We start from the raw sequence: 237,455 nt of genomic DNA on the forward strand, positions 1-237,455 counted from the left end.
ACCTCCATGGCCACTGGATGAGGCCCAGGCAGAGTCACCATCCCCAGCGTTGCTCATTTTGCCTTATTTCAAAGGCAGATTTTTAAACTAACTCCCTCTAGCAAAAGGGATTCCTGTTATTCGTATTAGGTATATTACGGTAGCTCCTGGGAGCCCCAGGCATGGACTGGGACCCATTGGCTATTAGGTGTATTATGGTAGCACCAAGGAACCCCAGGAATGTACCAGAACCCCACTGCGCTAGGTGCTGTACAAATACACAACAAAAAGATGGTCCCTGCCCCACAAAGAATTTACAAATGGGGTTCCACCCCTGGTTTGGGGTGCAAAGGATATTTTACAAAGAGAAACTTTTTAGGGTCAATGTTGGGTTAAAAAAAGCAAGTTCGATTCTACCCTAAATTACACTGGTGTCGCTCAGGAGTGACTCCACGGCAGCAAAGTTACACTGGTGTAAACCCAGCGTAAGGGAAACGATAATCAAGCCCCATATATAATCATCACAGGAGCTGGTGAAAGCTAGGGAGGCAGTGTTTCCTAGTGGATAGAACCCTGCCCTGGGAGTCAGGACACCTGGGTTTTATTCCCAGCTCTGGCTTGCCGGGTGTCCTGGGGCAAGTTACTATCCCTCTCTTGTGCTTCAGTTTCCCCATCTGTAAAATGGGATAATGAGCATTTTAGGGATAGTGAGTGGTTTTGTACAGCACTTTGAGCTCTCCCGACGATACAAGCTAGGGATTGTTACGGGCGATTAACACCCTAGATTGTTACAAATTAAAAATCTAATTTCTTCCCCCACCTCCAATCCTCACCTTTCTTCAAGCCATTTTTTTTTTAACCTGGGGAGGAGGTGGTGGTTTGTCTGTTGTTTGCATTTCTCTTTGCTTGGTAGAGACTTTTTGTCTCAGGGTTCTCTCACGGGGGGGCAGCTGAGCTGCATTGCCAATGGGGGGAGAAAGGTTACTTGTTTACAAAAAGAAGTTTGGTGATTAAAATTAAACCTGGCAACAGTTAGGCCGCTGGCGTGCTGGGACCACCGGTCATCACCCAGACCACTGTGGTCTGTTTCCTTGTACTCCCGTCTGTCTGTCTGCACCTGCTGTCTCTTGTCTTACACTTACATTGAGAGCCCTTTGAGGGCAAGGCCCATGTGTGTGTTGTATGTTTGTTCAGTGCCAGAGATTCCTAGGCACAACAGTGATTCAAATAAATAATATAATGGGAACAATTTCTGCTGAGGCTTAGGTTTTGAAAAGCTGGTTTTTAACCAACCCTTCCACCCCTCATGTTAACCCATATTTGACCTTTTAAATATCAATCTGAATTATTATGAATGTATTGACTCCTATTATGTGTATGCTAGGCCAACAGAGATGGGGAACCCATTGGGATGGGCGCTACAGGGTAAGAGACAGTCCCTGCCCCCCAAGAACTTACAACCTAAACAGACAAAGGGTGGGAGGGGAAACTGAGGCACAGAGAGGCGAGGGACATGCTCTAGGGCACCCAGCATGTCAGTGACAGAGCTGGGAATAGAACCCAGGAGTCCTGAGACTCTGAACGCTAATTATTATTGGATCACTCTGTAAGTCTGGCTCTCCATCATTCTCCTGTCTTGACGCCAGGGTTGAAAATGCTGGGGACTAGAGAGTGTGAATGCACATCCCCCTCCCCGGGATAAGAAATGCCTTTTCCTCCAGCCGCCCATATCCACCCCAGCCGCCCGTTCCTGAGCGAGCTGCCTCGCCCCCAAACCCAGAGGGAAACAGCCTTGGAACCACCCCACAACTCCAAGCTTAGTGCGTCTGCTGCCGGCCACCTGGGTACTGCCCCCAACGTAGACTGCCTCCCCCTGGCTGCGCCCAGATCCCTGCCCTGGCTCATAACCTCCGACCCCCCCCCTTAGTGCCCCCGACTCCCTCTCCAGGGAATGTCCCCTTCCTGCCCCAACCCCTCCCTCAATCAATGCCCTCTGACCCCTCCCCCAGTCAATGCCCCTGCCCCCTCCCCTCTGACTCCTCCCTCAATTAATGCTCTTCAACTCCTCCCCTCTGACCCTTCCCCCAGTTAATGCCCCCTCCCCTCTGACCCCTCCCCAGTTAATGCCCCTGCCCTCCCCTCTGACTCCTCCCCAGTTAATGCCCCTGACCCCTCCTCTGACCTCTCCTCTGGTTAATGCCCCTGACCCCTCCCCTCTGACCTCTCCTCTGGTTAATGCCCCTGACCCCTCCCCTCTGACCCCTCCCCAGTAAATGCCCCTGACCCCTCCCCTCTGACCCCTCCTCTGGTTAATGCCCCCTGACCCCGCCCCCGCACGCACCCCCCCGCCCGGGGCTCGGTGCGGCGGCCCAGGGGGCGGCCGGGGCAGGCCGGGCCCGCCCGGCGGCTGAAACCCCACGGCCGCGAGTCCCCTTCGAGCCCCGCCCTCAGAACCCCGCGAGCCCCCTGAACCCCCTTGAACCCCGCCCCTCAGTCCTTCCAGCCCCGCCCCTCAGAACCCCCGCAGGCCCCTGAACCCCCTCAGAACCCCGCGTCCTTCCAGCCCCGCCCCTCAGAACCCCGCGAGCCCCCGAACCCCCTTTGAACCCCCGCGTCCTTCGAGCCCCGCCCTCAGAACCCCTCCCCGAGCCCCTTCGAGCCCGCCCCTCAGAACCCCCGCGAGCCCCCTGAACCCCCTTGGAACCCCCGCGTCCTTCGAGCCCCGCCCCTCAGAACCCTCATGAGCCCCCTGTCCCCTTCAACCCCGCGTCCTTCGAGCCCCGCCCCTTCAGAACCCCCATGAACCCCCGCCCCACAGCCCCCTTCGAACCACCCACGTCCTTCGAGCCCCGCCTCAGAACCCCCATGAACCCCTGCCCCCACAGCCCCCTTCGAACCCCGCGTCCTTCAAGCCCCGCCCCTCAGAACCCCATGAAGCCCCGAACCTCCCTTCGAACCCCCGCGTCCTTCGAGCCCCGCCTCAGAACCCCATGAACCCCCGCCCCACAGCCCCCTTCGAACCCCCGCGTCCTTCGAGCCCCGCCCCTCAGAACCCCCATGAACCCCGCCTCCCCACATCCTCCTTCGAACCCCCTTCAAACCCCTGTGTCCTTCGAGCCCTGCCCCTCACAACCCCTGTGAGCCCCCAGCCCCTCACAGCCCCCTGTGAGCCCCCACGTCCTTCGAGCCCCACCTTCTCACAGCCCCTGCAAATGCCCCTGAGAACCTCCCGTGTCCTGTTAGCTCCACTCCCTCAGAATCCCCCACACCCCGTGAGCCCCCTTTCAGAGCCCCTGCAAGCCCCCACCCCTCAGGCCCCCATGTCCTTCCGGCCCCCTCCGAATCCCCACAAGCCCCTCCACAGAGCCCTCCTGCGACCACCCCCATCCGAACCCCTGCCCTCCAAGCTCCCCTGCCTCTATACTATAGCCTCTCTGCGAGCCCCTCACAGCCGCCCTGCCCCCGCAGAAGCTCCCCACACTGGCTCCCCACCCTTTCAGCATCCCCTGGGCACCACCCAGGCAGAGCCCCCTTCATGCACATGCCTGAGCCAGAGCCCCTCCTACGGTCCTCCTGGTCCAGAGCCTCCCCATCCTCAGAGCCCCACTTCATGCAGCCCCTCCCAGGCTAGAGTGCCCCCCTTCCATGCAGCCCCCAGGGCACAGCCAGCCCCCGCCCCCCGTGTATCCTCCCCACCCCTTGGGGGCAGAGTTGCCCCTCATGTGACTCCTGCTCAACTCCAGTGTTGCCCACCCACGGCATCCCCTGGTGCACCCTCTCCTGGGGGGGAAGGGCAATCCTCCCCCCAGCAAGATGCAGACCTCCCCCCCGTCTCGTCCTCAGGACCCGTTACCACCCCCCACCTATTTCCTCTCCCCCACTGCTAGACGTTGCCCCCCTTCCCCACGAGCACAGCGCATCTGTCTGCCCTTCCTGGAAGATGACTCCCGCCTTCCAGGTAGGTGCACCCCCTCTTGTTCCCTCACAGCACAGACACCCCCATCCCAGGACCAGGTGCATCCCCCTATACAATGAGACTGACCCCCCCCCGAAGTCCAGTGCAGTCCCCCTGCATCTGCCCTTCCTTGGGCACCAGGGACAGCAGATCCCTCACCCAGTGTAAAATCCACCCCTTCCCCAGAACCATCTCCTCCACGTTACAAAGCCCCCGGGGGCTGTGCATCCCCCATACAATGGCCTGCTGCCCCTGCCCCCCGCATCCCATGCAGTGCCCAGGGCACCATGGACAGAAGCTTTCCACCCCAGCCAAGACCACAGCTTGCTCCTAAGCCTGGGCAGGCAGCACTAACTGCGGGGAGGCGTTAGCTGCATACTGGCTGGGCTGGGGAGCCACGCCTGGGACAGCAGATCCAGGGAAAGGGCAGCCACTCGGGGGAAGACGTTCGCCTGGGACTTGGGAGGCTGGCCTTGGGTTCCCTGCTCTGCTGTACACCTTGACCAGGTCCTTCAAGGCCAGATTTTTAAAGGTATTTAGGTGTTGCAAGGCCTAGAGGATTGGATATAGGCTCCGAAGCGCCGACACGATGATGAGATACAGGCTCCTGAATCTGCAAGGTATTAAGACACCGTTTAAAATCTGGGCTGTGCCTTGGTTTCCTCATCTGTACAATAGGGATAATAGATCTGTCCTGCCTACCAGGGGCATTGTGGAGCTAACAAGAGGAAAGATTGTGAGGTGCACAGGTACCATTGGGAGGAGGAGGAATGTGTAATACAATGTCTGTACTTTGACCCATCAACCTTTTACCTCCCGTCGGGGATATTGCAGAATATGTATTCCTTATGCCACCTGATCTTAAACCAAACTTTGCACCCTCTGATAACCAGAAACTTCTATGCTTAAACTCTGTACCGGTCACTTTTTTTAACATCATCTTAATAAATTTTTAAAATCCCCAACCCTTATCAGTAGATGTTGATACTGATCTCCTTTGTGAAGTGCATTATTATCCCTATTTCATGGATGGGGAAACTGAGGCACAGAACAAGGCAGTGACTTGGCCAAGGTCACCCAGCAGGCCAGTGCTAGGAATAGAACCCCGGTCTCCTGCCTCCTCGTGTAAGCACCGTGGGTAGGGAGCCAGATTGTCCTGGCAGTGTTAAATGCCAGGCTAAATCTTTTGCCCCCTCTAAGCACACACCTGTGAATCCATGTGGTTCCCCAGCAGGAACATCAAGTCCCACTCATTTATCCCTCTCCTGGGGCTTCGACCCTTGTTGTGCCAATAACCAAACCTCCTGTTCTTCTTGTGCATTTAAAAGAAAAGAGGATTTGGGGGTTGGTTTGTTTAGAATTTAAATTCCCCTGAGGGGCTGAGAATCTGGGTTAATTTTTTTCAGTTGATCGATTTAGTATTAACAGGAGCTGGAGACCAGGGTCCTAGGCGCAAAGCCTGGATCTAGAACCAAACTTTCCCACCGCTGGGAAAACCAATTTGGCTCATGAGTTGCAAAATTAGGATCAAGGTAGGTTCTTCTCTGGCATCACCATAGTAACCAAGCCTCAGAAACGCTGATGGGTTTATCCTCACACTCCCTCTCTGAAGGGACTCAGCTTCACTCTCTCGGTTTTATAGCTAGGGAACTGACGCACACAGAGAAGCCCAGACTCAGGAAGCTACTTAAGCACATGCCCGCTGTCCTTCAGCAAGTCTGTAGCAACACCTGGGCAGTGAACCCAGAGCGCTGGTGTCCCAGTCAGTTCTTTACCCACAGGACTGTCCTTCCTCTTGCATGAGAAATGTAATTCCGATCTAACTCCTGATTCGGGCATGTTCTGGGCCATAGTTCCGGTTCTGGCCTGCTAGAGCTGGAGATGACATACAAAATTTGGATCGGGACTTCCGTTTGCATTCCGATCCACTCCATCGTTTGGATCTAGTGCTTCGGTACCAGCCAGTTAGAGATAACAAGACAAGCTGTGAAATTCAGACTGGATCCGGGTTTGCAAGCTGATCCCTCCCATTGTTCTGACCTGGGATTCTGCTTTGGCTTGTTGGGACAGGATATAGAATCATAGAAATGTGAGGCTGGAAGGGACCATGAGAAGTCATCAAGTCCAGCCTCCTATGCTGAGGCAGGACCTTGTAAACCCTAGACCATCCCTGACAGGTGTTTGTCCAACATGCTCTTGGGACATTAGAATTTGGACTGGCTCTGGGTTTGCGTGCGGATCCTCCCCAGAGTTCTGATCTCGGATTCTGCTTGGGCTCAGTGGGACGAGAGATGAGACTGGGATCGGATCTTGGTTTGTGTCCTCCCTCAATTTCAAACCTGAGATTCTGGTTCTGGCCCATTATAGAGCCAAGGCGAGAAATTCAGCGCTGGATCTGGGTTTGCTTGGCAATCTGCCCGAGGCTCTTCTGATCCCGGTTCCGACCCACGTCCTCTTACCTCCGTAACCATCGACTGATGATTAATGTTCAGGCGCTTTGATTTCTCCTCCCCTAATCCTATAGGGGCATTAGGACCAAGTGGAATCCACTTTTCTCTGTTCCTTTTCCCTTTTCCCTGCTCAGCTTTGGATTCTCTCTTCTCTCCCCAGCTCCTGGTTCTCCACTCCCGGTGTAAGAAATCAGTCCAGGCCCCCAGCTGTGGTCAGTATTAACCAAGGCAGGTGCAGTGGGGGGAGGGAGGGTGGGTTGGGAATGGGGGGGTAGGAAAAAAGGGGGAGGAGGGATTAGAAATGTTACTTGCTGAAAAATGGCTGCTGGATCTTCATTCTCCTTATAATGATGAACAACGAAAAAGAAAAGAAATTTTTAAAAAATTGAAAATCCTGCCAACATATAAAACACGCACAAGCCACACACACAGAGCAGCTGCACCAGCCATGGAACTAGAGTGAGTCGGTCTTCATCTACCATCTGCCCACCCCCCCACCCCCCATTAAAAAAAAATCCCCATAAAAGCAAGAAGGGGGGGGATATTTTAACCCAATTTATGCCCCTCCCCTTTTTTTGGCAAAACAATCGAGATTTTAAAATTTGTTTTGCTGCCTAAAAAAATAATAATTTTCATTTAAGGAGACAAAATAAAATGACATCTCTAAAAACATCCTGCATGCTTTCATTTCTCCATTCTCCTTCTTCCCAGCTGCTGCTGCTGCTTTTAATTTAATTTCTTCTCTCCATCCTCTTTTATTTTTAATAATTTTTTAAAGCCCAAACCATTTTATTATGATTTTTTTATGAATGAAATTAGCTGTCCCCACTCCCTAAAAAGGGGGGGGGGATGTGAAGGGTATTTGTTTGTGAATCAATCCTATTTGCATCTGGATTCATTCATAAAAAAAAAAGACAGGGTTCACCTAGAGGATCCATCATGGTGGGTTTAATTTCCTTCCCTTCTTGGCATGTCAGTTTTTTGGTTGGGGAGGGGAATGTAAGGAGGGGGAGGGGGTCCTTTAAATCTGGCACTGTCACACAGTGGGAATTGGTGACTGTTTAAAAGGGAGATGTGGAGTGAAACTGACACATCCTGTGACTATATTTCCCCCCCCTATATATCTTGGATTCTTTTTTTTTCTTGTTCACCTGTTGTTTATTGAAGGGAGAGGGACAAAGAGCCTAGCTTGGGTCATGTGACCCTCCATTCACAAAAATCCCATGGTTTCCATTGAGATGGGCTGAAAGGATCAAGCAGTTGGGCCATAGATAAGCATTTTCAACATACCTTTTCGCATGCATGTTGTCCAGTGCCTACAGCATTGGCAGAGGGGAAGCCAGTGGTGCTTGGGGGTGGGGGGTGGGGGGGTTACAGATCACCTCTGGGGTGTTTCTTTCTACAAAATAAATCCTACTGTTTTGATTCCATAAATATATGCACCAGCGGACAGCTTCTGCAAGAAGGTTCGCAACTGGACAGTATGTATCTGGGCATGATCTTATCCATTGTATGTTTGTTTGGGTTGGATTTTGATTTGTGTGTGTGTGTTGCAGGAAAAGAGTGCTTAGAAGATGCTGTGATGGTGAATTTTAAAATATTGTGATCTAGGAATATTTCATTTATTTGTTCGGAAGGATGTGGGATTTTTTTTTAAAATGTAGTTCCTGCAAATAGGGAGGCCAGGGTATGGGTAAGAGAATCGACTTTCCAATGTGTATTATACAGGTCTATAATTTTAGGCTTTGGTTGTGTTTGGGGCGGTGGGGGTGGGGAATGAGACATGCATTTTAAGCCCTGGCAAAAGGTCTGTTTGATTTTTAGTCATAGTGGGTAATATGTATATTTAATTCATGGTTGTGTGAGCAGAAGGGTTTGGGTTTATTTATTTATTATTTTAAAATTTTCCTCCCCGTGTTAAATAAATAAAAACCCTGCAGTGAAAAACCCCAGATCTGATATTTTTTTAATTATTATTTTTTTAAAGTGTTATGATGGTGGGGCTTGGAGAAAAATGCTCAGTTGTGTGGACTGGAAAATGGGGAATGGCTGACTTGGGGTGTTTGTAGGGATGTCTTATGTCTTTGAACAGTGTTGTCCTTTTCGTGTCTGTAGCCCCCCCATTTCTCCCTTATTTTCCTCCCCCCACCCTCCTAAAAACCAGGAATCTGTAGATCCACTTTGCTTCAGCATCTTTGATCTTCTAATACATAATGTCGTTTCCCATGGCAACGCATTGTGATGTCATGTATATGCTTAAAACACTCTTAATTATTGTATTATTATATTTTTAGAGGAGGCAATCTGGTGTTCTTTTCTGATTTTTGACTTTATTAAGGAGATTGTCTTAAAAGGGTCTTCATTCATATTCTGAATTATTGGAAATGCATTGCACTGTCTTCTGATTGGTGGAGAGAGCTTCTTTCATTACATACTGGTGGTCTGTTGATTTTATTTAAGCAGGAAAGTTTTCATTCTTGTTTTTTTGTTACAAAAGTTGACCATTTATTTCAGAGGAAAATTGAGAAGCAAATTTGTGTGCGTATGTGTGTAATGAGGCAAAATATCAATAGCTGCAAAATGTAACTTTTTCACAGAGGAGTGGGCTCTGCTGGATAGAACAGGGGTGGGACTGAGAATCAGGACTCCTGGGTTTCATTCCCAGCTCTGCCACAACTATGCTGCGTATCGTTTAGTGAGCCAGTTCCCCTGCTCTGTGCCTCAGTTCCTCCATTTGTAAAATGGAAATAATGAATCTGATCCATTTCTCAGAGGAACCAGGAGCTCTCAGCCACTCAGAGGGAAGGGACGTTCACCACACTTAGCGCATTTGTGGCTGGCAAAGGGCATGCCTGCTTGGCTACAACTTGCAGCACCTCCTGCTGGCTCTTCTGTCATCAGGCGTTCTTGCTGTGGGAGGGGTGGGTCAGCCTTGCTATTTCCATTTTACAGATGGGGAAATGGGGACAGAGCAGGGGAAGGTGACTTTCGCGACAATGCCTAACAATGGCAGAGCTGCGAATAGATTTGAGGAGCCCTGACTCCCAGATTCCCTTGCCCAAACCATTAGACCCCATTCCTTCCCCAGTGCTGGGACAGTACCCAGGAGTCCTAGCTCCCAACTCCCCTGTCCTAACCACTCCTCTGCTCCCAGAGCTGGGGATAGAACCCAGGAGTCCTGACTCCCAGCCCCCACTGCTCTAACTACTAGACCCCACACCCTTCCCAGCACTGGGACAGAACCCAGGCGTCCGGACTCCCTGTCTCCCCGCTTGTTAAACAGTAAACCCAGAAAAAGCATGCAGCATTTATCCCCACACTTTTCCATTCTGGGAGCCCTCCCCTTCCCAGGTAACGATAAGAGACCCCTGAAAACCTGCTTGCGACCCTAGCTGGGTAACAATCATTGTAACATTTGCCCAATTGCAGGGGGTTTTATCTGATTGGTTTTGTAGGGCCCTTTGGTTTAGCATGAAATGATACAAAGCCATCCCAAACGTCATTCTAAACTTGACACAGCAATCTGTATTCTTTTAATACACACCTATATTTTAATATGATTTTATTTTAAGTAAAACAGTCATAGCTGGTGAATAAAGACAAATGAGTAATTGCTGTTGGGTTTTAGCAGGGGGGCCTGTGTCAGATGGATCATGTGAAATATTATTTACGCCTCCAGCTCCAATAATGTGTTAAAGGCAGAATGGGGCAGTGGTTAGAGTTCTGGATGGGAAGTCAGTAGGCCTGGGCTCTGTGCCTAGAAATGTCGGCTAGTGGTTAGAGCAGGGGGGGCCTGGGAGCTAGGACTCCTGGATTCTGGGAGAGGTAGGGGGGTCTAGTGGTTAGAACATGGCGGGGCTGGGAGTCGGGACTCTTGTGTTTTATTCCTCCTCCTTAGAGGGAAATAGTGAAGCCTGGGAGTCAGGATGCCTGGGTTCTTTTCCTGGAGTAGGGGTCTGAGTTCCGATCTGGCTCTGGGGTGGGAGTGGTTAGAGTGGGGGTGGGGAGTCAGGACTGGTGGGTTCTATCCTGCTCTGGGAGAGGAGTGGGGTGTGTGGGACTCAGGGCTCTGGGTACTGTTTGGCTTCGTGGGAATCACTTCCCCTCAGTGTACCTTTCCCTGTCTGTAAAATGGGGATAATTACATGATCCTCCTTCCTAAAAGGTTTGAGAGACTCCCATGAAATTGGGCTGTGGAAGCCGAGTGCAATTGTTGTTATCGTATTTCTAGAGAAATACAACACGGCCCCTGGCCGGAGGAGTTTACCAGCCAAGTTAAATAAGGAGCAGTGTGACAACAGAGGACTTGCACAGGATGAGAACATGAGGTAGTGGATTTTTTACTTGGATGGCAGCATGATTGAGTGGTTAGAGCAAGGCACGGTGATGTTATTCTCTGTCCTGGGTGCTGTCCCTGGCTTTGCCCCTGATTCACTGTATGGGTTTGGTAAATCACTCCCACTATGTGTGTCTTGGGAATAGAGACTTTGTGACGTGCTTCGAGATCCTCGGGTGAAAACCTCTGCGTAGATGTAGAGAATCATTATTGTTGCACTGTGTGAATTGTGTGAGCGTTCAGTAATAGCCTGTCGTCTGCCTTAGTATTTATCCTTTGTTTTACAGTCGTGCGTGGGCACCCCCCGGCCATAGACAAGGACCCTGTTGCACTAGGTCCTGACCCAATGCAGAACAAAAAGACAGTCTCTGCCCTCAATGAGCTTCCAATCTAAGTATCCTGTATTACTTCTGTCTAATCAGTGTAATATAACCTTTATCTGTATAAATGTCTAATACTTTTTTTTTTTTTTTTTGCAATCCTGCTAGGCTCTTTGGCCTTCAGGATAATCTTGTGGCAATGAGTTTCACAGGTGAACGGTCCATTGTATATAACAACGCCTTTCCCAAGTATCAGCTTTACATTTGTCGCCGATCGCTGTCCCCTTGTTCCGCTGTAACAGGCGAAAAATTGGCACGGTGAACTGGGGGTTGATTTCCAGAGGAAGCCAAAAAGAGCTAAATCTTCCTGGTCTTGGTAGCTGGCAGATGGAGCAACAAAGAACCATCTTCCTATATATGAAGATTTAAACCCCTGGGATGGGTGGACTGATTTTAGGGTGGGAGAAGCGGTTAGAACTAGCTGTCTATGGGTGAGATTGTGGAAGAACTGGAGAGGGCTGGGGAAAATGCCTTAGTGATGTCAGGAACTCATCCGGGTACTTATCAAAAAGATGATCGAGAGCACGCTTGATCGAGGTGTCTGTATCCCTTCGTGGGGAGAAAATACTGGCTCCAAAGGGCTCTTTAATCTAACAGAGAAGAGCAGAACGAGAAGTTAAAGCCAGACAAATTCCAGCTAGAAACCAGGCACTGATTTTTACCAGTGCGGGTGACTGGTGAGTGAAGCAAGCTCCCAAGGGAAGTGGTGGATTCACTCGCTGCCTTGCTGGAAGAGATGCTCAATTTACTGGGCCAAATGCAAGGGGAAGTGGGTGCAGTTCTGTGGCCTGGCCAGTCTAGGTGATGCGATTGTCCCTTCTCCTTGAACTCCACAAAATTGAAGAAAGGGTAAATCTTGACTGAACACAAGGCCGGTCGTTCGATGGGGAGATCCTCCGGAGAATTAACTCCTGGTGGGGAGGGACATTTTAAAACGAGGCTGGAGAAACCACTGATGATGAGGAATAATATTGTACTGGCAGGCCCCTGGGTGAGGTACATGAATGGCTGGATGGAGCTGTGCTAGCTGCAGGCTTTGGTGAGGATAGTATCTGAGGATTTAAAGTTATGGCAAACAGCATGCCTCATCCTCTAGCCTCTGTGTGGGGGAGTTGAGGTTACCAGGAGAGCCTTGGCAACTCGGATTGTAGTATCGTTTTTAGTATCTTTCTGGGCCTGACTTCCTCTTGCACTGGAGTAAACTGGGAAAATCAGATTAGCTCTAAAGCAACCCCGTCTAGCCTACGCGCTTGGTAATGGACAGATCCTGCAATTCTAGGTGCCATGTATGTTGTTGTATTTGCAGTAGTCCCAAGAAGCCCTAGTTGAGGACTAGCGCCCCATTGTGCTTGGAGCTGCACAAACATAGACCAAAAAGATGGTCCCTGCTACAGCTGGGCAATTGGGGTGGGGGGATATAGTGAAGATGGATGAAATTCAGCAGATGGTTTCATCCCAGGGGAGTGGGAGGGCGCAATCAAAAAGGTTGAAACGGTTTGTTCAGCTGTTTCCGAACACAATGGTTTGAGTACTCGTTTCGAAACAGCATTTCGTTTTGCAATGTGACTGGTTTTTTAAAGGTGAAAAACACCCAAAATGACCCCCCAAAATGAACGTTTCTTTTTACTAGGAAAAAACAAACAAGCAAAATCCGTTTGGGCTGAAACCGAACCAGTCTCTTCATTTTTCAGTTCAGCTTCGGAACCGAAAAATCAGTTCTTCACTTAGTTCTAGTCCTTGCCCCAAAGACCTTCCACTCTGTGCACAGCAGAAGGTACAGCCCTTGGGGCCTGGTGTCGGCATAAACCTGATACCAGCATAGCTATGTCAGCCAGGAGCATGGGAAAAACGTCACATCTCAGCTGACACAGCTCTGCCAGAAAATCCCCAATGTAGACCCCGCTATGCCAACGAAAGAGGGCTTCTGCCCATGGGGCTAACGGTGGTGTTACAATGCTGACCGAAAATCCTTTCTATTGGCATAAACTGCGTCTACACTAGGGGGCTATCCCAGCACAGGCTCCGTCGCACAGACACAGCCTGAGTTTCATTCATAGATTCAGGGCTAGAGGGAATCATTCAATCATCTAGTCTGACCTCTTGTATAGCACAGGCTGGAGAATGTCACACAGTCATCCCTGTGTTGAGCCCGGCTGCGTGTGTGGCTACAGCATCTCCTCCAGAAAGGCAGCCAGTCTGGAGCTGAAGACTTCAAGAGATGGAAAATCCACCTTGGATGGATTTGGTGGAAATTTCCCAGGAACATTCCCTTGTGGGCTGGAGGTGAGCTTGGAAAACGCCAGGTGGAGAGCAGAGGGAAATTAGGAGTGTGGGAACGTGGGCAGTGGTTGCCTTGCCCAGTCTGGTAGCACCGAGAGCCCTGACTCGAGACTGAAGGGTACCCACTGCTCGGATCCTCACTGACGTCAGGGGGTCTCCCGTTGTGTCAGGTGTGGCATAGCCCCCGCCAACACTGGAGGGCCGTCCCTCGTGCAAACGCTGCACAGGCCCTGGCTGACATCAGGTGGGCGGGAGAAGCCGCTGCCCCAGGCACTGCATGGACCCGAGCAGAAATTGGAGGCAGGTCGGGGAGGCGGTGGCTGGTCTGTCAGACCAGCATGGTACAGACCCCAGTTGTGCTGGGCGCGGCACGGACACCTAGTGAGGCCTGGTCCACACCCAGGTTTTGCACCTGCTCCCCCCGTTTCGATTAGGGGGGTGATGTTTGGTGGTTTAATAGAAATAGTGAAAGTGGCCAGTTACACCAGGACCTTTTATGTAGCTTGTACTGGGAGCAGCTCCTCTGTACTGGGAGATTGGCCCTCGTGAGAGGTTGCATTTGTACTGCTTTCACCACAGGGCAATGGACACAACTTCTGTGTGTGGGCACCGCCTGGGAGACAGCCCCTGCCCAGCAGTCTGAGAGGAGAGGGAGGGTCCGTCTCCCCAGGCCTTAGTGGAGAGGCAAAGTGGGTCACCCAGGAGAGCCTGTGACAGAGATGGGACTCGAACCCAGAGCCCCATCCCAGTGCCCACACCCCTAACCGGCTTCCCTCCTTCAGCCTGGCCTATAGGTGCTGCTCCCTGCTGCAAATTCTGCCCTCCTGGGTGCAGCTGGGAGTGCAACGGGCCCTGCCTGAACCAACACCACCCGCCCCCGGGGGCCCAGCTGTAAACTGTCACTGATTAACTTCTGTAGATGGAAGCCAAACGCATCCGCTTTTAAAGTCAGATTAGCACCATGTTTGTGTAACACCTGGGCAGCTGAGGCAGGCGGGGGAGGGAACAGTTAATCAGTTGCCAATCCAGTTGGTTGGCATCATGGTGGGAGTGGGAGGATGGGGATTGTGCAAAGAAAGGGGAGGGCTGGGATAGCAGGGGGCTGTGGTTGGGATTGAGGGACACCGGAAGAGCTGGGGGGGAAGGGGGGAGCCCGGGGGCTGGGATAGCAGGGGGCTGCAGGTCAGGATTGAGGGGCACCGGAAGAGCTGGGGGAGGGGGGGAGCCCGGGGGCTGGGATAGCAGGGGGCTGCAGGTCAGGATTGATGGACACCGGAAGAGCTGGGAGAGGGGAGCCCGGGGCTGGGATAGCAGGGGCTGCAGGTCAGGATTGAGGGACACCGGAAGAGCTGGGGAGGGGAGCCCGGGGCTGGGATAGCAGGGGCTGCAGGTCAGGATTGAGGGGCACCGAAGAGCTGGAGAGGGGGAGCCCGGGGGCTGGGATAGCAGGGGGCTGCAGGTCAGGATTGATGGACACCGGAAGAGCTGGGGGGGAGGGGGGGAGCCCGGGGGCTGGGATAGCAGGGGGCTGCAGGTCAGGATTGAGGGGTGTGAGCAGAGCAGGGAGCAGGTAGGGGACAGGGGGGATGAAATAGGCACTGGGAGTCTTTGGCAGCATTCAAGGAAGGGAACTAGCGATTCCTCCAGGGCTGATACTGGGGGTGGCCATCATCTGGTCGGTGCCAGCACTTTTCAGAGCGAACATGAGCTTTTCCTAGGCCGGGGCCCTGGGCTGTGGCAGGGATGGGTGTAAAATCCTTCCAGCCACTGGGATCAGGCTTTGCTTTCCGTCCCCTTCATGAGAATCGCATGCTGGAATGGCAGCCCGTGGGGCCACCCTGTCTTGGAGCATCTCCGTGACCCATGCCACCCTGGGCCTCTACTCGGCAAAGCAGCCAGCTGGCTGGTTGAGCCCCTACCCAGACCGGGAAGCCAGCCACAATCGGCAGCATCCCACGGGCGTTCAGGGTCTCCCAGGACAGGCTGGGCCTTGCAGACTGAAATCCCCCAGGAAAGAGGGTGTCCTCAAGGACAAGGGGGGGGCTGCGTGTGTGTGTGTGGGGGGGTCACTGCACAGGGGATACGTGGGGGGATCTGCTCTTCAGAGCTCCCAGTCCAGACCCTCCCACATCATGGAATTCAGTTTAAATATGCCCCTTCAAAAGCAGGAGGGACAGTAAGCAGCCCATCGCTAGGGTGTCCGGGCAGGTGGGGATAAGGAATCTTAACACAGCCAGGTGCACCATTCCGGGACCCCGGACACCTGGGTTCTGTTCTTAACACAGCCAGGTGCACCGTTCCGGGACCCTGGACACCTGGGTTCTGTTCTTAACACAGCCAGGTGCACCATTCCGGGACCCCGGACACCTGGGTTCTGTTCTTAACACAGCCAGGTGCACCGTTCCGAGACCCCGGACACCTGGGTTCTGTTCTTAACACAGCCAGGTGCACCGTTCCGGGACCCTGGACACCTGGGTTCTGTTCTTAACACAGCCAGGTGCAACGTTCCGGGACCCCGGACACCTGGGTTCTGTTCTTAACACAGCCAGGTGCACCGTTCCGAGACTCCGGACACCTGGGTTCTGTTCTTAACACAGCCAGGTGCACCGTTCCGAGACTCCGGACACCTGGGTTCTGTTCTTAACACAGCCAGGTGCACCGTTCCGAGACTCCGGACACCTGGGTTCTGTTCTTAACACAGCCAGGTGCACCGTTCCGAGACCCCGGACACCTGGGTTCTGTTCTTAACACAGCCAGGTGCACCGTTCCGGGACCCCGGACACCTGGGTTCTGTTCTTAACACAGCCAGGTGCACCGTTCCGGGACCCCGGACACCTGGGTTCTGTTCTTAACACAGCCAGGTGCACCGTTCCGAGACCCCGGACACCTGGGTTCTGCTCAAGAGCTGGTTGGGAATTTTTCAGTTTTTCAATATAATTTTTTTCCTGCCAAAACCTGCAGACTCATGGAAGCTGTCCGTGCAGTAGGGTGGGTTCTGACGACTCGACAAACGTTTGGAAGAAGGAGAGCTGAAATTGTCCAAACGACAGCATTCAGTTTCTTCCGCTTCAGTGACTTTTCAGTTTGAAATTTCAGCTCATTAGACCAAAACCTGTTAAAGGACAAAAAACGAAGAGAAAAAAGGTCAAAATTGAAACACGACATTTTGATGGACCCAAACTGACAGTTTTTCAGTTTGCAAAAAAAAAGTGAGATTTTGACTTTTTGTCCTGATGCGAGATGTGTGTGTGCGGGGGTGGGGTGGGGTGGGGTGGAATGTTGAACTACTGAAAATTTTCTTCGGATAGGAAAACTGTTTCCTTCCCAACTCTCTTCTGTTGCCACTGGGGACCCTGATCTTTGTCAGCAACCTGATTTTGGGCCCAGTGGTGCGGGGCGCTGCGCAGACCCCAGCTGAGATCAGGGCCCCATTGTGCTGGATGCTTCACAGACACCAAGTGAGAGGCAGTCCCTGCCCTGAGGAGCTGACAGTCTAAAAAGGGTATTGGGAAACTGAGGCACAAGGGGGGGGGCTGCGACTTTCCCAGGGTAACGCGCAGGCCAGTGGCAGAGCTGGCAGTAGACCCTAGGTCTCCTGAGTCCCAGCCCAATGCCGTGCCTGCTGGGCCATGCAGTCTCCAGCACACATGCGGTTGTTATTTCTCCATTAAGCTCTTTCCTCTCCATCTCACTGTGTTTGCTTTTCGCTTCCTTCCACCACCCGTCCCCCACTATCACACACCCCCCTTCCATTCCCTCTCAATTCTCAGTAACTGGCGCTGTTCAGGCCCCCTCCCAGTGCCCGCTGGGTCCAGCCTCTGAGCCCCGTGGCATCGGAACAGAGCTGCCCATTCACACTGGGCAACGAGGAGCACTGGGCTAGGATGTTGCAGTAAAGGGGGCTGGCTGGGAGGATTGGGGATCAGATGGGAGGTGGGTGGGGGAGGGGGGCCAGAATTCAGCTGGGGTGGGTTGGGATCAGCTGGGGGAGGGCAGGTGGAGTGGGAGGTTGAGGATTGACTAGGGGTGCAGACTGGGGAGAGGGGTGGGGATCAGCTCGGGGTGCAGATGGGAGAGCGGGGCTGGGGATCAGTTGGGGGGCACATGGGAGAGTGGGGGTGTCACAGGGGGATGGGGATCGGCTGGGGGGAAGAGAAGGGGGAATGGTCTCAGGCTGTGAGTAGGCTTCTTGAGGTGGGATAATGTCATAACATGCCCCACAGCTACAAAATCAAAAGCCTCCTCTCTCCACTCGGGGTGGCATGGTGGGGGGCACAGTGGGAGAATCTTTTAGCAGGGCACGCAGTGAACGTGCAATGGGTGCACGAGACAGGCTGTACAATGGTAGAGCGTGCAGTGCCCGTGCGGCAGGGTGTACGGTGATCGTGCTATGAGGCATGCAGTACCTGTGCAATAGGTACACAAGGGAGACACATTGTACTTGGCAAGGTCTGCCTTGCCCAAGCGATGGGGGTGTGCAGTGCCCGTGTGATGGATGGCGTGCAGCACTCATGCGATGGGTGCTTGTGAGACAGGCTGTGTGACAGATGGTGTGCAGTGCCCGTGTGAGGGATGGCGTGCAGCACTCATGCGATGGGTTCTTGTGAGACAGGCTGTGTGACAGATGGTGTGCAGTGCCCGTGTGAGGGATGGCGTGCAGCACTCATGCGATGGGTGCTCGTGAGACAGGCTGTGTGACGAATGGTATGCAGTGTCTGTGTGATGGATGGTATGCAGCGCCCGTGTGATGGTTGCTCATGAGACAGGCTGTGTGATGGATGCTGTGCAGCGCCCCTGCAATGAATGGTGTGCAGCGCCCATGCGATGGGTGCTCAGGAGACAGCCCGTGTGACAGATGGTGTGCAGTGCCCGTGTGACGGATGGCATGCAGTCTCTGTGCGACAGATGGCGTGCAACGCCTGTGTGATGGGTGCTCGTGAGACAGACCATGTGATGGATGGCGTGCAGTGCCCGTGTGACGACGGATGGTGTGCAGTACCCGTGCGATGGGTGCTTGTGAGACAGGCCATGCGACAGATGGCATGCAGTGCCCGTGCAATGGGTGCTTGTGAGACAGGCCATGCAACGGATGGTGTGCAGTACCCGTGCAATGGGTGCTTGTGAGACAAGCCATGCGATGGATGGTGTGCAGTACCCGTGCGATGGGTGCTCGTGAGACAGGCCATGCGAAGGATGGCATGCAGTGCCCGTGTGACGGATGGCGTGTAGTACCCGTGCGATGGGTGCTCGTGAGACAGGCCATGCGACGGATGGCGTGCAGTGGCCGTGCGATGGGTGCTCGTGAGACAGGCCACGTGACAGATGGCATGCAGTGCCCGTGTGATGGATGGCGTGCAGTGCCCGTGCGATGGGTGCTCGTGAGACAGGCCACGTGACAGATGGCATGCAGTGCCCGTGTGACGGATGGTGTGCAGTGGCCGTGCGATGGGTGCTCGTGAGACAGGCCATGTGACGGATGGCGTGCAGTGGCCGTGCGATGGGTGCTCGTGAGACAGGCCACGCGACGGATGGCGTGCAGTGCTCGTGTGACGGATGGTGTGCAGTGCCCGTGCGATGGGTGCTCGTGAGACAGGCCATGCGACGGATGGCGTGCAGTGGCCGTGCGATGGGTGCTCGTGAGACAGGCCACATGACAGATGGCATGAAGTGCCCGTGTGACGGATGGCGTGCAGTGCCCATGCGATGGGTGCTCGTGAGACAGGCCACGTGACAGATGGCATGCAGTGCCCGTGTGACGGATGGTGTGCAGTGGCCGTGCGATGGGTGCTCGTGAGACAGGCCACGTGACAGATGGCATGCAGTGCCCGTGTGACGGATGGTGTGCAGTACCCGTGCGATGGGTGCTCGTGAGACAGGCCATGCGGCTGATGGCGTGCAGTGGCCATGTGATGGGTGCTCGTGAGACAGGCCACGCGACGGATGGCATGCAGTGCCCGTGTGACAGATGGTGTGCAGTACCCGTGCGATGGGTGCTCGTGAGACAGGCTGTGTGATGGATGCTGTGCAGCGCCCCTGCAATGAATGGTGTGCAGCGCCCATGCGATGGGTGCTCAGGAGACAGCCCGAGTGACAGATGGTGTGCAGTGCCCGTGTGACGGATGGCATGCAGTGTCTGTGCGACAGATAGCGTGCAACGCCTGTGTGATGGGTGCTCGTGAGACAGACCATGTGATGGATGGCATGCAGTGCCCGTGTGACGACGGATGGTATGCAGTGCCCGTGCGATGGGTACTCGTGAGACAGGCCATGCGACAGATGGCATGCAGTACCCGTGCGATGGGTGCTCGTGAGACAGGCCATGCGATGGATGGTGTGCAGTACCCGTGCGATGGGTGCTCGTGAGACAGGCCATGTGAAGGATGGCATGCAGTGCCCGTGTGACGGATGGCGTGCAGTACCCGTGCGATGGGTGCTTGTGAGACAGGCCATGCGACGGATGGCGTGCAGTGCCCGTGTGACGGATGATGTGCAGTGGCCATGCGATGGGTGCTCGTGAGACAGGCCACGTGACAGATGGCATGCAGTGCCCGTGTGATGGATGGTGTGCAGTACCCGTGCGATGGGTGCTCATGAGACACGCCATGTGACGGATGGCGTGCAGTGGCCGTGCGATGGGTGCTCGTGAGACAGGCCACGTGACAGATGGCATGCAGTGCCCGTGTGATGGATGGTGTGCAGTACCCGTGCAATGGGTGCTCGTGAGACAGGCCATGTGATGGATGGCGTGCAGTGGCCGTGCGATGAGTGCTCGTGAGACAGGCCACGCGACGGATGGCGTGCAGTGCTTGTGTGACGGATGGTGTGCAGTGGCCGTGCAATGGGTGCTCGTGAGACAGGCCACGCAACGGATGGCATGCAGTGTGCGTGTGACAGATGGTGTGCAGTGCCCGTGCGATGGGTGCTCGTGAGACAGGCCATGTGACGGATGGCGTGCAGTGGCCGTGCGATGGGTGCTCGTGAGACAGGCCATGCGATGGATGGTGTGCAGTGCCCGTGCGATGGGTGCTCGTGAGACAGGCCACGCGACGGATGGCGTGCAGTGGCCGTGCGATGGGTGTTCGTGAGACAGGCCACGCGACAGATGGCATGCAGTGCCCGTGTGACGGATGGTGTGCAGTGGCCGTGCGATGGGTGCTCGTGAGACAGGCCACGCGACGGATGGTGTGCAGTGTCTGTGCGATGGGTGTTCGTGAGACAGGCCACGCGACAGATGGCGTGCAGTGGCCGTGCGATGGGTGCTCGTGAGACAGGCCACACGACGGATGGCGTGCAGTGCCTGTGCGATGGGTGTTCGTGAGACAGGCCACGCGACCGATGGCGTGCAGTGGCCGTGCGATGGGTGCTCGTGAGACAGGCCACGCGATGGATGGCGTGCAGTGCCCGTGCGATGGGTGCTCGTGAGACAGGCCACGCGATGGATGGCGTGCAGTGCCCGTGTGACAGATGGCGTGCAGTGGCCGTGCGATGGGTGTTCGTGAGACAGGCCACGCGATGGATGGCGTGCAGTGCTCATGTGACGGATGGTGTGCAGTGCCCGTGCGATGGGTGCTCCTGAGACAGGCCATGCGACGGATGGCGTGCAGTGCCCGTGCGATGGGTGCTCGTGAGACAGGCCACGCGATGGATGGCGTGCAGTGCCCGTGTGACAGATGGCGTGCAGTGCCCGTGCGATGGGTGCTCGTGAGACAGGCCACGCGATGGATGGCGTGCAGTGCCCGTGTGACAGATGGCGTGCAGTGCCCGTGCGATGGGTGCTCGTGAGACAGGCCATGTGACGGATGGCGTGCAGTGCCCGTGCGATGGGTGCTCGTGAGACAGGCCACGCGATGGATGGCGTGCAGTGCCCGTGTGACAGATGGCGTGCAGTGCCCGTGCGATGGGTGCTCGTGAGACAGGCCACGCGAGGGATGGCGTGCAGTGCCCGTGTGACAGATGGCGTGCAGTGCCCGTGGCGATGGTGCTCGTGAGACAGGCCACGCGATGGATGGCGTGCAGTGCCCGTGTGACAGATGGCGTGCAGTGCCCGTGCGATGGGTGCTCGTGAGACAGGCCACGCGACGGATGGCGTGCAGTGCCCGTGTGACAGATGGCGTGCAGTGCCCGTGCGATGGGTGCTCGTGAGACAGGCCATGCGACGGATGACGTGCAGTGCCCGTGCGATGGGTGCTCCTGAGACAGGCCACGCGACGGATGGCCTGGACACACAGACTGCGTGTGGGGAGCCGAGCCTCTAACTGAGCCTCCTTGTGCCCCCCCCAGTTACATGCTTCGGGTGCGAGCTGTGGTGATGACCCGAGACGACTCGAGCGGGGGATGGGTGCCCATGGGCGGGGGCGGCCTGAGCCACGTCACGATCGGCAAGGTCCGGCGCCCAGAGGAGGGCGGGCGACGGCGCCAGTACCTGATCTGCGGGGAGCGCCTGCGCGACCAGACCGTAAGCGTGACTCCTGGGGAGGGGCTGGATGGGGGGCAGCTTGTGGGGGGCCCCCGCCTGCCCTTAATCTCCCCCTCTCCATTGCAGACCATCCTGGAGTGCGTGCTGAAGAAAGACCTTGTCTACAACAAGGTGAACCCCATCTTCCACCACTGGAAAGTCGGCGACAGCAAGTTCGGCCTCACCTTCCAGAGCCCCGCCGATGCCGCAGCCTTCGAGCGGAGCGTGCAGGCCGCCCTGGAGGAGCTCGCCGAAGGTGGGGCACCAGCGCCCCAGGGCTGTAGAGATTCAGGGGGCCAGGGCTTGGCCTGCTGACCCCAGGGGGGTGCGGGGCCCAGGGGGTATGAGGCCGGCTGGCTGCTCCATGGGTCTTGCTGGCTGGGGTCCTGAGCCTGTCTGGCTCCCCCTTGGGGGTTCTGGTCTGCAGGGGTTTGGGGATGGACTGATGGGAGATGCGGGCACTGGTTGGTGGCATGGGTCTGCCTGTTGCCACCGCCCCCCCTCGCCCCCCTTAGCCTGATGCTGGAAGCGACCTGAGTTCACCTTAGCACGGCCCTGTGGCTAGGACAGCTGGCTGCAGGGAACCAGACGTGGGGTCGGTTCCCAGCTCAGCCACCGACTCTACCTGCGTGACCTCAGGCGTCTCTCTCTCGGCCTCGGTTTCCCCCATCTGTGCCATGGAGATATGAACCCTCTGTGGCCAGTCAGAGGGGGCGGGGGTGGGGGTGGGGACGTTCGGGATGTGCCGATATCCCAGTGCTGTCGCCGCCCCGCGGTGGGTGACATTCCGCGTCAGAGCGGCCAAATCTAGAGCTCTGGGAGTCCCAGCCGAAGGGCCCAGCACTGCAGGGGAACTGTCTTCCCAACCCTCCCCGCCGTCCCCTGGTCCCTCTCTGCCGGGTCAATTCCCTAGAGAGCTCCCAGTGATCTAAAGGCCTGGGCACTGCCCCGGAGCCTGGCTCCCTATCCCCCCTCCCTCCACGGGCTGGGGATTATTCTTAACTCCTCCCTCTCCTTTGCCCCCATAACTGATTCCTGCCTGTCTCCCCCACCCCGCCCCAGTCCAGTCTCTGCTACACATCCTCTCTCCTGGCTGGGGGCTGCTTCGTTCTCCTCTCTGGCACGCTGTCCCCCTCTGATCCATGCTGCCGGGCCTGGTAGTATCCTTTTCCCCCGACTGCCCCGGCATCCCCCCCCCGCCATCCGCTAGCACATCAGATTTTAAATGTCCCGGTGCTGCATCACTCCACCCGTCTCTGCCAGTCCTCCCTGCACGTCGCCCCTCGGCAGTGCCAGCATTCACACTCCACCCCCTCCCCGCCGGCCCCCTACACATAGTACGGCCTTCCCACCTGCCCCAAACCCCGCCTGGCTTCTGCAGCCTGGAACGCAGTGAGTGCTGCTGCAGGGCTTCCCGGCTATTTAAAGGGACACTACTCTGCACTGGCCCGCTGCTGCTATGCCACCTCAAGCGAACTGATCCACGTAGAAGACCCCCTTTGCATTTCCCCCCTCCAGCCTACCTGCCCCTGGGATGGAACCATCCCTTCTGCTCTGTCTGGAAAGCGCCTGGCACCCCCAGTGGGGATCGAACCCAGGAACTCTGGAGCTAAAAGCCCAAGGAACAGCTGCCTGAGCGAATGATCCCCAGCCTACCTTAGGGCTACAATTCAGAAACCGCTATCCGTGTCACAGCCACTGGAGGGAGACAGAGAGCACCCGTATATGTTTCTGTGTCACCCCCACACAGAGGGGTCTGGGGCTCGGCCCCAGACATCCCCTTTTCTTTTCAGGCGTCGCTCCAGCTGCAAAGCTCTGGTGCCCTCAGGTCCCCGCGGGGTGGGTGGGGATGGAGCACCAGGCACTGGGCCTGCTTGAGGCAATGGGGATGCCCCTTATGTCCCTCCCTCCTGGGATCCCAGCCCCGGGGTCCCACCTGGACAGACCCCAACACAGGTCCTTTGCATTCTCAGCACTGAATGCCTTTTCCCAGCTCTGCCCCCAGTAACCGGAATCGGATGCCTTACTGGGTCCATGTCCTTCCTGGGGGGACTGACTTTCATGTACCTTCCTCTGTTTTCCCTTCCCAGGTTCTCTCTCCTCCTCCTCCTCCTCTTCCTCCTCGTCTCAGGATGACGCCGACAGGACGGATGACGCAGGGTTGGTAAGTTGAGCACTGGGCAGAAGTACCTTCTAGGGGAGAACCTCCTGGATGCTGAAGGGCTCCTTGGTCCGGTGGAGAGAGGCAGAACCAACGGCTGGAAGTGAAAGCCAGGCCCATTCCAGGGGGTAACTGGGTGCAATGCAGGTCAGACTAGATGATCTAATGATCCCTTATTATAATCAGCTGAAGACGAGCTTCTGGTGCGACACTGCAGCCGAAAAAGCGAACGCCATACTGGGATGCATCAACGGGAATCTCCGATAGGAGCAGAGAGGTTCTTTTCCCTCTGTATTTGGCACTGCTGGAATCCTGCCTCCAGTTGTGGTGCCCGCAACACAAGAAGGATGTTGATAAATGGGAGAGAGATCAGAGAAGAGCCAGGAGTGAGATCAAAGGATTAGAAAACCTGCCTGATGTTGATAGACTCCAGGAGTTCAATCTGCTTAATTTAGCAAAGAGGAGGTGACGTCTATAAGTACCTGCATGGGAACAGATATTTAATCATCGGCTCGTCAGTCTAGCCGAGGAAGGTCGAACACAGCCCAGTGGTTAGAAGCTGAAGTTAGACAAATTCAGACTGGAAATAAGGTGTAAATTTATAAGGATGAGAGGAATTAATCTCTGGAACAATTTCCCAAGGGTCATGGTGGATTCTCCATCACTGACCAGTTTTAAGTCAAGATGGGATGTTTTTCTAAAAGATCTGCTCCAGGAATTATTTTGGGGCCATTCTCTGGGTCGTGCTATCCAGCAGGTCAAACTAGATGATCTAGGTAAACTTCTGGCCTTGAAATCTTCACATTAGTTCTAGCAGCGGAAAGCCCTCGCTGTCAAAATGCCTGAGAACTTCAAAAGTAGATGGTAAGAGACCCCGTGTCCCACGGGTGATTGGACCTGGTGATCTTCTGAACAAAAAGAGCTCCCAGCCAGGCGTGAGGCTGTTTCCATCACTTCACACTGACTCAACAGACACTTTAGTCTTGCGTGACGATCCTGTAATAAACATGATTAATAATCTAGAGAATAAGGTTCCGATAGGGTTTTCGGGCCAGCCAGAGAAGCAGCCCATTCGTTAGGTGCTGTACAGATTAGCACAGAGCCCACAATTGAAATAAGTGAGACAGGCCTTAAAATCCGTGAAAGTCCTTCGTGATGCCGTTCCGCTCTGGGACACTTCCCGTCTGATTCCATGGTTTCCCCCTGCCCAGGGTGGGGCGTGAGTACCGGTTGGGAGCAGATGTTGTGGATTTCCATTGTCCCCATTCCCACAAGGAGGGGAGGGGGGTCCTAGAGAGGGCAGGGGGCATAGGGACCCAAGCCGGGGTCCAAGGGGGAGATGTTGGCTGATAAAGGTCTGGACTAGTGCTAGGAAAACAGACCCCTTCCCAGCTTGACCAGCGGTCTCCTTATCCTGGGATCATGGCAGGCCGCGTGCTGGGTGCTGTAGGCAGCAGGCTGGGGGCGCTCTCCCCTCCCAGTCAGTGCTGACCCCAAGGGCCCCGATGCGGTGCTGGGGGCACGGAGCTGCAGGGAGCAGGGTGGGGGCTCAGTAGGGGGCGCTCTCTGCCCGCAGAGTCAGTGCTGACCCCTGTGCAGCACTAGGGGGTGCTTCTTTCTCAATGACAGCCACCGCCTTTGTCCCCAGATGCACACGGACAGCGAATCCTCCTCGAACAGCCGGAAGGAAATGCTCCCCAAACACATCACCATTGTGACCAGCGAGTCCTCCTCCAGCTGCTACATCCGCTCTCCCGCCTCCGAGGAGTTTGCCTTCAGCACGGCCCAGGGGTCGACACCAACCAGCCAGGGAGGGCAGGTGGGTCTGGGCGGGGAGGGGCAGGGGTCCGTGGCCCTGGGCGCCATGGGGAAGGGCGCTGCGTATCCCGAGGAAAGAGATGGGAGAGAGAAACTCTTCCATGAGCTGTCCTGCCTGGGGACGGGGTGGGGCGGACCTGGGTCTGTACCCTTGGAAATCCCAGGCACGTCAGCTCCACCCCCTAGTCTTGCTGGTGGCTTTTTGGAGAACTTGAGAACATGTGTTGTGAGCTTTCCCAGCCCTGCATAAAATCTGTGGAGGAGTGGGGGGGGGAGGGGTGATCTTTAACAGAGAGCATGTTTTTCCCACCTGTTTCTAGAGTGTCTGAGTTAAGCAGAGGTTAATTAACTCTCTTGTTTTCTCTGGTATCTGGGGGTCTTTGTTGTGCACAGGGAGGATGGGCTTGGGGTTAGCACGCTGAGCTGGGGCTCTGCCGCAGAATCACCTATGTGAGATGGGCTGTGGCATCGCTCCATGCCTCAGTTTCCCCATGGGTGACATGGGAGTAATGATCCTCTCTCTCCAACCCTTTGTCTGTTAAGACTGGAAGTTCTTCAGGGTAGAGTTAGTCTCTCCCTTTGTGTGTCTGCGGTGCCCGGCACAATAGGACCCCGATCTCAGTTGGGTTCTGGGCAGCAGGGGCCCTGGTCTTGATCGGGGTCTGGGCAGCACCCGGCACGACGGGGCCCTGATCTCGGTCGGGGTCTGTGCAGCACCTGGCACAACGGGGCTTCAATCTCGGTTGGGATCTGAGCAGCGCCCAGCACAAAGAGGTCCTGCACAGGGAGGGGATGTGATGGGCAGCTGGGCTGTTGGCAATGCCCTTGGCTTGGTGGAGTGGGTCTGCAGCAGAGGGCTCCTACCCAGGGGCCTGAGGACATGGTTCCTTTTCCTCTGCAAGCTCTCAGATTATGGGAGTGGGATCTTTGGGTTACAGCATCTGGCCTCCTCGGTTCTGTTCCCAGCACTAGAAGGGCAGTGGGGTCTGGTGGCTAGAGCAGGTCAGGGAGGCTGGGAGCCAGGACTCCTGGGTTCTGTTTCCAAGAGCCCTGTACTGCTGGCTCCAGGGTTGATCCTTCGGTTCCCGGCCTCAGTGACGTCCTGCTGTGGCAAGTCCCACAGGTTAACGAGGCTGAGGCGGGAGAACGGTGCAGGCTATACCTCTGTCCTCTGTCTCCCCCTGCCCAGGTGCAGACCCAGCCCCTGCAGCACGTCACCCTGCATGACGAGGAGGAGCTGGAGAGCATCAACCCGTGCAAGGACCTGTGGGTGAGCAAGGGCTATGAGGACTACAGGCGGGCGGCGGTGCAGAAGCGGGAAGCCGACCCCGACAAGGTCGGCATGTGCGTGCACTTCGAGAAGGGCAGCAAGGAGCGCCGCTTCCCGGCAGCGGGGGGAGGCGGCGAGGGCCGCCTCAGAGACCCCAAGGGCTCCCCGTCCTGCCGGATCCACGCCGCCCCTTCGCCCCCCAAGCAGAAGCACGCCAAGGAGCCGGGGGCCAGCGGCGGGGCGGGCGCGGAGGAAGACGCTGTGCCCTCCCGCTGCGTCTATTGCCGGGACGTCTTTAACCACGAGGAGAACGGGCGGGGCCAGTGCCAGGACGCGCCGGACCCCATCGGGCGCTGCGTCTACCAGCTCACCTGCATGTGGTGTGCCGAGAGCATGCTCTACCACTGCATGTCGGACTCGGAGGGCGAGTACTCGGACCCTTGCTCCTGCGACCTGGGACACCCGCACTTCTGCGTCCGCTGGATGGCGCTGGTGGCTCTCTCCCTCGTCGTGCCCTGCATGTGCTGCTACCTGCCGCTCCGCGCCTGCCACTGGTGCGGGGAGCACTGCGGCTGCTGTGGCGGGAAACACAAGGCCGTGCGGTGAAGCCAGCCGGCGTGCGGCGCTCGTCTTGGCTTGGCTGGGGGGGAAGAGAGGCGAGGAGATGGAGGCAGAGTCTTAAGTGGCGGCAGGGGGTCTGATTCCCCCTTCTCTTGCACGCCCCACCCCCCGTGTCCCGTGTTTGGAGGGGGAGGGGCTAGGCGGTTTTATTCCGAGTGTCGGGCGTGGCCGGTGAGTTTCATTATTTTTTTTCCTTTAAAATTTCAACATTTTGGGTCCTTTTTTATAAAAAATAAATACATGAAAAAGAAATGAAAGAAAAAGAAAACAAACAAAATGATCGAACGACAGTCTCAGGAGAGATGGGTAGATGGTCGTGACGGGGGGCAGTTTTATATCCTCCCTTCCTCCTAGCTGGGGGAGGGGGGGACACACTCAGAAAATTTAACCCCTCCTTCACCCAATCCAGCTGTGTCCACACACCTGTTTGTGTGTGTGTGTGGGGGGGACCAATAGACTATGTAACCCCCTCCTTCCTTTACCCAGCCTGGGTGAGTCACAGGGATTTCTTTTCAATTTTAAAAAAGGAATACAAAGAACAACAGAAGGAAAGAAAATATCATAAATGGATACTTGTTGGATTTTTATTTTGTACTCAGGAGGAAGTCCAGGGAGCAAGAGAAACTAATTTGTGCTGAAAATGCCCATATTTAAAAAACAGAAAAACCAAAAAAAACCCCTTCCCTGCTGTATTATATAGTAAACTGCATGGGGAGAAGTTTAACTTGTGGAACTGCCCGCAACATGATTTTTCCACCGGAGCACGGTCCGAGATCCTGCAGCTTTATAACCGCACAATACTGGGGTGTCCTTTTAACAAGGACGACGGGCAGACAGGGTTCGATTTACAGGGTACACAAGCTGCAGCATCCCTCCAATTTTTGTCCCCCATGCTCACCCCCAAATACAGTTCCCGTGGTTTATTTCTGGGTCCCAGACTGAACAATGAAGTGTTTGGCAGGCTACCATATCCAGGGAAGTTAGGGAAGGGTTTTCTGCAGCTCCCCATGTGACACCCCCTTCCCCGTTCATGTCTGGCACCGACCTCTGTTTTACCCCAGTCACCACAGAGCAGAGAGCTTGTACAATTCCCCTCTCTCCCAGCAGGACAGGGGTAAGACCGCGAGGCCAGCCTGGCCCCCGGGGGCGATGGATTGGGGAGGTCTCTGGACTCCATGGGAATCTCCTCCCCCACCCAGTGGGCAAAGATGGGTTGGGTTTCGAGCCCACCTGATACCAGGCAGAGGGAGATAGATGCTGCAGGGGTGCCAGGCAAAATCTCTTGGGCAAAGCACCAGTGGCAGGGCAGAGTATACCTAGATCATAGCTTCTTAAGCCCAGGGTCGCGCCCGGCCTCCCTGTCATTGGCGCAGGACGGGAAGGGGAGTCAGACCCCGAAACTGTTATTTACGAGCTGTTGTAACGTGGGGTCGTGGTGGTCGCCCAAGTCCCAAACAAATGGGAGCCGTGCAGCCGCTGCTCTCTTTGTATTAAACCCATTTGGGACGTCTTACTGCCGAAAAGAGGAGCTGGATTCCTAAGGAGTTTGGGGTGGAAGAAGTACTGGACTTGGGAGTCAGGACTCCTGGGTTCTCTTCCCAAATCGGAGTGAGGATATGATCTAGTCAGTGAGTTAGAGCAGGGGGGCTGGAAGCCAGGACTCCTGGGTCCTGTTACCAATTTGGGGGAGGGGGGGGAGGCAGGATGATCTAGTGGATTAGATCTGTGGGACTGGGAGTCTGGACTCTCTGTGTTGGGTGGGGAGTGGGGTCTAGTGGTTAGAGCAAAGGACTGGGAGTCAGGACTCTTGGGGTCTGTTCCCAGCTCTGCAAGTGTCTTGCTGTATAACCTTGGGCAGGTCATTTCATCCTGATGTCCCTCTAGTCTCATACCATTCCTCCACCTCCGTGTTTGCACTGCCTAGCAGTGAAGTATCATTATCAAGCCTCCCTGAGGGACGGGACAGGAGCTGACCCTGCCCTGGGACCTGGTGAGTGTGGCATAGAGGGGCCCATCTCTCCCAATCCAATGGGGGTGAAGCAGGGCTGCCTGAAAGCACTGTGATCTCTGGCCCGGGGCCCCACAGTCAGCGGGAGGGGAGGGGAAAGCAAAGAAAATCCAGGACCAGGAACCAGTGGGAGCCTCGGAGTCTTACCCCAGCTGAGTCATTACCCCCCCTCCTGCCCCACGCTGGCTGTTCAGGGGCCCCATGTGTGACACGAGTTTGATGGAGCTCAGCCCACCTCCCACCAGGACGAGGCATCAGCCTTCCCACTGGGCACAACAGGCCCCACCTCCGCCCCTTGCTGCCAGGGGTGAAAGAAAGCCAGGTACCTCTGGCCAAGGGACGCTCCTGGTCAGGTTCTTTTATAGCAGCTGCATCCAGCTGACTCGGGTTGTGGGAGGGGCTTGCAACAAGCCCCACCTCTTATTTATTTACTTTTCTCATTTTCCCCTAAGTTGGACAACTGATTTGTGTGTGGGGGGTTGGGGGGGGTCCCCTGCAGCACACAGTGGGGCAGAAAACCAGTCTGATGTGGGGGCAGGTTGGGACCCTCCACATCTGCTAGCACAAATTCTCCTCTCGCTTAAATCGGGAGTCACACTAGTTCAGATCAGTGGAGTGACAGTGGTGTAAGTCAGGAGTATCTGGATCAATGGCATTGCACCAGTGTAAATCAGGAGTGATTCCATTTAGATCAGTGGCGCTACGGTGGTATAAACGAGGGATAACTCTGGATCAGTGGTGTCCGCTGGTGTAAATCAGGAGTAACTTGGTTTAGACGAATGGAATTACTCTGGTTTAGATCACTGGGGTATCATGGGTGTAAAACAGATGTAATTCTGTTTGGATCAATAGCATTACACTGGTGTAAATCAGGAGTATCTTGGTTTAGATCAGTGGCATTACACTGGTATAGAACATTTAAGTTACATCAGTGTAAATCAAGAGTAACTTGATTTGAATCACTGGAATAAATCAGGAGTAACTGGTGTAATTGCAAGGAGGGTGGGGTTTATGGGGCTAAATTATGATCTCTTTACACTGGTGTAAATCTGGAGTAACCACAGAAAGGCAGCAAATTGAGGCTGGGCTATTTCTAAGGGAATGGGGTGCCTGATACAATGGGAGCCTGGCACCTAAATCCCTTCAGCTCCTTTGAAAATTCCCAGCCTTAAAACCAATAGATGAACGTATTTATTTTACCTACTGCACAGTTAGCCTGGGGAACTCAATGCCACAGGTTCTCTGAGGCCAAAGTTTAACATCTTTCAAAACAAGGACTGGATGTTTATACAGATAACTAAACCCAGAATTAGAATATTAAATATCTTTAAAATAACCAAGCGTTTTGGCAGGGCTATAAAACCTCATGCTATAGGGCACGACCCAACCTCTGACTATCAGAGGTCAGGAAGGAACTGACCCTAGGGGCCAGCTATACCCTAATTACCTGTAGGGGGCACCTCTTTCTGAATCAGCTATTTATTGGCCTCTGTTGGAGACAAGAGACTGAACTAGAAAGACACTAGGTTTGACCTGACTGTCCATGTGAACCCAATAGAGTGACCCTAGTTTTACCCCAATGGAAACAAGATTAGGGCTTGGCCTGGCAGGATTTGAGAGTGTTCAATAGAACGCTGGGTCCTAGTCCCATTTCTCCATCCTTGTTCTTTTTTTCAAAACCTTCCCAAAAAACGAAACAAGACAAATTGTTAACTGTATAAAACCTGGCAAAGCTGTGTGTGCCAATGACCCTATGATAACCTTGGGGCCGATACAGCAGGGAGCCTACTGAAATACAGAAGGGTGCAGAGAGCGGCTCTTGTATATTACCACTGGAATGAGATTCTTTTAATGCTATTTTATATATAAAAAAGTGTGGAGGGGGGCAGAGAGAAAAAAACCCAACCAAACAAAGAAAAAAAGTTAATATTAAAATAATAATTTTTTGTGGTTGCCAAACTTTTTTTTCCTTGTTTAAGTATTTTATCAGATTTGTATATTCAATATTGTAATTTCTGTGTATTTAAAAAAAATTAAAAAGGGCGGAATGGAATCAGAGGAGAATGTTCTATTTAAAAGTGTATGTTGTATATTAAATCTTAGCAAAAGTGACTCTTAAATGTTTTCCCCTCCTTCTGTGGTGGGGTTTGGAGGTGCTGGTTCGAGCTTCCTAGATTTATAGGGCCAGAAAGGGATCGTTCTGATCAGCTAGAGCCAGATTCAAGAGATGCAAATAGTTTTCAGACACTGAAATGTGCCAGTCACACACAGCCCAGAGTGTCCGATTGTTTTATTGCAACACCAACAGGAGATACTTTGCTCTAGAAAAGGAGATATAAGATGTTTCAAGCAGGGCTAAGTTGCAGCTGCCCTTAATGATTTTAAAACTAGAGTAAAATAAAAATAATTGAATATTTCTGCTGTTGTTATATATTATATCTATTAGGACACATCAGTGGGAGATGGCATATTATGACAAAGGCCCTTTGTTTTCAGGTTTTATTCTGTTTAAAATGTCCTGGGAATTTATAAATGTTTATGACAGAAATTTAACTGTGCAAAAAATTAACTTCACAATTTTCTGGGTAAATATCAGAGTGAATAGGGGGATGGAGGACAGAAAAAAAAGCAACAACTAGGGAAGAATTTATTTCCTGAACTGCACATTAACAGTAAAGACATATATGCATGTGTGTATCTTCCACTCCACCGCCTTACTTAGACAAACAGCCTGGCATGTCCGCTTCAGCTAATTTGTTTTTAGCATCAGTGCATCTACCGGATGTAATGGGCTGGATTTGCTTAACGTAATCAGTATTTTCATGTACTTGAGCGGTCCAAACGCTGGGTGAAAATCAGTAAAAATGGCATAATAGCTTTTGTAAAAGCTGGGGGTTTGTTGGTTGAAAACCAAAAACGAAGGGCCTTAATTATGATTCATTGTAATAAAAATAATCTCAAAATGGAAAAAAACACATTTCAAAATGAAATTTAAAGGCGCCAAATGAAAATTCCCAATCAGTTTTGTCTTGTTTGTTTCCCAGAGCTCTGTGAAAACGTTTGTTTTTCTAACTGGGAATGAAACCAAATTTGAAATGTCAACATTTCCCACCCAATGGAAATTCCGAGTTCCAGGGGGAGAATGTGCTGCTACTTTAGACCTATAGCAACTTCCTCTCTACGTAGCGGGTAGAGCAGTGGACACCAGGAGACTTGGGCTCTGTTCCCAAGTCTGCAGCTGGCCTGCTGGGTAGCCTTGGGAAAGCCACTTGCCTCGTTGTGCCTCAGTTTTGCCCCTCTATAAAATGGGGAGAATGGTAGTGCCCTCTTTTTGTAAAGTGCTTTGAGATCTCCAGATGAAAAGAGCTAGCGATTAGCAGGGAGAAGGAATCCAGGGGCTCGACTGCTGTGGCCAAAGAGCTGGGCCAACACTTTGCCAACACTGCTGCTACCTGGTGTTTTTCCTCAAGTCCCCGCTCCTGGAGTCACGACACTCCTGAAATACTGGCATTCGTTTTAACAGGAAAGTGCAGTAAAACAACCCCAAAACTGGGGGGGGGGGTGTTTGGGTTTTTAAAAATATCCTGATTGGCTGGGGGGGAAACAAACCTCCTGCTGTCAGGACCCAGCTTGTAGGGTCTGAGCCCGTGGCGCTGGCCCCGCTGCGGTTTCACCAGCATGGCAGGTAGGTTGCGGCCCCGGCGAGGGGGCCCAGCCTGTGGGATGGGGGACGCTGCGGGGAGGGGGACGGAGCTGCGTGGCCAGCACAAAACCAACAGCGTCTCTGGCAACAATGAAGGAGGAAGAGGCTCTCGGCTTGGCCGGAGGAAGGAAAGACTGTGGTTGAGAGGCGGGTTATATAGGGGACAGATGGATTGGCTGGGAGGTGGGTTATATGGGAAGAGGGGGCTCTGATTGGTTGGGAGGCTGGTTATATTGGGGAAAGAGGCTCTGATTGGTGGGGAGGCAGGGTCTATGGGAAGAGGGGCTCTGATTGGCTGGGAGGCTGCTTATATGGGGGAAAGAGGCTCTGATTGGCTGGGAGGCAGGCTCTATGGGAAGAGGGGGCTCTGATTGGCTGGGTAATGGGTGACAGCAGTGGGGAGGTGTGGTTTGCTGCGTGATGGGAGATTGGCGGGGGGGGCTGATAGTGAAAGGGGAGGCTCTCATTGGCTAGGAGACGTTATTCTAGCGTCAGCCAATGAGCATCTTAGTGCGTGGCTGATCTTCGCCCTGCTGGAGACTTTGAATTTGGGGCCTGATTGGTTGGGAGGCTGGTTATATTGGGGAACGAGGCTCTGATTGGCTGGGAGGCGGGCTATATGGGAAGAGGGGGCTCTGATTGGCTGGGAGGCAGGGTCTATGGGAAGAGGGGGCTCTGATTGGCTGGGAGGCGGGCTCTATGGGAAGAGGGGGCTCTGATTGGCTGGGTAATGGGTGACAGCAGTGGGGAGGTGTGGTTTGCTGTGTGATGGGAGATTGGCTGGGGGCTGATGTGAGCAGAGGAGGCTCTCATTGGCTAGGAGACGTTATTCTAGCGTCAGCCAATGAGCATCTTAGCCTCCAGAGCCCCGCCTTCTCCGCCCCCTAAGCCAATCGGGGTTCAGAGGGGCGGGGCCCGTGCGTGGCTGATCCTCGCCCTGCTGGAGGGTTTGGGGGAGCAGAGCTCTGGGGGTGTGGGGCAGGGGCAGGAAGCAGGGGTGTGGGAGCAGAGGTTCTGGGGTGCGTGGAGGCAGGGGTGTGGGGAGCAGAGGTTCTGGGGTGCGTGGAGGCAGGGGCAGGGAAGCAGTGGGTGTGGGGAGCAGAGGCTCTGGGGTGCGTGGGGCAGGGAGCAGGGAAGCAGTGGGTGTGGGGAGCAGAGGCTCTGGGGGTGCGTGGGAGCAGGGGGCAGGGAAGCAGTGGGTGTGGGGGTGCAGAGGCTCTGGGGGTGCGTGGGGGCAGGGAAGCAGTGGGTGTGGGGGGGCAGGAAGCAAGGGTGTGGGGCAGAGGCTCTGGGGTGCGGCAGGAAGCAGGGGTGTGGGGGCAGAGGCTCTGGGGGTGCGTGGGAGCAGGGGCAGGGAAGCAGGGGGTATGGGGGGCAGAGGCTCTGGGGATGCATGGGGCAGGGAGCAGGAAGCAGGGGTGGAGGGGCAGAGGCTCTGGGGATGCGTGGGAAGCAGGGGTGTGGGGAGCAGAGGCTCTGGGGATGCATGGGGGCAGGGAAGCAGGGGTGGGGAACAGAGGCTCTGGGGGCGTGGGGCAGGAAGCAGGGGTGTGGGGCAGAGGCTCTGGGGGTACATGGGGCAGGAAGCAAGGGGTGTGGGGTGCAGAGGCTCTGGGGTGTGGGAGCAGGGGCAGGAAGCAGGGGTGTGGGGCAGAGGCTCTGGGGTGCGTGGGGCAGGGAAGCAGGGGTGTGGGGTGCAGAGGCTCTGGGGGTGCTGGGGGATGGATGGTGGGGGGAGCAGGGAGAGCTAAATGTCGCAGGATGAACAGGGAGGTGGGTGCAGTGGGGGGAATTGGTGCAAGTTTGGGGAAGAGTTGGGGGGTGGGGGGCCTGGCACACGGACAGGGGGAGCGGTTGGCCGGATCTGGGCTGGCCTGCCAGGTCCATGGGGGAGGCAGTCGGGCACTGACCCCTGCCCCGTGTGCCCAGGTCCCTGGGGCCACTCTCTGAGGAGAACTTCCAGCGCCTGGCCGAGGCCGGGGTGCAGAGCCCCGAGTTCACCGCACTCTGTGCCCAGCTGGTGGCGGAGCTCCGAGCCCTCTGCCCCCTGGAGGAGGACGTCAGTCCCACCAGCGGTGAGTTACCTGCAGAGAAATGGGGGTGGGGGGGAGACTGACTGGCCGGGGGTGGCTAGTGGGACACGGGGCTTTCCTCCATGGGCCCTGGTGATGCTGTGACACAGGTAACATGCCTAACACAACCCTGGAGTGACAGGGGAGCTCCACTCCCAGCCAGGTCCTCTGGGTTCGTTATCACTCAATAATTAATCATACCAGCAGCGTCATTCCTCCCTGGGGAGGAAGTGTAGCCCAGTGGTTCCTGCCCTGCCACAGACTCCCTGTGTGACCGTGGCCAAGTCACCTAGCCGCTCTGTGCCTCAGTTTCCCCATCTGTGCAACAGGAATGATAGCTCTGCCCTGCCCCCCAGCAGGGTTGTGAGAATAGATACACTCTAGGGTGCTCAGATGCTATGGTTATGGGGGACACAGGTCTGCCCTAGAGAGAGAGAGGAGTCATCCTGCAGAACTGGCTGCAGCAGGATGTCATGGAGGCAGATACGCCCCAGTTAGTGATCCAACGTTTTATTACAAGAGTAATCCCATTTCCCCCCACTCCTCCTCCCCCAAGCCAGCCAGTCCCCTGCCCTGGGGCTGGATGGGAGCCCAGCGCCCCATAGGGGGAAAAGGCCTGTGCCCTATTCCCCACCCCCTGCCCTGGGGCGTTCCCTCCTGAGGAGGCTGGGGTTAAGAACATAAGAACGGCCATACTGGGTCAGACCAAAGGTCCATCCAGCCCAGTATCCTGTCTGCTGACAGTGGCCAGTGCCAGGTGCCCCAGAGGGAGTGAACCTAACAGGTAATGATCAAGTGATCTCTCTACTGCCGTCCATCTCCACCCTCTGACAGACAGAGGCTGGGGACCCCATTCCTTACCCAGCCTGGCTAATAGCCATTAATGGACCTAACCTCCACGAATTTATCCAGTTCTCTTTTAAATGCTGTTATAGTCCAGCCTTCACAACCTCCTCAGGCAAGGAGTTCCACAGGTTGACTGTGCGCTGAGTGAAGAAGAACTTCCTTTTATTTGTTTTAAACCTGCTGCCCATTGATTTCTTTGGTGACCCCTAGTTCTTGTATTATGGGAACAAGTGGAGAAAGTGGATAAGGAAAAGTTATTTACATCACTCATGATTTTATAGACTTCTATCATATCCCCCCTTAGTCTCCTTTTTTCCAAGCTGAAAAGTTCTAGCCTCTTTAATCTCGCCTCATATGGGACCCATTCCAACCCCCTAATCATTTTAGTTGCCCTTCTCTGAACCTTTTCTAATGCCAGTAGATCTTTTCCGAGATGAGACCACATCTGTACACAGTATTCGAGATGTGGGCGTCCCATGGATTTATAGAAGGGCAATAAGATATTCTCCGTCTTATTCTCTGTCCCTTTTTGAATGATTCCTAACATCCTGTTTGCTTTTTTGACCGCCTCTGCACACTGCGTGGACGTCTTCAGAGAACTATCCACGATGACTCCCAGATCTCTTTCCTGATTAGTTGTAGCTAAATTAGCCCCCATCATGTTGTATGTATAGTTGGAGTTATTTTTTTTACTTTACATTTATCCACATTAAATTTCATTTGCCATTTTGTTGCCCAGTCACTTAGTTTTGTGAGATCTTTTTGAAGTTCTTCACAATCTGCTTTGCTCTTAACTATCTTGAGCAGTTTAGTATCATCTGCAAACTTTGCCACCTCACTGTTTACCCCTTTCTCCAGATCATTAATGACTAAGTTGAATAGGATTGGTCCTAGGACTGACCCTTGGGGAACACCACTAGTTACCCCTCTCCATCCTGAAAATTTACCATTTATTCCTATGCTTTGTTCCCTGTCTTTTAACCAGTTCTCAACCCATGAAAGGACCTTCCCTCTTATCCATGACAACTTAATTTACATAACAGCCTTTGGTGAGGGACCTTGTCAAAATCGTTCTGGAAATCTAAGTACACTATGTCCACCGGATCCCCCTTGTCCACATGTTTGTTGACCCCTTCAAAGAACTCTAACAGATTAGTAAGACACGATTTCCCTTTACAGAAACCATGTTGACTTTTGCCCAACAGTTTGTTTTTCTATGTGTCTGACAATTTTATTCTTTACTATTGTTTCGACTAATTTGCCCGGTACCGACGTTAGACTTACTGGTCTGTAATTGCCGGGATCACCCCTAGAGCCCTTTTTGAATATTGGCGTTACATTAGCTAACTTCCAGTCGCTGGGTACCGAAGCCGATTTAAAGGACAGGTTACAAACCTTAGTTAATAGTTCCGCAACGTCACATTTGAGTTCTTTCAGCACTCTTGGGTGAATGCCGTCCGGTCCCAGTGACTTGTTACTGTCGAGTTTATCAATTAATTCCAAAACCTCCTCTAGTGACGTCTCAATCTGTGACAGTTCCTCAGATTTGTCACCTACGAAGGACGGCTCCAGGACACCAAAGGTTGCTCCAGGAGTGGGGTGTTGGCTGGGCGGGGGGGGCAGCATGTCGGGGGCCGGGGATTCATCGGTCTCTCCTGTTCCGGTGCAGGCCCTGAAGATGCCGAGACCTTCCAGATTGAGCTGAGCGGGCTGCTGCAGGAGCTGCACTGCCCCTACGCCGCGCTCACCACGGGGGACGTGACCGCCCGGCTGGGCAGCGCCCACAGCTGCCTCCAGCTGCTGTGTAGGTGACGGCAGGAAAGTCAGATGGAGCAGCCTGTGGGGCCTCTGAACGGCCGGGCTGGGAGACAGGACTCCTGGGTCCCATTCCCGATTCTCCCAGGGGAGTGAGGTCGAGTGGTTGGAGGAGGGGGGTAGCTAGGACTCCTGGGTCCTATTCCCGATTCTCCCAGGGGAGTGGGGTCGAGTGGTTGGAGGAGGGGGGTAGCTAGGACTCCTGGGTCCTATTCCCGATTCTCCCAGGGGAGTGGAGTCGGGAGAGGGGGGGATCCAGGACTCCTGGGTTCTATCCCAGCTCTGGGAGGGGACTGGAGCATAGAATGCAGGAGTCCTACTAGCCCTGGACCAGATAAAGATCCCCTCTCCAGGACACCCTGGGCAGGGCTGGCCCTGGAGCCCAGAGCGTCCCCACCAGCCGCAGCCAGAAGAGCCCAGTGTCTTTCTCACCCCGTATTCTCTCCCAAGACTTCCTGAGCTCGGAGCTGCAGGCCGCCCGGCTCCTGAGCTGGAAACGCCCCCCTTCGCCGCGGCAGGGAGCGGGGGCCGACGCTGCCCGGCGGGAGCTGCAGCTCATCAACCAGGCGCTGGGCAGGCCGGAGCCGGCCCCGACCTGCCCCATCCCCCAGCTCCTGGAGGACATAAAATCCAAGGTGAGGAGTCAGATGTGCCAATTGCTAGGGGAGCTTCAGGGAGCCTGGGGCACGGGGCCTGTCCCCTCTAGGGGGTGCCAGCCCCGATCCGGCACCATGGCTGGGGACCGGCTGGCTCGGGGGGCAGGGAATGGGGCCTGGGGCCTGTCCCTTCTATGGGGTTCCAGCCCCGATCCGGCACCATGGCAGGGGACCGGCTGGCTCGGGGGGCAGGGAATGGGGCCTGGGGCCTGTCCCTTCTATGGGGTTCCAGCCCCGATCCGGCACCATGGCTGGGGACCGGCTGGCTCGGGGGGCAGGTAATGGGGCCTGGGGCCTGTCCCCTCTATGGGGTTCCAGCCCCGATCCGGCACCATGGTGGGGGACCGGCTGGCTCGGGGGGCAGGGAATGTGGCATGGGGCCTGTCCCTTCTAGGGGGTGCCAGCCCCGATCCGGCACAATGGTGGGGGACCGGCTGGCTCAAGAGGGCAGGGAATGGGGCACGGGGCCATTCCCCTCTAGGGGGTGCCAGGCCCATTCCAGCACCATGACGGGGGACCGGCTGGCTCAGGAGGGCAGGGAATGGGGCCTGGGGCCTGTCCCCTCTACGGGGTGCCAGCCCCGATCCAGCACCATGACGGGGGACCGGCTGGCTCAGGAGGGCAGGGAATGGGGCCTGGGGCCTGTCCCCTCTAGGGGGTGCCAGCCTCGATCTGGCACCATGGCAGGACCGGCTGGCTCAGGAGGGGCAGGAATGGGGGCCTGGGCCTGTGGGGTGCCAGCCCCGATCTGGCACCATGGCGGGGCAGGGAATGGGGCCTGGGGCCTGTCCCCTCTAGGGGGTGCCAGCCTCGATCTGGCACCATGGCGGGGGACGGGCTGGTACAGGGGGGCAGGGAGTGGGGCCTGGGGCGTGTCCGCTCTACGGGGTTCCAGCCCTGATCCAGCCTCAGGGCAGGGGTTTGGCTGCAGCTCCGAGGCACCAGTGCCATACAGTGAATAAACAGGGCACCAAGCCGCTGTTGGTGTCTCGGGCTGCCGGGCCGTCCCCGTGGTGCAGGGAGCCGCCCGGCAGGTGTCACCTTTCCCTAACCACGGTGCCCGCGCCGCGTCTCCCCGCTGAACTTGCGCTCTCCCTCCTAGGTAGCGGAGGCCCTGTCCGCGCTGCCTGCCGGCCACCAGGAGATGGCGCCGCTGCTGAGGGCGCCGCTGACGGCTCGGCAATGGGTACGGGTGGGGGGGGCGGGGTGCACAGCACAGAACCTGTGGTTCTGCTCCTGGCTCAGGGCCGGCCCTGGGTCCCGGCCTGGGCTGCAGCTTTCAAAAGCAGCCAGAGGGAGTTAGGCGCCCGACCCACCCTGTTTCTGCCAAAGAATCCCGGTGCCTAACCCCCTGCACAGCCCCATTGCATAGAGCTCTTAACAGACCTGGGTTCGATCCCTGGCAGGGCGGGGGGCCGGGAGTCAGGATTCCTGGGTTCCACCCCTGCCTCCCTCTTTGGCTTGGAACAAGTAGCACCCCTCCCTGTGCCTCAGTTTCTCCCCTCAAGGGGGCCAGTGCAGCGGGGCTGGGTGGGGCGTGGCTTTCTGGCGGCCTGTGGCTGAGCAGCTCTCTGTCCCTCCCGGCTAGGAGGCGCTGGAGGGGATCCGGCAAGCCCTGTGTGCCGAGTACGAATGCCGCAAGCGCATGATGATCACACGCTTCAACGTCACCCTGCAGTCCTTCCACTGGTCCGAGAGGGCAAAGGTGAGGGGTCGGGGTCGGGGGAATTCCAGTGAGGGGAGGGGTCTGGCGCCAGGGAATGGGGCCTGGGGCCGTTCCCCTAGGGGTGCTGGCGCCAGTCCCGCCCCAGGGTAGGGTTGCCAACTTTCTACTTCCACAAAACCGAACCCCCCTGCCCCCCCCCTCTGAGGCCCCGTCCCTGCTCACCCCATCCTCCCTCGCTCATTTTCACTGGACTGGCTCAAGGGGTTGGGGTGCGAGAGGGGGTACGGGCTCTGAGCTGGGGCGGGGGGGTTCTGGGGTGGGGCCAGAAATGAGGGATGTGGGGTGCAGGAGAGGGTTCCGGGCAGCGGGGTGGAGGGGTTTGGCGTATGGGAGGGCTCCAGGCTGAGGTGGGGGTTGGGGTATGGGAGGAGGTACAGGACTCTGGCTGGGAGTACAGATTCTGGGGTGGGGCTGGGGATCAGGGGTTTGGGGTGCAGGAGGGGGCTCCAGACTGGGATTGAGGGGTTTGGAGGGTGGGAGGGGGATCAGGGCAGGGGGTTGAGGTTCGGGGGGGGCCTGGGGTGCTTACCTCAAGCAGCTCCCAGAAGCAGCGGCACGTCCCCCCTCCAGCCCCTACGCGGAGGCGCGGTCAGGCGGCCCTGTCTGCTGCCCCATCTGCAGGTGCTGCCCCCTCAGCTCCCGTTGGCTGCGGTTGCCGGCCAATGGGAGCTGCAGAGCTGGCACTAGGGGCGGGGGCAGTGTGCAGAGTCCCCTGGCTGCCCCTATGCGTAGGAGCTGGGGGGGGGGGGGGATGTGCCACTGCTTCTGGGAGCCACACAGAGCCCGGGCAGGCAGACAGCCTGTCTTAGCCCCTCTGTGCCGCCGGCTGGACTTATAACGGCCTGGTCAGCGGCAGTGACCGGAGTCGCCAGGGTCCTTTTAAACCAGGTACCTGGCAACCCTACCCCAGGGCAGGGGCTGGCTGGCTGCGGGGGAATGGGACGTGGGGCCTTTCCCCTCTCGGGGGCGCCAGCTCCCGTCTGGAGTTGCTGATGCTGAGGAGGGGCCGGGTCCCAGGGACCCTGTGCCAGGGCTGATGCCATCTAACAGGGAGGGATTTTTCTCCCACAGGCCCAGGGCGCCGCCCTGCTGGCCGCCGTCTCCCCGCTGCGGCAGGCTGAGTCGGTCGCCTCCGGCATCACCCCGGCCCAGCTGCTGGCCGCCCGCGAGGACGCCTCGCGCATCGTCAGCACCAGCAGCGGGCGCTGCCGCCACCGGACCAGCTGCGCCATCAACAAGGTACGGGCAGCGCCCAGGCCAGCGGGGAGACGAACACGCTGCTGGGTCCGGCCACAAACTACCGCCCTGCAGCCCCTCCCCCATGCAGAGCAGCCTGCGGGGGGGGCGGGGGAAGAGCTTCTCCTCTTTCCCCCCCCCCCCTTTGCTGCCAGGGCATGAGACCCCCCCCTCCTCTTGCATCACGCCAGGACCACAGACCCAGCAGGGCTGGGCCCTTCCCACCCCCTGTTACCTCCCTTTGGGGGTGGGTGGAGCACGGGGCACTGGGGGTCTTTCTTGTCTTTTACCTCTGCTGCTGTTTTTCCCCCCTCCCCACCCCCCGGGCAGGTGCTGATGGGCAGCGTCCCGGACCGAGGGGGCCGCCCCAAGGAGATCGAGCCCCCCATGCCCACCTGGGAGAAGAGGCGCGAGGGAGAAGGAGGCCAGCAGCGCTGGGGCCGACGGAGCAAGAAGAAGAAATGAAGCCTGCTCCGGCTCTGCCGGGAGCTCCCCCCCCCACACTGCAGGGGGGCGGGCAGAGCATCTGGGGGGCAAAGACCCAAGGACTCAGAGCCCAGCTAGGCAGAGTGGGCGGTGGAGGGGAGTTGGGGCTCAGAGGGGCTGCGCCCCCCTACAGCCAAGGGGTGATAGAGCAGCTACTGATCAGAGGCCAGGACGCCTGGGTTCTGGTCCCAGCTCTGGGAGGGGAGTGGGGTCTGGTGGCTAGAGCAGGGGGTGCTGGGAGCCAGGACTCCTGGGTTCTGGGAAGGGAAGTGCATGGAGTGCACCATGTTGCACTTAACACATTCCCCAGCAGGGGGTGCTGCAGCTTTTGCTTTGGCAATTGGAATTTGGAGCCGATTGTTTTAGAAGAGGCTGCGGGGAGGGGGCGGGCGGGGGCTCGGGGGCTGCGCGTGGCTTGTTGATTTGCCCTTTGTAAACTGAGGCACGAGGCGGTTGCCTTGCTGGCGTGGAGGGGGGGACCCTGCGGGGCTGCGTTCAGGGGCTCTGCAGGGGGCTGGCAGCTTGATCTGTGCTGTTGTAAATGTCAGGCTCTGGGCTCAATCGAGGGGTCGGTTTGTACCGTGATCGACGGGCCCTTCCGAGGGGATTAAAGTGTCGACGCCAAAGGCTGCTCCAGCAGACGCGCCGGTGCGCGGGGAGGGGGTTGGGCCGCACCCGCGGGGGCTGCAGCCGGGGAGCGTGAGGTGGGTTTGGGCCAAGCAGAGAGGGGCCGTGTGATAGTCCCCCGAGCCCTGACCCCTCTCCCCAGCCCGGGGCTCCCCTCCCCCAACAGCTCTGCCGATGCCCCGTCCTGGGAGAGGACCAGGTGCATGGAGAGGGTGGAGCTGGGCTGAAGCTCTGAGCTGGCCTCACCCTGGCCCCTTGATCCCCTTCCCCCTAAGTGCAGGGAGTGGACCCCAGGCCCCGTTCACCTCTCCCCACAGCCGACGGGCAGTGACTCCATTGGCGTCAAGGGACCCGAATCCTGGGGTTCAGGGCTTTTGACTTTCAGGGGGTTGTTTGGGGATCCCCCCGTCATGCTCGTTGTTACCCTGGGCGATGCTGATGGATGCTCTCGCTGGTACCCCGCCCCCATCTCCATAATTATCTTCACAGCCTAACAAAGGCCAGGAGGGGAAACTGAGGCAAGGCCGGCGGCGGAGCGGTCGACAGGCGCCCGGCAACGCGGTGGCCTGGAGCAGAGAGGGGGCAGCTGTTGTCCTCGCCCAGGCCTGGCAAAGATGCATTCCCTTTATTGGGGCCGTGCCCAGGTATAGTCCGGGATGCCCAGCCTGGGATTGCGCCGCCGGCTTTGAGTCCCTTGGCGGTGCCGGGCGACGCGGGCGCTCTGGGAGCCGGAGGGGGCGAGCGGCGAGTCCGGCCGGTTCATGCCTTGGAGTCGCGCTGCAGGTGCAGGGAGTCCATCCCTTCCAGGAGCAGGGTGAGCGAAGCCTGGCCGTGCCCCCCCTCCTCCACCTTGCCCCGGCGCCCCTCGGCCTCGCCCGTCAGCAGCCGCCCGTTCTCCGCCTCCAGCTGGGCGTTGCGGCAGTGCAGGCCGATGTTCTCCAGCAGCAGCTGGTTCCGCTCCTGCAGTGGGGGGGAGCAGAGTCCCAGGGGGGGTGGGTTGGGGGGCCAGAGCAGGGACCCTGCGGAGCTGTGCAAGGGAAGCCCCCAGCCAGCTCCACCCGTGGGTGGCCCGATTTGCATGCCCAGCCACGTGGAGGGGGGGCAGGTCTCCAACCTCCCCCATCCCTTATCGTACCCCTGTTTTGGGGTCTCACCTTCTCCATCTCCTGCAGCTGCTCCAGGAGCTTCTGGTCCCTGCTGCAGCCTCCCGCCCCGCCGTGGGGCTCGTGGCCCTCAGCCGTGGGGCTGCTGCCGTCCGTCTGCGTCCAGGCGTCCCGGGTGCGCCGCCGCCCGGCTGGCACCCCTGCCAGCACCACGGCCCGCTCCTCCGCCTGCTCGCCCACCGGGGGAAAGGGGAAGGCCTCTTCCTCCGACCCTGCCGTGGCGAGAGGGGGCCCTTTAAATGGGGCTGGCCACGGGCTGTGCCACTGCCTGGGTGGGGGGAGATATGGACAGCAACGGGCCATTCCACTGACCCTGCCACGGGGGGGAAACAGGTGGAGAGGGGGCCCTTTAAATAGGGTTGGCCACGGGCTGTGCCACTGCCTGGGTGGGGGAAGATATGGACAGCAACGGGCTGTTCCACTGACCCTGCCACGGGGGGGGAAACAGGTGGAGAGGGGGCCCTTTAAATGGGGTTGGCCATGGACTGTGCCACTGTCTGGAAGGAGGGGGGGAGACAGTACAGAGTGTTTCACTGAACCAGTAAAAGGGGGGAGGGGAGTGTTAGCATGTTTGTGGCCATTTAAAATGGATCATGCCACGGGCCAGTCCACTGCCTTGGGGGGAAGAGGGGAGGCCCACGGGTTGTTCCACTGTCCTGGTGAGGGCAGGGGGGGATGGACTGTTCCATTGCTGGAGAGAGGGGAGGGAGTAGCATGAAGATTCCTCCCCCCCGCATACCTGAGCTGGGGTGCTGCGTGGCGGCAGGCGTGGCTGCACGGGGCGTGCCCCCCTCTGAGGCTCTGGCGTGGAACCGCTTCTTGCACTCCAGCTCCACCAGGTCTTTGCACTGCTTGTGGCAGCTCATGCCACAGTCTGGGGGGGGTGTGTGAAGACACATGATGTAAGCTGGGGGGCCTGGCATTACCCCCCCATCTAGGGGGAACCCAGCCCTCCCACTGCCTGCAGGGCCAGGAGAATCCCTCTCCGTGGTGAGCAGTGCAGGGCTCAGGACACACAGCTGTGCAGTGCTATCTCCAGCCAGCAGGGGGCAGTGCTCAGGCGGAGGGGCACATACGCCCTGCCCCAGGGGCTGCTTCGTCCCATGGGCCCATTGCCCCTCCCTAGCCCTGTTACCAGCATTCTCCCCCCACCTCGCCCCATCAGGGCTGCACTTACCCCGACATCTGTACCCCTGCTTGGAGACACCCCAGAGCTAGAGGAGAGAGAGCGGAGCCTGTTAGCCGCAGCCTTTGGGGGGTGGGTTGTATTGTCCCTGTAGAGGGGGGAGGAGATTTTTGCAATGGGGGGGGGATTGCTGGGGCTGGACCCCCACACACATTGGCAGTGTCCATGAATATAGGGGATGTCTAGGGGGACAATGGGTGGGGGGGTTAACCTCCCCCACTGCTGCCTCCTGGGAGAGTGATGTGAGGCAGGATTCTTGGGGGGGGGGGTCTGTAGAGCAGCCAATAGTTGGTGCACCCCCTTTCCTGGCCACTGGGGGAGGGGGCACTGTGGAGCAGGGTCTCTGGCAGGCCTGGGATTTGGGGCACCCCTGTCCTGGCTGCTGGGGGGCAGGGTCTCCGGCAGGCCTGGAATTTGGGACACCCCTGTCCCGGCTGCCGGGGGCAGGGTCTCCGGCAGGCCTGGAATTTTGGACACCCCTGTCCCGGCGGCCGGGGGCAGGGTCTCCGGCAGGTCTGGGATTTGGGGCACCCCTGTCCCGGCGGCTGGGGACGCTGTGGAACAGGATCACTTACGAAGCCGTTGCAGCTGTGGCAGAAGGTGGGTTTCTTGAAGGTGGCCTCCTGGAAGTCGTGCAGGAAGCCGAGGCCCAGCTTGGAGAAGACGGCGCAGGCCCGCATGAAATAGTCAGTGATCTCCTGGCGGCTGTAGGGTCCCTCGCTGCCGGGGCGGGAACGGGACAGTGAGGGGGCTGCCTCGGAAACGGGGGTAGGAGGGAGTGATACTGACAAAGGGGCCTTGTGGGGGAAACTGAGGCACAGAGCCAGGGCGTGACTTGCAGTGAGTCAGAGCTGGGGATAGAACCCAGGCGTCCTGGCTCCCAGCCACCTCCCCTGGCACACACTCACCGGTCTTTCCCCAGGCCGTAGTAGGAGAAGGGGAAACTGGCCACAATCTTTTCAAAGTCCTCGGGCGAGATGCAGCCGCGCTGGTCGTGGTCGTAATTCTTAAATACAGACTTGGGGGGGGCGGGGGGAGAGGAGCATTAACTTGTGGCAGCACAGCCTTGGCCTGCCCCCAATACCCACCGGGAGCCCCCCCTCGATCTAGGGTGACACCCCATTCTGTCCTGTCAGCCCTGCCGGGTGGGGTGGGGTGTGGCTGGGGGGAATTGCTTTGTGTCTCGGCATCAAATGGACAGATACCCCCCCTTTGCCTGCTGGGGGTGGGCCGAATCCTATATGGTCCTGAGTGCACCCCCTCCCCTGAGACAGGCTGCAGGTGGCCGTGACTGGGCCATATAAAGGGATAACAACCTCACTGCTGCAGCCAGCCAGGGGAGCTGCTCCCCTGAAGGGCCCTGGTTTGAGTCCTGCCTAGTCCCCGCCCGGGGGCTGGGCCTGGCGCACGCCCCCCCCCCACCCCGCCTGGGGGCTGGGCCCAGCACAGGGGGCAGCAAGAGGAGCTGGGCCCTGGCGGACGCCCCCTGCCCATGTGGGGCTGGGCCCTGGGAAGTGGTGGGACTGGCTAGAGCCGGCTGATGCCTTTGCTACTGCCCTGGGAGGGGAATGGGGGTGATGCACAGTGTGACACGCCCGATGGTGACTGCACAGTGTGACGCCCTATGGTGACTGCATACCGTGACACGCTCCCTGGCAACTGCACACCATGACACACCCCCCTGACAACTGCACACCGTAACCGTGACACGCCATGGCAACTGCACACTGTGACCCACCCAGCAACTGCACACTGTGACACCCCCCCGGCAACTACACACCTATCCAACACACATGGCAAATGCACCCCACGCCCAGCTGGGGCCTTGGCACAGGGCAGATGCCCCCTGCTGGTTTGGGGGCAGGGAGCTACCGGCCATGTTACACGTCCCAGGGGGCTGCGCTGGGGGGTGGGCGCCTGGCTCACCTCCACCATCTGCTGGACGTGTTTGCTGATGGTGAGCCGGTCCGGTTTCGGGGCCACGCCCGGCGCCCACTCCACCACCACGGGGGGCTTGAAGGGTGTGGCCGGCTGCGGGAGGGCAGAAGACAGAGGGTCAGACACGAGTGCCTGGAAAGAGGGAGAGGAGGGGGTGGCAAATTGGGGGGGGGGGTCGTGGGTTTTTCTGTGTGTTCCAGGGGGTTGCATGCAGAGGGGGTGGGACTCAGTGTCCCCGGGTGTTACTGGTTTAACGAGGGGAGGGGAGAGGGACCCTGGGACCCCGGCCGATGGGCTGGAGGAGGGAGACCCCAGCGACTGGTGACCTGGAGACGCAGCTCAGGAGTCGCAGCCGGTTCTGGCCAGTGGGGGGACAATGGGCTGCGGGGAGAGGACCCCGGGGACCTGACCAGCCGGTTCCAGCCAGAGGGGGGCGGAGAGGAGAGGAGACCCAGGCCACCCTGTTTACTGGAGAGAAGCCAATGGACAGAGGGGGCTTGGAGCCGGGGATATCGGAGGCCCAGCTGGGGGGCTCGGGGCTGGAGGGGGGGAGCAGGCAGAGCCCCCCTGGCTGCAGGGGGACTGGGATGTGCTGGGCTGAGGGAGGCCAGGCCTGAGGCCCTGAGAGTTTCCTGTGCTGGGTTCAACTCTCAATAAACCCTCCTGTGTTACACTGGCTGAGAGTCGCCCCGGGCTAGAGATCAGGGGGCATCAACCCCTTCGGGGGTTTGGGGGGGCCCAGAGCGTGTGGACTCCCTGGGGGGGGCCACGGCAGAGACAGACATGCTGAGGCTCCGAGAGGTGGAGGGGCCTGACCCCGAGGGAGAGCGGCCCCCCGAGAAGGGCTGTCGCACTGAAGGGGGCACCCCCCACGGGGCCACAAGTGGGCCCAACCTGTGAGTCTGTGACAGAGCGTTGGGGGGGCTCCTAGTTCAGCCCCCCCCCCAGCTTACCAGGGACTTGGGGCAGCGGGGTTCCCGGGCGTAGGAGAGCTCGTAGATTTCATCGTCCGTGTAGTACAGGTCGAGGGAGAGCTGGGGGGCAGGGGCAGAGAATGGGGTTAGAGGGTCCCGCTGGGAACGGCCTTCCCGTACCTACTGGAGAGGGGGTAACGGGCTGGGCTGGGATCGCTGCCCCCTGCTAGCCAGGGGCCGAGCCGTTTGCACGAGGTGCAGGCGTGCGATGGCACCGGGGGGGAAATTGTGCAATTGCACCACTGTTCCCTGCTGGCAGGTCTGTGTGTGCCGCCACGCTCGGCTCGCTGGGCACAGCGGGGGTGTGCGCATTTGCACCAGCGCCCTGTTTGCACGTGCGGTGGGGGAAGCTAGCCCGTGCCCTGGTGCACCTGACCCACTGCTCCCTGCAGGGAGGGGGGGGGGGCGGGAAGACGGCTGGATGCAGCCCTGCGACTGGCAGGTTGGGCCATGGGTGGGGGAAGGGGAGATCTGGGGCATTCCCCTGAGCCCCACCCCCCCTGACTCCTCTTGCACCTACACCATCTTGCACACCCACCCTTGCACACTTCTGCCCATTGCACACCCAGCCACTTGCACATTAAATCCTGGCCTGTCACACATCTCACACCACCCTCCTCGCACTCCCAGCCCCACCCACTTCCACACCTCACCCCCAGTCTCCTGCACACCCAACCATACCCCCTTGCACACCTGGCCCTAGCCTCTTGCACGACCAGCCCCGCTCTCTCGCACGCCGGCTCCGGGGGAGGGAGGGCTCACCGTGAGCAGGTGCACCAGGTCCTTGTTGGCGGCGAAGGGCGGCGTGGCCTGCTGCAGCGCCTGCAGCTCCTGCGCCTGCTGGTACAGGCCCTGCAGCTTGCTGAGGTTCAGCTGCCCCCCCAGGCGGTCGGGCAGGGCCTCGTGCAGGGACACCAGGTCCTTGAGGTGCACCCCCACGATGGGGATCTTGAACCCGCTGCACTCGCCGTAGGCCCGCCGGTAGGCGCTGTAGTTGCAGCAGGAGGAGAGCAGCTCGGTCATCTCCGCCAGCGTCTGGGGGGCAGGGCGGGGTGGGGGAGAAGCCAGAGGGTCAGAGATCAGGCCCCCAGCCCCAGCTCTGCGGAGGCCCCTGGCTGGGGGGGGGGCGGCCCCCATGTGGGGAGGAGGAGAAATGGCCCTGGGGGGCGAGCGATGGTCTGGGGGGGCAGCTGGGACCCCCCCTCCTCGCTAGCTAGGGCCAGTTGTAGGGGAGCTGTCAAGGGCGCCCCGGGGGGGTTGTGGGTGCGTGGGGGCGGCCAGGGCCCACCTTGGTGACCTCCTGCGGCAGCAGCGCGTGGGTGTCCTTGAGGCGGGAGATCGCGCTGTGGCACAGGCCGCCCAGCACCGCCATCAGCGTGTTGAAGTTCTGCAGCTGGCGCAGCTTCTGCGGGGGAGAGAGTTGGGGGGGGGTCAGGCATCTGGCCCAGTGTCATCCCCTCCCCCCCAATCAGGCTCAGGGCTGGCCCCCCGGCTCCAACTCCCCAGGCCCCTGCTGTGTCACAGGTGCACACTTGCACGCACACGTGCTCATGCACGTCTACTCCCTTGCACACACACGAGTATTTTCATGCACACAGCCTTGCACACTCATGCCCTTGCACTGCCTCACACACGTATAGATGTGCACACGCCTGGACTTTCCTGCATGCACCCTCTCGTGCCCTCTCACACACACTTGTGCATGCACACGCTTGCACACACACCCATGCACACCCACATGCATGTAGACACACCTGCACTGTCACACACACGCCCCTGCATTCACACACACGCCCCTGCATGCACATGTGCGTGCTCACGCAACCCCCCTGGCACGCCCCGATTCCCCCACCCCTCCTGGGCCTGCGTCCCCCTTCCCCACAGTGCCCCCTTCAGCCCCCATCCCCGGTGGCAGCTAGCAGGAGGGCACCCTCACCTGTGTGACGCGGATGAATTTGGTGAAGACCTCGGCTCGCTGCTGCGGCGTGGGCCGGTTGAGGATCATGACCTGCACCCACTGGGAGATGCTGTTGCAAAGGGCCACGGAGCGTTCCAGGGCCAGGTTTTCCCGCACGGAGCCCTGCAGCACGTAGCTCCTGTAATCCACGTACTGCCCAGGGCAGCGGGGAGAGAGGGAGAGACCGAGGGGAACTCAGCAACCGAGGCAGCCGTTCCACCGAGCCGCTCTCCGACCCGGGGAGGCAGAGCTGGCCAAGGCCCAGGGGCTGGTGTCAGCGGTGGGATCCACTGAGCTGCTCTGCAGGGGCTGGTGGGATCTACGCTGCCGCTCTCCGACCCGGGGAGGCAGAGCTGGCTGAGGCCCAGGGGCTGGTGTTAGCAGTGGGATCCACTGAGCTGCTCTGCAGGGGCTGGTGGGAGCAGTGGGATCACGCTGCCGCTCTCCGACCCGGGGAGGCAGAGCTGGCTGAGGCCCAGGGGCTGGTGTTAGCAGTGGGATCCACTGAGCTGCTCTGCAGGGGCTGGTGGGAGCAGTGGGATCTACGCTGCCGCTCTCCGACCCGGGGAGGCAGAGCTGGCTGAGGCCCAGGGGCTGGTGTCAGCAGTGGGATCCACTGAGCTGCTCTGCAGGGGCTGGTGGGAGCAGTGGGATCTACGCTGCCGCTCTCCGACCCAGGGAGGCAGAGCTGGCCGAGGCCCAGGGGCTGGTGTCAGCAGTGGGATCCACTGAGCTGCTCTCCAGGGGCTGGTGGGAGCAGTGGGATCTACGCTGCCGCTCTCCGACCCGGGGAGGCAGAGCTGGCTGAGGCCCAGGGGCTGGTGTCAGCAGTGGGATCCACTGAGCTGCTCTGCAGGGGCTGGTGGGAGCAGTGGGATCTACGCTGCCGCTCTCCGACCCGGGGAGGCAGAGCTGGCCGAGGCCCAGGGGCTGGTGTCAGCAGTGGGATCCACTGAGCTGCTCTGCAGGGGCTGGTGGGAGCAGTGGGATCTACGCTGCCGCTCTCAGACCCGGGGAGGCAGAGCTGGCCGAGGCCCAGGGGCTGGTGTTAGCAGTGGGATCTCTCCTGACCCTTCCTCTTTCCAGCGCTGCTCAATCCCTCCGGCGCGAGCTTAGCGCGATCGCCGCTGGTGCAGCCATTCGCCCCAAAGAGGCGGGGGGCGGCAGGGGGCAGGCGAGGCGCAGGGCCGGGGGCAGAGCGCTCACCGAGATGCGGCAGAAGGCTTTGAACTCCAGGTAGCTGAGGTGCTCGGCCAGCTCCGCCGCGTCCAGGTGGTCGAAGAGCAGAGACACTTTCCGCTTCTTGTTGCAGCTGGGGCTGCTCTGGTAGCTGAGTTTGCGGGTCCAGCTGCGGGGGGGGGGGAGCAGGTTAGACGGGCCGGGCCACTGGTGCCTGCACAATCGCCCTGTCTGTGCAGGCCCCACATACCGGTGCACACCGCCCCCATGGGCCCATGCACACCCACACCCTGTGTGCAAACACACTCGTGCACACCCCGCACACTGGTGCACACCCACCCATGTGCCCAGGCACACCTACACCCCACACACTCGTGCACACACCCCCATGGGCCCATGCACACCCACACCCTGTGTGCAAACACACTTGTGCACACCCCGCACACTGGTGCACACACACCCACGTGCCTGTGCACACCTATACCCCATGTACAAATACACTCACTTGTGTACACCCTGCACACTGGTGCACACCCACCCACGTGCCCAGGCATACCTACACCCTGTGCACTGGTGCACACCCCACACACTGGTGCACACACCCCATGTGCCCATGCACACCTACACCCTGTGCACAAACACACTCATGCACACCCCACACACTTGTGCACATCCCCATGTGCCCATTCACACCTACACCCCATGCACAAACACACTCACTTGTGTACACCCTGCACACTTGTGCACCCCCCCATGTGCCTAGGCACACCCACACCCTGTGCACAAACACACTCACCTGTGCCCAGCCCCACCCACCTATGCAATCCTACCATCTCCAGATGCCCGGGCACAGGGCCCGTGGGGAGGGCAGGGATGTGGGGGAAGGGGAGGCAGGGAGCAGGAGTGGCCGGGCAGGGTCTGTCCTTACACGTGGGTCGTGTCCGCTGGCTGGCACTGCCCATGGGCCTTGGCCTGCACGGCCTGCCAGAGCTCGCCCATGGCCTCCTCCAGCCGGGGCTCCAGGCGGAAGGCCTCGGGGTGATGCGTGATCCAGTACCTGGGGGGCAGGGAGCGCGGGGCGGGTTAGGGCATCGGCTGCAGGGGGGCAGGGCGCGTTGGGGGAGGAGGGGAGCACTGGGGGAACGGGGTGCATTGGAGGGATTGGGAATGTTGGTGTGTGGGGGCAGGGAGCAGTGGGGGCAGGGGAGTGATGGGGATGCGGGGTGGGGAGCAGTGGGGCACAGGGGAGCAGCGGGGAGGGGGAGCGACGGGGAGCAGCGGGGGCACAGGGGAGCGATGGGGAGCAGCGGGGAGGGGGGAGCGACGGGGAGCAGCGGGGCACAGGGGGGGTGCAGCGGGGGAGGGGGGCTCTCACCTGACAAAGTTGCAGATCCGTTGGCGTCTTTCCATCTGACCCTCCCCAGACGCCTCCCGGTAGGTGGCTGCGAGTTAAGGCTCCATCCCCCTTGGAATCCCCGGGAATAGAACCCAGGAGTCCTGAGAGCCCCCCCCGCCCCCCGGCTTGCAGCGCCCCCTGCTGGGGGTGACCCGCCCCCCCTCAGTGCAGCGCCCAGGGGCCCCTCCCTGCCCCAGCCTGAGCTCAGCCCCCCTCCCGGCCTGGCCCGGCCTGGGGCCGCGGGGCAGGATATAGCGCCAGGAGGCGGTGGGCGAGGTCAGCCGAGGGCACCACCCAGCTGTGCACGGTCAGAGTCATGTTCACCGTGTAGTCGCTCCGGCACAGGCTCCCGTCCAGGTCTGGGGAGGCAAAGGCAGGGGAAGGGTTAACGGCACCGGGGGGGTGGGCGGTGAGGAACAGTAATGGGGCAGGGGGGACATTGGCCTCATGGGACGGGGCAGCTGGATTCCACCCCATTGGGAGTCACAGGTTCTCAGCCCTTCTCCTCTGGGTGGGGGGTAACTGGCAGGGCAGGGGGCTGCGGGTCGAGAGTGAGGGGCACCGGCAGAGCTGGGGGGAGCCCAGGGCCGGAGTAGCAGGGGCTGCGGGTCGGGAGTGAGGGGCACCGGCAGAGCTGGGGGGAGCCGAGGGCGGGGCTAGCAGGGGCGGCGGGTCGGGAGTGCGGGGCCCCGGCCGCGCGGGGGGGAGCCCAGGGCCGGAGGAGCTGGGGCTGCGGGTCGGGAGTGCGGGGCACCGGCAGAGCTGGGGGAGCCCAGGGCCGGGCTAGCAGGGGCTGCGGGTCGGGAGTGAGGGGCACCGGCAGAGCTGGGGGGACCAGGGCTGGGCTAGCAGGGGCTGCGGGTCGGGAGTGAGGGGCACCGGCAGAGCTGGGGGAGCCCAGGGCCGGGCTAGCAGGGGCTGCGGGTCAGGAGTGAGGGGCACCGGCGGGGGGGCGGGGAGCCCCGTTACCGAAGGAGTTGAGACACTTCTCGACGAGCTGCTCCAGGCTGCAGGTCTTGGTGAGCTCCCCCAGGGCCAGGCTGGCCATGACCTTGTTGATCTCCCTGGGGGTGGGGCAGGTCATTCGACGCCGGCTCTGCCGCGAGCGGATCTTGCCGGGGCTGGGGCTGGCGGGGCCGGGACATTCCACCCGCGACTTCCTGAGAGGGAGGGGGGCCAGTCGGAGAGTCACGTCAGGACCAAACCGGCATCCTGGCTCCCAGCCCCGCCTCCGCTCTAACCACTAGCCCCCACTCCCCTCCCCGAGCTGGGAGAGAACCCAGGAGTCCTGGCTCCCAGCCCCCCCCGCTCTAACCACTAGCCCCCATTCCCCTCCCCGAGCTGGGGAGAGAACCCAGGAGTCCTGGGTCCCGGCCCCTTCCCCCCGTCATTAGGCCCGGAGCCCCTCCTGGGCTCCTCACAGTGCTAAAGCCACATTAAAAGAAAACAAAAAAAAAAGGGAAACTGAGGGCAGGAAAGGGGAAGTGTGCAGCTGGCTCTGTCGGCAGCAGAACAGCCCCGCAGGGGCTTCCCCCGGCCTGGCAGACCCGGGGCCCCGGCACACAGGCCCCTCGCCGGCTGGGTCTCCCCCAGAGCCCCCCACCCCGCTAGGGGATTCGGGAGCTGGGCAGCCCGGTGGTTGCCCCGGCACGCGGCTCAAAGTGGCGAGGCCCAGAGACGACCATGGTGCTGGAGCCAGACCCATGCCAGGGTGGGGGTGCCCGGCTGGTGAGGGTTTGCCAGGCAGGCCTGGCACTAATGCAACGAGTAATCGGTAATGCAGGTCGTGTGACACAAGGCGGGTGGGCAGACCGGGCACTGCTGTGGTGGGTGCTTTCCAACCACTGGACCCCACTCCCCTCCCAGAGCCGGGAGAGAACCCAGGAGTCCTGGCTCCCAGCCCCCCTGTTCTGACCACTAGACCCCACTCCCCTCCCAGAGCCAGGAGAGAACCCAGGAGTCCTGTCTCTGAGCCCCCCCTGTTCTGACCACTAGACCCCACTCCCCTCCCAGAGCCAGGAGAGAACCCAGGAGTCCTGTCTCTGAGCCCCCTGCTCTGACCACTAGACCCCACTCCCCTCCCAGCGCTGGGGAGGGAACCCAGGAGTCCTGGCTCCCAGCCCCCTGCTTTAAGCATGTTTCTCTGTGTTAACCTCACAAGTGGATCCTACAGATTCAGCTCCACATTGGCACCGTTTGGCTCAGCGTTTGCCGTGCCCCTCTTGGACATGGCAGAGCCCCCATGTGCCACTCTCAGCCCCAAACTCGGGGCGCCCAGAGGGGGGAGCAGCCCTGCAGCCTTCCCGTGCCCGCAAAGCCAGGCTCCGGGCGGCTTCCTGCCCCTTTCCTGGCAGGGGCATCGGCCCTGCTTCTGCATTTCCAGCAGCCGCATTGCGCCACGGCCCCAGCGCCGGGCCCCCACCCCCCCGTGGGCAGGGCCGGGAGGTGCCCAGAGCGAGTCACTTCCCCCCTCCAGCGCCTCTTGCCCAATCCCCTTCCATGCTGCAGGGCTGCACTGCAGGGAAGGCTGCCGCTGCCTGGTGCTTTGGGGGCTTCTCTCTGTCCACCCAGTGCCCCCGCTCTAACCCCACTCCCCTCCCTGAGCCAGGAGAGAACCCAGGAGTCCTGGCTCCCAGCCCCCTGCTCTCACCGCTAGACCCCACTCCCCTCCCTGAGCCAGGAGAGAACCCAGGAGTCCTGGCTCCCAGCCCCCTGCTCTCACCGCTAGACCCCACTCCCCTCCCAGCGCTGGGGAGAGAACCCAGGAGTCCTGGCTCCCAGCCCCCTGCTCTAACCACTAGACCCCACTCCCCTCCCAGCACTGGGGAGAGAACCCAGGAGTCCTGGCTCCCAGCCCCCTGCTCTAACCACTAGACCCCACTCCCCTCCCAGAGCCCAGACGAGGGACTAGCTGGACGGTAACGGGACCTTTTCTCTCTCCAGGTTCTAGCTGAGGTTCTAAGTCACCCTCGCAGTCACCAGCTTCTATCATCAGTTCAGTGATCTTCAGCCAGCCTGGCCCACGGCCCCCCAGCCCCTCTACGGCCAGTCCCACGGCCCCCCCAGCCCCTCTACGGCCAGTCCCACGGGCCCCAGCCCCTCTACGGCCAGTCCCACGGCCCCCCCAGCCCCTCTACGGCCAGTCCCATGGCCCAACCAGCCCCCTCTACAGCCAGTCCCACGGCCCCCCAGCTCCCCTATAGCCAGGCCCACGGCCCACGGCCCCCCAGCCCCCTCCACGGCCAGTCCCACGGCCCAACCAGCCCCCTCCACGGCCAGTCCCAGGGCCCACTGAACGAGCTCTACAGCCAGTGCAACCAACCAATCCCCTGTCTGCCCGGTGCCCCCAGCAATGAAGCACCGAAGTCTGGGACAGCTGCACCCCCCATGCACCCAGCTCTGGGGATGGTGGTTCTCCCTCCACTCACACCTCACTCAGTGATGGGCTTGGGCAAATGGGCGGTGTGGGGGGGGTCCCTTCCCTTCCCTTCCATCTAGGATTGCCCAGGAATCTGCAAGCCCTGAGATGCTCAGAAACAGCCAACTAAATCCACCGCCAAGAACAAGATGGCGGGGGAGGACCGGCTGGCTCAGGGGGGCAGGGAATGGGGCACAGGGCCTGTCCCCTCTAGGGGGCGCTGGCTCTGATCCGTCCCCAGGGCGGGGACTGGCTGGCTCGGGGGGGGGGGGACCGGGAATGGGACCCCCTTTCCCCTCTAGGGGGCGCTGGCTCTGATCCGGCCCCAGGGCGGGGACTGGCTGGCTCGGGGGGGGGGACCGGGAATGGGACCCCCTTTCCCCTCTAGGGGGCGCTGGCTCTGATCCGGCCCCAGGGCGGGGACTGGCTGGCTCGGGGGGGGGGACTGGGAATGGGACCCCCTTTCCCCATAGGCGGCGCTGGTCGCAATCCATCCTCAGGTCGGGTCCTCTGGCATAAGCCGACTGTAAGTTCCTGGGCAGCATCCGCTGCAGCCCGCTCCCTGGCCCGCAGGCGCTGAGATCCTTACGACGGGGCTGGCTTGGCCGGCCAAGCGTCAGGCTGCTCCCTCTCGTCTCACCAGCCCTCCTGCGCCAGGCCAGCCGAGGCCCGAGCGGCTTCCGACCAGCGCTGCCCCGCCCGGGCCCCTGGCTGCTCCAGGAACATGGCAGAGCCTGTCCCGTGCCCTGCCCCAGAGGTGGCTGCATTCGACGTTCGCCGCCCGCTGGCTGTGGCCGCGGCCTGCCATTGGCAGCGCCATCTCGGGAAGTGAGAAGCCGATGTTTGGAGTGGAGGGGGTGGAATCGCTACTGAGCCAACTGAAAAGGAGAAGCCGCGCAGACTGAACCGGCCGCCCGTGGCCACAAGGAAAGCCCCGGCGATGACAGGAGCCAGCGTCTTTCGGCGCGGCCCGGCCCGGCCTCCCGCTTACCTCTTGCTCTCTTTTCTGTTCATGGCCAAGCTGAGCGGGGGCTAGCGGGGGTGTGCGACCGCTCCCACGGCATGCAGCTGCTAGGCCCGCTGGCTGGTCTGCCCCGCGGGCATTTGCGTCCTTGTGCACGACAGAAAGAAAAGAAAACTCATGAACAAGCTCTCGGCTGCGGGCCCCGGGGCGGGACCTGTCCTGCGGCCGAGCTGAGTCAAAAGGAACTGGTAACATTTGTGCTGATGGGTGATAAAAAAAGGAACTGGCTTGTATGTGTGATGTCAGGACAGTGGGCTGTGAGAGAGAGACAGAGCGCCAATGTGTCTGTCCACAACAGGGGAAAGAACCCAGGAGTCCTGCCTCTCTTTCCCCCTTTAACCACCTAATCATGCTCCCCTTCCAAATCCAGGAAGAGAACCCAGGAGTCCTGACTCCTGGTCACCTGCTCTAACCACTAGGCACCACTCCCCAAGCTGGGAACAGAACCCAGGAGTCCTGACTCCCGGTCACCTGCTCTAACCATGAGACACCACTCCCCGAGCTGGGACCAGGACCCATGAGTCCTGACACCCAGTCACCAGGTTTGATAACTAAACCCCACTCCTCTCCCCGAGCGGCCATTGGCTAATCAGAACTAAACACACGGACCTAGAACCAGTCTTTGTCAGCTAAGCCTAACAGAGGCTGAGTCTAGGAGTAGCGCTTTTTCCTTTAGCACTTCGGGGCTAAGAAGATCATAAGAATAATGACTAGGAAGATGATCAGCTAGTGTCTTTCGTCATAAAGGAGCCAAACGCTCATTATAAACGCTTCATAAATATCGCTCAAATGCAGCCACTTCTGGGGCATGGGGAGGGCGCTGTTTACACAGAGATCCCTCACCCAGGACAGAGGTGCAGCCATCTTTGGAGTGGGGCATGGCAGCCGTTTATACAGGGAGCCCTCATCCGGCGCTAAGATGCAGCTGCCTCTGGGGTGAGGCACCACAGCAGTTTAACAGCTCACAGCAACGCTGCACAACAGCTTAGAGGAGATGATGATCCCCCTGATCTGATTGAGAGTTGAAGAGCGCCTCCTGCTGACCCCGCTCACCTACTCCCCGCAGCACAGCACCCCTGGCATTGCCGCAGGGTTTGGGGGTCAGCACTGACTGTGGAGGGAGCACGCCCCCTACTGACCACGCACGCTATTCCCTGTCCTTAGAGGACGCCCGTCTGGGCCTGAGTGAGATCCAGCCCAGCTCGCGGAAGCTCGGCTGCTGCATCTGCACAAGTGAAAAAAAGGGGCTTTTTTTTTAGCTGAGGGAGGAAGGAAGGAAGAATATATAAAAATGCCGTGGTGAGCGAGAGCGACTGTTCCCCGGGGACCCTGCGGGGGGTTACGGGGTGTCTGAGAGAGAGAGAGAGAGAGAGAGAGAGAGAGATGATAGAGGGGGTGTCTGGGAAGGAGGGATGGATGGACGGGGTGTCTGGGAAGGAGGGATGGATGGACGGGGTGTGTGGGGATGGAGGGATGGATGGACGGGGTGTATGGGAAGGAGGGAGGGATGGATGGACGGGGTATATGGGAAGGAGGGATGGATGGACGAGGTGTATGGGGATGGATGGACGGGGTGTATGGGAAGGAGGGATGGATGGACGGGGTGTCTGGGAAGGAGGGATGGATGGACGGGGTGTATGGGAAGGAGGGATGGATGGACGGGGTGTCTGGGAAGGAGGGATGGATGGACGGGGTGTCTGGGAAGGAGGGATGGATGGATGGGATGTATGGGAAGGAGGGATGGATGGACGGGGTGTGTGGGGATGGATGGACGGGGTGTCTGGGAAGGAGGGATGGATGGACGGGGTGTGTGGGGATGGAGGGATGGATGGACGGGGTGTATGGGAAGGAGGGAGGGATGGATGGACGGGGTGTATGGGAAGGAGGGATGGATGGACGGGCTGTATGGGGAAGGAGGGATGGGTAGATCGACCCAAGGGTCACGGACAGGCAGAGTGTTTCTGGTGCAGTTTTCCTTCAGGGGTCCTGGTGGGAAGTCAGCTGAGCTCCCGGTGCGATGCTGCAGCCAGAAGCACGACCCCCATCCTGGGCTGCATAAAACGGGCATCTCCCGTCGGAGCAGAGAGGATATTTTCCCCCTGTGTCTGGCCCTGGTGCGACCGCTGCTGGGACCCGGCGTCCAGTTCTGGTGCCCACGACTCAAGGAGGAGGTTGGCCAATGGCAGAGGGGTCGGAGAAGAGCCGCGAGAATGATCGAAGGGTTAGAAAAGCTGCCTTGGAGAGACAGACTCTCGGAGCTCGGCCCATCGCGCTGAGCAAAGGGACGGCTCGGGGGTGGCTCGGGCTCTGTCGGTAAGTAGCTGCCCGGGAAAGAAATATTTAATAACGGGCTCGTGAGTCAGCGGCGGCAGGTCGAACCGGACCCAGTGGCTGGGCGGTGACGCTGGACAGACTCCGACTGGGCAGGAGATGTGCGGATCTGCTCTGGGAATTGTTCTGCAGCCGGGGGATCACAATGGGCCCGTCTTGGCTCGGAATCTAGGAATTTGACACCTCGATTTCTGCTGTCGCGTTGGTTCCTTCCCCACCCCCGATGGGCGGTGCAGGGGGCCGTTCGCCCAGAGCCCACGCAGCTGTGCCAGCTCTGGCCCAGCGGTGCCCTCTGCCAGTGGCCTGGCCCAGCGGGGCCGCAGCTCTGCCAGAGTCGCTCCCCCCCCCCGCCCCCCGGCCCAGCAGAGTCGGGGCGGGGACGATGGGGATTTTCTAGGTTGCAGGGCAGGGCAGGGCTGAAAACAGCCAAGGGGCCCAGCTTTCTTCCCCTCTGTCACGGAGTGTGGGGGAGTCGGGCCCTGCACCCCCTGGCTCCCTGCGATTCACCAGGCCTCTCAGCCAGCCAGGAAAGCAGAGGGTTTATTTAGCCGACAGGAACACAGTCCAGGACAGGGTCTTGCAGGCACAGATAACAGGATCCCCCCTGTTAGGTCCATCTTGGGGCCCCGGGAGCCCCACAGCCCCCATTGGGGATCAGAGCCCTGTCTGTGCTTCCCTTCCTCCCCCAGCCAGCTCCAGTCTGCCCCACCCCCCAGCCCCTTTCCCGGGCCAGGAGGTCACCTGACCCCTTTGTCTCCAACACCTGCAGTCGCACCTTTGCAGGGAGGGCCCAGGCCATCAGTTGCTCGGAGACAGAGCGTCAGGCATTCAGGTGCACTGGCCTTGTGCTTGGCTAGATACTTAAGACCTGCCTAGGGGACACTGAGGCACCAACCCAGCATTCCCAGCCCCCAGTACGAACAGTCCCCCCTTGTCACAGCCTCCAGTGCTGGGAGAGCTGCGGGGGGAGGCCGGGGCCCGCCCTGCTCATGTGCCGGGGGCAGGACCCTGGGGCCTGGTGGGTGCAACCGCCTCTGGAGCCGCGCACCTGCCGTGGGGTGTGGGGGGCAAACCCTGCCCCAGTCACGAGCACGGCCCAGATCCCCACAGCTACGCCGGTGCCAACCCCCTGGAGGCTCTGCGCCCAGGCCCGAGCCACAGAGACCGTGGGGCTGGAACGGGCGATTTAACCCCAGTGTGGGGGATCCACCCCCCAGTTATCCAGCACCCTCGCTGGACGGCTGCAGGGGAGGGGGGTGGAAAACCCCCTAGCGGTGGGACAAGACAGGGGTCTTGGAGACTGTTACAGATCCCCTCAGAGCTGGGGCCAATAATTGGCTAATTCCAACCCTCTGCTCTTAATTAGCACTGACTGGGGGAGGGGGGGCTGGTCCATGGCTGGTCCATGTGACTTCTCTAGATTCAGCTTTAACGACCGAAGCGCCTGGAAATGTTAATTGCCGGGGGGGGGTTGATCTGTCTCTGGGGAGGGGGGAGTATTTTGAGGCGCTGCTACAAATTCAAAGGGGGAAGGATCCACAGACAAATTGACTCGTTAGTGTATCAGCCAGCACCTGGAAAAGGTGCGGCTAACGAGCACCACCTCCCACCCTCAACAGGGGAATTTATAAATAGATCAAAGGGTGGCTCCTTTCCTCTCTCCAGTGGGTCCCCCATGGGCTGCAGGTCGGGGGAGCACCTGGGACCAGCAGATGTTTTCCCTGCTTCTTTGGGGGGCTACAGATTAGAGGGGGTGACAGGGTCGGATTGGGGGCACCCAAACCTGGAGGGGTCTGGGAGGAAAGGAATGGCTGGTGAGGGGACAGGCTGAGACTGAGGGGCAGAGTAAAGGGGATTGTGCCTGCTAGCCAGGCATCTTGCAAAGCTGTAGTTGGGTGAATCCAAGGGGGGCGGGTGTCTCCATTTAAAAATGAAACAGGGAGGCTGTGTCGGGTGCTGGGACAGAGCCAGGCTAAGTCGTTCCCTCTCCTCCTTGCCCAGTTGTGGGGTGTCCCTTGGGCCCATGCTGGGGCCGCGTGATGTGACGCCTCGGCCGTGACCCCGGAGCCATGCCGAGCCTGGAGAGAAGGGAGCTGGCAGAGGCTGTTTTCCGCCACCTGCGGCGCGCTGGCGTGAGGCTCAAGCACTGGAAACCCCCCCTGAGCGACTCGCCTGTAAGTGGGGGAGCAGTGGGCCCCCTCTGGCCTCCAGGCAGCTGCGGCTGGGGTGGAGCCCGTTGCCAGCCCTGCGACGTCTCCGCGCGAGTTTCATTAACGGGGGGGAGTGTTTGTGAGCCGATTGTCGGGACTCCTGGGTTCCCCTCCCAGCTTGGGAGGAGGGAGTGGGGCCTGGTAGTTGGAACCGGAGGGGTGGGGGAGCCAGGACTCCTGGGTTCCATTCCCAGCTCTGGTTGGCAAAGTAGGGGCACCTTTATGCCTCAGTTACCCCACCTGCCATGGAAATCGGGGGCCCCCTTTTGCAAAGCTCTTTGCCAAGCTGCCCCCCCCATCCCCCTGAACCAGCCTCGGGGCGTCCTGGGAGCACAGCGCTGGGGAGCCCCCCCCGTAACCAGGTCACACGGGCAGCAGTTCCCTTGTTGTGGGCGCCGAGTGCGTGAAACCGGATGTGCCGCTTGCACTTCAAAGCAGCAGCAGCTTCTCTGACCCTGTTTCTCCCCCGTAAGCCCTGCCCCGCTGCCTAGGCCCACAGGCATGGAGCCCCCCCTTGATGCCCCCGGGGGAGAGGCCTTTGAGAGCTCTGCCCTGGGGGCCACACGGGCTTTCCCCAGAGAGGGCAGATATTGGGGGGGGGGAATGAGGGGGCCCCCTTTTATCTTCAGCTCTGTGGTGAGGTTTTGCTGTGGGGCATTGGGATGAACCAAGCTGCCTTCTGCTGACTCCAATCAGACCTGCTGCTCTGTGTCTCATACGCCCTCTACTGCCCGCAGCTCGGGGGGGAGTCTTCTTTAGGCCCGGGGCAATGGGTCAGCTGGCAGGGCGGCTGCCTGCTCTTGGCCACAGCTCTTCCACGCTGGCCGCACGGGCGCTGACCCCATCCTCTGCCCTCCAGTCCGATGCCCAGAGGCCGCGGTGATGGGCACCAGGGGGAGGGGCCGAAGCCGGACAGCTCAGAGCAACGGCCCAGTGCCAAGTCCCGTCTCTTCTCTCCCCTCTCTCAGCGCCAGGAGAAATCGCCCCTGGCGGCGCCCGCCGGCCCGTTCGGGACCCCGCTGCAGGCGCTGCCCCTGTCGGAGAGCGTGGAGGGAGTCCCGCGGTGAGTGGGGGGCTGGATCTGAGGGGGGGCGAAGGGGGAGCTCGCACCAGCCGGCACCGGTATTGGATCCGGATCTTAGGAAACGCGCCTCCAATAACTTCATGGCTGGGCTGGAGGGAGGGGAGGTACAGACCCCCCCCGCCCAGCTCGCAATGGCCCCACCCCTGTGTTTGGTAGCCCTGGCCCCACCTCATTTGAAGCATCAGGGGCAGCCACACAGGGTGTGTGTTGGTTGGGAGGGGGTGGGCTCCTCCTCAGACCCCCCCCCTTGGGGGCAACGCCCCTCCCAGGAGCAGAGCCGTGGTGGGGTCCAGCCCCTTGCTCACAGAGACCCCCGCTGTGGGGGTGTTGGTAGAGAGGCCCCATGGAGCAGTGGGTTTCAGAGAGGGGTAAATGGGGCAGTCCCCTCCCCCCAGGGCAATTGTCTCAGGCTCTCGGCAGACTCAGGCCGACGTGCTGGGGGGCGCTGACCCAGAGAGGTTCGGCCCCAAGACCCCCACAGGGTTAAGGGGGGAGGGGCTGATGCGGACTGAGAACAACCCCCTACACTGCTGCCTCCTTAGTGCCCCCCCTCCCCCGGGTCTGCCCCCAGGTTCCTGGTGCAGATCTGCGAGGCCCTGCGGCGGCATCTGCACACGGAGGGGCTGTTCCGGAAATCCGGCTCCGTGACCCGCATCAAGGCCTTAAAGGTACGTGGCCCCCTCCCTGCTCAGGGGCAGGCTCCCCCCCAACCCCTGCTCAGCCGTGATAACGAACCTCCTCCCCCACCCCGTCGCAGGCTGACTCGGCACGTACGTCTCGGCCGGCAAGCAGGCCCTGGCGTGTGGCTGATGGTGGTTAGTGATTGTGCTCCAGGCAGGGCGAGATCCGGCGCCTGTGTGTGTGTGTGTGTGGGGGGGGGGATGGGAGCCCTCCCCATGAACACTGCACCCCTCGAGCGTGAGGAGGCGCTCGGGGCCGGCAGCAGTAGTAGGCTGTTCAGCTCGGTCTGGGCCAGACGCAGGAGGATGCACTTGTAAAGCATGTTGAACTTGCAGTGGATGGGATGATCATCCCCCGTGTCCCTCTGAAACAGACATGCACCCTGCTCTAACCACTAGGCACCACTCCCCTCCCAGAGCTGCAGAGAGAACCCAGGAGTCCTGGCTCCCAGCCCCCTGCTCTAACCACTAGACCCCACTCCCCTCCGAGACCTGCAGAGAGAACCCCGGAGTCCTGGCTTCCCCCTCCCACCACACACAAGTCAACCTCTCCCTTCTTCAGTTTCACTTCCAAAGCTCCCTTCTCTCCCAGTGCCTGCTCTCGGGGGAGGGGGGAACACTGGGGATTGGGGGGACTTTTTGGGGGGCTGGGGGCCAGCAGCATCCCTGTGCCCCGGGTTTCCTGCTGCCACAGGCTGATGAAATCCAAGGGATGTTGCCACAGACCCAGGCTGGAGTCTTGGGTAACGCCCCTGCTCCAAGCCTGTCCCCCCCCCACAGCCTGGTGGGGATCTGGGGTCTTTGCTCAGCCCCTCCCCTGGCCTCCAGGGGGCAGGCAGGAGAGAGCATGGGGAGCCAAAGGGGAACCCACCCTCATGCTCCAGGGCTGGAGGGGTCAGGCAGGGGGATCTGGTCCATGCCCAGTGAGGCCTGGCTGGCTGATCCACAGGCTTCAGCTGGGAGCGGGTGAGAGAACAGGCCAGGCTGGGCCGGGCTCTGCAGCTGAGCCTTCTGCCTGGCCCTAGCGCCCATCAGCCCTGGAACGACGCTGGCCGGGAGGGTGGGGAAACTGAGGCACAGGGTGGGGCGTGAGTCCCCTGGGGTGTTGGTGGCAGATCTGCCCCGCGTCGTTCCAGGCCCAGCTGGAGGCCGGGGAGAGGTGCCTGGACTCGGCTGCCCCCTGCGACCTGGCCGCGCTGCTCAAGCAATTCCTGCGGCACTTGCCCGAGCCCCTGATCCCGGCCGAGCTGCAGGACCCCTTGTGCCGCGCCCAGCAGCACCCAGCCGAGGGCGAGCGCGGCCCCCTCACCCTGCTGCTGAGCTGCCTGCTGCCCTGCCACAGCGCCCGCACCCTCCGCTACTTCTGCACCTTCCTGCGCGATGTGGCGGCCAGGTGGGTGTGCGCCGGTGCCCCTCACTCCCGACCCGCAGCCCCCTGATGTCCCAGCCCTGGGCACCCCCCAGCTCTGCCAGCGCCCCTCACTCCCGACCCACAGCCCCTGCTACCCCGGCCCTGGGCTCCCCCAGCTCTGCCGGTGCCCCTCACTCCCGACCCACAGTTCCCTGATGTCCCAGCCCTGGGCACCCCCCAGCTCTGCCGGTGCCCCTCACTCCCGATCCGCAGCCCCTGCTCCCCCGGCCCTGGGCCTCTCCAGAGACTGCTCTCCCTGCTGGGCTGTGCAGTGATATTCAGATGGGGCTGAGACTGGAGGCACTTGGGACCCGGCTGGGTTTGAACGCCCAGCGACATGGGTCTGCTTCTGGCCATGCCCTCGCGTCCGGCTCAGCTCACCTCCCCCCCCCCTTGCAGGTGCCAGGAGAACAAGATGGACGAGGCCAACCTGGCCGTGATCTTCGCCCCCAATCTCTTCCCCAGCTGTGCACTGAGTGACGTGCCGGGCGCCGAGCGGCGGCTGCTGCTCCAGGCGGGTGCTGTGCAGGCCCTGATCAGCCACGCGCCCCACATCGGTGTGTGCACGGCCGACCCTTCCGAGCGTCTGTGTCCTATGCCCTGTACTGCTAATGGGGATTCCCCCAGAGCCCTGGACTGGCTCAGTGTCCTGGGGGAAGCTGTGAAATCGTTTCAGTCCCTGCTGAAATGTCACTTCTGGATGCAAAGCGCTAGAATGTTGCAAGCGGTTTACACGGGTCAATGCAGCAACCTCTGGGGAGGGACGAGTGGACTGTTTATCCTCGCCTGGCACTGAGATGCAGCCACCTCTGGGGTGGGGCACGGGGGCTGTTTATGGAGGGCCCCCTCACCCGATGCTGGGATGCAGCCACCTCTGGGGTGGGGTGCAGGGGCTGCTGACTGGCAGCAGGATGCTGCTCCGGGACAGGCAGCGAAGGAGGCTGCATCCCAGTGTCAGTGCAGGGGGTGTCCAGAGGAGGCAGCAGCTCAGGACACTGGGGTCAGGGCCTCCCAGCTGTGTCCTATCCCATAATCCCCTGCTCTGCTGAATGCCCCATGTCCAGTGGGCTGGTCTGACCCCCCCCCCCCAGCGTGGCAGGGTGCTGGGGCTGCTGGGGGCTCTGCCCCCCTGCTATGCTGGTCCCCCCCCCCATGCTTTAGGGGCTGGGTGGCAGCAAAGAGGGACCTGACGGATGGGAATGTCGGGGGGCTGCAGGCAGGTGGCTCTGGGGTGACGGGAAGGGGATTCTTAGGGTGTCTTGGCTCTAACCCCCCTGTGTCTCCCCTCTAGGCAGAGTCCCCCAGTTCCTCCTGGACAAACTCCCAGCTCCTGCCCCTGAGCCAGACAGCGGCCGCCAGAGCCCGGCAGGGCCGGGGGATGCCGGAGACGGGCTGGCGGAGCGGAGCCAGAGACTTCGCCGGAGGAGCGTTGGTGGTGAGCGTTGCTGGGGACAGGCAGAGAACCCAGGAGTCCTGGTTCCCAGTCCCCTGTTCTGACCACTAGTCCCCACTCCCCTGCCGGAGATGGGGCGAGAACCCAGGAGTCCTGACACCCTACCCATGGAACAAGCCCCCTGCCCTGCCACTATGCCCCACCCCCCAAGGGGGGTTCAGGAAGCTTCCCCGGGGGTGGGGGGTTGGCCCTAGTGGGCGGGGATGTGATGGGGGGACGCTATGGGGTTAAATCCGCCGTTTTCCGTCTTGCAGACATTGTGAACGGGGCCCTGACCAAGCTGCGAGTGGGGCGTGGCGCTGTGGGGCCGGGAGTGGGTGAGTGCAGGGCTGCTGGGCGGGAGCATGGGGGTGGGGGCTGGCTCGAGGGGGCAGCTGGGTACCGTGGGGCTTGGATGAGTATAAGGTGACTCGCAACCCCCCAGCTCCCCCCCACGTATATTGGGTGTCCCCAGATCCTCATCTGAGCAGCTGTGGAAAGGGCTCTGGGCATCCTAAAGTGCTTTACGCTGCGTGTGTAGAGACCCTTTGCCTGGCGCTGGGATGCGGCCACCTCTGGGGTGGGGCGCGGGGGCTGGTTCACAGCCATGCAGCAGTTTAGGACTGAAACAAAGAGCAACTCTGGGCCTGAGGGGGTGGCTACAAAAAGCCACGTTGGGTTCGCACCTTGTCTGAGCAATGGCACCTCCTGCAACGCTGGCCCCCGGGGGCTATCAGGGCCAGCCCTGCTGGCCAGGGGAGAGCCCCCTGCTGCCCCAGCCCTGCTCCTTGCAGCACAGCGCCCCCTAGCGCCGCCCTGGGGCAATGGGGCAGGCCCTGCTGGCCAGGGGAGAGCCCCCTGCTGCCCCCGCCCTGCTCCTTGCAGCACAGCGCCCCCTAGCGCCGCCCTGGGGCAATGGGGCAGGCCCTGACCGCCAGGGGAGAGCGCCCCCTGCTGCCCCCGACAGGGTCTCTTCCATGCAGCGATGGGGTGCATGAGTGGGGGGGGACCTGCTGGGCCGGGGAGAGCCCAGGGCAAACCTGGGGGACCTCCCCCAGCCTGTGTGGACCCCAGCCCCCCTCCTCTCCCTAGACTGCCCGAGCGGCTCCAGCCTGGGGCCCCAGACGACCCCCTGCAGCGCCAAGCGCAAGGCCTTGGAGGAGCTGGCCCGGGAGGCGCAGCTGGGCACCAAGAAGTGGTAGGCGGCTCCGTGCCGTTCCCCTGGGGGCCCGGGGAGCTCGGGGGGGGGGCATTTGGGGTGGGACGGGGGGGGACCGGGGAGCTCAGAGCGGGGAGGAGTTTGGGGTCTGACGGGGGCACTGGGAGCTCAGAGCAGGGGCGTTTGGTGTCGGACGGGGACCGGGAGCTCAGAGCGGGGCGTTTGGGGTCAGACGGGGGGACCGGGGAGCTCAGAGCGGGGGCGTTTGGGGTCGGACGGGAGGGACCAGGGAGCTCAGAGCGGGGCGTTTGGGGTCGGACGGGGACCGGGAGCTCAGAGCGGAGGGAGTTTGGGGTCAGACGGGCGGGCCCCGGGAGCTCAGAGCGGGGGGAGGTTGGGGTCCGACGGGGCGGGCCCCGGGGAGCTCAGAGCGGGGGGCGTTTGGGGTCGGACGGGGGGCCCCCGGGGCGCTCAGAGCGGGGGGAGTTTGGGGTCGGACGGGGGCACCGGGAGCTCAGAGCGGGGAGTTTGGGGTCGGACGGGGGCACCGGGAGCTCAGAGCGGGGAGTTTGGGGTCGGACGGGGGCACTGGGAGCTCAGAGCGGGGGGAGTTTGGGGTCGGACGGGGGATGCCAGATGGGGGGAGGAGCCAAGCTTTGGGGGGCACCCACTTTCCCGGGCGCGTCCTCCAATGCACGCTGGGAACTCCGGGGGGCGAGCCGGTTCCGGCCCCCGCTAACGCTGCCCACGCCTGCCCCTTGCAGGAGACCCGCCGTGGGGCCGGCTGGCTCGGATCTGTCCACGGACGAGGCCGGGGACCCCTTGGACCAGCCCCCGGATGATGGTATGGCCGGGGGGGGGGGGCCGACTGCACCGAGGGGTGGTAGGATAGACATTCGGGCGGCCCTAGACGTTAGGAACTGAGGTCGTTTGATCATTTCGCTAGTTACAGGGATATAAAATCCGAGTCGGCTGCGTCTGGGCTGTGTCTCAGCGGGACGGCCGAGCCCGGTTCCAGGGCCTTGGGCTCCGCGGCCGGGAGGCCGACGGCCACATCCCCAGCCCAGTCTCAGCGCAGGAAGGCGCTGTGGGGCTGTTAGGGAGACGATCCTGCCCCGACAGTGCCCAGCACCGCGCGATAAAGGAACCGACCTGCTGTCGGTTTTCTCCTTATGGCCCCCACCCCTCTGCTGCCAACCGGCCTGTTCTCTGCCGGGTCTGTCTGCCCGAGAAGGAACTGTGCCAGGAGAGCGTTCGGTAGCGTGTTGGGGGGGGATAAGTGGGTGGAGACTGAGGTGCCCGTAGCTTAGGGCTGGTTAGATACGTTGCAGCAGAGTGATTGGTTAAGGTCTAGCTGAGAATATTCCCATAGAAATTAGGGGCGAACAGGAGCTAATTGGGATTCAGAAAGGAGGAAAAGGGAACCTGGGTTTAAGGTTGCTGGACGTTCACCCCAAGGAACAGCCGATGCTTTGCACCTTTGGACTTCGGGGATTGTTGCTCTGTTCACGCGAGAAGGACCCGGGAAGTGGGAGGGGGAAGGCATAAGCCTCCTAATAAAGGGCCCCAGGCCAGGATTGGGGCCCCGTCCCTGCAAGGCCCCAGTGAGACAGTCTCTGCCCCAGAGAGCTCTGACCCCAACAGGATTTCAAACCCCGTGTTAGAGGGGGAAGTGTCTTACTCCAGCCATGCCAGGAGTCTGGCAGAGCTGGGAAGAGAACCCAGGAGTCCTGGCTCCCAGACCTGCTTGCTCTAACCACTAGAACCCACTCCCCTCCCAGAGCTGGAAAGAGAACCCAGGAGTCCTGGCTCCCAGCCCCTGCTGCTGTAATCACACCCCTCTTACCTATCTCTTCCCCCCCATAATAGACAAGCATCTATTCTTGCCCCCAAATACCAGCCCCCCACCTCTTGGCTGATCCCTCTGTCTCTCCTCCCCCAGCTCCTGCCAACCTCCCCGATGTCTTCACTGACAGCCCCCCAGAGCTGCCCCCCACCGCAGGGACTCTGCCCCCCAGTGTCAGCCTGCACCGAAGGAAAAGCAGCTGCAAGAGGCGTCCTCAGAGGTAAGGGGGGGGTCCCCCACTGGTAGCTGCACCATGTTGGGGTGCCTGCTCCTGCCCCACAGGTGTATCCTGGGGCAATGGCTGGAAATGCTGGTTCCTGAGCTGGGGGGCCTCTGTGGGGCCGGGTGCTGCTCAGACCCCCCTACTGAGACTCGGGCTGCTCATTGTGCCTGGCACTGCAGACATTCCCCACCCCCCCAACAGCTGGGGAAACTGAGGCCCAGGAGATGATGGGGGGGGGGTTGCCCAAGGCGTCCCCAAGGGAGGTGGTGGCAGAGTCTGGAATTGAACCTTGATCCTCTGGGTTCCTGCACAATGCCTGACACACATACCCCACCCTGGCGTGCGTGTGTGTGTGTGTGTGTGTGTGTGTAATCGGCTCATCCCTGCTCAGTTCACGGGCAGCATTCGAGGCCCGGTGGACGTCTCTGGCGGTGCCTTGGGCAGAGCCTGGCTCTGGGGTCTCCCCTAGACCCCGCCTGGTGCCGTGCCTGCCCCGTCCTGGGCAGCTCTCCTGATGCCGAGCTTCTTCCTGGCCAGGAAGCTCCCCGCCCGATCCCCCCGCGGCTCCCCAGCCCCATTCGAGCAGCAGGACATGGGGCGCAAATCCTTGCGCATCTTCACCCGTAGCGGGAAGGAGCTGGTGAGTAACTCCGGACGCACGGGCCCCTCTTTGGCCTAGAGGTGACTCCCCGTTAGCAGTATAGGGCCTAAGATGTGTGATGCTGCAGTGCAGGATCCACCCAGCAGGGGGCAGTAGTGATCGTGGCAGTGCAGCCCCCCCAGGCCTACCAGCAGGGGGCAGCAGTTCCACACACCTGGGCCAGCTCATTAGCAATGCCATAGCTTGGGTTGTGGAAAAGAACTCAGGCATCCGGGGCTGGGGCGGAGGTGGGGGGAGTTTAAAGGGACACGGGGGAGAACCCAGTGTCCCCGCACTACTTGAAAGGGGCCGGCCTCCTAGTGCCACGTGCCAGCTTGCTCCCGGGGGTCGGGTCAGACCTCGGAGGCCTCCCCTGGCACCTAGTCGCGGGCCCCTCCAGGCGCTTTCTAGCTGCAGCGCCGGCCCATGTATCAAAGCCGCAGCCCTTCTCCCTTTCTCCCCCCTGCAGCCTCCCCCGGACCTCGCCAAGCGGGACGCCAAGGCCCCCGAACCCAGCGGCTGGCACCTGCTGAAGAGGGTGGTGGCAGACGGCCTGGAGGGGCACCGAGCCCCACAGAACTGGGTCCTGCTGCCTTTGTCCAGGCCCACGGAGCCGGATGATGGTACAGCCCATGGCCCTACAAAGCCCCCCCATCTTCTAGGGGTGCGGGGGGTAGATAAAGGGAGTGGGGTTTGGATCAGAGATGGGGGAGGCACGACCCAGACACCATGGTGATGGGCTTGGGTGGGAGCAGCAGGGGGTTCCTCTGTTCTCCCCAGAGGGACCCCCATCAGCATCCTCGGCTGGCACCCGTCCTGCCTGCCCCACCATTGACCCGGCTTCCCCTTCCCAGTCTGCGGCGCTGGAGGGCGGGAGGGTTGCACCCCGTAACCCCAGACCGCCCCTCCCCACTGCAGCAGCCGCGCTGCATCTCGGCCCAATGGCGAAATAGCTTCCCGGCCCTGTCGTCTGTGTTGTAATCGGCTGGTTTCAACAGAGCAGGGCAGGGCGGGCCGGGGTGGGCGGGGGGTTAGTGGCTGCTGGACCTGCAGGCTCATCTTCCCCCCGCCCCCGTCCCGGGGCCAGAGAGCCTCGGCGCGCCGTGGGTCTGTTCGCACGATACCGCCACGCCGCCGGGTCGAAGATCCCAACCGCGTAGAGATCAGGGTTTGCCCATATCCAGCCCTGTCAGCGCATTAGCTGCTGTGCCCCACCCCAGCGGTGGCTGCATCTCCATACTGGGTGAGGGGTCCCTGTGTAACCAGCCCCTGCACCCCACCCCAGAGGTGGCTGCATCTCCGTACCGGGTGAGGGGACCCTGTGTAACCAGCCCCTGCACCCCACCCCAGAGGTGGCTGCATCTCAGTGCTGGGTGAGGGGTCCCTGTGTAACCAGCCCCTGCACCCCAGCCCACCCCAGCGGTGGCTGCATCTCAGTGCCGAGTGAGGGGTCCCTCACAAACAATCCTCGTGCCCTGCCCCACAGCGAGGGAACCCTGTACAAACAGCTGCCACGCTGCGCCCCCGAGGTGGCTGCATCTCACTGCTGTGTCTGATGCCGCCTCCCATGATGCGGGTGGGCCGTGACGGGGCCATGTCTGTGTTCCAGGGACACGTGCTGTCGAAGACCCCGCTGCCGGGCAGAGCAAGCGAGACCCCGTGCCCTCTGCGGGATCCGCGGAGGCCGGCAAGAAGCCGTGCACCGCGGAGCTGGACCTGGAGGCCTGGTTCGGAAGCCGCACTGGGGTCCCCTGCAGGCAGCAGCGGGCCCTGCGCAGATCCCTGAGCTGGCCGGAGGGCCTGTCGGGGGCAGAGGGCAGCATCAACGACCCCCCAGGAGCAGCCGGGGCAGGGAGCTCCCCATCCCGCCCTGGAGGAGGTGAGACAGAGCCGCTGGATGACGCGGGGAGCCGACCTGGCCTGGAGCCGCTGGGCACCCCCATTCTGTGTGTCACACCGGCCCCTGGCGGTGCTGTGCCCGGCTGCCTGGGGGCTGGGGGGGGTGGCCCGGAGGAGGAGCCGGCTCCTGGCTCTCTTGCCCAGCGTCTGCCCGGCCCCGCCGGTGCCCCCAAGCGCCACGTGAAGCGACTGACCCTGGCCTTCCCGCGCTCCCCCGCCCAGCCCGCCGGAGCCGGCACCCCCAAGCGGGCAGCCCGGGGCCGGCGCTTCGGGCGCTCGCTCAGCCATGAGAGCGCCCTGCCCCTGCCCGGCGGGGCCCAGGCCTCGGGCCGGGGCGACCCTGCCCTGCAGCCCCCCAAGAGTCCACTGAGCTACTTCCGGGCCTGTGGGCGGCAGATCTTGGTCAGCCACAAGCACCTGACCCTGGCCTTCGCGGGGCTGCGGGGCCGGAGGGAGCCGGGCGGGGCTGTGCCCACCGCCAGCCCCTCCTGCGACCCCCAGATCTCCCCTGCTGGCTACTAAACTCACCGCCAGCCGGGACTCCCTGGATCTGTGAGGGGGGGCACAGTCTGTCTGCTTGGGCTGGTGCCCCCCCTTCCGGGGAGCAAACTGGGGCCGGAAGTTTGGAATCCCCTGGGCTGCGGCTGAGCGCTCCCCTCGCTCTCCGGGTGACCCAAACCGGGTGGGGCTGACGGCCGGGCACCGCGGCTGCCTCCCCTTAGCAGCCGTGTCCTCGCCTGGTCCTGGCAGGCAGAATTCTCTTTGTGCACTTCGTCCCCCGGCCGGCACTTCCCAAGCCGCTCTGCGCCCTCGCCCGCTGGCCTCTGGGAACTGGCTCGTCCTGGGTTCAAATTCCCGGCGGAGAAATCGGCCTCGGGTTTTTTTACCCTGTAATCTCCTGGTACCAGCTCCTCACGCCTGGGTTTCTGCTGCCGGCTCTTTCATGCCTTGGGCTGCAGTTCCTGCGTTTCGCTGTGGGGTGGAGGGGGGGTGAGAGCACACTGCTTGTTTCTGGAGACCTGATACGTATACAAAGTGTAGGGACTGTGGTGTCTTTTCCCGAGCTGGGGGCGTGCGGGGTCTCCCCTCTAGTCACACTCAGTACTTCCGAAAGCCAGAAGGCCCATGGGGTCGATGTTTCTTTCCTTTCAAATGTTTAAATTTCTTCCAGAATAAAAGTTTTAAAAAACTTTTTCCCCCCTTTTTCCACCCAAAGAAGTGGTGGGGTCGGCACAGACTGTGGAGCCCCTGGGGTGTTGGCTGCTGGGTTTCCTGCACAGGGTGGGATCTCGCTGCTGCTGGATTGAGGGGGCTGGGATGTGGGGGAGAGGGGGGAATTGTTTGATTTTTGTAACCGATGGGAGGCTGGATTTTTACAGGCCAGGGGACGTGGATGGACAGAGCTGTGCCACTGGCAGTGAGATTAGGGCTCCTGGGAGATCTGCACGCACCTGAAATTTCAACAAACCCGCTGGCCTCCTTAACGTACCGTGAGCTGGGCCCCCCAGCGCTCCAAGCCCCTGAGGGGGTGAGGAATTAACCCCCCTCCCTGGGTATAGATGAGGAAACTGAGGCAAAGCAACTTCCCCGAAAGCCCAGTTCCCCTCCTGGGGCTGAAACGCAGGAGCTTAGAGCAGGGGGCTGGGCACCAGGACTCCTGGGTTCCAGTCCCAGCTCCAGAAGGGGAACTCAGTGTTGGGGGAAGTCCCCAGCTCTGGGAGGGGTGGGGGGTGAGCTGGGAAAAGATTCCAGGAGTCCTGGCTCCCTGCCCACTCCCCTCAGACCCCCCCTCCCCTTCCCAAGCTAGGGGAGAACCCGGGGTCTTTGGTCTCTTGCCCCTTGAATGTGGGAGGAGAGGTGTGGAGCTGTAGGGCGGGGGTGGGGCCCCCCATCTCGTCCAGTCCCAGGGTTGGCCCCAGGGCCGGGCCGGTAGGGCTGGAGCCCAGCGGCTCTGGGGTCTGGCTGTGCCCTGAGATCTCTGCAGCCCACAGATGCCTGGGTGCGTTACCCAGCTGCCCCTGCTCCTAGCATGCTGGGGCTGGCCATGTTCCCCCCCCCCGGGGGGGGAGAGGGGGAGTGTCTCCCTGCCCCATGGCCAGGACCCAGGGCAGCTTTGCAGCAAGCCACGAAAAAGCCCCATGAGCTGGGTTGTACTAAAGGCCTGATTGGGGGGGGGGGGCACCATAACTCCAGCTTTCCACTATCCCATCTTCCTGCCCCAGCGCTGGGAGAGGAATGGGCCTAGGGCCCATGGGGCGGCCTCGATCCCAGCTGGGGGTGGGGGGGTGTTTCTGGGCAGCGCCTGGCATGCGGGGGCCCTGATCCCAGCTGGGGCGGGGGGTTGCCCCGTGTCTTCCTGCCAGGCATGTGCCCAGAGCTGGGGGCCAGGATGGATTTATTTGATTTCGGCTGCTGATCTGCAGCGTCACCCAAGTAGCACCCCGTGCCCCACGCCTGTCCTTGGCTCCCTTCTCCTAGGCTGCTAATTAACGACCCAGCCTGATTGATTTCCACCCCGGGCGCCCTCTAGCGACCTGCCCTGCAGAGCAACCTGAATCACCAGGCAGGAACTGGAGCCCGGCTCTGTATTCAGGCCCCAGTTTTCATAGCTGTGAGGGGCACCTGCCAGCCCCCTGGGACCCGGTTCAACGTTGAGTGTGGTGTGAGCGTATTTCCCCCCCCCCCCCCCGTGACTTTTCTCTGATGTTGCAATGTTAAGACAATATTTTGGTATTAGTTCGGGCTCACTCTCGGTATTACTGGAGCCCCAGGGTGCCAGGCCCTGTACGAACAGAACAAAACCCCGCTCCCCTTCCCTGAGCCCTTCCGGTTGTCGCCGCCACCAGGGGCCAAGAGCTGGGTGCGTGTGGCCAGCTGGGAAACTGAGGCAAGGCTGAATTGCAGATCTGCCTCTCCAGCAACCCAGCCGGGGGGGGGGGGGCTGAGCAGGGGTGGGATCTGGACTCAAACCCCAGCCCGTTCACAGACCCCCTTCTCTGCTGCATCATCGTGTTGTGCCTCAGTTTCCACATCTACGCAAGGGGCCTCATAGAACAGCCTCAGACTGGAGCCTGATTTTTAGCAGAATTTCTCTCTCTACGCCTGCTACTCCGGCCGCCGCTGGACTGGCGTAAAGGGACGTGTGTGTGTTTCCCTTTCCCGGGTGGGAAGAAGCCCTTGTCATTGATCCCCAGGGTGGGGCTGCTGGGACAGCCCCTGGGAGGACCCCTTCCATCTGTCAGCCCCCCTCTGGGTCACTGGGGTCAGCCCCTCGGTTTCAGCGCCTCCAGCCCCCCTGCGTCATGCCGTGAGCTCCCCTCAGAGCCGCACCCCTAGCACCTCTGGGCCGGCGGTGTGAAAACGGCCGAGGAGCCGGGACGCAGCGCAGGGAGCTCTGAGCTTGGCAGAGGGAAGGGGACGCTGCAGCCACTCCAGCAGGAGCTGAGCAGAGCCTGGGCCTGTGTCTCTGCCTCGTGCCCCTAATTCCAGCCGACTAAGCCACCCTCCCCGGCCTCAGTCCTTTGCTCCTCTTCCCGGCTAGCGAAAGGTCTGGCCTAGCTCTTTGTTCTCCGGGGCGGTGGTCCCAGCGGGGCGCGGGGCCCAGCTCCCAGCCCTCAATTGCACCCTGCAGCCATTAAGCCACCGTTTCCCTTCACCTAGTTAAACACTCAGTCTATTGGGGAAACTGAGGCACACACGAAGGGCCCGGTGGGGTCCGTGCAGCAGGGGAACACCTGCGACGGGGGCGAGGGAGCTGCTGGCCAGGTGAGGCACCTGCCTTAGCTCCTAAACCAGGGGGGGAGCTGAGAATAGAACCCAGGAGTCCTGGCTCCCACACCTCCCCCACCCCAGCTCTCTTTCCCAGAGCAGGGGAGAGAACCCAGGAGTCCTGGCTCCCAGCCTTGCCCTGGGCTCTAAGCGGGGATTTCCTGCAGTCCCACTAGACTAGGGCAGCCGGGGGGGGGGGGCAGAGGAGCCACTCACCCCTCCCCCTCCCCACACTGGGGGCCAGGGGCCCCTCCCCTCAGTCATTGGTTTTCTCCTTCCCTCCCTCTGCACCCGCTCTCTGGCCACCTGCCCCCCCTTCTTTGGGCTTGTTTCCCCCTCCCCCTCCTGCCGCCCCCCTCCCCCAGACTCCCCCCCATCCCGGCTCTCAGCCTTGCCCCCCCCCAGCTCCCCCCTCCAATCGGCGGCGGCCGGGGGCGGGTCCAGGGCCGCTCCCCGCCCGCTGCGGGCAGCCCAGCCCGGCCCGGCCCGGCCCCTCACTCCCGGCTCTCCCCGCCGAGCGGCCCGAGCCCCGCAGCCCCCCGCAGCCATGGCCGAGGGTGGGGGCGGGGAGGCTGATGTGCAGTTCCTGCGGACCGTGAGTGGGGGCAGAGGGGGCAGGGGTGAGGGGAGCAGTGGGGATGGGGGAAGGGGTGAGGGGAGCGGTGAAGGGGGTGAGGAGGGGAGCAGTGGGGAAGGGGGTGAGGGGTGAGGGAGGGGAGCAGTGAGGAAGGGGTGAGGGGGAGTGGGGGAGGGGCAGAGGGGAGCAGGGGTGAGGAGGGGCAGTGGGGAAGGGGTGAGGAGGGGGGCCAGTGGGGAAGGGGCAGAGGGGAAGGGGTGAGGAGGGGGCCGTGGGGAAGAGGGGTGGGGGGGAAGGGGTGAGGGGAGCAGTGGGGAAGGGGCAAAGGGGTGAGGAGGGGAGCGGTGGGAAGGGGCAGAGGGGAAGGGTGAGGGGGCAGTGGGGAGGGGCAGAGGGGAAGGGGGTGAGGGAGGGGGCAGTGGGGAAGGGGCAGAGGAGGAAGGGGTGAGGAGGGGGCAGTGGGGAAGAGGGGTGGGGGAAGGGGTGAGGGGAGCAGTGGGGAAGGGGCAAAGGGGTGAGGAGGGGAGCGGTGGGGAAGGGGGCGCTCGGGACAGGGCACAAGCAGGAGAGTGGCCAGAGGAGATGGGGGCAGGGCGAGCCCGGCGTGTCCTTGGGGTCCCTCTCTGCCTAGCGGTGGGGAGGGGCATGGGGCCGGGAGAAGAGACAGGGTAGCGGGGTGGGGGGTGTAGCGAGTGTATGGGGGGGAGGGGAAGGAGCCTGGGGGGCAGAGATGGGGGAGGGGACAGTCGGCGGAGTTGCCGTGAGCCCTGTGATAACCAGCCCCTCCATGGTGACATGGGCTAATTAGCTGAGCTTGGGGGGGGGGCAGAGGCAGTGTAAATCCCATGGGAGTGCGGAGAAAGCAGTCGGGGGGGGGCAGGGTTTGGCTCAGCCTCTCCCCTCCATTCTCCCCCCACCCCAGGTCCTCTCGCTCAGGGCCTGGGGAGCCAAGGAGCCAGTGGCTGCCAACAGGTGTCATTGGCGGGGGGGGGGGGGGGGCTGGTTCCCACCCATCCCCTGTTTGGCTCCCACCCACCCAGGGGCTTTCCAGAGCTGAGCTGTGTTCCTGGGAGAGCTGTGGGGTGTCTTGCACCCTGGCTGTGCAGCGCCTGGCACAACGGGGCCTGATCTCTGTCCGGGCCTCTGGGGGCTACTGTGAAACACCTAGTAATAGCCCTGTGCAATCCCCTGGGTGGCTACTATAGGCACCCGGTGTCACTTCTCCCCGGGTTGTGCTATTTGGTTTGTGCAAGGAAGGAGGGGTGTGCAAAGTGGGATGCGTGTGCAAGGAAGGAGGGGTGTGCAAAGCAGGGCACGTGTGGGAGGAAGGAGGGATGCATGAAGCGGGGTGTGTGCGAGGAAGGAGGGGTGCACGGAGTGGGGTGCACGAAGCGGGGTGTGTGCGAGGAAGGAGGGGTGCACGGAGTGGGGTGCATGTGCAAAGAAGGAGGGGTGTGTGAAGCAGGGGGTGTGTGCAAGGACCCTCAGCCGCCCGGGGTTAACGCTGACTCCAGCTCCCCGAGCTCTCAGGTTTCTGGAGCTTTATATAACCGGGCTGACAGCTGGCTCCATTCATCAGGATGGCTGGAATCTGGGGGGGAGGGGGTCACTCGTTCACCCAGCTGGGGGGAGGGGAGCTCTGGGGGGCAGCCCCATGGAAGCGTTGAAGGGCCCGCGGGTGTCGGAGCCCCGAGGAGCCCCAGTCTGGGTTGTGGCCTGTCTGGGGGGTGCCTTGGCTGGGGCTGGAACTGTCTGGCTCCTGGGTCCTGGCTCGGGGGATGTCGGTCCCTGGTTGCGCCCTGGGGCAGGGACGAGGACTGCCTGGGTGGGGGGAACTGTACCAATTAATAACAAATCTAAAGTGAAATGAAACCGATGGGGGGGCGGAGCATACGGAGGGGCGGAGCTTGGGACAGGGTGTGGCATGTGGGGGTGGAGCTTGGGACTTGGGGGTGAGATGTGGTGTGGGGGGTGCATAGGGCTTGGGGTGGCAGGGAAAGGGGGCAGGTTGGGAGTGGATGGGTGGGGTGTGGGTGGGGCTTGCCCCACGGAGGCAGGAGGCAAGGCGGTGGGGAAGGGGTGAAGAAAGGAACAGGCCGGGCGGGGGGGGACTGAACAGAGGGGGAGGAGGGAGGTGTGAGGCTACCTGCGCTGGTGGGGAAGGGGAATCCCCATTGCCTGTCCTCTGGTTTTGGTAGCCGGCCTTTCTTTGTTTGGGAAATGGCTTTCCTGGGATGCAGTGCGATAGGGGAGGGGATGCAGTGCTTGGAGCAGGGCTAGCTGGGCTGCAGTGTGGTTAGGGATGCAGTGGGGGAGCAGGGCTGAGATGTAGTGTGGTGGGGGAGCAGGGCTGGGATGCAGTGCGGTGGGGAGGGGATGCAGTGGGGGAGCAGGGCTGAGACGCAGTGCGGTGGGGAAGGGACACAGGAGGGAGTGGGATTGGGCTGCAGTGCGGTGGGGAAGGGATGCAGTGGAGGGAGCGGGGCTGTGATGTGGGGAGGGGATGCAGTGAGATGGGGAGGGGATGCAGTGGAGGGAGTGGGGCTGGGATGCTGTGATATGGGGAGAGGATGCAGTGGAGGAGTGGGGCTGGTTGGGATGCAGTGGCGGAGCGGGGCTGGGATGCTGTTATGTGGGGAGAGGATGCAGTGGAGGAGTGGGGCTGGGATGCTGTTATGTGGGGAGAGGATGCAGTGGAGGAGTGGGGCTGGTTGGGGTGCAGTGCGGTGGGGAGGGGAGGTAGTGGGATTGGGATGTAGTGTGGTTAGGGATGCAGTGGGGGACCAGGGCTGAGATGCAGTGCAGTGGGGAAGGGACACAGAGGAGGGAGTGGGATTGGGCTGCAGTGCGGTGGGGAGGGGATGCAGTGGAGGGAGTGGGGCTGTGATGTGGGGAGGGATGCAGTGTGGTGGGGGAGGGGATGCAGTGCAGGGAGTGGGGCTGGGATGCTGTGAGGTGGGGTGGAGATGAGGTGGGGGAGGGGGTTCAACGTGGGGCGTGGTCCCGTGCCCAACCCCCAGGCAGACACACTGCTCCTCCAGCGCCCGATGGCACCAAGCAGCCCCGATCCCCCCCACCATTCCCCATGGCCTCGTGGGCTCTGCCCCCACTATAACTGATGCCCCTTTGGCCTGGCACCCTGTCGGCCCCTGCCCCATGGCATGCGCCAGGGGCCAGCCCTCAGCTCCACCCCAGCCCCCTGGGTCACTCCCTGCTCCGGCCAGTTCCCCAGCCCTGTGCTAAGACCACTAGCCCAGGCTGCCAGGGAGCGGGTGGGACCCCGTTCCTCATTAGCAGGGGACGCAGGGTCACGGCTGGGGCTGGGCTCCCCCTGCCCCTGCTGGTCACTGCTAGCGGCTCCTGGTCCCAGAGAAATTCCCGCGGGGGGACAAGGCTGCGGCTAAACTCACAGGGCCCAGGAAATAACCTGGAGGGAGCATGGGAGCCAGGACTCCTGGGTTCTCTCCCCAGCTCTGGGAGGGGAGTGGGGGCTAGTGGTTAGAGCAGGGGGCTGGGAGCCAGGACTCCTGGGTTCTCTCCCCAGCTCTGGGAGGGGAGTGGGGGCTAGTGGTTAGAACAGGGGGCTGGGAGCCAGGACTCCTGGGTTCTATCTCAGCTCTGGGAGAGGAGTGGGGGCTAGTGGTTAGAGCAGGGGGGCTGGGTCAGAGGTGGGGTATACACCATATTCTCACAGCTTGCATTCAGATGCGTCTGTGCAGGTCTCCGGTCGGCCGGCTGCTGCCCTGGTGCTGGGTGCCCCCAGCAGGAAATACAAGGACTTTGTTTCATTCTCTGAAAAACGACAGGGCTTGGGCGGGGGGCTGTGTCCTAAATTCAGCTCAGCTGTTGGGGGGGGGGGAGCAGCAGGGAGAGGAGGAATCTGCTGCTGCCTTTATTTTTCCTACCAGTTTGTGTATGAAACCAAATATCCCGCCTGCCACCCGCCCGTGTGACACTGCCACACAACCCCGGGAGCAGCCGCAGCTAGGGGGAGGGGTGTGGGGACCAGTGGTCAAAGCAGGGGGGCTGGGAGCCAGGACTCCTGGGTTCTGTCCTCGGCTCTGGGAGGGGAGTGGGGCCAAGCAGGAGCCAGGACTGTGTGAGTGTCAGTGGGGAGGGTTCGGGGGGGTCCCCCCCATAGGCACAGACCGCATCAGCAGCAATGCGCTTAGCTGGGTTTGCAGGAATGTGTCTGACAGGTGCAGGCTCCCAAAATAAGCTCCTGGCCTGAGCTGCGGGGGATGGGAGCGATTGGGGGGGGATCCCATTTCCTCCCAGAAACCCCCCCAGACACCTCTGCCCTTAAAAGCCCGGCACACCCCTTATTTCTCAAGGGCGCGGGGAGGGCGCAGCCACTGCCCCATTTCCTTCCATCTTGTCCTCAAAACCTGTTCCCTGGTGGTGCCGCCCCTGGGGCCAGCGGGGGGGCCAGGCTGGGGCTCGGTAATTGCTTCGTGGTGCTGATAATAGCTGCTCCCCCTCCCCAGAGAGGAGCCGTCTATTTTGAGCCGCGTGCGTCTCTTTAAAAGCCGCCGCGGGGGGAGGGGGGGTGCCGGGCGGCCTTTTCCAGGCCGGGGATCTGCCCTCGCTGGGGCATTTTCTGGGCGGTGCGGAGGTGGGGCTGGGGCGGGAACGGCCCCACCTTGGCCACCTACTTCTGTGCCACCTGCTTGGTCCTGCCGGCCCGGAGCTGGGTTCTCAGCCGGCTCCCGCATCACGGCTGGAGTCTGGCTGCCGAGGGGCCTGGGGGGCAGGGCAGTCTGGAGCCCTGGCGCTAGGCAGATCTGTCTGCTGGGGCTCAGGCCAGGGTGGGGGGCACCCGCTGTTCCTGGGGGGCTGGGGAGGGCTCGGGCTGGGCCATGGGATGCTGGACGTTCCCTTCCCTGCCTTTGGGCGGCTGCTTTGCCTCCCGGGGCTGGGTTCTCGTCCCTCTCGCAGGCGGCTGAAGCACCAAGGGGGCCCAGCCTTCGTCACTGAGACACCAGGGCTCCTGCCGGGCCTCCATTGCCCCCATCGCCTCCCTGAGGCCACCCTCCGCCTGCTAGTTCAGGGACCCTCTGCAACCCCATCCCCTCCTCCATGCCGAGGTCCCCCGTTCCCCCATGCCACGGGCTCCGTGTGCCCCTCCTGCCCGGGGTTCTGGGCTGAGAGGGGAGGTGGCCAATCCCCGGCTCTGCCACTAACTCCCTGGCTGACCTTGGCTAAGTCACTTGGCATTCACGGGCCTCAGTTTCTCCATCTATGAAATGAGGATGATCATCCTTCCTCTGGCTGCCAGAGCTCTATAGATGTGGGGCAGGGACTGTCTCTGCAACGCCCGACACGAGGGGACGCTGATCTCGGTGGGGGTCTGAGCGATGGGGCCCTGATCTTGGTGGGGGACTCGGGGTGCTACCATCATACACACACCACCCACCCCCTGAGTATGTGCCATTGGCCTGGCATATTGAGGACCCAGAGGCTCTGGAGGAGGCAGGGGCGGGGTGTGTGGATGGGGCAGGATGCCAGCTGGGTGCAGACGCTGGGCGGCACAGCCTGCATGGCGTGGGTAGGGCTCTGGAAATGTAGGAGCCACTGGTGCCACCCCTCTCCCTAGGCCAGGGGGCAGGGGATGGGCCCCCCCATTGGTGTGCCCTGGCTCGGTGGGGGTGTGGGGGGCTGATCTCCCCGCAGGGGGGGGAATGGTAGCACGGCGGGGGCTGACCCAGCACATTCCCCTGTGGAAATAGCACCTGTCTTGTAACCCGAGTTGGCCCAGGCAGGGCAATGCGGAGGGAGCACCCTATGTGGGTGGGGGGCAGTTGGGGGGTGGGGATGCACCTCGATGGGTCCCTGGAGGGAGGTGGGGAGGGGAGCAGAGCAGTGGGGAGGGGCGGGGGCAGTCATATCTGGGGGTGGCCGTGGGGCCTGGCTGGGACATGTGGAGGGAACTGCATCTCCCTGCCCGTCATGAGAGCCCCAGGGTGCTGGCGGGTCACTGAGCTCTGCCCCCCGATGGCAGGGGGCTCCCCCCCCGAATGAAGCGCCACCCCCACCCCCATCCTCAGTGCTGTGTCTTCGGCTGCTCTGCCTGCCTGGCCATTTTAAGAGGCTGTTGTATCCCGTCACTTCCAGTCTTAAAATGCAGGGCAGCTGCTCCCCAGCCCCTGCGCCCCACCCCAGAGGTGGCTGCATCCCAGTGCCAGATGAGGGTTCCCGGTATAAACAGCCCCCGCGCTTCACCCCAGGAGTGAAGTTGGGGTGGGGGGTGGGGAATGGGAAGAACCCAGGAGTCCCCAGAGCTGGGGAGAGAACCCAGGAGACCTGACTCCCAGCCCATCCCCCCCCCGGCTCTAACTCCCAGCGTGTGCGGCTAATGAGCGCCTGTAGGCGGGAGGCGAGGTGCCCGCTGGCGCTGCGCGGGGGCCCCGGGCAATGAATTCTGCTCCCTGAGTCGTTCTCCTGACACCTGGGCTGGCACTGCCCGGCCTGCTGCTGCCGCTTGGTTCAATGTGACCCCCCCACACCCCTCCACAGGGTCTCTCTTGTGTCTGAGCCTTCGCCCGCCCCCGCAGCCCCAGGCGGCTAATTAGCCCTGGCAGAGCAGGCTGAACGCAGCCGGGCCTGCCCCTGCCAGCACTGGGGTAGATCCGGAGTGACTCCGGTTTGACGCTGCTGGGGTGGCCGGCTGTCTCTCCAAGTGCAGTGTGTAGGGGAGAGCCAGCCTGCGGGGGGGGGGGAATCCCCCCACTGACGGGCAGGGCCGGGTGCCCGCGGGTCCTGGAGCCTCTCAGAGACTTGTTTACCCCTGGCCTGAGGGGCGGAGCCTGCCCTGATCCCCCCGGGCGGAGGGGAGGGGGCATTTTGGGGGGACCTGCAGGGTCTGTTCACTGTGTTGCATGGGGGGCGGGCCTGTGGCTCTGCAGGAATCTGCCCCCCAGCACCAAAGGGGAGCGGGGTCTAGGGGGTGGAGCAAGGGGCTGCAAGTCGGGACTCCTGGGGTCGATTCCTGACGACAGCACAGTCACGAGTGGGGGGAGATCCATCCCCCCCAGCTGTCAGCCCCCCTCCCCCGCGGCCCTGTCAGCCCCCGAGGCCCTTCCCATGTTACAGGGTGGGGGGCGGGGGCACGGAGGGGTTCGGCCCAGTGGCAGAACCTGGGATAGAACCCAGGTGTCCTGGCTCTCAGACTCCCCCCACCACCACTGCCCCCCCCCGAGCTGGGGTAGAACCCAGGAGCCCTGGCTCCCAATCTCTCCCCGCACTAACCACTAGACCCCTCCTTCAGCCTGGAATAGAACCCAGGAGTCCTGAGGCCCCCCCCCCCATGTCTCCCTGCCCCAGGAGGATGAAGTCGTCCTGCAGTGCTCCGCCACCATCCTGAAGGAGCAACTCAAGCTGTGCCTGGCGGCCGAGGGATTTGGGAACCGCCTCTGCTTCCTGGAGTCGACCTCCAACGCCCAGGTGAGCCCCCGGAGCCCCTGCCCCCCCCGTCCTCGCTGAGCCCCAGGCCGGGGAGGAGGGAGCGACCCTGCAGCCCGAACCCCTCCCCATCTCCCACCCCCCTTTGCAGCCAGAATCCCAGCTCCCTCAGCCCCTTCCTCTCCCCCAAGCGCCAGCCCCCTGCGGGAGAATCTCCCTGGGCGGGTGCTATGACACACACACCCCCTCCAGTCCTCTCCGGCTTCCCCCACCGCTCCCCTTGGGGCCGTGGCTCCAGGGCCGCGTGTCTGGTTCCCCATGGGGGGACGGCAGACCCCCTCTGACCCTGTTCCCGTCTCCCTGCAGAATGTCCCCCCGGACCTGGCTATCTGCTGCTTCATCCTGGAGCAGTCGCTCTCCGTCCGCGCCCTGCAGGAGATGCTGGCGAACACCATGGAGGTGGGCAGCGAGGTGAGTGTGGGGGGACGAGCCAGGGGGGCATTGCCTGGGGGAGAAAGGGGAGGCCCTCTCTCCATCCCATGGCTGTGCCCATCGGCCCTACGGGTGTCTGGGGCTCCCTGGGGTGTACAGCGGATGCTGGGGGGCAGTGGGAGAGATGGGGGGCCAGGGGGCCGGGGAAGTGATCAGGGAAGGGAAATGCAGGACGAGTCTCGGGGCTGGGTAGAACGAGCTGGAGCAGAACCAGGGACCCATCCAGCCCAGGGGCCCGTCACCGGCTGCTTCTGAGGAATGGCCCAGAACCCCTGCCCCATGGGACGTTCCCTCCTGACCCCCATGACGAGCAGCCCTCGGAGGCCCCCTGGCTCCTCTGGGTCCCCTCTCCATTCCTTCTCTCAGACTGGGCCCCGGCTTTTCGGTAGCCCTGCCGAGCACAGGAATGTCTAGTGGTGGGGAGTTCCCCAGGCCGCCGGCGAGTTGGGAGGAAAAGGCCTGGCCCAGGCAGCGGTTTTGACTGTCCCTGCTTGTCCCCTCACCCTCTGCCCGTGGGTTATCCTGTGCCCTTTGCTCAGGGAGAGGCGGAGCTGGGGGGGGTCCCAGCCAGCCCCACCCCAGGCAGGCGGTCGGTTCATCTCTTCTCTTCTCCCTTTCTCTCTCCTTTGCTTCTCCACCCATCTGCCGACGCTCTAGGGTGTCGACTTGGACAAGTGGGTATGTGCCGATTTCACTGCAGTGACCCCCCCCTTCCTAAACACCCCCCACCATCTCCCACGTGCATCCGCTGGGGTTCCCACCTGCTCCCCCTGGCAGCCGCTCTGGAGAACACAGCGCCCCCTTGGGAGCTAGGGTGGCCAAACGGGACCCCCACTGTCTCGGCTAGAGCCCCCCAAGGGCCGTTCCCATGAGGCGAGGGCAGACACTGTCTCCTGAAGCTCCCACAAGCCCCCTTGATTTGCGTCCCGGAGGACGATGCTGATCATGTCCCTATGCTCAGCCGCCGGAGGGTCCCCGAGTGCTTTGCCAATCAGATGCTGCCCCACGGCCTCTGCACTAGGCGAGTGTTTGCCTGAGTCCACACACTGAGTACGTGGCAAAACTAGAAAGGGGACCCAGGAGTCCTGACTCTCAATCCTCTTGCTCTAACCTCTAACTCCCAGTGCCAGGCAAGGGGTCCCTGTTTAACTAGCCCCTGTGCCCCACCCCAGAGCTGGGTGCATCTCAGCAGTGGGCGAGGGGTCCTTGTGTAAACGGCCCCCGCGCCCCACCCCAGAGGCAGCTGCATCCCAGCGCCAGGCGAGGGGTCCCTCACATACCATGCAGCGCAATGGCCGGGTTTGGGCCGTGCTTCGAGATCCCTGGGTGGAGTTGGGTGGCAGGAACAAAGGAGCCTCCATGATTCCCCTTTTACCCCGATTCAGACAAGGTGGAAACCCCAGCGCCTCCCCTGAGTAACCCTTTCCTTCCTGGCAGCTCCCTCCCCCCCCGACACCCCCTCCATCCTTCGCTCCATCTCCCCATGACCCCTCCTCCCTCACTAGCCCCTCCCATTCCCAGTTGCGGTGCTGTTTTGATGCCATCCTCCACCATCCCTCCCTTCACCGCATGGTCCCTAAATGCCAACAGGCCGGGCCCCCCGGCGTGGGGCACTGTGCAGAGTTGGGGGGTGAGCTGAGGCAGCACATCTTGTCTGCCCCATGGCCTCGCTCGGCATGCTGGGAGTGGAGGTTTCTGACGCAGGGTCTCTCTGAGCCTCTTTACCTCACTAGCCGTGGGTTGAGACGGTGCAGAGGGGCCAGGAGTGCTCATATAACAGAGCGGTACCATGCCCATATACAACAATATGGCCCTTGCGACCAGCAGCTTATTATAGTGAAATAAGGAGCGTGCCAGGCCCACATAATACTGATCATATTACTTCAATACGGCCCAGGCAATATTGACTGTATGAGATGGCTCACGTAACACTGAACATATATATACAGCAATACGGCCTGGGCAATATTGACTATATGAGATGGCCTGCGTAACACTGACCATATACAGCAATATGGCCCAGCCAATATTGACTGTATGAGATGGCCCATGTAACACTGACCATATACAGCAATACAGCCTGGGCAATATTGACTATATGAGATGGCCTGCATAACACTGACCATATACAGCAATACAGCCTGGGCAATATTGACTATATGAGATGGCCTGCATAACACTGACCATATACAGTAATATGGCCCAGCCAATATTGACTGTATGAGATGGCCCATGTAACACTGACCATATACAGCAATACGGCCTGGGCAATGTTAACTGTATGAGATGGCTCGCGTAATACTGACCATATACAGCAATACGGCCTGGGCAATATTGACTATATGAGATGGCCTGCATAACACTGACCATATACAGCAATATGGCCCAGCCAATATTGACTATATGAGATGGCTCGCGTAACACTGACCATATACAGCAATACGGCCTGGACAATATTGACTATATGAGATGGCCTGCATAACACTGACCATATACAGCAATATGGCCTGGGCAATATTGACTATATGAGATGGCCTGCATAACACTGACCATATACAGCAATACAGCCCAGCCAATATTGACTATATGAGCTGGCCCATGTAACACTGATCATATACAGCAATAAGGCCCGGGCAATAATGTGGACATAATGTGCACAGTCCTCATATATGGTAATATTCCTGTTTAATAATCATATAATAGGCCATGTTATATGATTATACATGGTAATAGGGCACATGCAGTGACCACGTGCCATGGCCCATGTTATCATGATCATACACAGTGGGATGGCCCTATAACTGGCCCTTGCAATAATCACCATATTGACACTAGTAATAAGGCCTGTACAATAATGACCATGTGTAGTCGAGTAACATGGCCCATGCAATAGGGACCACATATGCTCTCACAGTATGGCCTGCCCAGTAGTGACCGTATATATTCTAGTAATATGATCTGTAAAACAATGACCGTATATGCTCTACTAATTCGGCCTATGGACTGTAGAACCGGAGCCGTTATTATTCATGGTACCAATTGATACTGTTCGGTTGGCAGGTGCCAGGTAATAACAGCAATCGCATGCGGCCCAGGTGGGCCAGTGGGCGTCGGGGGGTGTCACCTGGTATCCAGCATTTCCCATGCCAGACGAGATCCGTACCTGGACTCCAGCCTCCGTCGGACAGTGTGGGGTGGGGAGGCGGCACTGGCTCTCAGGGGGGGCGGGGGAGCTGACTTAGGATGGATCCCCCACCCCCGTTCCCGGAACCAGGGGGTGGGGGGTTCCCAGCTGCCGGGCTGTGCCGCCATGGGGTGAGGCCCAGCCCTGTTGCTGTCCAGTAGGGCCAGGTTCTTGCCCTGGGCTGGCGGGAGGGTCCAGGGCAGGGTGGTCCCCACGTTCCAGCCTTCGCGGTGCCCAAGGAGGTGCAGCGGGGGGGGGGGGTTTGAATCGGGAGGGGGGCCAGGGCTACCAGCCGCACTCCTTGGTGCCTGGGGAGAGAGATGAGGGCTCGATGCCACGTCAGGTCGGCCGGGCAGTGCCCGTCCTGGCCCGTTAAACCGGGGCTGGATTCTCGGGGCTATGGGGGGGCGGCGTTGCTCATGGGCTGTGGCACCCGGGAGCCCTGAGTCGCTGGTCTGAATCCAGCTCAGGTCAGCGGTAAGTGGGTCCCCAGTGAGATGAGTTGAGCTGTAATTAGCCCCTCCGGCAGCTCCCCGAGTTGTTGGTCTCACCCAGCCTTCGGCGGGCGCTGAGTTCCCTTGCTGACAGCCACCTCCTCTTGTCTGCTTCACCCCAGTCTTCACAGGGCGGCGGGCACAGGACCCTGCTCTACGGCCATGCCATCCTGCTCTGCCATTCCCACAGCGCCATGGTGAGTGAGGGGGCGGGCAGAGCGGGAGCAGTGCAAAGCAGGGCGGGACGCCGGGGTGATGGGCACGGGGCGGGGGGTGCAGTGCATGCTGGGTACGCGTGCCGGGTGGGACGCCGGGGTGATGGGCACAGGGCGGGGGGTGCAATGCATGCTGGGTACGTGTGCCGGGTGGGACGCCGGGGTGATGGGCCCAGCAGCTGGGGTGCAGTGTATGCTGGGTACGTGTGCTGGGCGGGACGCTGGGGTGACGGGCGGGGGATGCAGTGCATGCTGGGTACGCGTGCCGGGTGGGACGCCGGGGTGATGGGCCGGGGTGCAATGCATGCTGGGTACGTGTGCTGGGCGGGATGCCGGGGTGATGGGCCGGGGGTGCAGTGCATGCTGGGTACGTGTGCTGGGCGGGACGCCGAGGTGATGGGCACGGGGCGGGGGGTGCAATGCATGCTGGGTACGCATGCCGGGTGGGACGCCGGGGTGATGGGCCGGGGTGCAATGCATGCTGGGTACGTGTGCTGGGCGGGATGCCGGGGTGATGGGCCGGGGGTGCAGTGCATGCTGGGTACGTGTGCCGGGTGGGACGCCGGGGTGATGGGCCGGGGGTGCAATGCATGCTGGGTACGTGTGCTGGGTGGGACGCCGGGGTGATGGGCATGGGGCAGGGGGTGCAATGCATGCTGGGTACGTGTGCTGGGCGGGACGCCGGGGTGATGGGCACAGGGCAGGGGGTGCAGTGCATGCTGGGTACGTGTGCTGGGCGGGATGCCGGGGTGATGGGCACAGGGCGGGGGGTGAAGTGCATGCTGGGTACATGTGCCGGGTGGGACGCCGGGGTGATGGGCTGGGGGTGCAATGCATGCTGGGTACGTGTGCCGGGTGGGACACCGGGGTGATGGGCACGGGGCGGGGGGTGCAGTGCATGCTGGGTACGCGTGCCGGGTGGGACGCCGGGCTGATGGGCCGGGGGTGAAGTGCATGCTGGGTACGTGTGCCGGGTGGGACGCCGGGGTGATGGGCGGGGGGTGCAGTGCATGCTGGGTACGTGTGCTGGGCGGGACGCCGGGGTGATGGGCACGGGGCGGGGGGTGCAGTGCATGCTGGGTACGTGTGCTGGGCGGGACGCCGGGGTGATGGGCCGGGGGTGCAATGCATGCTGGGTACGTGTGCTGGGCGGGATGCCGGGGTGATGGGCACGGGGCAGGGGGTGCAATGCATGCTGGGTACGTGTGCTGGGCGGGACGCCGGGGTGATGGGCACGGGGCAGGGGGTGCAGTGCATGCTGGGTACGTGTGCTGGGCGGGACGCCGGGGTGATGGGCACGGGGCAGGGGGTGCAGTGCATGCTGGGTACGTGTGCTGGGTGGGACTCCGGGGTGATGGGCACGGGGCAGGGGGTGCCGTGTATGCTGGGTACGTGTGCTGGGCGGGACGCCGGGGTGATGGGCACGGGGCAGGGGGTGCAATGCATGCTGGGTACGTGTGCTGGGCGGGACGCCGGGGTGATGGGCCCAGCAGCTGGGGTCACTCCTTTCCCCGGGGCAGCACGGCAGCCACCGCTCCTTCCTGCAGCTCCCCCGGGCGCCCTAGGCACGGGGCACTCGCCCGGCGCAGGGGATGGTGCCGTTGTGCCGTTTTCCGGTGCTGCTCCTCCAGCGGCTCCGGCCTTTCGCTGCCTCATTTTCCTCCACTGGCTTCTTTCTGTGCCCAGGCGCTCTGCTGGCACCGCCCCGAATGCCCTTCTGCCCGTGCCCCTGCCAGGGCCCTGCAACCTTTCGCCCTCCAGGCTTCCAGGCCGGGCGGCTCTATTTTAAACACCCGCGTAATGCATCCCATGCCCGCGCGGGGGGGCACGTTCCAGGGAATGCCAAGGGGCGACGGGGCGCAGCACGGGTCTGCCAGGAGCCAATGCCAGACGTGAGCCGTCCCGGGGCAGCTCTCCCGCCCTGTTCCGCAGCCCTGCGTCTCTCTGCGGCGCGTCCGGACGGAGCCCCCTTCGTGTGACGCCCTTCTCCAGCCGGCCTCTCTCTCCCGCGGGCCCCCCCAGGGAGTCCCCCCCCCCCCATCTCCAGACTGCACGGCCTCTCTGCCGGCATCAAACAGGTTTATTGAACGTCTGGACGCAGCCTGGGCAGTTCTCAGGGCCCTGGGCCTGGCCACTCTCAGCTCCGACCAGCTGGGTCCGGCCCAGCTCAGGTGGGCTCCGGCTGCTCCTTGTCCCCAGTCCAGCCGACCCCCCCATGTCCCCTCCCCCAACTGCTCCTCCTCCGTCCTTTGTCTTAGGTCCCAGGTAAACAGGCCTTTGTTCCCCTGCTGGCTGGGCAGGTCACGGGGTCCTCTCCGCTCAGCCCAGAACCGGCTGGCTGGGCCGGGGGGCGGGGGGGCTCCCGGGCACTAGTTGCTGGGTACCCAATTTCCAGGCTGTTGTCAGGGTCCCGCTGCCAGGTGAGGTCACACCTGGTCCTGCACCACAACAACCCCCCTCCCAGCCCCTCGTCACACACGCAGCACCCAGGGAGACTGAGGCGCACGCCGTGTTCGTGCAAAGCTGTAAGAAAACCCCCCGCTCCGTCAGACCCTCCGAAAGACGGGGATGGAACCCAGGAGTCCTGGCTCCCACGCCAACGTCCTCACCGCCAGGCGGTGTCAGCTCCGCTCCCTACTAACCCTGCTGCCTCCTGCCCTGACAGTACCTGAGCTGCCTGACCACGTCCCGCTCCCTGACAGACAAACTGGCCTTCGACGTGGGGCTCCAGGAGGACGCCTCAGGTAGGGGGCGGCACAACCGACAATGCAGAGGTTCTTGGTTAGGTGTATTACGGTAGCACCTGGGAGCCCCAGCCATGGACCAGAACCCACTGCGATGCTGGACATTTTCATTGCTCTTAATTAAGTGTATTATGGTAGTACCTGGAAACCACACCCCTGGACTGGGACTCGGTTGTGCATGGTGCTGCACAGACACTGCTGTTGGGGAAACAGAGGCACATACAGGGGCAGTGACTTGTCCAAGCTCAGCCAGCCAGCCAGGGGGACTAGAACCCTGGAGTCCTGGCTCCTGGTTCCCCTTCTGTAACCCCTAGACCTTACCCCCCACAGCAGGGGTTAGAACCTAGGAGTCCTGGCTCCCAGTCCCCCCCGCTCTAACCGCTAGACCCCACTCCCAGCCCAGAGCTGGGGGTAGAACTCAGGAATCCTGGCTCCCAGCACTAGGCCCCACCCCTTCTCAGACCCAGATCACCATGTGACCTGGGGCAAGTCCCTGCCCCGCTCTGTGCCTCAGTTTCCCCACCTGCCCAGCGTGCGGCGCTGTGTCGCCGCCAAGTGTTTCCATTCATACCATCATGGTTCGTCCGCATTTGCCCGGCCCAGGGGCCTGTGCCAGCTGCAGACACCTGCCACCTTCCTGCTGGGTTGGCAACGCCTCCCTGCTCGGATGCCCCTTAAGCCCTGGCTCCCTGACCCCAGGGGTTCAGATGCAGAGCCCCATGGTCAGTGACAAACCCTCCAGGGGGCTTGGCCGGCGCCTGCCTGTGATCAGCCTAAAGAGAGGAGGAGGAGTGGGGCACCACAGTTCCCAGAGCGCGGTGGGGGGTTCCCAGCTGCCGGGCTGTGCCGCCGTGGGGTGAGGCCCAGCCCTGTTGCAGTCCAGTAGGGCCAGGTTCCTGCTCTGGTGCTCTGGGCTGGCAGGAGGGTCCAGGGCAGGGTGGCCCCCATGTTCCAGCCTTCACGGTGCCCAAGGGGGTGCAGCAGGTGAGGGGGGCCCTGCGAATCAGGAGGGGGGCCAGGGCTGTCCCTGGGCCTATCCCCTCCCTGCCCCCCTGGCTGCCAGCTGCACCTGTGCCCTGTCTGTGTCCTGACCCCAGGGGAAGCCTGCTGGTGGATCATCCACCCCGCCTCCAAGCAGCGGTCGGAGGGTGAAAAGGTTCGAGTCGGGGACGACCTCATCTTAGTCAGCGTCTCCTCCGAGCGCTACCTGGTGAGTAGGTCTGTGCGCACGTGTGTGTGTGCCTGGGTGTACCTGCGTGTTGTGTGCGTGCACACGTGTGGGGCATGGATGTGTTTGCACGTGTGCAAGGGGTTGTGTGTGTGGATGTGTCCAAGGGAGCGTGCGTGTGTGTACCAGAGTGGGTGTGTGGCTGCATCCATGTGTGTGTGCATGGGTGTACAAGCCCCCTGTGTGTGTGTGTGTGTGGCTGCATCTGTGCACAGGTGTGCAAGCCCCCTATGCATGGGTCTGCTGACCTAATGAGACGACCCCAGGTACAGGTATGTGGGAGAGGCAGGTGGTTCTGGGCCCGGACTCCTGGGTTCGCGCCGACCACCCCCACCTTTCTGTCTCTCTCCCCCCGCCCAGCACCTCTCCACGGCCAGCGGGGACCTGCAGGCCGACGCCTCCTTCATGCAGACGCTCTGGAACATGAACCCCATCTGCTCGGGCTGCGAGGAAGGTCAGTTTTCCCCGGCCCTGCTCCCAGGGGTTGTGGGTTCCCGCTGCCGGCCCCGGGATCCCCTGCTCCATGCCAGCCCTGTGGGCAGCCCCTGAGACCGCGGCCATAACACTAGGAGCTGGGGGGCTGCAGGTCCCTGGGTGGAGGCGACTCCCTGCCCCTCTGATAGGAGAGAGAAGGGAGAGGGCCAGGACACCTGAGTTCTACCCTGCTCTGGGAGGGGAGTGGTGTCTAGTGGTTAGAGCAGGGGGGGCTGGGAGCCAGAACTCCTGGGTTCCCTGTGTCATTGGCCCTCCCCGCCCCTGCACTGACATTCGCTGGTTTCTCCTCTCCTGCCAGGGTACGTGACGGGGGGTCATGTCCTGCGTCTCTTCCACGGGCACATGGACGAATGCCTCACCATCTCCTCCAGCGAGCAGGGCGAGGAGGAGCGCAGGTACGGCCTGGAGGATGATTCGACACCCACCCCAGCGGGGCGCGAACCCGTGGCCTTTGGCACTGGGAGCTCTAGCTAAGGGCGTGGCCTGGGGGGTCCGTGCCTGGGCTGGGAGATGGAGAGCGACGTGGTCGTGTAACCCAGGGGAGGGGCAGCGCTGGACGGGGAGGGGGGAGCAGGCTCCTGGGTTCTGTTCCTGGCTCTGCCCCACCCTGCTGGGCAACCTCAGGCAAGTCACAGCCCTCTCTGTGCCTCAGTTTCCCCTCCCACCCTTTGCCGGCTTTTCAGGGCAGGGACTCTCTCTCGTTATGTGTCTGTGCAGCGCCCGGCCCAATGGGGGAAACCCCAGTTTCCGTTGGCGCCTTCAGGGCCTGTCTCCACTGGGGCCCGACTGGGTCTGTAGGGAGATCGGCCTGTTCGGTGGTGAGCCGGGGTGGCCAGATCTGGCCTGTGTTCCCATGGATTGGGGGGGCCTAGCTCGGGTTCCCCCCCCCAACGCTCCCCCTCTCTCGTCGGCAGGGTGGTGAACTACGAGGGCGGCGCTGTTTGCACCCACGCCCGCTCCCTCTGGAGGCTGGAGCCGTTGCGCATCAGGTAGGGGAATTGCGGGTTCTGCCCCCCCCCCCCGCCCGGAGAAAGGGGGGCCGGCCTGGGACGATGGTGTCACGCTCAGACGATGGTGCTGGATGATGTGGGGTGGGGGCAGGGACTGTATGGACAGGGAAGTGAGCGACTGGGAGGGACTGCCTGGACTGGAGGATCAGGGACTGTATGGACCAAGGGGACTGTACGGACAGGGAAGTGAGTGACTGTATAGGCTGGGGGGGGAACTATATAGACCAGGGGGTTGGGGACTGTATTGACCGGGGGTTGGGAGTGTATGGACCTGGGGGACTGTATGGACAGGGAAGTGAGTGACCGTATAGGCCGGGGGGAAACTATATAGACCAGGGGGTAGGGGACTGGGGGGACTGTATTGACCAGGGGTTGGGAGTGTATGGACCTGGGGGACTGTATGGACCAGGGGGTTGGGAACTATATGGACCAAGGGGACTGTATGGACAGGGAAGTGAGTGACTGTATAGGCTGGGGTGGGGGGGAGACTGTATTGACCAGGGGTTTGGGCCTGGATGGACCAAGGGAACTGTATGGAGCAGAGGGTCGGGGACTGTATGAACCAGGGGGACTGTACGGAGCAGGGGGTTGGGGACTGTGTGGACGAGGGAGGAATTATGGACCGGGGGAGGTTGGGGACTGTATGTATGTGGACGGGGGGTGGGTTCGAATCCAGCCACAATCGTTGCATCCGGTGGGCGGGAAGGGGGGGGTCTAGGATGACCCAGCCTCCCGCGGAGCTGGGGGGCCCGGAGCCAGGGTGCGGCGCCAGCGCTGGGTTTCTCTGCCCCCCCACCCCCCCCCCCCGGCAGCTGGAGCGGGAGCTACATGCGATGGGGGCAGCAGTTCCGGGTGCGGCACGTCACCACCGGGCGCTACCTGGGCCTGACGGAGGAGAAGGGGCTGGTCGTGGTGGACGCTGAGAAAGCCAACACCAAGGCCACGGCCTTCTGCTTCCGCGCCTCCAAGGTGAGAGCGGGGCTGGGGGGCGCCCGGGGGGCGGGGCCACTAACATTTGTCTTGCAGGCGGGATTTTCCTTCACTTCCCCTCCCATAGTGTTGAGTGTGGGAGTGCAAACAGCCCCCCCGCCCCACCCCACCCCAGAGGCAGCCGCATCTCAGCGCAGGGTGGACTGTCCGGCCGGGGGGTTGACAGCTGGGCGCCCCCTCGCCTGCCCCCAGGTGCCAGGACAGGCAGCACTGACTCCCCTGGCGTGAGAGCAGGGGCAGTGTGGGGGGTGACCCCCAGAGACAGCTGAGCCGAGAGTCGGGGGCTGCGGCTCATCCTTCTATGGCTGAAGGGGGGGGAGGGGCTGGGCCTGAGCCGAGGCCCTTCCCTCCTCCCCACCCCATTCCCCCAGTGGCAGCCACCCCCCCAGTCCCTGCATTCCCAGCCCCTCCCCCTGTTCACCCCACATTCCCAGCCTCCTTTGTGCCTGCCCCCACCAGCCCCCATGTTTTCATTACCCCCACCCCACACTCACGGCCTCCCCTTCCCAGCATCCCCATCCCCCACACTCAGGCCCCCACAGCTACGGCCCCCCATTCCCAGCATCCCCATCCCCACACTCACGCCCCCACAGCTACGGCCCCCATTCCCAGCATCCCCATCCCCACACTCACGGCCCCACTCATGGCCCCCATTCCCAGCATCCACATCCCCACACTCATGGCCCCCACCCCACATTCCTGGTGCCCCCACCTCCTCACGGTGCCCCCTCTCCCCCCCCCCGCAGGAGAAGCTGGACGTGGCGCCCAAGCGGGATGTGGAGGGCATGGGGGCCGCCGAGATCAAGTACGGGGAGACCATGTGCTTCGTGCAGCACGCGGCCAGCGGCCTGTGGCTGACCTACGCCGCGCCCGACGCCAAGGCCCTGCGCCTCGGGCTGCTCAAAAGGAAGGTGGGTGTGGGGCGGGACGCACCGGGGGGGGGTCCCAGGGGGCGTGACGCACCGGGGGGGGTCCCAGGGGCCGCCCGGGGGGGGGGGGACGCACCGGGGTCCCAGGGGCCGCCCGGGGCAGGGACGCAGGGGTCCCAGGGGCCGCCCAGAGGGGCGGACGCACCGGGGTCCCAGGGGCGGGACGCACCGGGGTCCCAGGGGCCGCCCGGCGGGGGCACCGGGGTTCCTGGGGCCGCCCAGAGAGGCGGGACGCACCGGGGTTCAGGGGCCGCCAGAGGGGCGGGACGCACCGGGGGTCCCAGGGCCGCCCAGAGGGGCGGGACGCACCGGGGTCCCAGGGCCGCCCAGAGGCGGGGCGCACCGGGGGTTCCTGGGGCCGCCCAGAGGGGCGGGACGCACCGGGGTCCCAGGGGCCGCCCAGAGGGGCGGACGCACCGGGGGTCCCAGGGGCCGCCCAGAGGCGGGACGCACCGGGGTCCCGGGGGCCGCCCAGAGGGGGCGGGTGGCCGGGTTGGGGGGTTCCTGTTCCCCGCTCACCCCACGGCTCTGCCCGCCCCCCAGGCCATCCTGCACCAGGAGGGGCACATGGACGACGCCTTGTCCCTGACCCGCTGCCAGCACGAGGAGTCGCAGGCCGCCCGCATCATCTACAGCACCAGCGGCCTCTACAGCCACTTCGTCCGGTGGGCCGGGGGCCGACCCGGGGGGGCTGGGGGGGCTGGGGGCTGCACCCTGGGGGCACTCGGGGGAAGGGGCCAAACCTGGGGGGTACCAGGGGTTGAACCCAGGGGAATTCGGAGGGGCTGGGGGTTGAACCCTAGGGCACTGGGGGGAGGGGGCCGAATCTGGGGACACCAGGGGGCCCCGGGGGCTGGGGTTGAACCCTGGGGGAAGGTCAGGGGGAGGGGGCTGTGTCCCATGGGGGGCCTGGGAAATGGGAGGATGAACCCTGGGGGGCATTGGAGATCGGGGGTGCAGAACCTAGGGAGAGGTTGGAGATGGGGGGGCTTGACCTGGGGGGGGCTGATGGCTCCAGTTACCATGCCCCCCCCATTTGGCTGGGTGGATGCTCTGGTTCCCCCCCCACACACACTTTGCCCCCCCCCAGCCTGCTGAGCAGCCTGGCTGGTGCCCCTTGCTGGCTCTGGGGGCCAGTCTCCAGGGGCGGGTGACGGGTCTGCGTGTCTGCAGGGGGGTGCAGGAGCAGGTCGCGCTCTGGGGACCCCTGAGCTGGGGAGGGGGTGGGCGCAGTCTCTCCCCTGCCCCTGAGCAGGCCCCGTTCCTAGGCACCCCTAGCGCCCTCCCCCTGCTCCCGCAGCTCCCTCGTACCCCCCCTCGTTAACTCCTCTCCTTCCCCAGCAAAGCCCCTACCCCCCCCCAGCTCCCCTTCTCTCTGCCTCCCATCCTGGCCTCCTCCCACTGCCCTCCCCCGCTGGGCCCCCTCCCGATTGGTCTCCTGTCTCCCTCAGCTCCCCCAAATCCGTCCCCCGCCCTGCTGGGGGGCTCCGGCCCTTTGCCTGCTGGTGGGAGAGGTGGGATCCGCCCCCAGCAGGGTTGGGCAGCGGGGCTAGGCTGACCCCCTCCCTCCGCGGTGCTGGCAGGGGCCTGGACAGCCTGAGCGGGAAGGGCAAGGCGGGCGCCGGGACTGCGCTGCCCATCGACGGGATGATCCTGAGCCTGCGGGACCTGATCATCTACTTCCAGCACCCGGAGGAGGAGCTGCGGCACGAGGAGAAGCAGGGCCGGCTGCGCTCACTCAAGAGCCGCCAGAACCTCTTCCAGGAGGAGGTCGGTGGGAGGGGGGAGCAAAGGGTGGGGGTGGGGTCAGCGTGGGGTGGGACAGGCGCTCTCCCCTGGCAGTCTAGGGCTATGGGGGGCTGAGCTATGGGGAGCTGGTGTGGGGCTCAGTAGGGGCCGCTGCCCCCTCGCAGTCAGTGCCAGCTCCAGCGCAGCGCCAGGGGGCGCTGTGCGGCAGGAAGCAACGTTCAGCCCTGGGCGAGGGATCCCTGTATAAACAGCTGCCCCGCCCCACCCCAGAGGTGGTTGCATCTCAGTGGCAGGGTAAGTGATCCCACGCTTTGGGCTGGGCAGGAAGGGACAGGAGCTGGCTGGGGGTGGGGTTCTGCTGGTGCCCTGGGGTGTGACGGCTGCGCTCGGCTCCCCGCAGGGCATGATCACGCTGGTGCTGGACTGCATCGACCGCCTCAACCTGTACAGCACGGCCGCCCACTTCGCCGAGTTCGCCGGCGAGGAGGCGGCCGAGTCCTGGAAGGAGATCGTCAACCTGCTGTACGAGCTGCTGGGTGCGTGGGGCTCCGGGACGGGCGCGGGGCCTAGGGCAGATTCTCGCCCCCTCCCCACGGGGCCCCGGAGCGGGGGAGGGAGGGTCCTGCTCTGGGCTGGGGGAGGCGGCACCCCCGGCTGACGGCCCGTCTCTCGCCCCGCAGCCTCGCTGATCCGCGGCAACCGCTCCAACTGCGCCCTCTTCTCCAGCAACCTGGACTGGCTGGTCAGCAAGCTCGACCGGCTGGAGGCCTCCTCCGGTGAGACTGGGCTGAGGGGCGCTGGGCGGGGGGGCGGGTCTCATGGGCCGCGCCCGGGGCGGCGAGGCCAGCGGCTGGGCCCTCCCTGGGGCCTGGAGAGCGTCCCCGGCCTGGCCAAGGCGTGGGCAGAGGCCCACAGACGCACGCGTGCGCTCCCCGCAGATCCGTGCGGCGCACGTGTGGACACGCCCAGCGGTACGTGTACATACGTGAGCAGATACATGAATCCAGACGTGTGCTCGTGGCAGCGGCGGAGCCGGGTGCATGTTCGCCCGCGTGGCCACCCCACGCGGTGCACACGGCCCACCCCAGGTGTGCGTGTTACACTTTGTCACGGACTCGCAGATCGTGTCCACTCTTGGCCCCGTGTGGTCCGTGGGGGGTGCCCCCTTCAGTGCGACAGCCCTTCTCGGGGGGCCACTCTCCCTCGGGGTCAGGCCCCTCCACCTCCTGGAGCCGCACCTCTCGGAGCCTCAGCACGTCTGTCTGCCGTGGGGCCCTCAGGGAGTCCCCTCACTCTGGGCCCCCGGGGCCTCCGCCCCCAAAGGGGTTAATGCCCCACCCCCACCCTGATCTCTAGCCCGGGGCGACTCTCAGCCAGTGTAACACAGGAGGGTTTATTGAGAGTTGAACCCAGCACAGGAAACTCTCAGGGCCTCAGGCCTGGCCTCCCTCAGCCCAGCACATCCCAGGCCCCCTGCAGCCAGGGGGGCTCTGCCTGCTCCCCCTCTCCAGCCCCGAGCCCCCCTGCTCCCAGCTGGGCAGCTGAGACCCCCGGCCCCAACTCCGCCTCTGTCCATTGTCCTCTCTCCAGGTAAACAGGGTCGCCTGGGCCTCCTCTCCGCCCCCATTGTCCCCCACTGGCCAGAACCGGCTGCGACTCCTGAGCTGGGCCTGTGGGTCACCAGTCGCTGGGGTCTCCCTCCTCCAGCCCATCGGCCGGGGTCCCAGGCTCCCTCTCCGGTCCTGTGTCCCAACAAACTCCCCCTCCCCTCCCCTCGTTAAAGCAGTAACACCCGGGGACACTGAGTCCCACCCCCTCTGCATGCAGCCCCCTGGAAAACAAGGGAAAAACAACCCCCCCCCCCCCCCACTTCGCCACACGCTTGCCCGGTCACGCGTGCACTCACGCCCGGCCCGGTGCCCCCCGCCAGGGATCCTGGAGGTGCTGTACTGCGTCCTTATCGAGAGCCCCGAGGTGCTGAACATCATCCAGGAGAACCACATCAAATCCATCATCTCCCTGCTGGACAAGCACGGCCGCAACCACAAGGTGAGGGAGTCGCCTGCAGCCCCGGGGCTGAATCCTCCGCTCTCCCGTCCCTGCCTTGGGGGCAGGGACAGGCTGGGGACGGGTGGTAAGGCCCCATTGTGGTTCCACGCTGGGGGCCCTGTCTGCTCCCTGCTGTCACTTAGAGCAACCCCTGGGCTGCTGTAACTCACGCTGCCCCCCCCCCCACAGGCCCTGGGGGGCAGGGACTATCCACACCACAGCGTGCTCCAGCCACGGCCCCGATCTGCCCCCATGGGCCCTGGGGGGCAGGGACTATCCACAGCACAGCGTGCTCCAGCCACGGCCCCGATCTGCCCCCATGGGCCCTGGGGGGCAGGGACTAGCCACAGCGCAGTGTGCTCTGACCACGCCCCGATCTGCCCCCCTCTGTTCGGAAATGGCACTCGATCCCTGCCCTGGGGCGTCCAGCAGCTGGCTGGCGGGGCCAGGCTGGGGTCCCGCATGCCAGGGGAAACCCCAGCGCTGTCTCCTCTCCCCGCCCCGGTAGGTCCTCGACGTGCTCTGCTCTCTGTGCGTCTGCAACGGGGTGGCCGTGCGCTCCAACCAGAACCTCATCACCGAGAACCTGCTCCCCCGCCGCGACCTGCTCCTGCAGACCAGCCTCATTAACTACGTCACCAGGTGAGGGCAGGGCTGACTCACTTCCTGCCCTGTACAGCTGTTAAACCCCCCGCGCCCCACCCCAGAGGCGGCCGCATCCCAGCGCCGGGCGAGGGGTCCCTGTACAGACGGCCCCCGCGCCCCACCCCAGAGGCGGCCGCATCCCAGCGCCGGGCGAGGGGTCCCTGTACAGACGGGCCCCGCGCCCCACCCCAGAGGCGGCCCATCCCAGCGCCGGGCGAGGGGTCCCTGTACAGACGGTCCCCGCGCCCCACCCCAGAGGCGGCCACATCCCAGCGCCGGGCGAGGGGTCCCTATACAGACGGCCCCCGCGCCCCACCCCAGAGGCGGCCGCATCCCAGCGCCGGGCGGGCCGCATCCCAGCGCTAGGCGAGGGGTCCCTGTACAGACGGCCCCTGCGCCCCACCCCAGAGGTGGTCGCACCTTGTAGTTTGCAAGGTGCATAACGTGCGTTGGGGAAGTGGGGGGGGGTTCCTTCCTGCCCCCCCAGCCCCTCCCTCCCCAGTGCTGACCCCCCCTTCTCTCTGCCCTGCAGCATGCGCCCCAACATCTTCCTGGGCACGCACGAGGGCTCGACGCAGTACAAGAAGTGGTACTACGAGCTGATCGTGGATTACGTGGAGCCCTTCGTCACGGCGCAGGCCACCCACCTGCGCGTGGGCTGGGCCATTACCGAGGGCTACAGCCCCTACCCCGGGGGCGGGGAGGGCTGGGGCGGCAACGGCGTGGGGGACGACCTGTACTCCTTCGGCTTCGACGGCCTGCACCTCTGGTCAGGTACGAGCCCCGGCTCTGCCCAGGGCTTGCCCGCTCTGGCGGGCGTGCAAAGGAGCAGGCGTGGGGGTGCTGGCCCCCTCTTGCACACTCACATGCTCTTTTTGGCACATGATTTTGCACGGCCTCCTGCACACACCTATGCACGCCCTTGCATGCGCTGTCTTCGCACTCCGGTTCTTGCACACTCTTTGCACACTCCCTTATGCATGCACATTAGCTTGTGTGTACTGCCTTGCACGTTTGTTGCACGCTCACTTTTATGCGCACCCTGTTTCTCTTTTGCACACTTCTGTGCACATCTACAGTCACTTGTTCTTGCACACATGTTCAGTGCACACACACTCGTCCATCCTCGTACACACATTCTGTTGTGTTCTCTTTTGCACACTTGCTCACGCACATATTCTCATGTGCTGACACATTGTCTTGCACACTTGTTGCACACTGAGTCGTGCACACTTATGCCCACACTGTTTCTCTTGCACATTCTTTTGCACTCTGATGTGCACGTGGATGCTCTTGCACGGCCTGCACATTTGTTACTCAGGTCCTCACACAAACGGACACTCTCTTGTGTATTCTCTCTGGCACACTTGCACACTTCTGCCTACTCTTTGCACCCTGTGGGAAACTGCACCGTCTGTTGCTTGAGCTCGCTTTGGCTCGGTATGAAATAGATTCAGGGGCTGAAATCTCCAGTGTCAGTCCGGGGGATTGCGAAAAGTCAGTGAGGAGCTAGTGGAGGAACAGAGGCTCGGTACGATGCCGGGAAGCCGTGCAGCGTCGTTACATTCACCTTGCACAGGTTTGCTCCCCGGATGACACCCCTAAAGCCACCTGCTTATGCCTAACCTGTGGATGAGTCTAGGGTCTGCAACTGCATTTACCCAGCCAGCTTCCCAGCTCGGCTCTCTGGTGTCCCGGCGCCCGGCTTCTCTCCGTCGCTGGCTCCAACGGGCGCGAAGGCAGCTCCTCACCTGGGGCCAGGCCAGAGCAGTCATACGTCTTGTCTTTCTCCTTTGGGCCATGCCAGGGCGACCGCTCCCTGCCCGTCACGATGGGAGAACACCCGCGTGCCCCGAGCCCCTAGCGGCGGCGAAGAGCCTAGGCCGGGTTCGGCTCGGGAGCGGCTGCTTGTGCCGAATGCAGACGTGTGGCCGCGGGGCACGGAGGTTACTAGCCAGCATGCCTCGGTCAGCACCCGCCGCCCCCTCCTTGCACCCGCCTTTCCCTCCCCCCCGGCCTTTCGCCGGGTCTGTTTGCACCCGCCCTCGCCCGCCGCTCAGCCCGGCCTCCCGTCTCCGCCCGCCCAGGTCGCGTGGCCCGCGCCGTGGCCTCGCCCGGCCAGCACACGCTGGCGGCCGACGACGTGGTGAGCTGCTGCCTGGACCTGAGCGTGCCCAGCATGTCCTTCCGCATCAACGGCTTCCCCGTGCAGGGCATGTTCGAGAACTTCAACGTGGACGGGCTCTACTTCCCCGTGGTCAGCTTCTCCGGGGGAATCAAGTGAGCCCGGGCCGGGGGCGGGGAGGGGGCTGACCTGGGTGGGTATGGGGTTGGCGGGAGGGAGCTGATGGGGTTGGGGATTAGGGGCTGCCGGGAGGACAGGGCGGTTGTGGGGACGGGGTGGGAGAATTAGTGGGGAGGAGCGGGGACAGAAGGGGGTGGGGGCCAGCAGGGAGGGGGGCTGCCGGGGAGGAGAGGGCGGTTGTGGGGGACGGGGTGGGAGAATTGGTGGGGGGAGGAGCGGGGGGACAGACGGGGGGTGGGGGCCAGCAGGGAGGGGGGCTGCAGGGGAGGAGAAGGCAGTTGTGGGGATGGGGAGAGAATTGGTGGGGAGGAGCGGGGACAGAAGGGGGGTGGGGGCCAGCAGGGAGGGGGGCTGCCGGGGAGGAGAAGGCAGTTGGGGGGGACGGGGGGAGAATCGGGGGGGGGAGGAGCGGGGAGGGGTCCGGCGGGCTGTGGGGGAGGGGTCCAGCCTTCACCATCCCCCCACAGGGTCCGCTTCCTCCTGGGGGGCCGCCACGGCGACTTCAAGTTCCTGCCCCCCCCGGGCTACACGCCCTGCTTCGAGGCCCTGCTGCCCCGCGAGCGGATGCGGGTGGAGCCCATCAAGGAGTACAGGCAGGACGCGGGCAGCGTCCGCAGCCTGCTGGGGCCCACCCAGGCCCTGTCCCACACGGCCTTCACCCCCTGCCCCGTCGACACCCAGCAGGTAGCGCCCCCCGGAGCCCCGGCCTGGGAGGGAGGGGCCCTGCCTGGCTCGGGGAGGGGGGGGGGAGGTGACCCACCTGGCTCTGAGGGGAGGGGCCCTGCCTGGCTGGGGAGGTGACCCACCTGGCTCTGAGGAGGGGCCCTGCCTGGCCTCGGGGTGGGGAGGTGACCCACCTGGCTCTGAGGAGGGGCCCTGCCTGGCTCGGGGGTGGGGAGGTGACCCACCTGGCTCTGAGGAGGGGCCCGGCCTGGCCCGGGGTGGGGTGGGGGGAGGTGACCCACCTGGCTCTGAGGGGAGGGGCCCTGCCTGGCTCAGGGGTGGGGGAGGTGACCCACCTGGCTCTGAGGGGAGGGGCCCCGCCTGGCTCCAGGGGTTTGGAGGAGGGGCCCTTCCTGGCTTTGGGGGAACTTGCGGGAAGAGACCCCCCCCACCTAGTCTGGGGGCAGGGGTTGGGAGGCTGTGGCTCTCAACCTGTCCCAGCCTGGGGGGGGGGGTCCAGCCTGGCCTCAGGGCCGTGGGGAGCCGCCCAGTGCACGTGGCCCCCAGGCGCTGACCCCCCCTTGCCAGGAGTCCCCATGGGGAGGCCGGGACCCGCTCGGGAGTGTCCCCCAAGGCAGGGCTGGGCAGGCTGGGGGGCCCCGTGTAACCCCTGTCCCCACAGATCGTCCTCCCCCCGCACCTGGAGAGGATCCGTGAGAAGCTGGCGGAGAACATCCACGAGCTGTGGGCGCTGACCCGGATCGAGCAGGGCTGGACCTATGGGCCCGTGAGTGCCCCCCATAGCTCCCTACAGGGCCAGGAGTGCCCCCCCTGTCCTCCCCTATGGGCCGTGAGTGCCCCCATAGCTCCCTACAGGGCCAGGAGTGCCCCCCCTGTACTCCCCTATGGGCCCACGAGTGCCCCCCCGTACCGCCCTGTGGGCCGCGAGTGCCCCCCATAGCTCCCTACAGGGCCAGGAGTGCCCCCCCTGTACCCCCCTGTGGGCACGCGAGTGCCCCCGCACGCCCTGTGGGCCGCGAGTGCCCCCATAGCTCCCTACCGGGCCACGAGTGGCCCCCCGTACCGCCCTGTTGGCCGCGCGTGCCCCCCATAGCTCCCTACAGGGCCAGGAGTGCCCCCCTGTACTCCCCCGTGGGCCGCGAGTGCCCCCCATAGCTCCCTACAGGGCCACGAGTGCCCCCCCTGTACTCCCCTATGGGCCCGCGAGTGCCCCCCCCATAGCTCCCTACAGGCCCCTGCCTACCCCCAATTCATCCCTCCTGCTTCTCACCAGGGAGCCTCTCTGCTCCTGCTCTGACCTTCCCCCCCCCCCCGTGACTGGCAGCTGCCCCCGGGCGGGAGAGGGGGTGTCGCTGAGGGGTGGGCACCAGCTACCCACCGGTTGCCAGCCCTTGGGTCCTGCTTTTCAAGTGGGTTGCCTGGCAGCTGGCCCAGCCCAGCCCCTGCCCCCCAGAACCCCCCAGCCTGGCCCAGCCCCTGCCCCCCCGAATACCCCAGCTCAGCCCCTTTCCCAGAACCCGCTGCTGGTGGGGGTTGGGAGGGACTCGGGTCGGGGTGTCAGTGGGTCGCTGACCCCTCGTCCCCTTGTCAGATCCGGGACGACAACAAGCGGCTTCACCCCTGCCTGCTGGATTTCCACAGCCTGCCCGAGCCGGAGAGGAACTACAACCTGCAGATGTCGGGGGAGACGCTGAAGTGAGCGGGGGGAGATTGGGGGGGGGACGTCTGCGGGGACTCGGAAACACGGGGGAGGGCGGGCTGTCACGGGGCCCGAGGAGGGGCTGAGACCCCTCTCCACGCTAGGGGTGGGTGAGGGAGGTCTGGCTGGGACGGGGGAGAGGGGGTGGCCGCTGAGCAGGGGGACAGGATGGGGGCTTATCTCTTGGGGGGGCAGTGGAGGGAGGGGGGACTTGTCCATTGAGGGTGGGGGGGGGTCTCATCTCTTGCGGGGGTGGCAGCGGAGGGAAGGGATGTGGGACTCGTCTCCTGGGGGCGGCGGCAGGGCAGGAGGCTCTGTTGGGGGAGCTGACACCCCCCCGTTGCTGTCCCCCCCCCACAGGACGCTGCTGGCGCTGGGCTGTCACGTGGGCATGGCCGACGAGAAGGCCGAGGAGAACCTCAAGAAGACCAAGCTGCCCAAAACGGGGGTGTTCGGGGAAGGGAGCCTGGGGCACGTGACCCCCATGGAGCCGCCCGAGGCTCCACCGGCCCCGGGACGTCGCCCCCGGGCAGTGCTTGGCCTGGGCTTGTTGAACCTTGGAGCTCCAGGGTGACCAAATAAATCGGGGGGGGGGGCGGGGGGGGCCGGCTGGAGGTCTGGGGCCCGGGTGTCATGGAGCTGCAGATCCGGTGCTCTCAGGCGGGGACCCCGTCAGTGTGCCAGACCCCCCAGGGTCACGCCCCGGGGTCCCCCCGCCTCCTGGGACCGGCCCTCGGGGCCACCAGCCCCCCCCCCCCTTCATGCCGGGAGCTCCTGCAACCAGCCCCCTCCCGCCCGTTCCCGGCTCTGGAGCGACTCGCAGCCGTCTGGGTCGGTCCGAGCCCCCTGAGTCCTAGTCCAGGCGCCTCTCCTCTGCCTCCAGCTGCCCCCACTTAACAACCCCCCTGACCCCCCTCAGGCCTTCGTCCCCCCGGCTCCGTAAGGCAGGTGGGGCTGTCCAGCTGCTCTAGGTGCCAAATATCTGGGCAATTGGAGTGGCCAGTGTCTTCTGGGACTCTCCATGGGCCCCAGGCGGGGGTCTCTGCCCACTGCCTCCTTAACCAGGCAGCACACATGGGGAAACTGAGGCACACACCGGGGAAATTTCCCGCTCCGTCACTGGGGGTGGGGATACCAGGCTAGATCAGCTGGGGAGGGGGAGATACTGGGCTAGATGGAGAGGGAGGTAGATTGGCAGGTCCTAGCGCGAAGCCCCTCGCCCGGCAGGTACATGATGTCCAATGGCTACAAGCCGGCCCCGCTGGACCTGACCCACGTCAAACTGACCCCGGCCCAGAACACGCTGGTGGACAAGCTGGCCGAGAACGGGCACAACGTGTGGGCCCGGGACCGTGTCAGCCAGGGCTGGACCTACAGCATCGTGCAGGTAGGGGGCTGGGGCTGGGGCCGGGGGAGGGGACTGCTGGGGGGCCAGGCTGAGGGGCCAGGGTGGGGGGTGCTGGGGAGGTTCTTGGGGTGGGCTGGGGGATTGTTATCGCCCGCTCTGTGCCAGGGTGAGTGGGTGTTGGGCTGTCTTCGGTTTCGTGATGGAACCAGGCGTTGTATCCAGTGGTTAGACTGGGTGGGGGGTTGAGAGTCAGGACTCCTGGGTTCTCTCCCTGGCTCTGGGAGGGGAGTGAGGGCTGGTGGTTAGAGCAGGGGGGGCTGGGAGCCAGGACTCCTGGGTTCTCTCCCTGGCTCTGGGAGGGGAGTGGGGGCTGGTGGTTAGAGCAGGGGGGGCTGGGAGCCAGGACTCCTGGGTTCTCTCCCTGGCTCTGGGAGGGGAGTGGGGGCTGGAGGTTCGAGCAGGGGGGGGCTGGGAGCCAGGACTCCTGGGTTCTATCCCAGCTCTGGGAGGGGAGTGGGGGCTGGTGGTTCGAGCAGGGGGGGCTGGGAGCCAGGACTCCTGGGTTCTCTCCCTGGCTCTGGGAGGGGAGTGGGGGCTGGTGGTTCGAGCAGGGGGCTGGGAGCCAGGACTCCTGGGTTCTCCCCCTGCCTCATTCCCTTCAGTGACCCAGGGCCATGGTCCATCCCTGCTTCGCAAGTGGCTGTGTGGGGGCAGGGTGGGAGCGACATGAGTTCGGTGCTTTGAGATCCGCAGAGGGACGGGCAGCAGCCGGAGCAGCCCCTCCCAGCTGGGCCCAGGCCATCGGCTGGGTTTGGACTGGCTCGAGAGCCGCTCCTATTGGTTTCCCCCTGTCCCGTGTGTGTCCGTGGCGTGTGCGTGTCACCAGGACATCAAGAACAAGCGGAACCCGCGCCTGGTGCCCTACAACCTGCTGGACGAACGGACCAAGAAGACGAATCGCAACAGCCTGTGCGAGGCCGTGCGCACGCTGATCGGCTACGGCTACAACATCGAGCCCCCCGACCAGGAGACCTGTGAGTGCCCCGGGGCCCTCCCCTGGGGCCCTCCTGCCCTCCCCGGGACCCCTCCTGCCCTCCTCTGGGCCCCTCCCCCGGACCCCTCCTGCCCTCCCCTGGGCCCCCGGACCCCTCCTGCCCTCCCTGGGCCCCCTTCTCTCCGCCGCCTGGGGCTGCTCCCCCGGACCCCTCCTGCCCTCCCCCAGGCCCCCCTGGTCTCCGCCACCCCACGTCCCCCTCCCCCATGGAGAGGGGGTTGTCGGGGGGGGTGGGTGAGTGGTGGAGGGCACAGGGCTAGTAGGGAGGGCAGGGAGGGGGTGGTGAGGTGTGGGGGAGGGTGGGGATGGGGCGGGGGAGGCGGCAGGGGGCAGGGGAGGTGTGGGGAAGGGGAGCAATGTGGGAGGGTGGGGAGGGGGCCGGGGGGGCAGGCAGACCCTGACCCTGCCCCTGCCCCTGCCCTCGCCCCGCAGCAGCCCAGGGGGTGCCCACGGCGCGCTCGGAGCGGGTGCGGGTGTTCCGGGCGGAGCAGTGCTACGCCGTGCGGGCCGGCAGGTGGTACTTCGAGTTCGAGGCGGTGACCACGGGCGAGATGCGCGTGGGCTGGGCCCGGCCGGACGTGCGCCCCGACGTGGAGCTGGGGGCCGACGAGCTCGCCTACGTCTTCAACGGCCACCGGGTGAGTGGGGGAGGGACCGGCCCCAGCCTGGTATCCGCCTGCCCCCCCGGGTCACCCAACGGGCCCCCCAGATCAGCCCAGCAGGACCCCGCAGCCATTGTCCCCCTACCCCCTGGATCACACCAACAGCATGAAAACCCTGTATCCCCCCCTCCCGGCCAGGCCAGGCCAGGTCCCCCCATGGGCCCATCTAGCCTGGGGTCCTGCCCTTTGGTGTGGTACCCTCTGGCCTCCTGCCCCCCCCCCGGCCATTGCGCCCCATGTCACCAGCCAGGGCCCCGGCCGCTGACCCTCCTCCCCACCCCCAGGGCCAGCGCTGGCACGTCGGCAGCGAGCCCTTCGGCCGCTCCTGGCAGCCGGGCGACGTGGTCGGCTGCATGATCGACCTGACCGAGAACCACATCATGTTCACGCTCAACGGGGAGATGCTGATCAGCGACTCGGGTTCCGAGCTGGCCTTCAAGGACATCGAGATCGGAGAAGGTGAGGGGCTGGGTGCCAGGACTCCTGGGTTCTATCCCTGGCTCTGGGAAGAGAGTGAGGTCTAGTGGTTAGAGCAGAGGGCTGGGAGCCAGGATGCCTGGGTTCTCCCCAGCTCTGGGAGGGGAGTGGGGGCTATTGGCTGGAGTGGGGGGGGCTGGGTGCTAGGACAGCTGGGTTTTTTCCTGGCATGGGCACGGACGTGTCTGATGTCCCCTCTCTGCACCCTCCTTCCCCCTGTGTGTGGGGGGTGTGACAGTGCTGCCCGTGGGCGCCAGCTGAGGTCACTCAATCAGGGTGAACTGCAAACCAAACAGGGCAGACAAAGCCCAGAAGCTGGTGGTTATTCCAGTGCTCAGATTTACCGACCAGCCCCGAACAGTGTCTGTATCACCTCACTGGTTACTCAGGAACCAAATAGTGCAGCTCCCTTAAAGTGCCCAGCCGCAGGCTCCATCCAGACGCACCCGGCAGGGGAGGTTTTCAGGCATCGTCGTCCTATCTCATCATATAAAAGAGAGGTTCTTCCAACCCCAAAGGATCAGCCACACACCCGGGTCCAGTTATAACTTAGATCTTACCCCAAATACACACTAGAGTCGACTCTTGTTCGCTAAACTAACATTTATTATAAAAGAAGCGAGCGAGAGTGTTGGTGAAAAGATCACTCGACAGACAGACTTGAATTCAGTTCTTGAGGTCCGGATGCAGAGCAGAGATGAGCTTGTAGTTGCCAAAAGTCCTTTTAGAAATAGTCCCATAGGCGCCAACTTTCTCCAGTGTCTGTGGGTGCCCGCACCCCTCCCCCCGCCCCTGCCCCCATACCAACCCCATCCCGAACGTCACTGCCCTAACTCCGCCCCCTCCCTGCCCCTATTGGATGCCTTCCCCAAATGCCCGCCCCGGCCCTGCCTCTTCTCCCAGCGCGCCACGTTTCCCCTCCTCCCTCCCTGCCCCGCAAATCAGCTGTTTCGCGGCGCAAGCGCTGGGAGGGAGGGGGGAGAAGCAGGATGCGGCGGCCGCTCACGGAGGAGCTGGAGCGGGGGGGGCGAGGCGAGGAGCTGCCAGTGGGTGCTGAGCACCCACGGAGTCGGCGCCTATGAATAGTCCATAGGTTCTAGTCCAATGTCCATATTCAGGGTGGCTCCGGTCAGTGACTGGGGATCTCAATCCTTATGGCTTAAGGTTTCCCCCTCTTGAAACCCAGAGCAGATCTGAGATGAAGCCGGATCGTGTCCCAGGGTTTTTATACATTTCCAGCAGCCTTTTTGCCTGAGAAAACAATCGGCTTCAGTCTCCTTCTCCCAAACATCCTGGCAATTAGCCCAGGGTAATTTATCCATTAAACAGTTCAGCTACAGGTGACCACAACCTTCGAAGAGACAGAGAGACAATAATACTAGTTCTCTCAAGTGTCTTCCTACATATTAATACAGTAACTCCTCACTGAGTGTTGTAGTTCTGGTCCTGGAAAATGCAACTTTAAGTGAAACAATGTTAAACGAATCCAGTTTTCCCATAAGATTTAATGTAAATGCGGGGGTCGGTTCCAAGGAAGTTTTTGGGTGCAGACAGAAGGCATTATACTGTATACTGTACGGTACGGTACTGGGGTTGGGAGGTGCCCCGGCTTACCCCACACAGGCACAGCCCGCTGCAGCCAAGGACGTTAGGAAGCACCTTTGCTGCAGCAGCGGCAGCTTCCCCGGAGAAGAACAGGCTCGGACTTTGCTGGGGATGCTCCAGGCCCGTCTCTTCCCATCCACAGTCCAGGCCCACCTCTTTCCACCCCCACTCCACCTCCTCTCCGGAGAATGCCACATCCCTTCCCCCCTCCCCCCAAAGTCCTATGGACTTTCTAGGAGGAAGGGGGAGGAGCGGAGAAGCCCCGTGTCTCCACTCCTCCCCCTCCCTCCCTCCCTCCCAGAAAATCCTGAGTGCCGCTAAACAGCTGTTTGGCGGCGCTTAGGACTTTCTGGGAGGGAGGGGGAGGAGCAGAGACACAGCGCTTCCCCGCTCCTGCCCCTCCCTCCCAGAAAGTCCTCAGCGCCTAAGAAAGTCCAGGGCTGTTTGGCGGTGGGGGAAGCGCTGGGAGGGAGCGGGAGGAGGCGGAGAAGCGGAACGTGTGCAATGCTCCCTTGTAAAGTCGCTGCCCTGCCACAGACTCTTACAGCCAAATGACGTTATACGGGAGCATTGCACAACTGGAAACGAGCATGTCCCCTAGCTGAGCAGGGAGGTGGCCCTGACACAGCGTGAAGCGGGACGACGTTAAAGGAGGAGTTACCGGATTCCCTTTTGGATCTTTGAGTCCGAGTGGTAGCACTAGACAAGACTTGTTTGCTTACATCACCAGACCTGAGCAAACACCCGCTGCATTTCCCCGCTCTGTTCATTTACAGATCTTCCTAACGGCCCTGGGTCGGGTCAGTCTGGGAGTTCATTAACTCTTTCTGGCCCTGTCACCTTTCAGTGATGATGATGTCACGGGGGCCATGCCGACCTTGGGGGAGGGGGAGGAGTGCCGTCCCGGGGGCTAGGCCGTGCTGACCCTGCTGGGCCCTGCCCTGTCTTGCAGGCTTCCTCCCGGTGTGTAGCCTGGGCCTGGGCCAGGTGGGGCGGCTGAACCTGGGCCAGGAGGTCAGCAGCCTGCGGTACTTCCCCATCTGCGGGCTGCAGGAGGGATTCGAGCCCTTCGCCATCAACATGAAACGCGACATCAGCCTGTGGTTCAGCAAGAGCCTGCCGCAGTTCTCCCCCATCCCCCCCGAGCACCCCCACTACGAGGTGAGGGGCCGGCCCGGAGCCCCGTGGGGAGGGGGGAGCCACCGGGGGGCTCGGCCCGGAGCCCCGTGGGGAGGGAGGACGCCCCGGGAGGCTTGGCCGGAGCCCCAGGGGGTTTGGCCCGGTGCCCCATGGGGAGGGGGGAGCCACCTGGGGGCTCGTCCCGGAGCCCAGTGGGGAGAGAGGAGCCATGGGGGGGGCTTAGCCCAGAGCCCAGTGGGGAGGGGCTCCCTGCCCCAGGGCCGAGAGGGGAGCTGCCGGTGCACCGGGCAGTACCCTTCGGAGTGCAGACCTCACGGGCTGCCCGTCGGCGAGCTGTAGTGCCGATACCTGCCGCGGGGGATCCCTGTGAACCCCAGTGCCCCCTGTTGTCCGTCCCCCCCCCTTGCCAGCTGGCACCAAGGGCTCCCTGGCTTACAGCGCGAGCCCCTCTCTCTTGAGACCGGGCAGGGGCCAGGTTGTGGGCTGCTCCGGCTCTCCTGCCCCCCCGGTTCCAAGCCAGACCCTCTCCCAGATCTGCAGGGTCGGGGCCATGGCCCCAGCTTCGGAAGAGGCTCTTGAAGGAATCTTTCCGTGGGCCGGACCCCCACTTTCCCCCAGGGCAGGTCACATCCCGCCCCCTGGCTCCAGCCTGCTCCCCTTGGCAGCTCTGCCCGCCGGCCCCTGGGGGAGACCCACCCGCTCTATGGGGCCCCGTGCACCCAGCCCGGACGTGCAGCCGCGCCCAGGCGGGGTTTAGCATCCCCCTGGCTCAGGACGTCCTGAGGGTGGCGCAGAGACCGGCGGGTTAAAGTCGGAACAGGCTCCGCCTCCACGTGCCCCGACCCGGCTCGTCCCCTCCTGACTCCTCCGCTCCCCCTGGCCAGGTGTCGCGCATCGACGGCACGGTGGACAACCCGCCCTGCCTGAAGCTGACGCACCGGACCTTCGGCTCGCAGAACGCGGTGAGCGAGCTGCTCTTCCTGCGGCTCAGCATGCCGGTGGAGTTCCACGAGAAGTTCAAGTGCACGGCGGGGACCACGCCCCTCACCCGCGCCCTCACCATCCCCGAGGAGGACGTCAAGGACGTGGACCTCGACTCCGAGTTCGAGGTGCTCCGCAAGTCGGCCGGGCGTAAGGAGGCCGAGGAGGCCGAGAAGGAGAAGCAGGGGGGGGGCCTGGCCTCCCCCAAGGAGCCCCCCAGGGCGGAGAATGAGAAGGATGCGGCATCGGAGAAGAGCAAGATCAAGAGGGGGTGAGAGCCTCTAGGAGACGGGGGGGTGGGGAGTAGGATATGGGGCCTTTCCCCTCCGGGGGCACTGGCCCCGATCCAGCTCCAGGACAGGGATCGGGGGGCAGGGAATGGGGCCCAGGGCCCAGGTCTCTAACGAGCGGAGCCCATCCCCCCAGTTCCCAGCCACTGGGCCCCCCGCGGCGCCCGCCTGCCCCGCACTGGACACAGGCTTGTTCCCTGGCTGGGCCGGGCTGAGCGGGGTCAGGGGGGTGGGCGCTCACCCCTGCCCCCCCCCCATCTTCGTCCACCCCCAGCTTCCTGTTCAAGGCGAAGAAGGCCACGTTCATCACCCCGCCCCCGGTGGTGCCCTCCGTGCAGCGGCTGGAGGAAGACGTGGTGCCTGACGACCGCGACGACCCCGAGATCATCATGAACACCACCACGGTGCCGGGCCACGTGGGCTAGGGGGCGCCGCGCTGCCGGGAGCGGGGGCTCAGCAGGGGGCGCCGCGCTGCCGGGAGCGGGGGCTCAGCAGGGGGCGCTGTGAGGCAGGGAGCGGGGGCTCAGCAGGGGGCGCTGTGAGGCAGGGAGTGGGTGGCTCAGCAGGGGGCGCCGTGAAGCAGGGAGTGGGGGGCTCAGCAGGGGGTGCTGTGACGCAGGGAGTGGGTGGCTCAGCAGGGGGCGCCGTGAAGCAGGGAGGGGGGGGCTCAGCAGGGGGCACCATGCTGCAGGGAGCGGGGGCTCAGCAGGGGGTGCTGTGAGGCAGGGAGCGGGGGGTTCAGCAGGGGGTGCTGACCCCGATGCAGCGCTAGGGGCGCCGTGTGCTGCAGGGAGCAGGGCCTCAGCAGGGGCACTGTGGGGCAGGGAGAGGGGGCTCAGTGGGGCGCTGTCCTGCAGGGAGTGGGGGTTCAGCAGGGGTGCTGTGCTGCAGGGAGTGGGGGCTCAGCAGGGGCGCGGTGGGGCAGGGAGCAGGGAGCTCAGCAGGGGGCGCTGTCCTGCAGGGAGTGGGGGGCTCAGCAGGGGCGCTGTGGGGCAGGGAGAGGGGGCTCAGTGGGGCGCTGTCCTGCAGGAGTGGGGTTCAGCAGGGGTGCTGTGCTGCAGGGAGTGGGGCTCAGCAGGGGCGCGGTGGGGCAGGGCGCCGGGCGCGCAGCCGGGGGCGCTGTCCTGCAGGGAGGGGGGGGCTCAGCAGGGGGTGCTCTCCCCTGTCTGTGCTGACCCCGATGCAGCGCTAGGGGGCGCTGTGCTGCAGGGAGTGGGGGGTTCAGCAGGGGGCGCTGTGGGGCAGGGAGAGGGGGGCTCAGCGGGGGGTGCCGTGCTGCAGGGAGTGGGGGGCTCAGCAGGGGGCACCGTGCTGCAGGGAATGGGGGGCTCAGCAGGGGGCGCTCTCCCCTGTCTGTGCTGACCCCGATGCAGCGCTAGGGGGTGCCGTGCTGCAGGGAGTGGGGGGCTCAGCAGGGGGCGCCGTGCTGCAGGGAGCTGGGGGCTCAGCGGGGGGCGCTCTCCCCTGTCTGTGCTGACCCCGATGCAGCGCTAGGGGGCGCTGTGCTCCAGGGAGCGGGGGGCTCAGCAGGGGGCGCTCTGCTTCGTCCGTGCTGACCCCGATGCAGCGCTAGGGGGGCGCTGTTCTGCAGGGAGTGGGGGGTTCAGCAGGGGGCGCTGTTCTCCAGGGAGCTGGGGGCTCAGCAGGGGGCGCTCTGCCCCGTCCGTGCTGACCCCGATGCAGCGCTGGGGCAGGCGCTGCGGGGGGCGGGCGTGGACTCTCCTCTCTCAGGCTGTGGGGTTGGTGCCAGCCGGGCTGACGGCCCCTTCCCCTGCCCCCCACCCCCAGTACTACCACTCGGTGCGGATCTTCGCGGGCCAGGAGCCCACCTGCGTCTGGGTGGGCTGGGTCACCCCCGACTACCATCAGCACGACATGGCCTTCGACCTGAGCAAGGTGCGCACCGTCACCGTCACCATGGGCGACGACCAGGGCCACATCCACGACAGGTGAGGGGGGCCGGCCTCCGCCGCTCAGCACCGTGGGGCTCGGGGGGGCGACCCTCCGCGGGCGCTGCAGGGAGCAGCCTGCCCTCCGGGGCCTTGAACTGGGGAGGGCTGGGTGGGGGCCACGGAGCGGGTGTGTCACGGGGATGTGGGGTGGGAGGCCCTGTCATGGGAGGCCATGGGGTGGACGAAAGGCCCCAGGAGGCCGTGGGGCCGTGGAGTAGGTGGCTGGGGGGGGGGACTGGGTCAGTTACCCCCGGGCCCACCCCTCTCCCAACAGCATCAAGCGCAGCAATTGCTACCTGGTGTGGGGCGGGGAGTTCGTGAGCAGCGGGCAGCAGACCCGGGTCAGCACCGTGGACCTGGTGCTCGGCTGCCTGGTCGACCTGGCCACGGGGCTCATGACCTTCACGGCCAACGGCAAGGAGATCAACACCTTCTACCAGGTGAGCGGCCCCCCGGGGCACAGCCGGGGTCCCCCACCCCCCCAGCCAGCGCCCCTTAGCGGGGACAGGCCCCGCAGACCCCCTGGCTCCGGGCCGTCTCTCACTCCCTGTGGTTGGTCCAGGTGGAGCCGAACACCAAACTCTTCCCGGCTGTCTTCGTCCTTCCCACGAGCCAGAATGTCGTCCAGTTCGAGCTGGGCAAGATGAAGGTAGGGGCGGCCCTGGGGTGCCCCCTCCCCGCCCCCCGGCACAGCTGGGCTCCCTCCAACCTGCCCTGTCCTCTCCCCATGGCACAGCTGGAGTCCTCCACCCCATCCCCCGGCACAGCTGGGCTCCTTCCATCCTGCCCTGCCCCCGCCCCCGGCACAGCTGGGATCCTCCACCCCACGCCCTGGCACATCTGGGCTCCCTCCAACCTGCCCTGCCCCCGCCCCATGGCACACCTGGGCTCCCCCACCCCCCTGGCACAGCTGGGCAGGTTGTGCCAATGAGTGTCCGGAAGGGATTTGCTTTGAGATTTAAGCGCAATCGTGCTGCCTGTTCTGTGTGGGGACTAGTGGGTTGGAACAAGGGATTGGGTCTCAGACTCCTGGGTTCTCTCCCCAGCCCTGGGAGGGGAGTGCGGTCTAGTGGCTAGAGCAGGGGGGCTGGGAGCCAGGACTCCTGGGTTCTCCTCCAGCTCTGACACTGATTCTCAGCCTCTCTCTGTCCCGGCAGAACATCATGCCCCTCTCAGCCGCCATGTTCCACAGCGAGCGGAAGAACCCCGAGCCGCAGTGCCCGCCGCGCCTTGTCATTCAGATGCTGACGCCGGTGACCTGGAGCCGCGTGCCCAACGAGTTCCTGACCGTGGAGACAGCCCGCATCAGTGACCGGCACGGCTGGATGGTGGAGTGCGGTGACCCCCTGGTCATGATGGCCTTGCACATCCCCGAGGAGAGCCGGTGAGTGCCCCCTCCTGGCACAGGCCCCCGGGAAGAGAGACGGTGGGGGGAACCCTGTCACCTCCAGCTCTGTGCTTGTACTAAAGCCCTGCAGCCGAGGGGCCGACTCCATGAGCTGGCAGCAGTAGTAGGCTATTAACCTCTTGTATCACTTCCTAGTGGCCGGTCCACTTTGGAATCTATCTCGGTGCAAGCTAGGGAATGGCCCTGCTTTCCTGGCCCAACCCCCCCCTCCAGGGACCGTTCTGTCCCGTGCACCTGGGCTCCCTGCCAGAAGTGTGCTGCGTGGCTGACAAACAGCTGCCGTGCCCCAGCTCAGAGGTGGATGCATCTCAGTGGTGGAGGAAGCAATAACTGAAGCACAGAGCGGCGGGAAATTACTTTCTCCAAGGACGATTCATTGTCTCCCTGTCAGACCCTGCTCTAACTACTAGACCCCACTCTCCGCCCAGAGCTGGGGAGAGAACCCAGGAGTCCTGGCTCCCAGCCCCCCGCTCTAACCACTAGACCCCATTCCCCTCCCAGAGCTGCGATAGAACCCAGGAGTCCTGGCTCCCAGCCCCCCTGCTCTAACCACTAGACCCCACTCCCCTCCCAGAGCTGGGATAGAACCCAGGAGTCCGGGCTCCCAGCCCCCCGCTCTAACCACTAGACCCCATTCCCCTCCCAGAGCTGGGATAGAACCCAGGAGTCCGGGCTCCCAGCCCCCCGCTCTAACCACTAGACCCCACTCCCCTCCCAGAGCTGGGATAGAACCCAGGAGTCCGGGCTCCCAGCCCCCCTGCTCTAACCAGTGGGCCCCGTTCCCGGCAGGTGCATCGACATCCTGGAGCTGTCGGAGCAGCTGGCCCTGCTGACGTTCCAGCACCACTCGCTGCAGCTGTACTGCGCCGTGTGCGCCCTGGGCAACAACCGGGTGGCCCACGCCCTGTGCAGCCACGTGGACGAGTCCCAGCTGCTGTACGCCATCGAGAGCCCCCACCTGCCCGGCCCGCTGCGCAGCGGCTACTACGACCTGCTCATGAGCATGCACCTGGAGTCGGCCAAGCGGGCCCGGCTCACCATGAACAGCGAGTTCATCGTGCCCATGACGGACGCCACCAAGAGCATCCGGCTCTTCCCCGAGGGCAGCCAGAAGCCCGGCCTGCCCGGCGTGGGCACCAGCACCTGCCTGCGCCCGCCCCTGCACTTCGCCCCGCCCTGCTTCGTCAGCACCAGCCCCGAGCGGTACCAGCTGAGCCCCGAGCTGCCGCTGGAGGCGCTGAAGCTGAAGGCGCTGGCCATGCTGACGGAGGCGGTGCAGGACGGCGGTCAGCACAGCCGGGACCCGGTGGGGGGCAGCGTGCAGTTCCACTTCGTGCCCGTCCTCAAGCTGGTCTCCACCCTGCTGATCATGGGCGTCTTCGGGGACGAGGACGTGCGGCACATCCTGCGCATGATCGAGCCGGCCGTCTTCGGGGAGCCCGCCCAGGAGGAGCGGGGCGAGGCGGAGAAGCCGGAGCAGGAGGAGGGGGAGAAGGCCGGGGCGAAGGCTGGCGAGGAGGAAGCCGAGGGGCTGGAGGAGGGGCTGCTGCAGATGAAGCTGCCCGAGTCGGTGAAGCTGCAGGTGAGAGACCCGCGGAGCAGGGGGACCCTGATCCCGCCCCCTCCATCTCACAGTGCGGTGTGGGGGGTCCCTGATCCCGCCCCCTCCATCTCACAGTGCAGAGTGGGGGGTCCCTGATCCCGCCCCCTCCATCTCACAGTGCGGTGTGGGGGGACCCTGATCCCGCCCCCCTCCATCTCACAGTGCGATGTGGGGGGACCCTGATCCCGCCCCCCTCCATCTCACAGTGCGGTGTGGGGGGACCCTGATCCCGCCCCCCTCCATCTCACAGTGCGGTGTGGGGGGACCCTGATCCCGCCCCCCTCCATCTCACAGTGCGATGTGGGGGGTCCCTGATCCCGCCCCCTCCATCTCACAGTGCGGAGTGGGGCGTCCCAGCCCCCGGCCCCCGTCTCCTCACAGCGCGGAGCAGGGGGACCCTGATCCCGCCCCCCTCCATCTCACAGTGCGGAGTGGGGCGTCCCAGCCCCCGGCCCCCGTCTCCTCACAGCGCGGAGCAGGGGGACCCTGATCCCACCCCCCTCCATCTCACAGTGCGGAGTGGGGGGTCCCTGTCCCCATCTCCCCATAGCACAGAGTGGGGGGACGCTGCCCCCGTCCCCCATCTCCTTGTGGTGCAGAGTGGGGGAACCCTGATCCTGCCCCCCTTCTTCTCACGGCACAGAGCAGAGGGTCCCTGCCCCTGTCTCCTCATAGCACGCGGGGGGGGGGTCCCTGCCCCCGTCCCCCATCTCCTGACGGCACGGCGTGGGGAATCCCTGCCCCTCTCTCCCCATAGTGCAGAGTGGGGGGGGTCCCTGCCCCTGTCTCCCCATGACACGGAGTGGGGGATCCCCATCTCTCCACAGCATAGATGGCCTGGCCTTCCCTGCCATACCCCTGCCCCCCACGTCCCCCGGCGCTGACAGCCCATCCTCCCCCCAGATGTGCCACCTGCTGCAGTACTTCTGTGACCGGGAGCTGCAGCACCGGGTGGAGGCGATCATCGCCTTCTCGGAGCGCTACATGGACCGGCTCCAGAGCAACCAGCGCCAGCGCTACGGGCTCCTCATGCAGGCTTTCACCATGTCAGCCGCCGAGACCGCCCGGCGCACCCGCGAGTTCCGCTCGCCCCCGCAGGAGCAGGTACGGGGCCCGGCTCCGGCACGCTGCCTGGCACCGCCCAGCCCCGGCACACCGCCGGCACCTTACCAGCCCCGGCACATGGCCTGGCACTGCCTGGCCCTGGCACACCGCCTGGCACCGCCCAGCTCTGGCACACTGCCCGGCACTGCCCGGCCCCGGCACACTGCCTGGCACCGCCCGGCCCTGGCACACAGTTTGGCCCCGGCACACCGCCTGGCACCTCACTGGCTCCGGCACCCCGCCCAGCCCCAGCACACCGCCCGGCACCTTACCAGCCCCGGCACACTGCCTGGCACTGCCCAGCCCTGGCACACCGCCTGGCCCTGGCACACTGCCTGGCACCGCCTGGCCCTGGCACACTGCCTGGCACGCCTGGCCCTGGCACACCGCCTGGCACCTCACTGGCTCCGGCACCCTGCCCAGCCCCGGCACACCTCCCGGCACACTGCCTGGCACCTCCTGGCCCCGGCACACCGCCTGGCACCTCACTGGCTCCGGCACCCCGCCCTGCCCCAGCACACCGCCCGGCACCTTACCAGCCCAGGCACACTGCCTGGCACCGCCTGGCCCTGGCACACCGCCTGGCACCTCACTGGCTCTGGCACCCCGCCCAGCCCCAGCACACCGCCCGGCACCTTACCAGCCCCAGCACGCTGCCTGGCACCGCCTGGCCCTGGCACCTCATTGACTCCAGCTCCCTGCCCAGGCCCGGCACACCGCCCGGCACCCCGCCCAGCCCCGCCACACCGCCCGGCACCTTACCAGCCCCAGCACGCTGCCTGGCACCGCCCGGCCCTGGCACACTGCCCGGCTGCTGGCCAGCCCCGGGATGTCCGTGGGGAAGAGTTGGGAGGGGGGCAGGGACTGCACCAGCCCATGGGGCAAAGGGACCAGGAGCTGGAACAGCAGCAGGTCCAGCCCCGGCCCCTGCCTGCTCATCTTCCCCTTCCCCCCGTCTTCCCTGCCCCTCACCGTCTCGCCCCCCAGATCAACATGCTGCTGCACTTCAAGCACGGGGCAGACGAGGAGGAGTGTCCGGTGCCCGAGGGCATCCGCGACGAGCTGCTGGATTTCCACACTGACCTGCTGAGCCACTGCGGTGAGGGGCCCCACGCCCCGTCCCGCCGAGTGTCCCCCCACCCCCGGGGCCCCGTCCCGCCCCATGTCTCCCCCCCCCCCCGGGGCCCCGTCCCGCCGGTGTCCCCCCACCCCCAGGGCCCGGGGCCCCGTCCCGCCCCAGGTCTCCCCCCCACCCGGGCCCCGTCCCGCCGAGTGTCCCCACCCCCACCCGGGGCCCGTCCGCCGCGGGTGTTCCCCCCCTCCCAGTGCCCAGGGCCCCATCCCGCCGGGTCTCCCCCCACCCCCAGGGCCCCGTCCCGCCCCATGTCTCCCCCACCCCCAGGGCCCCGTCCCGCCGGGTGTCCCCCCACCCCCAGGGCCCGGGGCCCCGTCCCGCCGGGTGTCCCCCCACTCCCAGTGCCCGGGGCCCCGTCCCGCCGGGTGTCCCCCCACCCCCAGGGCCCGGGGCCCCGGCCGGCCCCATGTCTCCCCCACCGGGGCCCCATCCTGCCGGGTGTCCCCCCACCCCCAGGGCCCGGGGCCCTGTCCCGCCGGGGGGCCCCCCACTCCCAGGGCCCGGGGCCCCGTCCCGCCGGGGGTCCCCCACCCCCAGGGCCCGGGGCCCCGTCCCGCCCCATGTCTCCCCGCAACCAGGGCCCCGTCCCGCCGGGTGTCCCCCCACCCCCAGGGCCCTGTCCCGCCGGGTCTCCCCACCCCCAAGGCCCGTCCCGCCCCATGTCTCCCCACCCCCAGGGCCCTGTCCCGCTGGGTGTCCCCACCCCAGTGCCCGGGGCCCGTCCCGGGTGTCCCCACCCCCAGTGCCCGGGGCCCCGTCCTGCCCCATGTCTCCCCCCCCCCCCAGTGCCCAGGGCCCTGTCCCGCCGGGTGTCCCCCCACTCCCAGTGCCCAGGGCCCTGTCCCGCCGGGTGTCCCCCCACTCCCAGTGCCCGGGGCCCGGTCCCGCCGGGTGTCCCCCCACTCCCAGTGCCCAGGGCCCCATCCCGCCGGGTCTCCCCCCACCCCCAGGGCCCCATCCCGCTGGGTGTCCCCCCACCCCCAGTGCCCAGGGCCCTGTCCCGCCGGGTGTCCCCACTCCCAGTGCCCAGGGCCCCATCCCGCGGGTCTCCCCACCCCCAGTGCCCAGGGCCCTGTCCCGCCGGGTGTCCCCCCACTCCCAGTGCCCAGGGCCCCATCCCGCCGGGTCTCCCCCCACCCCCAGGGCCCAGGGCCCTGTCCCGCCGGGTGTCCCCCCACTCCCAGTGCCCAGGGCCCCATCCCGCCGGGTGTCCCCCCACTCCCAGTGCCCGGGGCCCTGTCCCGCCGGGTGTCTCCCCCCACCCCCAGGGCCCAGGGCCCTGTCCCACCGGGTGTCCCCCCACTCCCAGGGCCCTGTCCCGCCGGGTGTCCCCCCCATCCCCAGGGCCCATTCGTGCTGTGTCCCCGCAGGCATCGAGGCCGAAGGGGGGGAGGAGGAGGAGGAGGAGGACACGTCCCTGCAGCACCGGCTCAGGATCCTGGTGGAGAAGGTGCTGAGCTTCCGCAAGAAGAAGGAGCAGGAGGACGAGCTGCCCCCCGAGGAGGAGCCGGCGCCCAGTGAGCTGGGCGGGAGCCGGGGGGCTGGCTGGGGGGCAGTGGCCGGGGGCTGGCTGGGGGCAGTGGCCGGGGGCTGGCTGGGGAGGAGCCGGGGGCTGGCTGGGGGCAGTGGCCGGGGCTGGCTGGGAGGGAGCCGGGGGCTGGCTGGGGGCAGTGGCCGGGGGCTGGCTGGGAGGAGCCGGGGGCTGGCTGGGAGCAGGAGCCGGGGGCTGGCTGGGAGGGAGCCGGGGGCTGGCTGGGGGCAGTGGCCGGGGCTGGCAGGGGAGGGCCGGGGCTGGCTGGGGAGGAGCCGGGGCTGGCTGGGGCAGTGGCCGGGGCTGGCAGGAGGGCCGGGGCTGGCTGGGGAGGGAGCCGGGGCTGGCTGGGGGCAGTGGCCGGGGGCTGGCAGGAGGAGCTGGGGGCTGGCTGGGGGAAAGTTGGGGGGCTGGTACCTATGGCATCCCCTCTGTGGGTGGGGTGGTGCCAGGCACGCCCTGCCCCCCATGCAGAGGTGTCACGCTGGGGGGAAGGGACCTACAAGCCTCTTGTTGTAAGCCCCCCATTGCAGAGGGCCCCTGAGCTCTGGGTCCCATGATGCCCCAGTCCTTGTGTGCAGGCCCCATGGTGCTGCCGCTGCCCCCGGCACTGCCCCCTGCCCCCCCAGCGGCCTGGCGCTGCCCCCTGCCCCCCAATGGCCTGGGACTGTCCCCTGCCCCCCAAGGGCCTGGGACTATCCCCCCCCAGCGGCCTGGCGCTGCCCCCTGCCCCCCAATGGCCTGGGATTGTCCCCTGCCCCCCAATGGCCTGGGACTGTCCCCAGCGGCCTGCTGCTGCCCCCTCCCCATGGCCTGGCGCTGCCCCTGGCCTGGCACTACCCCTGCCCCCGGCCTGGCATTGCCCCCATGGCCTGACCCCCAGCCTGGCACTGCCCCCAGCCTGGCACTGCCCCTGCCCCCGTGGCCTGGCACTGCCCCTGGCCTGGCACTGCCCCTGCCCCCGTGGCCTGGCACTGCCCCTGGCCTGCCAATGCCCCTGCTCCCCGGCCTGGCGCTGACCCCGCCCCAGGCACGCTGCAGGAGCTGATCTCCCACACCATGGTGCACTGGGCGCAGGAGTCCTTCATCCAGAGCCCGGCGCTGGTGCGCGTCATGTTCAGCCTGCTGCACCGGCAGTACGACGCCATCGGGGAGCTGCTCCGCGCCCTGCCCCGGGCCTACACCATCAACGCCGTCTCCGTGGGCGACGCCATGAGCCTGCTCGAGAGCCTGGGCCAGATCCGCTCGCTGCTCATCGTGCAGATGGGCCCGGAGGAGGAGACGCTCATGATCCAGAGCATCGGGTATCCCGCTCGCCGCCTGCCCCCCCGGGCCTGGGGTCCCGCTCGCCGCCTGCCCCCCCGGGCCTGGGGTCCCCACGCCGCCTGCCCCCCTGGGCCTGGGGTCCCCTCGCCGCCTGCCCCCCCGGGCCTGGGGTCCCCTCGCCGCCTGCCCCCACCGGGCCTGGGGTCCCGCTCGCCGCCTGCCCCCCCGGGCCTGGGGTCCCCTCGCCGCCTGCCCCCCCGGGCCTGGGGTCCCCCTCGCCGCCCCCCCCCCCGGGCCCTGGGGTCCCTCTCGCCGAATGCCCCCCCCGGGCCTGGGGTCCCTCTCGCCGAAGGCCCCCCCGGGCCTGGGGTCCCCTCGCCGAATGCCCCCCCGGGCCTGGGGTCCCCTCGCCGCCTGCCCCCCCGGGCCTGGGGTCCCCTCGCCGCCTGCCCCTGGCCCTGGGGTCCCCCTTGCCGCCTGCCCACCCCCGGCCAGGGGTCCCCTCGCCGCCCCCACCGGGCCCTGGGGTCCCCTCGCCGCCCCGGGCCCTGGGGTCCCCTGCAGCCTCCTCGGCCCTGGGGTCCCCCTGCAGCCCGCCCCCGGTCCCTGGGGTCCCCTCGCCGCCCCGGCCCTGGGGTCCCCTCGCCACCCGCCCCTGGGCCTGGGGTCCCCTCGCTGCCTCCTCGGCCCTGGGGTCCCCTCGCCGCCCGCCCCGGGCCCTGGGGTCCCCTCGCCGCCCGCCCCGGGCCCTGGGGTCCCCTCGCCGCCCGCCCCGGTCCCTGGGGTCCCCCTCGCCGCCCACCCCTGGGCCTGGGGTCCCCTCGCCGCCTGCCCCCCTGGGCCTGGGTTCCCCTCGCTGTCCATGCCCCCCAGCCCTGCTCCACAGCCCCCTGCTCTCCCAGCGCTGGGCTCCCCACCCCATCTCTGCCATAGGGCCTGCCCCACACCTCCCTGCTCCCAATCATGAGAGGTCAGTGGGGGGCGGGGCGAGGCGTGTGCCAGGACCCCCCCACGCACACACTCCCTGCACCGGTGACTCAGCCCCCAGCATGGCACCAGCCCGGTGCCGCCGGCTCCGCAGGGTCCATATCTCCCCCGTCCCCTTCTTCCTCCGCAGAAACATCATGAACAACAAAGTCTTCTACCAGCACCCCAACCTGATGCGCGCGCTGGGCATGCACGAGACGGTCATGGAGGTCATGGTCAACGTGCTGGGAGGGGGCGAGTCCAAGGTGAGCTCGACGTCACCCCAGCTCCTAGCGGGACCCCCCGAATAACCCAGGCCAGAGACCTGCCCCCAAACAGTTCCTAGAGCAGATCCTGTCAGAGAACAGCCAGCCCTGGCCTTGGGGTCCCCCTGCCCCGCCTCCCCCGGCCCCGGGGTCCCCCTGCTCCGCCGGAGCCCCGTCCCCGGGGTTCCCCCGCTCCGCCGGAGCCCCCTGCCCCGCCTCCCCCGGCCCCGGGGTCCCCCCGCTCCGCCGGGCCCCTGCCCCGCATCCCCGGCCCGGGGTCCCCTGCTCCGCGGGCCCCTGCCCGCCTCCCGGCCCGGGGTCCCCGCTCGCCGGGCCCCTGCCCGCCTCCCGGCCCGGGGTCCCCGCTCCGCCGGAGCCCCTGCCCGCCTCCCCGGCCCGGGGTCCCCGCTCCGCGGGCCCCTGCCCCGCCTCCCCCGGCCCCGGGGTCCCCCCGCTCCGCCGGAGCCCCCTGCCCCGCCTCCCCCGGCCCCGGGGTCCCCCCGCTCCGCCGGAGCCCCCTGCCCCGCCTCCCCCGGCCCCGGGGTCCTCTCACCACTGGCATCCCCTGGCCCTGGGGTTCCCCTGCTTCACTGCCAGCACCCCTCCCCCCAGCCCTGGGGTCCCCCTGCCTTGCTGCCAGCACCCCCATGCCCGATCCACAGCCCCCTGCTTTCCCAGCCCTGGGCTCCCCACCCCCAGCTCTGCCATAGGGCCTGCCCCACACCTCCCTGCTCCCTCTGAGCAGTGTCCGATTGTGGGGGGAAGGGAAGTGTGTGTCGGGGTTGGACCCGCCCTTGAATGCCTAGGCTGTGTGGGGCGTAGCTCAGAAACCGCTGAGCCGAGCATTGCAAAGAACTGAGACCGGGCGCAGAAACCCCCGGCCTTAAAGAAATGCAACGAATGGCACTGAGCGCACACGACGCACCAAGTTGTATTCAGTAACCAAAGACAGCTGCCTCTGGGGCGGGGCGCGGGGGCTGGTTATACAGGGCCCCCTCCCCTGGTGCTGAGATGCAGCTGCCTCTGGGGCAGGGCGCGGGGGCTGGTTATACAGGGCCCCCTCCCCTGGTGCTGAGATGCAGCTGCCTCTGGGGCGGGGCGCGGGGTCTGGTTATACAGGGCCCCCTCCCCTGGTGCTGAGATGCAGCTGCCTCTGGGGCGGGGCGCGGGGGCTGGTTATACAGGGCCCCCTCCCCTGGTGCTGAGATGCAGCCGCCTCTGGGGCGGGGCGCGGGGGCTGGTTATACAGGGCCCCCTCCCCTGGTGCTGAGATGCAGCCGCCTCTGGGGCGGGGCGTGGGGGCTGGTTATACAGGGCCCCCGCCCCTGGTGCTGAGATGCAGCCGCCTCTGGGGCGGGGCGCGGGGGCTGTTTATACAGGGCCCCCTCCCCTGGTGCTGAGATGCAGCCGCCTCTGGGGCGGGGCGTGGGGGCTGTTTATACAGGGCCCCCTCCCCTGGTGCTGAGATGCAGCCGTCTCTGGGGCGGGGCGCGGGGGCTGTTTATACAGGGCCCCCTCCCCTGGTGCTGAGATGCAGCTGCCTCTGGGGCGGGGCGCGGGGGCTGGTTATACAGGGCCCCCTCCCCTGGTGCTGAGATGCAGCTGCCTCTGGGGCGGGGCGCGGGGGCTGTTTATACAGGGCCCCCTCCCCTGGTGCTGAGATGCAGCTGCCTCTGGGGCGGGGCGCGGGGGCTGTTTATACATGCCCCCTCCCCTGGTGCTGAGATGCAGCTACCCCTGGGAAGGCGCAAAGGGGAGGAGGCTCAGCGGGAGGAGGCTCTTGTGCCCCCATTGTGGGGGGTGGCAGGGTGGCCCGGAGGTGGGGCTGCTGCTGCAGGGCCAGAGGGGGCAGGGAGGAGAGAGACCCCTCCCCCCCTCCCCCCCCCGGCTGTGAGAGCTGCAGGGGAGGAGACTCCAGCCCCGGCAGCGGGTAGAAATAGGGGGAGGGTGGGGGAAGGGCCTCTTGCCCCTGAGCAGAGCGGGGAGGTGGGGGTTGGCTGAGCAGGGGTGGGGGGGGGGGATTTACTGGCATCTCCAATACCCTGTTGCCCCCCCCCCCAGGAGATTCGCTTCCCTAAGATGGTCACCAACTGCTGCCGCTTCCTCTGCTACTTCTGCCGCATCAGCCGCCAGAACCAGCGCTCCATGTTCGACCACCTCAGCTACCTGCTGGAGAACAGCGGCATCGGGCTGGGTGAGCTCCCCACAGCCGCTGGCAGTACGGGGCTCAGGACACAGAGCTGGTGGGGTGCGATCTCCTCCAGCAGCGGGCAGCAGGGACACACACACTCAGAGCAGGGCTCAGCCCCTCCAGCAGGGGGCAGCGTGACACACACACACGTGTGCAAACACCAGGCAGCTCCTCGCACACTGCCCTGCTCACGCCCGGCCCCCTTCCTGAGCCCCCGGGTGCTAACCCCTCTGCCCTCCCCCGGGCGGGCCCCTCTTCTCCCCTAGGCATGCGGGGATCCACTCCCCTGGATGTGGCTGCTGCCTCCGTCATCGACAACAACGAGCTGGCGCTGGCGCTGCAGGAGCAGGACCTGGAGAAGGTGGGGGGCGGGGTGGGGGGCGGGGGGCCTGTGGTGATGGGGGGGGAGAGGTTTGCAGGGTAGGGGACAGAGCGCAACTGACCAGGGAGGGAGTGTGAAACTGACCGGGCTGGTGGGGGTGAGGGGGAGATTTTTGCGGGGGGACAGGTTTGGGGCCAGATCCCAGCTGGTGTAAATGGGCATCGTTTCACCGAGCGCCGTCAGCCCGCTGGCCCTTTCCCTGCCACCCCCGCTGCTTGGCTGCTTCGGGAGGACACGTACACCCCGACACGGTCTGCGTGTTCTCTTCCCCAGGTGGGGACGTACCTGGCGAGCTGCGGCCTGCAGAGCTGCCCCATGCTGCTGGCCAAGGGCTACCCCGACATCGGCTGGAACCCCTGCGGGGGGGAGCGCTACCTCGACTTCCTGCGCTTCGCCGTCTTCGTCAACGGTGAGCCACAGGGCACGGCAGGGATGGGGGGATCCCTGTGTGCGGAGCCCCCCGGCTCGGGGCAGGGCGGGTCGTGGTGCAAAGACCCCGCCCGGCTCGGGGCAGGGCGGGTCGTGGTGCAAAGACCCGCCCCCGGCTCGGTGCAGGGCGGGTCGTGGTGCAAAGACCCGCCCCCGGCTCGGTGCAGGGCGGGTCGACCCCGCCCCCGGCTCGGGGCAGGGCAGGTCGTGGTGCAAAGACACCCCCCCCGGCTCGGGGCAGGGCAGGTCGTGGTGCAAAGACGCCCCCCCCGGCTCGGGGCAGGGCAGGTCGTGGTGCAAAGACGACCCCCCCGGCTCGGGGCAGGGCAGGTCGTGGTGCAAAGACCCCCCGGCTCGGGGCAGGGCAGGTCGTGAGACAAAAGACCGCCCCCAGCTTGGTTCAGGGCGGATCATGGGGTAAAGGCCCCCCCACACACACACACACCCCGGCTCGGTGCAGGGCGGGAACATGTCTCTTGCTAGGTGAGCCTGGCTTGGATCGAAGAGCCCTGGGAGGTGCCAGCCCTCCCGCCCCCCATTACCTCTCCCCCTCCCTTGGCACCGAGAGGTCCCAGCCAGATCTCCCCCCCACCCCCGGGTCAGGGCTCCCCTTTCCTGCACCCAGCAGTGAGGCAGGGTGCGCCGGGTCTGAGCGCGGTGCCCTCCCGCCCCTGCAGGCGAGAGCGTGGAGGAAAACGCCAACGTGGTGGTGCGGCTGCTGATCCGCCGGCCCGAGTGCTTCGGACCCGCCCTGCGCGGCGAGGGCGGCAGCGGGCTGCTGGCTGCCATCGAAGAGGCCATCAAGATCTCGGAGGACCCGGCCCGGGACGGGCCCACCGTGAAGAAGGACCGTCGGCGGGAGCTGTGCGTGCGGGCGTGGATTCGCACGGGCAGGGTCGAGTGTGTGCGTGCGTGCGTGCGAACAAGGGCCGTGCCGCGGGCACAGAGCTCTGTGCTGTGCCGCGGGGGTGCATAGACCGTGGTGGACACCGTGTTTTCTGGGTGTGCAGCTGTGTGTGTGTGTTTGCACGGTTGGTGCGTGGTACACGTTTGCGCCAGCGCTGTGTGTGTGGGCACGCAGGTGTGTAGCTGTGAGCACATGGGCAGTGTGTGTGTGCGTGCCGTGGTGTGCACAGGGTGTCTGTGTGTGCCCCCACCAGGGCGAACGCTGCCTTGCAGAGCGCCGCTCCACGGGGGCTGCACTGCGTGTCGTCCCGCTGAGACCCACCCATCCCTTCCACGGTCACCCCGCCAGCCCTGCACGCTCCCCTCTTCCTGCGCCCCCCTCCCCGGGCCCCCCACGCCCCCACCCACGTGGGTGTCCTCCAGCATTCGCGTCTTCTCTGCCCGCCCCCCAACCCTGGCCTCCGCCCACGCCAACACCCCAGGCCCCCGTGTGCCCAGCCCAGCGACGCGCTGTCCCTCCCTGGCGGGGGCTGGCGGGGGGCAGGATCCCTGCCCCCCCCTCACACTTTCTGTGCCCCGGCAGGTTCGGGGGGGAGGAGACGCACGAGGAGAACCGGGTGCACCTGGGCAACGCCATCATGTCCTTCTACGCGGCGCTGATCGACCTGCTGGGGCGCTGTGCCCCCGAGATGCACGTAAGCGCCCGGCTCGGGGCGGGGGAGGGCTGGGGGCGCGGGGTGCCCGATGGGTGACGCCTGCGCTCTCTGCCCACAGCTGATTCAGGCCGGGAAGGGCGAGGCGCTGCGGATCCGGGCCATCCTGCGCTCCCTGGTGCCCCTGGACGACCTGGTCGGCATCATCAGCCTCCCGCTGCAGATCCCTGCCTTTGGCAAGGGTACGGGCCGGGGGGCGGCGCCCATCAGCCCTGGGCCAGGGGAACCCGGGGCCTCTCCCCTCTGGGGGCACCAGCTCCCATCGGCCCTGGGCGGGGGGCTGGCTGGTTCGGGGGAACCCGGGGCCTCTCCCCTCTGGGGGCACCAGCTCCCATTGGCCCTGGGCGGGGGGCTGGCTGGTTCGGGGGGACCCGGGGCCTCTCCCCTCTGGGGGCACCAGCTCCCATCGGCCCTGGGCGGGGGGCTGGCTGGTCCGGGGGACCCGGGGCCTCTCCCCTCTGGGAGCAGCTCCCATCGACCTGGGGTGGGGGGCTGGCTGGTTCGGGGGGACCCGGGGCCTCTCCCCTCTGGGAGCAGCTCCCATCGACCTGGGGTGGGGGGCTGGCTGGCTTAGGGGGGCAGGGAATGGCCCTTGGGGGAGCACTGGCTCTGGTCTGGCCCTGGGGCGGGGTTGGGACTGGCTGGCTCAGGGGGCGGGAATGGGGAACGGGGCACAGGGCAGGCAGGCCCAGGATCAGCTGGCTGGGGGCGAGGGGCTGATATTCGGGGTCTCCGCCGAGAGGCCAAGGATGCTGAGCCTCTTTCTTCCCAAGGGGGACCCTGGAGACTCCCGTGTTTGGGGGGCGGGTGGGGCAGGGCTGAGCCGGAGTCTCCCCCCAGACGGGAACGTGGTGGAGCCCCGGATGTCGGCCAGCTTCGTGCCGGATCACAAGGCCCCCATGGTGCTGTTCCTGGACCGCGTCTACGGCATCGAGAGCCAGGACTTCCTGCTGCACGTGCTGGAGGTCGGCTTCCTGCCCGACATGCGGGCCGCCGCCTCGCTCGACACCGTGAGTGGGGCAGGGCCGTGGGGCAGCCGGCTGGGATCCTCCACCACCACCACCACCTGGGGGCAGGGCCGTGGGGCAGCCACAGGAACCCCCCCACCACCACCTGGGGGCAGGGCCGTGGGGCAGCCGGCTGGGATCCCCACCACCACCACCTGGGCAGGGCCGTGGGGCAGCCAGCCAGGATCCCCCCCACACTGCCTGGGGGCGGGGCCGTGGGGCAGCCGGCTGGGATCCCCCCCATGCCCCTCCTCCGCTGTAACCTGCCTCCCCCCAGGTGGCGTTCAGCACCACGGAGATGGCGCTGGCCCTGAACCGGTACCTGTGCTGCGCCGTGCTGCCCCTCGTCACCAAGTGCGCGCCCCTCTTCGCGGGCACCGAGCACCGCGCCATCATGGTGGACTCCATGCTGCACACCATCTACCGGCTCTCCCGCGGGCGCTCCCTCACCAAGGCCCAGCGCGACGTCATCGAGGAGTGTCTCATGGCTCTGTGCCGGTACGGCCCGGCGAGCCCTGGGGCTGGGGCCTGGCCCCTCGGGCCCCCCTCGGGACACGGGGCCTGGCCCCACAGAGCATCCTCAGGACACGGGGCCTGGCCCCTCGGGACACGGGGCCTGGCCCCACAGATCCCCCTCGGGACACGGGGCCTGGCCCCTCAGGCCCCCCTCGGGACACGGGGCCTGGCCCCTCGGGACACAGGGCCTGGCCCCTCGGGCCCCCCTCGGGACACGGGGCCTGGCCCCACACACCCCCTTGGGACACGGGGCCTGGCCCCTCGGGCCCCCCTCAGGACACGAGGCCTGGCCCCACAGACCCCCCTCGGGACACGGGGCCTGGCCCCTCGGGACACGGGGCCTGGCCCCTCAGGTCCCCCTCGGGACACGGGGCCTGGCCTCTCGGGACACAGGGCCTGGCCCCTCAGGCCCCCCTCGGGACACGGGGCCTGGCTCCAGAGAGCATCCTCAGGACACAGGGCCTGGCCTCTCGGGCCCCCCTCGGGACACAGGGCCTGGCCCCTCGGGCCCCCCTCGGGACACGGGGCCTGGCCCCTCGGGCCCCCCTCGGGACACGGGGCCTGGCCCCTCGGGACACAGGGCCTGGCCCCTCGGGCCCCCCTCGGGACACGGAGCCTGGCCCCACAGAGCAGCCTCAGGACACGGGGCCTGGACCCTCGGGCTCCCCTCGGGACACGGGGCCTGGCCCCACAGAGCAGCCTCAGGACACGGGGCCTGGATCCTCGGGTTCCCCTCAGGACACGGGGCCTGGCCCCTCGGGCCCCCCCCCCCGGGACACGGGGCCTGGCCCCACAGAGCATCCTCAGGACACGGAGCCTGGCCCCTTGGGACACGGGGCCTGGCCCCACAGAGCAGCCTCAGGACAGGGGGCTGGCCCCTCGGGCCCCGATCAGGGTGCCCCTGTCCTGATTTTGCTGGAGCCAGCTGGGCCGTGGGACCCGAGCCCTTCCCTTGCTAGGGGTCACAGGCTCTGAGTGGGACCAGCTGGGTCTGTGGCCCTGCAGTCCCGGCTCCAACCGATGCCAGGTGTTGAGCCCCCCATCCACGGCAGAGGCCGTACCGGGCTGCCAGCCCTACTCGGGGCGTCCCCAGCTGTCCCAGCAGGGAGGGCCTTCCAGACCCCCAGCCGCTGGTCAGCTCCCGGCCTGAGGCCTGAGACGCACCAAGCAGGCACTGCCATTTGCCTTGGGGATACCCTGCAGCGGGGGGTTCCGCAGGTTCACCCCCCCCCCCCGTGTCTCAGGCAGCCTGTCCCGTTGTGAGAGCGGCTCTCTCCCCCCAGGTACATCCGGCCCTCCATGCTGCAGCACCTGCTGCGCCGGCTGGTCTTCGACGTGCCCATCCTCAACGAGTTTGCCAAGATGCCCCTGAAGGTGAGGGGTGAAGCGTGGGGGGGATGCGAGGCTGCTGCGCGGGCCGGGCGCCGGCTCGCTGCTCGCTGGTGGGGAACACTGGAGAACGAGGGGCCCTGGGACGCGCCTCTGGGGGGCCGGCCGGGCCCCGGGGCCCTGGGACGCGCCTCTGGGGGGCCAGCCGGGCCGCGGGGCCCTGGGACGCGCCTCTGGGGGGCCGGCTGGGCTGGGGGGCCGGCCGGGCCACGGGGCCCTGGGACGCACCTCTGGGGGGCCGGCCGGGCCGCGGGGCCCTGGGACGCGCCTCTGGGGGGCCGGCCGGGCCGCGGGGCTCTGGGACGCGCCTCTGGGGGGCCGGCCGGGCCGCGGGGCGCTGGAACGCTCTGGGGCGCACCCAGTGAGCTCACAGTGCAGCAGAGCGTGACGCCGTCCTGCAGAAAGTGGGGCGCTCCCCAGCGACGGCTGCTGTGGGGTCCCCCAGCTCAGGGGGCTGTGCCAGGGGAGGGCGGTGCCCAGGGCTGCAATGCCCCCGGGCGTAGGCGGGGTGTCCTGCCCTGCATGCGGGGGCAGCGCTGTGGCCTGCGACCCAGCGGGCTCCCCCAGGAACTGTATCCATCCCCCCCCCCACCCCCCCAGCTCCTGAACAACCACTACGAGCGGTGCTGGAAGTATTACTGCCTGCCCACGGGCTGGGCCAGCTACGGCGTCAGCTCCGAGGAGGAGCTGCACCTCACCCGCAAGCTCTTCTGGGGCATCTTCGACTCCCTGGCCCACAAGGTGGGGTGGGATACGACGGTGTGTTTGGGGGGGGACAAGATGGGGAGGGTGATCGGGAGGAGAGGGGGCTCTGGAGGGCAGAACGGGGAGGAATGGGGGCTGGGAAGGAGGATGGGGAGGAGAAGGGGGCTGGAGGGCAGAATGGGCGGGGAAGGGGGCTGAGGAGGAGGATGGGGAGGAGAGGGGGCTGGAGGGCAGAACGGGGAGGAATGGGGCTGAGAAGGAGGATGGGGAGGAGAGGGGCTCTGGGGGCAGAACGGGGATGGGAATGGGGGCTGAGAAGGAGGATGGGGAGGAGAAGGGGCTGGAGGGCAGAACGGGGAGGGAATGGGGGCTGAGGAAGGAGGATGGGGAGGAGAGGGGCTGGGGGGCAGAACGGGGAGGAATGGGGGCTGGGAAGGAGGATGGGGAGGAGAGGGGGCTCTGGGGGGCAGAACGGGGAGGAATGGGGGCTGGGAAGGAGGATGGGGAGGAGAGGGGCTCTGGGGGCAGAACGGGGAGGGAATGGGGGCTGGGAAGAGGATGGGGAGGAGAGGGGGCTCTGGAGGGCAGAACGGGGAGGGAATGGGGGCTGGGAAGGAGGATGGGGAGGAGAGGGGCTCTGGGGGCAGAACGGGGAGGGAATGGGGGCTGAGAAGGAGGATGGGGAGGAGAGGGGGCTCTGGAGGGCAGAACGGGAGAGGGAATGGGGGGCTGGGAAGGAGGATGGGGAGGAGAGGGGGGCTGGAGGGCAGAACGGGGGAGGGAATGGGGGGCTGGGAAGGAGGATGGGGAGGAGAGGGGGCTCTGGGGGGCAGAACGGGAGAGGGAATGGGGGGCTGGGAAGGAGGATGGGGAGGAGAAGGGGGCTCTGGGGGGCAGAACGGGAGAGGGAATGGGGGGTCTGGGGGCAGGGTGCCGGCTGGGCCCCCCTGACCCCGCCCCCGCCCCCCCCAGAAGTTCAAGGCGGAGCTGTACAAGCTGGCCATGCCCTGCCTGTGCGCCATCGCCGGCGCCCTGCCCCCCGACTACGTGGACGCCAGCTACTCCTCCAAGATGGAGAAGAAGGCCTCCGTAGACGCCGAGGGCAACTTCGACCCCAAGCCCGTCGAGACCCTCAAGTGAGGAGCCCCCGGACTGGGGTCATGGAGGGGGCCCTGGGTGGCGTAGATCCTCCCGCCCCCTGGGAGTGCCCCTCACTCCCGACCCGCAGCCCCCGGCCAGCCCCCTGCCAGCCCCGCCCCCACCCCCATAGATCCTCCCGCCCCCTGGGAGTGCCCCTCACTCCCGACCCGCAGCCCCCTGCCAGCCCAGCTCTGCCCCCTCACTCCCAACCCGCAGCCCCCTGCTGTTCCCGTCCCAGAGCTCTGTGGGGCAGGCACCCGCATTGGGAGTGCTGGGCTGTGGGGCAGCACCCCTTTGGGATGGAGTTTGGCTCCCCCCAGGCCCTGCCCCCCTAAAGCCACGTGTGCCCAGGCCCAGCTGGGAAGCTCCCCCCTGAGCACTGCTCCTCCCCCCCACAGCGTCATCATCCCCGAGAAGCTGGACGCGTTTATCAACAAATACGCCGAGCACACGCACGAGAAGTGGGCCTTTGACCAGGTACGGGGCCCGCGGCCCACAATGCACTGCTTCCCCCACCGGCCCACAATGCACTGCTCCACCTGCCAACCAACAATGCATTGCTCCCCCCGCCCCTGCCAGCCCACAATGCACTGCTTCCCCCACCGGCCCACAATGCACTGCTCCTGCTACCCTGCTGGCCCACAATGCACTGCTCCCCCCACCAGCCCACAATGCACTGCTTCCCCTGTGTGACCTCCCCATGACCCCTGTGACTCTACCCTTGCTGTGAACCCTCAGGACCTCCTGACCTCCTCGTGACCTCAGTGTGACCTCCCCATGACCCCCAGGTCCACGCTATGACCTCCGCCCTCTGTGTGACTTCCCTTGTTACCCCCCAACCCCACCCCCACCCCCTCTGTCCGTGACCCCTGTGACCCCTGGGGCCAACACCTGGGACCTTTCCTCCGGCAGATCCAGAACAACTGGACCTTCGGGGAGACGATCGATGAGGAGGCCAAGACCCACCCTATGCTGCGTCCCTACAAGACCTTCTCTGAAAAGGTACCCGCCCCTCCCCCTCCTGGCCCCAGCCCATTGGTCCCCCCACCTGCACCCCCCCACCCACTCCAGCCACCCCCGCCAGCCAAACTCCCCCAACGCACCTGCCAGGATGCACAGGTTGGGGACGGAGACCCTGGGAACCCACTGGTTCCCCCCCCATCCCCCTCTGTCTCCCCGGCGGTGCAGATCTCAGCCCTCAGTCCAAGGGGGGGTGTCTTTCCGTCCCGCTACCCACCTCCCCCTGCACCCAACCAAGCCCTGAGCCAGCACCCGGCTTGGCCCCGCAGGACAAGGAGATCTACCGCTGGCCAATCAAGGAGTCGCTCAAAGCCATGATCGCCTGGGAGTGGATGGTGGAGAAGCCCCACGAAGGCGAGGAGGAGAAGACCGAGAAGAAGAAGACGCGAAAGATCTCGCAGTCGGCCCAGGTGAGGGCAGCGCGGCTCGTGGGGGGGCTCAGGACTCCTGGGTTCTGTTCCGGCTCTAGGAGAGGGGTGGGGTCTAGTGGTTAGAGGGGGGGATGGGGTTTTTGGGGATCAGGACTCCCCAGCTCTGGGAGGGGAGTGGGGTCCAGTGGTCAGAGCAGGTGGCTGAGAGCCAGGACTCCTGGGTTCCTCCAGCTCTGCTGTTGGGCGCAGGCTCCGTGGGGGGAGGGGAGCACTGAGCTGCCCATCCAGTGAAGCGAGCAGTGCCTAGGGTGGGTTTGTAGGGGGGCGTCGAAGCTGAGTTCACCCCCGAGGAGCGGCTTGGCCTCTGTGGCCAGCCTGACACTCTGAGGGACGCCCCTACCCCCTGGAATGAACCTGCAGCCCACTAGCCACACAGCACGGGCATTCGGAGCTGGGTGGGCGAGAGCACCAGCCTGTGAACCACAGAGGATCCCCACCAGCCGGGAGCAGTAGAGGGCCCATGACACACAGAGGGAGAGGCTGCAGATCCAGCCAGCATGGCGGTGTGACTGGGGGAGCGGAAACGCGGGACAGTGACGGTACGACCTGGGGGGGGACACACGGCCCCTCTGAATTCTAATCCCTCCCCCACAGGCGACCTACGACCCCAGCCATGGATACAACCCCCAGCCCATCGACCTGTCGGGGGTGACGCTGTCCCGGGAGCTGCAGGTGAGACATGTTCCCCCCCCACCACCACCACCGATCTGGGCCCTTTACCCCCCGGGCCAGCTGGCATGGAAGTCAGGTGTGGGAGGGGTAGCTGTGCTCGGATTGGTGCATCTGGGTGTGCCCCATGGAGTGAAATAGGTCACGCTCCCTGGCTGGGTGGGCCCCACAGCGCCCCACGAGGGGATGAATATCTCTCACCCCCCCCCACAGGCCATGGCGGAGCAGCTGGCTGAGAACTATCACAACACCTGGGGGCGTAAGAAGAAGCAGGAGCTGGAGGCCAAAGGTGAGTGTGTCCCTCCGTCCATCCCCCCCGGGGAGCGTCTCTGCCTGTGCCTCCCCCAGCTCAGAGTCTGCCCCCGGCTGGGCGGGGCGCCGGCTAACGTCTCTCTCGGCAGGGGGGGGCTCCCACCCGCTGCTGGTGCCCTACGACACGCTGACGGCCAAGGAGAAGGCGCGGGACCGCGAGAAGGCCCAGGAGCTGCTCAAATTCCTACAGATGAACGGCTACGCTGTGACCAGGTGGGGGCAGGGGGGACGACGCCTCTCCGTGGCTCACTCTGCTTCTGGGATCCCTGGGCCCCCTTTCCCCCCCCATCCCATGGGCTGCCTGTCAGGCCTCATCCCCACTTTGAGGGGATCACCCCATCAAGTCCATTGCCCCTGGGGGCCAGACTGTCGCCCTCACCTGTTCCCCCCCTAAGGGCGGGATTGTCCCCGCCAGTCTATTCCCTTCCCCAGGAGTGGGTCTGTCCCCCCGGGGCGGGGCGGGGGTCCGTCACCCTGTCTGTTCTCAGAGCCCCTGACCCTGCTCTCCCACAGGGGGCTGAAGGACATGGAGCTCGACTCATCTTCCATCGAGAAGCGATTTGCCTACGGCTTCCTGCAGCAGCTGCTCAAGTGGATGGACATTTCGCAAGAGTTCATCGCCCACCTGGGTAGGGCGCATGCGCCCCTGGCAGCCCCCTCCCAGTACCATTGGGACCCACAGCGGCTCGACCGCGCCCTGTGTCCCTGGGGCGGGCAGTAAATCCGGGATCGGAGGAGGGGCTGGGAGCCAGGACTCCTGGGTTCTGTGCCCAGCTCTGGGAAGGGAGTTGTGTCTAGGGGTTAGAGCAGGGGAATTTGGAACCAGGACTCCTGGGTTCTCCTGGGTGCCAGCTGCTCCCCAGGGGCTTGGAGGCATCTGCAGAAATATGGAAAAGTTGCATGAACGTATTAAAGCTTGAATCTACCCAGAGTCCCGGGGTCGGGAAGGAAGAAAAATCCCCACAGCCCCCCAGGTGCTCACAGCATCTTGTCTCCTCGCAGAGGCTGTGGTGAGCAGCGGGCGGGTGGAGAAATCCCCCCACGAGCAGGAGATCAAGTTCTTTGCCAAGGTAAGTTTGTCCAGACTGGTCCGTCCCCCTGCAGTGGGGAGCGGGTACCTGAGCCATGGGGGTGTGGAGGGAGGGGTTTTGATCCTGGGGAAGGGGTATCTGAGCCGTGGGGGAGTCTTAAGTGCTGGAGGCTGGGATATTATTGCCTTTGTAACGCAGTTCAGGTTGTCCAGTGCATCTGTCCTTGGAGCTCCGGTGTTATCGGCACTAGCAGGCAGCGCAGGCTGCCCGGTGCATCTGTCCTTGGAGCTCCGGTGTTATCGGCACTAGCAGGCAGCGCGGGCTGCCCGGTGGGTCTGTCCTTGGAGCTCCGGTGTTATCGGCACTAGCAGGCAGCGCAGGCTGCCCGGTGGGTCTGTCCTTGGGGCTCCGGTGTTATCGGCACTAGCAGGCAGCGCAGGCTGCCCGGTGGGTCTGTCCTTGGAGCTCCGGTGCTATCGGCACTAGCAGGTAGCGCAGGCTGCCCGGTGGGTCTGTCCTTGGAGCTCCGGTGCTATCGGCACTAGCGGGTAGCGCAGGCTGCCCGGTGGGTCTGTCCTTGGAGCTCCGGTGCTATCGGCACTAGCAGGTAGCCCAGGCTGCCCGGTGGGTCTGTCCTTGGAGCTCCGGTGTTATCGGCACTAGCGGGTAGCGCAGGCTGCCCGGTGCATCTGTCCTTGGAGCTCCGGTGCTATCGGCACTAGCAGGCAGCGCAGGCTGCCCGGTGGGTCTGTCCTTGGAGCTCCGGTGCTATCGGCACTAGCAGGTAGCGCAGGCTGCCCGGTGGGTCTGTCCTTGGAGCTCCGGTGCTATCGGCACTAGCAGGTAGCGCAGGCTGCCCGGTGGGTCTGTCCTTGGAGCTCCGGTGTTATCGGCACTAGCAGGCAGCGCCGGCTGCCCGGGGGGTCTGTCCTGGAGCTCGGTGTTATCGGCACTAGCTGGTAGCGCAGGCTGCCCGGTGGGTCTGTCCTTGGAGCTCCGGTGTTATCGGCACTAGCAGGCAGCGCAGGCTGCCCGGTGGGTCTGTCCTTGGAGCTCCGGTGTTATCGGCACTAGCAGGCAGCGCAGGCTGCCCGGTGGGTCTGTCCTTGGAGCTCCGGTGTTATCGGCACTAGCGGGTAGCGCAGGCTGCCCGGTGCATCTGTCCTTGGAGCTCCGGTGTTATCGGCACTAGCTGGTAGCGCAGGCTGCCCGGTGGGTCTGTCCTTGGAGCTCCGGTGTTATCGGCACTAGCGGGTAGCGCAGGCTGCCCGGTGGGTCTGTCCTTGGAGCTCCGGTGCTATCGGCACTAGCAGGCAGCGCAGGCTGCCCGGTGGGTCTGTCCTTGGAGCTCCGGTGTTATCGGCACTAGCAGGCAGCTCAGGCTGCCCGGTGGGTCTGTCCTTGGAGCTCCGGTGTTATCGGCACTAGCTGGTAGCGCAGGCTGCCCGGTGGGTCTGTCCATGGAGCTCCAGTGCTATCGGCACTAGCTGGTAGCGCAGGCTGCCCGGTGCATCTGTCCATGGAGCTCCGGTGTTATCGGCACTAGCTGGTAGCGCAGGCTGCCCGGTGGGTCTGTCCTTGGAGCTCCGGTGTTATCGGCACTAGCGGGTAGCGCAGGCTGCCCGGTGGGTCTGTCCTTGGAGCTCCGGTGCTATCGGCACTAGCAGGCAGCGCAGGCTGCCCGGTGGGTCTGTCCTTGGAGCTCCGGTGTTATCGGCACTAGCAGGCAGCGCAGGCTGCCCGGTGGGTCTGTCCTTGGAGCTCCGGTGTTATCGGCACTAGCTGGTAGCGCAGGCTGCCCGGTGGGTCTGTCCATGGAGCTCCGGTGCTATCGGCACTAGCTGGTAGCGCAGGCTGCCCGGTGCATCTGTCCATGGAGCTCCGGTGTTATCGGCACTAGCTGGTAGCGCAGGCTGCCCGGTGGGTCTGTCCTTGGAGCTCCGGTGATATCGGCACTAGCGGGTAGCGCAGGCTGCCCGGTGCATCTGTCCATGGAGCTCCGGTGCTATCGGCACTAGCTGGTAGCACAGGCTGCCCGGTGCATCTGTCCATGGAGCTCCGGTGTTATCGGCACTAGCTGGTAGCGCAGGCTGCCCGGTGGGTCTGTCCTTGGAGCTCCGGTGTTATCGGCACTAGCGGGTAGCGCAGGCTGCCCGGTGCATCTGTCCATGGAGCTCCGGTGCTATCGGCACTAGCTGGTAGCGCAGGCTGCCCGGTGCATCTGTCCATGGAGCTCCGGTGTTATCGGCACTAGCTGGTAGCGCAGGCTGCCCGGTGCGTCTGTCCATGGAGCTCCGGTGTTATCGGCACTAGCAGGTAGTGGGGGAAAGGGAGCAAAGCCAGGCTGAGCTAACACCACTGTTACTCTGACTCCCCATCGTCCCCAGTCACCGTCCGTCTCCTGGGTGTGGTGCCCGGCTTGGGGTGTGGGGGCGGGTCTCTGTCCCAGGTCACTGTCTGTGCCATGTGGGGTGAGGTCACATTCTCTCCCTCTGGGGGCCCTGACATTCACGTGAAGGGGGTGGGCAGCGGTTCAGGGTGCTGCCAGCCCTCTCCACTGACCCACCTCCCCCCAGATCCTGCTGCCTCTCATCAACCAGTACTTCCACAACCACTGCCTCTACTTCCTGTCCACACCCGCCAAGGTGCTGGGCAGCGGGGGCCACGCCTCCAACAAGGAGAAGGAGATGATCACCAGGTGAGTGGGGAGTGAAGTGGGGGGGGCCTGGGCTGGTGGGGGGGGGGCATACCCAGGAGTCACCCTCAGTGCTGCCTGGCCCCAGGTGTGCGTTGGACCAGATGCCCCCATCCAGCCACGTGGCAGCCGGAGGCTTAAACCGCCCCCCACCCTCACCCGCATGGTGACTCAGAGCTCCAGGTGTGGGGCTTTGCTGGTGCCCCTCACTCCTGACCTGCAGCCCCTGCCATCCCACCCTGGGCTCCCCCCACCCCAGCTCTGCCAGTGCCCCTCACTCCCAACCTGCAGCCCCTGCCATCCCACCCTGGGCTCCCCCCACCCCAGCTCTGCCAGTGCCCCTCACTCCCAACCTGCAGCCCCTGCCATCCCACCCTGGGCTCCCTACCCCCAAGTGCTGTTAATGGGGGAGTGAGGAGAGCCCCATTGACCCTCCATCCTTCTCTGCCTCCTATCTCTGCCCTGTGTGCACTTGTCCTCTGCAGTGTCTCTCGCTTTCACTCTCTTTTCCTCTCTCCCACTCTCCCGTCAGCCTTTTCTGCAAGCTTGCGGCCCTGGTCAGGCACCGGGTCTCTCTGTTCGGTAAGCGCCCCTCGCCGTGGGGCTGGGCTCTCTGGGGGAGGGGGGGACACCTGGCCTTGCCCGTCGCCCGGCCTTGAGGGACGGGGTCTGGCCTGGGCTGAGCCAAACCCCAGAGGGAGCAGTTGTGACCCATCCCAGATGGCCCTGGGCTCATCGGAGGCTGTCCTGCCCCCCAGTCCCAACCCCTTTCTCCTCCCCCTTGTATCCCTGCCCCCCCACGCTGGGCCCAGGCTTGTAGCTTATCAGGTGTCTCTTGGACCCTCTGCCTGGCTCCCCCTGCCCCAGAGGCCTGGATCCCCCCTGCCCCAGTGGGTGCCTGAGCAGGCTCTCTCTCCCCAGGCACGGACGCTGCCGCCGTGGTGAATTGCCTGCACATCCTGGCTCGCTCCTTGGATGCCAGGTGAGCCCCTCGGGCTGGGTCCCCTCCCCTCTGGGGTGGGGGGTGGGGCAGGTTACACAGGGACCCCTCGCCCGGTGCGGAGATGCGTCCCCTCTGGGGTGGGGGGTGGGGCTAGTTACACAGGGACCCCTCGCCCGGTGGGGGGATGCGTCCCCTCTGGGGTGGGGCACGGGGCAGCTTACACAGGAACCCCTCGCCGGTACGGAGATGCGTCCCCTCTGGGGTGGGGCACGGGGCTAGTTACACAGGGCCCCCTCGCCCGGTGGGGGGATGCGTCCCCTCTGGGGTGGGGCGCAGAGCAGCTTACACAGGGACCCCTCGCCCGGTGGGGGGATGCGTCCCCTCTGGGGTGGGGCGTGGGGCAGGTTACACAGGGACCCCTCGCCGGCATGGATGTGCGTCCCCTCTGGGGTGGGGCATGGGGCTGGTTACACAGGGACCCCTCGCCCGGTGGGGGGATGCGTCCCCTCTGGAGTGGGGCATGGGGCAGGTTACACAGGGACCCCTCGCCGGCATGGATGTGCGTCCCCTCTGGGGTGGGGCGCAGAGCAGCTTACACAGGGACCCCTCGCCTGGTGGGGGGATGCATCCCCTCTGGGGTGGGGTGCGGGGCAGCTCACACAGGGACCCCTCGCCGGCACGGATGTGCGTCCCCTCTGGGGTGGGGCGCGGGGCAGGTTACACAGGGACCCCTCGCCCGATGGGGGGATGCGTCCCCTCTGGGGTGGGGCGCGGGGCAGCTTACACAGGGACCCCTCACCCGGTGGGGGGATGCGTCCCCTCTGGGGTGGGGCGCGGGGCAGCTTACACAGGGACCCCTTGCCCGGTGGGGGGATGCGTCCCCTCTGGGGTGGGGCATGTGGGGCAGCTTACACAGGGACCCCTCGCCGGCATGGATGTGTTCCCCCTCTGGGGTGGGGCGTGGGGCAGGTTGCACAGGGACCCCTCGCCCGGTGGGGAGATGCGTCCCCTCTGGGGTGGGGCGCGGGGCTAGTTACACAGGGACCCCTCGCTCGGTGGGGAGATGTGTCCCCTCTGGGGTGGGGTGCGGGGCTAGTTACTCAGGGACCCCTCGCCGGCGCGGAGATGCGTCCCCTCTGGGGTGGGGCGCGGGGCAGCTTACGCAGGGACCCCTCGCCCGGTGGGGGGATGCGTCCCCTCTGGGGTGGGGCATGGGGCAGCTTACGCAGGGACCCCTCGCTGGCACGGAGATGCGTCCCCTCTGGGGTGGGGCGTGGGGCAGCTTACGCAGGGACCCCTCGCCGGCGCGGAGATGCGTCCCCTCTGGGGTGGGGTGCGGGGAGGCTTACACAGGGACCCCTTGCTGGCACGGAGATGCGTCCCCTCTGGGGTGGGGCTGGTTTCACAGGGACCCCTCGCCCGGTGCGGAGATGCGTCCCCTCTGGGGTGGGGCGCGGGGCAGCTTACACAGGGACCCCTCGCCCGGTGGGGGGATGCGTCCCCTCTGGGGTGGGGCGCGGGGCAGCTTGCGCAGGGACCCCTCGCCGGCGCGGAGATGCGGCCCCTCTGGGGTGGGGCGCAGAGCAGCTTACGCAGGGACCCCTCGCCGGCGCGGAGATGCGTCCCCTCTGGGGTGGGGCGCGGGGCTGGTTTCACAGGGACCCCTCGCCCGGTGCGGGGATGCGTCCCCTCTGGGGTGGGGCGCGGGGCAGCTTACACAGGGACCCCTCGCCCGGTGGGGGGATGCGTCCCCTCTGGGGTGGGGCGCGGGGCAGCTTACACAGGAACCCCTCGCCCGGTGGGGGGATGCGTCCCCTCTGGGGTGGGGCGCGGGGCAGCTTACACAGGAACCCCTCGCCCGGTGGGGGGATGCGTCCCCTCTGGGGTGGGGCGCGGGGCAGCTTGCGCAGGGACCCCACGGCTGAGCCACTCTCGTGGCAGGACGGTGATGAAGTCCGGGCCGGAGATCGTCAAGGCCGGGCTGCGCTCGTTCTTCGAGAGCGCCTCGGAGGACATCGAGAAGATGGTGGAGAACCTCAAGCTGGGCAAGGTGTCGCAGTCCCGCACCCAGGTGAAGGGCGTGGCGCAGAACATCAACTACACCACGGTGGTGCTGCTGCCCGTGCTCACCTCCCTCTTCGAGCACATCGCCCAGCACCAGTTCGGGGACGACGTCATCCGTAAGGGGGGGCTGGGGCCTCGGGGTGGGGGTGCTAGTGGGCGCCAGGGGCAGAGGGGACTGGGGATTGGGGACGGGGGCACCGGGGAGAATTTGGAGGGGTGCCAGGGGTGCGGCCGGACCCCCATGGCCTGGTACCAAGTGGCAGCGCTCGGTGCCTCCCCACCCCACAGGGGGGCGCCCCAGCCGCAGGGCCGCCGTTTCCATGGTGAATCATCGCCAAGAGCCAGGCAATGCCCCCCTCTCTGATCTGCCCCCTCCCCACCCCCAGTGGACGACGTCCAGGTCTCCTGCTACCGGACCCTGTGTAGCATCTACTCCCTGGGCACCACCAGGAACCCCTACGTGGAGCGGTGAGTTGGGGGGCTGGGGCGGTGGCGGTGGGATCGGAGGGGAGGGCGCAGGGGCGATGGAGGCTGTGGAGGGGGGTCAGGAGGGTGCAGGGGCGATGGAGCGGGGGTGGGGTCGGAGGGGAGGGGCAGGGGCGATGGCGGCTGTGGGGGGGTCAGAGGGGAGGGCGCAGGGGCGATGGAGCCGGGGGTGGGGGTCAGAGCAGCGATGGAGCCGGGGTCGGAGGGGCGAGGGGCGATGGAGCCGGGGTGGGGTCAGAGCAGCGATGGAGCCGGGGGTCGGAGGAGGCGAGGCGATGGATTGGGGGTCGGAGGAGGCGCAGGGGCGATGGAGCAGGGGTGGGGTCAGAGCAGCGATGGAGCCGGGGTCGGAGGGGAGGCGAGGGGCGATGGAGCCGGGGTCGGAGGAGGCGCAGGGGCGATGGAGCCGGGGGTCGGAGGAGGCGCAGGGCGATGGAGCCGGGGTGGGGTCAGAGCAGCGATGGAGCCGGGGTCGGAGGAGGGTGCAGGGGCGATGGAGCCGGGGTGGGGTCAGAGCAGCGATGGAGCCGGGGTCAGAGGGGAGGCGAGGGGCGATGGAGCAGGGGTGGGGTCAGAGCAGCGATGGAGCCGGGGTCGGAGGGGAGGCGCAGGGGCGATGGAGCCGGGGTCGGAGGGGAGGCGAGGGGCGATGGAGCCGGGGGGGTCGGAGGGGAGGCGAGGGGCGATGGAGCGGGGTGGAGGTCAGAGCAGCGATTGAGCCGGGGTCGGAGGAGGCGAGGGGCGATGGATTGGGGGCGGAGGAGGCGAGGGGCGATGGAGCCGGGGTGGGGTCAGAGCAGCGATGGAGCCGGGGTCGGAGGAGGCGAGGCGGGCGATGGATTGGGGTCGGAGGGGAGGCGAGGGGCGATGGAGCGGGGTGGGGTCAGAGCAGTGATGGAGCCGGGGTCAGAGGAGGGCGAGGGGCGATGGAGCAGGGGTGGGGTCAGAGCAGCGATGGAGCCGGGGTCGGAGGAGGTGCAGGGCGATGGAGCCGGGGTGGGGTCAGAGCAGCGATGGAGCCGGGGCGTCAGAGGGGAGGCGAGGGGCGATGGAGCAGGGGTGGGGTCAGAGCAGCGATGGAGCCGGGGGGGTCGGAGGGGAGGGCGCAGGGGCGATGGAGCCGGGTCGGAGGGGAGGGCGCAGGGGCGATGGAGCCGGGGTGTCGGAGGAGGCGCAGGGGCGATGGAGCGGGGTGGGGTCAGAGCAGCGATGGAGCCGGGGTCGGAGGGGAGGCGAGGGGCGATGGAGCCGGGGTGGGGTCAGAGCAGCGATGGAGCCGGGGTCGGAGGGGAGGCGAGGGGCGATGGAGCCGGGGTGGGGTCAGAGCAGCGATGGGCCGGGGGTCGGAGGGGAGGGCGCAGGGGCGATGGAGCCGGGGGTGGGGGTCAGAGCAGCGATGGAGCCGGGGGGGGTCGGAGGGGAGGGCGCAGGGGCGATGGAGCGGGGGGTGGGGGTCAGAGCAGCGATGGAGCCGGGGTCGGAGGAGGCGCAGGGGCGATGGAGCCGGGTGGGGTCAGAGCAGCGATGGAGCCGGGGGTCGGAGGGGAGGGAGGCGCAGGGGCGTGGAGCCGGGGTGGGGTCAGAGCAGCGATGGAGCCGGGGGTCGGAGGAGGCGCAGGGGCGATGGAGCCGGGGTGGGGTCAGAGCAGCGATGGAGCCGGGAGTCGGAGGGAGGGCGATGGAGCGGGGGGTGGGGGTCAGAGCAGCGATGGAGCCGGGGGGGTCGGAGGGGAGGGCGATGGATCGGCGGGTGGGGGGTGTGACGGAGCCGGGCCGGGGACGAGTGTCCAGCTGAGGGGTCTCGGATTCGCCCCAGGCAGCGCCCGCCCTGGGTGAGTGCCTGGCCCGGCTGGCAGCTGCGATGCCCGTGGCCTTCCTGGAGCCGCACCTGAACATGCACAACCCCTGCTCCGTCTACACCACCAAGTCGCCGCGGGAGCGCGCCAGTGAGTGCCCCCCCACGCCCCGTCGCCCCCCCCGTGCCCTGTCAGCCCCACCCCCACCCCCACCGTGGCCCCCCCGCGCCCCTTTGCCCCCCCCCAGACACAGGGGTGGCCCCCACAGTGTCTGCAGTTCGAGGCTTCTCCTTGGGAAGGGCCCAGAGGCCAAGGGGCCCCCCACTCTGTGCCTCCACCCCCCCGTGGGGATGTCGCTGGGTCTCAGGAATCCCAGGGGACCCCCTCCCCCACAGGGGTTCCCCTGTCACTCCGCCCGCCCCACGGGATCCCCGGGTAACGCTCCCGCCCCCCGCAGTCCTGGGGCTGCCCAGCTGCGTGGAGGAGATGTGCCCCGACATCCCGGAGCTGGAGCGGCTCATGAAAGAGATCAGCGGGCTGGCCGAGTCGGGCGCCCGCTACACCGAGATGCCGCACGTCATCGAGGTCACGCTGCCCATGCTCTGCAACTACCTGCCCCGCTGGTGGGAGCGGGGCCCCGAGACCCTCCCCCAGGGGCCCTGGTGCACCCAGGTGACCTCCGAGCACCTCAACACCCTGCTGGGGAACATCCTGCGCATCATCGTCAACAACCTGGGCATTGACGAGGCCTCCTGGATGAAGAGGCTGGCAGGTACCGGGGGAGGGGCAGGGGCTGGGGGGGGCACCAGCTCGGACCCAGGGGACTGGCTGGCTCAGGGGGGCGAGGAATGGGACACGGGACCTTTCCCCTCTAGGGGGCACCAGCCCTGACCCAGCCCCATGGCAGGGACTGGCTGGATCAAGGGGGTGGGGAATGGGACACGGGCCCTTTCCCCTGGGGGGCGCCGGCTCTGATCCGGGGGCGGGGGGCAAGGAATGAGGTGCAGGGCCACTGGGGCGCCGGCTCTGATCCGGGGGCGGGGGGCAAGGAATGAGGTGCAGGGCCATGTGGGGGGCTGACTGGCTTGGGTGGGGGGCGGTGAATGGCCCACGAGGCTCCAATCCGGCCCCAGGGCGGGGGCTGGCTGGCTCAGGGGGGCAGGGAATGGGACACGGGCCCTTTCCCCTGGGGGGCACCGGCTCTGATCCGGGGGCGGGGGGCAAGGAATGAGGTGCAGGGCCATGTGGGGGGCTGACTGGCTCGGGTGGGGGGCGGTGAATGGCCCACGAGGCTCCAATCCGGCCCCAGGGCGGGGGCTGGCTGGCTCAGGGGGGCAGGGAATGGGGCGCAGCCCCAGGGGGAAACCAGCTGGCTGGCTCACCCCCGACCGGCGTCCCACCCAGTCTTCGCCCAGCCCATCGTGAGCAAGGCGCGGCCCGAGCTGCTGCGCTCGCATTTCATCCCCACCATGGAGAAGCTGAAGAAGCGCTCGGGGAAGGTGGTGTCCGAGGAGGAGCAGCTGCGGCTGGAGGCCAAGACCGAGTCGGAGGACGCGGAGCTGCTGATCCGGGACGAGTTCTCGGTGCTCTGCCGGGACCTGTACGCCCTCTACCCGCTGCTCATCCGCTACGTGGACAACAACAGGTGGGCGGGGCCTGGGCGGGAAAGCCACGGCAGGGGGCGGGGCCTGGCCTGGGAGAGCCACGGTAGGGGGTGGGGCCTGCTGCATGTGCCACAGGAAGGGGCGGGGCCCGGCCAGGGGGAGCCACGCCCCCTCAGAACTCCAGCAGCTCCAGCCTTGGGTAGCAGGGTCCCTGGTTCAAATCCTGCCGGAGCTCGGAACGCACCCCCTCCCCCGCCCTGGCACAGGGGGCCCTGTCAGTGCCAGGCGGAGGTCGGGCATCAGCTGATGGTGCCCTGTGTGTCTCCAGGGCCAAGTGGCTGATGGAGCCCAACTCGGACGCCGAGGAGCTGTTCCGCATGGTGGGCGAGGTGTTCATCTACTGGTCCAAGTCGCATGTAAGTGGGGGCAGGTGGGAGGTGCCAGGAGTCAGCTGCAGGGACGGGCGGGGAAGTGCTGGGGGCGCCGGGCTGCCGGGAGCGGGGCGGGGGCTCGGCGGGGGGCGCCGGGCTGCCGGCAGCGGGGCGGGGCTCGCGCGGGGCGGGGCTCGGCGGGGCGCCGGGCTGCTGGGAGCGGGGTGGGGGGCGCCGGGCTGCTGGGAGCGGGCGGGGGCTCGGCGGGGCGGAGCGGGCGGGGTGCTGGGCTGCCAGGAGCGGGCGGGGCTCAGCGGGGGCGCCGGGCTGCCGGGAGCGGTGGGGCGGCGGGGCTGCGGGAGCGGGGCGGGGCTCAGCGGGGCGCCGGGCTGCCGGGAGCGGGGCGGGGGCTCGGCGGGGGGCGCCGGGCTGCCGGGAGCGGGCGGGGCTCGCGAGGCTCGGGCGGGGCGCCGGGCTGCCAGGAGCGGGGCGGGAGCTCAGCGGGGGCTGCCGAGCGGGCGGGGCTCGGCGGGGGCTGCCGGGAGCGGGGCGGGGCTGCCGGGAGCGGGGCGGGGGCTCGGCAGTGGATGCTGGGCTCCGGGAGGACAACTCTGTCCCTTTCCCCCAGAATTTCAAGCGGGAGGAGCAGAACTTCGTGGTGCAGAACGAAATTAACAACATGTCCTTCCTGACGGCCGACAGCAAAAGCAAAATGTCCAAGGTGAGGCCCCGTGGGGCGCAGGGGAGCCCTGCCCAGGGCCTGTGGGGCAGGGCAATCGCGGGGGATTCACGCCGGCAAGGCCACCTGGACGCTGCCCGACCCGGCTCCCCCGCAGCCCCTGCTCCAGACGTGCAAACGCTCGTGTGACTCCGGGCGCCGATGTTCGGTGCCAAATCCCATCCCGAGGGCTCTCGGGTCCGGCTGGGTGGGCGGGGGGGCAACCCTGCTGTATGGTCATCTGCACGCTGGTTCCCCAGGGGGCCCAGAGCTCACAGCGCCGGCGGAGAAGGGGGCCGAGGGGCGCAGATTCTCCCTGTGTGTGGGGCTGGCGGGGGGCTTCCTAGTGACTCCGTGATCCACTGTGATGGGTGCTGGGGGGTGGTCCCATGAGTCCCCTGATCCAGTCTACAGGGTGTTGTCCTGCCACCACCGATCTAACCACCGGGGGCGCCATTCTGCCATCCTCCCCCCACGTAACCGCTGTCTTCTATCTGTGCTGGGGGCACCGTGCCCTGGGCGGCCCCGCTCTCATCCCGGGCGTGCGCTGCAGCCGCCATGGGGGCTCGTGGCCCGTCTAACGTGTCTCTTCTGTCTTGTCTCCCCATCTCTCCTGGCCCGGTTCCTTTAGTCTGGAGAAGGCCAGGTAGCGTCTCACTTCTCTTCGGCCGCACAGAGACCGCATGGCGCCTTGTGTCTGTGTCTGATCTGCCAGCCCCTCGCCCGCCCCCGCCCAGTGGTGGGGTCCTCCCAGCTCCCCGTGTGCCCACGGTACCCTGCGTCGCACGTCCCAGCAGCCGGGGGCTGGGCGAGCTATAGTGCCCGCTGCACCCGGCCCACGGGCTCTGTAGGCACCCGGCCCGTCAGCTATCAGCACACCCAGCCCACCGGTCCCTGGGGTACTTGGCTCGCAGCCGTGCAGTAGTCCTGGTGATGCAGCCCCGCGCCATCTTCCGTCTGCCAGGGCTTTTCACCGGCGACGTGGGGCCCAGCACGGGGGATTTCTGCCCCCCCCCCGGCATTTTCTCTTGGCCCCGAGCTGTCTCTCAGCCCCGAAGCCGCATGCGCCAGGCCAGCTGTCTCTGGCTCCTGATCCGAACCGGTTTGGTTCCTCTGGGCTCTCGCTCTGCAAAGCTGGGGAGTGGGGGGCAGGGAGGGTTCTGCCACACACACACCCCCACCCCCGGATCACGGATCTCATAATCACCCCTCGTGACATCCCAGCCGGAGGGGAGGGGAGGAGGCGGGGCACAGGGATGTCGCAGGCAGATTATGCTGCCCTGCCTGCCTGCCGGATTGCGTGTGCTGTGGGGTGGGGTGCAGCTGTTGGGGTGCAGGGGAGCTGTCTGCGCCGTCCCCTCCCTGGTTTGTGCCCCCTCCAGGGGTCTGGCTCCCCCCTCTCTAAGCTTGGCAGGGGCCGCCCAGGAAGAGCTGTGGTGTCCCTGGGGGGGTGTCTCCACCCCCTGCCCAGAGTACCCCCGAGCAGCCCGTGACAGCTCCCTCGGACCCTGTGTTTCCCGGCGGCTTGCTGGGTCCACTGCCTCCCGCTGAGGTGACCCTGGGCTCCCGCGGCCTGAGCTCACCATCCGTTCCCAGGTGAATTCGGGGAGCCCTGAGCCTCCCGCTGTACCAGAGTAGGGGGTGACACGGCCCTCCCCTCACATAGAGGGGCTGGGCCAGGCGGCTGGTTCAGAACTGGAGATTCCTGAATTGTCAGCATCCGTGACTGAGCGATCGTGTCCCCTGGCGGGGGGGGCCCTCCAGCTGAGCTATGCTAGTCCCTGAGGGTGCCCCCCCGAACCCTCCATCTTTGCCCTTTCACCCTTTTCAAGTGGCCGTGCGCCTCCCCTCCCCCCACGGAGGTGGGAAGCCCCGCCCCCCTTGGGAAGCCCCACCCCTCTAGCTTGGTGGGGGTGTGGCTAGCCAGGTACCCCTCTTAGGGCGGGAGGGGCACTGCTGTGGCCGGACGCTTCTGCCTTGGCATGTTGGCTGGAGGCAGAGGACCAGGGGGGTTGGGGGGTTGCTGCCAGGGCCCCACCCTGACACACACACCCCGGACCCCCCAGGCGGGCAGCTCAGAGCAGGAGCGGACCAAGAAGAAGCGGCGGGGGGATCGCTACTCCGTGCAGACCTCGCTCATCGTGGCCACGCTGAAGAAGATGCTGCCCATCGGCCTCAACATGTGCTCGCCCACCGACCAGGAGCTCATCACCCTGGCCAAGGGCCGCTACGCCCTGGTGAGCCGGGGGGGAGCAGGGGGAGGAGCCAGGGAGAGCAGGGGGAGGAGCCAGGGAGAGAAGGGGTGGAGCCACAGAGAGAAGGGGTGGAGCCAAGGAGAGTGGGGGAGGAGCCGGGGAGAGCAGGGGGAGGAGCCAAGGAGAGAAGGGGTGGAGCCACAGAGAGAAGGGGAGGCGCCAAGGAGAGCAGGGGAGGAGCCAGGGTGAGCAGGGGGAGGAGCCAAGGAGAGAAGGGGTGGAGCCACGGAGAATGGGGGAGGAGCCGGGTTGAGCAGGGGGAGGAGCCACAGAGATAAGGGGTGGAGCCAAGGAGAGTGGGGGAGGAGCCACAGAGATAAGGGGTGGAGCCACGGAGTGTGGGGGAGGGGCCAGGGAGAGCAGGGGGAGGAGCCAGGGAGAGTGGGGGAGGGGCTGGGGGAGGAGCCAGCGGTGGAACCAGGGGGGCTGTTGTCCTTGGGGGTGCAGTGAGTTGGGGGGGGTTCTGGCGGGGGGCTGAGCTGGAGGGGTGTTGATGAACTGCTGGGGTGGGAGTGGCTTCTCACCCTGGGTGACGAACTCTGCACCCCCCCCCCCCCCCAGAAAGACACCGACGAGGAGGTGCGGGATGTTCTCAACAACAACCTGCACCTGCAGGGCAAGGTGAGTGTCCCCCCCAGGCCGGCACCCCCTCCCCGCCCGGGCAGCGCGGGCCAGCCCCCATTTCCCCTCCCCTGGGTGCCACGGACCAGACCCCTTTTCCTCTCCGGTGCCATGGGCTGGCCCCACCTTCTCCCCTCTCTGGGTGCCACAGGCCAGCCGCTCCCTCCCCCTGGGTGCTACGGGCCAGTCCCTCCCTCCCCCCTGGGTGCTACGGGCCCTCTCCCATTGTGCTCCCCCAGTGCCATGCCCTAGCCCAGGACACCCGGGCTCCGGCCTGCCCCCTCTTGCCCCATGGACCGATGTACGTCTCCCCCTCCGGCCCCGAGGTGCCGTGTCTGACAGCCCCTCCCCCCGGCAGTGCGAGAACCCCGCGTCCATGCGCTGGCAGATGGCCCTGTACCGCGAGATGTCGGGCAAGGCCGAGGACGCCAACCGGCCCGAGAAGATCGTGCGGCGGGTGCAGGAGGTGTCGGCTGTGCTCTTCCACCTGGAGCAGGTGAGGGGCTGCAGGGCGGGGGGCATAGCGCGGGGGAGGGGCTGTGCAGCGGGGGAGGGGCTGTGCGGCGGGGGAGGGGCTGCAGGGCGGGGGGCATAGCGCAGGGGAGGGGCTGTGCAGCGGGGGAGGGGCTGCAGGGGGGGGCGGGGTGGGGACATAGCGCGGGAGGGCTGTGCAGTGGGGAGGGGCTGCTGGGCTGGGGGCATAGCACGGGGGAGGGGCTGTGCGGTGGGGAGGGCTGCAGGGCAGTGGGCATAGCGCAGGGAGGGGCTGTGCAGTGGGGAGGGCTGGGCATAGCGTGGGGAGGGGCTGCAGGGCGGGGGCATAGCGTGGGAGGAGCTGTGCAGTGGGGAGGGGCTGCAGGGCGGGGGCATAGCATGGGGAGGGGCTGTGTGTCGGGAGGGCTGCAGGTCGGTGGGCATAGTGCGGGAGGGGCTGCAGGCGGGGGCATAGCACGAGGAGGGGCTGTGGGGCGCTGCGGGGCAGGAGGGCTGTGCGGGGCCCGCGGCTCTAACCTCCCCCCCGGGGCCCCGCCGACCGAGCACCCCAACAAGGCGAAGAAGGCCGTGTGGCGCAAGCTGCTGTCCAAGCAGCGCCGTCGCGCCGTGGTCGCCTGCTTCCGCATGACGCCGCTGTACAACATGCCCAGGTCAGCACCGGATCCGGCCCCGCCAACCTCCCCCCCTGGCCCCGCAACCTCCCCCCCGGCCAGGGGATCCGGGCCCCCCAACTTTCCCCTGCTGGGGGAGCCACAGCCCTGCCGTGAGCCACAGCCCCCATTGTATGGGCTCGAGCTTCCTGTACAACCCACCCCCGATCCACAGTGTCCCCGCCCCTGCCCCTACCCCTACCCCTACCCCTGCCCTGCAGGATCCATGCCCTCCCCAGAACGGCTCCAGGTGGGACGCTGGCTGCTCAGTGGGTGCAGCCGGGGGAGGGGGGTGTCTGGGTCAATCCCTGCCCCCCAGCTCCTGCCAGGCCTCTGATCTGCCCCTTCCCCCAGGCACCGGGCCTGTAACATGTTCCTGGAGAGCTACAAGCTGGCCTGGATCGTCACGGAGGAGCACGCCTTCGAGGACAGGATGATCGACGACCTGGCCGTGAGCCAGGGGCACTGGGGGAGGCAGGGACTCAGGGGAGGTCTGAGCTTTCCATATCCCACAGCCGGGACGCCTGGGTCCCGTCCCTGCCCAGGTCCCAGGTCACCTGGGTCCCGTCCTTTCCTGGGTCCCAGGACGCCTGGGTCCCGTCCCTGCCCAGGCCCCATCCACACCCAGGCACCGGTTTCCAGTCCCTCCTGCTCCCTGCTCTCTCACCATCGGCCCGGAGGCTTGGGGGCAGCAGGACGTCAGCGGTGGGGGGGCCGTGGGGGAGGGAGTGACGGAGGAAAGGCTGGAAGTGGGGCTGGGGCAGGCCCCTGGGCCTATGGGCTGGGTGTGGGAAAAGCCGGGTGCACCAGGCTCTCTCTGGCGGGGACGCGTGGGGCCCCCAGCGGGTTCACAGCTGCTGACTCTCCGCTGTCCTGCGGGGGGAGTAGAAACCGGGCGAGGAGGAGGAGGAGGAGGAAGAGCAGATGGAGAAGAATCCCGACCCCCTGCACCAGCTCATCCTGCACTTCAGCCGCACGGCGCTGACGGAGAAGAGGTGGGCGCTGGGGGCGGGGGCAGCATCCACATCTAGCCACCCAACCTGGGGAGTGAATCACCTGCTGGGCCCCAGAGTGGGTGGGGGGCTGGGAGCCAGGACTCCTGGGTTCTATCCCATGTTCTGGGAGGGGAGTAGGGGCTAGTGGTTAGAGCGGAGGGAGTTGGGAGCCAGGACTCCTGGGTTCTCTCCCCGGCTTGGCGAGGGGAGGGTCCAGGCTCTGTTGTAGAACTGTTCAGCTGGCCTCTCTGGAGCGTGTGGTCTTGGCTCTGACTCTGGCCCGTGCGCTGCCTTTCAGCAAACTGGACGAGGACTATCTGTACATGGCCTACGCCGACATCATGGCGAAGGTGAGTGACCCCAAGTCCACACCAGCTTCTCACAGCCCGTCTCACCCCCTGGCCCCTCCCAGCACACGTCCCACCCAGCGCCCCCTTCCCTTCCCAGTGTGTCCCCTCATTTCCCCTCCCCATCATTTACCGAGGCTGGTTTGAGCATTCTCAGGAGAGCCCATCGCACTTGTGAGCGGAGCCGGATTCGAACCCGGCTCTCTGGGTATTCAAGCAGCAAAGGATTTGAATCCTTCCCTCCCCGGACTCTCCCCTCACACCAGCTTTGCAGTAAGGGGCAGTTTACCCTTCCCCAGCACCTTCACAAACTTCTGTTCCTGCTACTCTGGAGTGGCCGCAGGAAAACGCCCAGGTCACAGCCCTGTGGGCAGTAGTAACAATGTAGTAACTTGAGAATAATGGCAAAATATCTTTGGAGTAGCAATGCCATAGCAGCTGTATAATATTTTTGGAATAACTGTGTGGTATCTTTGGAGCAGTGATGTAGCAACAGTGTAGTAGCTTTGGGGTATCTAGGTAGTGTCACTTTGTAATATTGCAGTATCTCTGTAGCAATGATGGAGTAATGGCTTCGTATCTCCAGAGTAGTAGCATGTGTCTTTGGAGTACACAGTATTAATGTAGTGTTACTGGAGTAACAAAGTACTAACAATTGTAGTGTTGCTGGAGTAACCGTGCCATATACCCGGAGTAACAATAGAGTAACAGCAGAATGTCTCTGGAGTAACAATGTACTAATGGCACAGTATCCCTGGAGTAACATTATAATGTCTCTGGAGTAATGATGTACTAACTTTGTAGTATCTCTGGAGTAGTGGTGTAATATATCTGGAGTAACAATGTACTGACAGTTTGGTATCTCCAGAGTAAAAATGTAGTATCTCCCGAATAATGGTGTTGTGTCTCTAGAGTAACAGTGTACTGACAGTGTGGTATCTCCAGAGTGATGACATAGTATCTCCAGAGTACCGGTGTAGTATCTCTGGAGTAGTGGCGTAGTATATCTGGAGTAACAATGTACTGACAGTTTGGTATCTCCAGAGTAATAATGTAGTATCTCCCGAATAATGGTGTTGTGTCTCTAGAGTAACAGTGTACTGACAGTGTGGTATCTCCAGAGTGACGACGTAGTATCTCCAGAGTACCAGTGTAGTATCACTGGAGTAATGCCATAGTATCTGGATTGGAGGGGGGAGGGGGGTATTTGGCTCCCCTCACTCTGGCTCCCTCTCACTTCCAGAGCTGTCACATTGAAGAAGGTGAAGAGAAAGGTGGTGAGAAAGACGAGGAGGAGGCCGAAGGCTCCTTTGAGGTAGGTGATCCCCCCTCACCTCCGGTCCTGGCCCCAGCTCCTGCCTGCGCTGACCCTTGTGTCTCCACCCCGCAGGAGAAGGAGATGGAGAAGCAGAAGCTGCTCTACCAGCAGTCACGGCTGCACAACCGTGGGGCGGCCGAGATGGTGCTGCAGATGATCAGCGCCTGCAAAGGTGAGATCGGACCCTCGCCTGGGGAGGGACAGTGGGGCGGCTTGACAGGGGGCTGGCAGGTTGTGGGGGGTGCCATGTGCCAGGCTGGTAACCAGCATTGCCTTGGTTGTCGGCAGGGGAGCCAGGCGCCATGGTGTCCTCCACCCTCAAGCTGGGCATCTCCATCCTGAACGGCGGCAACGTGGAAGTGCAGCAGGTACGGCCGGGCTGGCGTCACTCCCAGGGCCAGGTCCCCAGCACTTCGCTCAGTCCTTACGCAGGCAAAGATCCCTCTGAGCCTGGGAGTAACGGCCGAGGAGCTCGGCCACCTGCTGAGTAACCAGACAGTCATGTCCAAGTAACACATTAGTAACCGCTGAGTAACAGGTGAAGGAGTGTGGGGAAAGAGAGCTTATGCCCTGAGTAACAAGGGGAGTATGCAGTGAGTAATGGCTGAGTAATGAGTGAATGTGCACTGAGTAATGATGGACAACGTGCTGTGTAATGGCTGAATAACAATGGAGTAAGTGCTGAGTAACTAATGGGTACACTGAGTAATGAGGGAGGATGTGCTGAGTACAGCTGAGGAGCTAACAGGCATGCAGAGTAACGAGGCAGGACAGGTTGAGTAACGGGCTGAGTAACAGGCTGAGTAACAAGGGAGGACAGGCTGAGTAATGGGCTAACAGGCTGGGTAACGAGGGAGGATAGGCTGAATAATGGGCTGAGTAACGAGGGAGGACAGGCTGAGTAACGGGCTGGGTAACGAGGGAGGATAGGCTGAATAATGGGCTGAGTAACGAGGGAGGACGGGCTGAGTAACAAGCTGAGTAACAGGCTGAGTAACGAGGGAGGACAGGCTGAGTAACAGGCTGAGTAACGGGCTGAGTAACGAGGGAGGACAGGCTGAGTAACGGGCTGGGTAACGAGGGAGGATAGGCTGAATAATGGGCTGAGTAACGAGGGAGGACGGGCTGAGTAACAAGCTGAGTAACAAGCTGAGTAACGAGGGAGGACAGGCTGAGTAATGGGCTGAGTAACAAGGGAGGACGGGCTGAGTAACAAGCTGAGTAACGAGGGAGGACAGGTTGAGTAACTAACGGGTATGCTGAGTAACGAGTGAGTAGTTGCTGAGTAGCCACTCAGCATCGCTGCCTTTGTCCCCGCAGAAGATGCTGGACTACCTGAAGGAGAAGCGGGAGGTGGGTTTCTTCCAGAGCGTGCAGGCCCTGATGCAGACCTGCAGGTGAGTGGGGCCGTCCGTCGTGTGTCCCCGTCTGTCCCGGCCTGCGTCCCTTTCTCCCGCCCCACAGGCCGAGCTGGTCCCTGCCGGCCTCCTTTCCCTTCCTGCGTCCGGCCGGTCTCCGTCTCTCCTTGTGGTGCCAGCTGGTCCCCCTCCCTGCCCTGTTCCCACGGAGAGCCAGCCGTGGGGGGGACCCCCAGGCGAATCGATCCCCTTTGCCCAGAGCGGCATCGCACGGCCCTGTCCCCATCCCCCAGCAGCGGCCCCCTGCTCCCTACCCCCGGGGGGGGCTGGGCCCCTCCGTCGTGCTGCACTGGGGGGTGGAGGGTTGATGTTGATGGCAGGGTCACTCCACGCCCCTCCCCCCGGGCTCTCCTGACCCCCATTTCTCCCTGCAGCGTCCTGGACCTCAACGCCTTCGAGCGGCAGAACAAGGCCGAGGGGCTGGGCATGGTGACGGAGGAAGGAACAAGTGAGTCCGCGCTGCCCCCACCCCCGTCACTCCCAGCCCTGCAGCTCTCTGCCCCCCATCCCTCCCCAGCCCAGGACCCCCCCACATCTCAGCTCCAGCCCTGCAGCTCTCTGCCCCCCATCCCTCCCCGGCCCAGGCCCCCCCATCTCAGCACCAGCCCAGCAGATCTCTGCCCCCCATCCCTCCCCGGCCCAGGCTCCCTCCCACATCTCAGCCCCAGCCCAGCAGCTCTCTGCCCCCCATCCCTCCCCGGCCCAGGCCCCACATCTCAGCCCCAGCCCAGCAGATCTCTGCCCCCCATCCCTCCCCGGCCCAGGCCCCACATCTCAGCCCCAGCCCAGCAGATCTCTGCCCCCATCCTCTTGGCCAGGGCTGCTGGGGGTGGCGAGGTGCTGCCACAGCGAGGGAGTGATGGCCTCGGGGGACCTCAGGCCCCAATCCCAGCAGCCCCTGGGGCAGGGTCACTCACGCTAACGAAGCACCTAGCGGCCGGTGCTCGGACTGTGGCTGTTGGAGCCTCTAAGCTAACGGGCCTGAGTCGGAGCCGGGGTGTGTGGATCCGCAGGTCCCGGGTTCGATCCCCTCTCGGGGCAGGTGGCGGGGGCTGGGAGGGCAGGCTCTGGGGGCACCGCCCCGTGAAAGGGGGACGTCTAGGGCAGGTTATGGGGGGCACAGTGAGATGAGTCGGGGCCGCCCTGCCCCCAGGGGAAGTCCGGGGAGGGAGCTGATCCTGCAGTGGCTGCTGGGAAGGGCTGGATCAGCCGCTCTCATGGGGCTGGGCCCATCTAGCCCGGCCTCCCGTCTCCGCTGGGGGAACCCTGCAGCTAGAGCTGACGGGGCACCAGGGGCCCCTCCCCCTCTTTCCGCCGCGGCCCCTCCCCGCCCTCGGTTTGTGTTCATAGCTGCCGTGTGGTTGCGGGCTCCCCCCCAGAGTGAGGCACTGCTATTAATCCGGATTGTAATAACGCCCCTCCCCCCTTCCCGTCCCACCTGGGGCGGCTCCGACTCCACATTAATGGTGTTAATCTGGTTTTAATCATCTCCTTTTCCTTTGTGCTGTGACGTGTTGCACTCACCTCCTCTCTCCTCCCCTTCTCTTCCCTCCCCCTCCCCGCTCCCCCTATCCCCCTCTCACCGGCGCCCCCAGTCATCCGTCGGGAAAATGGTAAATAACCCACGGCTGTGGTGGTTTCTTTTTCCGGGCATTTTCTTGGTCTGTTTTCTAACCCGGCGGGCTTGTCCCGACGCCAATGGCTGATCAGAACCCCCTGCCCCCCTACATGGGCCCTGCCCATCCGTCGTGGGGTGGGGAGTCGCCGACAGGCATGTTGGGGCCGGAGGGGGAGGGGCAGCTCTGTCTTTGTTGTTGTAGGGTTGCTAGTGAGCACCGGCCTGCCTGTGCTGATGTGTTTCTTGGAGGGAGCTGAGGCTGGCCTCGTGGGTTTGTTATCGTAGGGTTGCTTGGCTGGGGGAGGAAGCACAAGCTAAGCATGTCGGTTTGTTATTCTAGGGTCTCTCAAGCACGGAGCTGTGCTCGCAGGTTGTTGTGTTGCACGTGGGTGCTAGGCTGCCGTATTACCGCACGTACACTCGAGGTTACTTAGCCACACACGCTCACTTGTTATCATTGCGGGGGCCTGTTCGCTGCCGGGTTGTGTACGTCGGCTTGTTATGGTAGGGTCGCCCCTTGCCAAGTCTGCGTTGCTCTCAGTCTGAGGGAGCATCAGGAAACGCCGATTTCAATCAGTGCTGGGAATCAGGTTTTGCACTTGTACTTTTTAGTTATTTCCCTGCCGAGGGCTTGATTCCCATCAACCTTTTATGGCATCCAGGACAACTTCTGCCAGTCAGGACAACACCCCCCAGCTACAGGCGTCGGTTGACGGTTTGTGCGGCTTAACTTGCCCGGAGTCAGAGTCTACCATTCTATGGTTGGGATTTTTCCAGAGAAGGGCGAACGGTGCCTTTCTCGTTTGCTAGACGTCGACGCCATTTCTACGGGTGATTTGCGTCAAGCTCCGTTTGGGTGGAAATGTTCAACTCAGTGGCAATTGCACAAAACCAGCGTTTGAATGAAAACAAATGGGCTGGAAACATTAAAAATTAAAAAGTTTATCAGGCGGCGTTTTGCAGTGAAAACTAGCTGATCTAATCAGCAAAGGAAGCGTCTGTGGCTAGTGAAATGTAGCGGCCGTTTCTGGATACCATGGCCTTCAGGATTGTAGAACTAGTAGATCTCGTCCTCTCCAAGACTGGGGAAGGAAACAGTCTCCCAGTCGGTCACTGAACTTGAGTGGCCTGGCCAGTGAATTGAACTAGTTGAATAAACTGAAAAGGCTAAAATATTCCCTCTGCCCTTCCCGAAGCCGGCTTAGCCCATCGGCAAACCCCGGCTCCTGGGGCTCATCTGGGGACTTGCACCAGTTCAATGCTGCGACTTGCTGGGAAATTCGGCAGCAAATATGGATGGGCTGAATCTTCGTTTCTGTATTTGGGTTAAAATGTTTTAACAGTTTATAAACTTAGGTTGTGATGTTGATTATCAATTTCCAATTTAATTTTAAATAGGTTTAATGTTTAAAAATAAACCGGTATTTAATTTAAATTTTAAAAAAATCTGATTTAAATTTTAAAATACCCTTTTGGGTTTTTTCAACAATCAAGGTTATCGCCCCTGTTGCACATGCTGGTTTTTTATGGAAGGCAGACCCAGCAGGGGGCGCTTGTTTGTTATGGTAGGGTCTCCCTGCGGGGGGGCTGGTTTGTTATGGTGGGCAGACCCAGCTGTGAATGCTGGTTTGTTATGGTAGGGTCTCCCTGGGGATGCTGGTTTGTTATGGTAGGGTCTCCCGGGGGCGGGGGCTGGTTTGTTATGGTGGGTAGACCCAGCCGGGAATGCTGGTTTGTTATGGTAGGGTCTCCCCAGGGGGAGGCTTTGTTATGGTAGGGTCTCTGGGGGGGGGAGCTGGTTTGTTATGGTGGGCAGACCCAGCCTGGGAGCTGTGGTGACCGCTGTGCCGTGCTGTCTCCCCCCTCCCCGGGGTGTGTCAGGCTCGGGGGTTCTGATCAGCCTTGCAGGGGAGGGGGAGAGTGTTTCCGTGGCTCCACGTGGCATGTCCTGCAGCTTAGGCCCCGCCCCCAGCGTGCCCCTGGCAGCCTGGAACCGGTGCCTGCCGGGCGTGGCCTCTCCCGATCTGCACTGAATACTAACCGCACCCCTTGCCCCCGCCCCCTGCGCTGGAACCAGGGTGCTCCGGTGCCCTCGCCATGAGCCACGTTCCCCACTCTCCTCAGGGACTCGCCCGCCCCATCTGATACCCTGTCACGGACCCTTCTCCTCCCCCAGCCCTCTCCGGTCTGTTGGGGCTACGGGCCAGACTCCAGCCAGCTCAACGCCCTGGGTAGGCGTCTTTGTGTTACTGACGTGGCGGCCTGTAGCCCCTGAACTGGAGAGGAGCGACGTGCCGTCTCTGTAGTAACACTGGTGTCTTTCTTCTTCGGGTGCTTGTTCATGTCCAGTGCAATCAGGTGTGCGTGGCAGCTGGAAGATTCCCCCCTAGCAGTGGCCGTAGGGTCGGCCTGGGCACCCCCGGGAGTCGCGCCTTCATGGCACCCAATATGGGACCCTGCCAACCCGCCACCCGCTCAGTTCCTCCTTGCGGCTTTGCAGTATCTAGCCTAGTGTACAGAGTTAGCACAGTAGTTATCGCTGGTGTAGATTCCTTATCAGTTTCCTTTGGGGGGGCCTTCCCCCGACGTCTTCCCCCGGCACCGGCGTATGCCTCGGTCCCCAGGCTTTAAACCGTGCTCGGACTGTGGCAGGTTTCTGCCAAGACGCGACCCACACTCATAGGGCCTTAAGTGTCTGGGCAAAGGGCATCCCTGACACCGCTGCAAGATCTGTAAAGGGTTTTGCCCGAGGACCCTTGAGGACAGAGAGCAGCGCCTCCGGGCATTACTTGTGGAGGTGGCTTTTCAGCCCCCGTGGGAGCCCGCCGTGCCTGACGCAGCCTTGAGCGCCGCGTCCTCAGTGTGCAGCGCTCCGGTGCTGTCGGTGCACGAACCGGTGCCGAGGAAGGACTCAGTCAGAGACCCTCGGCGCCGGCATCAGTGAGGCCGCTCTTCCCGGCCATCTCCAGCACCCGAAGCTGGAGTCGTTGCACCTCACAACATGCAAGCTGAACCCAATGGAACTTGCCTGCTCAGACCAGGTTAGACAAGTCCTCCTGGGCAGTAGGAAACCTATCTTGTGAAGTGGAAGAGATTTTCAATCTGGATGGCGCAGCATCATTCATCCCCAACGCTCGCCTCGGAGCCACGAATACTGGACTGTCTTCTCCAGCTCAAACCGCAGGGGCTGTCCGTGTCGTTAGTAAGGGTTCACCTCAGTGCCATTTCAGCCTTCCATCCAGACGCCGAGGGACGGTCGGTCCTCGCCAGCCCTATGGTCAGTCATTTTCTGAAAGGTCTCGACAGGCAATATGCACACATCAGGCAGCCGATCCCGCTTAACTTGGTCCTTTCCAAACTGACGGGGCCGCCATATGAACCACTGGCAACGTTCTCCCTGCTCCCTCTCTCGTACAAGGTGACGTTTCTGGTAGCCATAACCTCAGCTAGGAGGATGTCTGAGCTCAGGGCCTTAACATCCAACCCTCCCTACACTGTGTTCTGGAAGGACACGGTGCCGCTCAGGCCTCTCCTGGCTTTTCTCCCGAAAGTCGTCTCCCATTTTTACATCAGCCAGGACATCTTCCTTCCGGTGTTCTACCCTAAGCCGCACTTGAGCGGCGGGGAGCAGAGGCTTCTCTTGTTGGACGTCCCGCAGAGCGTTCGCCTTCTACATCAAGAGAACAAAGCCGTTTTGAAAGTCCATTCAACTCTCCGTGGCTGTGGCGGCCAGAATGAAAGGTCTTCCTGTTTCCTCTCCGCGGATTTCGTCGTGGATCATGTCGTGCATACGTGAGTGCGACAGCCTGCTCCTTCGATCACTGCGCACTCCACCACGCGCTGTGCGATCACCCAGCAGGCCTGAGACCACGCAGCCTTTGGCAGAGCGGTGCTCCAATCAGAGAACAATGAACCTTGGGCTTGGGAGTCGCCTGATTGGAATGGACAGGAACAAGCACTCGAAGAAGAAAAAACAGCTACTCAGCTTCTCGTAACTGTTCTTCAAGACGTGTTGTTCATGCCCAGTCCAACACCCACCCTCCAACCCCTCTGTCGGGGTAGCCGGCAAGAAGGAACTGAGGGGGTGGTGGGTCGGCAGGGTCCCATATTGGGCGCCATGAAGGCTTGATTCCAAGGGGCGCCCAGGCCGACCCTATGGATGCTGCTGGGGGAAAATCTTCCCGGTTGGCGAGCACGCGGCGCGCACACACTGATTGCAATGGACGTGAACAACACGTCTCGGAGAACAACAGTTACAAGAAGGCGAGTAGCCGTTCCTTGTAGCAGCACCATAGTAGTGATGTATCCTCATAGAAACGTTGTGGTCACTTTCTAGTAAAGCTGTGGTGTCTTTGGGGTGTCCGTGAGATCGAATGTTCACAATATTGTGGCGTCTTTCTATAAATTATATGGTGTCTCTGTAGTATCTTTGTAGTAACAATGTGGTGTCCTGTAATAACAATGCAGTAGTATCTTCATAGGACCTTCGTGGTGGTTTTGTAATAGCTATGTGGTGCTTTTGTAGTCTGTTTGGCGTATCAGTTGGAGTAACAATATAAAAATATTTTCATAGTATCTTTGTAGTAGTATGTTCAGAGGATCTGTGTAGTAACAATATAGTAACAACCCTTGCTGCATCTCTGTACTAATATTGTCATAGTAACTTTGTAGTATATTTGTGTTACCAGTGAGGTAGTATCTGGGTAGTAACAATGTAGTTCTTTTGCAGTGTCTCTGTTCTAATATTGTGGTAGTATCTGTGTGGTAACCATATGCAAGTATCCGTGTAGTAACAATGTAATAGCATCTTTGCAGTATCCTTGTAGTAACAATGTAGTAGCATCTTTGCAGTATCTCTGTTCTAATATTGTGATAGTATCTGTGTAGTACCTTCAGGAAGTGGTGGCTTGGGAATCGTAACTGTCACACGCACACACTAGCGTCTCTCTAAACAGCACAGCAGCAGACACAATTGGGGGCAAATCTCCCTAGACCTGGGTGAGACGACCTCAGGTGACCTCTTCCTACCCCCTGCCCTGCTCCCTGCTCCCCAGCGCCGTGATCTCCAGTGATCAGGGGAGAGGAAGGGGGAGTCGGCAATGGGGAGAATCCTAGCTGCGAAGGGGAGGAAGCGAACGGTGGAAAAGGGGCTGGTCATTAACGCCGCGTGGGGCGATATGAATCTGCCTGGGGGCCAGGCACACAGCCCCTGCCCGCAACGGCATTAACGCCCAGTGCCGCAGTGTGGCTGGTGTGACCGACCCTCTGCCCTTTGCCACTGATCCTGTTAACCAGCCAGGAGTCACATCCAGCTGGGGCCAGATGTGGCAGATGTTACTCTGACTCGACTCTTACGATAGTCCTGTGTTTATTCCTACATTACTCCGACATTACTGGACTGCTCCTGCATTATTCCAGCAGTACCCTGATTTTACTCCTAGTTACTCTACTTTCTCTGACTTTACTCCTAGTCACTCTAGTTACCCTGACTTTACTCTGACTTTACTTCTCATTAGCCTGACTTGTGCCTACATTACTCAGACTTAATTCTTGCAAAACTCCCACCTCTCTCTTTGCCTGAGTTCAGATGTCAGGATTTGGCCCCAACAGAATTTTTTAAACGTTAATACTGGTCCCTCTCCCCCAATACCCTCCCCTCCTCCCTCTGAATTCTCTTGATCCTCCCACCCTACCGCCCGCCGCACCGGCCAGGCAGGGACCCTGCCGGGACCAGCTCTGCTGGCACCAGGATGTCAGGGGTGAGGATATTGTTCTCCAGCTGGTAAAAAGAAACAATATCCCGCCCGACCTATCCGCCACGGGCGACAACTCAGAGGAGCCCTGCGGGTCCCTAATGAGACGCATGCTGCCTGAACCCACTAACCTGAGCTGAATCCTGCAGGCCTTCTTCAGGCTCAACTCCCATGCGAACCAGTGGGCCAGATCCTGAGCTCCTTACTCGGGGGTTACTCCTTACTTACTCACGGTGGGGGTTGCTCCCTCCCCGCTTGGGGGTTTCTACCTCCTTACTGAGGGATTACTCGCTCCCGACTTGGGGGTTACTCCCTCCTTACTTGGGGCGGGGGTTACTCTCTCCCTACTCAGGGTTTACTCCATCCTTACTCAGGGTGGGGGTTGCTCCCTTCCCGCTTGGGGGTTTCTACCTCCTTACTGAGGGATTACTCGCTCCCGACTTGGGGGTTACTCCCTCCTTACTTGGGGCGAGGGTTACTCTCTCCCTACTCGGGGTTTACTCCATCCTTACTCTGGGTTTACTCCATCCTTACTCAGGGTGGGGGTTACTCCCTCTTACGATCTCATAGTGTTGAGCCCTGAGCAAGGCCTTCGAGGTGGTGCCCCTGTGTGCTGTGTCCCAGAGTGTGGGCTGCCTGGCTGCCACTGGCCCCTCTCCCCATGCCCCCTGCGTGTGCTAACCCGGGTGGCGCTGCACCCAGGCCCCCTCGCCCGGTCGCGGCTGCTAACGTTGGCCAGTTCTGTCTCTCCCCCTCCCCTTGCCCCGCTCTAGGAGAGAAGGTGATGGCAGACGACGAGTTCACGCAGGATCTCTTCCGGTTCCTGCAGCTCCTGTGTGAGGGCCACAACAACGGTACGGCCGGCTGGCTCGGCTCGGGGGCCGCACGGAGCCCAGGGGCCGAGGGGAAGGCCTGGCTCCTCGGGGGCGGGCAGTGGGGGGGCCTGAAGGGAGTGGGGGGGTGCAGCTGGCTGGCTGGGTACCCTGTGGGTAGCAGGGCAGGAGGCGGGGTGCCGGGGTGGGCTCTGGGGTGGGCGCATGGGCAGGTAGGGCAGGTGGATGGGGATGGGAAGCCGGGGATGGATGAAGAGGCAGGCGGGGCCTGCAGATGGGTATGTGGATGGGGTGGATTGTGGGTGGGTACCTGGGTCGATGGGAGCCTGGGTGGGCCGTGGGTAGATGTGGGGTGCTGTGGGGGCACTGTAGGGTGGGCCTGTGGGCAGTATGGGTAGGTGGAGGTGGGCGCTGTGGGGCAGAGGGCCTGTGGGCACTATGGGTAAGTGGAGGGCGCTGTGGGGCGTGGGCACTATGGGTAGGTGGAGGTGGGTGCTGTGGGTGGGGGCAGAGGGCCTGTCAGGCCATACGCATTATGGATAGATGGGGGCGGGTGCTGCGGGTGGGGGCCGTGGGCACTATGGGTAGGTGGGGACAGGCTCTGTGGGGAGTGGGGCTGTGGGCACCATGGGTAGGTGGGGCGGGCTCTGTGGGGATAAGTGGGGTGGGGTGCTGTGGACACTATGGGTAGGTGGGGCGCTGTGGGTGGGGCCGTGGGCTCTGTGGGGATAAGTGGGAGGGTGGGGGCTGTGGGCACTATGGGTAGGTGGGGCGCTGTGGCTGGGGGCCGTGGGCACTGTGGGGATAAGTGGGAGGCGGGGGCTGTGGGCACTATGGGTAGGTGGGGGGGCGCTGTGGCTGGGGGGGCCGTGGGCACTATGGGTAGGTGGGGGGGCAGGCGCTGCTGGTGGTCAGAGGCAGAATCCCACGCATGACCAAGACATTGTGGGTGGGGAGCAAAGCCCCCACGCCCGGCCCGGCCCCCCCGTGCCAAGGGGTCTGGGCAGCGCTCGGCAGCGGGTCGCTGCGAGGGCCTGACCCGGCGTCTCCCCCCTGCAGATTTCCAGAACTACCTGCGCACGCAGACCGGCAACACGACCACCGTCAACATCATCATCTGCACCGTGGACTATCTGCTGCGACTGCAGGTCAGCGCCCCGCCCCGCCCCCACCGCACCCCACCGCCCTGCCCCCGCCCCCGCCAGTGGGCACCGGCCCCCGGACACCCCTCCCTGCCAGGCAGCCGTCTCCTGCAGCGTCCCCCTGGCCGGCCCGTGGCACAGACGGCCTGGTGGCGGGGGGACGGTACCTGCAGCCGATGGGGGAGGGGGGGCTTAGCCCCAGGATCAGCACTAACCCCCCTGCCGCCCCCAGGAGTCCATCAGCGACTTCTACTGGTACTACTCGGGCAAGGACGTCGTCGACGAGCAGGGCAAGCGCAACTTCTCCAAGGCCATGGCTGTGGCCAAGCAGGTCTTCAACAGCCTGACGGAGTATATCCAGGTACGGCCCCCGGGCGCGGCCCCCGGCGCTGCCCCCTGGCACTGCCCCCTGGCACTGCCCCCTGGCACTGCCCCCAGGCCAGCCAGGTACGGCCCCCGGTGCTGCCCCCTGGCGCTGCCCCCAGGACATCCAGGTACGGCCCGGCGCTGCCCCTGGCGCTGCCCCAGGACATCCAGGTGCCCCGGCGCTGCCCCTGGCACTGCCCCCAGGCCAGCCAGGTACGGCCCCGGTGCTGCCCCGGCGCTGCCCCAGGCACTGCCCCAGGACATCCAGGTACGGCCCGGCGCTGCCCCCAGTATATCCAGGTACGGCCCGGCGCTGCCCCCCGGCGCTGCCCCCAGGACATCCAGGTACGGCCCGGCGCTGCCCCCAGGACATCCGGGTACGGCCCGGCGCTGCCCCCAGGACATCCGGGTATGGCCCGGCGCTGCCCCCAGGCGCTGCCCCCAGTATATCCAGGTACGGCCCGGCGCTGCCCCCAGGATATCTAGGTACAGCCCAGGCGCTGCCCCCTGGCGCTGCCCCCAGGATATCTAGGTACAGCACAGGCGCTGCCCCCAGGACATCCAGGTACGGCCCCCAGTGCTGCCCCGGTACATCCAGGTACGGCTGCATCTGCACCCTGCCTGCTCCCATTCTCTGCACCAGCAAGGAAATAAATAGATGCAGCTGTGACCCTGTGGGTGGACAGGATCCCTGTATAACCAGCCGACGCCCCACCCCAGAGGTGGCTGCGTCCCCACACTGGGTGACGGCTTCCTGTATAACCAGCCGACTCCCCACCCCAGAGGTGGCTGCGTCCCCACACTGGGTGAGGGATCCCAGTATAACCAGCCCCACCCCAGAGGTGGCTGCGTCCCCGCACTGGGTGAGGGATCCCAGTATAACCAGCCCCACCCCAGAGGTGGCTGCGTCCCCACACTGGGTGAGGGATCCCTGTATAACCAGCCGACGCCCCACCCCAGAGGTGGCTGCGTCCCCGCACTGGGTGAAGGGTTCCTGTATAACCAGCCGACGCCCCACCCCAGAGGTGGCTGCGTCCCCGCACTGGGTGAGGGATCCCTGTATAACCATCCGACGCCCCACCCCAGAGGTGGCTGCGTCTCCGGGCCGGGCGAGGGTCCCCGTGGGCGGTTAGTGCAGGGTTGGGTTCTGCGGCTGCCCGGTGACTCTGTCTCTCCCCCGCAGGGCCCGTGCACGGGGAACCAGCAGAGCCTGGCGCACAGCAGGCTCTGGGACGCCGTGGTCGGCTTCCTCCATGTCTTTGCCCACATGATGATGAAGCTGGCTCAGGTAACCCAGCTGCCGGGGCGGGGGGGGCATGTAGGGGGACGTCTGTCTCCCCCCCCAAGGGGTCGCCCGGCTCCTCGGGGCTCGCCGGGCTTGGGGCAAGCGTTCGGTGGCCAGCCGCAGACGTTGGTAGCCACCCTGGCCCGTTCGGTAGCCAGCTGCTCCAGGTCGATTTCCGCCGCCTGGGGCAGCCCCCGCGAGTGTCTGCTGGGGCTGGGCCGCCCACATGGGTCCCGATCTGGGGCTGGGGCCTCCCCGCCTGTGCTCATCCAAGGCTTCCCTCCCCCGATCGCTGGTTCCGAGCTGCCCCCCCCCCCGCCCCCGCTGGTTCCCATCCGGCTGCGGGGGGCGGGAATGGAGACCAGGGAGAAGGATTTGGAGTTCAGCTGAAGTGCCCCCCAAACCTAACCCCTCCCCCCAGTAGGTCTCGTAGTTGCCGAGTTGGGGGGAGAGTCTGTGACCCCTTCAGTGGCCGCACTAACCCAGATCGCTCTGTGCCCTGCCTGTCCTCCCCTCCCCCGATCCGTGGCAGCAGCTTTGGGTGTCTCTGTATTTCCGTCTCGCCTTCCTTTATGAGCCGCGCCCGGCAGAGCGGGCCCCCCCCCTCCAGGCCGGGTGCAGCTCCCTGCGCGGCAGGGCAGAGGTAGGGACCCCCATGCAGCCCTGGTGGGGAGCCGCCAGGGCAGAATCAGGCCGTGGGCCAGGGGCCTGGCCCCACAGACGGCCACTCTGCAGATGGCAAGGGGAGGGCCCAGGCCCAGTGCTGCCGCAGGGCAAAGTGTGACAATGAATGAGGGGAAGCAGGGGAAGGATCCTGGGATGGGGCTGTGCTCAAGCAGGACTCTTGTCCGTCCACCCGTCTGTCCGTTCACCCATCCTATCCGTCCACCCAGCCCTTCATCCACCCACCCAGCCCTTCATCCTCCTACATCCCATCCATCCATCCTCCTACACCCACATCCATCCATCATCCTCCTACACCCCCATCCATCCATCCATCCATCCATCATCCTCCTACACCCCCATCCATCCATCCTCCTACACCCCCATCCATCCATCCTCCTACACCCCCATCCATCCATCCATCCATCCATCATCCTCCTACACCCCCATCCATCCATCCATCCATCCATCCATCCATCCATCCACTTACACCCCCATCCATCCATCCTCCTACAGCCCCATCCACCCATACATCCATCCTCCTACACCCCCATCCATCCATCCGTCCATCCATCCATCCTCCTACACCCCCATCCATCCATCCTCCTACCCCCATCCATCCATCCATCCATCCTCCTACAGCCCTATCCATCCACCCATCCACCCTCCTACAGCCCTATCCATCCACCCATACATCCATCCTCCTACACCCCCATCCATCCATCCATCCAGCCATCCAGCATCCTCCTACACCCCCATCCATCCATCCATCCTCCTACACCCCCATCCATCCATCCATCCTCCTACACCCCCATCCATCCATCCATCCATCCATCCATCCTCCTACACCCCACCCATCCATCCATCCTCCTACACCCCCATCCATCCATCCATTCTCCTACACCCCCATCCATCCATCCATCCTCCTACACCCCCATCCATCCATCCATCCATCAATCCGCCTACACCCCCATCCATCCATCAATCCTCCTACATCCCTATCCATCCATCATCCTCCTACATCCCTATCCATCCATCATCCTACATCCCATCCATCCATCCATCCATCCATCCATCCATCATCCTCCTACATCCCATCCATCCATCCATCCATCATCCTCCTACATCCCATCCATCCATCCATCCTCCTACACCTCCATCCATCCATCAGTCCTCCTACAGCCCTATCCATCCATCCATCCACCCATCCATCCTCCTACACCCCCATCCATCCATCCATCCATCCATCCATCCATCCATCATCCTCCTATATCCCATCCATCAATCCTCCTACACCCACATCCATCCATCCATCCTCCTACACCCCCATCCATCCATCCATCCATCCATCCATCAATCCGCCTACACCCCATCCATCCATCCATCCTCCTACACCCCCATCCATCCATCCATCCATCCATCCATCCGTCCCCCCAGCCCTTCATCCATCCATCCATCCATCCACTTACACCCTCAGCCAGCCAGCCAGCCCTTCATCCATCCATCCATCCATCCACTTACACCCCCATCCATCCATCCACCCAGCCCTTCATCCATCCATCCATCCATCCATCCGTCCACCGAGCCCTTCATCCATCCATCCATCCGTCCTCCTACACCCCCATCCATCCATCCATCCATCCACCCAGCCCTTCATCCATCCATCCATCCATCCGTCCACCGAGCCCTTCATCCATCCATCCATCCATCCACTTACACCCCCATCCATCCATCCATCCAGCCAGCCAGCCCTTCATCATAAGAACATAAGAAAGGCCGTACCGGGTCAGACCAAGGTCCATCTAGCCCAGTATCTGTCTACCGACAGTGGCCAATGCCAGGTGCCCCTGAGGGAGTGAACCTAACAGGCAATGATCAAGTGATCTCTCTCCTGCCATCCATCCCCATCCTCTGACGAACAGAGGCTAGGGACACCATTCTTACCCATCCTGGCTAATAGCCATTTATGGACTTAGCCACCATGAATTTATCCAGTCCCCTTTTAAACATTGTTATAGTCCTAGCCTTCACAACCTCCTCAGGTAAGGAGTTCCACAAGTTGACTGTGCGCTGCGTGAAGAAGAACTTCCTTTTATTTGTTTTAAACCTGCTGCCTATTAATTTCATTTGGTGACCCCTAGTTCTTGTATTATGGGAATAAGTAAATAACTTTTCCTTATCCACTTTCTCAACATCACTCATGATTTTATATACCTCTATCATGTCCCCCCATCCATCCACTTACACCCCCATCCATCCGTCCACCCAGCCCTTCATCCATCCATCCATCCATCCACCGAGCCCTTCATCCATCCATCCGTCCTCCTACACCCCCATCCATCCATCCGTCCACCCAGCCCTTCATCCATCCATCCGTCCACCGAGCCCTTCATCCATCCTCCCATCCATCCATCCATCCATCCTCCTACACCCCCATCCATCCACCCACCCAGTCCTTATCCACCTGTCATGGAGTCACCGGGCGCTGCTCTGGAACTGCTCCATACGAAGCCAGGCAGGACTCTTGGGGAGCCTCCTCTCTGAGCAGACCATCTCCAGGGCAAGACGCTTACGCAGCTTCCACCTTCCTGGGTCTGACCTCGGAGCACTCAGCCCCTCCGTGTGCTTCCCGCAGCGAGTCCGCCCGGGCGGGGTTTCTGGGGAAGCCAGAGGGCCCTGCCCCCCAACTCCGCAGTCAGACGTGACTCTCAGCCAGCCGGTAAAACAGGTTTATTAGTCGACAGGACCACAGCGTAGGGCAGAACTTGCTATCGCAGAAATCAGTGACTTTCAGGCAAGTCCATCTTTGGGGGAGAGGAGCCCAGAGCCAGGTCTCTGCCCTCCCCCTGAGCCCCAAGCCAGCCAAGACTGACTCGCTTCCAGCCGCCTGGCCCCTGCCCTGCCCATTGCTCCTCCTCCGGCCTTTGTCTCGCTTCCCAGGCTAAGAATCACCTGGTTGCATCCCCCTCCTGGGTCTCAGGTTCTGAAGGGGTGGCCATAGCGTCCCTGCAGGCAGCTGGAGCAACCCCCCCAAAGGTCACACCCCCTTATTCCCACCACCTAGACAGTGGTGCAATACACGGGGAAACTGAGGCACACACCGCATTCATGCAAAACAGTAAGACTCACATACAACATAACAAGGGAAAACTCTCACTTGGTCACACCACCCACCCAGCCTTCCCTTCACCCTTCATCCATCTACCCCCCACAGCTCTCCAGCCTTCCCTTCACCCTTCACCCTTCATCCCCCCACAGCTCTCCATCCTTCGCTTCATCCTGCTTGTCCTCACGCTCATGATACCAGACTCTGCCCCTCACGGAAAATAGATTCACATATAATTTCGAGTGATGCATTCCAGTGGTTAGAGCAGGGGGCTGGGAGCCAGGATTCCTGGGTTCTAGCCCTGGCTCTGGGAGCGGAGTGGGGACTAGGAGCCAGGACTCCTGGGTTCTCTCCCTGGCTCTGGGAGGGGAGTGGGGTCTAGTGATTAGAGCAGGGGGCTAGGAGCCAGGACTCCTGGGTTCTCTCCTTGGCTCTGGGAGGGGAGTGGGGGCTAGTGATTAGAGCAGGGGGCTAGGAGCCAGGACTCCTGGGTTCTCTCCTTGGCTCTGGGAGGGGAGTGGGGGCTAGTGGTTAGAGCGGGGGGGCCAGGAGCTCCTACTTGTAGATGTGTCCTTAGCTCAGTCCTTTCCCTGCTGCCCTGTGGACTCCGTTAGGTCTGGAAACCCCAGCCCCTGTAGCTGCCCCTGCTGCCAGGCCCAGCCTGGGGGTGGTGGAGCGGGCCCCCTGCCAGCCCAGGCAATAAAGGAAGGGGCCGGACATACAAAAATGCTCTTAAAAATGTTGCTGAATAACATTTTTATTCTGATGTGTGACAGATGAGCCAGCCGGCCGGACTCCGAAATGGCGTAAGAACCTGTGTGTGGCACGCGCCATCTCACGCCCGCGCTCGCCCCGCTCCGCCGCCCACCCTGTCTGCTCCCCTCCTCTCCTCTGGCTCCTGCTCTGTGCCCAGTCTGGTCCTCCGGCCTTTTCCCTGGCCCCGTCCGTCCGTCCGTCCGTCCTTCCTCCCTCCCATCCCCACCCAGGCCAGACCAAACTAACAGCACCAGCCCACCCCCCCAGCTTGATTCCCGCCACACCTGCACGCTCCCCCCAGCTCCCCAGGCCCGAGCCCCGTAGCTAGGGCCCTAGGAAATCCATTTGATTCGTGCGGATTTGGGGATTTATTATTTTCTGATTTTGTTTTTTTCCATTTTTGTAAAGAGTGAATTCCGTCTTTATGGGGTTTTAATGAGAATAGCTGGCTCCATTGACAACAACAAAGTAGCCTTACTGTAAAGGCGTAAAAATGGCCAGAACTGGAGGGCAATGGGAAACCCTGATTTCACAAAAACCAAATCCTACAATTGAAATGAGCCCTCCCGCCGCTCCGCAGGGACCCGGTCCAGGCCACGTGCCACAGGGGCACTCGGGAATGCGGCCACACGGCCGTCGCTGAATAGTAACTGTGTGTGTGTGTGTGTGTGTGTGTGTGAGCAGGGGACACCCCGACATCAGCCTCTCCCCCACCGGCTCTGCGCAGCACAATAAATCCGGGCCCCCGAGCCGGAGCAGTTGTGTGGGGCTGCAGGTAGCTCTGTCCTGGGGGTCCCAGCACCACGGGGAGCTGGGCTCTGCCATTCCATGGGGCTTTCGAGGGCCCCACATAACGAGGCCCCTCCAGAGTCCCTGGTCTAGGGCGGGTGGCCCATAGCTGAATGGGGGGGTCCCCTGGTCACACCCCTGCAGCTGAGGGAGTGGGGTGTAGCTCGTGGGATTCCCCTGGTGGGGCATGGGCTGTACTGTGCTGTAATCCCTCTAGGGGACCAGGGGGCAGATAGGGCCCTTCCTGAGCCCAGGGAGGTGTCACGGAGTTGGGGGAGACCAGGCCCTGCCCCCCCCCCACCGGCTTCCCGCGATTCACCCGACTCTCAGCCAGCCAGTGAAGCAGAAGGTTTAGACAGACGCCAGGAACACAGTCCCAGACAGGTCTTGCAGGTACAGACAACAGGACCCCCTCAGTCAGGTGCAGCTTGGGGGGCCCGTCTGGGCTCCCCTCCGTTTTCCCAGCCAGCTCCCCCACCCTGGGCCAGGAGGTCACTTGATCTCTCTGTTCTTCAGCACCTTCAGTTGGCGCCTTTGCAGAGGAGGGGCCCCGGCCATTCGTTGCCAGGAGACAGGGTGTCGGCCCTTCTCCGTGCAGGCAGGATCACGCTGGCCCCCCAGGGCTTCGCAACAATTACCACCCCCCCCGACACTTGAGAAATCCATAGGGGAAACTGAGGCACCCACCCAGCACCCAGGGAAAACACCAAGAACACTTCCACCTCGTCACATCTCTATCCCGCTGCCTCACAGCGCGGGTCCCCGGCAAGGGCAGGGGGATGGGCTGGCCTGGATCCCCCCATCTGGCACGTCTCCTGCCCCCATGTAACAATCTCCCCCCCCTCGTCCTCCATCCTTTCCCCCCCCCCAGGTATCTCGGGGGAGCTGGGCGAGCAGGCTGGCACCGTGCTTGGCTGGTGCTTCTGTTTGCTCTGAGCGCTGGGGGAGGTTCTGGGTTCTGGTCTCCAGCGGGTGCTGATGGGGGACGTTGGCGGCTGCTGGGCTGGTTCTCCCCAGTGCACCAGGAAATGGGCCTCGACTCCAGGAGTGTGTGGTTGGTGGGGGGATGGGAACGCTACCCCCTCGGAGCGGCCGTACGCTCGTCATCAGGCCTGTGAGTGCCATCGCACGCGCGTTCGCACACAGGCCCGTGCACACCAACGTGGAACGTGATTCGACGTGGCCACGCGTGGCGCAGGCCGCTGACCTAAGACACGAGCTGTCATGCACACGCACACCTGGGCGCACACCTGCATCTACGCACAAGATCTTGTGCACACGCCTCAGATCACATGCACAAGAGCGCGTGTGCAAGATCTTGTTCATATGCAAGGATGCCCCGCACGAGATCGCATGCCCACGCGATCACACCCCTGAGAGCTTGCACGCACACATAGCCTCTCGCACACCCACACATGCACATGCACGAGGGGGACACGCATGCAATCACATGCACGAGGGCTTGTGCACATGTTCCACCCTGGGGCCGAAGTAGGGGACGATTTCCCCTGCCCGTATCCGTGCTGTAGTTTTTGCTGGGAGGGGGGGTGGATCTCTGCACTCTGTCTCGGCTCTGCACCCTAGAACAAGCTGGGGGGTGCTGGGGACACATTTGGGGGGTGTTTTTCTGCACCCAAACTCTCTCTTTGTTGCGCTGCCCGTGAGGACCATTTCCGGAGCAGGCGGTACCCCGAGGTAAGAGGGGGAGGGGTGCGGCTCCCCCTCCCCCGCTTGGTCCCCGTGCAGCCCTCGCCCGTCGCTCACTCCGCAGGGGAGGGCTCGGGGGGAGGCTAGCGGGGAGCTGATGGGGCGTCTCTGCCTGCAGTGCCAGGCCCTGGGGCAGCGGCGACCCTGCCCGGGGACGGGGTAGAAGGGGTCCCCCCCGTGTGCGGTGTTTTCCAGACCAGGCATCGGGGCGCAGGGTCAGCCCGGCCCGCCAGGCGCGTCGTAGCAGCCAGGGGGTCGGCAACTCAGCTGCTCCAAAGTCCCTGGCGCTCGGGCCTGGGGAGCGTGAGGCTGGGCAGCCCTGCCAGGCACGCACGGCGGGTCGTGGGCACAGACCCCAGGCTGAGGTCTGAGTTAGGGGCATATCCCTGGTCTCCCCTCAGCCCATAGCACAGGGGGGCTGGGAACCCTGATCCTGCTGAGTCAGGGAGAGCAGCTTGCAGCTTCCAGCCAGAGATACTGATGGGAAAGCACCGTGCAAGGGCAGGGGCGTGCGTATGTGCAGGGGAGCCGTGCGAGGGCAGGGGCGTGCGTATGTGCAGGGGAGCCGTGCGAGGGCAGGGGCGTGCGTATGTGCAGGGGAGCCGTGCGAGGGCAGGGGCGTCTGTATGTGCTGGGGAGCCGTGCGAGGGCTGGGGCGTCTGTATGTACTGGGGAGCCATGCGAGGGCAGGGGCATCTGTATGTGCAGGGGAGCCGTGCGAGGGCAGGGGCGTCTGTATGTGCTGGGGAGCCGTGCGAGGGCAGGGGCGTCTGTATGTGCAGGGGAGCCGTGCGAGGGCTGGGGCGTCTGTATGTGCAGAGGAGCCGTGCGAGGGCTGGGGCGTCTGTATGTGCTGGGGAGCCGTGCGAGGGCAGGGGCGTCTGTATGTGCTGGGGAGCCGTGCGAGGGCAGGGGCGTCTGTATGTGCTGGGGAGCCGTGCGAGGGCTGGGGCGTCTGTATGTGCTGGGGAGCCGTGCGAGGGCAGGGGCGTCTGTATGTGCAGGGGAGCCGTGCGAGGGCAGGGGCGTCTGTATGTGCGGGGACGTGCATATGTGCAGGGGAGCCGTGCTGGTACGGCGGGAATCTCGCCCGTCTCACGTCGCTCCCCGTGTCTCCTCAGGACTCCAGCCAGATCGGGCTGCTGAAGGAGCTGCTGGACCTGCAGAAGGACATGGTGGTGATGCTGCTGTCCCTGCTGGAGGGTGAGGGGCACTGGGCCGGGGCTCGAGATCCCCCACCCCAGCCGGGCAGGTGGCAGCGCCTCTCGCCGGCCCCTCCGGGCGGGGAATCCCAGCCTGGCACGTGTGGGGGCGGTTCAGGGCACCACAACCCCTGTCACTTGTCCTGGTCCCTCCTCCCTCTCTCCATCTCCATCCTTCCCCCCCGACCTTTCTCTCCATCTGTCCGTCCATCCCCATGCCCGTCGGTCTGTCTGTCCATCTGCATGCACACCCCTCTGTCGGGCCATCGGCCCTTCTGGCTGGCTGTCCCTCCATCCCACCTGCCTGTCCCTCCGTCTAACCCTCTCTCCTCCTGCCCCGCCCAGGGAACGTGGTGAACGGCACCATCGCGCGGCAGATGGTGGACATGCTGGTGGAGTCGTCCAGCAACGTGGAGATGATCCTCAAATTCTTCGACATGTTCCTGAAGCTGAAGGACATCGTGGCGTCGGACGCCTTCCTGGACTATATCACCGACCCGCGGGGGCTCATCTCCAAGAAGGACTTCCAGAAGGCCATGGACAGCCAGAAGCAATACACGCCCTCCGAGATCCAGTTCCTGCTCTCCTGCTCCGAGGCGGACGAGAACGAGATGATCGACTACGAGGAGTTCGCCAACCGCTTCCAAGAGCCGGCCAAGGACATCGGCTTCAACGTGGCCGTGCTGCTGACCAACCTCTCGGAGCACGTGCCCCACGACAGCCGGCTCAAGACCTTCCTGGAGCTGGCCGAGAGCATCCTCAACTACTTCCGGCCCTACCTGGGCCGCATCGAGATCATGGGGGCCAGCAAGCGCATCGAACGCATCTACTTCGAGATCAGCGAGACCAACAAGGCCCAGTGGGAGATGCCCCAGGTCAAGGAGTCCAAGCGGCAGTTCATCTTCGACGTGGTCAACGAGGGCGGTGAGTCGGAGAAGATGGAGCTCTTCGTCAACTTCTGCGAGGACACCATCTTCGAGATGCAGATCGCGGCGCAGATCTCGGAGGAGGAAGCGGGGAAGGAAGAGGAGGAGGAGGAGGAGGCCGAAGGCGGGGAGGGGACTGAGGCGGAGAAGGCGGCCGGGGCTCCTCCGGAGGCGACCTCAGCTTTCGGGGAGTTCCTGGCGGGGGTGCTGGACTTCTTCCACATGTTCACCTACCGCAACCTGCGCCGCCAGCTCCGCCGGCTGAAGAAGATGACGGTCAAGGAGCTGGCGGTGGGCGTGAGTTCCTGCGTCTACGCCGTCCTCCTGGGAACGCTGCTTTTCTTCTCCGGCGTCCTCAGGGGCCTCTTGCTCCTCCTCTGGAACGTGCTCTTCGGCGGCGGGCTGGTGGAAGGCGCCAAGAAGCTGACGGTGACCGAGCTGCTGGCCAGCATGCCCGACCCCACGCAGGACGAGGTCCACGGGGACCTGGGGCCGGCCGAGGACGGGCAGGAGGCGGCCGAGGGCGGGGAGGCAACCGAGTTCGTGGAGGCCGGCAAGGAGGAGGCCCCTGACGAGGCGGGGGAGGTCTTCAGGCTGGAGATGAAGGACACCGGGCATTACCGAGCGACCGCCCCCGATGCCCCTGGGGGGCTGGGGGATGTGGGGGACACCACGGCGGTGGAACCGCCCACCCCCGAGGGGACTCCCATCCTTAAGAGGAAGCTGGGGGTACGTTGGGGGTTGGGGCGGGGCTGGCCTTTTGACAGCAGTCAGGACTCCTGGGTTCTCTCCCTGGCTCTGGGGGCAGGGGGGGTATCTAGTGGTTAGAACGGGTGGGTTGGGAGGCAGGACTCCTGGGTTCTCTCCTCAGCTCTGGGAGGGGAGTGGGGTCTAGTGGTTACAGCAGGGGGCTGGGAACCTGGACACTTGGGTTCTATGCCCGGCTCTGCGAGGAGAGTGGGGTGTAGTAGTTAGAGCAGTGGGGGGCTGGGAGCCAGGACTCCTGGGTTTGATCCCATTGCCTGGCATTAGAGACAGGTTCCCAGCCCAGCTAGACCAGGGCTCGGGCCTGGTATCAGGTCTCCTGTCTCAGCCCGGGGGGTGGGGCTGCTCCCCATGTACCAGGGGCCCCTTTTCCCTCTGTCCGGGGTCCCTGACACGGGGTCTGTTGTGTTGCTCCTCAGCTGGAAGGGGAGGAGGCGGCCGAGCCGGAGCCCGAGAAGATGGAAGAGCCGCCTGCGGAGGCTGAGAAGGCCGAGTGAGTGGGGCTGGGGGGAACTAGGGGGAGTGGGGCCCATGGTCAGAGGTGATGGGGCCTGCGGGGGGCAGTTCTCCTCAGAGCTCTGGGGGGCGGGTATAAAGGGTAGGAATTAATGGTAAATTCTCAGAATGGAGAGGGGTGACTAGTGGTGTTCCCCAAGGGTCAGTCCTCGGACCAATCCTATTCAATTTATTCATAAATGATCTGGAGAAAGGGGTAAACAGTGAGGTGGCAAAGTTTGCAGCTGATACTAAACTACTCAAAATAGTTAATCTGCTTTGGTCTTGTGAAGAACTTCAAAAAGATCTCACAAAACTAAGTGACTGGGCAACAAAATGGCAAATGAAATTTAATGTGGATAAATGTAAAGTAATGCACCTTGGAAAAATTAACCCCAACTATACATACAACATGATGGGGGCTAATTTAGCTACAACGAGTCAGGACAAAGATCTTGGCGTCATCGTGGATAGTTCTCTGAAGATGTCCACGCAGTGTGCAGAGGCGGTCAAAAAAGCAAACAGGATGTTAGGAATCATTAAAAAGGGGATAGAGAATAAGACTGAGAATATCTTATTGCCCTTATATAAATCCATGGTACGCCCACATCTCGAATACTGTGTACAGATGTGGTCTCCTCACCTCAAAAAAGATATTCTAGCACTAGACAAGGTTCAGAAAAGGGCAACTAAAATGATTAGGGGTTTGGAGAGGGTCCCATATGAGGAAAGATTAAAGAGGCTAGGACTCTTCAGCCTGGAAAAGAGAAGACTAAGGGGGGACATGATAGAGGTATATAAAATCATGAGTGATGTTGAGAAAGTGGATAAGGAAAAGTTATTTACTTATTCCCATTATACAAGAACTAGGGGTCACCAAATGAAATTAATAGGCAGCAGGTTTAAAACAAATAAAAGGAAGTTCTTCTTCACGCAGCGCACAGTCAACTTGTGGAACTCCTTGCCTGAGGAGGTTGTGAAGGCCAGGACCATAACAATGTTTAAAAGGGGACTGGATAAATTCATGGTGGCTAAGTCCATAAATGGCTATTAGCCAGGATGGGTAAGAATGGTGTCCCTAGCCTCTGTTCGTCAGAGGATGGAGATGGATGGCAGGAGAGAGATCACTGGATCATTGCCTGTTAGGTTCACTCCCTCTGGGGCACCTGGCATTGGCCACTGTCAGTAGACAGATACTGGGCTGGAGGGACCTTTGGTCTGACCCGGTACGGCCGTTCTTATGTTCTGGGTAGCTTAGGCCATGAGGGGAACGGCAGGGCAGGCCTGCCCCACCCGTCCCCACCAGGGTGCCCCTGCCCCGGGAGGGGGCTGCTCCGCAGGCTGGGGGCAGTTTGGGGCAAGGGAAGGGGCTTGGCGTGGGGGGGGTGCACACCCCGCATTGCCCACCCACACTGCCCCCCCCGCAGCACGGAGAACGGGGAGAAGGCGGGGCCAGAGGAGCCGGAGACCCCCCAGGAGCCGGCGGCCGAGGCCCCGAGGAAGCATCGCAGGAAGTCGGCCACCCCGCGGGAGCGCAAGGAGGAGCCGGCCGGCGGCAGCTCGGAGTTCTGGGCCGAGCTGGAGATCCAGAGGGTCAAGTTCCTGGTACCGTGGGGCTGGTGGGGGAGGGGGGAGTCGGGCCGGGGGGCAGGGAGGGGAGGAGGAGGGGAGGGCCCCCCACGGCCCAGCCACCTCGGCGCTGACCCGCTCCGTCCTTCCAGAACTACCTGTCCCGGAACTTCTACAACCTGCGTTTCCTGGCTCTGTTCCTGGCCTTCGCCATCAACTTCATCCTCCTCTTCTACAAGGTCCGGCGCTGGGGGAGTGGGGGCTAGTGGTGAGAGCAGGGGGCTGGGAGCCAGGACGCCTGGGTTCTCTCCCGGCTCTGGGAGGAGTGGGGGCTGGTGGTTAGAGCGGAGGGGGGGGGCTGGGAGCCAGGACACCTGGGATCTATCCTGCCTGTGGGAGGGGAGGGGGGGCTGGTGGTGAGAGCACGGGGGCTGGGTGCCAAGACGCCTGGGTTCTATCCTGACTGGGGGAGGGGAGTGGGGGCTAGTGGTTAGAGCAGGGGGGCTGGGAGCCAGGACGCCTGGGTTCTATCCCGGCTGTGGGAGGGGAGTGGGGGCTAGTGGTTAGAGCAGGGGGGCTGGGAGCCAGGATGCCTGGGTTCTATCCTGGCTGTGGGAGGAGTGGGGCTAGTGGTTAGAGCAGGGGGGCTGGGAGCCAGGACCCCTGGGTTCTATCCGGCCTGTGGGAGGGGAGTGGGGGCTGGTGGTTAGAGCAGGGGGGCTGGGAGCCAGGACGCCTGGGTTCTATCCTGACTGTGGGAGGGGAGTGGGGGCTAGTGGTTAGAGCAGGGGGGCTGGGAGCCAGGACGCCTGGGTTCTATCCTGGCTGTGGGAGGGGAGTGGGGGCTAGTGGTTAGAGCAGGGGGGCTGGGAGCCAGGACGCCTGGGTTCTATCCCGGCTGTGGGAGGGGAGTGGGGGCTAGTGGTTAGAGCAGGGGGGCTGGGAGCCAGGACGCCTGGGTTCTATCCCGGCTCTGGGAGGGGAGTGGGGGCTAGTGGCTGGGGGTGGGGCTGGGAGCCAGGATGCCCGGGCTGGGACTTGGGTCTGGGGGGGTTCGTGGTGCGGGGTTGGAGGGGGCGTGGCTCCCCTCGGCCCCGCCCCCACGCTGTCCCTGCCGCAGGTGTCGGACGCCCCGCCGGGCGAGGAGGAGCTGGAGGAGCTGGCCGGGGGCTCGGGCTTCGGGGCCAGCGGCGACGGGGCCGGGGAGGACGAGGAGGAGGACAGCGTGGTCTATTTCTTCCTGGAGGAGAGCACGGGCTACATGCAGCCCACACTGCAGTTCCTGTCCATCACCCACACCCTGGTCGCTTTCCTCTGCATCATTGGCTACAACTGCCTCAAGGTGAGCCCCGGAGCCCCGCCCACCCGCCGTGTGGCCCCGCCCACCTGCCACGTGCTCCCGCCCACTGGCCCCAGGGCCGTGTCCAGCCGCCTGCCGTGTGGCCACGCCCACCTGGCACAGGGACCCGCCCATGCGCCATGGGGCCACGCCTACCATAGGCTATGGGCATATCCCTGGGCCATGTCCCCTGCCCCCCAGACCGAGGGGCTGTTGGGCTGGGAGGCTGAGGGGCCAGCGGGTGTCCCCTCCTCAGCCAGGACCCCCCCCCACCCCATCGCCCCCTCAGCTGGGAGCCCCCGGCGACGTCCTGACCCCCCTTGGCCGGGAGCCCCCCGCGACGCCCTGAGCCCCCGGCGACGCCCTGAGCCCCCTTGGCCGGGAGCCCCCGGCGACGCCCTGAGCCCCCTTGGCCGGGAGCCCCCGGCGACGCCCTGACCCCCCTTGGCCGGGAGCCCCCGGCGACGCCCTGACCCCCCTCGGCCGGGAGCCCCCGGCGACGCCCTGACCCCCTCTCCCGGCAGGTCCCGCGGGTGATTTTCAAGCGGGAGAAGGAGCTGGCCCGCAAGCTGGAGTTCGACGGGCTCTACATCACCGACCAGCCCGAGGACGACGACATCAAGGGCCAGTGGGACCGGCTGGTGCTGAACACCCCGTGCGTGGGGGGCTGGGCCGTGGGGGGGGCTGGGCCTGCGGGGGGCGGGTCTCTGGGTCTGGGATCTGGATCTCCTGGCGCGGGAGAAGCCCCTTCCCTGTGTCAGTGCCCGGCCGCCCTGGTCCCCCCAGCTGCACCCTGCCGCTATGAGCATGGGGGGAGGGGGGCAGAAACTTGCCGGTGTCCATCCCGCCCCCCCACCAGCATCTCCCCAATGGGCCCTTTGGGGTGGCTCAAGACTGGGGGGGCTTCCCCCCACCAGCCCCTCTCGCCTACCCCTGCACCCCTCCCACCCCCAGGCCTGCAGGGGGAGCAGAGCCCGACCCCGAGGAGCACTGCCCCCCCCAGGACCCCCCTGACACTGGCTCTCACCTCCCCACACCAGGTCCTTCCCGAGCAACTACTGGGATAAATTCGTCAAGAGAAAGGTGAGTCCCTCAGTGACCCGGGCGCGGGGCCCTTCCCCCAGGGGGCGCCGGCTCCCACCCGGCCCCGGGGCGGGGCGCGGGGCCCTTCCCCCAGGGGGCGCCGGCTCCCACCCGGCCCCGGGGCGGGGCGCGGGGCCCTTCCCCCAGGGGCGCGGCTCCCACCCGGCCCGGGCGGGCGCGGGCCCTTCCCAGGGGCGCGGCTCCCGTCCGGCCCCGGGGCGGGGCGCGGGGCCCTTCCCCCAGGGGGCACCCGGCCCCGGGGCGGGGCGCAGGGCCCTTCCCCCATTGGGCGCGCTCCCCCAGGGCGCTCCCACCCGCCCGGGCGGGCGCAGGGCGCAGGCCTTCCCAGGGGCTGCCAGGGCAGGGGCCTGGCTGGCTGGGGGGGGATCCAGGCCTTTCTCCCTTTGCATTTGCCCTGGGGGTTCCCTCTGCCCCCCGCCCTCCGCAGGTGCTGGAGAAATACGGCGACATCTACGGGCGGGAGCGGATCGCGGAGTTACTGGGCATGGACCTGGCCAGCCTGGAGATCAGCGCCCAGACCGAGAGGAAACCCCAGCCCGACAAGTCCCTGCTGACGTGGTGAGGGGGCTGGGGGGGCGGGACTGGGAGGCCTAGGGGGCGGTTGGCTCAGGGGCGGGGGATCCAGGGGACTGGAAGGTGGGACACTCGTGAGGCCTGGGGGGGGCAGGAGGCTCAGGGGGTGGGGGGATCTGGGTGTGTGGGAGGCTCAGGGAATGGGGGAGATTCAGGGGGTGGGGGGATCTGGGAGGAGGAAAGCTCCCGGGGGGCTCTGGGAGCGGGGATCTGGGGGCTAAGGGGGCTCAGGGGCTGTGGCCCGGCTCACCCTGCCGCTCCCACAGGATCACGTCCATCGACATCAAGTATCAGCTCTGGAAGTTCGGCGTCATCTTCACCAACAACGTGAGTGCAGGGCCTGGGTGGGGTCGTGGGGCCCGGGAGTCGTGGGACCTGGGTGGGGTCCTGGGACCCAGGGGAGTCGTGGGATGAAGTTGTGGCACCCGGGAGTCGTGGGACCTGGGGAGGGTCGTGGGGCCCAGGGGAGTCGTGGGATGAAGTCGTGGCACCGGGGTCGTGGGACCTGGGGCCCGGGGAGTCGTGGGATGAAGGCGGGGCACCCGGGGGGGTCGTGGGACCCAGGGAGGGAAGTCGTGGGACCCATCGGGGGAGTCGTGGGAGGAAGGTGTGACACCCGGGGGGGTCCTGGGACCCAGGGGGGGAGTCGTGGGATGAAGTCGTGACACCCGGGGGGGGCTGCGTGGGGCCCGGGGGGGGCCGCGGGGCCCAGCGAGGGGGGCTCATGGCCGTGGGGCAGAAGGGGGGCAGGAGCCGGGGGGCAGAGGGCGCCTGTCCTGCGCTCGGCTGCAGCGGGAGTGGAGGAGGCCGGGCCCAGATGCCGGGGTGAGGGGCACAGCGGTGCCGGCAGAAGGGCTGGGTCTCTCCTGGCACTCAGCCACGCGGCCCGTCCCTGCCCTGAGCTGGGGGGAGACCTGGGGTTCCCGTCCCAGCCCCTGTCCCCTCCCCCGCAGTCCTTCCTCTACCTGGTCTGGTACATGGTCATGTCCCTGCTCGGCCACTACAACAACTTCTTCTTCGCCGCCCACCTGCTGGACATCGCCATGGGGGTCAAGACGCTGCGCACCATCCTCTCCTCCGTCACCCACAACGGCAAGCAGGTGGGGCCGGGCCGGGCCGGGGGCACCGGGCGGGGCCTGGCGATGAGCATGGGGGGCCATGCTGGCAGGCAGGCGGGGGGGCAGGCCGGGCTCTCTCCGGTGGCCGTACCAGCCCCCCCGTGCCCCCCCAGTGGGCGATGGGGGTGGGGGGGCAGGCTGGGCTCTCTCCGGCGGCAGTACCAGCCCCCCAGTGGGCGATGGGGGTGGGGGGGCTGCCGCGGGGGCAGGCCACCCTCTCTCCGGCGGCAGTACCAGCCCCCCCGTGCCCCCGCCAGTGGGCGATGGGGGTGGGGGGGCAGGCCGGGCTCTCTCCGGCGGCAGTACCAGCCCCCCCGTGCCCCCCCAGCTGGCGATGACGGTGGGGCTGCTGGCCGTGGTCGTCTACCTCTACACCGTGGTGGCCTTTAACTTCTTCCGCAAGTTCTACAACAAGAGCGAGGACGAGGACGAGCCGGACATGAAATGTGACGACATGATGACGGTGAGCGGGGGGGGGGGGTTAAACCGGGTTAGGGGGGACCTTGTCCTGGGGATCCACTGCCCTGTGCATGGGGTGGGGGTTTGCTCTGATGGCTCCAGGGGAGGCGTCTAGGTCCCCCCCGTCTGACCCATTGGGCACCCCTCTCCCCACTGTGTCTCCCCCCAGTGCTACCTGTTCCACATGTACGTGGGGGTGCGGGCGGGCGGGGGCATCGGGGACGAGATCGAGGACCCGGCTGGTGACGAGTACGAGCTTTACCGCGTGGTGTTCGACATCACCTTCTTCTTCTTCGTCATCGTCATCCTGCTGGCCATCATCCAGGGTGAGCGGGGAGCCGGGAGGGGGGCTGAGCTGGGGGCTGCATGGGGGTGAGTGGGGCAGGGGTGCTGAGCTGGGGCTGCATGGGGGTGAGTGGGGCAGGGGTGCCGGGCTGGAGGGTGAATGGGGCAGGAGTGCTGGGCTGGGGGTGAATGGGGCAGGAGTGCTGGGCTGGGGTTGCCAGGCTGGGGCTGCATGGGGTGAATTGGGTGGGGGCACTGGGCGGGGTGAGCCAGGAGGGGTGCTGAGCTGGGGCTGCATGGGGGTGAGTGGGGTGGGGGCACTGGGCTGGGGTGAGCCGGGAGGTGCTGAGCTGGGCTGGGGTTGCCAGGCTGGGGCTGCATGGGGTGAGTGGGTGGGGGGCACTGGGCGGGGTGAGCCAGAGGGGTGCTGAGCTGGGGCTGCATGAGGTGAGTGGGGTGGGGGCGCTGGGCTGGGGTTGCCAGGCTGGGGCTGCATGGGGGTGAACAGGGTGGGGGTACCAGGCTCAGGGGGTGAACGGGACGGGACACTGTGCCTGGGGCACCCTGTTGGCGGGGGGCGCTGAGGTGGGAGGGGGGGCCAGGCCCCATTCCTGCGTGGGGGGGGTTGGGTAGGCTGGCCCCAGGGTGCTGCCCCCCAGGTGACTCGGGGGGGCCCTCACCCCCTCTCTCTGCCCAGGCCTGATCATCGACGCCTTCGGGGAGCTGCGCGACCAGCAGGAGCAGGTGAAGGAGGACATGGAGGTGAGTGACACCCCCACCCCCACCCCCACCCGCACCGGGTCTGTGGGAGCGGCCGGCTCAGCCCCCGGGTGGGTTCCATGTCTGGGGGGCCGGCGCTGGGCCCTGGAAGGGGGGGGGGGCGTAACCTGGCTCTGTGCTGCCCAGGGGGAGGGTGGCCCCGGGCTGGGCAGCCAATCCCCACCCTGCCCCTTAGAGGGGGGAGGGGGAGCCAGGACACCTGGGTTCTCATCCCTGCGCCCCCCCCACAGACCAAGTGCTTCATCTGCGGCATCGGCAGCGACTATTTCGACACGACGCCGCACGGCTTCGAGAGCCACACGCTGGAGGAGCACAACCTGGCCAACTACATGTGAGCGGGGCGGGGCCTGGGGCGGGGGGCGGGGCCTCGGAGGGGCAGGGGTGGGGCTAGCTCTGTGTGACTGCGGGGGCCCTGCCCCCCCCCCAAACCCCGGGGCATGTTAACCCCTTCCTGGCCCTGCAGCTCCCAAGTGTGTGATGCTCATGGGGTTAAATTGGGGGGACGGGGGCTGTGCCTTGAGCCCCTGGGATCTGACCCCCCCCTCGCTCCTCCAGGTTCTTCCTGATGTATCTCATCAACAAGGACGAGACGGAGCACACGGGCCAGGTGAGCCCCCCCGCACCAGGCAGCTGGGGGGACGGGGGAGGGGATACGGGCCGGAGGATCCCACGGGTCGGCCCCACGGGGGGGGAGGGGGACACGGGCCGGAGGATCCCGCGGGTCGGCCCCACGGGGGGGGGAGGGGGATACGGGCCGGAGGATCCCGTGGGTCGGCCCCACGGGGGGGGAGGGGGACCCGGGCCGGATGATCCCGCGGGTCGGCCCCACGGGGGGGCGGGGGATACGGGCGGGAGGATCCCGCGGGTCGGCCCCACGGGGGGGGAGGGGGATACGGGCTGGAGGATCCCGCGGGTCGGCCCCATGGGGGGGGAGGGGGATACGGACTGGAGGATCCCATGGGTCTGACCCCTAGGCTCTGAGAGGGGCCACCTGCCCCAGGTAAGGACTGGGGTGCGGCCGCGGGAGCTGCCCCCTAACCCCCCTGCCCCCCACAGGAGTCCTACGTCTGGAAGATGTACCAGGAGCGCTGCTGGGATTTCTTCCCCGCCGGCGACTGCTTCCGCAAGCAATACGAAGACCAGCTGGGCTAGGGACGCCTGCCCCCCCCAGCACAGACCCCCCCAGTGCCCCCTTGGGGGGCGCCAGGGCTGGGGGGCGGCTGGTCCTCGGGGGGGCACCGCTGCTGCTAATCTCCCCCCACAACCCCTCCTGCCGGCGTCTCCCCCCAGCAGGGCCAGCCACTGAAACCCACCGGGGGGGGGCAGAGTGTGGGGTAGAGGCCAGGTGGGGGTTGGGCTGTCGCTGACACCCCCTGGGCCCACCTTGATCCCCCCGGTCTCTGCCTGTGGGTGTTCCTGGGGGGGGGCTGATCCCAAGTGCCTTTTTATAGCTGCCCCCCCTCGGGGCCCGTGCACGGAGGCTGCCGGACACCCCCTACGTGGGGGGGGTGAGAGGGGCCGGGGCCTGCAGGGGGCAGCACTGGGCCCAACCCCCGTTTCCTGGTCAATAAACGAGGTGATTGATGGCTGCACCCGCCCTGAGCCGCCTCCTTCCTGCAGCTGCGGGGAGCGGCACAGACCCCCCTCCCCCTTTGCACGGCGACCGTGCCCGGACGCCTGGGTTCCATCGCTGGAGGGGGATGGGAGCCGGACGCCTGGGTTCTGTCGCTGGAGCGAGATGGGCGCCCGGACGCCTGGGTTCCGTCGCTGGAGGGGATGGGCGCCCGGGCGCCTGGGTTCCGTCTCTGGTGGGGATGGGTGCCCGGGCGCCTGGGTTCCATCTCTGGTGGGGATGGGAGCCCGGACGCCTGGGTTCCGTCGCTGGAGGGGATGGGTGCCCGGGCGCCTGGGTTCCGTCGCTGGACGGGAGCCGGACGCCTGGGTTCTGTCGCTGGAGCGAGATGGGCGCCCGGACGCCTGGGTTCCGTCTCTGGTGGGGATGGGAGCCCGGACGCCTGGGTTCCGTCGCTGGAGGGGATGGGTGCCCGGACGCCTGGGCTCCGTTGCTGGAGGGGGATGGGAGCCGGACGCCTGGGTTCTGTCGCTGGAGGGGATGGGTGCCCGGACGCCTGGGTTCCGTCTCTGGAGGGGATGGGTGCCCAGACGCCTGGGTTCTGTCGCTGGAGGGGATGGGAGCCGGACACCTGGGTTCTGTCGCTGGAGGGGATGGGAGCCGGACACCTGGGTGCGGTCGCTGGGGGGGATGGGTGCCCGGGCACCTGGGTTCTCCGGAGAGGATGGGCACCACCCCCCTGGGTCTGTCGCTGACCCCTTGGGAGGGATGAGCCCAGACACCTGTTCCTGGAAGGCGATGGGCACCCGGACGCCTGGGTTCTGTCGCTGGGAGAGGATGGGCGCCTGGACTCCTGGGTTCTGGCTCTGCTGTCATTTTACAAATGGCCCCCCCGCCCTAACCTGCCTAGTCCCCTACCTGGGTCCACCCCCGAGTGAGGCAGCCCAGCAGCCTTGGGGTGGGGGTGGGGGGTGTATCTGGGCATTTGCTGCAGAAGAGCTGGGGGGGGGGGGTACGGCCAGCCACCCCCCCCCAGACACACATGGCCCAGGGTTGGGGGGTGCATTACTGGGGACCACCCCGCAGCTGGGGGGGGGTGCACACAGGCTGGGGGTGTCTCCTGTGCTGAGAGGGCCCTGACTTCACTGCAGTGGGGGAGGGGTGGTGGGTTGCCCCTCCCTTTATCGGGGGGGGGGGGAGAAAACAGCCAAGTGGGGATTTTCCTACTTTTTTCCTGAATAATTACAGACACAGTATGGAAAATGGGGTGAAACGGTGACACCCCTGGGGCACGCTGAGCCCCCCCCAGTCCGTGCAGCGTGGGGGCACGCTCAGCCCCCCCCCAGTCCGTGCAGCGTGTGGTGCGCTCAGCCCCCCCCAGTCCGTGCAGCGTGTGGTGCGCTCAGACCCCCCCCCAGTCTGCAGGGTGGGGGCACCGGGGGCCGATTCTCCATCGTGGCCCACATGGCTGGGTGGGTCCTTGGCCCCGGGGAGGGGGGGGCTCTCTGGGGAAGAGCAGCTTCTCGGGGGGTGAGGCCGACCCCCCCACGGCTGGGGCTGTCACTCCTGGACGTAGAGGTTGCTGTGGGTGTCGTCCATGGGGCGCGTCTCCAAAACGACGGTGCTGGGGGGGGGGTAGAGCGGGGTCAGGCAGCCGATGGCCCCTGACACCCCCACAGCCCCCCGTTCTCATGAGCCAGGGCCCCAGAGGGTCGTGGCCATTGGATTTGTTCCCCCCAAAACCAGGCTAGTTGGGGGACCCCTACCTGTGGGTGCCCGGGGGGGTGACCCTGATCTGTAGGTGCCTGGGGGGGTTGACCCCTATCTGTGGGTGCCCGGGGGGGGGGGGGGAACCCGTATGTGTTGGTGCCCGGGGGGGACGGGGGGTTGATCCCTGATCTGTGGGTGCCTGGGGTGACCCTGATCTGTGGGTGCCCGGGGGGGTGGGGGGTTGGTCCCTGATCTGTGGGTGCCTGGGGGTGACCCTGATCTGTGGGTGCCCGGGGGGTTGGCCCCTGATCTGTGGGTGCCCGGGGAGGGGTTGATCCCTGATCTGTGGGTGCCTGGGGGTGAAGGGGGGTTGATCCCTGATCTGTGGGTGCCCGGGGGGGGGGGTTGGCCCCTACCTGTGGGTGCCCAGCAGGCGGAAGCTGCAGCGTTGATCCCGCAGCTCCTTGATCAGCTACAAGAGACAGCAGGGCATGGGGGGGGCACTGCAGGGAGGGGCCGTCGCAATGACCCCCCCCCCGCAGACACCCCACCTTCTCCCACCCGCTGCCACCGCCCCGGGAGCTGGATCACCCCCCCCCTCCCGGCCCTCTGCGCCCAGGCGACCCACCACTGGGGGGGGGTGCCTGGCACGAGGAGTGTTTCCTGGGGGGGGAGAGGCCTCAGCACAGAGTTGGGGGAGCCGAGTCCATGGGCCAGTCAGGGCTGGGGAATTCGGGGCTGGGCTGGGTTGGGAGGAGCCGAGTCCAGGGGCCCGTCGGGGCTGGGAGGGGTTCAAGGGGGCAGGGGGTGACACGGGGGGGGCAGGGTGCCGTACCTGTGCCGATGCGAAGTCCCACACCTGCACCCCGTGGCGCCAGAAAGCCTGCAGGCAGTTCTGCCCCAGCGCTGCGGGAGAGGGGAGCCGGTCAGCCCATGTGCCCAGCACCCCCCAGCTCACCCCCCAAGGCAGCATCCAGAGGGCAGAGCACGGAGCTGCAGCCAAGATGCAGCCGGCGCTGGGGCGTGGGGCCGGTCACCCAGGGGCCCCGCCCCCGACGCTGAAATGCGGCCGGCTCTGGGGCGTGGGGCCGGTCACCCAGGGCCACCGCGCCAGACGCTGAAATGCGGCCGGCTCTGGGGCGTGGGGCCGGTCACCCAGGGCCCCCCGCGCCCGACGCTGAAATGCGGCCGGCTCTGGGGTGTGGGGCCGGTCACCCAGGGGCCTCGCCCCCGACGCTGAAATGCGGCCGGCTCTGGGGCGTGGGGCTGGTCACCCAGGGGCCCCGCCCCCAATGCTGAAATGCGGCCAGCTCTGGGGCGTGGGGCCGGTCACCCAGGGGCCTCGCCCCCGACGCTGAAATGCGGCCAGCTCTGGGGCGTGGGGCTGGTCACCCAGGGGCCCCGCCCCCGACGCTGAAATGCGGCCAGCTCTGGGGCGTGGGGCCGGTCACCCAGGGGCCGCGCCCCCGACGCTGAAATTCGGCCGGCTCTGGGGCGTGGGCCGGTCACCCAGGGGCCCCGCGCCCGACGCTGAAATGCGGCCGGCTCTGGGGCGTGGGGCCGGTCACCCAGGGGCCCCGCCCCCACCGCTGAAATGCGGCCGGCTCTGGGGCGTGGGGCCGGTTACCCAGGGCCCCCCGCCCCCGACGCTGAAATGCGGCCGGCTCTGGGGCGTGGGGCCGGTCACCCAGGGGCCCCGCCCCCGACGCTGAAATGCGGCCGGCTCTGGGGCGTGGGGCCGGTCACCCAGGGGCCCCGCGCCCGATGCTGAAATGCGGCCGGCTCTGGGGTGTGGGGCTGGTTAGATGGGGCCCCGCTCGCTGAGACACAGCCCTGGGGGGGGGGCAGCACTGTCCAACAGCCCCCCCCAGTCCCACTGCCCAGCTGGCAGAGACAGGAAGTGGGGGGCCCACCCCAACCCACCTATGGTCTCCACGGCGACGTCGAAGGTGATGTTGGGGGCCGGCAGCTTCCGCAGCAGGGTGCCCTGCAGGGTGACGATCCTCACGCTCCCTGGGGGTAGAGCCGGGGGGGGTGGGGATCAGGGTCGGGAGCTGGTGCCCCTCCCTCCCCAGCCACCCCCCCGCATACGCAACCAATGACCCCTGCCCCCAATGTGCACGGCCTCCTCCCCCTCATGGTCCGTTCCCCCCCCAGCCAGACCCCCCAATGTGCACGGCCTCCCCCCCACACACACTGTCCCCCCCCCACTCACTGTCCAGCAGCACCAGCACCGTCTCGCTGTCCACCTGGCTCACCTGGACCGGGCCGGGCAGGACACGTCTGTGGAGAGATCGGGCCGGGCTGAGCCGAGCCGGGCCTGGACCGAGGGGGTCGCACACGTGCCTCCCAGCCCCTGTGTCCCCACACCTGGCACACGGCACCTGCAGCCCCACACAGCCCCACAGCCCCGGCCCCTGAATCAGCCACCCCACACAGCCCCATCCCCATCAGCCCAGCCCCCGACACAGCCCCGTGTCCCCACACCTGGCACACGGCACCTGCAGCCCCCACACAGCCCCACACAGCCCCGGCCCCTGAATCAGCCACCCCCACACAGCCCCCCCCCGCAGCCCCTGAATCAGCCACCCCCACACAGCTCCCCCCGGCTGGCACACAGCCCCCTCAGCCCCGCCCCGCGGCGCCCCCTTACCGGCGCCGGTGTGGGTGAACCAGGAGGTGAGGGAGTTGAGGTTGATGGTGTGGAAGTGGACGGGCTGGGCGGGCGAGGGGCCCGGGCTCACCCCGATGCACACGGCCGGGTACTCGTCCCCCGGCGCCACCAGCATCTCGAAGACGGGCAGGGGGGTGGGCAGCGGGAAGTCGAAGTGCTGCGGGGGGACGGGTGCCCGGGTGAGAGGGGGCAGAGAGGGGCCCCCGGGGCCCTGAGAGCTGGAGGGGCCAAGGAACCTCGTGGGGGGGGGGCGCTGGGAGCACGGGGGGAGGCCAGGGCCCAAGCGATGACAGCCCCCAGCCTCCACCCCCCCTTACCCGCCACCCTCAGCCCCCACCTCACCCCACTCCCAGCCCCCAGCCCCTCACCTCACCCCACCCCTTACCTGCCACCCTCAGCCCCCACCTCACCCCACTCCCAGCCCCCAGCCCCTCACCTCACCCCCACCTCCTTCACCCGCCACCCTCAGCCCCCCACCTCACCCCCCTGCCCCCTTACCTGCCACCCTCAGCCCCACCTCACCCCACTCCCACCCCAGCCCCCACCTCACCCCAGCCCCTTACCCGCCCCAGCCCCACCTCACCCCACCCAGCCCCCACCTCACCCCACCCCTTACCTGCCGCCCCAGCCCCCACCTCACCCCAGCCCCTGCCTCAGCCCCCACCTCACTCCCCAGCCCCTTACCCGCCACCCCAGCCCCACCTCACCCCACTCCCAACCCCCGCCCCACCTCACCCCCACCTCACCCCAGCCCCACCCGCCACCCCAGCCCCACCTCACCCCACTCCCACCCCAGCCCCCACCTCACTCCCACCCGCCACCCCCCTCTACCTCACCCCACTCCCCCTCACCTCCCACTCCCTCACCTCACCCCAGCCCCTACCTCACTCCCCACCCCCCGCCCCCCCACCTCACCCCCGGGGGGTCCCTACCTTCACCAGCATGAACTTCTGCATGGGCTCGTACCACTGGAGCAGAACCACGCTGGCCTCCAGCGCCCCGCACAGGTAGTGGCAGCCGCTCCGCGCGTGCCGGGCTGTGGGGAGCGGGGGGGGCCAGAGGGGCAGGGGGCTGTGAGAGGAGAGGGTTCTGGGTGCAGGGGTCGGGCTGGGGGCCCCATGCTGCGGGGAGCGAGTGTCTGGGGTGGAGCAGGTGTAGGGGGCACAGGGGGGTCTGGGGTCACAGGGGTCCAGGAGTTTTGGGGGACATGGGGGGGGTCTGGGAGTTTTGGGGGGCACATGGGTGTCCAGGGGGCACATGGGGGTCCTGGCAGTTCGGGGGGAGCAGGGGGTTCTGGGGCAGTTCAGGGGGGCCCAGGAGGTTTGGGGGTGCACGGCGTTTAGGGGAACAGGGGGGATCGGGGGGGCTGGGGGCCACAGGGGGTTCTGGGGAAGTCCAGGGGGGTCCGGGACAGTGCAGGGGGGTCCCAGGCAGCGCAGGGAGGCCTGGGGGGTGCAGGGGGGTCTGGGGCAGCGCAGGGGGGCGCAGGGGGGCGCAGGGGGGCCCCGGGAGGGCGTTACTCACCCACACAGCAGGCCCGGCAGCCCTTGGTATCAGGGATCTTCGTGGAGGTGGCGTTTTTCCTGCGGAGCAGAGCGCAGCTGGCTGAGGGGGGCAGCCTGAGGGGCCCCCGGGGGCACCGGGGGTCTCGCCCGCTCTAGGATGGGGCGGGGCTGGGAGCTGGCCATGCAGCAATGTGGGACCTGGGCTCTGCCCATAGCCCCCCCCCCCTCCTAGCCCAGCCCCCCACGGAAGGGCAGGGGTTTGCCCCCAGGGATCCGACCCCCCGGCCCTGCCCCGGGCCCCACGGTACCTGGGCAGCAGCCGGTGGGGGGCGATGTGCACGCCGGGGCGCTGCTCCCTCTTGCTCTGCTCGTACAGGCTGGTCAGGCTGTGGGAGTACAGCTGGGGGGTCTTCCCTGCGGGGGGGGGGGTCAGCCGGGGCTCAGCCCTCTGGGAGAGACTGGGACCCCCCAGCTGTGCTGGTGCCCCTCACTCCCGACCCGCAGCCCCCTGGTACCCAGCCCTGCCCCCCCAGCCCTGCCGGTGCCCCTCACTCCCAACCCGCAGCCCCCTGGTACCCAGCCCTGCCCCCCGCAGCTGTGCCGGTGCCCCTCACTCTCGACCCGCAGCCCCCTGGTACCCAGCCCTGGGCTCCCCCCAGCCCTGCCGGTGCCCCGCACTCTCGACCCCCAGCCCCCTGGTACCCAGCCCTGCCCCCAGCTGTGCCGGTGCCCCTCATTCCCCAACCCGCAGCCCCCTGCTAGCCCAGCCCTGGGCTCCCCCAGCTGTGCCGGTGCCCCTCACTCTCAACCCGCAGCCCCCTGGTACCCCAGCCCTGCCCCCCCCAGCTGTGCCGGTGCCCCTCACTCCCGACCCGCAGCCCCTGCTATCCCAGCCCTGCACCCCCAGCTGTGCCGGTGCCCTCACTCCTGACCCACAGCCCCTGGTACCCAGCCCTGCCCCCCCCAGCTCTGCCAGTGCCCCTCACTCCCGACCCACAGCCCCTGCTAGCCCAGCCCTGGGCTCCCCCCAGCTCTGCCGGTGCCCCTCACTCTCGACCCGCAGCCCCCTGGTACCCAGCCCTGGGCTCCCCCCAGCTGTGCCGGTGCCCCTCACTCTCGACCTGCAGCCCCCTGGTACCCCAGCCCTGCCCCCCCCAGCTGTGCCGGTGCCCCTCACTCCCGACCCGCAGCCCCCTGGTACCCAGTCCTGGGCTCCCCCCAGCCCTGCCGGTGCCCCTCACTCTCGACCCACAGCCCCCTGGTACCCCAGCGCTGCCCCCCGCAGCTGTGCCGGTGCCCCTCACTCTCGACCCGCAGCCCCCGTGTCCATGCCGCCCCAGACAGTGTGGAGGCCCCGCTGGCTCACCCGAGATGGACATGAGCACGTTGCCGATGGAGTAGACCCAGGAGGTGCGGCTGTGGTAGAGCTGCCGGAGAGGAGACGGGGTCAGCGGGTCTGCCCGGCCACCGCCAGGGGGCGCCAGCGAGTCCCTGCCCCCCCACGGCCGACTCAGCCCCACCTCCTTCTCCCCTCTCTGCCCCATAGAGTGTACTGCCCCCTGCCCCTCCCCATTCCCCACCCCACAGGCCATACTGCCCCTCCCCATTCCCCACCCCACAGGCCATACTGCCCCCTGCCCCTCCCCACCCATGGGCCATACTGCCCCCTCTCCCTCCCTCTCCCCCTCCTTGCCCCATGGGCCAAACAGCCTCTGCCCCTCCTCCCCTCCCACAGGTTGTACTGCCCCCTCCAGCCGCACCTCCCAGCCCCCCGCTCTCACCAGCTCCAACGCGGCCTCCGGCTCGCTGCGGTTCAGGGTGAAGATCCCCTCCTCGGCCCCCAGGATCAGGGGTGGGTCTGGACGGGAGGGGGAGGGAGTTGAGGCAGCGGGGATGGGGGCAGGAGGAGATTTGAACCTTGCACTGCCCGTATCTCGGGGAAGGTGCAAGTCCAGGCCTGTCCATCCATTGAGGGGGGAGGGATCCAGGCAGAGGGGCCCCCCTGCCATGGGAGCTGGCCCCCCCATGCCCTCCCCCTGTCTTGGAGCCTCCTGCACCCTGCCCACCTCCCACCTTGGTCCCCCCCACTGCCTGCCCCCCCAGAGCCCCCCTCCCCACTGACCCCCTGCCCCCATGCCCCTGGTGCCCCCATCCCCGTCTCCCAGCACCCCCATCCCCCCCTACCTTGGGTGCCGGGGTGCGTCCAGGTGGCCGTGGCCGTGATGCGCAGGGGGCAGCCGTTAAAGACCTTCTTGAAGAGGGATCCATCCTGGGGGGATGAGCAGCAACGGGGGTTGAGTGGCTCCAGGCCCTGGCCCCATCACCCACAAGCCCCCCCAACAACCACCCCCCCCCCCCCACCCCACACTCCCAGGCTGCTGGGTCCGGTGCATGGTCAGGAGCCGGAGCCGAGCTGGAGCCAGGGGGTACAGGGAGCCCGAGACGCGGACACGGGGCAGCGGGGACGGGCCCCTGCCTGTCCTGGGGGGGTCTCACCTGTCTCCGTTTCTTCTCTGTCTTGGGGGGCAGGACGGGGGGCTCCTCGCTCCGGGGTCCGGGCCACAGGGTGGGATCTGGGGATGGGGTGAAGATCAAAGGGCGCCTGTGTCACTCTGGCCTGGCTCCCCGAGCCCCCAGACCCAACACCCGCCCCACGGAGAGGTGCCCCGAGGGCTGCACTCAGCCTCAGTGACTCCTGCGCCCCACTGGGGGGCTCAGACCCCCACCCTGGCCTGGGAGCCCCTCAGTCCCGACCCGCAGCCCCCTGCTAGCCCAGCCCTGAGCTCCCCCACCCCTGCCCTGCCGGTGCCCCTCACTCCTGACCCGCAGCCCCCCCAGCTCTGCTGACACCCCTCACTCCCGACCCGTAGCTCCCTCCCCACATCACGCCTCACTCCAGACCTGCAGCTCCCGAGCAGAAGCCCTGTTCAGCCCCCCCCCCCCGACTCACCTGAGCTGGCCGAGAGGTGGGAGCGGCGGGGCTCGGCGTGCTGGGTGGGGTGTGGGGTCCGGCTCCCCACGGGCCCGCTGGAGCACCGCACCAGGGAGACCGGGGTGCCGGGGCGCTGCAGGAGCTGCCCCCCGGGCTGGGGCCGCGTCTCCTCGGCGGGCGTCTCGTCGGACCGGCTCCGGAACTTGGGCTGCAGACGGGGGAGGGGGCGTCAGACGGAGACCGGGGTCTGGGGAGAGCACTGTGCGGGGGGGGGGGGGTTGTGACATTATCAGTCTGCTCTAATATCTCATTGAAAGGTGACAGGGCCAGAAAGAGTGAATTCCCTCCCAGGCTGACCTGCCCCAGGGCCGAACGGGTTAGGAAGCTCTGGCCATGACCAGAGCTGTGAAATGCAAGTCTGCATTGTTGGAGGTAGAAGGGGGGATGTTTGCTCCGGTCTTGTGAGGTAAGCAAACAAGTCTTGTCTATCGCTAGAGCTCTGAGTCAAAGATCAAAAAAGGACGATTAACACTTAGGAAGATACTTGAGTGAAATAGTGTTATTGTCTCTGTGTCTCTTTGAAGGTTGTGGTCACCTGTAGCTGAACTGTTTAATGGATAAATTACCCTGGGCTAATTGCCAGGATCTTTGGGAGAAGGAGTTAAGCCCATTGTTTTCTCAGGCCAAAAGGCTGCTGGAAACATCCTTGAACCCTGGGACACGATCCTGCTTCATCTCAGATCTGCTTTGGGTTTCAAGAGAAACCTTAAGCCATAAGGATTGAGATCCCCAGTCATAGACTGGAGCCACCCTGAATATGGACATTGGACTGTAACCAATGGACTATTTCTAAAAGGACTTTTGGTAACTACAAGCTCATCTCTGCTCTGTATCCGGACCTCAGGAACTGAATTCAAGTCTGTCCGTCTAGTGAGCTTTTAACCAACACTCTCGCTCTTCTTTTATAATAAATTTTAGCCTAGTTAAGAAGAATTGGCTGTAGTGTGTATTTGGGGTAAGATCTAAGTTATAACTGGACCGGGGTGTGTGGCTGATCCTTTGGGCCTGGAAGAACCTTTTCTTTATATGATGAGATCAGATTTTCAGGACTCAGCGTCATATCTGCCGTGTGCGTCTGGACGGAGGCCTGAGGCTGGGTTACTTTAAGGGAACTCTGCAGTTTGGACTCTGAGTGAGCAGTGAGGTGCTGTAGAAGCTGGTCTGTGCTGGCTGGTAAACTAAGTACTGGAACAACCACCCGTGTTTGGGGTGTGTCTGCCCCGTTGTGTTTGCAGTTCACCCTAATTGAGTGACCTCAGCTGACGCCCACAGGCAGCACCCTCACGGGGATATCAGGCTGGGTGGGTGGGTGGATCTGATGGAGGGGGCTACGGGCTGCTTGGGGGTGATGGGGGCTACGGGCTGGGTGAGTGGGTGGATCTGATGGAGGGGCTACAGGCTGCTTGGGGGTGTGATGGGGGCTACGGGCTGGGTGGGTGGGTGGATCTGATGGAGGGGCTACGGGCTGCTTGGGGTGATGGGGGCTACGGGCTGGGTGGGTGGGTGGATCTGATGGAGGGCTACAGGCTGCTTGGGGGTGTGATGGGGGCTACGGGCTGGCTGGGTGGGTGGGTGGATCTGATGGAGGGGGCTACGGGCTGCTTGGGGGTGGGTGTGATGGGGGCTATGGGCTGGGGGTGGGTGGATCTGATGGAGGGCTACAGGCTGCTTGGGGGTGTGATGGGGGCTATGGGCTGGGTGGGTGGGTGGATCTGATGGAGGGCTACAGGCTGCTTGGGGGTGATGGGGGCTATGGGCTGGGTGGGTGGGTGGATCTGATGGAGGGGCTACGGGCTGCTTGGGGTGGGTGTGATGGGGGCTATGGGCTGGGGGTGGGTGGATCTGATGGAGGGGGCTACGGGCTGCTTGGGGTGTGATGGGGGCTATGGGCTGGGTGGGTGGGTGGATCTGATGGAGGGGGCTACAGGCTGCTTGGGGAGTGATGGGGGCTATGGGCTGGGTGGGTGGGTGGATCTGATGGAGGGGGCTACAGGCTGCTTGGGGGGGTGTGATGGGGGGCTACGGGCTGGGTGGTTGGGTGGATCTGAGTGAGGGCGCTACAGGCTGCTTGGGGGTGATGGGGGCTACGGGCTGGGTGGGTGGGTGGATCTGATGGAGGGGCTACGGGCTGCTTGGCGGGTGGGGGTGATGGGGGCTACAGGCTGGCTGGGCGGGTGGGTGTGACGGGGGCGGGTGACACATGGCCAGAAAGGGTTAAACATCCTGCAAAATAAATAACCCTCACAAGACAAGACACGTTTGTGTTTTTGTGTATTTACACATGTAGGAGTCGGGCTGACGATGTAAGCACCTGCCCCTGGCTGGCTGTATTCTGATCAGTCAGCGCTCACAGGAGCATCCTGGCGTTTAAATGAATTGTAAACACGGGATATCTCAGTATCCAGCTCGCGCTGAAATGTTCTGTGAATGGCGGAGAAACAAGCAAATGGCCTAATGTTAACTCCGGACCGGTGACGGACCTGCCAAGTCAGCCGGATTGTCCCTGAGGCAATCCCAGCTTGTCAAAGGGCAGGAAATTGTATATCAGATCCTTGGGTCCTGATTCTGTCACCTCGGATCTGCTTCGGCTTCGTCAGGGGACGTTCGAGTTGCAGGACTGAGGTCCCAGTTATGCCGGTACCGCCCTGAATGTGAGATTTGGGCATTGACCTAGGAGCTCTTCCTGAACGAACGCTTTGCGGCTACGAAGCTCAGCAGCTCTGCAGCTCCACGGATTGAACTGGTCCGCAGGGATATTGATCCTTTAACCAGTACTCGCTCTGTGCTGGTTCTGAATGAAGTTTCGTTTCGTTAAGAAGAATTGGCTGTAGCGTGGCTTTGGGTAAATCTGGAATATTCAGTAACCTGGGAGGGGATGTGCCCGATCCCTTGGGATTGGCAGAACCTTTTCTTTTATATGGTGAATAAGATTTTCCCATAAATCATCATATTGGACGTGGGTACCTGGATGGGGGCCTGAGGCTGCGTCGCTTTGAGGGAACCGCGTTGTCTGCACGGCCGAGTAACCAGTAAGGTAATAAAGAAGCTACAGGCTGGCTGGGGGTGGATCTGCTGGGGGGGCTCTGGGCTGGCTGCGGGGGGGCTAGGGGCTGGCTGGGCCCGTGGGTCTGACGGGCACCGGGCTGGGGGGTGGGTTTGACACAGGAACTACAGGCTGGCTGGGGTGGATCTGATGGGGGCTCTGGGCTGGCTGCGGGGGGGCTAGGGGCTGGCTGGGCCCGTGGGTCTGACGGGCACCGGGCTGGGGGGTGGGTTTGACACAGGAACTACAGGCTGGCTGGGGGGTGGGTCTGACAGGGGAGACTGGACAAGCTTCCCATTGCTTCAGCCCTGACATATCCTATGCAGCCTCCCCCCCCCCCCAACGCCCCCCCGTGGGCACTCACCTTGGGGGGCAGTGGGGGTGGCACGTCAGCGTCGGCTGGCAGCGTGGGCCTGGGGGCAGAGCACAGCAGTCAGCGCGGGTCCCCCTGGGAACTCCCCCATGGCAGCCCAGACCATCGACCCGAGGATGCCCCCCACGCCTGGCACAGGGAGCCCTCAGATCCCCAGCCCCCCGGGGACTCCGGGCCTCATGCCCTGGCCAGGATCCCACAGTGCTGGGGGGCCAGGCCCCCCCTGCCAGGGTCCTCCGCACCCTCCTAGGACCCCCCCAGAACTGGGCATGACCCCCGGGTGCCCCACTACCCACATGCCCCAGCCCCCCATGGCATGGTCCAGCTCACGTCTCTGGCGGTGGCTCGTGGGGCGTCGGGCAGTGCCAGCCCGGGGCCACTCGGCCCAGGCCACGTGCCGCCCTGTGAGCCGGGACAGGCGACGGAGCCCCCAGCCCCACCCTCCAGTGCCTGATGCCGGGGGGGAGGGCACCTACCGGGCTGGGTCACAGCTACTGGGGCTGCACGGCAGGACCGAGGGGGAAAGAGAGAGATCGTGAGCCACTCACCTGACCCCACGTGGGATCCCGGGGGTGGGGCAAAGCCGCCGGCTGCAGGGGAGACGGGGGGCAGGGGCAATGGGGGGACAGGGCAGAGCCGCCGCCTGGGGGGGGGGCAGACGCCCAGCCCCAGGGCTGCCGAGGCTACGCATGGTGCAGCTGAGGCTAGGAGGGTTCTGTCCTCCGGTGGAATCCATCTTAACCCTGGTGCTTTTCCATTTAGAAGGAGGGTGGGGACCCAGCGGGACGACAGATCCCTGCCTGGTCCCAAAGCTTTACAAGGGGGTGGAACAGAACAAAGGGGGCGGCCAGTCACGAGAAAACCCCTAATTACCACCGGAGCCGTCCCGGGCGGCCCAGGCTAGGGAGGCGTCTAGTCTGCGAAAGCAGCGGATTGGCGCATCGCTGAGGGGGAGATTTACCTGAACTCAGTGTCTCAATGTGTTAGGCTGAGACTGGCGGGTTTTGTTTTACTTCGCTCGGGGGCTGACTCTGTTCCGTCTGGTCCTTGGAACCACTTTTCACACTTGGTGAAAGCACTTTTGTTTATTAATTAACCCAGAGTAAGTGATTAATACCCGGGGGAGCAAACAGCTGGGCCTCTCTCGATCAGTGTGACAGAGGGCGGACGGCGTCTGAGTTTACCCTGTATAAGCAAATGGATCCCTTTGGGGTTTGGCGCCCACGGGGAGCTGGGGACAGGTAACCTGCTGAGTGGTTTTCAGTTTAGCCTGCAGCTTTGGGGGCAGGAGGCAGACCCTGGGTCTGGGCTGCAGCAGGCTGGCGGGTCTGGCTCGACCAGGCAGGGTTCTGGAGTCCCAAGCTGGCAGGGGAAACGGACCCAGAGGTAATTCCAGCACGTCGGGTGACAGTGCCAAGGGGTCTCTCTGACCGAACCCGTCACAGTTCTTGGGGGGGGGTCCCCGCGCCGCGACCAAGCTGAGCCCCCTTGGGGAGGGGGGAGGGGTCCCTGCAGCTGGACGAGCCCTGGGGGTGGGGGAGGCACCTACATGTCCACGTCGTCGTAGTCGTTGTCTGAGTCCGACATGTTGACCCTGCGAAGGAGCCGGAGCCGGAGTCTGAGTCTGGCCAACGGCTGGCGCCGGGACAGGCCCAGGGCCAGCTGGAGCAGCAGCCTGGAACGGGATCCTGGACCAGGCCGGCCCGTTTCCTCTCTCCCCCACCGAACGGGACCCCTGGGCCGGCCCGTCTGCCCCCTCCCCCAGCGGGGCCCCTGGGCCGGCCCGTCTCCCCCACACACCCCAGCGGGGCCCCTGGGCCGGCCCGTCTGCCCCCTCCCCCAGCGGGGCCCCTGGCCCGGCCCGTCTCCCCCACCAAACGGGACCCCTGGGCCGGCCTGTCTGCCCCCTCCCCCAGCGGGGCCCCTGGGCCGGCCCGTCTCCCCCCTCCCCCAGCGGGGCCCCTGGGCCGGCCCGTCTCCCTCTCCCCACCAAACGCGACCCCGGGGCCGGCCGGTCTGCCCCCGTCCCCCCAGCAGGGCCCCTGGGCCGGCCCGTCTCCCCCCTCCCCCAGCGGGGCCCCTGGGCCGGCCCGTCTCCCCCCTCCCCCAGCGGGGCCCCTGGGCCAGCCCATCTGCCCCCTCCCCCCCGTGGGGCCCCTGGGCCGGCCCATCTCCCCCACCAAACGGGACCCCTGGGCCGGCCCATATCCCCCCTTCCCCACAGCAGGGCCCCTGGGCCGGCCCATCTCCCCCCTCCCCCCAGCAGGGCCCCAGGGCCCGCCTGTCCCCCTCTCCCCTCTACGGGGGCCCCTGACCGTCCCTTCTTGCCCCCCGCCCTGCAGCAAGGTTCCCTTGGTCCAACACCCCACCCCCAGCGGGGCCCCTGGGCCGGCCCATCCCCCCCCCGGGGCCCGGGGCCGGTACCTGGCACTGCCCATGGAGCCGGGGGCGCTGCCGCTGGTGCTGTAGCCGAGGTCTAGGCAGATCTCCTGGGCGTGGGGAGACGGGAGAGGCAGGGTGAGGGCCGGGATTCATGCCAGCCCGGCCCCCCCAGTGGGTGCATCCCCCCCCCGCCCACGCCGGGCCATTCAGCTCAGAGCCTGGGCACCCTGCCCCCGGGGCCATGTTCCCAGCCACGCCCCGCACCGGGGGGGGGGGAAGCGGGGCTGGCGGGGGGACCCTGGTGGGTGGGAGGGGCCGCGACGGGCGCCCTGGCAGAGGCGCCAGGGAATGGAGCTTTCCCCGGAGCACCCGCTGGAGGGGCCGGGGACACAGGCAGCACCTACCACGTGGCACGCGGGCGTCGGCTCCTTCCAGTGGGTCCTGATCTTGATGGGCTGCACTGGAACGAGAGGCGGCTGAGACCGGACGCACGGCGCCAGCTCGTGACACCGAACCGCAGGCCTCCGGGTGAGCGGGGGCGGCTCCCGGCATCCAGCTCCCCACCCCCATGCGCCTGCCAGCAGGACCGGAGGGACCCCGCACCGCTGGGGAGGGCATGGTGGGGTCCTGGTGCAAGGCGGGGGGACGTGGGGGTTCCACCGGAGGGGTGGGGCAGGGGGTGCTAGGGGAGGGGCACAGCGGGGTCCCAGCGGGCGGGAGGGGCACGGCAGGGGTCCCGGCCGGGGGAGGGTCCCAGCGGGCGGGGAGCGGCACGGCAGGGGGCCCGGCTCGGGGGGAGGGGCACAGCGGGGGTCCCAGCGGGCGGGAGCAGCACGGCAGGAGTCCCGGCCGGGGGAGGGTCCCGGCCGGGGAGGGGCACAGCGGGGTCCCAGCAGGGGAGGCGCACGGTGGGGGCCCAGTGGTTGGGGAGGGGCACAGCGGGGGTCCCAGCGGGGCGGGGAGCAGCAGGGCAGGGTCCCGGCCGGGGGGGAGGGTCCCAGCGGGGGTCCCGGCAGGGGAGGCACGGTGGGGTCCCAGCGGGGCGGGAGTGGCACGGCAGGGGTCCCGGCCGGGGAGGGGCACAGCGGGGTCCCAGCGGGCGGGAGCAGCACGGCAGGGTCCCGGCCGGGGGAGGGTCCCGGCGGGGTCCCGGCCGGGAGGGTCCCGGCGAGGGTCCCAGCCAGGGGGGAGGGTCCCGGCGGGGGTCCCGGCAGGGGGACGCCGGCGAGCTCCGGGGGAACGTACGGTTGATGTCGGAGTTGCTGCGCTCGGCCGGGGCGTGCCGGTGCGTGGAGTGGATCCGCTGGGGCACCGGGGGTGGCAGCTGGGAAGACAGGGGGGGGTTAAGTGGGGGGGGGTCCCACCAACACGGCCCCACAGCCCCACCCCGGTCCGTGAGCATGGTGGGGGCAGGGCCAGCTGGGAGCCGTGGGTCCCCCCCCAGCCCCTGGCCCGTCTCACCTCGGCCTCCTCCTCCTCCGGCTCGCAGCAGCGCGGCAGCTTGTCCGGGTTCCGCAGCTTCTCCAGCAGCTCCTGCGTCAGGCTCCGGCTCAGGCCAGGCTGGGCCACAAACTGGTGCTGGGGAGGGAGGAACGGGGGGGGCAGGTTGGGGGGCAGCCGACTTTCCCCGCCCCCCGGGGGACCGGCTGGGCACCCCCTGGGCACGGCCTGGCCCCGCCCGCCCCCTACTCACGCTCAGCATCTTGGCCGCGCTCGGCCGCTTCTTGGGGTTCTTGGTCAGCGTCACCTTCACGAAGTTGTGGAAGGCCGGAGTCCTGGGGGGACACAACCGGGAAGCCGAGGGCCTTGGCAGGGAGGCCAGGCCCAGGGACGGGGGCCCCCCACCTTTACGGAGGGGAAACTGAGGCACAGAGCGGGGCCCCAGCAAAGCCGTGGCAGAGCCAGAGAGAGAACCCAGGAGTCCTGGCTCGCACACCACACCCACTCGGACCAGGAGACCGCACGCTCTTCCCAGAGCCAGGCGTGAACCCAGGAGTCCTGGCTCCCAGCTTTCCCCGCAACCCACCGAGCCCCAGCAGAACCTGATCCCAGGACCCTGGAACCGGGATCGGCCCGGCAGCTCCCACCCTTGGCGGGGGCCGCCCCTCCCTGGCTCTCATCCGCTCCCGCCCCTCCCCGGGGGGTGCCCCCCACGCCGGCCGCTGGGGTCAGTCCTGGGACCAGCGCCACTCACCACTTTGCCTTGTCTTTCAGCTTCGGCGGCTGGTAGCCGCTCTTGGACATCAGGAACAGCACCCTGCGGGGACACAAGGGGGTGCCGGACCCAGGCGCCAGGGGTGGGGTTCATTAACCGGCGGGACTCCCTGCTGCAGGGCGGGGGCCAGCCATTCGCGGGTCAGGAAGGGCGAGGGGGGGGGCCGCAGGCTGCGAGGGGCGGGAGAGGCAGCCAGCGTTGGAGCTGGGAGGCTGGGTAGATGGGCCCGTTCCAGGGCGCTGGGGCCCCGGGTGGATCAGGAACGGGAGGGGGATCAGGGACGGACAGATGGACGCGGTGCGCCCTTCCCCCCACCCACGCCCCAGAAGCTCCACTCCAGGCTGGTTTCTAGCTGGGATTCGGCTCCCGCGCCCCCCAGCTGGGGCCCTGCGGGCGGGGGCAGGATCCAGATGCCGCATGAAAGGGCGGCCTGTGGGCACGGTGCCACGTGGGGCACCGAGTGATTATCGCGCTCTGATCTTCTCTGGGCTTCCTAGACACCCCCCAGCCTCTGTGCAGAGCGAGGGGGAAACCGCGCGGCCGCCTGGCTCTGCGGGGCGGGGCCCGGCCCGCTCCCTCCGGCAGCCTCCTGGCTTCACCCTCTGCAAGCCCAGCTCCTGGCGAGAACCGGCCGCCCGGACTCCTGGGTCCCTCCGCTCTGATCCTGCCCCGGGCCAGCCACCCCGCTCTGCCCCCCCACCCGCCAGTCCCTCCCTGCGCCCCGCAGCCATCGCAGGCCCGGTGTGATGCCCTGGGAGCTGGTCCCGGGGGCGGGGCTCCCCCGTGGCAGGCCCCGCCCCCTGGCACTCACCGCAGGGGGTGGACGTCGAACATGGGGGGCTGCAGCTCGGCCAGCTCCACCGCCGTGATGCCCACGGACCAGATGTCGCACAGCTCGTTGTAGCCGCCTTTCAGCTCCACCGCCGCCACCTCGGGCGCCATCCTGGCACGGGGAAGGGGGGAGGTGGGCAGGCTGGCGGGGGGGGCTGCCCCGGGCGAGGCCGAGGGGGGGGCTGGGGATGGGGAGCCTGATGGAGGCACTGGGGGCCGGGGGACATTTCTATCGTGTCCTCCCCCTTAGCCCAGAGCCGCCCCCGAAACCGGCCCTGACGGCTGATCTCGCACCGGCCCAGCGTGAACACGGACAACGCCAGACAACGCCTGTGGCCCCGCACACACACCTGGGACACACACACACTGTGCCCCACCCACCCACCCACACCTGGGACAGACACACCGTGCCCCCCACACACACACCTGGGACACACACCACGCCACCCACTCACCCACACACACCTGGGACACACACACACACACACCTGGGACACACACACACACTGTGCCCCACCCACCCGTCCACACCTGGGACAGACACACCGTGCCCCCACACACACACACCTGGGAGACACACACACCTAGGAGACCCACCATGCCCCCCCACACACACCTGGGACACACGCCCGGTGGCCCCCCCAACACACACACCTGGGACATACACTCTGTGGCCCCGCACACACACCTGGGACACACACACCATGCCCCCCCACACACACACCTGGGACACACAAGGATACACACACCTGGCACACACACCGTGCCCCCCCCCCCACACCTGGGACACACACGGACACACACACCTGGGACACACCGTGCCCCCCACACACACCTGAGACACACACAGACACACATACCTGGCACACACACCGTGCCCCGCCCCCCCCACACACCTGGGACACACACGGACACACATACCTGGCACACACACCGTGCCCCCACACACACACCTGGGACACACATGGACACACACACCTGGCACACACACCGTGCCCCCCCCTGCACACACACACCTGGGACACACACGGACACACACGCCTGGGACACACCGTGCCCCCCCCCAACAATCCACGCCCGTCGCTCCGGCGTGGCAGACACACGCAGGCCGGAGATCGGCCCCTGGGTGGCACCGTGAGCCCCTCTCCCCCCCCAAGCAGGCCGGGGCCGAGCCGAGCCGCACGCCCGCCCCGCCGGTACCAGTAGGGGGTGCCGATGAAGGACATCCTGCGGGCGAAGGTGGCGCTGATCTGGGCCGAGATCCCAAAATCCGCTGGGGGGAGGAAAGGAAAAGCTTCGATTGGCCTCAGGTGGGTGTCGGACACTGCCCCCCCCCAGCCCCTGCTCCCCTCAGCCTGTCGCAGCGCACCCCCACCCAGACACCCCCGGGACCCAGCGCAACCCACCGGCATCCCCCCACCTGCCCCACAGCCACGCCCCAGAGGCCTCCCTCCCTGGGGCAGAGCCGCTAGGACCGACCGTCACTCACCGAGTTTCACTTCTCCGTTGTCATTGATGAGGATGTTGGCTCCCTGTGGGGGGAGGAACGGAGGAGGCTGAAGGGGCCTGGGGCCCTGGGGCAGGGGAAGGTCCCCAGGGGCTGCAGAAATGCTTTAACCTCCTTGGAGGAGGCGGGTTCGGCGCTGACTCGGTCAGACTCGCCCAGGCTGCGATTTCCGGGGGGGGCCGGCCACCGTCACGTCACTGAACCCCCCCGTGGGGCAAATCACAGCCGGCCCCAGCTCAGTGCTGGGAACATGCTATCGCCACACGCCTCAGCCCTGTTGACATGCTAACACGCTACAGCCACACGCCCCAGTCCCAGTGATGTGCAGTAACACGCTATCGCCACATGCCCCAGCCCCGGTGACATGCTAACACGCTACAGCCACACGCCCCAGTCCCAGTGATGTGCAGTAACACGCTATCGTCACACGCCCCGGCCCTGTTGACATGCTAACACGCTACAGCCACACGCCCCAGCCCCAGTGATGTGCAGTAACACGCTATTGCCACATGCCCCGGCCCTGTTGACATGCTAACACGCTACAGCCACACGGCCCAGCCCCAGTGACATGCAGTAACATGCTATTGCCACATGCCTCAGCCCGGAGACATGCGTTAACACGCTACAGCAACACGTCCCAGCCCCGGTGACGTGCAGTAACATGCCATTGCCACATGCCTCAGCTCCGGTGACATGTGGTAACACGCTACGGCCACATGCCCCAGAGACATGCTAACATGCTACAGCCACACGCCCCATGTGGTAACACGCTACGACCTACATTATCAATATATTGGTTTTAATCCAGGCTCCCGGGGGCGCTGAAGGGACAGAATTTGAGCGATGCCAGGGCCTGTCTCTAGCTGATGCTCTTTTTCGCGCCCGTCTCTGCAGCGTGGGAGTCTGCCAGCTGCCTGGTCTATTTCACGTTCTGTTTATAATCAGTTTCACTCCGGGCTCAGCCCTCCCTGCTGTGTGTGTGTGGGGGGGTCCCCATGAATAACCCAGAAGGGCTCCAGTTTCCTATTTATTCGGTTTGGGAGCCCCAGGCCCCAGCCCCCAGCTTGAGCCGAGCACGTCCCTGCAGCCCGGTCCCCCCCTGCCCGGTGGATTTTCCCCCATGGGAGGTCTGGCACTGCCAGGCCGGGTGGCGGGACGAGCCACGCTCTAGATCTCTGAGGAAACGACTGCCCGGAGCTGCCCCGGCCCACGCTCGGCTCCTTCGTTGATGCTCATCTCTTGGCATCGCCAAGCTGGCCCCTGCATCTCTGCCACTTCACCACAGCAGCCCTGGCATCTACCTCCCTCGCCAGCCAACCAGCCTCCTTCCAGCCACAGTCTGCCGACCCCTCCCCGCCTGCCTGCTCTCTCCGCCACTGCCGCCCTCGAAAGCTCGGCTCCCTCGCCAACAGCCGCCGGTCCAGTGCAAGGCGCTGACTGCCCAGCCGTGCCTCTCTCGTACCCTGGGGCCGCCGGCTACCCCGGCACTGCATCTACCCCAGCCTTGCATCTACCCAGCCCTGCATCTACCCCAGCCCTGCATCTACCCCAGCCCTGCATCTACCCCAGCCCTGCATCTACCCAGCCCTGCATCTACCCAGCCCTGCATCTACCCCAGCCCTGGATCTACCCCAGCCCTGCATCGGCTATCAACCTCCCCCCAGTCCATCCTGCCAGGCCTCCTCCGGCCCCTCCCAGAGACAGGGAGCCAGCCCCAGCCCCTCGGCCCCCAGGCCTGACCTCCTCACCTTGATGTCTCTGTGGATCTTGCCTAGAGTGTGAAGATAAGACAGACCCTAAAAACACAAAGGAGAATGGGGGGGTTTAGCTGCAGGGGGTTTAGCCCGGCCTGCCTGGCCCCTGCCCAGCCTCCATTCGGTCACCGTTGTTAGAGGGTTAACTTAAAACCAGGGTTAATGGTCAAATCCCAGCGGGGGCCTCTGAGACGCCCCCCCCGGAGAGCTGAGCTGCCCCAGGTTGGAGGCCAGCGTGAGGGGGCTTCCCGCACTCACCTGCAACGTTTCTCTGCAGACGTAGGCGATTTGCTGCTCTGACAGGGGGCCGGTGACTGTCATGGAAAATGGATGTGGTTCATTATTAGGTGTCGTATGGTAGAGCCCCACTAAAGCCCATCATCACACTGGATGCAGCCCGGACCCCACCCGAGATCGGGGCCCCGTCGGGCCGGGCGCCGCCCAGACCCCGGCCGAGATCGGGGCCCCGTCGGGCCGGGCGCCACCCAGACCCCACCCGAGATTGGGGCCCCGTCGGGCCGGGCGCTGCCCAGAGCCCGACCGAGATCAGGGCCCCGTCGTGCCGGGCGCTGCCCAGACCCCACCCGAGATCGGGGCCCCGTCGGGCCGGGCGCTGCACAGACCCCACCCGAGATCGGGGCCCCGTCGTGCCGGGCGCTGCCCAGACCCCGACCGAGATCAGGGCCCCGTCACGCCGGGCGCCGCCCAGACCCTGACTGAGATCAGGGCCCCGTCGCGCCGGGCGCTGCACAGACCCCAACCGAGATCAGGGCCCCGTCGCGCCGGGCGCTGCACAGACCCCGGCCGAGATCGGGGCCCCGTCGCGCCGGGCGCTGCCCAGACCCTGGCTGAGATCAGGGCCCCGTCGCGCCGGGCGCTGCACAGACCCCGACAGAGATCAGGGCCCCGACGCGCCGGGCGCTGCCCAGACCCGACTGAGATCAGGGCCCGTCGCGCGCCGGGCGCTGCACAGACTCTGCCCGAGACCAGGGCCCGTCGCGCCGGCGCTGCCCAGACCCCACCGAGATCAGGGCCCGTCGCGCCGGCGCTGCCCAGACCCCCCCCGAGATCAGGGCCCCGTCGCGCCGGGCGCTGCCCAGACCCCACCCGAGATCAGGGCCCCGTCGCGCCGGGCGCTGCACAGACCCTGCCCGAGATCGGGGCCCCGTCGCGCCGGGCGCTGCCCAGACCATGGCGTTGCCCCTCCCACCAGGCACAGCAGCAATCTCAGCTGCTTTTGGTTCTGCATTTTGGAGCAGCTGGTGACCCCCGCACAGGAGGCTGCTGGGGCTCACTTCCTTTTCCACACGGCCCAGAGCACAAGCCGCAGGCTTTGAGAGCAGCCGTTCACCTGAGAGCACAGGCAGGGTTCAGGGGTTAGAGCACAGGGCCGGCTCTGGGAGGGGAGTGGGGTCTAATGGGTTAGACCTGGGGGGCTGGGAGTCAGGACTCCTGGGTTCTATTCCTAAGTCTGCCATGACTCACTGTGGGAGCTGGGTAAGACCTGTCCCATTTCTGTGCCTCAGTTTCCCCTTCTGTGCAACAGGGGTAATTGTCCTGTTCGAGCCGGCAGGGCGCTGGCAGGCCGCAGTCGGGGCTATGGACAGGCACGAGGCTTCCTGCGGCCTGGCTGGGCAGGGGATGAGGGTTCGATGCCCCGTTCTCCCAGCAGCGCTGTGCTGGGGGCGCACGGGGAGCGGTTGGCCGGTCCCGCCCGGTGCCACCTTACCGTGGTAAATGTCCTGCAGAGATCCGGCCCCGCAGAACTCCATGCAGATCCACAGCTTGTTCAACCTGCCGGGCACAGAGACGGAGGGTTAATGGGGCAGGGCCTGGGGCGCGGGAGGGCAGCGGGGGCAGGGCCTTCGTGTCCTGGGCCAAGGGGCTCCCGAAACCCAACGCAGGCCCTGGGGGTGGGGACTACGCACCTGCCCCAGGACCCACCTGGCGACTCCAGAGGCAGGAAGGGCAGAAAAGGAGGGGAAGCTGTGGGGGGCTCCAGATGGGGAGAGGGAGTGAGGGGAGGAGCCAGGAGAGATGGGGAGGAAGCTGTGGGGGTGGGGAGAGATGGGGCAGGCAGGGGCAGGGGAGAGATGGGGAGGGGAACCGGGGAGGTGATGGGGAGAGATGGGGCAGGCGGGGCGGTGGGGAGAGATGGGGATGGGGCAGTGGGGAGAGATGGGAAGCCAGGGGCAGGGGAGAGATGGGGAGGGGAAGCCAGGGGCGATGGGGAGAGATGGGGCAGCTGGGGGCAGGGGAGAGATGGGGCAGCTGGGGGCAGTGGGGAGAGATGGGGAAGCCAGGGGCAGGGGGAGAGGGGAGGGGAAGCCAGGGGCAGGGGAGAGATGGGGCAGCTGGGGGGCAGGGGAGAGATGGGGCAGCTGGGGGCAGGGGAGAGATGGGGCAGCTGGGGGCAGGGGAGAGATGGGGCAGGGGCAGGGCAGGGGCAGGGGAGAGATGGGGCAGCTGGGGGCAGGGGAGAGATGGGGCAGCTGGGGGCAGGGGGAGAGATGGGGCAGGCTCTCTCACCATATGTAGCTCCCGTAATAGGCCACGATATTATGGTGCTTGCAGGTCTTCACGATGAGGATCTCCTGCTGGATCGCGGCGCAGTCGTCCTCTGGGGAGCGACAGCAGCTGTTAGCACCTGGAGTGCGGCACTAGGGGGCGCCGGGCTGGGGGAGCGGGGCGGGGTCAGCAGGGGCGCCGGGGGAGCGGGGTGGGGCTCAGCAGGGGCGCCGGGCTGGGGGAGCAGGGCGGGGGCTCGGCAGGGGCGCCGGCTGGGGGGGAGCGGGGCGGGGTCGGCAGGGGCGCCGGGCTGGGGGAGCGGGGCGGGGCTCGGCAGGGGCGCCGGGCTGGGGGAGCGGGGCGGGGTCGGCAGGGGCGCCGGGCTGGGGAAGCGGGGCAGGGGGCTCGGCAGGGGCGCCGGGCTGGGGAGCGGGCGGGGTCAGCAGGGGCGCTGGGCTGGGGGAGCAGGGCAGGGGGCTCGGCGGGGCGCCGGGCTGGGGGAGCGGAGTGGGGCTCAGCGGGGCGCTGGGCTGGGGGAGCGGGCCAGGGGCTCGGCAGGGGCGCCGGGCTGGGGGAGCGGGGCAGGGGCTCGGCGGGGCGCCGGGCTGGGGGAGCGGGTGGGGCTCAGCAGGGGCGCCGGGCTGGGGGAGCAGGGCAGGGGTCGGCAGGGGCGCGGGCTGGGGGAGCGGGCGGGGGCTCGGCGGGGGGCGCTGGCTGGGGGAGCGGGCCAGGCTCGGCAGGGGCGCCGGGCTGGGGGAGCAGGGCAGGGGAGGGCTCAGCGGGCAGGGGGCTCAGCACGGGAGCGGGTGGGCGGCTGGGCGCGGGGCTCAGTGGGGGTGCCGGGCTGGGGACTCGGCGGGGGCTGGGCAGGGGCGTTGGGTGGGGCTCGGCAGAGGGTGCCGGGAGGCTCGGCGGGGGGCTCAGTGGGGTGCACAGGGCTGGGGGGGGCTCGGCAGGGGGGATGAGCAGAGGGGCTTGTTGGGGGCAGTGGGGAGGGGGCTCGGGAGGACTCCGGGGGCACAGAGCTGGGGGCTGGGGGCTCAGCATGGGGGCGCTTCCCTGCCAGTCCGTGCTGACCCCAATGCCTAACGGGCCTGGGCTGGTGGAGATGCCCTGATCCCCCCGCCCCCCCGCCATGATCCCCAGCAAACCCCCTCCCCTGCAGCCCCCCAAGGTCCCGCGGCAGGGGGCGCTCGCCCCAGATGCACAGGTTGCCCCCCAGGAGGCAGCGGGGAGCACGGGCGCCAGCCCAGGCCCCCTCGTGCCCCACGCCGGGGAGCCAGTGTGACAGCCGCGGGGGGGGGCGGGGGGAGGAAGCCGGGAAGGATGTTGCTGGCTGCTGTTACGGTAACTTGCCTGCCAGCAGCCCCCTTCCCGCCAGCTGCAGCTGCTGCCTGCCAGGAGCTCCCCATGGGGCGGGACCCAGGGGGCTGGGCTCGGTGTGGGGCAGCCGTGAGTGCTGGCCCCAACAGCTCCCTGAGCCTGGCCTTGCCCAGGGGGCGTTCGCCCCCCTCCCTGCCATGGGGGATTTGGGGTGCCAGGCCGCCCTGTGCCAGCCCCCAGCCCCACGGCGGGCAGAACACCTGCCCCACGCCACCAGGAGCAGCCTGGGGGCAGCTCAGCTGCTACTGAACTCTCAGGGCCAGAGAACGGATCTGTGCTCAGGAGACCAGAGACCCAGACAGGCTGGGATCTAGGGGGCAGACAGACGAGGCTCCAACGGGGCAGACAGACAGACGGGCGAGGCTCCGGGGGGACAGACAGACGAGGCTCCAGGGGGACAGACAGACAGACAGGCGAGGCCCTGGGGGGACAGACAGACGAGGCCCTGGGGGGACAGACAGACAGACAGATGAGGCTCCAGGGGGGTCAGACAGACAGACAGGCGAGGCCCTGGGTGGACAGACGAGGCCCTGGGGGGCACAGACAGACAGACGAGGTTCTAGGGGGACAGACAGATGAGGCCCCAGGGGGGTCAGACAGACAGACAGACGAGGCCCTGGGGGGCGCAGACAGACGAGGCCCTGGGGGGCGCAGACAGATCTCTGGTTACACCCGGCCCGGGCAGCAGTCGGCTGGGGACCCTCCCCCGCGGGGGAACCCGCCTTCCCTCACCTGACTCCATCTTCACAATCTTTATGGCAGCCAGCTCGCCGGTGCCTTTGTTCTTCGCCTGCAGCAACACAAGGAGAGAAGGATCAAGGGGACAACGCCCATCGCAACGGGGATCTGCCTGGCCGGCGGAGGGTCCTGAACTGTCGTGCTGTGCGGCCGTTAACCAGCCCCTGCGCCCCACCCCAGAGGCGGCTGCATCTCAGCGCTGGGCGAGGGGTCCCCGTAGAACCAGCGCGTGTCCCACCCCAGAGGCGGCTGCATCTCAGCGCTGGGCGAGGGGTCCCCGTAGAACCAGCGCGTGTCCCACCCCAGAGGCGGCTGCATCCCAGCGCTGGGCGAGGGGTCCCCGTAGAACCAGCGCGTGTCCCACCCCAGAGGCGGCTGCATCTCAGCGCTGGGCGAGGGGTCCCCGTAGAACCAGCGCGTGTCCCACCCCAGAGGCGGCTGCATCCCAGCGCTGGGCGAGGGGTCCCCGTAGAACCAGCGCGTGTCCCACCCCAGAGGCGGCTGCATCCCAGCGCTGGGCGAGCTGCTCGCTCTGTATAAGGTATGTAACTGTAAACGCTTTGGGATCCTTTTGGAGGAGCGGCACTATGGAGTCAGCAGTTACCAGCGCCTGCCCGAGAATAACCCACCAGCTTAACTCTACCGTAATACACCTAATAGCAGTAAAAATGTACAGCGCCTAGCGCTATGTGGTCCTTGTCCACGGCTGAGGTTCCTAGGTGCTACCATCATACACAATGTACAGCCTTAACTCTGCCCTTTGGGTATTTGCAAAACAACGCAGGCTCCGTGGCTGAAGCCCTGGGCTGGGACCTAGGAGATCTAGGTTCTATTCCTGGCTCTGCCACGGACTCCCCGCAGAAGCTGGGGCAGGTCACATCATTGTGGTGTGCCTCAGTTTCCCCCATCTGTGACATGGGGATGATCATCATCCCCTGGCTCCCAGGGGTGGGGGGGAGGTGTTTGTGCAGCACCCTGACACCATGGGGCTGGGGGCCGTAGGATGCGCCTACCCATAAATCCACACCATAGTGGCTGGTGCCAGGGACCGCAACAGCCTATCCCGATGCCCTCCCCTAGCTCATGTGGGGGGGGTTGTACTTACGGTCTGGGGGTCCTTCCCCTCCACTGACTCTGGTATGTCAGTAAGAAAATCACAAGCTATTTCTCGAATACAACCACCTATTTCCCCCCCAACAGCCACAGGGAACGTGTGCATCCAATTTAATCTAGGAGGGAACTACGGGCAGGACTCCTGGGTTCCCGGGAAGGAGAGGGGTCTAGCGGTTAGATCAGGGAGTCGGGGTGCCTGGGTTCGACTCCTGGTTTGGGGGCAGGAATATAGTGTGATTCGTGAAGAAGGCTGGGAGGCAGGACTCCTGGGTTCTATCCCGGCTCTGGGAGGGGAGCGGAGTCTAGTGGTTAGAGCAGGGGGGGCGCTGGGTGTCAGGACTCCTGGGTTCTATCCCGGCTCTGGGAGGGGAGTGGGGGTCTAGTGGTTAGAGCAGGGGGGGCAGGGGAGTCAGGACTCCTGGGTTCCGTTCCCAGCTCTGCCACTGATATGCTGTGCAGCCCTGGTCCGTGCCTCAGTTTCCCCAGCAGTACAACAGGGATGGAAAGCGGCAGCAGAAGGACAGAATCCTCCTCCTCCCGTAGGAGATGGGACCTAGTCTGGCAGCCTCCCTACAAGGGACTGAGTGGCCCAAGCAAACCCTAGACCCAGCTGCAGCCTCGGGCCTGTCGTGGGCCCCATGGCAGCCTGGGGGGCCGTGCCACTGAGCCCAAAGGCGGCAGGAGGCTGCCAAGCACTGGGCCAGACCCTCCCCTGGCTGCCCAATGCCCCCTCCTCGAGTCACCCCTGCCCTGCCCCACCTGTGCCTGTGGGTACCAGCACAAGCGGGCGCTCTGAGCAGGGAGGGGGCCACAGCGTAGTGGTGCTGAGACCCCGCTAGGTCCCAAGCCACTCGGTCAAATTCTGCCCGTGTCGCGCCAGCCTGGGAGGGGTCTGACGTGATGCCCCCACCCCCGCCCACTGTTCCCAGTGCCCGTGGGAGGGGGGCACCCCGTGGCTGAGCCCCTAGCAGGCCAGGCAGCTTCCCCTGCCTTCCGGCAGCTGCTCACGGCCCCCCAGCCCCCGCAGCGGCTCTGCTTTGAACGCCAGCCGGGATCCGAAGCCGAGCCCCTCGGAGCGCAGCAAACGGCCGGGGGCTTTCAGCCGGGGGGCACAGCAGTGTGAGCTCCCCATGCACACGCAGCCCCCCATCCATGGGCCTGGAGCCCAGGAGGGCTGGGCGTGAGCCCCCCAGTGCTGCCGGCACACGGGGTAGTTCTGGGGACGCCGTGCCCCACGCCGGCCGGCAGAGCTCACCAGAAGCAGGGAAACTCGCGGCTGGGCCCAATCCTGACTGTACTACCCCTCCCCCCCACCACCCCCGGGAGGGGGCTGCCACCTCTCCTCACTCAGAGCAAACAACTCGCCACTTCTGCTTTTTATTTTTACGGCGCCGTTGACGAGGTGGGGAGGAGAACGGGGGCCCGGGGGGGCCCTACTCGGGGATCGGCCACGGAGCCCGTCCCCGCGAGGCGGCGGTTCGAAGCCAGCGCAGCTCGGCAGCCGGCCCGGCCTCAGGCCCACGGGCAGAACGAGGCCGGTGGCTCTCGAGTCCTCTTGGCCGCTCCGACAGGGCATCCCCCTCGGCAGGGGAATGCGTCAGTGGGACAGTCCCCTGGGTGCCAAGCTGCCCTTCCTTCCGGGGGACGCCCACACGCCAGCGCCCGGCTCCTCGCCCGACCGACACAGAGGCAGAGGCCCAGCCAGCTGGGGCCCAGGTGGGGAGCTCCTTGGAGCAGGGGCCTGGCACCGCACACTCCCAGCAGACGCGGTCCCAGCCTCGCAGCACCTGGGCCCTGTCTACACTAGAGAGCCGCATGGCATGAACCCCCCTGCCCACCCCTGTGGCAGCATAAGGGGCCGGGGCTACCCTAGCAGTGCAGTATCCGTCCAGCCACCCTGGCATTCATACCCCACCAGCAAAGCGCCCCCAGCGCGGACGCAGCTCTCCCGGCGGAACGGGGCAGCGCTTCCCATCCAGAGCTACACGACCCTCGCCAGGTCGGGACAAGGCCGGACCCCAGCCTGGCCCAGCGCCCCCAGTGCGGACGCAGCTCTCCCAGCGTAACGGGGCAGCGCTTCCCGTCCGGCGCTACACGACCCTCGCCAGGTCGGGACAAGGCCGGACCCCAGCCTGGCCCAGCGCCCCCAGTGCGGACGCAGCTCTCCCAGCGTAACGGGGCAGCGCTTCCCGTCCGGCGCTGCACGACCCTCGCCAGGTCGGGACAAGGCCGACCCGGCCAGGCCAGCGCGGCGGCAGCGCTTCGCCAGGTCGGGACAAGGCCGGACCCCGGCCAGGCCAGTGCGGACGCAGCTCTCCCGGCGTAACGGGGCAGCGCTTCCCGTCCGGCGCTACACGACCCTCGCCAGGTCGGGACAAGGCCGGACCCCGGCCCGGCCCAGCGCCCCCAGTGCGGACGCAGCTCTCCCGGCGTAACGGGGCAGCGCTTCCCGTCCGGCGCTGCACGACCCTCGCCAGGTCGGGACAAGGCCGGAGCCCGGCCCGGCCCAGCGCCCCCAGTGCGGACGCAGCTCTCCCGGCGTAACGGGGCAGCGCTTCCCGTCCGGCGCTACACGACCCTCGCCAGGTCGGGACAAGGCCGGACCCCGGCCAGGCCAGCGCGGACGCAGCTCTCCCGGCGTAACGGGGCAGCGCTTCCCGTCCAGAGCTGCACGACCCTCGCCAGGTCGGGACAAGGCCAGACCCCGGCCAGGCCAGTGCGGACGCAGCTCTCCCGGCGTAACGGGGCAGCGCTTCCCGTCCGGCGCTGCACGACCCTCGCCAGGTCGGGACAAGGCCGGAGCCCGGCCCGGCCCAGCGCCCCCAGTGCGGACGCAGCTCTCCCGGCGTAACGGGGCAGCGCTTCCCGTCCAGCGCTGCACGACCCTCGCCAGGTCGGGACAAGGCCGGACCCCGGCCCGGCCCAGCGGCCCCAGTGCGGACGCAGCTCTCCCTCACCCACCACAGCTGCTCCCGTAGGGGAATATGCTCTAAACAGAGTTAATTAATAATATCGATAATGTCACTGCATTAGGGGCATTAGCGGCTTCTTCCCACCCGTGACGGGCAGAGTTGTGCCTGCAGAAGTGAGCAGCACAGCCCCGGCCTACGCCCGTCTGTCACCCTCTTCCCGGTCTAGGCGCATCCCCTCTCCGGTTCGGGCTGGGAGAGCTCTCCCCACCCCACCCCAACGCTGCTGCTCAGTGGCTGGGCCTCAGTCGACGTGGGCCCGCTTGCAGCGAGCAGGTGTGCCCTGGGTGTGCTGAGCGCTGATCCTCATGAGCCCCCATGAGGCAGGGCTGCTATCCCCACAGGGCAGATGGGGGAAACTGAGGCACGGAGCAGCTAAGTGACTCGCCCAAGGTCACACAAGACGCCTGTGGCAGAGCAGGGAACTGAACCTGGGTCTCCTGAGAACTGGGCCAACCTTCCTCCCCCCCTTTCCTCCTCCCCCACCAGGGACTGAATCCTCAGCCCCGTGTGGGTGTGAACAGGGCAGGGAGAGTGCGAGCTAAGGTGTGAAGGGAGGTGTGGAAACGAGCGCGTCAGTGGGTGGGAGAGGGGGTGGGTGTTGGGGGTGAACTCACGTCTCTCCTGACCTGTGAGTCTGTCTGTCTGCTGGCTCCCATGTGCGCCTCTCTCTGCCGGATTGTGTGTCTGTGGCTGTGTCTAGACAACCCGCAGGGGAAACACTTCGCCTGTCTGGCTGTGTGTGTATGCGCAGCCACCCAGCTGGGTGGTCTGTGGGGGAAGGGCTCTGGGCCCGTGTGTGTGTGTGCACCTGGCCCATGCAGAGTGTGTGCGTATGTCCCATAGTGTGTGCATCTGTGTGTCTGTATGTCTATGGGTGTGTGCACGGCCCACGCAGTGTGTCTGTGTCCGTGTGTCTGTATGTCCATGTCCATGGTCCATCCAGTCGGGGTGTGGGTGTGGGTGTGTAGGGGCCATGCAGCATGTGTCCCTGTGTGTGTGTGTCTGTATGTCTGTGCACGTGCATGGCCCATGCAATGTGTGTGTGTGTGTGTGTGTCTGTGTGTCTGTGGACGGCCCATGCAGTGTGTGTGTGTGTGTGTGTGTGTGTGTGTGTGTGTGTGTGTGTGTCTGTGTGTCTGTGGACGGCCCATGCTGTGTGTGTGTGTGTGTGTGTGTGTGTGTGTGTCTGTATGTCTGTGCACATGCACGGCCCATGCAGTGTGTGTGTGTGTCTGTATGTCTGTGTGTGTGCGTGGCCCATGCAGTGTGTGTGTCTGTATGTCCCTGTGTGTGTCTGTATGTCTGTGCACATGCACGGCCCACGCAGTGTGTGTGTGTCTGTATGTCTGTGTGTGCATGGCCCATGCAGTGTGTGTGTCTGTATGTCCCTGTGTGTGTCTGTATGTCTGTGCGGCTGCATGGCCCACGCAGTGTGTGTGTCTGTATGTCTGTGCACATGCACGGCCCATGCAGTGTGTGTGTGTGTCTGTATGTCTGTGTGTGTGCATGGCCCATGCAGTGTGTGTGTCTGTATGTCTGTGTGTGTGCATGGCCCATGCAGTGTGTGTGTCTGTATGTCCCTGTGTGTGTCTGTATGTCTGTGCACATGCACGGCCCACGCAGAGTGTGTGTGTCTGTATGTCTGTGTGTGCGTGGCCCATGCAGTGTGTGTGTGTCTGTATGTCTGTGTGTGCATGGCCCATGCAGTGTGTGTGTCTGTATGTCCCTGTGTGTGTCTGTATGTCTGTGCGGCTGCATGGCCCACGCAGTGTCTCTCTCTGTGCACACACCCCGGGCGGGCGGGCAGCCAGCGGGGGAAGGGCTCCTCCAGCCCCGTCGCTCTCTGGCCAGCAGCCGGGTTTCCTGCAGGAAACTCCTCAGGAGCAGGATGGCAGCTGCTGCCCTGATCCCCGGAGGCCAGTGTCGGGCGGGCGAGATCTGGGCATGGCCACGCCCTGACCCGCCCAGCATGGGGGGCCCTGCCCTCCCGCACAGAGAGGCTGGAAAAGCCCACGGCTGAATCGCAAACCCGGGAGTCGGCCATGTCGGGGCCTCGCTCCTGCCGGGGGCGACTGACCGGTGCCAGCCGCCCGCCCTGGAGGGACAGGGCGAGACGCACCCCAGGACAAGGGGGCAGCCCAGGGGTCCCGGGGACTTGTGCGACCCCAGGCAGGAGCGGCTCAGTGGGAGCTCCCCAAACTGTACTGGCGCAGGGGACATCCTGCCACTAGCTGCCGAGAGACCCCAGGCACCCACAATCCGCCCCCCAACAGCCTCACGCCCTCAGCACCGGCCCTGTCCCCTCCCTCCCCTGACAGCCGCTGTCTAAGGCCCAGAGCACCCCTCACCTCAGCCCCCCCACCCCGGGGCCTGTTCCCACATGGCCTGGCCCCAGCTGTCACCTCCCGAGCAGGTCCTGGAGTCCAGGTGGGCAGAGGCAGGGTCCGCTGCTCATGCACCCACCGGTGGGCGGGGGCGTTGTGTCTCCATGGCCAAGGTGGGGGCTGGCCAGTGGGGGCACAGATATGGCCAAGCACGCCGGGACCCAGCAAGCTCGCTGCACGCCAGGCCCCTCTGTGCCATGCGTTGGGTGGATCCCAGCGAGGAACCAACCCAGCCCCCACCACTGAGCACCCCCCTCCACTGGCAGAGGCTGCCTGGGCCCTGGAGGCTGAAATCCCCCACCCTGCCTGTGGGAGGAGCATTCCAGCGCTGAGGTGGGGGAACCTGCGACCTGCTCTGGGGAGGAATAGGGTCCAGGGATGCAGAACGGGCACCCAGAGCTCCCCCAAAGGGCCTGGTCTGAGCCAGGGCCATGCACAGCCCTGAGCTGCCGATCGCTCGCACCGCCAGTAAAGGTGGCCGGGAGTTCCCCAGCTGCAAACAGACGCTGCAAGGCCCTGCAAGTTCACCACGGGAAGCGTGGTGGCTGCAGGAAGGCTCAGTGCAGTAATGCAAACTGGGATACAGGGGGGTGGGGGGAACTGAAGAGCACCGGCAGAGCTGTGGCAGGGGATCCCGGGGCTGGGCTAGCAGGGGGCTGCGGGTCGGGAGTGAGGGGCACTGGCAGAGCTGGGGAGTGTCCAGGGCTGGGACATCAGGGGGCTGCAGGTCGGGATTGAGGGGCGCTGGCAGAGCTGGGGGGAGCTCAGGGCTGGGACATCAGGGGGCTGCGGGTCAGGAGTGAGGGGCGCTGGCAGAGCTGGGGGAGCTCAGGGCTGGGACATCAGGGGGCTGCGGGTCGGGAGTGAGGGGCACTGGCAGAGCTGGGGGGAGCTCAGGGCTGGGACATCAGGGGGCTGCGGGTCGGGAGTGAGGGGCACTGGCAGAGCTGGGGGGTGCCCAGGGCTGGGACATCAGGGGGCTGCGGGTCGGGAGTGAGGCTGAGACATCAGGGGGCTGCGGGTCGGGAGTGAGGGGCACTGGCAGAGCTGGGGGGTGCCCAGGGCTGGGACATCAGGGGGCTCCGGGTCGGGAGTGAGGGGCGCTGGCAGAGCTGGGGGAGCCCAGGGCTGGGACATCAGGGGGCTGCGGGTCGGGAGTGAGGGGCGCTGGCAGAGCTGGGGGGTGCCCAGGGCTGGGACATCAGGGGGCTGCGGGTCGGGAGTGAGGGGCGCTGGCAGAGCTGGGGGGTGCCCAGGGCTGGGACATCAGGGGGCTCCGGGTCGGGAGTGAGGGGCACTGGCAGAGCTGTCATGGGGAGAGCTCTTTGCCCTAATAGCCAGGCTCTGGGGAGCCGAACCCCCACCCCCAGCCCAGCCCTACGCGGTGCCTACCGGGGCGAGCTGGTTTGCTGAGTCCTGCCATGCGGGGCCAGCAGCAGGAGGCAGCCCCACAGACGAGGCCCCTGAGAGCACCCGACTGGCTCCCCCTGCCCTGGTGCCCTGTTTTGCCCCTGCCCGAGCAGGGCCGGCTGCTGCCCTCTGCCAGACCCCAGCCCAGCCGAGCAGCAGGGCGCGCGGGGAGCAGGGCTTGTTCCCGCCGGGGCAGCAGAGCTCGGGCAGGCCCCAGGGCTGGCTAGGATCCTGGGGCTGCTCCGGCTGCATGGGGCTGCTGTCGCACGGGAGGGGCTGCTGTCGCACGGGAGGGGCTGCCCCCGCTCGCCCGCCTCCACCCGCCCGCTGCTCAGAGCAGCTTCCAGGCCTCGCTCGCCTCTGGCCTGGGCTAGTGACGGCGCCTGCCTGGCCCATTCCAGCTCCTAGGCTAGGACTGCTCCCTCTCCTCCCTGAACCCGAGAGCCCCAGCTCCACCCCACCCCCTAGGCTGGGCTGGGTGCTGCCGTCCCCGCTGCCGCAGAGCAGCCTGGCAGCCCACCCGCCCCACCGCGCCCCTGGGCTCATGTCGGGGCCCAGGCCACTCCTGCCCCTTCCTATCTTTACCCGCCCCACGGCTTTGCTCCAGCCGAGCCCAGCACCCCTCTGCTCCCATCCCCCCACATCGTCCAGGCAGGTGCCTTCCCCAGGGCAGCTCTGACGCTGCATCGCTGCCTTAGTGACTATCCAGCAACCGGTGAGCAATCCCTGTACACACCGCGGCTCTGCTCCACCCCAGAGGTGGCTGCATTTCAGTGCTGGGTGAGCGATGCCTGTATGAGCTGCTGCCATGCCCCTCCGCAGAGGTGGCTGCATTTTTTTTTAAACTGGGTGAGCAATCCCATATATAAACAGCTGCCATGTTCCACCCCAGAGGTGGCTGCATTTCAATGGTGCGAGAGGGATCCCTGTAGGAAACAGCTGCCACGTCCCACCCCCGAGGTGCCCACGTTTTAGCTTACTTTCATATTTGAAAATCACGCCCCCGCCAGCCATTGTTCTGTCGAATGTGGTTAAATTTTAAACCAAACCCACGTTTTCTACTTTGCAGCCCCTGGGCCTGGTTCTGACCTCCCTGCCACCGGGGCTGTGCCCTGGGAGCCTGCCCCATCATGCTGAACCCTCGGGCAGATTGAGGGGTGCAAACTGCCCCCTGCTCAGCTTTCACACCCGCTCTGCATTGGTGTCAATGACTGTGCGAGGTGCAGGGAATCCAGCTCAAGGTATAACGCAGGCCACGGCCTCTGGTGCCGCCCGTGTACCCCAGCCGGGGAGCTGGCTCATTAACTCACTCCGGATTTTCACCAGTGGGAGCAAGGAGAGAACTGGTACCAATGACCTTCCCCTTGTCAAGATGCTTCCGTCAAAAGAATCTCACACCCCTCTGTATCTTTGCTCCATCCTGCCCCGAGGGTGCAGATTTGGGACTTGCAAAGCAGCCTACATGAGCGGGGTCGGTGGACTAACTCACCCAGACCTGCCTCAAACTCCCAGCCCCCGAGAATAACTGAGAGCAAAAAGCAGCTGCAGCAAGTGAACAAACAAACAAATAAAACAGGCTTGGCTCTTCAGAGCTGGGTGCAAAACCGCATTGATCTCCTTGTGCTATCGGCCGCATCGCCCACTGTCATGGCGATACTTTCATTCTAGCAGGTGCAGATCCTAAATCTTCTTTGCTCTTCCCCCTCCCGAGCTCAAGGCTTTCGCCCTGCCAGGTCCCGGAGCACGAAGCTCACAATGAAGCTATTGCAAATACCACGCTGCCCCCCCCCACCCCCAGTAATCACCATCAGGGTCCTGCACAAGGGGCCTGACTCTCCCCACAGCCCTACACTGAGCATTATGCCAGGGGCTGGAAAATGCTACTGATCTTATTTAGTGGCATGCTGCAGCCACTCAGCATGAGAGCACCTGATGAGAGTGTTATTGACCAGGTGCTGACCCAAGCCCTACAACATACAGCAGCGCGGGGTCTACAGGAAAGCGATCGCAACGGGTCCTAAAAATTACCTTATAAACTTCCCCGTAGGTCCCTCCGCCAACTCTCTGCAGCAGCTCGAAGTCGTCCTGGGGATTTCGGGTGGAAATATCCAATGCCAACCTCTCTTGGACATCCATACCTCGGCGTTTGCCCGCAGACCGATGCTGCAGTGCTCAGCGCCGGGCGACTGTGGGTGTGCGCGCGCGCGCAGCGAAGCACTGTGTGATCTGGGGAACGATAACGTTCTCTAGCTTTTATTTCCTGATTTGAACCGTCAGCGCGTCGTGTGAGCCCAGAGGGCCCCCTAGACAGAATGTAAGATCCGCGCAGCACAAGGCAATCCAGGCGGGTCACTGCTTAGCAGGCCAGAGTCACAGGGGCTCAGAGAGCGGGAACTGATACCTAGATAAAGCAACTAATCACCCTATTCCTGGCGACTCAGGAGCACGGGTGGATTTTGGAGAGTGCCAGGATCCATCCAGTTGATTTGTGAGCAAAGAAATCAGGAAAGTGCTTTGAGATCCGCTGACAGCTCACACGACTGGTCCGTCAAGAGAGATTATTCGTTATTCCAAGAGGAGTGATAATAAATAACACTTTGCACGAGTCCCCCAGAAATCTCCAAGCACTTTGACAAAGTCGGGCTGGAATCACTGTTCCTGGTCTATGGAGGGGGAAACTGAGGCACAAGGAGGGGCTGTGACTTGCCTAAAGCAGCAATAGCAGAGCTGGGAGTAGAACTCATTTGATTCCCAAAAGCCCCACCATGCTCTAGCCACTCGGCCTCGCTCTCCTCCCAGAGCTGGGAGAGAACCCAGGTGTCCTGGCTCCCAGCTCCCCCTGCTCTAGCCACTCGGCCTTGCTCTCCTCCCAGAGCTGGGAGAGAACCCAGGTGTCCCTGGCTCCCAGCTCCCCCTGCTCTAGCCACTCGGCCTCGCTCTCCTCCCAGAGCCGGGAGAGAACCCAGGTGTCCTGGCTCCCAGCTCCCCCTGCTCTAGCCACTGGGCCTCGCTCTCCTCCCAGAGCTGGGAGAGAACCCAGGTGTCCTGGCTCCCAGCCCAGGGCCCTGCCCACAGCACCATGCTGCTCACCTGGGGCCCTCAGACCTGGCCGTGCCCAGCGCAGGGAAAGGCCGGGGGCCAGGTAGGGGGACCAGACAGCAAGTGTGAAAAATCGGGACGGGGTTGGGGGGTAATAGGAGCCTATACAAGACAAAGCCCCAAATATTGGGTCTGTCCCTATAAAATCGAGACGTCTGGTCACCCAAGGGCCCGGAGGGGGCTGGGGCCAAGGAGAGAAGAGGTGAGGCCTAGGTCTGGGGTCAAAGGGGAGGGGGGGAGGGGGCAGGGGCAGGGGAGGGGCCAGGGGAGAGGGAGGTGGCAGGGGGAGGTGGCAGGTGGGGACTGGGGAGCATGGGGGAGGGGAGGATATGGGGGGGCTTGTCCTGGGGTGGCGTGGGGGGCAGGGGAGGATATGGGGGGGCTTGTCCTGGGGTGGGCGTGGCCACACTGTGGGGGATGGGGCAGGGTAGGCTATGGGGGCGGGGCTTGTCCCGGGGTGGGCGTGGCCGCAGTGGGGGGATGGGCCAGGCTAGGCTATGGGGGCGGAGCCTCCGCGGAGGGGCGGGGCCGGCGGGCGGATCGGGGGGGGCGAGGGCGCCGCCTCGGCTCTCGCTCCCGGCGCCTGCGCCCTTCCCATCATGCCTCGCGAGGGCGGCCGGCGGAAGCGGAAGTCGACGGCGTCCCGGCCGCCCGTGGGCCTGGCCCCGCCCTCCTCCGGCCCCGCCCCGCGCCATGGCGCTGTTCGAGCAGATGCGGGCGAACGTGGGGAAACTGCTCAAGGGCATCGACCGGTACCGCGGGGCTGGGGGTGAGGGGATGGGGATAGTGGGGGCTGGCGGGGGTGAGGGGATGGGGATAGTGGGGGCTGGGCGACAGGTGCCTGGTATGGAGGGTTGGGGAACAGAGGAAAGGGCTTGGGCTGGGTGGGGGAATGGGGGCTGGGGCTGGCGGGAGGGGATGGGGATAGTGGGGGCTGGTGGGGGTGAGGGGATGGGGATAGTGGGGGCTGGCGGGGCTGGGGCTGGCGGGGGTTGAGGGGATGGGGATAGTGGGGCTGGCGGGGTGGGGTGCCCGATACAGGTTCGGTGCTCTCAGGGCAGGTGCCTGGTATGGAGGGTTGGGGGAACAGAGGAAAGGGCTTGGGCTGGGTGGGGAATGGGGGCTGGGGCTGGCGGGGAGGTGAGGGGGCTGGGGATAGTGCGGGGCTGGGTGGGAGGGCCTGATACAGGTTGGGTGCTCTCGGGGCAGGTGCCTGGGATGGGGGCAGAGGAGAGGGCTGGGGCTGGGTGGGGGGGATGGGGATAGTGTGGGGGCTGACTGGTGGTGAGGGGGGATGAGGGGGGCTGGCAGGCAGTGTGGGTGGAGCCTGATACAGTTTGGGTGATCTCAAGGCATGTACCTGGGATGGGGGCAAAGGAGAGGACTGGGGCTGGGGGATGGGGATAGTGGGGGCTGGGTGGGAGGGCCTGATACAGGTTGGGTGCTCTCGGGGCAGGTGCCTGGGATGGGGGCAGAGGAGAGGGCTGGGGCTGGGTTTTGAGGTTGAGGGGCTGGGGTGGAGGCATTGTCTGGAGGGGTGTCTAGTATGGGCAGAGGAAGGGCCTGGGCACTAGTGGCTGGGTAGGCAGGAGCCGGGGGCCTTATGGGGGTGGAGGGGAAGCAGGGCTTGATGGACGGGGCGGTGGCTGAAGGAAATGGCTGGAGGTGGGGATCTGGTGTGGGGGAGAGGCTCTCGTGCGGATGGCAAGCTGGGGGTAGCAGGGGACCTGTTGAACACTGGACCCCCCATGGGCTTTGCTGAGTGTCTCACCAACCTGCATTTCAGGTACAACCCCGAGAACCTGGCCACACTGGAGCGCTATGTGGAGACGCAGGCCAAGGAGAACGCTTACGACCTGGAGGCCAACCTGGCCGTGCTCAAGCTGTGAGTGGCGGGGGGGGTGGAGGGGGCACCCATCATCTCGGCATCATGCCAGGGGACAAGACCTGTGCACCATCATGCAGAGCTGGGCTGGTGACGTGGGTGTGTTTTGAGGGTTCCTGGCTAAGGCTGGGCCCCACCAGTTACAGGGAGATGCCCCTATGCAAGTGCCCATCTCTGGGGCAGCGCAGAGTTGCTGTGATCATTAACCTAGTCCTTATGTGGCTACGAGCCCCATGGAGCCAGCCCCATCACTAGCTGGTCAGAGACGTGGTTAAAGCTCAGGGGAGTTATTCAGAGCTGGGCAGTTGACTAGCCACCACCAAGGGCTGCGAGTTGAAGCTCACCAGGTTCAGACTGGAAATGGACACTTTTCACAGGGAGGGTAATTAGCAATTGGAACAGCTAACCACGGGCCGTCGCGGCCTCTCCGTTGCCGGCAATTTTGAAATTGGGACTGGCTGCTTTTGTAAAAGATTCTTTAGGCCAGGGAGGAATTGACTTAGGACAGTCCTGTGCTCTGGGCTATACGGGGGGCAGATGATCACAGCCTTAGGCTCTACAACTGATGTGCAGCATTTCCCGATGTCTGCGGGATGATAAACCTGGGTTTGATGGGCACCCCAGGGCTGCTGACCTCTTCTCTCTCCGTCCTCAGGTACCAGTTCAATCCTGCTTTCTTCCAAACTACCGTCACGGCTCAGATCCTGCTCAAAGCCCTGACCAACCTGCCGCACACAGACTTCACTCTCTGCAAGTGTATGATCGACCAGGCTCATGTATCCTTCCTGGGGCACTCGGCCGCCTCCTGGCATGACCCCGTCACACCCAGCAGCCTGTCCACCTGCCCTGGTCTCGGAAGGGCTCTCCCCGCAGATTGGGGTGGCACAGGCAAGGATGGGGTGCACACCCTTGCTCTGGCCTCGAGAGGACCCCCCCCAGCAGTGGGAAATAAGTTCATGATCCACCGTCGCTTGGCTTCTGAGGGTGACAAGGAGCGAGTGGTGGTGGTGGCTTTAGGGGATGTGAACAGGGAGCTCCTTCAAGACAAGCCAATGAACGGTGGTGGACTGAGGACGCTCGGTACTGACTTGGATCAGAACCAGCGCCCTAGAGGGGGAGGAGCCTCGTCTCCCAGTCCCCTGAGCCGGCCACTCTGCCTGTGTGTCGTTCTGTTGCGTCCCCGGTGGGAGCTGGCTTTCTTGTGCCAAGGAGCAGGTTACCACTTGTCGTCTCCTTCCCTCCCAGCTGGGCCTGACCACAGGGAGCTTTAAGCGTCTTCCTGACAGCAGGGCACGGAGAGGGAAATGGCTGCTCTTCGTGGAGGCCCTGGGCTGCTGCACTCCATCCCCCGGCCTCGTTCCCAGGGCTGAGCAGTAACGAGCGTCAGGGACAGGAGCGACTTGCTCGTGTGCTCTAGCCCTGCTGGCTCAGCTTCCTTCCCCTCCCCCATGCATGTTTCCCTTGACCGCCTGCACCTCAGCAAGAGGAGAGGCCAATCAGGCAGATCCTCTACCTGGGAGAGCTACTGGAGACCTGCCACTTCCAGGCCTTCTGGGTGAGTGTCCCCTCCCCCGAGATCTTATTGGGCTTCACCAGCCTGAATGACTCGCGCCTCCAGCAAATGACTGGAGCTCAGAGTCTGTGCAGAGCTGGGGATAAAACCCAGGAGTCCTGGCTCCCACCCTGCCCTGCTCTAACCACTTGGCATTATCCCTCCCAGATCCTGGTGCCTGTCGCTGCTCTAACCATTAGTGCACGTGCCTTTAACGAAGCAAAGGTTTGCAGCTGGGCTCCCTAGGGGACACATCCAAGGGCTTCTACATCATGGTGTAGACTGATCGCTGGATGGGCTCAGGAGGGAATTAACCACCTGGGTGTCCACTGGCCACCTTTAGAACAACCCAGAATAGAAAGGGAGGCAGACTCCTTTCTCTGCAGCATTCGTCACTGGCCACTGAACTAGTCGGCCCTTTGCCTTGTCCCCCGTGGCCCTTGCTGCGCCCTGTAGTTCCTGCAGCTCCCTGGCCGGTGACTGTCCCATGCTAACGCCGAGTCCTTCCTCTGCAGCAAGCCCTGGATGAGAACATGGAGCTTCTGGATGGGATCACGGGGTTTGAAGACTCCGTTAGGAAGTGTAAGTCTGGCTAATAATGTCACTCTCTGCCCCAGTGTGCCCCGATTGCAGTGTCCCCTTCCTGGTGGGGATCAGGGGCCGGTCACCAAATCCCTTCTGGTGGCCGGCGCATCGGCTGGCAAGCCGGGGCCGTGGAGTTTGGGGCTGGATGTTCCTATGTTGTCCCTATGGGAGCCGGGTGCTGAACCAGGGCTTGTTCACTCGCCGTCTCTCATTGCCTTCTAATGCGGCTTGATCCACCTGGGGCTGAAACCTCACTCTATCCAGCAGGTGGGTCAGGGTCAGCCCCAGCCATGCTGGGGTGAGGAGGGGCGTCGGGTCATGTGGGAATAGCAACATCTGTCTCTTGTCTTCACATAGTCATCTGCCACGTGGTGGGGATCACGTACCAGCACATCGACCGGTGGCTGCTTGCTGAGGTGCTGGGTGACCTCTCAGGTAAAGCCCTTCAGTCCTCCAGTGCCGCTCATGGGCGCCATCTGCGCTCGCTGTTTCCTTGGCAGGTCTCCCGTCCCTGCTCTGAACCAGCTCCGCAATGACGAGCATTACTCACAGGGCTCCTCCTGCCCCACAGTATTACCCCATGTACAGATCAGGGCTGTGCCACCGCAGGCCAGGAGCAGACAGTCCCTCGGGTGGAGAGGGGAGGGTAACTGACCTGGAAGCTCCTGTGTTGAGAGGAGAAGCTGTGGGAATGCTGAGTGACAGACGAGTGGGCCCAGCTCAGTGCAGTTAAACCCAGGACTGAGCTCAGCTGTGCTGTAGCAAAGACCAGAATCCCTTCCCGTGTCCCCTCGGCTGGGGATCTCTTCCCTCGTATCATGCATGGGGCAGGGTGCCTGACTGGGCTTGGATAGGAGCCGGGGGCTCCCGCCAGCCAGCCCCGGGATCTCTGCTGGCAGGTTGAGGACGAGCCAAGGTAGCAGGCGGCAGTCCTGCTGCAGATGTGTGGGGCTAGAGGATCAGAGTTGGAGCAGCGCCCCAGCCTGCCTGGGGCTGGGTTCCTGTGTCACCCAAGCTGAGACTGGCCTGGCCTGCAGGCTCTAGCAGCCACTGCTTGCCCCGACGGTCCTGTCTTAGACGCGATCCCATCCGGCGCTAACCGGGGGGCGAAGGCTCCGTCTGCTCAGCCTCCTGGCCCCTCTCTCTGCAGACAACCAGCTGAAGGTCTGGATGAGCAAATACGGCTGGACAGAAACGGAGTCGGGCAAGATCTTCATCTGCAACCAGGAGGAGAGCATCAAACCCAAGAACATAGTGGAGAAGATCGACTTTGACAGTGAGTGCTGGGCGCCCGCCTGGGCTCTGCGTCAGGCCCCTCGCTGGGATCACCCGGCTCTCACTGGCCCCATTGGGGACCTTGCTGGAGTCAGGACTGCACGTGGGATCTGGCAGTGGCTGTTAATCAGTGGGCGGGGGGAATGGATCCATTGAGCGGGGGTTTATTTCCATCCTTCCTCTGTCCGCAGGTGTCTCCAGCATCATGGCTTCCTCCCAGTGATGGGGTCTCCATCCCTGCCCTCCTCGCGGCTCCACGAGAACTTGCTCAGGGGTTCTGGTGTTCGGTTCCCTTTCTAACACCAGCGCAACCTTGGTCAATAAAAGCGCGTTGTCGACTCTGCCTCTGGCCCGTCTCCGTTCTTCTCCGTGCAGCCTGTGACCTGGGGCGGCTGATTGGCGCGAGGAATGGGTGGGGGGATTGTCGGCCAGGTGGCTCCAAGCAGTGGGGTAGGAGGGCAGGGAGCAAGGGAGGCCACTTTGGGGCTGAGAAAAGGCCTCTGCCCAGCTCTTGTCTCTGCCCCACGTGCTCTACCCTTTTCCTGGGAGGGACCCCACTGAGAGCAGAGCTCAGTCTGAGGCCTGTTCGGGCCTTTGTCCCCGTGTGAACACAAGGGGCCATTCATGGCAGGGGTGGTGAGGTGGACACAGCAGCTGCCCCTCACTGCCCAATGGCACTCAGGAGGGGAGAACTGAACGTGGGGGTGGGAAGTGAAGGTTGGTAGCTTCCTACAGCCAGCACTGGGCTACAGGGGGTGCCCCTGTCCGTCTTCAGGCAGGGATGCACTCGTCTGCAGCCTGAGGCGCTGTGGGACACACCTAATAGCGATGCTCGTTCGCTCCAGTTCTCTGGGAGAAGCCCTATGCTGCAAGCGAGAGGGAATGGGTGGGGGGGTGTCAGGGGCTTCCCAAAGGCTGTGCAGCTGGGGAGAGAACCCAGCAGTCCCGCTCCCCTCCTCGGGCAAGGCTCACGCCGTCAGCGGGGGGTTCATGTTGAACAGCCTGTGGAAGGACGCAGACAGGGCCATTTCCAGTGAGGGGTAAAGTAGAGGCAGGGTCTGGTGCTGCTCCCACCTGCCCGGTGGGTTGAGCACCCAGTGGGGTTCTGCTTTCCGGTCCTCGCTGGCTCCTTTGCCCGGCCGTGATGGGCTCCTGATCCCTAGCTGGTACCGACCACCCACCGAATCCAGGACAAGCTGGGGCAGAGCTGGATCATCATCTCCTTGGGGACCCGGGGCGGCGCTGCAGCCTGGAGTGGGCAGGCGCTGACTTCGTTATGGGGGTGGGGGAGCTGCAGTCAGGGGCTGAGGGTGGCAGGAGCTGCTTTGAGGGCTCCTGGGTTCTGTTCTTGACTCTGGCAGGGGCGTGTGGCCTGAGGGATGGAGTCAGGACGCCTGTTGCTCCATTCCCAGGGGTAGGAGCAGTTTCCCCATCGCTGACACTTCCCCTTTTCTTAGTGAAGCTGGTGCTGGGCGGGGTGTGTTGGCTTGTGGCCGCAATGCTGCTGCTTCAGGCCCTGAGGCTGCCTGCTGTGCCCAGTTCCATCCATGGGGCGGCAGCAGTGCTCTGCATCAGGCTGGGTGAGCATCTGGCTAGTGCAGGATGCATGGGAGGGAGCGGGTTGCCCTGCCCATGGGCTCATACTGGGCCTTGGGCTGCAGGCTGGTTTCTAGGTTGTGGCTGGAAGTTGGGAGGTTCTTGGTCTCTCCCTGCTCTGCTCCCAGTCAGGTGTCTCCTCTCAGACCCCCCCCCCCCCCAGTGGGAATTGTTTGCTGGATTGCAGTGGCAGGGCGGGGGCATCTCTGCCCCATGCTGCAGGGTCACTGCCAGCCAACCCCTGCCTTGGCCGGGCGTAGAGCTAGCAGGGGCCGAGACGTCCCCTAGCGACCCCCGTGCTGCAGGCGCTGAGGCTGCCAGGCTGCACTGCGGCAGAGCCCCTGACCTTGGGGCGCGGGGGGGGACCCCAGCCACACAGCAAGGGAGTGAAGAACCAAAGCTGACCAAGGTCACGCGAGGCTGTTCAGGACCACGCTGACTCCAGCCCAGTCAGTGGCCCCAGCTCCTGCCTGGATCCAGTGGGTGGAGCTGAGACCCCCACCTGGGCACGGTTGTAGCGCGTGCGAGGGGGATGCTGACAAGATTGGGCCGATCCTCAGGCTGGAATAGGGGCCTTGGCTTTGCCGCAGACACGCTGGGCTGACACACAAGCTGTGTCCAGCTCTGCAGCACAAAGGCCTTTTGTCTGCTGCTTTTTATAGCTGGCACCGGCCGGCTTCGCCAGGAGCATTCGTGTCCTGTTGCAATGTCGAATCTTCCTCCCGTCGTTTCGCTCTTTCCCCCCATGCTAGGGTGAAGCTGTCTGGGATCCGGGACAGCTGACTGGCTCCGGCCTAGGGCTTACCTCCTTGTGTTCATCTCCACAGGGCACTGTCCTGTCTCCTCGGCTATGGGGCGAAACGGGAAAGGCAGCGGCTTGATTCTGCAGGGTGAGGGCACCAGCAGGTGGGTGTTATGGGGGTGAAGTCTCGCTGGCTCAGAGTATGTGGGCGATGGGCTATCCCAGCCCCCAGCGTCCTGCCTCTGCGATCAGCTGGTGCGAGCATTCCTCCAGCAAGAATGCAGAGTGCTCCGGAGGGGTAACGGGAACAAGCTGCTGGGATTTGTTTTCCTGAGGCTGGAGAGAGGTTGGCAAATGGCACGTGGACTGGGAGAGCGTGGGTGTGTTGGGGGGACGGGCCAAGGATCCTTCGCGCGTACAGCATGAAACTGAGGGCTTGGTCCCGTCCCGTCTGCACCCTGGGGGCGTAGCATGTGGGGAGGACAGCAGGCTCAGGCCTAGGCACGGACAGACGGAGACCTGTCTCATGGTACTTAGTGTGACGTCGCGGGGGCTGCGCTGATCCACGGGGTTTGTTGTGGCTCATACTTACATGAGGGCTCCAAACCAGCCCAGGTGCTCCACTGTTGGCACGGGCCTACGGGATCTTTAATGAGCAGGAGAGGTAAGGACCACCAGTGGTTCCAGTCCTGCTCCTATTGCAGGGCAGTTCCCGGGCCAGGGCTGCGTAACGGTGCCCCTGCTTTGGGTGGCTGTGGGCAGTGAACTTTGGGACCTGAGCTAAACTGAGAGCCCTGTTTTCCGGGAGGCAGTAGCTGACTCTCAAGCCGCTATATGTGGTGTAGCCGCTAGAGGGAGACACAGGTAGGGTGTGTTAGCAGGGGTCATACTGTGCATGTGAATGGGAGTGTGTGTGTACACCGGGCTGAGTGTTTATATGAATGTGTGAGCTGTGTGTGTAGCTTCATTTACCAGGCCTGTTTCTCTCCCTTTCCCTGTCCTCCCGGCTCCCATCATCCACTCTGTCCCATTCACTCCCTCGCACTGGACCACGAGATGCTGGTCCACACAGGGGGTGAACCCGGTGGGAGCTGAAGGCAGTGGGGAGACATGATCCGGGCCAGGCCTGCATGTCTCAACCCACCAATTATTCCTCCCTAAGCACGTGATGCCATTTAGCGGAGTGTTTCTCAAACTGGGGCTCCCCCCCAAAAGGGGGGTGCAAAACTATGGTACAGGGGTTGTGAGAGCAGCAGCTGCTGGCTGGGCGCCCAGCTCTGAAGGCAGCGCTGCCGCCAGCAGCAGTGCAGAAGAAAGAATGGGGTGGTATGTGGGGGGGTGTCATCACAACCCAAATATTTTCAAAGGGGGTCCCAGTAAAAAAAAAAAAAAATTTGAGAACCCCTGGACTAGCATTTACTGCAGAACCTTCCATCCGGCCTGCCCCATTAACAGGGTGGGGTGGGAGGGAAGTTAAGATGATTGTTGCATGCTGGTGAGTCACACCCCCCGCCCCCCCGCTTTCTCCCCGCACTGAGAGCAAGCTCCCTCTTATGATAAATAGAGGATTTCAAGCCAGCGTCTAAATATACACGTCGCAGGAATGTTCAGCATCTCGCCAGGCAGGAAATGGGAGGGCATAACCCTTGCTTCATATTTGCGGAGCTAAGGAATAAAACAAAAATGTGTGTGTGGAGGGGGGGAAATGTTGATAGAATTTCAAAATAGAGGAGGGGGGGGAAAGCAGCAGCCAAATCTGCGGGTCTGGTTTGTGGCCAATTCCCAGCTATATTGGGGGACTTTGCATCCAAAACGAGCTTTATATGGCAGCTTTCTGGACTACATCCCCCTTCTCTCCTTGTCAGCTATGATCTCACCGGACAGCACCTATGTTCACAGGCTGACCCCTTGCGCAAGGTTAAATATTCAGTGGGAAAATGATTGCAGCTGCTCTTTGGTTATCTAGGACAGAAGGGCTGCTGCACATAGGAGTTGCTCTGGACGTCAAGGTGAGAGCAGCACTAGAACTCAGATCCACCTGCTCCAAAACCCTAAGCCTTGCACTGAAGAAGACTCTCACCTAGGGGTTAGCAGTATAGGGCTTATGACACGCTGTTTGGATTCCATCCACTAGAAGGCAATGATGTGTACGTGTACACACAGACACACACTCTCTTGCTGGTTTATGACATACTTCCCTAGACAGCGCTCGCAAAGATAAGGATAGATCTGATCCTTGAGTAGCGGGGTCCCCAGGAGATCTGACCCCACTCCTGACTTCAGTGTAAGCAATCTGGGGCCCCCAAGAGGACAGATCCCACCACTGCCACCAGTGTAAGAATCCATTGCCACCTCGTGGGATGTTTCCCTTAAACCTGAATGCAATTGGCTCTGAGTGGTCCGTTTTCCTCTTGCTTGAACGTGAATGCGCCATCACCTTTGGCCCTCGAGCACCATTGGCTGTGATGGTTCTGGTGCCCTTTTCTCAGGCGTGAATGAAAATAAATCTCCTTGGAGTTGGTTTTCGGCCCAATTCAGCCTCCGAGATGGGCTGTGAATGGGGTCAAAGAAATACGAAGCCTGGCGCTGAGCTATTGAAAGTGACAAATGAAATTAAATGTTACAAACGCGATTACGTTGGAGCAGGAAGTCTGAGACGTGAGCTCCCCTGTCGGCTGCTTCACGTGCGGCAGAGGCTAACTGCACTGGTTAGGGGAGGTCCTGGGGCTCCACTCATTCCTTGCATGTTCCTCACGTCTGCCCAGGTAGCTCCGGCTCACAAAGAACAGTGTTGACTTTGTTCCCGATCCCAGAGGCCTTCCTGAAGCTTCGGCCCAAGTTCCGTGGGTGCTGTAAGAGAAGTGGGAGCAGCCAAAGAGGCTTACTCTGTTAGCTTTCCAGATGGAAAGAAAGAAAGAAAGGCTGTAAATGTTTTTCCATTCCTGACGATCTGTTATTCATTATGTCTAGCCCTGGCTCCATGCCTTCCTAGCCCAGTGCACAGATCTCATCCAGAGCAGGCTGGAGCTTTGGGTTTGGTTTCACACCTGAACTGGGGCTCAGATCTGGGTCTAGGCCATATTTGGTTTGTTTTCTGAGATACCAACTCCACGTGGCAGAAATCTCCAGTCATTTGTTGTTCCTCCAGGGCACCCACATCCCAGTCGGAACCAGCAATGGCTCCCTCTTTGTTGTGTAGCCAACCCAGGACTGGCCCCTAGGGGTGGAGGTGGGTCCCTCACTCCACATTTTGCAACAGGAAGGTGCTGGTTTCATCCACGCCAATCGTTTCCAGCCATGGCTTTTCCATACTGATTGGCAGAGAATTGCTCTCCTGGGAGCCTGTACTCCCCCGTTTGCCCTCCGCTCCACTGCCCAGCTCACTTGAGTTGCAGCTGTCTCCAGCGGGGCCGCGGCTGACAAACAAGGAGGGCTCTCGAAGTGACATTTGTGCCCGTGCAGGGTGTCAAGGATCCTCTCACGACGGAGGAGGAGTCAAAGGGCCTCCCCTACCCCACTGCAGGGTCTTTAGAGCAGAAGAAGGCGGGAGACTCTGGCATACCAGCCCTGCAAAACAGGCTGTGGGTCCAAGCCTGGATGACTCAGGGGGCTACGGAGCTGCTCCCTGGTTTGATCGAGCAGTGATCTTCTCTGGACCTTGAGAGAACAGAGGTGGTTATGGCATAAAAATTCAGCAGCACAACTAGCCCCCTTTGTTGACCAGCCATGGAGACTAAACGGGGTCCCTCCTGAGGCAGAGGAGGATCATTGGTCTTTGTCCTGACCCTGCTGTCGGTCCCAGTCCCCAGGGCTATCCATCCAGCACCTCTCACCAGTCATTGCTACAAGGGTAACCCAGTGTCGCAATCTGGGGTGCAATCCACACCGGTGAGAGATTAGCCACCATGTCTCCTGTAACCCTGAGTGCCTTAAAATGCTCTGCTGCCCTAGCTCCTTGTCTGGGTGCTGCCAGCCAGCATGCACTCCGTGTCTGTGTGTCTGCTTGTTACACACCTGCCACGCTCTGAACTCCACCAGCCTGGGTGGCTACTGGCCAAGTGACCTCAACCCACCCCCAGTCCCGAATTTCCCCAACACCATCTGCCCTGCAATGTCCAGCCCTTTCCTGAATATGTTCAAGTCCGTTGCGCCTTTAAAGGGACAAAACCACAGCGGCTTGCTGCCTTAACTGGAGTTAACAATTGCCTCAATTCAAACGCAGCACTGGGTTGGTTTAGATTAAAAGTAAAATAAGTTCGTTAACAGAAGAACTTGGATTAGTGGTACCAAGTAGAAGGGATAAAGGTATTTGTTACAACCAAATAAAGGGGAAACTCACAGCTAAAAGACTGAAACTTAACCCAGCAAGGTAGATTTCTTCCCAATTTTTCTTTTCTCCAGCCATGGCTGACTGCCTTTCTGTCAGTCAGGGCCGTCCATAGAATTACAAGGTGCTGGTTTCCCTTGTCTTCTTCGGTGAAAGATCTTTGTCAAAGCAGGTTTCTCACCTGCAATCTCTTCCCAGAGACTTCAATCCTCTTGGCTGAAGGACCCGTCTTCCTCAGCTTGCCACGATGGCTTCTCCTTTCTCCTTATCTCTTCCCAAAGTCCATTTTGTCCCCATACTCAGGATGATCTCATGCCGTTCTTCCCATTCCCCTGCTGATTCGTACGTAAACGAGGTCTGTCTCTGCCCCATGACCAGCCGGTCAGACACACAAATATACACTCCTTTGTCTAGGGCAGACTGGGTTGGTGCATTGCTTGCCAAACACATTTTAGGAACGACCAAGTTGGATGAGGTAATTTCTTTTATTGGAAGAAGTCAACCATCGATGGTCCTCTGTGTCCCACCCAGCTAATGCATCATGAAGCCTTCAGGTATTATACACCTGGCAAAAATGTCTTACCTGGCGCTGCTGCTCCATCCCTGCTGGGAGGCAACAGAAGAACCTCTGCCTTGTTTTTCTGTCCTGAAAGCGATGACGTTAATGCAACATAATCTAGGGGAGGAGCATTTCTGTAGCTGATGCTCGATACGGCCCTTGCAAGCCCTTGGCCGTAAAGCAGAAGTATGGGCTGAATGCCTCATGCTTCCCAAAGCACAGGAGCATGTGTCAGTGAAGTGAGCATATGCTTGTGAATGGGTGTACGCCCACACGCGTGTACGTGTGACGGGACTCTATTTTTGAATGCGTGTGTGAGAGAGAAGGGTGTACGAGAAACATGATTGTATTTATGTATCTACCTATGGGCCTCATACGAACCCTGTTACCACAGTATCACAATCATCTTCACCAGCCCCCTGTGAGGTAGGGCAAGGCTCCTGTCCCCGTTGTACAATGGGCAACTGAGGCACAGAGAGGCTAAGTGACTTACCGAGGTCACACGGTGCTTCCGTTTCTCTATCGGTGGACGAGCAGGGGATTGATTGAGGGTTTCCCCAATGCCAAGCCGGTGCGCTAACCAATAGGCAATCCTTCCTCTCACCATGTCTGTGAATCTGCGTGTGCACGCATGAGAAATAGACTGTGCGTGTTTGTGAATCTGTGTGTGTGTGTTTGTGTTTGTGTGTGTGTGTGTGTGCAGGGTGCATAGATGTCTGCGCATGCAAAGGACCATGACTCTGTCAGAGACACAACAATGTATTTATGAATACATGTGGGTGACAATATGGGGCTTTGGGTAAATATCTGCATGTGCCTTGTTAATGCTTATGACATACACATCACGATATAAATCTACTCCAAGGGGCGACCTCGGAGTAAAACCCACCTCCCCTCCCAGCCACTCAGGGCTACCACCACTCCTCTGCTTATTGTCATGCCACAAACTTGCCCAACCACAAGGGTCCTGAATGCAGCCATTCAGAGTTTGCCGTGAACCCCAAGGGATTGGTTAGAGCCTCATTCCTGGGCCAGCATCCTCAGGGTAACTTGTGACAGAGGGCAAAGATGACTGCTCAGTCACGGAGCCTGATCACGGGAAAACCGCTTCCTTTCTAAGTGCAAACTGCGGTTACAAATTAGGGAACCTGTGGGCGGACCAAGGTTTTTCATATTAAGACAGTTCCCCTCTCATCACGGCTTGGAGCCAGGCATGAGCTTGGGTAGGCTACTCGGAGGCAGGGCTATTTCTATTTATAAGGCTGATGTCTGCTTCCGCCCATTGTTCCAGAAGAAGGCAGCTCCCAGGATTCATGCTGGGGCTGGAGGGCAGGAATCAGTCAAAACGGCAAGTGGAATTTTAATGACAATTTTCCATTCAGTCATTTTTTCTTTGCTCTCCATGGGAGACCTATACACAAGAATGACATGGTAAGAATTAATAGTAAATACCACAAACTGCCTGTACTCACCATTGACCTTGCTGAATGGAATCAGAACTGTCCAGCTGTGCGTCATAGGGCCTATACTGACAATTGCTAATGGAGATTCCCCTTCTGCGCGAAAGGCTGGGCACTGGGCTTTCAGAGCATAAGTTTCTGAGTTCTGTTCTTGCCGTTAGCTCTGGCTTGTGACAATCTAGATTAATGAACGGAACAGGTAGCCAAGAGCACAGCTGGGCTTCGTCCATCCTCCAGACAGTCCCAACTTTTCTCTGGTCCAAACACTTCTCTGCTTTCTTGCTGCAGCATGCACTCAGCAGTGCCAGCATGGGGCTGAGCAGTTCCATTTGTGCGCATTCTTGCCGCCAGCCTCTTCTTGCACATATTGTGGTAGGACTTTCCGCAGATGTAGTGGATCGGACGCTAAGCTGGGAGCCAGGACTTGCCATTCCAACCTCTGCCACTGCCACGTTGCCTTGTGTAAGGCACTTGCCTGCTCCGTGCCTCGGTTTCCCCATCTATCCAATGGGGTTCATGGTACTTGGCCTCCTTCGCAAAGTGCTTAGCGATGAAAGACTCTAGAGCAGAGCTCAGGGTTATCACGGAGCCTGCTGACCCCTGCCCAGAAATGGCTTGGAAGGGGCCTTGAGGTAGTGGCCATTCCACCGCCAGGATGGCGGGTGTCAGGCCACCCGCAGAGAGCGGCTCCTCACGCTGGCTCCCCGGCCAGGTCAGCCCCCCTTTCCAAGGGGCTGGCTGCGATGCCCCCAGGGGAAGCCAGAGGCCAGGCGGGGCTGGGGGTGGCTTTGTTGGGCTCGATGCTGGAGCCGTGACCCCCCCTCCCGGGCAGGGCAGGAGGCTGGCACTGGAGGGGCGCTCACCACCCCCCATGGGGCAATGTCTGTATCCTGCCCCACACACACCAAGGGGTGGAGGGGCACAAACTCCGCCCACAGTATGAATATTCATGAGGAAGAGAAAGTGGACACCCTGCTATCATGAATATGCATAATACAACACAACCACCACCCACTATATAAATATTCATGAGGGAGGTCAAGCCCTCCCCCATTATTTGAATGTCCACAAGGGAGTAGAAACACTAGTCTGAATATTCATGAGGAAGGTTTAAACTCCACCTACAATATGAATATTAATCAGAGGTCACAGCCCCTCCTCAATATGAATACAATATAAATATTCACGAGGGAGGCGGGTCTAACCGCAATAGGAATATTCATGAGGTGAAGACAATGCCACATGCAACCCGTAATCAGGATATGAATATTCATGAAGCAGCGTCGTTGTCACGCTCACAATGTGAATAGTCATACGATATCACAACAACCCCACCTCTGATGTGCATATTCATGAGGGAGGGCAGACTCCATGCACAATATGAATATTCATGAGAGGGTGGCAACACCCCACGCCACACATACAGAGGGTATTGGTTGTCATTGGCCATACACACACTGAATATTCATGAGGGGAGAAGCTGGCGCGTGTCTCTCAGGTAGCCGTTGCGAGGAGATGCGCAGGCGCATTTAGGAGGCGTTGGGGGGGAGCGGGAAATATAGACGCAGGCGCACCGCCGCAC

The 237,455-nt window shown here is 64.2% G+C and overlaps 7 protein-coding genes across 14 annotated transcripts; 5 read left to right on the forward strand and 2 right to left on the reverse strand.

Annotated features, from left to right (window-relative positions):
• The first annotated feature begins 3,848 nt into the window (after positions 1–3,848).
• SPRED3 (sprouty related EVH1 domain containing 3) lies at positions 3,849–29,359 on the forward strand. Of its 3 annotated transcripts, XM_039509773.1 has the most exons (8): positions 3,876–3,937; positions 4,467–4,554; positions 6,545–6,596; positions 21,661–21,835; positions 21,923–22,091; positions 23,926–23,999; positions 25,645–25,815; positions 27,004–29,359. In XM_039509773.1, exons 4-8 carry the CDS (start codon positions 21,665–21,667, stop codon positions 27,688–27,690), a joined length of 1,272 nt encoding a protein of 423 aa, XP_039365707.1. In that variant the 5' UTR covers positions 3,876–3,937; positions 4,467–4,554; positions 6,545–6,596; positions 21,661–21,664; the 3' UTR covers positions 27,691–29,359. The 3 variants fall into 3 exon arrangements, with proteins under 3 accessions (XP_039365706.1, XP_039365707.1, XP_039365708.1); XM_039509772.1 differs by lacking the exon at positions 4,467–4,554 and having other exon boundaries at positions 3,849–3,937; XM_039509774.1 differs by lacking the exon at positions 3,876–3,937 and having other exon boundaries at positions 3,951–4,554.
• A 5,975-nt stretch (positions 29,360–35,334) lies between these two features.
• Positions 35,335–42,879, forward strand: FAM98C (family with sequence similarity 98 member C; the record flags this gene model as incomplete). The annotated part of the gene is made up of 7 exons (XM_039510883.1): positions 35,335–35,491; positions 38,004–38,138; positions 38,600–38,784; positions 39,908–39,991; positions 40,394–40,510; positions 41,603–41,770; positions 42,098–42,879. Coding segments are annotated over 7 exons (981 nt in total), but the record flags the coding sequence as incomplete, so codon positions are not given.
• A 612-nt stretch (positions 42,880–43,491) lies between these two features.
• On the reverse strand, positions 43,492–57,377 carry RASGRP4 (RAS guanyl releasing protein 4). Of its 4 annotated transcripts, none has more exons than XM_039510748.1 (17): positions 57,083–57,377; positions 53,643–53,833; positions 52,927–53,032; positions 52,653–52,715; positions 52,206–52,334; positions 51,305–51,446; positions 50,078–50,251; positions 49,430–49,546; positions 48,904–49,176; positions 48,121–48,201; positions 47,156–47,299; positions 46,138–46,247; positions 45,805–45,949; positions 45,221–45,257; positions 44,783–44,917; positions 44,035–44,255; positions 43,492–43,840 (listed from the first exon to the last, which is right to left on the reverse strand). In XM_039510748.1, the coding sequence occupies exons 1-17, from the start codon at positions 57,103–57,105 to the stop codon at positions 43,640–43,642; spliced, it is 2,292 nt and encodes a 763-aa protein (XP_039366682.1). In that variant the 5' UTR covers positions 57,106–57,377; the 3' UTR covers positions 43,492–43,639. The 4 variants fall into 4 exon arrangements, with proteins under 4 accessions (XP_039366682.1, XP_039366683.1, XP_039366684.1 ...); XM_039510749.1 differs by having other exon boundaries at positions 47,156–47,260; positions 57,083–57,375; XM_039510750.1 differs by lacking the exon at positions 57,083–57,377 and adding an exon at positions 56,681–57,065.
• Positions 57,378–61,090: 3,713 nt separating this feature from the next.
• LOC120388234 (rho GTPase-activating protein 24-like) lies at positions 61,091–73,220 on the forward strand. Of its 3 annotated transcripts, none has more exons than XM_039509914.1 (14): positions 61,091–61,132; positions 61,448–61,620; positions 62,625–62,719; positions 63,312–63,408; positions 64,557–64,813; positions 65,231–65,388; positions 66,123–66,266; positions 66,539–66,601; positions 67,356–67,461; positions 68,187–68,266; positions 69,365–69,488; positions 70,029–70,131; positions 70,601–70,754; positions 71,741–73,220. In XM_039509914.1, exons 2-14 carry the CDS (start codon positions 61,516–61,518, stop codon positions 72,550–72,552), a joined length of 2,298 nt encoding a protein of 765 aa, XP_039365848.1. In that variant the 5' UTR covers positions 61,091–61,132; positions 61,448–61,515; the 3' UTR covers positions 72,553–73,220. The 3 variants fall into 3 exon arrangements, with proteins under 3 accessions (XP_039365848.1, XP_039365850.1, XP_039365849.1); XM_039509915.1 differs by lacking the exon at positions 61,091–61,132 and adding an exon at positions 61,133–61,260; XM_039509916.1 differs by lacking the exon at positions 66,539–66,601.
• Positions 73,221–76,312: 3,092 nt separating this feature from the next.
• RYR1 (ryanodine receptor 1) lies at positions 76,313–185,318 on the forward strand. Its single transcript, XM_039509927.1, is given in 104 exon segments — positions 76,313–76,393; positions 83,699–83,818; positions 84,143–84,247; positions 88,069–88,143; positions 90,827–90,905; positions 92,003–92,115; positions 92,494–92,587; positions 92,927–93,023; positions 93,543–93,617; positions 94,451–94,607; positions 95,375–95,539; positions 96,101–96,222; positions 97,141–97,327; positions 97,707–97,842; positions 97,987–98,082; positions 99,237–99,355; positions 99,864–99,997; positions 100,533–100,774; positions 102,088–102,280; positions 102,773–102,989; positions 103,651–103,755; positions 104,581–104,684; positions 105,049–105,132; positions 105,916–106,075; positions 106,923–107,070; positions 107,523–107,728; positions 108,037–108,211; positions 110,787–110,995; positions 111,859–112,226; positions 112,520–112,649; positions 114,034–114,194; positions 114,472–114,637; positions 114,760–114,846; positions 115,355–115,581; positions 116,395–117,187; positions 118,112–118,312; positions 119,300–119,411; positions 120,818–120,964; positions 122,009–122,282; positions 123,362–123,476; positions 125,538–125,670; positions 125,934–126,028; positions 126,323–126,458; positions 127,156–127,342; positions 127,968–128,079; positions 128,159–128,279; positions 128,938–129,107; positions 129,382–129,602; positions 130,904–130,994; positions 131,610–131,750; positions 132,687–132,850; positions 133,253–133,331; positions 133,767–133,856; positions 134,144–134,284; positions 134,900–134,977; positions 135,188–135,263; positions 135,376–135,499; positions 135,800–135,915; positions 136,289–136,356; positions 138,894–139,015; positions 139,545–139,594; positions 139,934–139,994; positions 141,897–142,135; positions 142,406–142,491; positions 144,322–144,451; positions 144,759–145,073; positions 145,706–145,946; positions 146,234–146,321; positions 146,905–146,997; positions 147,626–147,640; positions 149,061–149,231; positions 149,811–149,870; positions 150,229–150,365; positions 150,902–151,015; positions 151,370–151,466; positions 151,904–152,010; positions 152,309–152,360; positions 153,601–153,672; positions 153,748–153,847; positions 153,964–154,043; positions 154,996–155,072; positions 155,468–155,541; positions 156,689–156,706; positions 163,238–163,318; positions 164,357–164,445; positions 164,672–164,800; positions 165,989–166,093; positions 174,233–174,314; positions 174,659–175,968; positions 176,424–176,497; positions 177,927–178,104; positions 178,221–178,307; positions 179,189–179,410; positions 179,932–180,062; positions 180,448–180,490; positions 180,939–181,069; positions 181,351–181,411; positions 182,038–182,184; positions 182,531–182,665; positions 182,831–182,987; positions 183,644–183,708; positions 183,957–184,057; positions 184,282–184,333; positions 184,783–185,318. Coding segments are annotated over 104 exon segments (14,964 nt in total). The 5' UTR covers positions 76,313–76,345; the 3' UTR covers positions 184,879–185,318.
• A 1,412-nt stretch (positions 185,319–186,730) lies between these two features.
• MAP4K1 (mitogen-activated protein kinase kinase kinase kinase 1) lies at positions 186,731–221,019 on the reverse strand. The gene is given in 34 exon segments (XM_039510884.1): positions 186,731–186,923; positions 187,426–187,481; positions 187,845–187,915; positions 188,933–189,022; positions 189,225–189,292; positions 189,663–189,739; positions 189,742–189,840; positions 190,616–190,719; positions 191,208–191,266; positions 191,497–191,602; positions 192,555–192,615; positions 192,970–193,046; positions 193,373–193,457; positions 193,685–193,761; positions 194,139–194,328; positions 197,588–197,636; positions 198,073–198,139; positions 198,470–198,513; positions 199,146–199,190; positions 200,021–200,085; positions 200,383–200,438; positions 201,224–201,302; positions 201,440–201,556; positions 201,672–201,753; positions 202,173–202,235; positions 203,005–203,136; positions 204,225–204,297; positions 204,514–204,556; positions 206,280–206,327; positions 206,544–206,599; positions 208,015–208,079; positions 208,815–208,905; positions 210,909–210,966; positions 220,822–221,019. Coding segments are annotated over 34 exon segments (2,625 nt in total). The 5' UTR covers positions 220,930–221,019; the 3' UTR covers positions 186,731–186,859.
• A 1,467-nt stretch (positions 221,020–222,486) lies between these two features.
• Positions 222,487–227,532, forward strand: EIF3K (eukaryotic translation initiation factor 3 subunit K). Its single transcript, XM_039510713.1, has 8 exons — positions 222,487–222,644; positions 223,679–223,777; positions 224,433–224,553; positions 225,258–225,332; positions 225,845–225,911; positions 226,272–226,349; positions 227,065–227,190; positions 227,381–227,532. The coding sequence occupies exons 1-8, from the start codon at positions 222,586–222,588 to the stop codon at positions 227,410–227,412; spliced, it is 657 nt and encodes a 218-aa protein (XP_039366647.1). The 5' UTR covers positions 222,487–222,585; the 3' UTR covers positions 227,413–227,532.
• Positions 227,533–237,455: the final 9,923 nt, after the last annotated feature.

The sequence above is a fragment of the Mauremys reevesii genome, linkage group 22, assembly GCF_016161935.1.
Source record: "Mauremys reevesii isolate NIE-2019 linkage group 22, ASM1616193v1, whole genome shotgun sequence".
Taxonomy (NCBI): Eukaryota; Metazoa; Chordata; order Testudines; family Geoemydidae; genus Mauremys; species Mauremys reevesii.

Excerpts from the sequence above, each read along its gene's own strand:
- SPRED3 (XM_039509772.1), top strand. The coding sequence starts at position 21,665 with ATGCTTCGGGTGCGAGCTGTGGTGATGACCCGAGACGACTCGAGCGGG. Across the intron at positions 21,836-21,922 it reads AGCGCCTGCGCGACCAGACC|ACCATCCTGGAGTGCGTGCT; the intron begins GTAAGCGTGACT and ends TCTCCATTGCAG. Across the intron at positions 25,816-27,003 it reads CAACCAGCCAGGGAGGGCAG|GTGCAGACCCAGCCCCTGCA; the intron begins GTGGGTCTGGGC and ends CCCCCTGCCCAG.
- RASGRP4 (XM_039510748.1), bottom strand. The coding sequence starts at position 57,105 with ATGAACAGAAAAGAGAGCAAGAG. Across the intron at positions 53,033-53,642 it reads GAAGTGTCTCAACTCCTTCG|ACCTGGACGGGAGCCTGTGC; the intron begins GTAACGGGGCTC and ends TTGCCTCCCCAG. Across the intron at positions 44,918-45,220 it reads GCAGGGGTACAGATGTCGGG|ACTGTGGCATGAGCTGCCAC; the intron begins GTAAGTGCAGCC and ends CACCCCCCCCAG.
- EIF3K (XM_039510713.1), top strand. The coding sequence starts at position 222,586 with ATGGCGCTGTTCGAGCAGATGCGGGCGAACGTGGGGAAACTGCTCAAG. Across the intron at positions 225,333-225,844 it reads GCCACTTCCAGGCCTTCTGG|CAAGCCCTGGATGAGAACAT; the intron begins GTGAGTGTCCCC and ends CTTCCTCTGCAG. Across the intron at positions 227,191-227,380 it reads GGAGAAGATCGACTTTGACA|GTGTCTCCAGCATCATGGCT; the intron begins GTGAGTGCTGGG and ends CTCTGTCCGCAG.
- LOC120388234 (XM_039509914.1), top strand. The coding sequence starts at position 61,516 with ATGCCGAGCCTGGAGAGAAGGGAGCTGGCAGAGGCTGTTTTCCGCCAC. Across the intron at positions 61,621-62,624 it reads CCCCCCTGAGCGACTCGCCT|CGCCAGGAGAAATCGCCCCT; the intron begins GTAAGTGGGGGA and ends CCCCTCTCTCAG. Across the intron at positions 67,462-68,186 it reads CAGCTGGGCACCAAGAAGTG|GAGACCCGCCGTGGGGCCGG; the intron begins GTAGGCGGCTCC and ends TGCCCCTTGCAG.